Raw genomic sequence first — 279,389 nt, forward strand, 5'->3', positions numbered from 1 at the left:
GGGTTCCTGCTCCAGATCACCGTCCAGTGACTCATGCTGGAAAGTGCGTGGATGTAGAGCAACGACAGGATCAGGCTTGGCTTCCAACCACGCTGTCACTCACCACCTGTGAACAATTGCCATTTGGGGGCCAAGGTACCGCAGGGGCTGCTGGTGCTTTGCGGAACCCCAGGGGATCATTTTAACCTAACCCGCCTGGCGGGGAAGCCGACAGGATCGGATCGGCCGCCCGTTTTACACCTCTCCTGTTGAAGTCAACGGAGAATGAAAATGGGCGGCTGATCCCATCCAGTCGCTTCCCTGCTGGGCTAGTTAGGTTAAAATCACCTCCCATGTCTCAGCACAAGCCACGGCTTCCAGGTGAGAAAAAAAAATTGGAAGAAAAGAAAATGAAGGTATGGATTCAAGCTTTGATTTTTTTGGTGGCAATGCACTGACTTTTGCATAGAAGGGTACAATTCTAAAGTGATCTACTAGTATTCGCTGTGGAGAATATCTGATGGGAAACATGGCCGGGGCTATTAAGGATATTTAGTTGCTAGAGTGTTAAATATCCGAACACTTAGACGATTCCTTCCCGCATCAATCATTTAAACAACTTTGAATTAGTCATGAAATTAATCCACACTAATTAAAAACCTACACAGAGGAGGTGAAGGTCACAGCAGTAAGGAGTGCTGAATTAGCTCAGGAATGTGCATCCAATTTCATCCGCAGTCTGTGCTAGTGGCACTGAGTGATGCCTTTTCTACAGTAAAACTGTGATATGCATCTCCCATGGAGACTACCCTCAAAGGCATCTTACACTGGCAGCCTCTACGCTTTACTTAAAAATACTCACAAAATAATTTCTAATCCACATAAGTATGGTGTTAAACCTCCTGCTAGGAGGGTTATTGTGAATGTCAGATTGCAGAGATTGTTGATCTCTGTATTTTAAAACGTCCTCCCTTCTGGGCGACCATATGGAGCTGAGAAACAAACTTACCAGAAGGCCAAGGGTGAGCCAATTAGATTTCGAGCCGGAAACATTACATTTTCAAGAAAATAAGTTTCTGAACTTTCAAGAGCGTGTTGACTGTGCAAACTCGCCCTGAGGACTCCAAGTGCACAAACGTTCACTGGGAGTAATTGTGATATCTCATTGTAACTGTGTCAGCTGCAAAGTTAAGTCGATAGTGTGTGTTGGCAAGCATTTTATTTCACTGAGAAACCCAGGTGAAGGGCAAGGCCCATAGCCCAGAACACCAGTGAGGCTGGGAACAAGAGGAGAGGGCAGGATAAATCAGGAAGGTGAGAGTAGATGACTCTAAGCTTTGGTTTTAAAAGCCTATAAATAGGAGAAAGGACTGAAGGAGGGTCTTAGAGAGAGGGAGCTGGAGAGGTGGAAGGGTTTAGGGAGGGAATTCCAGAGCATGGGGCTTAAATAGCTGAAGGCGCAGCGTCAATGGTGGAGCAAAGGGAGAGGGATGCACAAGAAGCCACTGTCAGAGGAATGTAGAGTTCTGTGGGGGTTGTATTGGTCTGGCACTGATGCTATTAACAGAAGCAATTTGAGGTGGCAAATTAAGAGCATCACACAAGAAGTGCACTGGTTTAAGTGCAATTTATCTCATAGCAAATTGGCACTATACAAGAAATAAACCTGGTGACAACACTCACTGTCCTTTAGGCTCAATCGAATGGTTAGTAAAGTTGACAGACACAATACAAATGTGTCTCTTGACTTTACTAAGTAGACAGACCAGCCGTTTTCATCATTCCCTCTTCATTAACCTGATGATGTGCGTCAGCTTCAGATGAGCGTCTCCTTAGTCAGACGTTTTTACTCACCATGTCATGGTCCCTTTATGGGAGGTTAATGCAGTTCATTGACCTGGATTCAGCTTACAATTTCAGACCCTTAAGACCTGCAAGGTACATAGTGTAAAAGCTGAGCCTAGTTGCCACATCAAGCACAAATCACTTACATCTCACACCAAAATGAAAAAATAATTTGCATTTATATAATGCCTTATTATGGCCTCAGGATTTCCCAAAGTGCTTCGCAACCATTGAGTTAATTTTGAAGTGTCGTCATTGTTATGTAGGTATATGCAGCAGCCAATTTGCGCACAGCAAGATCTCACAAACAGCAAATGGGATAAATTAACCTTTTTGGTGTTAGTTGAGGAAGAAATATTGGCCAAGGCACTGGGATAACCTTCTGCCCTTCTTCTAATTAAGCCATGGGATCTTTTACATCCACCAGACAAGGCCCCAGTTTAAAGTCTCATCCAAGAGATGGCACCTTCCAAACAATGCGGCCCTCAGTATTGCGCTGGGTCATGTGCAGCTTACGTGTTTAAGTCCCGAAGTGAGGTCTGAACTAACCACCTTCTAATTTAAAGGAAAGAAGGCTACCAACTGAGCCTAGTGAGAAAAATAAAAACTGTAATGCTGGAAATCTAAAACAAAAACAGAAAGTGCTCGGGAAACGTAGCAGGTTAGTCAGCATCTGAAAAGGAAAGACGGGTCAACATTTCACGTGTATTTCCAGCATTTTCATTTCATAATGGTCACTGTACTCACCCAGGATACTAGACGAACACCAGCTCCCCTGTCACCATTGTAGCTTTGTCCTGTTCGCAGATATCAAACCCAATGCTATGGTGAGCACGCAACTTATCCAGTTTATAGCATTCATATGGCAGCTTGCATTATATACCAGCCATACAGGACCAGATTGGAGCAAGATTTTATTTTATATAGGCGTGTACCGTAGGAGAACAGAAACTCACATGCTTGGATGTTTATAGACGCTCAATCTCAGACGAACCAGCGGATGCCTTCTCCCCACACCCCACCCCCCGACCAGCTTTTACAGGAACAGCTGTAACCCACAAACACAGTCACTAATAAACCAGCCATTCATTACTAGTAAAGTCACCATCTCCATAGCAGTGATGCTGGACCTAATGCACAGGGATTTCTGTACCTAACCTTCCCCCATTACCACCCTTTATAACAGAACTGCTTTAAGGAAAAACGATTCAGGAATGCACTGGAGCTTGTGGTGCTGCAAGATAATCCATCCCCATTACATTGCAGGGCAGGTTCCACGGCACTGACAGCCGCACATGTACAGTAGTTAGGAAGCTGCGAATCGTGACTTCCATTTTTGGCCACGAACCTTCCGCAGTACAGGTCAGGGGTCGGGAAACCCACCACAAGGTAAAGGGTCCATCACACACTCAGTGACCAGTTATGGGACAGAGATATTTTATCTATAGCTGCTACTAAGGGCATCATATACAGTATTAAGACCCAAATATGTGTCAGCCATGGCTCAGTGGTAGAACTCCCGCCTCGGAGTCAGAAGATTGTGGGTTCCAGTTCCACTCGAGACTTGAGCACATAATCTAGGCTGACATTCCAGTGCAGTACTGGGGGAGTGCTGCACTATTGGAGGTGCCGTCTTTCAGATGAGACGTTAAACCGAGGCTCCGTCTGCCCTCTCAGGTGGACGTAAAAGATCCCACGACACTACTCGAAGAAAAAAGGGTTCTCTCCAGGGTCCCGGCCAATATTTATCCCTAAACCAACATAACTAAAACAGATTATCTAGTCATTATCTCATTGCTGTTTGTGGGACCTTGCTGTGCGCAAATTGACTGCCATGTTTACTACATTACAACAGTGACTACATTTCAAAAAGTATTTAATTGGCTGTAAAGTGCTCTGGGACGTCCTGAGGTCGTGAAAGGTGCTGTATAAATGCAAGTTCTTTCTTTCTAACCCCCTCCTGCTCCCAGTGTTGTTGGAAATCAGTAAAGTTATCCAACAATTCCACCACTAGCCATGTCCAATGGCCAGTTCCACCAACGCAGAAGTTAGGTAACTCAGCTCTGGGCTCTCTGCAGCAGTCACTAGCCAGTCTGCGTATCTCTGGGTCATCCTGAGGCAGTTTGACCCATCTTTTCTTCAGGCTATAGCCCTACATACTGGCTGAAAAACAGCAGTTTAGGTGGACAGCTTTCAAACCACATGCTGCCCCCCAAACCCCTTAACTGCCCCACAGGACATGCAGGTCTATACGCTCTGTCTCACTATCTCCCTGATAGAGCATATCTAAATATAGGAAGCCTTCTGCTGAAACTTGAGGATCGGTGAGGGGCAGGGATCAGAGATTACGTAATGGGTTACTATTAGAAAACTTCAGTTAATGATGTTACAGCAAATTTCAGTGCAAATATAGAACTGAAGATAATTTCAGATATGTGCAGAATGCACTGAAGGCTCAAAATAATTCCAGCCTTAAGGCCAAAGGGTTACATTACATCCAATAACCCAGACAACCTGCTAAATCAAGTCTCTCTGCACCTAGTTGTTAAATACCACAAACTACTTTGCACTTTATCAGCCTGCAGCCACTTAAATATAAGGCTAACAGTTTTTAGTTTGATACAATGCTATTAACCCTCCCAAACACCAAGTGAGCATCTTTCCAGCCTATAAATTAAAACAGAACAGAACTGCTAGCTTCTCCCAATGGCGGAGCCACACACATACTAAAAACCAGGTTAGACTCCTGGTCTGCATGAACTTAGCTCATCTTGGCTGGCATGGCAGAAGGGGCGCTTTCAATAGGCCTCAGGCTAGGTTTCCAGCTCCTGATCATTAAGCAGCAGCCCTGCTGGAAAGTGCGAGGATATCGGGCGAGGACAGGATTGACCTTCTCCAAGCACTTCCCTTCCCCTCCCCCCCCCACCCCCACCCCACCAACCCCACCCAAGGCGCACAGAGGGAAAAGTCAACTCTGGCTTGGGGAGCGTGGGGGGGCACAAAACAACAATAATTTGTATTTATATGGCGCCTTTAATGTACTAAAACGTCCCAAGGCGCTTCACAGGAACGTAATCAAACAAAATTTGACACCGAGCCACATAAGGAGCTGGTACGACAGGTGATCAAAAGCTTGGTCAAAGAGGTAGGTTTTAAGAAGTGTCTTAAAGCTGGAGAGAGAAGCAGAGAGGTTTAGGGAGGAAATTCCAGAGCTTAGGGCCTAGGCACCTGAAGGCACGACTGCCAATGGTGGAGCGATGAAAATCAGGGATGCGCAAGAGGCCAGACTTGGAGGAGCGCAGAGATCGGATGATGTTTTCGGATGAGGTCCACAACGGAAAGGAAAATCAGACGGGGTGTATAGAGGGCGGCCCATCAGTTTGGCGCCCCCCCTCCCCCTGTTAAAGTAGAATTTTACCTCCGCTGCCTTGGGCTCCTGCGTGAAGAACGCCCACTTGCATGAGTTTGAGGAACCGTAGCCCGAACATAAATCAACACCTTCGGGGGGACAAGCAGGGAGGGAAAAAATTTGACAAAGGAGCTTTAAAAAAAAAATGAACCGTCTGCTGTCAAGTCTTAAAGGGCACGAGATCTGGAGTCTGAAATCGCAGCACAAAGTGATCACGAAGATGGCTTGAAAAACAGGGGGAAAAGAAAAAGTGCTGGCTACGGATTGAGGCACTTATTGCCACAAAGAGGAAATTTTGTGCTGCAGCTAACCCATGGTATAATCTGACCTCCGATGACACCTGGTTTATAAAAGCAGAAGGAAGTATTCTCTACTCCGGGTGTCTTTCCCTTCATGAACACACACAACAGTGCACTCAGTAAATCGACCAGTCCATTCATCACGGAGATAATCCTTGTCAAGGAACACCTTACCTATTGTAGCAGAAAATAATGAACAGTTAATAATAGAGTTACTGCACCTTTACGGCCAATTCTTCCTTTTAAGACAATGAACATGCCTGCCGTGTTTTATAAGTATTGAACTTATGGTTTTGAATTATAGGGAAAGTGATGGCGAACTCAAATTTGCATGTATAGGCAAATTATATGATTAGCATAATATACTTAAGGTTATCTATTAGCATAACAAAGATGCCTTCTAAGTTCTGGGAAGATAGGAATCTTCGATATAATAGGTGAAATATGAACGCATTTAGTCTGCCTTCACCATCTCTTCTACTACGCCCTTCTTGCAGATAAAGCAAAAAAAGGAAATCGAGATGCTGGAAACTGAGCTCAAATCAACAAAGGAAATCACTAATCGCATGAGTTTGGGGAGAAAGCACGACACTTCTCTGCATTTGTTTTTTTTTTAATTAATTAAACTGAAACAGTGAATTGTCCAGGCGCATCCCACAAGCTATCATCTGGGATAAGGGATTATCAGTCTCCATATTATGTCGCTCATTTTGACAAAATATTCTCAGCTAACCAAGAAGGAAAGCAAAGCCCACAAGGGAATTCTCGCTCAGAGTAACAGTGCAGATGTACAGTTTAATTGCCAGAGATGTCATTCAATAGAGGGGTGACCCAAAAGGCACTCATTTGTTTGCACCTTTTCACCCCCACCAACCCAGTCAGAGTGCCTTTCTTCCCTAAAGTGCTTAGTGGGTGTGGATTAGGGAGGAAGAGAAAAAAAAAAGCTGAATATAGAAAGAATTTGCATTTATATAGAGACTTTCACGAGCTCAGGGCATCCCAAAGCACTTTACAGCCAATGAAATACTTTTTTTTTTGAAGTGTAGTCACTTGTAATGTAGGAAATGCGGCAGCCAATTTGCACACAGCAAGGGCACACATAATGTGTCTTAGTGATGTTGGTTGAGGGATAAGTATTGGCCAGGTCACTGGGAAGATTTCCCCTGCTCTTCTTCGAATAGTGCGATGGGATCTTTTATGTCCACCTGAGAGGGCAGACAGGGCCTCGGTTTAACATCTCATGCAAAAGACAGCACCTCCGACAGTGCAGCACTCCCTCAGTACTGCACTGAGATGTCAGCCTTAGTTTTGTGCTCAAGTCTCTGGAGTGGAACTTGAACCCACGACCTTCTGACTCAGAGGAATGTTACCAACCACAGCTGGCACTTTTTTTGGGTGCAGCGGGGGTGGGGGGAGTTACAAAACCATCCAAAAAACTAGTTTGAATGTCTACTGGCCGCAGGATTTTTGTTTGGAGGAAATTCAACCACCCTGAGGTCACTGTAGCGCTTTCTTCCCACCCCCACCAAGATGCTGCTAGAGTACAATTCCATATGCACCAACTGCCTCCCAGTATCCTGCTCACGTGGCCATTCTCCATGTAACCTTAGACACTGAATGTCAGAAGGCTATGCACAAAGGGCTTCAGAGTTGATCCCAATCCCCTTCTCAGCTAATTTCCACCTGCACACTTTTTAGCAGGGATGACTGGACAGCAAGAGGGATCACCGCACGATGCTACAACTGTAGGGCAGTGCAAATCAACTTTGCTTCACACCAATGCCACATTTGGCTTAGCACCAGCTCTATGATGTTGTAGTGTAAACCCAACATCAAGGTGGGCTGCAACTCCAGACTTTATAGAATCAAACAGCATAGAAGGTGGCTATTTGGCCCATTGTAACTGTGCCGGCACTTTGAAAGAGCTATCGAATTAGACAAACACCCCTGCTCTTTCCCCATAGCCCTGCAATTTTTTCCCCTTCATGTATTTATCCAATTCCCTTTTGAAATTTACTACTGAATCTGCTTCCACCACCCTTTCAGGCAGTGCATTACAGATCATAACAATTTGCTGTTTAAAAATATTTCTCCCCATCTCCACTCTGGTACTTGTGCCAATTACCTTAAATCTGTGTCCTCTGATTACCGACCCTCCTACCAGTTTCTCCCCATTTACTCTATCAAAACCCTTCATGATTTTCAACACCTCTATCAAATCTCAAAACCCCATGAAATTTTGAACACCTCAAATACCTTTGGAATAACTTTGCACCAATGCTACAGTTATAGTGTAAGTGTGAACCAAGAATGGGAAGCCTGATCAATTTTTGCTTACATTGGTCCAGAATTGCGAAGGTCAATTACAGTGCCCCTGATGCCCCTGGCTGAGTTTGACTAATTCAGTTTGGTTGCGGGGGGGAAAAAAAAAAGAGAACAAAAAAAAAAAATCGAACCTGGGAGCTTCCTGGTCTTTACGGCTCAGTTCAACTAACCAAAGGGATTTTCAACTTTTAAGTAGCCTCAAACTAGAGCAATTCAAGGGTTAAAAATTACACCAATCTAAAACACAATGTCACTGAGTCTAAATGAACAGCAAAAGATTTTACAAAAGGCACAAAACATTGAAAAAACAAACTAAATGGAAATTTGCAGAATGTTGCTTCAACAGAGTATTATTCTCATTCTTTCAAGTTTGAAGGGCCTGCATCTCATGTGAGTTAGATTATAAGGTGATTTATCATAAGAGTGAATAATTACCATCACAACTTGATGAGAATGTGGCTTCTCTGAGGGCGTTATTACTGAATCTAATTATTGAATGCATTAAGAGATCTACACCACAAATCTCTATTCCATTGCATCAGGTGGTCTTTCCATTTCATTTGAATTCACTGCTGAAAAAAAGTCAATGGTGCATCTGCACATTTATTGGGAGACGGTTAAGCAAGGCATGGTCACACCACTTCCAGAGCTCCCCCATCAGTTTACTCAGCGGGTGGCTGAGCCACACAGATTTGGAAGGTCTCTGGTATGACCTCCTGTCTGTGCTGAGTCACCTGGTCTCAGCAGGGATGGCAATAGAGGTGCTGCTATTGGCCACAGTACCTCAGGGTTAGGTAATGGGGGTGGGGAAAATCAGCTGAGGTTCCCACTACACCACTGACTCCTGATGGAAGCGAGCGTGTGTAGATATCAGATGTGGCCAGGCTCGGCTGTGATGCAATTTGACGCCATGTCAACACTCACTGTCTGGGCTCCCTCATGAGTAACAACTGCTTATGTATAATAGTGGAGGTTGCCAGTTGCTGTGGAACCATATCCCCAACACTTAAGTTGGGCAGAAAAAGACTTCCAGCCTTACCAGACCAGCACAGAACATTAACACGGCAACTAGTAGCTGAAATAGGGTTCTGCAACAACGCAATTCACTTCATTTTTAAAAAATCAACAGTGTTTATCTTACCTGTCCAAACCGTACTTGGTTCACTTGTGTTTTGGAGACTATTCGTTTTGAATTCTCTCAGGTCTTGAACAATGTTTAATTCCATTCCACTCTCTTTGGTCAGGGTGACAGGTAAAACAGGCTGAGTAACCGTAGCACATTTTGGAGTTTGAAAGGAGGGGCAAATCAGATCAGCCATGATCTCATTGAATGGCGGAGCAGGCTTGAGGGGCCGAATGGCCTACTCCTGCTCCTATCTCTTATGGCACAGAATCTTCTCTGGTAATTATCAAACAGTAGGGGCCAATAGAGGGAACATTAGCTAATCTCACCCCACCCCCCCAAAACTACCTAACCCCAGGGTGTTGAGGCCAACTGTAGCACCCCTATTGCCATCCCAGCTGGGATCAGTTAACATACACTTCTCACACGAGCAACTGCAACCTCTACTTCCAAATCCAAAGTACTCTGGAAACAAAAACAGTGGCTTGAAACAATAAGTTTGAGCTGCAAAATATTTATTGCTAAAAAAGAAAATTGCAGTTTCAAAAATGCATTCATGGCTTGGTACCAGAACTATATTAAGGAGAATTTTAATGGCACACAGGAGAGTTTGGATGATAACCAGCTTGTTAATTTAAGACTCCGTGGTACTTGAGTTTATTGTATTTCCAGTCAACCCTAGACAGTTGCCATAAAGCTGGGGTGAGGAATATTTTGATCTTGACCGATATGAAGAAGACCACTGAATAATTTGTTGGAGAGAGTGGGTAGAACAAATTTACACTCGTCACAGCCTGTCAACATTTTCCATTTATTATCTCAATAGAGACTCAATGCTCCAAAATGAAAACCAGTGACTTCTGAGTTTACTTTATACAAATGCACTGAGGACCACATGCCCGTTGCTACTGGTGAAGCTTTAACATTTCTGACACTTTGGATTTTTCTCCCTATATCCGACAATCTACACAAGTGACTGCACGGCTTCAACTTGAACCTGTCTTTTACTGACCTTTTTTAAACTGTAGTGCACTGGTGGCAACTAGTGGCTGGAATGGGATACTGCAACAAGGCATGGAAAAACACATAGCAACTCAGTTCAATTTTTAGAAATCAACAGTGTTTATCTCAACTATTCATACTGCACTTTGGAGAATATTAGTTTTGAATACTCCCAGGTCCTGGGAATGTTAATTCCACTATCTATGTCCAGCAAATATGACAAATATTACTTGTATTTACAACATAGGGCACTTTTCCTTTTCCCATCAATAGGAAATGTTGATGTCGGGATGATTTTTCTTGGCTGCACACATCACCTTCCGCCTCCACCTGAACCACCTCCGCTGCCCCCTCCTTGCCCGTTAGGATCCTGTGCGCCCGACATCATCAGAAAAATCACAATGGGAACGATATACATCCACTGAGAAAGAAAAGACAGAAAGAGCAGGTTAACTCTGCACTCTCCAATTGTGCAAAAACACCACATCCCTTTAGTGAGTGTGAGACCGATTGCTCGACAGTAAAAAGTGAGCACAAGTTCTGTTTGTAGATTGTTCCTGTAATCAGTGGGAAATTCTGTTCATTTTATAAACCTTAGGGATTTGGTTCAAAAACATGGCAGGAGGGACAGCCCTGAGGGTGAGGCAGCATCTGTGTCCCTGCCACAGGTTAAGTGAGCTGCATTTCAAGTTACCGCTATAGAAAAACCAATGAACTTAAATCTCTACTACCCAATGAATGATCAATGCTGCACACATTGTGTTCTTCAGTCACCAATGAGAAAGCTGCTGTAGTTCCCACTCATGAAAGATTTTAAAAACGCCCCCCCCCCCCCCACCCCTCTCCCGAATGTGCCAATTCTCGCTGGGCTCTAGTTCCACAGCAGAGAGCCTCGGCCATTCTGCATGTATGAGCCTAGACATTAAAGGGCAGGTTTTCCTGTTCCTGGGCGTTTTCGATCACCTGAACACAACGTGAAAAGGAAGAATCGGGTGGAAGGATCGCACACCAGAAAGAAGCCTGCATGACTTTCCATCTATTTAAACTAAATTATTAATTGACCGAAATTCAGACAGGCTCTCGCCCAGTTTTCCTCTGAGCACCGCACCAGGCTATGCAACATGGCCAGGCACAGGAACAGGTAAATCTGCCCTCAAGTACCGGCAGCCTATTTGACCATGGAGATCACAGCCAAGCCTAATCTGACCCCCATCCAACATCCAAAATCCAAACATGCACTTGATGGCAGGAGTTACCAGATAGCGATTTGGAGCAGAAAGCCTGGGTCATTTTTTCCCCCTTCACCATTGGCCCAGGAACACTGAGACTGCTGTGCCAGCACAGACCAGAGACCAAACCTGGGACCTCCTGGTCTGAACAGCTCAGGACCACACTGGATGGTATGATTACCCTCCATTCGGGCAGCTTTCATGTTAAATTGTAAAAGAAGTCTCACTATCGGAGCCCCATATTGTTTTGTTCATTTCTTGAATCCTTCTATTTGAAGCATGAGTAATGGCAACGTCATCAAGGCTACCAACTTGAACAAGTTACTGAGGTTGACAACATTAATCAGCCGTTACACATCAGTAACGACATAGTTATTAACCTAAGGATGCTTCAGCATCAGTTGGACATATAATTCAGCTCAACATCACTGTCAGGCTCATTAGCCCTTCCAAGCCAGTGCTACTCCTCCCAGAGAAACAGCACTGGCCATTCAAGAGTGAGCACATCATAATTCCTTGCAACAGTTTGATTTTTTTTTATAACTTAAGTCCTGATGACAAGTGGCTTTTTAAAAATACAAATTCAATATCACATGGAGCCATTTAATTTTCTCAGGCTGTGTGGTTTTACTGTTGAACTGTCAGACGATCATTTTAACCCACAGCAGTGACACCCAATCCCCGGCTGTTAGCAGGAATAAAGATCGAGCTGTTAAACACGTTAAGAGAAAAAGAAAGACAAGATTTAAAATGAATGCATGCAACAATTTAAACTTCTTAGAAACAAAAGTAGTACAGAGTAATAAACTACAAAATCTGCAGAGCTAACCATCATTCTGTTACCACAAACACAACATAAATCAGTCTCCCAATTCAAGTTACACCACCAACCGTGACTCTCGTGGCTTTCACTCAACATGCTGTATTTCAGAGGTTACTTCAAATTGCATTTACACATAATCCCCAAGATAAATGGCTAACAGCAGATTTATGACAGTGCTGACAAGTAACAGGGTCCGTCCTGAATCCTTTGAGGACTGAAAGATCTTTCTTGGCTTTCAAATCCCATCGATCGTTTTTCTATCAGATAATTTTCAAAAGCATTCAGGATTTTCTTTTGTGATCTTCCACGCCATTCCCAGGTCAAGGTGACCTGCTCGCCCTCGTTTTTTCTCCCCCTTCCCAAAAATCGCCAGTCCCAAGTAAAAGACGGTGACCAGGTAAGCTGCTGTCCCCACCCTCGCCACTCCAAGGATTAGTAGGCAGGCAAACACCCCATAACCAGTCTGCCAGTGACTGTGCGAGATCAATCCTGAAGTGCTCCTTGTTCCCACTGACAAGGCAACCCATCTATACGTAACCCCCAATGCTCCATAACTCATTAGAAGACTTTGAAGGGGTAGTAAAGGAACACAAAGAGACTGTTAATGTTTCTTAATTGGTTGTATTCTCAAGAATAAGTTTTTTAAAATGTAACAAAATTCTATGTTTTGTTTTTCCTTCCAATTTTCAACCCATCTCTCCTGAAAGCACCAACTTTTCCTGGAGTACTTGGTTCTTGAATACCTGCAGCCCTCCAGCAAGCATCCTAGTGGCCATTCTTAACATGTGAACCCAGACAATGTTGGCAGCCTATTTGAACGTAGGGGGTATTGAAGCCAAGCTCCACCCTGTCCTCACCCAACATCCACACAAATAATTTCCAGCAGGAGTCTCTGGTGAGCAAAGAGGAGCACAAATCACGGCTAATTTGTTTTTTTTTCGTTCATGGGATGTGGGCATCATTGGCAAGGTCGGCATTTATTGCCCATCCCTAATTGCCCTTGAGAAGGTGGAGGTGAGCCGCCTTCTTGAACCGCTGCAGTCCGTGTGGTGAAGGCTCTCCCACAGCGCTGTTAGGGAGTTCCAGGATTTTGAGCCAGCAACGATGAAGGAACGGCGATATATTTCCAAGTCGGGATGGTGTGTGACTTGGAGGGGAACGTGCAGGTGGTGTTGTTCCCATGTGCCTGCTGCCCTTGTCCTTCTAGGTGGTAGAGGTCGTGGGTTTGGGAAGGTCATTGATGAAGCAGCTGAAGATGGTTGGGCCTAGGACACTGCCCTGAGGAACTCCTGCAGCAATGTCCTGGGGCCGAGATGATTACCTCCAACAACCACTACCATCTTCCTTTGTGCTAGGTATGACTCCAGCCACTGGAGAGTTTTCCCCCTGATTCCCATTGACTTCAATTTTACTAGGGCTCCTTGGTGCCACACTCGGTCAAATGCTGCCTTGATGTCAAGGGCATTCACTCCTAGTCCAGAGGCACAGAGGTTAATTGATGCACCCTAATTGCTGCTCTAGCTGACTGAGCACAGACCAGAAACCTTACCTAGGACCTTCTAGCCTATATAACTTAGCAATACGCCCGACACTGCCAGTGGGAAATAATTTCTAGGTTTTGAATTGAAATGCTGCTGTAGTCAAAGGGTTCAAACTCGACTTGACTGAAATCCAGTACGTACAGAAACCTCATGTGTTATTGGATTTTGCTTCTCCCACCCCCAACTGTGCAATGGAGTCAAATCTGAACACCACTCTGTGAAGCCACACTGACAATAAAGTCCCAGGTGTTCAATCATAGCATTTTAAAAGTAAGAGACTCTTTGTCAGGATTTTAAAAGAACTCTGTTGAACACAGTTTGAGATGGAATTCTACAAGGTTAAACATCAGAAATGTTTTATATCTAAAAGTATACTGTACTGTATTGAAATCGCTTTCAGGAAGATTTATTTTCAAAATTATCTTCCTGCTTTAAACGCTTGATTCTCACAGCTCCCGAAATGGCTTAGGTGGTAAATGTACTGCCAGTTATGGAATTGAGCCGTACAAACCAGGAAGATGGCAATTCAATTCCTGGTCTATGCTGAGTTTGCTGATCTCAGACAGGGTGGCAGCAGGGCCACTGTTACTAGCCTCAACTCCTGTTGACTTGATAAGGGCAAAACACACATCCAAGGTACGGCAAGGTGGCTGTCAGATGAGAACAGGAGAAGATTGGGCTCATGCTATTTTGCCGCCCCCACCCACCACAGCTGGGTAGACAGACACATTCACTGTTCAGGTACAAAACTGTGGTACCCAATATACGACCATTTGTACTTCAGCTGCCGTCCTGCACATCTGTGGGCTTAAGTTCAGTCAGAAAATTATAAAAGAAAATAAATGCAAAAAGTTGAAAAAAAAAATGTACACACCATTGTAATAGACGAGTGAGAGCAGTGCTCAAGCCAATCATGGCTCAGGACTGTGAAAAAGTTATGAACATGTCAGTCTCTAAGGTGTCAGCCGTGACTCAGAGGTAGCGTTCTTGCCTCCTGTGTCAGATGTCGTGGGTTCAAGCCCCACTCCAGAGATTTGAGCACATAATTTAGCCTGACACCTCAGTGCAGCACTAAGTGAGTGCTGAACTATCAGAGGTGCCATCTTTCAGATGAGACATTAGCCAAGGCCCTTGAGGTGAATGTAAATGGTCCCATGGCACTATTGGAAGGAGAGCAGGGAGTTCGACTGGTCAACATTTATCTCTCAACCAAAACCACCGAAAACAGATTATCTGGTCATTTATCTCATTACTATGTGTGACCTTTCTGTGCACACATTGGCTGCTGTGTTTCCTTGCATTACAACAGTGACTACACTTCAAAAAAATAATTTCATTTGACAGTAAAGCGCTTTAGGATGTCCTGAGGTCGTGAAAGGTGCTATATAAATTCAAGTCCTTTCTTTCTAAACAAATATAACATACTTTACACCCCTTCTCTGTAACGAAAGGTGGTACTAGTGTTAGGAATATTATGATTGTAATGTGATTACCCGGACATATTCATTCTTTTTTCTAAATAGTACATTGCAAAATGATTGAATTCTAAAGGCTCCTGAATCAAGTTCTCTCAGTCCACTTCAGCAGAAGAATAGTGAAGCAGATATACTTCTGGCAATGTCAGCCAAGATCATCCTTTATCGTACCATTGCTGCATGTAATTAGTTTTCAGACAGACCACTTATTTTTGATTGCTGATTTTCTTCCTTTCTCCTTTCCTGAAGGTATCAACTGCTTGCTGGAGGTACATGCTTCCACAGGGGCCAGTTGCCCTCTACCAGCTTTGCCAGGTGACTGTTTGTCACATTGAAGCCTAGATATTGAGTGCTGAAAGGCTGTTCCACCCGGGAAGGCATGATAGCTATGCACGATCCTATTCTTATCTGAGGTTCACAAACACACATTTGGATAGCAGTGGGAACCCCAGTCATTTCCCCTACCCTAACCCAAGGGCACTGAAGCCAGTTGTAGCATTCCCAAATGCTGTCTCAGTTGAAATCAGCTAACTCAGCATAGAGTACGAATCCAACCAGGGACTTTCCACTCTGCTTGGCTTAGTGCTACACTAGGCAATCAAGCCGTTTTGCTTTCATTCAGTTTCCATGGGGGTTTTTTTTTTGGTGCTTACATTCCTGCACCTCAGTACCTAAACAGAGCAGGAGACCAATGTTCTAACTTAACAGATATTTAACAAAGTACTTCACCAACTAAGTAAAGGAAAAATCATAGATTTGTGCACTCTCTGTGTATGTCTTCAGACTGTGCTGTCAAAATCTCCCTGGGTAAGGGTTCTTAATTTTCTCAAGCACCAGCAGGGTGAGCAAAGCCACGAGTTGTACACGATGCTGCGTGAATTAAACACAAACACAACACAACCCCCCAACCTTCTGAAAAACAGCCAGCAGGTAGACAATACTACACCAGTGATAACCTTCACCTTGTGAGAAAGAGATACTCACCATTGACCAACAGACAAATGACTTCATGCTCTTACGAGCAGTGAAATCATAAATGACCACTCAAGAAGAGCTCAGTTTAAAAAAAATATGGAAATAAAAAGGCTGGTACCAATAAAAGTGACCATGAAGCTGTCAGATTGTTGTAAAAGTCCAACTGGTTCACTAATATCCTTTACGGAAGGAAACCTGCCGTCCTTACTAGGTCTGGGCCTATAGGGGACTCCAGTCCCATACCAACGTAGATAACTCTCAACTGCCCTCTGAAGTGGCTTAGCTAGCCACTCAGTTGTATCAAACCGCTAAATGCAGTGGTTCAAGGCGACAACCAGGGCAACTGGGGATGGACAATAAATGTCAGCCGTGCCAGTGATGCCCACATCCAGAGAATGAATTAAAAACATTTCTAAAATAAATTACATCCAATTCCAATTTAAAGCCTAACTGTATGAAGGTGACCAGCTAAAGTGAATCCCGACAATAAAATGCTCCTCCATTATCTATAACTGAGCTCTAGCCAGAACCTGTGGAGAGGGGATAGGTGGAACCCATTTTTGGGGCATGTAATGAATTTTCATATGAAGAAGCTCCACTGTATACCTCTAAACTCAATTCATTAGATGGGGAGGAAAGTCAATGGAGGGGCCAGCAGGGAGTTAGCACCGACCGGACGTCCCACTATGGAGATCAAAAAATTGACATGCTTGAACTAATGAACATGATTTTTTTCATAAACATTTTTTTTCTCAATATAAAATGGGGCAACAAAAAATACCCCCTTCATCTTTAACTGAGAGTTAAAGTTTGTCTTCCCAGATTTCCCTTTATTAAGTACACAAAAGACCTTGTCTCCCAGAGTTAAACACCAACTACCCATGATATTTTGATGCTCACTCTATGTCATGATTTGTGCTGACTTCTCTATTCTTCAACCCAATTCCACAACTCAGCACAAAGTAAATATGAAAAAATTAGCAGCTCCAGGAATTTTATTTACCCCTCCATTTAAAATTATTATTGCCCTCTTCTCCTGACACCACCACCTCTCGTGATCTCCACAAACGCTGCTCTGCAGTAGACACTAAGTGATGTGTGGGAGCATCCTCCTGGACAGATTCTCATTCTGTGGAAGCACATTATCTGAACTGTGACCACCCAACCCAAAACTTAGACGTATCATAATTGTTACCTAATGGAAATCACCCACAGTGATTCATGCTGAAATATGTTCCCATAAAGCCTCAACTGTATCTCACTCAAGTGGCCATTCTTCACGTATAACCACAGAACACATCCCAACTGAGCCTGATCCTATCCTCACACAATTCTCCCCCTTAACACACATTTTCTAGTAGCAGTCACTGAATAGCCAGCAGAAGCAGGAACCATGACCGATTTGTTCCCACCATAACCCAGGGGAACTGGGGAACCCAACTGCTGCTCTGGCTGAGACCAACTAACGAAGCACGGTCCAAGAATTGAACCTGCGATTTTCTGGTCCATTGGCTTAGTTCATTTACCCAATGTGCCATTAGGAGAGCTCTTCAGACTGTTTATTTTTTAAACACAAGTTGGTAATGGCGATGGGAACCAGAAGCACGTCCATCCTGTAGTGTTTGATAGAGAGACAGCCGGAAGAAAAATAAACTCAAAGTGCATTAATGCTGTTCACAATGGCTGCTTGAAACTGCAGACACCAGTGTCTCAGGTGATGGAACTTTTCCAATCCTCATCTGGTCACAACTTTACCAAAAATTCCAGTGTCAGTGGAATTTCAATATTTTAACATCAACAAAACTTTGTGATCTGGATCCTTTTCCAGAACAACCTTACAGTAAACAAATCAGTGTCTTATGGTTATTTTTTCTATAATCCAATTTTTGTGAAGCCAAGATTTGTAGCCACCTGCAGTGCCCATCAGTCCTGCACTGGCAGCCACCTGCAGTGCCCATCAGTCCTGCACTGGCAGCCACCTGCAGTGCCCATCAGTCCTGCACTGGCAGCCACCTGCAGTGCCCATCAGTCCTGCACTGGCAGCCACCTGCAGTGCCCATCAGTCCTGCACTGGCAGCCACCTGCAGTGCCCATCAGTCCTGCACTGGCAGCCACCTGCAGTGCCCATCAGTCCTGCACTGGCAGCCACCTGCAGTGCCCATCAGTCCTGCACTGGCAGCCACCTGCAGTGCCCATCAGTCCTGCACTGGCAGCCACCTGCAGTGCCCATCAGTCCTGCACTGGCAGCCACCTGCAGTGCCCATCAGTCCTGCACTGGCAGCCACCTGCAGTGCCCATCAGCCCTGCACTGGCAGCCACCTGCAGTGCCCATCAGCCCTGCACTGGCAGTGCCCAACAGTTCTCTCTACTGACAGATTGAAATACATAGGTTATCTCTGGGGGTTGCTGCATATTGCCACAGCTCCGTTGTATAACGGTCAATGGAATGATGCAGCCAAGAGCTGATGAACGAGGGCATACCAATTTAACACCGTTGGGCTGGTTTTGGTTCGCTGGAAGCAGTATTTTCAAAACAAACAGCAAGAAAAAAAAAGGACAAAAAGTAGAAGTATGCAAGTGGCAACCAAAAGATTATTAAAGGTCAAAATGATATTTGGGATTTTAGAAGTTCAATATACGTGAAGCAGAGCAAATAACAATAGAGAAACAAAATCAAAGCAAATGCGTACTGAGCACTCAGCTAAGCCAAGTGATTCAGGTCCAAGAGCTAGTGGGCCTTGATTTTTGGAGAGAGGGAGCTACATGTTTCTTAGACTGGGCTACTTTATTGAAAGTCATGTGGAAGAGATCATTTGGCTTGCCTCACTCCAGCAGCTTTATATCAACAAGATCTTGAATAGATAGAAACTTTTAAGAAATGGACTTAGTTAATTTAGATGTACAATCTCTTGGGTCCGTAGTTACACAGTGCAAAGAAACCCTGGAGACAGGAGCTTCTCAGATGCACTGAATGGTTTCATATCTCCAAGAAGTAAAGGGTCCCTTGGTGGCAGGATCGCATCTGATCCGCTGGCAACAATCATTGGCTACAGGCTGCAATGGGTGCCTAGAGTCAGAAGCCTCTTGGTCACTGGACGCTTAGGCTCACTGAAAATAAAAAATTTGCTGTTCGGCTGCTAAGAGCTGTTGAGAATCTAAAGACAGGGCCCGGGCTTCAGGAGTAAGGAGAAACATAATCATTTGACCTTTGTGAAAATAAATAGCGCCTTGCTTGTCACTGCACGTAATCTCCTGAAAACACTTGGGAACCACCATTACTTTGCAGACGTCAGGCTTGTGTTCCTAGTTCCCGAGGCGCTTTGATGGTATTTGTAACCATGAGAAAGATGGCCCCGCCTAGAATTAAATGCCACTGCATAAAAAAAAGAGAAAGACCAGCTCATCAAATTCACAGGAACAACAGTACAAAAGGTTAAGCAATAATGAAGCAGCATTTCTGAAGATCACCATGTAGCACTAGATTTATAGTATTCAGTTTTTGACCGAATCTCTTCCTCTCTCTCCCCCCATGGTGTGCACAAACTCAAGAACATCTCAGCCCATTCCCTTGCACATTTTACAGATTGCAGTACTGCTACAAATACACCTGGTGGGTGCAAAAATCATGACCTCACAAATGTTCTCCACATCACTGCACAAAGCACAGTCCTTTCATCCCCCTTCCAAATTTCTCTCTTGAAGGTGCTAAATTGGACTGGGGTATGGATGGGTCCATGGTCACCATCAGCCATCAGATACCTCGCCCAAGCGCGTGAACCTAGGCAATGAATGTTGGCAGGCTGTCCAACCGTGAAGGTATGTCACAGCCAAACCCGATCATATGCTCACCAGAGATTGTTACATGCGCATTTTTCAGCTGGAGTCACCAGTGATCTCGTGGATTTTTAAATTCATTATTACAGGGCCACTGAAACGAACTGAACATAGTTACTGACTTTTATTCTTAGCTGCTGTTTGGAGAAAACTTCTCTATGTTGTCGTACCTTTGTAAAACAGTGTATTATACAATATGCACAAACTACAATAGTCCTCCTGAACAGGTAGTGAAATAAGTCCCATTATCACATTTCAAATCATGTGATTCAATCACAGGTGGTGGCCAACCATTGCTGTCAGCTATGACACCACCAAAAACAAGAAGGCAGATGGGTAAGGTTAAGTGTAACATATGCAGGGATACTATACCCCTGTAACGTACAGGATATCTACAGCAATTTTGTACCCAGTAATGTGCAAGGATGGAAATTACAGTCGGCGCTGTTACCAGATGAATGCCAAAAGTGCCTATATTAAATTCTCCCCTCTGCAAGTTTAACAGAGGCATTAACCCATTTAACATTATTTTAAACAGGTTAACAGTCTTGCTAAAATAGCAGAGACAGAAATTCAGTACGAGCATGTTAAATATTCACACAGTAACAACAGTGATGGCAATTTTTGCTGTTCAGCGGTATTATCATATAGTACTAACTGATCATCTGTGATCTTTATTGAACAATTTAAAAATATGAAACTGAATTATTAAAGATTAATCTCTGAAGTTATCCCATAGCAATTTGTATTGTTTGCTTTCCGTTATCTTTAATTTATTTCTTCTGTAATATTTGGCTTGCAATCAGTTTATTTTTATACTCATTGAATTATTCTCCTTTTCTGATTCATTGTGTTGCTTCAAAATACATTTACCTGTGTAAAATTCCATTTATCTTTGTATCTGAGACAAATTCCATGGTACTGTTACTACATGTGATAGACGGAACCAAGAAGAAACTGAATCAACAATGCGGGGACACCAAGGTAAACAGAACTGAAAGGAAGTGCTGGAGCGTGTTACAGACTGTTGGTAAAAAGACTCACTTCAGTCACTGCTGCCAGGAGCAGAGCGTAGTTTCAAAATATCAGGCTTTTTGCATCTGCAGAAGCTTGTGATATTTTGTATGTGTCTTGCTTGCGTGATTTTCTGTGGTTAATTCGGAACCCATGTGCTGATAACCCTGCCTTCTGGAGTGACTTGGAGAGAAACAAAGTAGAGCAGGCACTAACGATCTAGGATTCTGTGAGCTCTGAAGGAAGTGGAGGTCTCTGCAGGGGTAGAAAAACACAGGGCTGCAGCTTCCAGCTCGGGAGAAGGGCTCATTAAAGTATTCTAAAATGACATCACACTGATGGCAACGTGTTGTGAAAGATACTTGTCTCATCACACTATCTAGCAACTGGTTCATAAGTTTGTTAATTAAGTACTTACGCTGTAACAGCATAAATTGTGATTAAGTGTGTTTTTGTTTATTAAAGCAAACAATATTTGTTAATTTTTTAAAATAAAAAGTGGGGAAAGGGAGCAAGTCAAAGTCCAGCACTGGAGCAGGGGCCAAGGCTGAGGGAGGGTTAGCAGGAGACCTGATGTTGAGGGCAACAATGGCCAGAAAAGGGCTCATGTCGGGAAGGAGTAATTTCACAAGTTTTGATGAAATATATACAAGAGGTTTATATTCCAACAGCACACAATATGGTATATAATACTCATGAATCTCCTGTGAGTTTTTTCACGGTGAACAGAAACTCACCTTTTAATCTTTTTCCCCTGCAGTGGGATTGGGGGAGGGCAGGAAAGGGTTCCAGATATGAAATAAAAAAAATATTAATTTTTTGGTAAATAAAAACAGGATCCTCGGATTAACACATTCCTTCTGGGCCAACAATTTTCAGCTTTTTCAATGTTTATGCCCATGAGCAGTTATTGTACAGCACAAAAAAAACACTACTCCCTTCAACTGCCTCCTTTAAACTTTTGTCAAAGCATAATAAAAACTTTCATTCGGGGGGCTCCCTCAATGGCTCAGCTTGTCAAGGCAGTACTCAGTGTAGTACTGAACCAAACAGACGAAGACGACCCAGGGTCTTAATCCCCAGACTTAGCTGGTCTCTCAGTTGGGGTATTGGGAGAAGTGTGCCAAAAAAGCCTCAACATCCTTGGGTTAAGGGCAGGGGGCAGGAGAAATCAGCCAGGGTTCCCATTCCTCAATACTTTCCAGTGGCCATTAGTGCAGACCATGAATATGTGAAAAAAAGTCATGATTGGATCCCGATCCAAAGCTCCCTCGATCAAATACCCTAATAGGAACATAGGAACAGGAGCAGGCCATTCAGCCCTCGAGCCTGTTCCGCCATTCAATGAGATCACGAATGAAATTCACATTCTAGGTTCACACACGGAATGGGCTGCCAGCAATAGTACAACTGTATCCAGGCAGGAATTAAGACCTTTAGGAGAAGGGAACGGAGGAGAAACATGGAAGTAAAAAAATTCTCCCACTATGTAACACTTTGACTGCACTTGACTCGGGAGATTGAGGCCCTAGTCAAAAAGAAGAAGGAGGCATATGACATGCATAGACAGCTGGGATCAAGTGGATCCCTTGAAGAGTATAGAGATTGCCGGAGTAGAGTTAAGAGAGAAATCAGGAGGGCAAAAAGGGGACATGAGATTGCTTTGGCAGATAAGGCAAAGGAGAATCCAAAGAGCTTCTACAAATACGTAAAGGGCAAAAGAGTAACTAGGGAGAGAGTAGGGCCTCTTAAGGATCAACAAGGTCATCTATGTGCGGAACCACAAGAGATGGGTGAGATCCTAAATGAATATTTCACATCGGTATTTACGGTTGAGAAAGGCATGGATGTTAGGGAACTTGGGGAAATAAATAGTGATGTCTTGAGGAGTGTACATATTACAGAGAGGGAGGTGCTGGAAGTCTTAACGCGCATCAAGGTAGATAAATCTCCGGGACCTGATGAAATGTATCCCAGGACGTTATGGGAGGTTAGGGAGGAAATTGCGGGTCCCCTAGCAGAGATATTTGAATCATCGACAGCTACAGGTGAGGTGCCTGAAGATTGGAGGGTAGCAAATGTTGTGCCTTTGTTTAAGAAGGGAGGCAGGGAAAAGCCTGGGAACTGCAGACCGGTGAGCCGGACATCTGTAGTGGGTAAGTTGTTAGAGGGTATTCTGAGAGACAGGATCTACAGGCATTTGGAGAGGCAGGGACTGATAAGGAACAGTCAGCATGGTTTTGTGAGAGGAAAATCATGTCTCGCGAATTTGATTGAGTTTTTTGAAGGGGTAACCAAGAAGATAGATGAGGGCTGTGCAGTAGACGTGGTCTACATGGACTTTAGCAAAGCCTTTGACAAGGTACCGCATGGTAGGTTGTTACATAAGGTTAAATCTCACGGGATCCAAGGTGAGGTAGCCAATTGGATACAAAATTGGATTGACGACAGAAGACAGAGGATGGTTGTAGAGGGTTGTTTTTCAAACTGGAGGCCTGTGACCAGCGGTGTGCCTCAGGGATCGGTGCTGGGTCCGCTGTTATTTGTTATTTATATTAATGATTTGGATGAGAATTTAGGAGGCATGGTTAGTAAGTTTGCAGATGACACCAAGATTGGTGGCATTGTGGACAGTGAAGAAGGTTATCTAGGATTGCAACGGGATCTTGATAAATTGGGCCAGTGGGCCGATGAATGGCAGATGGAGTTTAATTTAGATAAATGTGAGGTGATGCATTTTGGTAGATCGAATCGGGCCAGGGCCTACTCCGTTAATGGTAGGGCGTTGGGGAGAGTTATAGAACAAAGAGATCTAGGAGTACAGGTTCATAGTGGAGTCCTTGAAAGTGGAGTCACAGGTGGATAGGGTGGTGAAGAAGGCATTCAGCATGCTTGGTTTCATTGGTCAGAACATTGAATACAGGAGTTGGGATGTCTTGTTGAAGTTGTACAAGACATTAGTAAGGCCACACTTGGAATACTGTGTACAGTTCTGGTCACCCTATTATAGAAAGGATATTATTAAACTAGAAAGAGTGCAGAAAAGATTTACTAGGATGCTACCGGGACTTGATGGTTCGACTTATAGGGAGAGGTTGGATAGACTGAAACTTTTTTCCCTGGAGAGTAGGAGGTTTAAGGGTGATCTTATAGAAGTCTATAAAATAATGAGGGGCATAGATAAGGTAGATAGTCAAAATCTTTTCCCAAAGGTAGGGGGGTCTATAACGAGGGGGCATAGATTTAAGGTGAGAGGGGAGAGATACAAAAGGGTCCAGAGGGGCAATTTTTTCACTCAAAGGGTGGTGAGTGTCTGGAACGAGCTGCCAGAGGCAGTAGTAGAGGCGGGTACAATTTTGTCTTTTAAAAAGTATTTGGACAGTTACATGGGTAAGATGGGTATAGAGGGATATGGGCCAAGTGCAGGCAATTGGGACTAGCTTAGTGGTATAAACTGGGCGACATGGACATGTTGGGCTGAAGGGCCTGTTTCCATGTTGTATGATTCCATCATTGAAGATAAGAAATCAAAGTGAGAAACTCACAGGAAATCTCCAAAAGGATAAAAAAAAAACTGTACACATTATAAAAATAAATGATGTATGACAATGTGATTAGAGCTGCAATAGTCTCAGGAGAATAGGATGCCTAAAACTTAATGAGTTTCACTCTTGTGGTTTAACGCATTATCCGTACTCCTCAAGTGTACTATAGCTTGGAACATACTCTCAGCCACTGTTTGTGCTCCATTTAATCCTGCCACCCAATGAATGCATTAGTTTCTGGTGAGCAGGTCAGGTCACTTTCACTGCAGTAGTCAGCAGTTTGAAACTCAGAACTCTGAGTAGGATGAAATCACAGAATCCAGTCATTCTCACTCCCCACCCTATCCCCGTGGCCCTGCAAATGTTTTCTCTTTAAGTACCTTATAGGAGTCTTCCCTGCTGACAGCTCTTGCAAGGACATTTCTGCAGTGAATTTGTTTAGTGCTGTATCAAAGGATTTCATTCTGAGGGCCTCCTTGAAACTCCACATTAAGACTTCAAGAGTCTGCTTCTCCCATTGCTCAATGAGTTTATCCAGTGAGTAGCTGAGGATTACAAACCAGGAAGGACCAGGTTTGATCCCCAAGCTGCACTGTTAGTTGCTCAGGGCTGCAATTGGGGCACTATAATTGATCAGAGTTCCTGGTCCTGACTGCTATCTGGTAACCCCTGTGGGTAAATGTGTGCACACGTATATCCAGTGAGGACAGTATTGGAAATAAAAACAGAAAATGCTGGAAACACTCAGATCAGGCAGCACCTGTGGAGAGAGGAACAGAGTTAACCTTTCAGGTTGATGACCTTTCACCAATTCTAATGAACGGTCATTGACCTGAAATGTTAACTCTGTTTCTCTCTCCTCAGAGGCTGCTTGATCTAAGTGTTTACAGCATTTTCTGTTTTTATTTCAGATTTCCAGCATCCGCAGCATTTTGCTTGAGGACAGTATTGGGTCCGGCTGTAGAGCTATTTGTGATCGAAGAGCCTGCTGACACTCATAGTCTGAGCTCGCACCTAAAAAATGGCCACTTGGGTACGGGACTGGAAAGCTGCTGGTACCCATGGAACCATATCTGAACAGCTGGAGCGAATCATCAAGACCTACCGGCATAGCCTTTGCTCCAAGTCAACAAGTTTGACTATTTTTAACCCCGCAATGCCTGAGCAGGTAGGCAAACACCCGGCTCCTACGAGCCATCAGAAGCCATGCAACAGTAGCGCAGGGCAATTTAGCCTCAGATTCTCCCCCTTATTCCCTCACCACTCGGCAGGGAAGAACTTTGCCTTTGCTCAGAATTCTCCCAATGAACAAGCTGAGATCAGTGACTCCCCAATTGAAGAAGTGCTGCCTCACTGGGTCATGTGTTTTTTTTTGAAGTAAATTTCCACACTTTGGCTTTCTAATGTATGTTACATGTGCTAGTGTCATTTTTTTTTTAAGTGAACGGTATGCTACTTATTTTGGTAGGCCACAAGAATTAAACCTACTGAGTCACACGGATCAGAAGATCCCAAGTTTGATTCTTGGTCTGTGCTGAGTTAGTTGATGTCACTCAAAGCAGCAGTCGGAATGCTATAATTGGCCTTAGCAACCCCCTGGGTTAAAGAACAAGAAAGGAAATCAGCCAGAGTTCCCAGTGTTTATGGCTATCCAGTGACACCTGCCGAAATGTGCAGCTGGTTGGAGCTCACACTCAAGTCGGGGTTTTCCATTTGTGTGCTCACCAGCCGCAATTCCCACCCCTCCCCAATCCCGTTTGACTGCCTAAGCATACATTTAAAGAATGGTTACTTGGGCAACACATCTGAGGATTGCTGGCACGTGCAGAACTGTACTCCAGCAAGAATCAGTGCCAAAGGAGAGGAACAAAAAGGGCAGAAAATCAGAGGCGAGGAATGTACAATTACAAGAAGAATTCAAACCTAGTACTTGTGAATTTTAGCACTGCCGCAGATTCCTTCAGTAACCTCCGACTGTAATGCCCATATGTGGAGGTGGTTCACATCAACTTCAAGAGCTCAGATTCAGGAATAGGACCAACTGGTAAAAGCAGCCAAGAAAAGGACTCCAGATGGAGACAGACTTCCATAAGGCTCTCAGCATCAACTTCCTGGACAACTGCCAATTTCCAGAAAGTCAGAACAGATTTCCAGCAGTAATGATAAAAGATGGGGGCTACTGCATCTGACCACATCAACGTTGAACTAGCTCACAGTGCTTTTCACTGCAATCAACATTAAATATTGAAAAGGGAAATTAGTAAGAACTGGCACTTAAATATTCCAAAAAAAAAATCACCTCTCTCCCACTCACGTTGACTGCATTTGAAATTCTTGGGACTGAAGTTCCCTCAGTCACTCATAGCTTACTTGCATGGTCAACATGATCTCAGTCCCCCTTTTTCAATTATGTCTGATCTTATATATCCCTCATCTGCCTACAGGACTCAAATTGAAGTGTTAAATTTTATTTCACTGATTAATATCAGGAAATACACTTCGATATATTATACACAAGTGACAGTAACACATTAAAGGATGTATCAGTGTCATCAGATACGTCGCTGTAACCGGCTCTATTTATAATATATGCGGATGCAGCTTGTTTGGGGGTGGGAGGAAGAAGATTTTTCTTTACTTTTACTTATGTTTCTTCCCCGTTCTCTCCTCCGTTTCTGATTCATAGGCGCCAGTGGCCCTCGGGCACCTCGCCCAAGTGCCCAATCTTGCACAGTGATCGTCTGCAGTCATTTGACAATGGGAGGAATCACAGCCAAGCCCAACTGTGTCATAATTAACATCCATGCAAGTGTAACTACATGGCAATCAGGAGCAGGAACCCTGGTTCATTTCTTTATTCCTTCCTAGTACAAGGGTCTCTGAGGCCAGTCATAATACCCACCTGCTCCCCGGCTGAGATAAGCTAACTCAGCACCGAGCAGGGATTGAACCAGAAACCTTTGTGGTACATATAGCTCAGAACCATGTCAGGCAATGCATTTATTCACTAAGCCATCAGGGAACCGACAAAACTTTAGCCTCTTTATTTTTAAAAATTCGTGATTGTGGTGTGTATTGCAGCAGGACTAATGGACCGCCGGCTACGATTTGAAATAAACTGATACTGGTTTTTATTTCACTGCCAGTTACAGAGCAATTGGATGCTCCTGCATATATACATAATATCACACTCTAAACCCATTAAATACCACAATATCAAGCAGCGAGTACTTGGCTCCTGTAAAGTGCAATACTTGCTTTTTTTTGCAAATACCTTCTTGGAATTTTCTTATATATGAGTAGTGCTGCAATCTTGCACAATTATTACGGCAATTTATTTCATCACTAACATGTATCCCAACGAAGCTTTTTTTTCCCTAAAGGGCCAACTTACATATTTTGCGATAAATGACTTCTGCTCCTGCGGGTTTTTCGCTTTCTGGGCTTGTTCGTGCTCCAGCCGCTCAATAAATGCCGCGGTCTCCGGCCTGCAACAGAATATTTACCACGTTAAGAGCAGTGCCAATAAGGCAGGCTGATCCAATGTTATAAATTATGGGCTATGAGAGATGATCAATTAGAAGTGAAGCTAACACATAAAAGGGAACATTGCTATGCTCCTCCACCATTATTATTTCACAAAACAACTCTTTGAACCTTAACCTTGCCTTCCAAATAGCTCAGCTGGTCCAGTGCACAATTGAGTGGGACAGACTAGGAGGGTCCAAGATTAGAGACTGAGCCATGCTGAGTTGGCCAATCTCAGTTGGGAGATTGGTAAGTGGCATTCCAATTGGTCTCAGCAATGGTCCCTGGGCTATAGCAAAGATTTTTTAAAAATCAGCCACACTGCCTGCTCCTAATCACATTCAATGACTTCTGCTGGAAAGTATACTTGTGAACACCAAGCTCATTTTCATGTCCTCCACAGTCAAAGTCAACCTCACTTACCTACCTCCTCTCTATTTCCCTCAATTCATTTTCTCTCAACACATCCAGTTATCTCCAATACCAACTTATATTGTCTGTTTCAATTGCTTTCTCTGACTTTTACCCTTTGGATGAAAAAGTTCCACCAAACTACCCTTCTTACTCATTTTTAACTTGTATTGCCTGACATTTGAACCATTCACCATAGTGAACGATTTATTTGAATTAGATCACCACAAGGAAAATAAACATAATCATACCAGAGTTACAAAATACACACAAACAAAAAATACTCACGCAGATGCCAGGACTGGTTGCATGAGATGCACAGTTGTGTTATATACTTCCAAATCCACATCTTCTACCTCTGCTCCATTGCAGGACCCAGGGACAGTTACTATGGAAACACCGATTATATTTCCAGACACATCTGTGTTAACAGTGATCACATCAGAGAGGTGAGACTCAACCAGAGAGCACTAAAGAAAGAAAATTAAAATAAAGACACAGCATCAGCAACTGAGCAGTGGAATAGTAAAAACATCAGGTTAGGTTTGGATAGAGTAGAAAGTGTGTGTGAAAGCGTGTGTGAAAGCAGCATTACCCTCATAGCTTTGACGTTCTGTACTTTACTTAAGATGCTCCATGACAGCCTTGGTCTTTTCAATATAATTTTTTTTCTTATTATTTATTTGTTCCCACCTCCCAATACGTTTCGCCTCCACTCTTGAAGACGCTGACTCTTGCAGTTCCACAGGTGCTGCCAGCCCTCTAGCACCTCTATCAAGTGACGGTTCTTCATACAAATCTAGACAGATATCTTCCTTTCACCGGGCGTCCACACAATTGCACGCAGGAACCACGGAACAGTAATCAGGAGTGGGAACATTGGCTTATTTTGTTTCCTTTCCCTAGCCCAGGGATCCAAAGATCAATTGTAGTGCTCCAAATGCTGCACCAGCTGACATTAACTATCACAGCAGAGACCAGGCATTAAAACCTGGGACCTAGAGGTGTGTATGGCTTAGTGCTACACCTAGTAGTACCTTTATCCATTAGGCCATTTGAAGAGCTCAACCTTACTCTCTAATCTGGACAATCTGCTTTTGCAGACTTCTCCACAGCTAACATATAATCAGATATACCAGATGGGACAATCCAGTTCTATGCTCCATGTAGTGGCCCAGTAAAGAAAATCTTTAGCACTAAGCAATTAGAGGCTGAATCTGACTTGTACACCTTTTGGCCATAGTTACTGGGTAGGCCTGTCACACATGGACACTCAGCAGTTTTTAAACAAAATAGATTTTATAATATCTTAAAAACATTAATATCTGCCCATCTCAGCGGTCACACTGAGGTGTGTATTACTCATGCAATCATAAAGTAGAAGAGTTTGCAGATCTCCTGTGACATTGCTCGAGGATATGTTTCATCCCAGAGAATATGAGGGCCACTGATTTACAGTGATTGAATAAGTTACATTTTATTATGTATTGTGGGAATATTAACGGTATTTTCAAGTTCACATTTACTTATGATTGCGAGCATATTTGTACATTATGAAAAGCAAAAATCTGCAGAATACTGGAACTCTGAAATCAAAACTGAAAATGATGGTAACACTCAACAGCTTAGGCAGCATCTGTGGAGAGAGCAGATGAGTTAATGATTCACGTGTGGACCTTTTATCAGAATGCACAAGTTCTGATGAAGGGTTCACACCTGAAACACTAACTGATTGGTTCGCTCCACAGATGATATCTGACCTGCTCAGTGTTTCCAGCATTTTCTGTTTTTGTACATGAGTCAGTTGATAAAACGAGAAAGATTATGTAGTGTAATGAGAATGGATTATTGTGCTGGTATATTTTAGATGGTGTTGGGAATAGAAGGAATATTGGTTAAAAATAAATGTAAATAAGTATAAATGAAGAGAAAATACTTAAAAATTCAAATGAAATGAATTTAATTGATTGAAATATGAGATGAAATCATACTAGAAACTTTTTAATATAACTGTAAAGGCTTTAAATGAAGGGAATGCGAATAATATCAGTAAAATAAACTGATATGAATATGAAATTCTATATTAAAGTTTGTGTGCATATATACAAACACGGAAATGATCAACTAGCAGATCTACAGTCTCATTACTCATGGAACACAGAGGCTAACAATAGGAGTGTTATCAACAAAACATAACTGGGAAAGTGCTACAAAAAAGTAGGGCCTATACGCAAGAAAGTTGCTTAATTCAAATTGAAATGCGGCAAAAAAATGCTGCTTGCCCCATGTTGTTTTATTAAAATTGCTTAATTCCGACCACTGGATACTTCAAATTTTTTCAACTACAAAATATCTTTGAATTAACAGTAGTAGAACCTAGCGTGAATATATTGTGTACACACATATTATATATTTGCATACAGTAAGTACCTTATGATGAGTGTCTTCAATATAATTTGTATGGAGCATTTTGTATATAGACAAAATAGTTACAGAATTTTATATTTGTTACTTGGTGTGCTTGGGGTGGGGGGCTCGTGTTTATGTTTGTGAGTGTCTAACAGGGCAAGTCAGGAAATTTGGATGCAAGGGCAGATTTTACCATTTAGCACTTCCCAGTAACAGCATCAGTGGACAGCGCAAACGGGGAGAGGGAGGCATGGAACGAGAAATAATGATGAAGAGCCTGATGGAGTTGGGAGTTGTGACAGGGTCCTCCCAGCCACATGATGCCCTCCAGCCAATGACAGGTAAGTATTAACAGAGATTACACAGTGCCAGCTGGCTTGGAGGACTGAATCAGCATCATTAAAGCACATAGGAAAACTGAAGCGCAACATGACAAAAAATCATTACACAATGATGCATTACAGGAAGTAAGCATCAGGCGGACAGGAAGTGCATGCATATGCAAGACTTTAATACTCCAGTCACTGTGCATCAGAGTTTAAAGCACACTGCTGGGACAGAGTAGAGGGAACTTTATCCTGCATCTAACACATATTGAATCTGACCTAACATTAGTGTAAAAAAAATAAAGCTGTTGCACTTCCCAGCATCATTATCCCCTGACTTTGAAGAGCAGAATAAACGGTGTGCACATGGGTTCACTGAACTGTGTGATATCTGAGTTAACGAGAACATCCCATCATGGCTTGTCAAGCTTTTCCCCTTCCTCCAATTTACTCCCCATCTCTTCTAAAGGCACCCACGCACACTAGGGTGCAGTTGATTAGATGCCGGTTACCCTCTAGTATTTCGGCCAAATGGCTATTCCTCATGTGTGAGCCCAAAGAATGTTGTCAGCTTATTCAACCATCAAGGGCATCACATCTGAGCCCATTCCTGACCTTATCCCAGTCACCACACACAAGTACTTTCCAACAGGGTAACTCTATCGCGACCAGGAGCAGGGACTCTGGCTGATTTTTCCCCTCCTTAGCCCTGGGGCGTTGACATTAATTGTAGTGCCCCAAATGCTGCACCGGCTGAGAACAGTTAAATGGCAGAGATTGTCAATTGAACTTCTGGCTCAATTAGACTCTAGCATTACACACTGATCCCTACGATGAGCTGTCCAAGCATATCTAATACACCATCTCTGAACCTTTCAGCAGTGTACAAAAGGAACAATGGGCAGGGGCCAAATACGCAGCCGATTCCAATAAGCGGGTCATGCAGGGAACACATTTTATGTGCAAATGAAAAGACCAGCAACCTGATCTCTAACAGAGAAGATGACCGTATCCAGAAAGAGATGATGGTATCCAGAAAAGATTGCAAAGGAGCTCCAGTATCTGGTTTTAATTTAGCGTGCAGCTTCTTCACTACTAATATGGTAGCGTGGAAATGATACATAGTAAGAAAATACAGGATAGATCCTGTTAAACATGTGGTCAGCTAAATATATCTGGCTGGTAAACAGAAATATAATGACATCACCCTACTGGGGGAGGGGAAGTGCACTGATCTAGTCAATTAACACCTTTGGATACATTGCATTTCACACACAATTCATCTCTCACACTGCACGTGACACTACAGCTCACGTACACTCTAAGTAAGACAGTTCTTTTGGCCATTTCTGCACCCTCCCAACTCTTACTGGGATACAGTGTCACAGGCACAAACAACTCTCCACTCTCCCAAATGGCCATTCCTCACACAAGCCTAGAAAGTGCACGTCAGCAGGCTATTCAATCACAGATGGTGTCCCTAGCAGAGCTTCATCCGATCATCTGACATCCACAAGCATGCACTTTCCAGTAGGAGCCATTAGGTAGCGATCAGGATTGGCACTGTGGCCAACTCTTGCATTCCAACTGCTTCCCTAGCCAGGATCAGCCAACTCAGCACAAATTGAGCTCAAACCTGGGATCTTTGCTTGATGGGATAAAGGAGCAAGTTTTTAGAATAATAGATTTTCATCTGCCCCTGCTCTGCTGGCCTGTACTGGGGGATGGGAAGGAATGCTACAGTTACTTGTGCTATGTGCACCACCCTATCAAACAGGATTAAGAGCAAAAACATACAAAGCTCTGACAAACAGCAGGAACACTAGTGAAAAATGCTGACAGCGATGTTTTGAAGAAGCAGAGTACATGATTATAAGTTATAAAAAAAAAAGCACAAGCTAACTTTGAAGGAGAAGTAAAATCTACTGCATTGCATCCTAATTTCAGTCAACAGACTTTTACTTTTGCCAATTTTCTCCCCTTTTCTCCTGAACGCACTCTAGTGCTGGTGTACAGTTCAACAGGCACCACTGTTGTTACCTTGTCCAAATGGCCATTCTTAACGAGAGTCCAGACAGCAAGTGTTGGCAGGCTATTTGACCATGCATGTCACAGCTTAGTCAGATCCTGTTCTCACCTGACATGCACACACAGAGTTTCCAACAGGGGGCACTGGATAGTGATCAGAAGCAGGAACCCTGACTGATCTTTTTTGCCTCCCTAGCTCAAGGACACTGACGCCAATTGCAGTGCTCAGACATAAGCTCAGCAACACAGAGGTGGTGCCTTTATCCACTAAGTCATCAGGGGAGCTCAATATACAGGTTTTAAAACCCAACTTCAGTGTCTCGGTTTGTCTCATTTTCTCTCTTTTTACAATAGCTGTTGACTCTTCACCTAAGTTTCTCAATAAGAAATTAGAACGGTTGATATGGGTACACTCACTGATGGGTGTGACCACTTGTTTTATTTTTTTAGAACTCATTTATCTCATTAGCTGCAGAGCTGATTCTCCTCCTCAGGCACCAATGAATAGCCATTCTTCATGTGTGAGCTTAGGCAGCAGGTTTCGACAGGCGATTCAATCGTTGAAGGCTTCGTAGGTGAGCCCAGTTCCGATTTCACCCGATATCCACACCTGGGCATTCTTTCAGCAGGGGTTGCTAAAATCAGTCAAAAATAGCTGTTTTTTCTCTTCTGTAACCTACGAGTGCTGATACCATAGCAGCTGAACTGGTGCCCCAGTTGAGATCAGCTAACTTGGCAAAGAAAAGAAATTGAACCCAAGATTTTCGATTTGTGTGGCTTAGTACTGCACTTGGCCTTTACCTACAAGGACATTAGGGAGGTCGAACCAGTAATTCCAAAAGGAACGTGGCAAAAGATGGCTGATTAAGTGTCCCAGTGTGTCTCTTTATTTTTGCAGCAGTTTAGTAGAACAAACCTTCCCTTTAAGAAATAAACTCTAAATTTATAATTGCCAATTTATACAACAGGCTGCCATTTGGTGCAGCAGATAATGATTCAAAAGCATTTTTGTGAAAACCCTGGATTAATTTGTGATTCAGTAGGGAGAAGTGAAATATGAGCATAGAGTAGGAAAAATATAAAAATAGTCAAATCAGGTTCTGGAATAGGTCCTGATTTGGCTGAATGGCCTTTTCTCTTTCTTGCTTATTTGTGTGTTTAGTAATGGGGTACACAGAGGTGTAATAATAGAATCTAGTCACTAAACTGTAAATGTTGACCTTGCGGCATTTAGTGAGTGGGAGCAGACACGATTATTTTAAGACACAGATCAATAGTTGAGACAAGTGCATGAACTTTGACCTAATAAAAGCCTCACATAAGTCTTTTAAATAGAGGCATGTGGGAGACAGGGATCACAGCAAGTAAATCAAGAACTTGCACTCTCAAGATCATCACCAGGGAGTGCTCTAAGCTGAAGGTAAAGTTCAAGTTAAATGACTTCTTTAAACAACCTATGCTTGGCATAATCACTACTTTATATTTTGAGCAACCATGTTTTTTTATATAAAAATAGAAAATGGCCAGGACAAAGCTGGTTTAATTTGTTACAAATACCACCCCTTCATGAGCTGTAGTACTTTTTTGCTGATTTGGATTACTTCATGCTGTGTTATCCTGGGTCTCACTTGCAGCTTCTCATTAAACTGCAATGGAAAGTGCAGACCCTGCTCCCCTGCTTTGAGCAGTGAGCCACACAGACCAGCCAACTCCCGGGTTAAATCCCTAGTCTGTGCTGATCTAAGTTGGGACAACTGCAAAGAGGTTAAACTTGGTCTCAGTGCCCCTGGGCAAGTGAAAGGGCAGGGGGAGAAAATCGGCCAGGGTGGCCACTCACGATCAATATCCAGCGACGCTAGCACAGGGGCAGGGTGGGGCTTAGATGTGATTTTCCCATCCTACTGACAAATAGCCTGCCAATACTCACCACCAATGACCAGTTGGGCATGGAACGGAGTGACTGTCACCTGTGGAACAATATTCAACCAAGGAAAAATGGATTGGGGGAGGGGGGGGGAGGGGGGGGGAAGAAAAGAGAAGAGAAGAGAAAAGAGAATGGGTGGAAAAAGGAGAAAAAGCCTTCACCCCAAATAAACCAAAAAAGTAAAAATTGAAGTATTAATCGTCTATCTGCATAACTAAACACCTTACGTTTAGCTGCAACGGAGGACAAAGCAGTCCGCTTTATCAACAGTCCATCCACCATCTTAAACATTCACTCCCTCCACCACCGGCGCACCACGGCTACAGTGTGTACTATTTACAGGATGCACTGCAGCAACTCGCCAAGGCTTCTACGATAGAACCTCCCAAACCCACGACCTCTACCACTTAGAAGGACAAGGACAGCAGATGCATGGGAATACCACCACCTCCAAGTTCCCCTCCAAGTCATACACCATCCTGACTTGGACATATATCGGCCGTTCCTTCGGTGGGTCAAAATCCTAGAACTTCCTACCTAACAACACTGTGGGAGCACCTTCACCACAAGGACTGCAACGGTTCAAGGGCAACTGGGGATGGGCAATAAATGCTGGCCTTGCTATCAACGCCCATATCCCAGAATGAATAAAAATTGTTTTAGAAACCTCAGACTACTTTAAGCATGTCTATAACACAAGAAAGCCATGCTTTTCCATTTGACTCAAATAATCATGTGATTTATTTAAAAGCAGAAAGACTCCCAATGAGCACATTGCTTCATCACCTACCCTTATACCCCTACAATTATGATTCTGAAAAACAAATATAAAACTTACCAATACAGTTACACATTGCGTCTTACTTCATTCACCAACTTCGTCTCCTTTTGTAGCAGCCCAGCCTTGCCTTTGTTCCATTCTTAGAACTCTTAATCTTCTCCTCACCTTTCACGTTTGTTAATTCTGGGCCCTTTAATGTTCCTCAATGATTTTCCTACATGATTTTTGTCCCTTGGTGTCTTTTAGGCTTGTCCGCCCATGTGATCTTGGACCACTTATTGCATGTGCCTCCACTGGCAGCAACTCATGCCATCAGTGATGCGGGAGTCCCCACTCATCGTCAGCAGTGCACAGGAGATAAGCTTTTTTTAAAAAAACCATTTCAGTTGTATAAACAAAACAAGCAGTGGGTACACCTGCAGTTTACAGAATAAACTATTCATGTCACTACAACTCTCAGTGCCACTTGATTTCTTTCTATGCATCTGTGTGTCTGATATTTCCTGATACATTTTTTACATTGATACGAATGAGATATCTCTTGCCACGACTGCAAAATGAAACGTTCAGTGAAACAGGAGCATATCACATTGCCTCGACAGGAAATAACTAAACTGAAAGCAACCTCTAAGCTCAATGTAACTGTTTTGTACCCAGTTTGCTGTGTGAAGCACCTTTCTCCAAAACACACACACTTCTAATAAGGCTCCGTGCCAGCAGTGAATCTTTGCAATTTCTAACCTATACTGGCACTGTTCAAATTTGTTTTACCCACTGGAATCAATACTCTAAAGAAGTTGACGTAAGTGATAACACTTGTGCTAATGCTACACTGAAATACCTTACTGTAATTGTCTCTTCAACAGAAATATTGATGTCCAATAATAAAAGGACAGCATGGAGAAGCTTAACCGAAAATTGCATTTTTATATATTTTTCAAAAACAGGAAACAAGGGGGCAAAAAACATTTTAGGAATAATATACCAAAGAGACATTTTATAAATGTCTCACTTTCCAACTGCTGAGTCTTGTCATTTCAAAAGCATATCAAGTGGCTGGTCACAACTGGAGAGTGGAGGGAGGAGAGAGAGCAGCAAATAGTGAGCAGGTCCGAATAGACCAATAAAGGGAAAAAACGTTCTAAGTAATTGTGTTCAACTGTATGCGTAGCCCTTAGATACCCTGTCCAGCAACTGGAAAATCAGTTACACAGTAAACAAGAGTGGATAGATTTACCAACATGCAGATGCCAATTCATTACCATCTATTAGAAGGTGTATTCTCATTCTGTCTTTATGTGCTGCAAATTGCAAGGGGACCCATTTTGTGGACAAGAGTAAACAATTTTACAACACCAAGTTATAGTCCAGCAATTTTATTTTAAATTCACAAGCTTTCGGAGGCTTCCTCCTTCCTCAGGTGAACGTTGTTTTCCAACAACGTTCACCTGAGGAAGGAGGAAGCCTCCGAAAGCTTGTGAATTTAAAATAACATTGCTGGACTATAACTTGGTGTTGTAAAATTGTTTACAATTGTCAACCCCAGTCCATCACCGGCATCTCCACATCGTGGACAAGAGTGTTAAGTTAACACAAGTGTAACAGCCTTGGTCTGTGATCTGCTACCTTTGAAAAGGTGACAAGAATGCCAGGAATGTCATAAGCAAGATCAGATTACCAGCAGACAAACACAAACCAGCAATGAAATCTATCATTGAACAACCTTCCACTCAGCAACCCTAGATCAAACACATTGGGTTCAAAATGAAAACTTGAAAAATACAGAAATGATCCTTTTTTTGCCGTCTCCAATCAACATTTTGCCATCCATTATATTGGTATTTAGGAGCTAAAAACACATTGAGCCTGTTGGAATTTTTAATAATAAATTTAATTTTATATAACTGTGACAAGATTTTCATATGGAAATACTTTGAGAGTCAATTTTTGCCCTGCCTAAGGTATTGATTCTTGCTGGGATAAAGTTCCACAGATGCCACTCTCTCGTACTTGGTCAAGTGACCATTCTTCAATGACCGCGTCTAGACACTATGCACCAGCAGGCTATTTAACAGTGGAGGGCATCACAAGCAAGTCTGACCTCACCTACCCAACATCCACACATGTGCCCTTTTCAGGAGCAGCACAGGATAGCAGTCAGAAGTGGGAACCCTCTTACTGAGGGATTCCCACTGCTGCCCCAGCTGAGACCAGCTAACTCAGCAGAGGCCAGGAACAGAACCTTCTGCTCTATATGGCTTAGAGCTACACTAAACAGTACCTTTATACACTAGTCCATAGCAAACAGATCCAAAAATGTTGCTTTTAATAAGATACTGCCGTAGTAGCTGCCCAGAAAAAAAAAACATTATTACACTCATTCTGCTCCTGACGCACAATTCACTGTGTTTGAAAAAGTGACCACAAAATTATTGTATTATTTTCTCCCTTCTGATGTTTCCACCCCCATGTGCCTTATATCATTGACCAGCCTTCCCCAATTTCATGTATCTCTAGGAGATTGACTTCACTCTTTGATTTTCCCACTGTTGGTAAAGGGCTAGCCTCCACTGAACACCTCCCAACACACAATAACCTAGAGCAGAAACTCATTTTGTGGGAATCATAGATGCAAGCACGTGTCTAATCACTCTGCACTTGTGTCTTGTCATTGTCAGTCCCAACTTGTTGCTTTATAAGCAGTCCCCAAGGTTTCCCACCACTTTCTTTTTTGCATCACAGCAGATGAGTTAAAATAAACTCTTTCTGGACTGCCACAAAGTACGTTCAACGTAATAACCATTATTTTATATCTTCTTTATATTTAAAAAAAATGTTTCAATTAAGGCACTGGACAGCACACTAGCCTTTTAGCTCTGGGACTAGAGTTGAAATTCAGTCCACAATGATCAGATAAAAGACTCTTTTGTCTGCTGGCTGTAAGGTGCAATGTTAAATTCAGTTGGGGAGTCTCAGTTCATTTCCTAGTGGGTTGCCACAGCTACCCGAATTTAACACCAAAGTATCAACCTCCCTCAAGAAAAGCAATACAATGTCACACGATTGAAATAGGAGATGTTCTTCTGAAGTTAGGGCTGAGGCAAATTGTTGTAACAGAGGAGAGGGAACTTTACTCTGCATATTATTATTCCTGGCCTGGGAACACCCAATGATGACACTCAGCAAGCCATTTTCTATGTGCTACTGATGGGGAGCCTCACTGAAATGAAGTCCATATTTAAACATTTTCCATTATTTTTAAAAGGTCGTGAGTGAAATGAGCTAACAACAAACAGCCCCTATGATATGACTTCTATATATTAAAATGAAATAAATCATGCAACCACATTCTTCTCACTCATTGGTCAATTTGCAGTGCGTCTTGAATCCCTTTACTTTTTATTGGTACTTACTACTCGAACAAAAGATGACACGTAATCCATAGCAGAGCTCTCACTGCCCAGTTTTCTTGGGATCCTGATACGGTACAGCCCATCCGTACCAGCCATATCCTGTCAGGAATGGAAAAGAGACACAGATCATGAATAACTAAATAAAATCTTGATTCTTGACAAGTGTATATAAAACATTCAAGATAAAATCAGATTTCTGGATTCTACCGGCCACATGTGTCTTATTTGATGAAATGTAAATAAAAAATATCTAATCAATACTCTATGTGAATAAAGAAAGAAAGAACTACATAAATAGCACCTTTCAAGTTTCCAGGACATCCCAAATCACTCTACAGCCAATGAATTACTTTTGAAATATAGTCATTGTTGCTATGTAGGCAATGTGGAAGCTAATTTGCACACAGCAAGTGCCACAAACAGCGATGAGATAACTGACCAGTTAATTTGTTTTTGGTGGTGGCAGCTGAGGAATAAAAACTGGCCAGGACACCCTTACTCTTCTTATAGTGCCAAGAGATATTTTACATCTATTGGAACACATTTGGGTTTACCCTCACATTTGAAAAGAGCTACTTCCAACTTCCTCAGTCCTACACTAAAAAGTCAGCCTAGATTATGTATTCAAGTGGAATGGGGCTTGAACCCTTGACCTTCTGACTCAGAGGCAATTTGCAACACTAAGTCAAGCTGACATTGTAATCTATGGAGTTTGTGTGAAAAAGTATTTTATTTTCCTCCTTTTTCTCCTGAAGGTGCCAATTCTTGCTAGGGTGTGATTCCATTATCCTTCACTAACTTGCCCAAATGGTCATTCTTCATTTTTGAGTTGAAACAATGAGCACCAAAAGGCTATTTGGCCATCAAAGCCTGCCTGATCTTGTCTTCATCTAAAAATGCATTCTTTCCAACTGGGGGTCAGAGGACAGCAATCAGAATCTAGAACCAACTGTAGCTGCCCCTCTCCCTCATAACTGTCAGATAGGATCGGCAAACTGTAAGGCTGAATGACAAGCTTGCAAGTAACATGAGATTTTTTTTTAATCCTTCAATTTTTTCTCAGCTTTTGTGGTACATCAATTCCTCTATAAATTACTTCAGCTTTTTATTGCCCGATTGGCCAGTTCCTTGTTTGCGCAGTGTTGCCGTTAGAAGTATTTAGTATAATATTATCATGGGGAAAATTGCACTTATACCAACGTGCTTTAATGCTGTGCTAATATGCTTCTTATAAACATAAGAACATAAGAAATAAGAATAGGTGTAAGTCATACGACCCAGCTCCGCCTTTCGATAAGATCATGGCTGATCTTCTACCTCAACTCCACTTCCCCGCTCTATCCCCGTATCCCTTGATTCCCTTGTTGTCCAAAAGTACCCTTACCACTACCAAAGACAGATCCGTAACCACCAGTACTTCATCCTAGTGTTACATAACTTAAAGTGTTCTCTGCAGACACAATCTAAGTTTGGAAGGACAAAATTGATAATTGCACAAATGGGTGTTTTTCACAGTTCAAGCAGACAAATCTTTCATTCACATCAATAAGCTTCACTGAAATCCTAGTGACAGCACTGATATACCAAATGTATTTAGCTTTGTTTATCTATTTACTTGTATAACAGTTTTGAAAGCATCCATCACCCTCCAGACATCAGATTCTGTATAAAACACCAACAAATCACAACTGAACATTTGGGGGGGGGGGGGGGGGGAGGGCAGAATGTGAAAAAGAGACCCAGTATTTGCTGCTGTTTTTTAAAAAACTGATCTTGAGAATAATTTGGAGAGTTTATTAAAGTAACAAAAAGAGAAGCAAACAATTATCAATCCAGAGAAACTTCCAATAATAATTAGCCTCTAAATGACCAGAGGGCCGACTTAAACTACTTCCCTATAGGAAGTACCTGAACAGTGACCTTAGGGCAACAGGCTAGGTTAGCAGCTAAACATCACAACCACGTTCCACACCACAGACTTCCCATTGTAACATGCCATGGACGATCACCTAGCCTTTTTAAAGGCTAACCTTCTCTTGGTTAAAGGCCAACTACCCATTTTTAGTGAGTAAAGAAAACAAAAATCTTGTTTGTCAACTTTGAAGCTATTTCTCTAGCATAAGGTTCAGACTGTTGCCTGTGATCCAGGAACATGAAGGAAAGTGCTACTTACCCGGAGTTTATTCCTTTCGTCCTCTGTCAGCTGAGTCTGAGATAACGTGAGTGTGTTTTCTCGGCCTGGTCTCCATAGCAACGAACCTCTCTTTTTGTACTGAACGCTGTCATCTACAATGATAAAACAATTCTTTATTGCTCTAATTGGCTGTAATGCATGGGTATCTTAATTTCATGAAGCAAAAGTTCATGATACTGTTCTTGACCAACATGGACAATTTCCAGCAGGAGCCACTGAATAACAATGAGCAGGAATCCTGGCTAAATTTTTCCCTCTCTAATCCAGGAGCACTGAAACAAATTATAGCAACCCAACTGCTCTCACAAAGGATCAGATCAAGCCATGAATAAAATGTAGGATTTCCTGGTGCATGTCTCAGTTGCACCAATGAAGCCACCAGGGGAGATTAGGATTTCTATTTGGTAAACCACTGTGACAATCCTAATCCTATTTGAAGATTAATTCTCATTAACTCTTTGGACTTACCAAATTCAAATGAGTGCTCAAGGGACACAGACACTCCAGTAATTTCAGAGTCTAGAACATCTCCTGGCTGAAAGAGAAGGAAAAAAAATTAGTGGGCATGCGCCACTGCAGTATTGGAGAATAGACCATTTTCCCACTCGTGCTCAGCATCAAGCACTACCAGATCAGCCACGAGGAGGCCACGCAGCTCTAGCTGCAGAGCTTCTAAATAGAAGGGCGCACAATAAATTTGCACAAATTTAATTTAGATATTTTAGAAATTTAGATGATGGACAATAGCCTGTAGTGCAAGGCAGCATTAAAGATTTAAGAAGAGGAGAGAAGATTAACTAAGTCAGTAAGTACTGACTGGGTGACATCGAACCTGGATTTTAACAGCCTGAACATTATGGGTGGAAGCGATGATAAGAAATTCCAAAGTTTTGAGCTTTTGGGAAAAATAAGCCAAAATAGAAGATCCCATGAGTCTTAATTTCAAGCAGTGAAGATTCAAGGAAAACGATGCGTATGTAGGACAGATCTATATCAAAGAATAAATAAAATACTGAAAGGAGGGACTACTCTATAGGGAAGTACATTCAATGCAAAGTGCTTTCCTTTTCATGCTTTAATAATTTAATTATGTAAAAACATTCTTAATCGAGGAAAAATTACACTTTGAAACCTGAAGTTTCAGTTCAGATGGAGGTCGCTCAAGGGTTCTGTTGAAATGAGAACCCCCTGTGACACTTTTACACAGTTATAATAGATTTCCTCTTTTTCCTTCATTATGTATTACACATGGACTAAGAAATTAGGAAAAGCGACCTAATGCAAAAGCTCTAATTCCTGTGTGTAATTGGCTGTAGATGTGCACTGAGCCAGAGACATTCTTACTCTGATTATATATATGCTCCTATTTCCCTATGTGCCTGCAACAATACAGGCTGGCTTCAGTCAAACCACCTCCCCGACAGCAAAATAGAAATGCACCAAGTGATCCATAGGGTAAACGGGTCAAATCCATTTCAAACCACTATGACATAGCATGCTTGAAGAAAGACTTGCATTTATATAGCACCTTTCACAACCTCAGGCATCTGAAAGTGCTTCACAGCCAATGAAGTACTTTTGAAATGTAGTCACTGTTGTAATGTAGGAAACGTGGCAGCCAATTTGTACACAGCAAGATCCCATAAACAGTAATGAGATAATGACCAGGTAATCTGTTTTTTTAGTGATATTGGTTGAAGGACAAATATTAGCTAGAACGCCCTTGCTCTTCTACAAAATAGTGCCATGGGATCTTTTACATCCACCTGAGAGGTAGACAGGACCTCGGTTTAACGTCTCATCCAAAAGACAGCACCTCCAACAGTGCAGCACTGGAGTGTCAGCCTAGATTTTGTGTTCAAGTCTCTGAAGTGGGACTTGAACTCACAACCTCTGAGGCGAGAGTGCTACATCTGAGCCATAGCTGACACCTTAAGCCCCTATGCACTCCACTAATGCTTTGCCAAATTAAGGGATTTTAAAGATGGCATCCCAAAATATCTGCTAAAAGTTGAGATGCAATTATTGACATTACTGTTAGTGATGTAGTGTTGTTAGCAGGATTCCAGTGAATGGTGGGCAGGTGAAATTTTTGCAATAGATACATTTGAACGATGCTAATCACTCAGCAGTGCAATTACAGATTTTGTATTTCCAAACTTAAGTTATGTTTGGAGGGAGTACCATGAGCTGTATAATGCTATACAGGTGGTTACGTGTATCATGGTATGGTACAGTACAGGAGGCAGCCATTCAGCCCATCATGTCTTGCCCTGGTGGTAGTAATGGGAGTAACTGATGTGATAAATTTAAACTATCATACAAGAAGTGTATTGGCACCAACATTAAAAAGCATTGCCCGAGAGAAATTTTGCCTATAGCATTTTAGTACCAACATGCTAAATATGCCTCATGACAGCACTGTGATACCTCATTGTAAGCAATTATATTTCAAATGAAAAGTCAGTTTCCAGCAACTATTCACATTTACAAAATGTATCGAGGGGTATGCACTTTACATTCAAAGCTACCTTTACTTTGCATCAAATATTTTTGGAAAAATTCAAAGTTGGAAGATTTCTGCCTGTTTCCAGGCACACCCAAATCTCGACAGTACCGAACAGTATTCACTGCAAGAGATTAAATCTGTCAGTAATACAGATTTATTGGACAATAGTATGCAGTAAATCACAGGGTGACTGCACATAGTGTACATCATACTATAGCCAAGACAGAAACCTGCAGCTTTTCTGGAAGCAAATGTAACACTTAATTTTATTTATATCTTATTTTAAGCACCGTTCATAATCTGTGACAAAATCATTTCGGATAGCTTCAATTATGTATTCTGCCTCAGAGATCACCGTGCCTAGGTAAGCGCAATGAGGAGTAAAAAAACAAAACTGACATTCTCAAGGGCTTGTGTAGTACAGGAGAGTTTCACACTGTTGCTTCACCTCTAGAACCTGGGCTTGAATCCAACCCAATAAGGTTCGTACAACAATTGGGGCAGCCTCAACTCAGTACAATTGCACAAACTGCTCACAATTTGCCATAAATTGCAATCTCACTCAAGAGAGCCCATTAGAGCAATTAGAAGGGGAAATAAAAATGTCACACTAGTGCAATAGGCAGTATTCTTGAGGTTGAAGTGCACTGTTGGAACAGAGTAGGAAGAGTTGTACTCTAAACCTGACTGTTCTATACCTGACCTGGGAATATTCCATGCTAACGCTGATGCAAGAATGTGTTCCATTCCATTCCCATACTTTTCAGCCGGGTTCACTGGATAGCAGTGAAGAGCAGGAACCCGGGTTGATTTTGCTGTTCTTTAGTTTATTGTGACATGGGATGAACCAACTGTAGTGTCTCTACTGCCGTTCTAACGGTGATTTAACTCAGTAGAGACCAGGATTGGACCTGGGACATTTTGGATGTGGGTCAGTCACTCAATAGACAGTGAATGTAATAACTGAGGAATTGGAAAGGCTTTTTCCTTATAAAAAAAATGTTAACAGTTTTTATTTAAAATGTCTAAGTTTTATCAAACATTAGGTCTCAGAATACAGGCATAATTCACAGCCATCATTTTGAAAATTCCTTGTCCGCCCGTGCCCGTCGCCGGGCACTGTCCGCCCGTGCCCGTCGCCGGGCACTGTCCGCCTGTGCCAGTCACCGGGCATTGTGTGCCCATCGCCAGGTAGTGTCTGCCCGTGCCCGTCACCGGGTATTGTCTGCCCGTGCCCGTCACCGGGTATTGTCTGCCCGTGCCCGTCACCGGGTATTGTCTGCCTGTGCCTGTGCCCGTCGCCGGGTATTGTCCGCCGTGCCCGTCGCCGGGTATTGTCTGCCCGTGCCCGTCGCCGGGTATTGTCTGCCCGTGCCCGTCGCCGGGTATTGTCTGCCCGTGCCCATCGCCGGGTATTGTCTGTCCGTGCCCGTCGCTGGGTATTGTCAGTCCGTGCCCGTCGCTGGGTATTGTCTGCCTGTGCCCGTCGCTGGGTATTGTCTGCCTGTGCCCGTCGCTGGGTATTGTCTGCCTGTGCCCGTCGCTGGGTATTGTCTGCCTGTGCCTGTCGCTCGGTAGTGTCTGCCTGTGCCTGTCGCTGGGTAGTGTCTGCCTGTGCCTGTCGCTGGGTATTGTCTGCCTGTGCCTGTCGCTGGGTATTGTCTGCCTGTGCCTGTGCCTGTCGCTGGGTAGTGTCTGTCTGTGCCTGTCGCTGGGTATTGTCTGCCTGTGCCTGTCGCTGGGTATTGTCTGCCTGTGCCTGTCGCTGGGTATTGTCTGCCTGTGCCTGTCGCTGGGTATTGTCTGCCTGTGCCTGTCGCTGGGTATTGTCTGCCTGTGCCTGTCGCTGGGTATTGTCTGCCTGTGCCTGTGCCTGTCGCTGGGTATTGTCTGCCTGTGCCTGTCGCTGGGTAGTGTCTGCCTGTGCCTGTCGCTGGGTAGTGTCTGCCTGTGCCTGTCGCTGGGTATTGTCTGCCTGTGCCTCTGCCTGTCGCTGGGTAGTGTCTGCCTGTGCCTGTCGCTGGGTAGTGTCTGCCTGTGCCTCTGCCTGTCGCTGGGTAGTGTCTGCCTGTGCCTGTGGCTGGGTAGTGTCTGCCTGTGCCTGTCGCTGGGTAGTGTCTGCCTGTGCCTCTGCCTGTCGCTGGGCATTGATTGACGCCCGTGACCGTCTCGCGCTCTGCACAGCCACAGTTTAAACAGCGGCTCACGTTCCATCCTTAACGGCCGCAACCACGGCCTCTCTTCCTCTTTGCCCGGCCCTGCGCATAGCTCTCACCGCCACCACTACCCGCGCCCGCCTCGCTCGACGGCTATAATCTCTCTCTCGCTCACTCACCCTCCTGGAGTTGCCGAGACCGGCACCGAAGAGGCAAAGGAGCAGAAAGCGCCTCAGGAAAACACCGCTACGCGACTCCATCACCACACAGGGAACTGCGGCGATGCAGAACTACAAGTGCAATGCAATATGGGATCGCGGAGGACCGTGTGCCTCCCAGCGCAGTGCAGCATGATGGGATCGTGGAGGATTACCTCTGAGGTAGTTGGGGGGTACAAAAGGTTAATGGAAGATAATGTTTACTCATCCTATTCCTGTACAACACACTGAGCAAAAGTATTCAACCTCCCTTGCTTAGAAAATAAGCAACCCACCCCCTTAGAACCATAGAGAAGATACAGCACAGAAGGGGGACATTCGGCCCATCGTGTCCTCGCCGGCTCAAAGAACAACCAGGTGCCCATTCTAATCCCACCTTCCAGCGCCCGGTCTGTAGCCCTGCAGCTTACAGCACTTTAGGTGCAGGTCCAGGTGCTTTTTAGAAGAGTTGCGCGTCCTTGCATCTGCCACCAATTCGGGCAGCAAATTCCATACACCCACCACCCTCTGGGTAAAAAAAGTTTTTCCTCATGTCCCCTCTAATCCTTCTGCCAATCAGCTTAAATCTAAAACTCTCTGCTAGGGGAAACAGGCACTTCCCGTCTACTCTATCTAGGCCCCTCATAATTTTGTATACGAACCCTTCTTAAGCATTCCACTACAACAACAACTTGCATTTATATAGCGCCTTTAATGTAGTAAAACGTCCCAAGGCGCTTCACAGGAGCGTAATCAGACAAAACTTGACACCGAGCCACATAAAGAAATATGAGGATAGGTGACCAAATGCTCGGTCAAAGAGGTAGGTTTTAAGGAGCGTCTTAAAGGAGGAGAGAGAGGCGGATTGGTTTAGGGAGGGAATTCCAGAGCTTAGGGCCTAGGCAGCTGAAGGCACAGCCGCCAATGGTGGAGCGATTAAAATATACCGACCTCCTATTGCGCCCACATCTGTAATTTTAAAGTCAGAGAACTGCTATTTGCTCTCAAATCTTTCATCACAATAGTTGTGGCCTAATCAGAAATAACAGCACAGATGGAGGCCACGAGGCACATTGTGCAGGTTCTTCAACTGGAGTTATCTATCATCATGATTTATGTTTTTAGCATTGCCCTTCCACTGGTGAACCTCCATGTTAAAATCATAGAATCTTACAGCAGAGAAGGAGGCCGTTCGGCCCGTCGTCCCTGTGCCGGCTCCTTAAAAGAGCTGTCCAATTTAGTCCCACTCCCCAGCTTTTTCCCCATAACCCTGCAAATTAGACCACTTCAAATACATGTATCTCCTTATGTTATGCAACTCTGGAATTCTGTTCTCGAATACTTCAGTGAATCATCAGCCATTGCCTTGAACATTCCTGGAGCTGTTAATGATGCCTGACACCATGAATGTCTGATCAACTTACTATTAAATTGCACCACATGTTCAAGAGTATCCAGCTTCCTCTCAAATGATGCTGTAGTTCACAGCTAGCCTGCCTTACAAACAGGCCTTCATTATCAGAACCAATAGGGGAGGAGAAAGGGAATAAGGACGGGATCTTGATTTAAATGTGCTACCCGACCAATGTGATATTTTAAGTAGTCTTCTATTGATACTCTTGCACAGAATCATAGAAAGGTTACAGCACAGAAGGAGGCCGTTCAGCCCATCGAGTCCACGCCGCCTGTATGCAAGAGCAATCCAGCTAATCCCACTGCCCTGCCCTTTCGCCGTAGCCCTGCAAATTTTTTCCTTTCAAGTACTTATCCAGTTCCCTTTTGAAGGCCATGATTGGATCTGCCTCCACCACCCCCTCGGACAGTGCATTCCAGATCCTAACCACTCGCTGTGTAAAAAGGTTTTTCCTCATGTCCCCTTTGGTTCTTTTGCCAGTCACCTTAAATCTATGTCCTCTGGTTCTTGACCCTTCCACCAATGGGAACATCTCAGGCAGTGAATTAATTATGGATTTCTGCTGTAGTTGACAGCAAATAAATACATCAACCAGTATAATTCTCATCCAATTGTAGAATGATGATGGCCCCTTGCACACATTTTGTACAGGATTCTTCTGCCAAATGTATGACTTGAATACAAAATACAGTTTCAAGAGTAAGAAGTAATTCCCTGTTAATGGCACAATATATCCTTACACTAATTAACGTGATTCCTCAGTGCTCTCTTCAATTCTATACCTTCTCCATATCACTGACCTTCCCCACTCACTGTTCAACCCCTCCATTTCTTTTGCTGATGAGCCTCCCTACATTCCTCAACTACCTTCAGATTGCACACAACGTCCAGTGATCTTACAGTGCAACAGTTGAATCATTGCATCTTCATCTTCTCCATGCCCTTCGATGGGGCATTGGAACCCTTGTTTTTTTTAATTCTTTGAAGTTTCCTCATGTCTCAAATCTAAAATAAACCACCTTTGTTGGCTCTTTTTTTTTATTCGTCAATGGGATGTGGGCGTCGCTGGCGAGGCTGGCATTTATTGCCCATCCCTAATTGCCCTTGAGAAGGTGGTGGTGAGCCGCCTTGTTGAACCGCTGCAGTCCGTGTGGTGACGGTTCTCCCACAGTGCTGTTAGGAAGGGTGTTCCAGGCTTTTGAGCCAGCGACGATGAAGGAACGGCGATATATTTCCAAGTCGGGATGGTGTGTGACTTGGAGGGGAACGTGCAGGTGGTGTTGTTCCCATGTGTCTGCTGCCCTTGTCCTTCTAGGTGGTAGAGGTCGCGGGTTTGGGAGGTGCTGTCGAAGAAGCCTTGGCGAGTTGCTGCAGTGCATCCTGTGGATGGAACACACTGCAGCCACTGTGCGCCGGTGGTGAAGGGAGTGAATGTTTAGGGTGGTGGATGGGGTGCCAATCAAGCGGGCTGCTTTGTCCTGGATGGTGTCGAGCTTCTCGAGTGTTGTTGGAGCTGCACTCATCCAGGCAAGTGGAGAGTATTCCATCACACTCCTGACTTGTGCCTTGTAGATGGTGGAATACCTTGATCAACAACAACAACTTGCATTTATATAGCGCCTTTAACATAGTAAAATGCCCCAAGGCGCTTCACAGGAGCGATTATCAAACAAAATTTGACACTGAGGCACTTAAGGAGGTATTAGGACAGGTGACCAAAAGTTTGCTCAAAGAGGTAGGTTTTAAAGAGCTTCTTAAAGGAGGACCACTTGCAATGGTCTCAGCACACTTCCCATAAAGTGGACCTTGTGGACACTATGAACTGGTGTTCCATGGTGTTCTGCCCCTGCACGGAGCCTTCAGGATTCACACATTCCTGGATCACTAGTGCCTGCTGCAAGCTGCTCTGGAAGACAGTATTATCAATACACCACACTCAAGCTGGGCTCAGATTCCATATTAGGCGACCCCATTTATTTGCAGATATTAAGTATGCAAGACACATACTTATGTACAATGATGGTAGAAAACTACCAGGTCTTTTAAATCTACAATTTACTCTATTACCCATCAATGTAAAGATTCTTTACCAACAACAACAACAACTTGCATTTATATAGCGCCTTTAACATAGTAAAACGTCCCAAGGTACTTCACAAGAGCGATTTTCAAACAAAATTTGACACCGAGCCACAGAAGGAGATATTAGGACAGGTGACCAAAAGCTTGGTTAAAGAGGTAGGTTTTAAGGAGCGTCTTAAAGGAGGAGAGAGAGGTAGAGAGGCAGAGGGGTTTAGGGAGAGAATTCCAGAGCTTAGGCCCTAGACAGCTGGAGGCACGGCCACCAATGGTAGAGCGATTAAGATTGGGGATGCGCAAGATGCCAGAATTGGAGGAACGGAGAGGTCTCAGAGGGTTTTAGGGCTGGAGGAGATTACAGAGAAAGGGAGGGGCGAGGCCATGGAGGGATTTGAAAACAAGGTTGAGAATTTTAAAATCAAGGTGTTCCCGACAAGTTTGTAACACGCTTTTGGTTCCACCAACTAGATCACCAAAAAATGGGTAAGCTTTTAAAGTTAAAACAAACTCTGGTAGTTTGTGGCACCTTTTATTCATGTTTTAATGATGATAAAGAACTGAATATCTTGATAGCTATTTTCAGTCACTAAAAGTCACACTGAATACATGAGTCAAGAGGCCAGAGACCAGTGCATTTGAGTATTTGAAATTCCCTCTCAAACTCCTCTATGTCTCCATCCCACTCTCCTTTAAAACCCTCCTTTAAATCCATCTCTTTGACCAACATTTTGGTCACCCCTTCTAATCTCTCATGTTTTGGCTCAGCATCCATTTTCTTTTTTGATTACACCTCTGTGAAACACTTTGGGATATTTTCCTATGTGAAAAGCAAGTTCTCGAGCACCTCACATTGAGCCCTGCCTTCCCCAACATCATAATGAACCAAGCAGGCATGAAAACATAGTTTCCTCTGCATTGTTAATACAACATATAAATAGTATAAAAGTGGCTTTAATATATTCTCCCTTCGACTCTCGTCCTCTTTTCTCTCCCCTTTTTCAATCTCATCCTTATTTTTTTTTCTGTCTCAATCCCTTTTTCTCTTCTCTATTTGCAGCCAACCTGGATTGAGATCCGCTACTGTCTGTCTATTGAGAACACAGTGGCGGAAAAGATGTCCCAGCATTTACAGCGTAAGTCAAAGCTCTCTTACAGCTACACAACCAAGGCTTGTGAGCAACTGAGCCATACAGACTAGGTTCAATCCCCAACCTGTGCTGAATTTGCTAATCTCATCTAGAGTGCAGGAAGGGAGTTAAAACTGGCCTCATTGCACTCCTGAGTTAAGGAGGGAAAATTTCAGACAGCGTTCCCGCTCCTGATACTATCCAATGTCTCCCGCTGCAAATATGGCTATGTGGATGATGTGTGAGGGCAGGATCGGGCTTGGCCTGATGCCCCTACAGTCGAATAGCCTGCTGGCACTGTCAAACCTCACGCATGGGGATCGGCCACTTGGGCGACGTAATGAAGAACAACCTGGCACCTGTGAATCCATATTCCAGTGAGGAATCACCTTCAGGAGAGGAGAGGAAAAATTGGTGCTATGAATATTTTACAAAAAGTGTAAATTCTTCTTTTAAAGAAAAATTATGCCCCCCCCCCATAACCCCCTGGCCCTGCAGTTATAAAGGCCTTGTTTATGGGCCTCAGCTCCGCTAATCATTTGAAAAGGCTCATTATTATTAAAAAATAAACCAACGGTTCGAGCTCCCGATTGCCAGTGGCCTCTGCTGGATCAGGCTTAGCTGTGATGGCAACACAGTCCAATAGCTTACTGACGCTCACTCTATAATCTAACACATGAAAAATGGCCAAATGCTATCGGAGGATATCCAGCACCTACGGAAAAGTACACCAACATGAAAATAAGGGGAGAAGGGGGAAACCTTCACACAATAGCTACAGTTCATGGGTTCGAGCCCCATTCCAGAGTCTTGAGCACAAAATCTAGGCTGACACTCCAGTACTGAGGGGAGTGCTGCATTGTCAAAGGTGCCATCTTTCGGAGGAGAGGTTAAACTGAGGCCCCGTCTGCCCTCTTAGGTGGACATAAAAGATCCCACGGCACAATTTGAAGAAGAGCAGGAGTTCTCCCTGTGTCCTGGCCAACATTTATCCCTCAACCAACATCAGTAAAAATAGATTATCTGGTCATTTATCTCATTGCTGTTGGTGGGACCTTGCTGTGCATAAATTGGCTGCCTCATTTCCCTACATTACAGCCATGACTACACTTCAAAGAGTAATTCATTGACTGTAAAACGCTTAGGGATGTTCTGAATTCATGAAAGGCGCTTTATAGATGCAACTTCTTTCATTTCATTGATTGCAATGCAAGAAAGACATGGAACACAAGCCAATGTGAAACGCTTAATCCATTTAAATTCTTTTATATCAAACCCTTTTAATATTCAAGTACAGTACAATCAGCAGCTGACAGGAATAGCAACACAGACCAAATCTAAGCTTCAGACTCATTTCATGATCTTTGAGGAACAACCCATTGCTACACCCTCCTCCCACACACTATTAAATACATTTTACCGATTACTGACAGATTGCCATTAACCCTTTAAGTACAAAAGGAGCAGTTCTGCACCCAGTCACTAAATTCTGAATGTGTTTAAATGTGTGTGGTTTCTTTTTGGCAATTTTCTTCCTTTAATCTTAAAGGTGTTGATTCATGCTGCATTGTGGTTCTGGATTTCCACAGCCACTGATGAGCCAGTGGTAGATCACCCAAGTGTCCATTCATTGTATAGACATGAGTGGTGGCAGGCAGTTTGAAAGTGGGGGAAAACATATCCAAACCCAATGTTGCTCTCGCCCAGCATCCACACTGAGAATATATTACACACTAACTCTATTGTTACTTTATTAGCTTTATAACCAAATTACAAATAAACAAGTTTCAACTATTCCTTAAAATTCCTATGTTCCTTAACACACATCCATGTTTCAGTACTTCCCTACTTTACAATAGAGCAGTACTGTCTCTTTGTATCTAAACAGGGACAAATTTGCACAGGTTATTTACTCAGCTTAATAATTTATAGAATCAATGAATGATACAGCACTGAAGAAAGCCATTCGGCCCATCATGCATGTGCCAGCTCTTTGAAAGAGCTATCCAATTAGTCCCACTGCCCTGGTCTTTCCCCATAGCCCTGGAAATTTTTGCCCACCAAGTATTTTTCCAATTCCCTTTCAAAAATTATTATTGAATCTGCTTCCTTTCTGCCTCCTAGTGAACTCCAGAAACAGTAATCAATTCCACTGTCCCCAGCACCCAAAAACAGCTCTCTGTTTAAAAGGAAGTTTCCCATAATTTTTCCCTGATGTACAGGTAGGAAATAAGGACCCCTGCCCATTGAAAAAAAAATTCAAGTGCCATCTGATACCCAGTGATTCTCGAGTTTGAATCTGTGTGTTCATCCCACTGACTTCAGCCTTTTCTACCCTAGGATTTTGCTTTTTGTGAATGGCAGGAAACTTGGGGAAAATATCAGAGACCAACAGGACTAAAACCCACCCACTCAAAAAAACCTATAGACCTTCGCAACAAATGGTGCTAGAAAGACACATTTTGTGAACATTTCAGTTCCCTGAGTTCCAACCTAACCACTTAGCAGCAAGTCCGGGGCACTGTGCGGGGCTCACACAGTGATCTCCTGCTCCTATTTCTTATGTTCTTAATATATTCAAGGCTGAGATCAATAGACTTTTGGACTCTAGGGGAATCAAGGGATATAAGGATCGGGCAGGAAAGTGGAGTTGAGATCGCAGATCAGCCATGGTCTGATAGAATGGGGGGGCAGGCTCGAGGGGCCATGTGGCCTACTCCTGCTCCGATTTCTTACTGTGCTCACAAACCTACTGACGCATAACTCAGCATCCTGTGCGTGGCGGGAACGTGACATCATTAATGCCTTCGCAACCGTGTCACCTGGTTTGCTTCTCACCTTCCTAACCCACCAACTCTCCTGCACGCAATGAAATGAACTGAAACGTAAAATCAAATGTTTTGTTCGTTTATCATTTCCCGCTTACTTCCACTTCATACAAAATAAGCGGAATTGCTGCATTCCATTTAGCAATTTACCACTTTTCTTCTCAATTCGTGATGAAGACCTGTTGAGCTCACTGAAGAAAACAATCAATGTGTCTCTGTGTGGCTTGCATTATTCTTTTTAATTAAAAAGAATCCTTCCAATTTTCTCTCGTCGCTGAAGATGCCACTCTCACTGGGGTATGGCTGCACGGTCACTTGGCACCTTGCCTAAGTAACAGTGATTGTGGGCAAGCTATTCCACTAAGGAGAGCATCACAGCTGAGCCCAATCCAGTTATCGCTCAGCGTCCACACACGTGCTTTCCAACAGGGGACACTAGAAACCATCATCAGAAGAAGACGATTTTTCCTTCTCCAGTGCAATGGTATGGATGCCAATTATAGCCCCACAATTGAAACCAGCTAATTCAGCACAGTTTTAATTCCTGATTCTCTGGTCTGAATGGTGTCATTGTGCTGTCTAAAATGCAGTGCTTCTTGACATGGATGATGCCATACCATGGAGCGAGTGACCCACTGTATTCCAGATTTCAAACTCACAGATATCTTCAAAGTAAACCTCTTAAAATCCATTTTCTCCCTTTCGGGGGTTGATGGGATTAGGATCTGAACAAGAAATTCTTGTCCACATATCATTGGGTTCAAAAAAGAACCTGATGATTAAAAAGCATCAGCCGTTTATTCCACCATTAGAAAATAATCATGAGACCACTGTGTACACAAGAATGAGTTATGTCACTGGGGGAGGGGCTTTGTGTGAAGAAGTTGCTCAGTAAAGGCATCATTTTGTAGCATTGATCACAGACCACAATCAATAAAATAGTTTCTGATTTAGCAGAACGTTTGTAAGATTTGATGGAAGGTATTCTCTAAGCTTCCCTCCCCACCCAGACACTCTCACAGTTATGGCTCGGGAGAGAGCCTTGAGAATGTGCTCTCGGAAACAGACGGGAAAATCTTCCAGCAAATTCCTACAACACCAGTTACCAAATGGCACTGATCTGCCATAGTCCAGAGCTGCCTCATTACCAGACGGGGGCGAAACCTGCTCAAATATTTTCTAGCACAAAGAAATATCCAACAAAGAAATTGTCTAACCTTTTTATTTTCGCTAAAAATATATACGGGTGACATAAAACAGCATAACAGAGTAATGCTTTCATTATTAATACAGTTAAAAGTTGCTGTATCCATCTTGGGGAGAAGTTTGCCATCACTCCCACCATCCTTTGCTGCCAGAAGAAAACGGATGCCATGCATTCTGGGAAACTGAACAGAAGCTGTCTGAAAGTCATAGGGTGAAAGGTCAGATCCAGAAGCATCATCACTTCAAAAAAATATATATTCTATAATTGAAGTTAGAAAACTTACTGTTACCAGGGACACATCTAATCTTGTTGCAATGAATGTGTTAGGATAGATAAAAGTGATGCTTATTATCAAACTTGTATAAAATGCAACCAACCATCCCAGTCAGGAACATGTGTGTATCAGGACTTGCTATCCCAGTACTGGCCCAGTCAGGAACATGTGTGTATCAGGACTTGCTATCCCAGTACTGGCCCAGTCAGGAACATGTGTGTATCAGGACTTGCTATCTCAGTACTGGCCCAGTCAGGAACATGTGTGTATCAGGACTTGCTATCTCAGTACTGGCCCAGTCAGGAACATGTGTGTATCAGGACTTGCTATCTCAGTACTGGCCCAGTCAGGAACATACGTGTAACAGCACTCATTATCTCAGTACCGGCCCAGTCAGTAACGTGTGTGTATCAGGACTTGCTATCTCAGTACTGCCAGGGGGCAGGAATCAGTCCGATCCAGGCATGGAGGGTTTACATTGTTAAGTAAACTGACTCTAACGTTGTGGTACAAGGGAGGCCGTGTTTATACTACTGCAGCTCTGAAATCAGATCATGCAGATCCATGGCGAGCTCTCCAAGGGAGTGACATGAAAGAGACACAAATGGGACACGAGAGTTTTTATAATAACTGTTGTACGTGAACAGGGTCGATCAACTCAAACTGAACGACCTCAGCTTCCTGAAAGACCATGTGTGACAGGCCTGCTAGTGGCAACTGATCAATTTTTTAATATTACAGTGTTGGCTTGAAGTCTCTCTTATTTTTAGTCAGTCTAAACATAAATTCATGTAAAGATGGGTAAGGGAAGGTCATTGAAACTCCTCTTACCGTGCTGCTGCATTACACAGGGAGCGCTTTACTGAGGAACTGTAACAGAAAGAGAAAATAGGTTTGTTTTTGGTCACTGTAATTTTCTTCCCTCCTGTCCTGAGGGTGCTGACTCATGTTGAGTTACTGGGCCCTCCTCTATTACCTTGCCCGAATGGTCGTTCTTCATTATCGCGCGCCCAGCCAGTGTGTTTTAGCAGGTTATCCCATCATGCGACTCCCTTGCCCTATTTACATGGTATACTCGAACGGTTCCTGATTTACGTTTTCTCCCCTCAAGAGTGACTCAATAATTACAGATGTACTAATCGAAGTTGCTCATTGCACTGTGAACCTGCGTCCAATGGATTTGAGCCCAGGTCCCAGACATGAAAAGATGGTTGAATTTTATCGTCATCTGTAAAGTTTACACTACTGGATAAGTCGCAGTATATATAAAGTTACACACTACCAACATTTACATGTGTGATCCATCAGCTGATCTCATCCCAGGTTAGGGTTGCCAACACTCCAGGATTGTCCTGGAGTCTCCAGGAAATGAAGATTAATCTCCAGGACACTGCTGGGAGCAACCCGGTGGGAGCCATCACAGGGGCATTAAAAGAAAAAGTCTTTAAATTATTAGTTATAGAAACGTTGGAGTTCAGAAAGAAAAGGCTGTCTGACTGACAAGTCGAGAATCATCCGATTGGGTAATGAAGAGTCTGTTCGTTTTCCAATTGGCCGTGGGAAAGCGTTGCGCCATGGGAATGGACATGTTGGGCGGCCAATGGTGGGGAATGTGGGGGCGGGGTAGTTGGAGGGAGGAGGTCATGTGATGAAACCAATTACTACCCTGCCTGAGATCAGCCAACTCAGCACAGACCAGGAACTGAACCTGGAACTTTCTGGCCTGTTTGACTTCACGCTACACATAGAAATACATGGAAGTTACAACACGGAAACAGGACATTTGGCCCAACCAGTCCATGTTTACCCTCCACATGAGCAACTAGTTCTAATCACATTTATCCATCCTGTTCCCATATCCCTTCGACCCCTTTTCCTTCATCCAATCTAATCTTGAATGTTGACAAAGTTTCTGCCTCAACTATTAACCTGGAAGTGAATTCCACATCCTCACAACACTCTGTGCAAATAAGTTTCTCCTGCCCTCTGATCTAAATCTCTTACGTTTAATCTTATATCTATGGCCCCTCGTTCCAGATGCCTCTACTACTGGAAGCAGTCTGCTTCTATCTACCCTGTCCCATCCTTTCATAATTTTACACACTTCTATTATATCGCTCTGTACTCTGCATTGTTCTAATGAAAAAAGACCCAATTTTTCAAATCTTCCTTTGTATTTTTATATTCTCGTATCAGGCAGCATCCTGGTGAATCTGCGTTGTACCCCCTCGAATACCTCAATACCCTTCTGATAATGTGAAACTCAATACTACACACAGTACTCTAAGGTCTTATATCAGCTCACCATTACCTCTTGGCTTTTATATTTTAAAGCTCTTGTGATAAAACCTAGAATTCCATTAGCTTTACTTTACAGCCTTATCAACCCGAGGTGCTGCCTTTAATGTCCTGTGAACCTGTACCCTCAAGTCCCTCTGCTCCTCCACAGCACCCAGCCTTCTTCCATTCGGAGTATATATACACTGGGCATTGGATTCACCTACTGAGCTATCAGCAGAGCTAACACAGAACGTAAACACACATGAAGCAAAAAAAAAAATCTGCTCGTACCTCTCACTTCCAGTTTACATTCCACCTCATCTTCACCCAGGTCGTTTATGGCCAAGCAAGTGTAATTTCCGCCATCAAAGGTGCTTGGCTTGCGGATCTGCAGAGTCAGGACCCCTTGGTTGTGATACATCAGGAATTTAGGATTATCTATGATCGCCACTTTGTTCTTCATCCAGACAATCCTTGGCTGCGTTTAGAAAAATTAATTGGGTTTATTTTCATCGTACATGAAGACTGAGAAGCTAACAATAGGGTTGAGTTGCAACACAGCCTTGTGGTTATGGATCCCTGGACTCAGAGGTCGTGAGTTCAAATACCACCATGGCAAACTGGGGAGGGGAGGGGAATTTTCAACTTTTGTCGCTTGGGCACTAAGCTGCTGGCAGAGTAGATCACCCACCTGCTGTAGAACCTTGCCTGGTTTTTCCTTCCATTGATGGCAGGTGATCGCTTCCAAGAGGCTACCTCCCAGGTGGCGGAGTTGAAAATTATCTCAATAAATGTGGGAACTTGCAGAATAGCACCAGAAAATGACCATGAAAGCTGCCGGATTTTTGTTACTGGTTCATTAATGTACTTCAGGGAAGAGAAGCTGCCTGGTCTAGCCTACATTACACGGTTGACTTTTAATGGCCTCTAAAGTGGCCTGACAAGCTACTCAGATTGCAACGCACTGCGTCAAGAAGGCAGCCCCACTACCTTCTCGAAGCAACAAATGTGGCTGTGCCGATATTGCCTACATCCCAAGCACAGATAAAAATTGACCCTTCACCTGTAGCATTTTGGTTGGAATGCAGCAGAGTGCCAGAATGAAAGTCTCTTAGCTCTGCTTCAACCTTCAAGGCACGAGTGCATGTCCCATTGCCAGTGTGACTCAGAGGAGTCAGGAAAAAAGAGTGGCGTGGTTAATGAAATCAGCACAGAGGGCTGCACCTCGCATCTAACTAATGTTTTACCTGGCCTGGGAGCACTTGATGCTAATGCTTCCAAAAAATGGAAAAATTGCCCCATTCCCTGACAATGTCAACCCATTCAGTGATGAACACAAATATCCTATGACATTTCTCACCTTTCACACACACATATTAAGGCTCAAAGACTACTTGCAGCAGCCTCTTCACACCATTCTCAGTGGCAGGGCATCGACCAACCTAGAATTTAGTGCTGTTCCCTCTAACGTTCTTTGGCAAAACAATGCAACGGGGATGCTATTAGGAGCAGGGTTATCCCAGATTCCATTGAGCAAGTGAAAGGATCCTACTTTTAAAAAAAAATTCTCGGTATGTGGACAACGCTGGCAATGCCACATTTATTGCCCATTTCTAGTTGCCCTGAGAATGTTCTAGTGGGCTTTCTTCTTCCTTCATAGCAATTGTGTTTTTTTTTCACAAGAGGCTTGCTAGCTCACTTCAGAAGGCATTAAGGGTCAAACATATAGTGTGAGACTAGAGTTACCTGTAGGCCAGATAGGTTGTGGTGGCAGTTTCCCCTCCCTGAAGGACATTTGTGAACCAGTTGGGTTTTTATGACAATCTGACAGCCTTGGAGTGCTGTGACTATTGTTATGTGGGTTAATGTTAAGACTTTCAGGATACAACCAGAGAGGAAATGATTTGGTCCTTTGGAATTCTATACAATGGAAATGAATGGGCAGGAGTTCCCTCCATTGGAACTCTATATATTAGGAGTGAATGGGAAGGGGTTTGCTCCATTACAACTTCATGGACTAGGAATCAATGAGAAGGGGTTTGGTCCATTAGACTCTGAACAATGAAAGTGAATAGGAAAGAGTTTGCTCCTTTGGAATATTATGGCCGAACCAGTAATATAATTAGAATTGAATGTCTTAAATATGATACTTACTTTAGGACAGCCTCGTACAGAACAACTCAGCTTTGTTGTGTAACCTGCTATAACAGAACGATCCAACAGAGGCTGCGTGAATTTCGGTGCGAGGCTAAAATCGTGCTCCTTGTACCCCGGTGGCACATAAGATTTGCCTGTGTAGGGAGATAGGGAAGAATTAAGACTCAACTCAGACTCATTATTTTTCAATGCTGTTTAGTATTTTTCTCCACTGGTCATGTTTCACCTCACACCATCTCAGGCAAAGGAGATGGAGGAGGAGGAGAGGGGAGAGGAGAGGGGAGTCAGGAACAAGTGACATTGCTGGGTACTTGCCATGTGTCTGGAACCATGGATGCAAACCCACATCCCACTGCTTCACGGTTTAGCATGCTGGTACATCAATGTATGGCAGAATTTGTACACAATCACATGGTATAACCACGCAGCTGAAATCTTTGTTGCACTGTTTTAGCGGGCAAGAATCTTGATTTAATTGAAACCAAATATCGAATCCCACCTAAACCTGAATTTTTTTCTGTATAAAACACTAAAAGGTGAAAGGGGAAGGGGCTTTTGAGACAAATTCAGTTCCCGAAACTGATTGCTCATGGATCACTTTGATTTCAGGAAGCCTGTTGGCCAACTGAGAGCTGAAGCTAAGACAGACAGAGCACAGGGAGTTTAACTTTGCATCTAACCTGTGCTGCACTTGATCTGGGAATGCTTTACAGGAAATGTGTAAAGGGAGGAAGGAAGGTAACTTGCATTATCACAACCGTAGGACTTCACAGCTAATACATGCAGTCACTGTTGTCATGTCAGCAAGTGCGGCAGCCAGTTTGCAGGCAGTAAGGTCCTAGGAACAGTAATGAGACCGGTTCATCTATTTTGGTGGTGTCGGTTGAGTGATAAATGAGGGCCAGGACACCAGGAGAATTTCCTGCTCCTCTTCGAAAAAGTGTCATGGGATCTTCTATAGGGGCAGATAGGGCCTTGGTTTAATGCCTCACCTGACAGTGAAGCACCCCTTCAGTACTGCACCGAAGTATCCACCTAGATTACTTGCTCAAGTCCTAGTCTGGGGCTTGAACCTACACCACTGAGCCAAACTGACATATTAGTCTACAATGGATTGTATGGGGTTAGTCAATGCCAACAATGGGTGGCAAAAAGTGTTGAGGCAAATTTCAGACGCAGGGTTATCCCACACCAGACAGTGCATTCAACTGCTGAGATATTTGGGTGCTCCTATAACAACCTGATGAGATAGAAGTTAATCCTGTCACTTACTGTCTTTCTGGATATAGGCTGTATCCTTTGATTTTCTTGAGTTGTCGCTCAGGCCACAGATATTCTCACTGAAGACACGGAAGTAGTACTCGTTGCCCATGATGAGATCAGAGATGGTGCAGTGGGGTTTACGGTTATGCTCGTACACAGTGAACCATTCCTGAAAACAAAGGGTGAAAGTTTTTCACTATTTTGTCAGTAGGAGCCAAACCACAGGACAAACCTGTCTGAGAGGGAGAAGCAGGGAATCTGCTCGCAGATCTCAGCTCGTAACTTAGTTGTATTTCTTTTTTTGCTAGTTTTTTCCCCTTTGTAATGTGCAAAGTTCATGCTGGACAATGGATCCACAAACACCATGCCCAAGTGCCAATCCTTTGTGTATGAGCCTTGACAGTATCTGCAGACTATCACTGTTGAGACCATTCCTACCCTCATCCAAAGTCCATACATGTGGACTTTCCAGCCTTGGAGGAGGAACTCTGCCCAATCTTCCTCTCCCTGGTCTTGGACATTGCAGAGGAAAAAAATTAATGCTCCAACTGCTGCTCCAGTTGAGATCGGGCAACTCAGTACAAACTGGGGCATCAGACCTGGGCCTAATATCAGTCATTTCCACTTGAGAGGGGAGCGTGTGGTGTTACCTTCAATGACTCAGCTGAGATTGCCCATGTGTGGGGATTCACTGCTCCACAGCAGTGTGTCAATGTGTTGTGACACCCACCAAGCCATCTTACACGCTCACCATGGTTTTCTTATCGGCTTTCTGAATGGTGTAGCCAATGATTTCGGAGTTCCCATTATCCTTCGGTGGTACCCACTCTAAGCCAGCGTTGAATCCCCAGACGTCTGTGATCTTTAGGGTCTCTGGGGGTCCTGGCTTATCTGAAATTGATTCAGAAAAAAGAAAATTCAAGGAAAAACTGCAGATAACAGTCAAGAGAATAAAATGAAAGAAGTATTTTTCAGCAGCAGGCAGCCCAAACCAAAGGCCAGAAAATTCCAGTGGCAGCACTCTCTCCTCTGAAGTCAGAAGCCCCACTCATGGACTTGAGCATATAACCTAGATTGATAGTTCAGTGCGGTACTAAGGGAGTTCTGAACTGTCAGAGGTGATATCTTGTAGATATCACCTCTGACCTCTCAGGTGGACGGTAAAGATCCCATGGCACTATACGAAGAGGAGCAGGGGAGTTCTCCCAGTGTCCAGGCCAACAATCATCCCAGAACCAACATCACCAAGAACAGATTATCTGGTTATTTATTTCACTGCGGTTTGTGGGATCTTGCTGTACTCAAATTGTCTGCCTAACCCTAACTCTAACTCTACATTACAACAGTGACTACACTTCAAAAGTATTTTATTGGCTGTGAAGTGCCTCAGGTCATGAAGGAACTATAAATGCAAGTTCTTCCTTTCTTTCTATAACAAGACTATAACCAAACAATTTGGCATCTGCATTTATTCCCCCTTCCCCACCCCTTTCAAACTCCAGTCTCTTAGTATTTCTCTGCTCTCTTGTATCCAATCCTTTGTTTCCTTTCAAGTTTCTCCCTTACTGAGCAGCTTCTCACCTGAACCAAATTGGGTGAATGTATTATGTCTCCTTACATCTGAGGCATGTACATGCTAACTAATGAAGCAATTTCCATTTCTGACACTCAAGTACAATTATGTATAGCAGATCTAGGTGTAGCATGGTTTGATGCAACAAAGAAAGACTTGCATTTACATAGCACCTCATCACGTCTCTCAGAAAAATACCAAAGTGCTTCACATACTTTTTAAGAGTGCAGTGACCGTTATTATGTCGGCAAATTTGGCAGCCATTCTGCACAACGCAAGATGCCAGAAACAGCTGTGAGATGACTGGTCAGTTAATCTGTTTTTGGTGGTTGATGTTTTTGGTGCATCCCCCGTTTCCTACGTCCCACCACTGGCGGCCGTGCCTTCAGCTGTCTAGGCCCTAAGCTCTGGAATCCCCTCCCCGAACCTTTCCGCCTCCCTACCTCTCTCTCCTCCTTTAAGACGCTCCTTAAAACCTACCTCTTTGACCAAACGTTTGGTCACCTGTCCTAATGTCTCCTTCTTTGGCTCAGAGTAAATTTTTGTCTGGTTACGCTACTGTAAAGCGCCTTGGGGACGTTTTACTACGTCAAAGGCGCTATATAAATTAAAGTTGTTGTTGTTGAGGGAGGAATGTTGGCCCGGTCCTGAAAGAACTTGCAGCTCTTCTTTGAATAGTGTCATGGTGTTCTTGACAGACTACATGAACCACAGAATAGGCAGGCAAGACCTCAGCTTCAAAGAGCAGCACCTCTGACAGTGCAGCATTCCTTCTGTACTGAACTGGAGTGTTCAGCCCAGATTGCTTAGTGTAGAGCTTTCTCCAGTGGTCTACGTGAGATCGCCAATGCCCTCGGAGGTCAAATAGATTCAAATGTCTGGCCTCAAACATGGAACAATGACCAGTGGGGGCAAGGTACGACATTGGTGGGAATGCACGGCATGCAAGATTCAGCACCTTTAGGATAGATGGGGAGAAAGTCTCAAGAAAAAGACTGAAAAGTCAAGATGTAGAGAAGAGGGCCTGTTGCCAGCAAGGAAAGTTTGACTGCCCGCCTCTAATGTCTGGCAGTCACTGCCACTACAGGATAAGCCTTTTACCAAGGACACTAGACATGATTTGTGGACAGAGTAGAAATCAAATCCCTTTCACAACGTGAGCTGCTACGCTAATAAATCACCCACTGGCTTTTTTAAGCACGACCATTGGGGGTTAGATGTCCTATAGGTCACAGATCATGGGGACAGTTAGAGGCTGGGACAAGTCTAATGTGAGACCTTATAAGCTTTCGAATTGCTCCGAAATTTCCATCTGGGGAAAGAGGATATTTCGTTATTAGTGGTAGTCTTTGAATTCCACAGGTTGGGGGTAGCATACACAGAGAGTGGAATTACTGACAAGACTTGTCTTGTAATGTGACCTTGATGGAAAGAATATCACAAACCTGGCATCGACTGCACTCTATCAGGGCAAAAGCACTTTATAGAGACTGGCAATGCTACAGAGACGGGTGTGTTGAGGAGATGGGTGGGTCAAACTGTTTCTGTTCCATAAAAGGGAATCTTAACTAAACGGTTTTAAACAAGCAATCATTTAAATCAGAGAAATATTCTGATATTATGACCTTGTGCAACCCTGACTTCCTTCGCCCCACCGCTGGCGGCCGTACCTTCAGTTGTCCAGGCCCCAAGTTCTGGAATTCCGTCCACTAACCTCTCCACCTCTCTCTCCTCCTTTAAGACCCTCCTTAAAACCTACCTCTTTGACCCAAGCATTTGGTCACCTGTCCTAATGTCTCCTTCTTTGGCTTGGTGTCAATTTTTGTCTGATTATACACCAGTGAAGCGCCTTGGGTCGTTTTACTACATTAAAGGCGCTATATAAATGCACCTTTTTGTTGTTAATCAGAGAGGTGTATGAATGTGACATTGAGGGATGTGAGTAAATCAGAAAGTGCTACATTGAGAGGTGTGGGGTATAGAGTGTGTTAATAAGAGGTATATCAGAGAGTGGGGTATATCAGAAAGTGGGGTATATCAGAGAGTGGGGTATATCAGAGAGTGGGGTATATCAGAGAGTGGGGTATATCAGAGAGTGGGGTATATCAGAGAGTGGGGTATATCAGAGAGTGGGGTATATCAGAGAGTGGGGTATATCAGAAAGTGGGGTATATCAGAGAGTGGGGTATATCAGAGAGTGGGGTATATCAGAGAGTGGGGTATATCAGAGAGTGGGGTATATCAGAGAGTGGGGTATATCAGAGAGTGGGGTATATCAGAGAGTGGGGTATATCAGAGAGTGGGGTATATCAGAGAGTGGGGTATATCAGAGAGTGGGGTATATCAGAGAGTGGGGTATATCAGAGAGTGGGGTATATCAGAGAGTGGGGTATATCAGAGAGTGGGGTATATCAGAGAGTGGGGTATATCAGAGAGTGGGGTATATCAGAGAGTGGGGTATATCAGAGAGTGGGGTATATCAGAGAGTGGGGTATATCAGAGAGTGGGGTATATCAGAAAGTGGGGTATATCAGAGAGTGGGGTATATCAGAGAGTGGGGTATATCAGAGAGTGGGGTATATCAGAGAGTGTTATGTGAGGGGCGGGTTATATGGTCATAAGCAGTGAGTGTGATATCAGAAAGAGTTCCAATTCGATTTGATCAGAACTCCCCACATCCGATCCCTCAAATTGGGCCTGGTTGTTGCTGCTCATCCTTTAGACTGGAGCTCAATTAATTCTGTATCAGGCATGTAAACCAATCCCTTCTGGCACCGAGTCCCTGGCTTCACCCTTTCAGCTTATTTGTGTCCTTTACAACAGGGCCAACCCTCCTCATGTATCAGGCCTTCTCCTTGTGACCATGTTTACAGCTGCAACAGGTTTTATTCATTACAGAAAGTTCCAGAATATTGCACTTCTGCTGGGGCAGTTCTGAACGTTCGGAGTGGAGTGGGACAGTAATGGTGATTGTTTAAGCCTTCCCGAGTTCACTGAATTACAGTTGTTTGAAGTTAGTTGCTGTAATGAAAGGCGGCATAAAGGCACAATCATGGTTTGCGCCCGTGGTTCCTCCACGCACCACATTCCCAGCCTCGACCATAATGCGGTGGGAAGGTTAGCGGGTGGAGAACAACTGCAACCCCTCAGGGATGGGGGGAGAGTTACACCGGATCACCCTTACAGGTTTTTGGCATCCAGTCTCACAGCCATCTCCCCTCTGTCTCAACCAGTCTCCTCACACATCTCTCTCTCCGACCCCATCTTGCTACATTGCTCGCTGACCTACATTGGCTCCCGGTCCAGCAACAGCTCAATTTTTAAATTCTCATCCTTGTTTTCAAATCCCTCCATGGCCTCGCCCCCTCCCTATCTCTGTAACCTCCTCCAGCCCTGAGATCTCTGCGCTCCTCCAATTCTGGACTCGCGCGCATCCCCGATTTTCATTGCTCCGCCATTGGTGGCCATGCCTCCAGCTCTCTAGGCCCTAAGCTCTGGAATTCCCTCCCTAAACCTCTCCGCCTCTCTCTCCTCCTTTAAGACGCTCCTTAAAACCTGCCACTTCCTGTCCTAATATCTCCTTACGTGGCTCGGTGTCAAATTTTGTATGATAATGCTCCTGTGAAGCGCCTTGGGATGTTCTACTACCTTAAGGGCACTATATAAATGCAAACTGTTGTTATTGTTGTACATATCCCAAATTAACTCATTTTGTGGAACACAAGTGAAGCCTCCGTGGGATCGAGCCCATCCCCCACCTGTAGTGACACTTGATATGAGGGCAGACCCAAGAACTCAAATCACAACCGATGGAAGATTAGCATTTCATCAAGTAGTCTACAGCCGTCCGCATCTCCCGATCTATTGGCGAAGTTCTTGGATTGTTCATACCAACTCCCAACTCCCAGATATTGTAGGCAAATCTCTGATTGCCCCGTCAACATCAGTATAATTGGGCAGTTTGCATGGAGTTAAAAGCTGCAATGGTGATCTGGGACCATCCTGGATAATTAGTAAGGAACATAGGAACAGGTGTAGGCCATTCAGCCCCTCAAGCCGGTTCCATTGTAGAGTGAGACCATGGCGGATCTGTATCCTAACTCCATCCACCTGCCTTGGGCATATCCCTTAATACCCTTGGCGAGCAAAAATCTATCGATCTCAGATTTAAAATTATGAATTGAGCTAGCATCTACTGCTTTTTGTGGAGGAGAATTCCACGCTTCTACCACCCTTTGCGTGAAGAAGTGTTTCCAAACTTCTCTCCTCAATGGGCTGGCTCTGATTTTAAGGTTATGTCCCCTTGTCCTAGACTCACCCAGCGGAAAAATGTTCTCTATCCTATAAAACCTCAATCAAATCACCCCTTAACCTTCTAGATTCCATGGAATACAAGCCTAGTTTATGTAATCTCACCTCACAATCTAACCCTTGGAGCCCTGATAACAGTCTGTTATTCTCCAGGTGAACCTGCCAATTGAATCGGTTGCTGCCTAGCATGGCGCAGCGAGATACGTTTTAGCGGACAACAAAAGTGCCAGGTCACTGCAGCCCTTCATGGAGGGCGGGGGAGGCACTGGACAAGTTCCTAAGAGCGGAAAACACATCACTGTACAGATGGTAGGTGAAGGGGTACCTGAGATTATTGCTATTGGTTACTGCCGTCTCCTGGAGCTTGGCTTGATTGCTTTCAAAGGTTGGATAGAAATTTCCCAGACTTTAGGCTTTTATTTCCTCTGGGTTTTTTTTGTCTTTCCCAGGAGTTTGCATTACTGGGGATGGGTGGGGCAGGGAGCCTGGCCTGACGCTGGAACAGATGGTCTTTTCCGATCCTTTTTGAAGTGTTCACATGTAGCAGATGTTAATTAAATGCATGCAACGGACATTTGCATTTCACCACTTCCCAGTGTCTTTCATGGAACATTTAAAAGTACTATCAACTTTAAAGCTAGGGGATTTCTTTTGGCTTTCCACTTTGAAAGACCCTGTCCCAGATGGTGCTGCTTACCAACGACCTGAATGTTGATTGTCGCCTTGTCGACCAGGTTCTCAATCTGAACACTGAGCTCGTATTTCCCAGAGTGAGCGCGCTCTGCACTTCGGATGAAGAGAATGGTGTCCACCTCACTGTTACGGGTACTGACTTGCTTGGCATCCAGTGGCTGGCCATCTTTCAACCATGTGACCACAGGTCGTGGCTTCCCCTGAGGAGGGTCAAAGTTCAAACAGTCAAAGTTTAACTCAAGCGGGTTGAGAAAATGAGTGTGATTGTGAGTCAACTCAAGGTTATTCTTTATTTCTGAAATAGTTTTCTTCCTCCCCTCACCCACTCAATTTTCTCCCCTCCACTCCTGAAGGTGCGGTCTTATGATGGGATGCATTTCCATGGATGCTAGCAGCTTCCAGCATCTGACCCAAATAACCATTGTTCCAGTGAGCCCGGATAATGAATCTGAGCAGACACTTGACTAGAGGGCAGTTATAGCTGAACCCTTTCCTGCTCTTGGTTGATATGTTGGCTGCATACAGTGACACCACTATTCCCGGCCAGAATGGAGATGATTGGGTAATTCCCCTGTCAATCACATCTGGAGACCGCACTGCTCTAAGTGACCGCCAATGATTTTGCGCACATAAATTGTATTAAGTGACTACCCTCCACTCGCTGCAATTTGCTGGAAAAATAATCAATTTGCATTATGTAACTATCCTCCACTCACTGCGTTTTGCTGGAGAAATCACCCTGCTTTTATCGGGAGAAGTTGCTGTAGTTTCGGTCATGATTTCTGTTTGCTATAGTTGGTAGAGCCTCTTTTTAAATAGACTCTGTAGACTGTTTTCTGTAGTGGGCTGTTTAAATAGACTCTTGTTTGCCGAATAAATAGACTTTGTTTGCTTTCCAGTTTGCTGAGTAAATAGATTTTGTTTGTTGTAAAATACACTGTTTGCTGTGACTTGTCCTAAGTCCCACCCCGCCTCCACTCATTGGCTGACACAGTGGTGTCAGTATAACACTCTGGATGTATATACGCACACACACACACACACTATCACACTCCAGCAGATCAGGAGCACGCTGATTTTCCCCTCCCTAATCCAGGGAATCTGAGGCCAACTGTAACAAACCAATTATTTCCTTGCATTTGCGTACTGCGTTGGTAAGGATAAAAACAGTTCCTTCCCACAGAGTCCCCTTAAAGTTTTCCCTCATCCATGTACAGATTTGATAGAGGTATTCAAAATCATGAACGGTTTTGACAGAGTAAATAAGGAGAAACTGTTTCCAGTGGCAGATGGGCCGGTAACCAGAGGACTCAGATTTAAGGTGATCGACAAAAGAGCCAGAGGCGACATGAGGAAACATTTTTTTACGCAGCGAGTTATAATGATCTGGAACGCACGGCCTGAAATGGCGGTGGAAGCAGATTCAATAGTAACTTTCAAAAGGGAATTGGATAAATACATGAAGGTGACAAATTTACAGGGCTATGGGGAAAGCGCAGGGGAATGGGACTAAATGGATAACTCTTTCAAAGAGCTGGCACAGGCATGATGGGTCGAATGGCCTACTGTGCTGTACCTACTATGATATTAAGATTTGCTTCCCCCGCCGCCCCCCGGTGATTTAATACCTCATCAGATTTCAGCCACTTTAGTGCAAGATCATAGCTGTTCACCGTCTCAGTTACAGACGTGCAGGCCTACACCAGATCATGTTGAGACACTGTCCTTTCACCTCTAGATTCAAATCCAGCTCAGGCAGAGGGTGTGAAAATCTCCACTTCTGATAAACGACCCCCACAATACACTGACATTTCAACTCTAGGACCAAGTGATGGAACAAATGAAGGGAGAGACAGTATGAATGTCCCTCTTCAAGCCTCCTACTGGAAAATAATTTGAGGGTACACATGGCAGGACATCTACACAGAAGTTGCTTACCAGGAATAATTTATCTATAGCTATTCAAAATGCATGAAAAGTTCCTGTATTAGATTTTCTCTATGGGAAAATCCATGGGATAAGTGCCCACAGTAGCTACAGTATCAGCTAAACTTGGAAATTATCCCCACCCTCCCCCAGGAGAGTTTGGCGAGGCCAACCTAAACCCCTGCCAAGCTTGTCGAGAGAGTGTAGCCAGGCCACCCACACCCCTGCTGTGTAAGTAACTGTCGCCCCACCTCCACTGTGGTAGTTGGCCTGCCTTTGTACCCTCTCCTTCAACTCCTCTCCCCAATCTCTATTCTGCCACCCCTTTGCTACACCCCTCATCACCCTCTTTCTCTCCCTTTCCCATCCCCCGCACTCATCTCCCAACCCTATTCTCCCACACCCATTTCCACCACCCCCTACTCTTCCCCCTCCCCACGCCCTCCCGCTTCTATCCCTCTCCCCCATCCCCTCATCACCCCCCTTTCTCGTTCTCCCTCGCATCCCGATTTTGCTCCTCTCTCTTCCTCTCCCTACCCCACCTTTCTCCAATCATGCCCCTGCTCTCTAACCTTAATAACCTGAATACTTGGTCCTGACTCCCGGTGTGCAATACTACGGGAAGCAACTAGTAGTATATTAAAAATCTTACATCTGCACAAATTTTCTGTCAACATTTCCCATTTTAAATTCCTACATCCACATTTATAATGGAAACTATGTAAACTTGTCACACTGTAATTACACCTTTAACCAACTGGAGTGCTGCAGCACCACCACTGGAGGGAGGGTGTAATTAAAATGTTATACAAAGGCAGTTTTTATTATAAAGGTGGACATAGGAATTTATAATGGAAATATAAAAATAAGGATAGAACTGATGACTTTAAAATGGGAACAGATTTACTTCTCTGCACCCTGGACCAGTTATCCACCATCCTCTAAACTCAGTTCATCTGAAGACTACACTTGTTGACTCTCCATGGCAATGCCACAGTAGATCAGCAAGTACATATGGTCCTTGGTCTCTCTCAGATTACAGACAGTGTATTGGGTCAAACACAGACCATACTGGGTCAAATACATTCCTTGCCTCTTTGTGCTCTGATGATGGTTCCCAAGTCCTAAGATCATAGAAAGCTGAATGAAGGAAAGCAGCCAGGGAGAAACATTCTTTGGGAGACTAATCAGGTTGGGTAGAGTTCATAATTGGGTGTGGTAAGGTTCAGGATGGGACTCATTCTACATGTTCTATAAGTAGCAATTGGCTTGATTGGCCTTTTCTTGTTCTGTGCTTTCTTATGAACAATGATATTTCATCTCTAGGTCCTAGGTGTGTAACTGGCCAAGGGAAAGATGATATGAATGTCCCTCTCCAAGGGTCCTATCAAAGAAGGGTTTGCAGATACGTACCCCAGGATAAACACACAGAAGTTCCTCACCTGGAATGGGATCATAATGTTTACTTGCTGGCCAACTTTCTTAACGTACGTATGTCTGAGTTGACGTGGCAGCCAGATTTTCGGGTGTTCTATATATGAAAGAAAGGAATAAGAAAGATTACAGAGTACACTGGCAAGTCTGCAGGACCTCAACCTTGTCGACTATACTGTAAATTCAAAGAGCTGATTGTGACGGAGCACTCAGGAACCAAACATGACCAAGATTTAGAGACTCCCTACTGTCCAACCAAGGCTTCTCCGAAGTACAGTATTCTTTTGAATACTTTCTCTTTTTTTGTCTCCTGTGGCTCAAGCAGTCAACTTGCTTCACTGTTTCTATTCACTTTATAATACATAGAAATTAGAGCACAGAAACAGGCCGTTCGGCCCAACGGATCTAAGTTGGTGTTTATGCTCCACACGAGCCTCGTCCCACCTACTGCATCTAAGCCTATCAACATAACCTTCAATTCCTTTCTCCCTCATCTTTTTTCCGCTTGAATGCATCTATGTTATTTGCCTCAACTACTCCATGTGGTAGCAAGTGATTGGCATGTGATTGGCACCCCATCCACCACCCTAAACATTCACTCCCTTCACCACCGGTGTACCATGGCTGCAGTGTGTACCATCCACAGGATGCACTGCAGCAACTCGCCAAGGCTTCTTCGACAGCACCTCCCAAACCCGCGACCTCGACCACTTAGAAGGACAAGGGCAGCAGGCACATGGGAACAACACCACCAAGTCACACATCATCCACACTTGGAAATATATCGCCGTTCCTTCATCGTCGCTGGGTCAAAATCCTGGAACTCCCTTCCTAACAGCACCGTGGGAGAACCTTCACCACACGGACTGCAGCGGTTCAAGAAGGCGGCTCACCACCACCTTCTCAAGGGCAATTAGGGATGGGCAATAAATGCTGGCCTTGCCAGTGACGCCCACATCCCATGAACGAATAAAAAAGTTGCACATTCTAACCACCCTCTGGGTAAAGAAGTTTCTCCTGAATTCCTTATTGGGTTTATTAATGACTATCTTATATTTAATGACCCCTAGTTTTGGTTCCCTCACAAGGGGAAACATTTTTTCTATGTCTACCCTGTCAAATCCCTTCTTAATTTTAAAGACCTCTATTTTTGTCCAATTATCTATATTGCTTCTATAGTTAATAAAGGGTACATGGAATACTTCTGTTTAAAAAGGCTCAGATATAATGGACACGCTATTGATTGCACCATCTCCCTCAGGTAGGTACACCTAATTCACATCCTTTAAACACAAAGTAATGAGTCGGTCAAACGGTCTGAAGGTGGACAGGTGAGCTACCACTGAAGCCTGTGCCCAGGCTACAACTCTAACGAGACACCAGGAATGTGTTGAAGGAGGGAAAGTTATGGACCATTTGATTATCCACCTCTTGGAAACAGCAATACACATTCCAAGCGATACAAAGAATAAAACATTGTGGCTGTTCTCAAATCAGGGCTTGGTTGGGAGGGGGAGGAACAGGCTAAATCAATCTTTGAGAACTTCAGTCCTCATTCAACTGTTAACCTTTTGCCTCAATGTATAAATAGTAGGTCACTTTAATCTCCCCAATGCTCAGTTGGTAAACACACTACCCAGAACTAAGTCATACAGACAAGATCCCAAGTTCAATCCCTCGTCTCAATTAGCTCATCTCAGGCTGTGAATCAGTAGTGTGCTACAATAGGTCTCTCTCGGCCAGGGAGGGGGAAATCGGTCAGGTTCCATACTCCCGATAGCTATCCTGTGACCCCCTGCTGGAAAGTGCACATGTGGATGCTGAGTGGAGTAGGGTTTGCGTTTCTGAGGTTGGGGATGAAGTACATTGTTGGAACAGAGTAGAGAGAGCTTTACACTGCATTAAACTGTGCTATACCTGACCCGAGAGTACTTAATGCGGACACTGAATGCCCAGAATGGGAAAAGTGTTCCACTCATCAGCACTGATATCCCGCAACGTAAAAATATTTATGCAAAAATGTCATAAAAAGTGATCAACTGTCACCACCAGTCAGCATGTTGAGGAAGCTCTGTGTTCTCAACCTGTTCATCTCATACTAGCACATCGCATCACGACAGCTGCACTCATTCAGGTGATGGTTCTTCACAATGAGTCCAAAAGGCTGTGGATGCTGGGGGACAATTGGAGCCTTCAAGACTGAGATCGATAGATTTTTGTTAAATAAGGGTATCAAGGAATATGGAGCTAAGGCTGAGAGTTGAGATACAGATCAGCCAAGATCTAATTAAATGGCGGGGCAGGCATGAGGGGCTGAATGGCCTCCTCCTGTTCCTATGAGTAGCCCTCCTGCATAAGCAGATGTCGATGTTTAACGCCAACTGTTGCTAAAACTGTCGGAGCCTCGTTGGGACTACCCAGATTTCACCAGAAGGTGACGTCTCATGCCTATAGGTTGGATTTGGTTGCTCAGCTCCCAGGTCGTTCAAACCTGAAACCTCTGTCATTGGCTATGTATTCTTTTTTGCGCAGGTTATTTTGTTGTGGCCCCGCAAGTTCTACTTACGGACAATCTCGCGGATAGTGACTGGCTTGCCGAGCAGGGCAGGCGGACTCTTTCCAGCTATATTCACAGCCCGCACGCGGAAGTTAATCTTCTCTCCGGTGGGAAGGCCTTTGACTGTGAATCCATGACGCTCCACCAATTCAGTGTTGGCTGCGATCCATTCACTGGCTGCAAAGAGAGAGGAAGAGGTTTTGTGTTAAAAGAAAATAGAGAGCAGGCACATTCAAATCTGAGACTGATCCATTTTTGTTAGGCGTGGGTATTCAGGGTTACGGAACCAAGGCGGGTAAGATGGAGTTAAAATGCAGATCAGCCATGATCTAATTGAATGGCGGAACAGGCTCGAGGGGCTGAATGGCCTACTCCTGTTCCTACGTGCCACTCCCACTCAATTCCCCAATCTTAGCTGGATTGCCAAGGGGATAAGGCAGCGGAAAGGGAAAGTGCTCCCCTACACAGAGGGAAGAGGGACTGAAAAGGCTTTTGGGAACTGGATAGCGCAGTGAGTTTCAGGAATGTTGGTCTTTCACCTTGAGTTCAAGTCCAGCCCAGATTGATGGAGGATGGTCCCCTCTAGCTCTGTTGCTTGCATGGGTAATATATATCAGGAGAATAAGGTCATAACACAAATGCTGCCTCTAATTTGGTACTAAACATGACAGTCTCGTTCAAAGAGGCCACTGGATGGAAAAATGACATGCCACTGCAGTATTCTTCTGAACTTTGGGCTAAGGCACATCATCAGGGCAGAACGGTGGTGGGGGGGAGCTTAACAAAAATGGATCGTCTATCTCAGCTGGTTGCAGACTGGCACTGGTGTAAAGCTGGTAAGAGTTTTCCCTCTTGCTTTATCAGCCATGTTGGTGGTGCTCTGGGAGATTTTGCAGAAAAGCAGTGGAAACATAATAGCTTACCTAAAAAAAAAATTCATATCATTTAATTTTAAAACAATTTAGGGCTCTCTTCTGTCTGACCCCATCTTCTGCTCTTGTGATTTAGAAGCTTTGTACCCAAAGCAAACCCTGTCTCATTGAACCATAAAAGTTTACAGTACAGAAAAAGACCATTTGGCCCATCATGTCGCTGTCAGCTCTTCGCTAGCGCAATCCGAGTGCCCTGCTTTCTCCCCATGGCCTCAATCTTCCTCTGCTTCAAATGTTTATCCATTTTCCCTTAAAAGATGCAATGATCGCCACTCAACTGTCCCTGTGGCAAAGCCTTCAACGCTCCAACAACCCTCCGTGTAAAGACCATCACTGGGCTACATCACCAAGCAGCAAAAGGTATTGTCAGGTGGAGGAGGCTTAGAGTCAGTATATTCGACTGCAAGTAGCTGCCAGTCTGGACATTAGATCCAGTCAAATAGCAAGGGATAGGATTAAGAGACAGTGCAAATGGCTGCCAGACTTAGACCAAGTTAAATAGTCAACGACTACCACCCTGAGATATGGAATAAATTAACTGTCTGATACTTACAGCCTTCCTTTGAATATTCAATCAGGTATCCATCCAATCCACCTGCACCAATCCGCTCGGGAATTCTCCATTTCAGGGTGGTGGTTGTGTCAGTAACATCTTCAACAACTAAGTGCGTTGGCTCGCTGGTAGGGGCTAGAGGCACAAAACAAAAGTTTAATGGCACATTTACTTTGGCAATTTGCCATCGGTATGACGACCACGGCACTCCTGCGCCAACGGTGCTCCTCAGCATAAATGCACGAGCTCCTGGCCTCTGACAGCTCCGTAAGCCTGAGCCCCGAGAACTGTTGGGAGGGGAAAGCTTCCTAAAAATCTCGATCAAATGACACATCCCACTTTATAGTTAAAATGAATCTTCCTTTCTGTCGCTGACGGAGTGCCATCCAAATGCTCTTTCATAGTGATACACTCCAATGCTGCCCTTTACTCACCAATTGGCATGAATGGCTTTGAAGAGATGCTAGGCTGGGACATGCCAATCCCGTTCACAGCGTACACACGCATCTCATAAAAACAACCCTCAATCATCCGGCTGGCAGTAAAGGTTGTTTCTGCAATAGGCTCAAAGTTCAACTTCATCCATCTCATGCTGGTCTTCTTCTTTCTTTCCATTAAGTAACCTGCAGGAGGAGGAGGCAACAATAAACGTTCCTTCGAGACTGAAGCAAACAGCACATCACTGAAGCACTGTCATGGAGCCCCCCCACCACCCCCACAATACAGATCAGAGAGGCTCCTCCCTATAAAACAGACCAGAGAAACTCCTCGCTATAATATGCACCACATCCTCTCTGTACCTATAATCCAGACCAGAGGAATCCTTCTCTGTAATATGGAACAGAGGGACCCCCTCCCACTAATATGGAGAAGAGAGATCCCTCCTGATAATGTAGACTAGAGCCTCCCCTATAATTAAGACCAGAATCTCTATGTCCCTATAACACAGTCCAGAGCAATCCCTCCCTATAACATGGGCCCGCTTTGTCCGAATTGTAACAGACTGGGGGCTCCATGTCTCTAGATACTCTATATGTCTCTATAAGTATTAAAAACAAAAGGAAGAAACAAGTCATTTCATGCTGGTTTCTTCTGACTTGGAGCCAGTAATTTGCAAACACCTACCAGCCTGCAAAGTTGCCTCACCAACAGGAATTACCCTTTAATTGACTTCACAATATCCCTATTGACATCAGTTAGATTTTGTGGCCTTAGAAGGGGCAAGCTAGGTTAAACATATCTGAAGCTATGCACAGCCACCCTCCCTTGAGCAATGCCACAGGAGATCTGTAAATGCTATAAACATATACTATGCTCTCAGTAGCTTATAATGTTATCCCCGTGATGCCATTCCCTACTATATGCCGCTGAGTCAGTTAACAATATTCGACAGTGTTGACCTCACAATAGTCTTGTGTTGCCTTTGATCAGCCATCTTGGCTACTACTGACTGTCACTGGGACAAGTACTACCAAAACTGTAGTGAATAATAAGATATATTTTTTCTAATCTTGAGATCAAAGACCGGACCAGTTGACAACAGCTGACTCTCCTTTCCCTCCGCCCCTCTGTGTGACCTGCTTTGCTAGTTTCATTTGCCCCATATTTATCAGCTTGTCTCCAATTTAATTGAAGAATAAGGAACGCATAGGAAGTCTACCAGCATTGAAAAAAAAAGTTACAGTTAACTTTCACTGGCTGCTGGCTGCCCCAGCCAGTATTGCTGTACCACCAGGTCAGATCAACTCTCAGATCAGTCCGAAGTCAAGGACTCGTTTTGGTCAATGGAGCCATTCTCTTGACACTTCTAGTTGGTAACGTCACCGAGGAGGCCAAGACCTGACTTGATGGGGCCTCACAGGTTAGAAAATTGAAGATCGAAAGAAAGAAGTTTTTTATTAAACTGTAACTTTTTTTTTTCAATGCTGGTAGACTTCCTACGGCATTGCGCTGCACAAGTCAGCTGATACACTACCTTTATTACCAACAATTATTCTCTCTCATTTTTTCTTCTCCTCTTTAAATGGCAAGAATTTTTAACTCGGGTCGACCGCCACCCAGCAAAAGCAGTCAGCGGACCTCAGCTGGAACATGTCCTACCTGTAACGGGTTGGCCACCATCATACTTAGGATGCTCCCACACCACTGTGCACCAGTCCTCTCCAATGCCAGTGACCTTGACGTTCTCAGGAGGATCAGGGACATCTGCAACACAAAGGCTGAGTGGCTAAGATTGTGCCCTTGCCAACATAACAACAGTTGCTACGTGTCAAAAGTGGGCAGAAGCTATATAGATCCAAGGATTACCGTATTATTAAGAGTGGACAAAGCATTCAAATTTCTGGCCATATGAAAGCCTGGGATTCAAACAGGTTTTCTCAGATACAGAGCGGAAAGTTACATAATTACATCGAGTCTACAGCACAGAAACAGGCCATTCGGCCCAACTGGTCTGTGCCGGCGTTTATGCGCCACACAAGCCTCCTCCCCACCCCTCTTCATCTAACTCTATAAGCATACTCTTCTATTCCTCTCTCCCTCTTGTGGTTATCTAGCTTCCCCTTAAATGCATCTATGCTATTCGTCTCAGCCACTCCTTGTGGTAGCGGCGTTCCACATTCTAACTAATCTTTGGGTAAAGAAGTTTCTCCTGAACTCACTATTGGATTTATTAGTGACTATCTTATATTTATGACCTCTAGTTCTGGTCTCCCCCACAAGTGGAAACATTTTCTCTACGTCTACCCTACCAAACCCTTTCATAATCTTAAAGACTTCTATCAGGTCACCCCTCAGCCTTCTCTTTTCTGAAGAAAAGAGCCCCAGCCTGTTCAGCCTTTCCTGATAAATATGTCCTTTCAGTTCTGTTATCATCCTTGTGAATCTTTTTTTGCACCTTCTCCAGTGCATCTATATCCTTTTTATAATATGGAGACCAGAACTGTGCACAGTAGTGTTCCTGATGGTTGATTAAGCAACGTATGGCATGACAGCATGGAGAGAGATGTTGCTATTAACTCGGCTAGCAATCATTTTAAGAGCTGGGCTCGACGAGCCAAATGGCCTCCTTCTGTGCTGTAGCCATTCTATGATTCTATGTCTGTAGGCTGGCTCGTTTGTTTTTCCCTCAATACTGGCCTTGACTTCAGAGCCCTTTAATAGTCAACTGAGCGTAGAGGGCGACTCTTAAAATGATTGCTAGCCTAGGTAATAGAGATGATTACAAACACACTACTTTATCCTGAAGATAATTACAGGTCTCCTTTCAGTTATCCATAGGGCTGCCTTCTTTTCCTCCAAGTCCAAACCAGACGGGAGACGAGATGGGGGGAGGTGGAGGGATCATAATTTAAATTCAGAGATTTACTTTTCTGATGATACAAATTCACCGAGTACCTCAATAATTAATACCTCCATATGAGACACAAGTGGTAAATGGGGGAAAATATTTTTAGTGTCCAGTTTTCCTTTGTAAAAATTTCCAAGACAGCTTCCTCAAAAATCAGATAGTGGATGGTGAACTGCCCGTTTCACCTCTCTTTTATGATCAGGATTTCTTTCTTTTTTACCCCTGCACTTGTTCCCGCCACAGTTCCCATCATGCATTTCCACCAAAACCTACCAACAACCTTGATGAAGAGGAGCGCTTTATCTTCACCAGCTGGGTTCTGGACCACGATGCTGTATTTTCCTTCATCCTCTCTCAGCGCTCCTTCCAACAGCAAACTGCTGATATTGGCCTTCGTCTCGATGCGCAGCCGTCCCTCTGTATTCTTAATTTCCTGGGCAAGAAAATCATTAATAAAGTTAAGAGATAATCTTTATATTTTTGATTCTGTCATTTTGTCAGTTAAGTACTACTTCTCTTGCCTCAGCTAGTCCTGAACTCACTCCTAAACCAAAATGGGTTCATTCAATCCTAAAATGGCGTCAGCTGCGGCTCAGTGGATAGCACTCTCGCCTCTGGGTCAGAAGGTCGTGGATTCAAATCCTCACTCCAGAGATTTCAGCACAAAATCTAGGCTGACCCTCCCATTGCAGTACTGAGGGAGTGCTGCACTGTCGGAGGTGCCGTCTTTTGGAGATGTTAAACCAAGGTTAGCTCTCTCAGGTAAAAGATACCACAGCACTATTTGAAAGAAGAGCAGGAGAGTTCTCCCCGGTGTCCTGACCAATATTTATGCCTCAACCAACATCATTAAAAACAGATTATCTGGTCATTATCACACTGATGTTTGTGGGACCTTGCTGTGCACATATTGGCTGCTGCATTTCCTACATTACAACAGTGACTACACTTCAAAAAGTACTTCACTGGCTGTAAAGCACTTTGGGACATCCTGAGGTGGTGAAAGACGCTAGATAAATGCAAGTTTTGTCCTTCTTTGTTTGTCTGTCAGAGAGATGGCCTCCAAAAAACACTGTCCTTCCTATGAGATACTACGGACTTCACTGGGTAGATAAGACAACAATCTTCCACCCCAGGACCTGTTTTTGAAGCCAGGCAGGACTCAAGAGATCAAAGTCTCTTCTCACAACTGGCTGCAAGGGCTCTATGCAATCTCAGTATAGTTCCAATAGAGATGGGCCCAAAACTCACATCTGCTCTCTAAATTAGCAAGCATAACACGGGCCTGTTTTCCACTCCAAGCTGAGGTTAGGTTTACCTGCCTAAAAGTAGTCAAAAATACTTCAAAAAAGTATTTAATTGGCCGTAGAGTGCTTTGCGGCATCCTGAGGTCGGGAAAGGCGCTGTATAAATTCAGGTTCTTAATGTTTTTTTTTAAATCTGAAGGGCTATAAATAGTCATCAGTGGGGCAACCTTGTTGTGGAATGTGTAAATTTAGGCACTCAGGGAGGGGAGCAAGATAAGGCCCTACACATCTTTGAGGCCGACAGAAGAGTACAGAGGAACAGCCTCACCAGGTTGGACAGAGGCCCTACCACGAAACAGAAGGTCCAGCAGGCAGAGGAAGTATCTCAACCAGCTCGACTTTGAAGAACGTGTCCAGTTTGAAGAAAAGTGCCAAGGTAAGAAAAAGGATCACTGCCAATTATCTCCCACTGCACTGTATGGGGATGACTGTGAGCTATTTGGTACAAATGTGCAGCTAATCAGATTCATTTGTGCCAATTTCCTTCAGCGAGCCCCTCTCCTGCTCAACCCTCAAACTGACAGCCCCCTCTGGAGCTTTGCTGCCAGTTTCGCTGCTGTGAAATTAATGAAATTTGCGAATCAGGTAAATCCTAAGTAAATTTGCATGTTTTCCCGTTAATTACTGCTTAACAGGTAAGAAAAAAAATGAGTGTGGGTCAATGTGTTAATGAGCGTCAGACCCATTTACTCCCAGGAGCAATGTTCGGAGTGTAGGCGAAAGTTAGCACCCTCTCTCACAAAATTACTTCCTAATTACTTCTTAGAAAATCGCCTAATCATACATAAATTAAATTGAAGAGAATAGTGGGTGAAAGAAGGAAAGAAAGAATTGCATTTATATAGCGGCCTTTCACGTCTTCAGGGCGTCCCGAAGCACTTTGCCAGAGGGCGGCCGTCTGGAGTGCCGGAGGGCGGCCGTCTGGAGTGCCGGAGGGCGGCCGTCTGGAGTGCCGGAGGGCGGCCGTCTGGAGTGCCAGAGGGCGGCCGTCTGGAATGTAAAATAACACTTATCACAAGAACAACCTGGGGGAAGATGGGAGTGACTGGAGGTGCCTACCTGGTCCGCCTTGAGCCAGGTAATAGTTGGAGGAGGTTCACCGCTGGCGTCAACATCCAACCGAAGCTTGTTACCAGCAACGACAACAATAGTATTATGAGAAACCACACTGCCTGTGCAGTCGAGGTGGATCTTGGGAGGCTCTGTGGAAGAAACAAAAATGAAGTTTAGAAGTGGACAGAGAGAGAGAGACTGGTAGACAGACGAGAGTGACAGAAAAAGAGAGTGAGAGGGAAAGAGGGAGAAAGAAAGAAGTAAGCAGACAAGAGAGTGAGACAGAAACAGAGAGACGGGCAATGAGACAGCAAGACTTACACTTTCAGGAGGGGAAACATACACTACAAAAATTATATAATCACCTTGATCTCTCAGTTTAAATTTAAAATGCAAACACTACATTTAAAATGAATGGTTTCATTCAATACCAATGTCCAAATACCTTGTCGGGGAACGTAGTCAATTTTAATCTCTGAAAAACACAAGAGAAAGAGAGTAAAAATAAAATGAGCAACTGAAGGAAACAATAAACTTTGTTACCATTTATTGATTGTCAACAACCTAGGACGCTTGATAAACTTCATCAAAATAAGCTGCAGGACTAGAATGGAATATTGTACTGGTCACTGATTCAAAGCCTTTACCTGGTAGGCCGAAAAATCTAGCTAGCTCGAACTCGCTAGCTTGTGACTAATATCACTGTGCTTATGATCTCTGGGCCTTCAATAGCATCTTGACTGCTCCAATCCCCACTCTTTTGGTTTGTTCACAGTCCTGTATACATTGTGCATACCCAATGACAGTCCTATATATATTGTTTATACCAATTACAATCGTGTATTTATTGTGTATACCCAATTACAGTCCTGTATATATTGTGATTTCCCAATTACAGTCCTGCATATATTGTGATTTCCCAATTACAGTCCTGCATATATTGTGATTTCCCAATTACAGTCCTGCATATATTGTGATTTCCCAATTACAGTCCTGCATATATTGTGATTTCCCAATTACGGTCCTGCATATATTGTGATTTCCCAATTACGGTCCTGCATATATTGTGATTTCCCAATTACAGTCCTACATATATTGTGATTTCCCAATTACAGTCCTGCATATATTGTGATTTCCCAATTACAGTCCTGCATATATTGTGATTTCCCAATTACAGTCCTGCATATATTGTGATTTCCCAATTACAGTCCTGCATATATTGTGATTTCCCAATTACAGTCCTGCATATATTGTGATTTCCCAATTACAGTCCTGCATATATTGTGATTTCCCAATTACAGTCCTGCATATATTGTGATTTCCCAATTATAGTCTTGTATATACTGATAGCAATTTCCTCTTTGCGCTCTTGCCAGGACCATATATCAGAATACTGGGGGCTGGCGATAGCTTGCCTATTACGTATCCCACCTAATTATCTGTCCATTTAAATGGGCTGTGTAATCGGCATGTAATCCTCCTGCCCAATATTCCAGCAATAGGAGCATAAAAGCAGAAAGTGACTCCCAATATATACACCTGATCACAGTCCTGCATATCTTGTGTATACCCAATCACAATCCAGTGTATATTGTGTTAACTCAATTACAGACCTGTGTTTCTTGTATGTGCCCATTTACAGTCCTGGGTATATTGTGTATATCCAATTACAGTCCTAATGAAGGGCAACACCATGTCCTATACAGTCCTGTATATATTGTTTATGCCCATTAACAGTCTTGGATATATTACATATACTAAATTGCAGTCCTGTGTATTTGTACAAAATAGCCAATTACATCCCTCTGTATTATGCATACACTGTTACAGTCTTGCATATATTGTGTAAGCCCAATTACAGTCCTGTATGTATTACATATATCTAATTACAGTCCTGCATATATGATGTACCCAGTTACAGTCCTGTATATATTACACATACCCAATTACAGTCCTGTATGTATTACATATACCCAATTACTGTCCTGTATATATTACATATACCCAATCACAGTCTTGTATATATTACATATACCCAATCACAGTCCTATATATATTACACATACCCAATTACAGTCTTGTATGTACGACAAATACCCAATTGCAGTCTTGTATGTATGACATATATCCAATTATAGTCCTGTATAAATGATATATACTCAATTACAGTCCTGTATATATGACATCTACTCAATTACAGTCCTGTATATATGACATATGCCCAATTACAATCCTATACATTACATACACCCAATTACAGTCCTATATATATATGACATATATCCATTTACAGTCCTATATATGACATATACCCAATTACAGTCCTGTATATATGACATATACCCAATTACAGTCTTGTATGTATGACAAGTACCCAATTACAGTCTGGTATGTATGACATATACACAATTATAGTCCAGTATAAATGATATATACTCAATTACAGTCCTGTATATATGACATATACCCAATTACAGTACAGTATATATTACATATACCCAATTACAGTCCTATATATTACATATACCCAATTACAGTTCTGTATATATTACATATACCCAATTACAGTCCTATATATTACATATACCTAATTATGGTCCTATATATGACATATGCCCAATTACAGTGCTGTATAAATGACATGTACCCAATTACAGTCCTGTATATATTACATATCTAATTACAGTCCTGTGTAGACTATGTGCATTAACTCAGACAATAGAAGCTCTTCAAGTGACCTATGCTTCGTACCCAAGAAGTTGAGCTTGGCAGAGAGGGAGAGGGCGTAGCCGTTTGGAATAAATGTGTAATCAGCTTCATCGTCAGGGGTGATATTGTCAATCACAAGTTTGTGAAACCTGTGGAAAGGAAAAGAGATGCTCAATGTCCAAGTCACAGTGGGGCTTCAAGTCAACAAACTCGATGGCAGCAGAGCCACATAAACCAATTATATCATACAGGTCTAAAGAATGCCATACAACAGTCATCGACAATCCCACGGTGTTTATTACTACTATTTTCTACTACTCCATTCCTGATCTTCAGAGCCATCTTTCACTTTGGGCGTGAACATCATTCAGAGCTCGGATCAGCATGTCTGGCAGGAGTCTCTGAAGACCAGAGGTTGCATCGTGCGTGACAGCAGATCCAATCTTGCTCTGCGGATTCCAGCGGTCTGACTGCCTGGAAGGGGGAGTGGCAGGAAAGGTTCTCACAATAGAAATCCAGTGCAGGAAGAGGGCAAAACTTACCTGCCATTGTGGGTGATGTGGACCCGCTTACTGGGAATCACCTCCAATCCATTCTTCAACCACTTGCCAGTGACCTTTTCATCGGACACCTCACACTTGAAGATAGCCTGTTCCTGGGCCTTCAGAGTCAGATCAGCGAAACTCTGCAATACCGACAGGACCTTGTCTGAAACACAGACGCAAACACAGAGGCCGATAACTGCAGTTCGCACCAACTGCATCAGTTTATTTATCTATTCCAGCTCTGTGCTGCTAAATGTGAAGTGAGGCACCATCAGGTCACATAGGCCTCTGCTCCCACTGCACTTCTGTGACCCAGTGACAGGGAGGATACCTGGGAGTGAGTTACAGGCTGAAATCTAATCGAGGGATTCAGGTGGTTTATATATAGAATAATGGATACCCAGGAATGAGGTACAGACCAGAATTTAATCGAGAAGTATGGGTGGTTTATATGCAGAATAATGGATACCAGGGAGTGAGTTACAGGCTGGAATCTAATTGAGGGGATCGGGTGGTTTATACGTAGAATAACGGATACCAGGGAGTGAGTTACAGGCTGGAATCAAATTGAAGGGTTCAGATGGTCTACACATTTTGTTTTTGTTCTTGGGAGGTGGGCGACACTGGTAAATCTTATTGCCCTTTCCTAGTTGCTCTGAGGGCAGTAACAGTGAACTACAGTGTGGGGATTGGAGACCTGTGTAGGCCCTTCCCTGAAGGACACTAGTGAAATTGTCGGGGTTTTTATGACAATGGTCATATTTCTTCTGGTGCCCGCCCGCAAATGACCAGATTTATTGAATTCGATTGCACGACTTGCCATGGTAAGGTTTGAATTCCTGACCCTCTGAGTTGCTAGTCCAGTACCACAACGATTATGCTTCTACATTTAGAAGAATGGATACCTGGGAGTGGAATCAGATCAGATGGTCACTTTAACCATCTCTGGATGGGTCCTGCCATTCAAAATTTAGTCTGCTGACGGGCTTTGTGGTAGCTAAGGAAATACTTGTGTTATTTCAACACCTTGCATATCTTATCATGGGTAAGGTAGCATAGTGGTTATGTTACTGGACTAGTAATACAGAGACATAAGTTCAAATCCCACCACAGCAGCTGGGGAATTTAAATTCAGTTAATTAAATAAAATCTGGAATAAAAAAACCACAATCAGTAATAGCAACCATAAAACATATAAATTGTCATAAAAATCCATCTGGTCTTTTAGGGAAGGAAACCTGCCGTCCTTACCCGGTCTGGCCTATGTGACTCCAGACCCACAGCAATGTGGTTGATTCTTAACTGCCCTCTGAAATGGCCTAGTAAACCATTCAGTTATCAAGAAGGCAGCTCACCACCACCTTCTCAAGGGCAATTAGGGATGGACAACAAATGCTGACCTTGCCAGTGATGCCCACATCCCAAGAATGAATTAAAAAAAACTTGAGGGATTTTTCTTTTCTTAATTTATCATTTTTTCTTTCCTGTTGATGGGATGTTGTTGCCATAATGAATTACGTCGTATTCAAAGTGCTTTGTTGGAGCCCACGGATCCACTATTGGGCTGGAACCACCCATTCCAAGGCTCCGGTGCTGATGCATTGGACAGCCAGGGTCAAGCACAATGCAGCCAACACCAAAACCCCATACCACAGAATCGTACAGCACAGAAGGAGGCCATTCAGCCCATCGTGTCTGTGCCAGCTCTTTGAAAAAGCCATCCAATTAGTCCCACTCCCTCCGCTCTTTCCCCATAGCCCTGCAAATTTTCTCCTTTTCAAATATACGTCCAATTCCCTTTTTGAAAGTTACTATTGAATCTGCTTCCACCCCCTTTTCAGGCATTGCATTCCAGATCATCATAACTCGCTGCGTAAAAAAGAAGTCGGCTCCTCATCTCCCCCCACTGGCTTCGTATGCCAATTATCTTAATCTGTGTCATCTGGTCACCGACCCTCCCGCCAATGGAAACAGTTTCTCCCTATTTACCCTGCCAAAACCCCTCAGAACTTTGAACACCTCTGTTAAATCTCCCCTTAACCAGGAGGAAAACTGTACTGCTTTTTAAAAACAAAATTTGTACTGCTAGATACATTCAACAAATCAAATACCAAGAGCCAATTACATGGCTGCGCGATTCTCTGGCTGCGAACGTTCGAGGCCCGTCTCCGCGGTTCGGCACGCCCCCCTCCCCCCCCCCATTTAATTTTCCACGGCTTGCTGGTGAAGTACCTTCCACAATCAGATCGGCCTCCGACTCGCCTCCGTTAGTCATGATCTTGTAGCGTCCCCCGTCATTCTTGGTGGCGTCATTAAGGATCAAGTGATGCTTCTTTCCGCTCTTTTTGAAGCGATATTTCAGGGTCTCCTCTCGGATCAGCTCCACCCCGTCCTTTTGCCTAAAAACCCAACCAGAAAAAATGGAGGGAGGGAAGTTTGAGAGCTTTAGTTTTCTTAGGAAAGACTTTTTTGTAACCCCATCCCCAGCGCACCATGGATGAGGGCACTGCCCCAAGCTCTGGAATTCCCTCCCTAAACCTCTCCGCCTCTCTCTCCTCCTTTAAGGCACTCCTTAAAACCTACCTCTTTGACCAAGCTTTGACCTGTCCTAATATCTCCTTATGTGGCTTGGTGTCAAATTTTGTCTGATTAACGCTCCTTGGGACGTTTTACTACATTAAAGGCGCTATATAAATGCAAGTTGTGGTTGCACATATCCCAAATTAGCTCATTTTGCAGAACACAAGTGAAGCCTCCATGGGATTGAGCCCATTCCCTACCAGTGGGCAGACCCTAGTCCCATAGTGACACTTGATATGGGAGGGAAGACCCAAGAAAGCAAATCACAACCATTGGAAGGATTTTGTCGATTCGATGTAATCCTAATGTAACTGGACACCAGATCAGGACTGGAGTCTGAAGTGAATTAGTTTTGAATTTTCTCTCCTCTCCTGAAAACAGGGTCTCGTGTTCAGGTCCAGTTCATAAGAACATAAGAAATAGGAGCAGGAGTAGGCCATCCGGCCCCTCGAGCCTGCTCCGCCATTCATTAAGATCATGGCTGATCTTTGATCTCAACTCCACTTTCCCGCCGGATTCCCCTAGGATCCAAAAATCTACCTATCTCAGCCTTGAACGTATTCAACAGACCCCCATCATTCTATGAAATACCGCCAATGCTGGGAATCTAAGATGAAGACTGAAAATACACAGTCACACCACCTGAGAGGATAGGTTAATGTTTCGGGTCAAGCCCTGATGAAAAGTTAATCCAGGCTTTACTCATTTTAGATGCTAATATGTAAGCCTTGAGAGCAAGCATCAGCTGGCTACTAAACCACCAGGCCCCATCCTGTCCTAACACACTTCCAGCAGGAGTCACTGGATAGCAATCTGGACTGGGGAACTGGGACTGGCTTTTTCCTTCTCTATCCCAGCAGGGACCGAGGACAATTGTCAACCCCCAAACAGTCACCAACCGAGCAGAGCCTTTGAATCGAACTTCACCTTCAAATCCCTCTAGGGACTCCTCCACCCGACCTCTGCCACCTCCTCCTGCTTTACATCCCCTCCTGCAGGCTCCAATCCTCCAACTTGTGCCCCACCATTGGTGGCACTGCCTCAGCCCAGCTCTTCGACACTCTCTCCTTAAACCCTTCTGCCGGTCCGCCTCTCTCTTCCCCCTTTAGAAACCATCTTTAGGGCTAACTTTTCTTAAAACCCTTAAGGAGACACTGGATAATAGACAGAGAGATAAATAAGTGAAACATTTAGCTCAGGAACACTAGAATTGGCCTGAGCACCTCCGAGGAGAGAGCTGGGGGATAAACACCCAGAATCCCTGCTCACAGTGATAGCTGTAGGTTTGTACGTCTAACTATAGTTGAGTCATAGAAACTTACAGCACAGAAGGGAGTCATTCGGCCCATCGTGCTTGTGCCGGCCCTTTGAAAATGCTGTCCAATTAGTCCCACTCCCCCAAGCCATTTCCCCATAGTCCTGCAAATTTTTCCTTTTCAAGTATTTATCCAATTCCCTTTTGAAAGTTACTATTGAATCTGCTTCCACCGCCCTTTCAGGCAGCGCGTTCCAGATCATAACAACTCGCTGAGTAAAAAAATGTTCTCATCTCACCTCTGGTTCTTTTGCCAATTATCTTAAATCTGGTTGCCAACCTTCCCGCCAGTGGAAAGTTTCTCCCTATCCGTTCTATCAAAACCCCTTGTAATTCACAGATGAAGAATGAAGACAGTACAGGGGTTGAGCGGTGTACTGCAGCATAAGTTAACCTCTCCAAGAGGGGCAGGGGAGAGGGAAAGGTTCTTACCAGACAACGACTGCTCCTTCCTCCGAGACCTCACAATCGAACTCAACTCGGTCTTCCACGTATACATGCTGGTCATCCAGAGGCACAACGATGGTAACAGGGGGCTCTGAGAAAGAAAAGGGGCATATTAACATTTACAATGGGGGCCGAGATATCAGGATCCCCTGAACACTGGGAGGGATTTGTGACTTTCCCCTATTTTAAACTATTTTATTACTCTTTCAAATTACTTATTTAAAATACTCTTTTTTTCAAAAAGAGCTGGTCAATGACCTTTTCGAATGGCTCGCGGATCCGCTGACGTGGACATAACCCGCGTGTGGGGTGAAATAGAGCAGGGCGGAATTTCAAATTAGAGTTGCAGTGGGTAGCACCCTCGCCTCCGAGTCAGAAAGTCATGGGCTCACAGCCCCACTCCTGGAGGCTCGAGCACAAAATCCAGGCTGACACGCCCAGTGTAGTACTGAGGGAGTGCTGCACTGTCATGGGTGCCGTCTATCGGATGAGATATTAAACCGAGGTCCTGTCTGCCCTCTCAGGTGGACATAAAAGATCCCATGGCCGTTATTTTGAAGAAGAGTTCTCCTGGGTGTCCTGGTCAATATTTATCCCTCAACCAACATCACTAAAAAACTGATAATCTGGTCATTATCACATTTGCTGTTTGTGGGATCTTGCTGTGCACAAATTGGCTGCCGGGTTTCCTACGTTACAACAGTGACTACACTTCAAAAATACTTCAATGGCTGTAAAGTGCTTTGGGGCTTCCTGTGGTTGTGAAAAGTGCAGTATAAATGCAAGCTTTGCCTTTCTTCTTTCTTGTATCACTCCTTTCCCATCGTTGCAAAGCAGTTTCAGCCGCAACTCAACGCAAGACCAGTTGCGTGGCTCAGAGACACATTGGCCATCTGACTCCACGGCACTTTTAGATCAAGGGACTTGTGGAACTTTAACCCAACATGAGTCCTGCCCCTTTAGGAGTGGAGGGGGAAAGTGGGGCAAAGAAAGGAAGGACAGACTAGTAATTCTTGAGAAGTCTGCTTCTCAGACTTTCTTGTTATAATTGTTCTGGAACAGTCCCGATTGCCAAACACTGTCCCAATTTTGGGAGCATTGGGTAGAATTTTTTGCCTCTTCCTTTCTGGGACCCATTTGCCTGCCTTGCTGTCCAATGCGGAATTATTCCAATTAGCACCAAGCACTCTTACCTCAGCTATATTCCTTGCTTAAACACAATACAGAACTCCCATTACAATAACAACTGCAACCTGCATTTATATAGCGCCTTTCACGTAGTAGAACGTCCCAAGGAACGTTATGAAACAAAATTTGACATCAAGCCACATAAGGAGATCATAGGACAGGTGACGTAGGTTTTAAGGATCGTCTTAAAGGAGGAGAGAGAGGAGAAGAGGCAGAGAGGTTTAACGGAGGCAATTCCAGGGCTTAGAGCCTAGGCATATGAAGGCACGGCCGCCAATGGTGGAGCGAAGAAAATCAGGGATGTGCAAGAGGCAAGAATTGGAGGAGCGCAGAGATCTTGGAAACCCGGCTGTCGTACAGTAAAGGGGGGGGGGGGAGCACAAGTGTAGCATTCCCACCTCCCCTGCTCACTGCCCCCCTCTGCTAGAAATAAGAGTGAAGCTGCACTAACCCTTTACGAAGAGGTCAGCGTTACATCTGTCTTCGCCGATAACACACTCATACTCAGCGTCGTCTGCCAGCATACAGTTCTTAATGGTCAGAACCCGCTTCAGCCCGATAATCTCAAAGATGTACCTGAGGATGGACGGAAAGTGCGAGAGTGAGTCATTGAGAAAATTGTACAAAGCAAAGGGAGGCGGAGAGAAAAAAAAAAGAGGAACATTTCAAAACAGGGGAGGAAAATCTAATTAAACAACTGACGGAGGAGGACTGTTTTAAGACGATGACGGCATCGCTGCAACAGCCTCAATACTCAACACCAACAACAGCCAATCTCCAGACGCCATCCTACAACTCATCCGCTTCATCCTGGATCACAACGTCTTCACCTTCGATAACCAGTTCTTTACCCAAACACATGGAACAGCCAAGGGGACCAAATTCGCTCCCCAATACGCCAACATTTTCATGCACAAGTTCGAGCACAACTTCTTCACTGCACAGGACCTCCAACCAACGCTATACACCAGGTACATCGACGACATTTTCTTCCTATGGACCCACGGCGAAGAATCACTGAAGAGACTACACGATAACATCAACAAGTTCCATCCCACCATCAAGCTCACCATGGACTACTCCTCAGAATCGGTTTCTTTCTTGGACACACGAATCTCCATCAAAGACGGGCACCTCAGCACCTCACTCTACCGCATGCCCACGGACAACCTCACGATGCTCCACTTTTCCAGCTTCCACCCCAACCACGTCAAAGAGGCCATCCCCTATGGACAGGCCCTACGAATACACAGGATTTGCTCAGACAAGGAGGAACGCGATGGACACCTACAGACGCTGAAAGACGCCCTCGTAAGAACGGGATATGACGCTCGACTTGTCGATCGACAGTTCCGACGGGCCACAGCGAAGAAACGCATAGACCTCCTCAGAAGACAAACACGGGACGCAACCAACAGAGTACCCTTCGTCGTCCAGTACTTCCCCGGAGCGGAGAAACTACATGTTCTCCGCAGCCTTCAACATGTCATCGATGACGACGAACACCTCACTAAGGCCATCCCCATGCCTCCACTACTCGCCTTTAAACAGCCACCCAACCTCAAACAGACCATCGTTCGCAGCAAGTTACCCAGTTTTCAGGAGAACAGCGTCCACGACACCACACAACCCTGCCACGGTAACCTCTGCAAGACATGCCAGATCATCGACACAGATACCACCATCACACAAGAGGACACCACCCACCAGGTGCATGGTTCATACTCCTGTGACTCGGCCAACGTTGTCTACCTCATACGTTGCAGGAAAGGATGCCCCGGAGCATGGTACATTGGTGAGATCATGCAGACACTGCGACAATGGATGAACGGACACCGCGCAACAATCGCCAGACAGGAGGGTTCCCTCCCAGTCGGGGAACACTTTAGCAGTCAAGAACATTCAGCCACCGATCTTCGGGTAAGCGTTCTCCAAGGCGGCCTTCGAGACACACGACAACGCAAAATCGTCGAGCAGAAGTTGATAGCCAAGTTCCGCACCCATGAGGACGGCCTCAACCGGGATCTTGGGTTCATGTCACGCTACACGTAACCCCACCAGCAAAAAGGGAAAAAAAAGTTATGTTTTTAATATTCTCTCTCTCTCTCTCTCTCTCTGCCATTTGGGTTTCTTTCTGTCTGTCTGTGTAATTGACACAATGTATATCCAGTGTACTGGGACGTGCTGTTCTCCGTGACTGGCCTGTTTGAACAACAACGACACCTTTTGATTGGTGTGATGCTGTCCCAGCCTAGTATAAGATATGCGATTTGAGAACCTTTTCACTCATTCACCTGACGAAGGGGATAATCTCCGAAAGCTTGTGATTTTAAAATAAATTTGTTGGACTATAACCTGGTGTTGTAAGATTCCTTACATTTGTCCACCCCAGTCCATCACCGGCATCTCCACATCATGTTTTAAGACCGGAAGATTATATTAAACCACCAGATGCCTGGGGTCATGATGTGGGCCGGGTGGACAAGACCTGAGGTGGAAGGTTTGAGGCCCAGCCACTACTAACTGGATATTAAACTGGGATATGGAGGCCCAGTACTTGCAACAAAAGCAAACAGGACACATGGGGGAGTGGTTAGGTCACTGCCCTAGGCCTGAAATTGGAATCAGATGGCTGCACACAGGTTGAAGGAAGGAGTAAGGGATTTCTGGTGCCTCGAAAATCAGGTAGAAAACACCAAAATTTGGTTTAAAATGCCCAAAAGTCAGCTTTGGTGGAACAAAATGGCTGGTGGACCTAGTGAATCGCGCTACATCGACACCTAGTGGTGGGAGGCCTGCAATTACAGTGACAGGTAAATGTTGACATAGTCTTTTCCCCATTATAAAATCAAGGAGCGGGACCAGCGGCCAAGAGTAGAGCTGGGATAAAAGCAGTGGGAGCAGAGGCCCGAAAGCACAAGGAGCAGGACCAGTGACCGAGAGCACAAGGAGTGGGACCAGTGACCGAGAGCAGAGTGGGGATAAAAGCAGTGGGACCAGTGACCGAGAGCACAAGGAGCAGGACCAGTGACCGACAGCACAAGGAGTGGGACCAGTGACCGAGAGCAGAGCACGTGAAGCTGAGACCAACTCAAACACAGGCAGAAATTTGAAAGAATGATATCACAGGACAGTAAGTTGGTAACTGATTGGTGAGTAATACATTTTTTGCTCTCTAAGCTAAGGGAGTGCTAATACTTTATTAAATTAATAACTTAAACTAGATAAATTAATTAGTTTAAAAAAAATAAATAAAAATAAACCAAGTGAATTCATTACATAAAAACTTTAATTAAGTAAATAAATAAAACAAGGTTGGATCGAGATGGCAGTGCAGGTGGTGTGCCGTACCTGCAGCATGTGGGAGTTTGTGGAGAGCAGCGAGATCCCGAGCAACCAGATCTGCAGGAAGTGTCTGCAGCTCGAGGAACTTCGGCTCAGAGTTGTTGAGCGGGAGTCTGAGGTGCAGATATTACAATGCATCAGGGAGGGGGAGAGTTACCTGGACACTTTGACCCAGGAGGCAGTCACACCCCTTAGGTTAGGTAGTGGTTTAGATTTGGTTAGTGGTCAGGGACAGGGGGATGTGACTGTGAGTCAGGCAGTTAAGGGAATTCCAGATGCAGTGGTGGAGGAGCCTCAGCCTTTGTCCTTGTCCAACAGGTATGAGGTACTTGCTACCTGTGTGGATGAGAACAAAGGCTGCAGGGAGAATGGGCAAACTGACCACCGTGGCACAAGAAGCCATTCAAGTGGGGGGAGCAAAAAGGAATGTGGTAGTGTTAGGGGATAGTATAGTCAGGGGGTAGATGCTGTTCTCTGCAGCCACGACCGGGAGTCCCGAAGGCTGTGTTGCCTGCCCCAGTGCCAGGGTTAAGGATATCTCTTCATGGCTGGAGAAGAACTTGGAGGAGGTGGGGAGGATCCAACGTAGGAACCAACGGCATGGGTAGAACTAGGAATGAGGTTCTGCTGAGTGAGTTTGAGGAGGGGGTGTCCAAATTAAAAAGCAGAACCTCAAAGGTAATAATCTCTAGATTACTGCCTGAGCTGAACACAAATTGGCAAAGGGACAAACAGATCAGATGGTTAAATGTGTGGCTGAAAGAGTGGTGAGGGAAGCAGGGGTTTCAATTCACGGGGCACTGGCATGTCGGGAAAGAGGGAGCTGTTGCGTTGGGACTGGTGCCACTTAAACCGGGCTGGGACTAGTGTCCTGGCGAATCAGATAATAAGGGTGGTAGATAGGGCTTTAAACTAATAAAAGCGGGGCAGGGTTCAAGTCAGGGTAAATTTCTAAGTCTAAAGAGAAAAGTCAAGGCTGTAGAGCAGAGTAGCGATTTAGGTAAAAACAAGCAGAGTGTGTCAGGAAGGGACATTGAGTTTATCAAAGGTAATAGGGCATTAGTGACTCAGGTCACATCAGGGAAAATAAGTAAAAAGTTAAAATTAAAGGCGATGTATCTGAATGCACGGAGCATTCGTAACAAGATAGATGAATTAATGGCACAAATAGAGATAAATGGGTTTGATCCAGTAGCCATCACTGAGACGTGGTTGCAGGGTGACCAAGGGTGGGAACTAAATATTCCAGGGTATTTGACTTTTAGAAAAGATAGGCAAAATGGAAAAAGAGGGGAGGGTAGCCCTGATAATAAAGGATGAGATAAAGACAGTTGTGAGAAAGGATCTTAGTTCAGAAAATCAGGATGTAGAATCAGTATGGGCGGCACTAAAGAAATCAAGGGGCAGAAAGCACTGGTGGGAGTAGTTTACAGGCCCCCTAACAGTAGTGATAGTGTTGGACAGAGTATATATCAGGAAATAAGAGGAGCGTGTAACAAGGGTATTGCAATAGTCATGGGGGACTTTAATCTTCATCTAGACTGGGCAAACCAAATTGGCAAAAGTAGTTTGGAGGAGAAGTTCATGGAATTGTGATGGAATACTCTCCACTTGCTTGGATGAGTGCAGCTCCAACAACACTCAAGAAGCTCGACACCATCCAAGATAAAGCAGCCCGCTTGATTGGCACCCCATCCACCACACTAAACATTCACTCCCTTCACCACCGGCGCACTGTGGCTGCAGTGTGTACCATCCACAGGATGCACTGCAGCAACTCGCCAAGGCTTCTTCGACAGCACCTCCCAAACCCGCGACCTCTACCACCTAGAAGGACAAGGGCAGCAGGCACATGGGAACAACATCACCTGCACGTTCCCCTCCAAGTCACACACCATCCCGACTTGGAAATATATCGCCGTTCCTTCATTGTCGCTGGGTCAAAATCCTGGAACTCCCTTCCTAACAGCACTGTGGGAGAACCGTCACCACACGGACTGCAGCGGTTCAAGAAGGCGGCTCACCACCACCTTCTCGAGGGTAATTAGGGATGGGTAATAAATGCCGGCCTCGCCAGCGACGCCCACATCCCGTGAACGAATAAAAAAAAAAAATTCATCCGAGACAATTTTCTAGAACAATATGTCGAGGAACCAACTAGGGAACAGGTTATTTTAGATTTAGTATTGTGTAATGAGACAGGCTTAATTAGTAATCTTATAATAAAGGATTCTCTGGGGAAGAGTGATCATAATATGATAGAATTTCATATTGATTTTGAGAGTGATGTAGTTAAGTCCGAAACTAGGGTCTTAAATTTAAACAAGGCCAATTATGTAGACATGATGGGCGAGTTGGTGAAGGTAGATTGGGAAATTAGATTAAAAGATATGACGGTTGATAAGCAATCGTGAACATTTAAAGAAATAATTCATAATTCTCAACAAATATACATTCCCTTGAGGAATAAAAGCTCCATGGGAAAAGTGATCCAACCGTGGCTAGCTAGAGAAGTAACAGATTAAAAGAAGAAGCTTACAATGTTGCCAAAAAGAGTAGTAAGCCTGAGAATTGGGAGGGTTTTAGAAATCAGCAAAGGATGACCAAGAAATCGATAAAGAGGGAGAAAATTGAATATGAGAGTAAACTAGTAAAGTAGCCGTATGGCCTACTCCTGCTCCTGCTTCTTATGTTCTTAATGTGGACAGGAAGTCCAGGCCTTATACAAGGCTATTAATGGAGAATGGCATCGCGTCTACAGCACAGAAACAGGCCATGCCAGTGATTATGCTCCACACAAGCCTCCTCCCGCCCCTCTTCATCCAAACCTATCAATGTGATAGATATCCCAAAGAAACTGACCATTCCAACGCACCTGCCACTGGGTCGGATTTCCTTCCCATTCTTATACCATTTCACATCCATGTTGTGTCCTGCAAGTTCCACGGACATTTTAACCTTGCCTCCTTTATCCACCTGATACGCGGACTCCAGCCTTTTAGCAAACGCTGATCAATGCCGATTAAAAGGAAAGAAAAGAAAAAATTCCAAATTAACAAGTGAGGTAGCAAACGCCATTTTTTTTTATTAGCCGCGTACAGTGAACCACAAATACAGGAACGTCCGGGTTTAAGAGAGGACAATTTCACGTTCGCCTGGCACTGTACAGCTACTGCGTGTCTCCGTGTCGATTCCTCAACTGTTCAGACTGGATAAAAGGCAGCAATTGACTTTCACTTGAAGTAAAGTTCTGTGGGGGTTTATTTTGACTTTTGGCTGATCGACCGGTAGAGTTGGGGGGGGGGGTCGCTCAGTTTGGCTGCCCATTCCAGCAGCAAAGAGGCCCTCTCCCACCTCACCCCGCCCACCATTTTGAGGCCCCGACCTCATTTAAATCTTTCAGGCGAGCTGCGGGGAGCCAAACAAGTGGATCGAGGTGGGGCGGGGGTGGCCGCTGGCAAAGTGGGGGCGAGGGGGTGTGCGATGGCGGAGGTTCCCTGGACGACAACCGGCCAGATTAGTTTTGTGGGCCCTGGACGTGCACGCCTGCTCCTCCGGGGCCCAAAAAAATAAGTCCACACGTATCTTTTGGCCGGGGCCTCTTCAGTTCTGTCGTCCTTGGAACTGCTTGGAGTGAGCACGCGCAGACTCCAAGCAAAAACGGCAATCCAGGGTCCTATTTATGTCATTTGACCCCCCCCCCCGATTTCCCTATTAAAAGAGGCTCATTGCCTGAATCAGGCTGGTGCTTTGAACACCCAGAGGTAGGCCCCTTTTAAAATGGTGCCGGCCACACTGCCAGCGTTAAAGGGGCTGTGAAGCCTACGACCCCCATTTTGAGGACATTACTACCCCCGCCCCCCACCTGCTAACACCAGGCGAGGGCAGTGAAAATCGACCACTGCATGTCCAACTAATATCTGTAGGCAAGTTGTTTTTCAAGAGTGTGACAAGCAGATATATGCGAGAGCAAAGACCAGTTGCATCAGTAATGGAATAGCTGGTGTTTCTTTAAATGGCACCTCAGAAGAGTTTAGCAGTTTTGTGTATGTGTGTACGTGCACGCACGTGTGCATGCATGCGTCTGTATCCCAGGTGTGCACAAGTCTGTTTATATCTGTGTGGGGGTGTCCAGGGGTGCTCATCAGAGGGCTTGTGCACACAAGTGTGCATTTTGCATCTAAGGGTGTGAGTATCTTTGTGTGTATGGATGAGTATGTGTGTGTGTGTTTTTATAGATGAGTGTGTGTGTGCGTTTGTGCATGAGTGTGCGTGTGCGTGCATGGTTTGTGTGTGGATGAGTATATGTGGTGCTTTGTATTAGAGTGTGTACGTGTGCTGCTTTGTATGTGAGCGTGTGTATGTATATGTGTGTGGTGCTTTGTATGTGAGTGCGTGCAGCTTTGTATGTGAGCGCGTGTATGTGTGTGCAGTTTGTATGTGAGCGCGTGCATGAGTGTACAGCTTTGTATGTGAGCATATGTATTTGTTTGTGTGTGGTGCTTTGTATGTGAGTGTGTGCAGCTTTGTATGTGAGTGCGTGCATGTGTGTGTGTGTGGTTTGTATGTGAGTGTGTGTATGTGTATGTGTGTATGTGCTTTGTATGTGAGCGAGAGTGTATGTGTGCATGTGCGTGTGTGCACGTATGTGTGCTGCTTTGTATGAGTGTGGGAGTGTGCCTGCCTCTCAGACGGCCCACCCTCCCCTCAGGTTATTGTCTAAGATTCACTCACAGTCAGTCTTCTTCTCCACCCTCTTTTTCTTCTTCAGTCTTTTCAGCATCCCGCGGAGATCAGTGATGCCGTACTCAAACGCAATTTTCTCATAGTCGCAGGGCTTGGCACTTTTCAGGATCTCCCAGACATCAACCTCTTCCTTTACCTCTTCCTTGACCTTGACCTCCCTGTTTTAAAAATAATAAAAGCCAGTGAAGTAAAGCAGCCTCAGATACACGGGGAGAAAGAAGAAATCACGGACAAAACAGAAACGGCTGGAAACACACAGCAGGTCAATCAGAGAAAAGACAGGATAACATTCAGTATTGTCCACTTGTGATGAAAGATCAGACCTGAAATACTGACCTACTTTTCCCTTTCAGATACTGGTCGACCTGCTGCTCCTCTCCAACTTTTTCTATTTTTATTTCAATCAATAAGCAATGTATACGTTACACACAAAGCACTCACAGAAAGAACAAACTTACATTCATATATCACCTTGGGACGTCCCCAAAGGTGCTCGACAGCGAATGAACTACTTTTTGTTTTAAGTGCAGTCATTGATGTTATGTAGGCAAACACAGCAGCCAATTTGTGCACAGCAAGGTCCCAGGCAAATAACCAGTTTAATTGTCTTTGGTGGGGTTGGTTGAGAGATCAGTCCCGGCCAGGACACAAAGTGAACCCATCAAACGGTGCCCTGGGATATTTTACATCCACTTGAACGGACAGACAGTGTCTTGGTTTAACATTATATCCAAATGACAGCGCCTCTGACAATCCAGCACTGAAGTGTCAGCCGAGACGTGTGTTCAACTCCTTGAGTAAAGCTTGGACTCGCAACCTTCAAACTTAAAGGTGAGAGTGCTACCAACTGAGCCAAGCTGACACTTATAATACAGGTATGTATGTGTTAACTGGAATACAGACTTACAAAATATAATGCACTCCTCCCCTACCTTTTCTTCAGCAGTCCACTGAAATCAAGTTCCCCAGCGTCCTCTCCAGCTTCACCACTGCAAGTAAAAATAGCACATCTTTAATTTAACGATCAATATTTCTTCCGCTACGCTCAGAGCTCCAAAAGATTTTCCTCTCTTTACAAAGTTCTGCTCTTAGAATCATAGAATGATCCAACACCGAAGGAGGCTATTCGGCCCATCGTGCCTGTGTTGGCTCTTTGAAAGAGCTATCCAATTCGTCCCACTCCCCCTGCTCTTTCCCCTTAGCCCTACAAATTTTCTCCCTTTTAAGTATTTATCCAATTCCCTTTTGAAAGTTACTATTGAATCTGCTTCCACCGCCCTTTCAGGCAGTGTATTCCAGATCATAACAACTCGCTGAGTAAAAAAGGTTTTCCTCAAGTCGCCTCTGGTCCTTTTGCCAATTATCTTAAATTTGTGTTCTCTGGTTACCGACCCTTCTCCTTATTCACTCTATCGAAACCTTTCATGATTTTGAACAGCTTTATCAAATCTCCCCTTAACCTTCTCTGCTCTAAGGAGAACAACCCCAGCTTCTCCAGTTTCTCCACGTAACTGAAATCTTTCATACCATTCTAGTAAATCTCTTCTGCACCCTCTCTAAAGCCTTGACATCTTTCCTAAAGTATGGTGCCCAGAATTGGCCACAATACTCCAGCTGGAGCCTAAGCTGTGTTTTATAAAGGTTTAGCATAACTGCCTTGCTTTTGTACTCTATGCCTCTATTTATAAAGCCAAGGTTCCCAAAGGTGTGGACTCTAGCCGAGGTACGGTTCCATTGGCTTGGGCAGCCCAGCACTATCTCACCCACGGGGCCATCCCTCACTTGTGAGCCTGGACAGTCCTAGATCAGGTTCAGTCACGATGCCCTCCATGGTTGAATGACTGGCTGACACGCACCATCTAGACTCACACAGGAAGAGTGACCACTTGGACAAGATATCAAAGAGTGAGCGGTGCTCATGGCATTGTAAACAGGTACGGTGGTGTCATGGTTATGCTACTGGACTAATAATCCAGAGGAACGAGAGTTCAAATTCGACCATGGCAGTTTGAGAATTTGAATTCAGTTTTAAAAAACCTGGAAATGGAAAAACTGGTATCAGTAAAAGTGACCATAAAGTTGACGGATTGTCGTTAAAAACCAACTGGCAAAAGAACCAGGGGGGAGATGAGGAGGCATTTTTTTACGCAGTGAGTTGTTAGGATCTGGAATGCGCTGCCTGAAAGGGCGGTGGAAGCAGATTCAATAGAAACTTTCAAAAGGGAATTGGATAAATACTTGAAAAGGAAAAATTTGCAGGGCAATGGGGAAAGAGCAGGGGAATGGAACTAATTGGATAGTTCTTTCAAAGAGCCGGCACAGATACAGTGGGCTGAATGGCCTCCTTCTGTGCTGTATTATTCTATGGTTCTATAATGTCCTTTAAGGAAGGAAACCTGCCGTCCTTACCCGGTCTGGGCCTATATGTGACTCCAGTCCCACACCAACATGATTGGTTCTTAACTGCCCTCTGAAGCCACTAAGTTATATCAACAGTATTCTCATTGGCTCAGAGTAAGCAACGCTGATTGGCTGGAGACTTCCCCATCCCCACATATATAGCCCAGTTGGTGCTCATTCACACAGAGCAGAAAAAGACTTACAGAACGTCCCAAAGCATTTTACAGCCAATGAAGTACTTTTGAAGTGTAGTCACTGTTGTAATGTAGGAAACGTGGCAGCCGATTTGTGCACAGCAAGATCCCACAAACAGCAATGAAATAAATGACCAGATCATCTGTTTGAGATGTTGGTTGAAGGATAAATATTGGCCAGGACACCTGGAGAACTCCCCTGCTCTTCTTCCAATAGTGCCGTGGGACTTTTTTTTTTACATGAGAAGGCAGACGGGGCCTCGGTTTAACATCTCATCCAAAAGACAGCTCCTCCGGCAGTGCAGCACTCCCTCAGTACTGCACTGGGAGTGTCAGCCTAGATTTTAAGCTCAAGTCCCTGGAGTGACTTTCAAAGATAAATATTAACTGTGGAGAACCAGGATCTGCTGGGTGTAAGGCAAGATGATGCTCCAAGTCAGCAGTGAATGAAACGGGTTAGCTCATGCGACACTCGGCACAGGGGAATCTAACAAGTAACGTTAGATGCACATAATACAGGCTGACATTAAAGTGCAGTACTGAGGGAGTGCTGCACTGTCAGAAGTGCCATCTTTCAGATGAGACATTAAACCGAGGCCCTGTCTGCCTTCTCAGGTGGACGTAAAGGATCCCACAGCACAATTCAGAGAAGAGCAGGGGAGTTTCCCCGGTGTCCTGGCCAAAGTTTATCCCTCAACTAACACTTAAAAACTGATTATCTGCTCGTTATCTCATCGCTGTTTGTGGGATCTTGCTGTGCACAAATTGGCTGCCACGTTCCCTACATTACAACAGTGACTACACTTCAAAACTACTTCACTGGCTGTAATGCGCTTTGGGACGTCCTGAGGACGTGAAAGGCCCTGTAGAAATACAAGTCCTTCCTTTCTTTTTTTCTTGATGAGCCCATGAGCTCAAAGCAGCATGTGGTTGATGGAGTCCCAACGTTACAGGGTCTCTCTGTACAGCAGACAATAATGAAATCCAGCCTGGTGACACTTCTAACCAGTTTGACAGGAGCAGGTGTTATCACAGAAATCCCTTCCAGGTATCAGTAATTTACTGTCAGTAATTCAATGCTTTGAATAAAGTGAGTGAGGTTCAAAAAGGAGGCCAACCACCACCTTCTCGGGGCAACTCGGGACAGGCAATAAACAACAAAAAGAATGGACTGATTAGGGGTGAAAAAAAATGAAGAAAAGAAGGATTACTCACGTCCGCTTGAAAGCCGCCAGAGCGTGACTGCTCTCCCCTTCTGCAGCTGCAGCTGTAGAGAAATTAGTGAAGACTTAGAAAGGCTGAGACAGGCAGCGCGGGGTAGCCCAGGGCGGGCGGCGCGGGGTAGCCCGGAGCGGGCGGCGCGGGGTAGCCCGGGGCGGGCGGGGTAGCCCAGGGCGAGCGGCGCAGGGTAGCCCCTGTTGTATCTACAGAAGTTAACAAAGGGAATTGAACAGGTTAATCCAGATATTGCTTTAAATTAAATTGCAAGAGTAGGGCAAGTTGTACAAGACATTAGTAAGGCCACACTTGGAATTCTGTGTACAGTTCTGGTCACCCTATTATAGAAAGGATATTATTAAACTAGAAAGAGTGCAGAAAAGATTTACTAGGATGCTACCGGGACTTGATGGTTTGACTTATAGGGAGAGGTTGGATAGACTGGGACTTTTTTCCCTGGAGAGTAAGAGGTTTAGGGGTGATCTTATAGAAGTCTATAAAATAATGAGGGGCATAGATAAGGTAGATAGTCAAAAGGTAGGGGAGTCTATAACGAGGGGGCATAGATTTAAGGTGAGAGGGGAGAGATACAAAAGGGTCCAGAGGGGCAATTTTTTCACTCAAAGGGTGGTGAGTGTCTGGAACGAGCTGCCAGAGGCAGTAGTAGAGGCGGGTACAATTTTGTCTTTTAAAAAGCATTTGGACAGTTACATGGGTAAGATGGGTATAGAGGGATATGGGCCAAGTGCAGGCAATTGGGACTAGCTTAGTGGTATAAACTGGGCGACATGGACATGTTGGGCCGAAGGGCCTGTTTCCATGTTGTAAACTTCTACGATTCTAAAGGAACACTGGTTCAAACATTTGCCTGAGGAAGGAGAAAATCTCCGAAAGCTTGTGAATTTAAAATAAAATTGCTGGACTATAACTTGGTGTTGTAAAATTGTTTACAATGGTTCAAACTAGTAAAAGGTTATCAGCGAGTTCTTCTTCACAGACAGACTGATCAACACGTGAAATGGACTCTCGGAGAGAGGAACGGAGGAGAGAATTTAACAGTTGGATCCTGCAGAGTTGTGTGGGGAGAGGGGGGGGGAATGATGAATGAGGTCTCGCAGAATGGATGAATTAAGACGTGCAAAATGGCCTTTCCGATCTGCAATTATCTTATGAGATAGTGCCCTGAAGTCTTTAACATCTACCTGAACCACTGGGACAGGTAGTCGGGGCCTCATTTTAACAACTCATCAGAGGGACAGCACCTCCAGCTATGCAACACAGCCTCAGTACTGCATTGGGGTGTTATCATAGTTTAGAGACTCAAGTCTCTGGAGGGGGATTCTAATCCAGACGCAAGAGTGCTACCAACTGAGCCAAGCTGACACACTTAAAGCAGGTTGGCTCTGGTGCGTGACAACTTTGAGTGTTCTTACTTACCATAAAATCAGGCAGGATTATCTCTGACAATAAATTACTTACCTTCAACGGTCAAGTCAAAGGCCACACTGTCGAACTGATCTTTCGAGGTCACCTCACACCTGTAAGCACCTGCCGCAGTTTTATCGATTTTAACTATCTTCATCTCATAGGTGTAAATCTGTGGAGAGACAGTTTATTATCCATCGGATTAACTGATTTCTTCCCGTGACCTTCCCATCCTCTCTCTGCTAAGCCTCTTGCATCTCTGCAACAGCTGGCCTCACCTGTCTGCCCTTGTTTAGCAATCCCAGGGCTAGTGTTTTTGCACTCCTGTACCAGTGAGTATATCAGTTGCTGCCAGCCCTAGTCTTGTGAGAGTTGGAAACTGCGCCCATATTCTTTAAAGGCACGTACATTCGCTTAAGTCAGCCACGACTCAGTGGGTAGCACTCTCACCTCAGAGTCTGAAGGTTGTGAGTTCAAAGTCCCAATCCAGAGACTTGAGCACAAGATCTAGGCTGACGCGCTTTGTCCAGTACTGAGGGAGTGCTGCACTGTCGGAGGTGCCATCTTTCGGATCAGACAATAAACTGGGGCCCAGTATGCCCTCTCAGTGGCGGAGCAGGCTTGAGGGGCCCAGTGGCCTACTCCTGCTCCTATTTCTCATGTTCCCTCAGGTGTACGTAAAAGATCCCACAGCACTTTTCGAAAAGGAGCAGGGGAGTTCTCCCCGGTCTCCTGGCCAATATTTATCCCCCAACCAACATCACTAAAAAAAAAATGATCTGGTCATTATCACATTGCTGTTTGCGGGATCTTGCTGTGCGCAAACTGGCCTTTCCTACATTACAACAGTGACTACACTTCAAAAAGTACTTTATTTGCCTGTGAAGTGCTTTGGGACATCCTGAGGACGTGAAAGGCACCATATAAATGTAAGTCTTTTTTTATGTGTCATTCATAAGATGCTGATACACAGCAGAGTATGAGGTGAGCAATACAACTGGGTGAAATTTTCACCGGAGGGTCTCACTGAGGCAACCATCTCGATTGCCCCAATGGGCAACTGTAAATCTAGAAAGAGCTGGCACAGATACAATGGGCCAATTGGCCTCTTTCTGCGCTGGAAACTTCATGAACCGACGGGCTACATGGAGCAGCCTCACCCTGTTCAAACACCCTGTCTCACCTTTGTTTGCTTATCGTACTCCTCCTTGAACTGGTACTGCTTTCCAGCTTTGCTCCCCAGGTCCAACCACTTTCCCTTAAACCACTTGATGGCTGGCTTCTTGATGAGGTTGGTGGAATCAACCTTGGCATTCAATGTGACAGTGTCACCTGTTGATCGAAGACAAGGAAACATCAGTCACCACCCCCCATCTTGCTCTCCCTTCCCTCCGGGGACTCAGTAACATCTCGATAAATCGCAAGTGGAGTGGGGCGTGAGGACCTTGCAAAGATTCAGAGCTTGCCTCTGAATTTCTGTTGGCAACCTCGGTGTGCTCTTTGACCCAGAGCTGAACTTCCGACCCCATAACCCGCCTACTTCCACCTCCGTAATATTGCCCGTCTCCGCCCCTGCCTCAGCCCATATCCGTGCCTTTGTTACCTCCAGACTCGACCAATCCAATACCCTCCTGGCCGGCCTCCCATCTTCCACCCTCCATAAAGTTGAGTTCATCCAAAACTTTGCTGCCCGTATCCTAACTCGCACCAAGCCCTGTTCAGCCATCACCCCTGTGCTCTCCACACCAGCACTGGTCAGTAAGGTTACCTGTGAACTATCACGGGAGCTATAGAGATTTTATAACAGAGGAAGGGGAATGCCACTGTGCTTCCTGGGCGATGAAATCGTAAACCCATTCTTTATAAACAGGTTTCCAATTTTCCTAAACATACACAAAATGCCTCCCGCTCAGAGTTTCTTCCTTCTACACCAAGAAAGCTAATCTCCCCAAGACTAACTGTTCTGATTAGGAACCGGAGTAGGCCATCCAGCCCCTCGAGCCTGATTAGGTCATGGCTGATCTGTACCTCAATTCCATTTACCCATCTTTGCTCAATATCCCTTGATACCCTTACTTAACAAAAATCTCTCGATCTCAGTCTGGAAAGCTCCAATTATCCCCCAGCATTTCCAGATTTCTACTCCCCTTTGTGGGAGAAAGTGCTTCCTGATTTCACTCCTCAATGGCCTGGCTCGAATTTGAAGATATTGTCTCCCTCGTCCTGGATTCCTCAACCAGAACAACAACCAACTTGCATTTATATAGCACCTTTAACGTAATAAAACGTCCCCAAGGCGCTTCACAGGGGCGTAATCAAACAAAATTTGACACCGAGCCACATAAGGAGATATTAGGGCAGATGGCCAAAAACGTGGTCAAAGAGGTAGGTTTTAAGGAGCATCTTAAAAGGAGGAAGGAAAGGTAGAGAGAGAATTCCAGAGCTTAGGGCCTAGGCAGCTGAAGGCACGGCCGCCAATAGTGGAGTGATTAAAATCAGGGATGCGCAAGAGGCAAGAATTGGAGGAGTGCAGAGATCTCTGAGGATTGTAGGGCTGGAGGAGGTTACAGAGATAGGGAGGGATGAGGCCATGGAGGGATTTGAAAACAAGGATGAGAATTTTAAAATTGAGACGTTGCTGGACCGGGAGCCAATGTTGGTCAGCGAGAACAGGGGTGATGGGCGAACGGGACTTGGTGCGAATTAGGATACGGGCAGCAGAATTTTGGATGAACTCAACTTTATGGAGGGTGGAAGATGGGAGGCCGGCCAGGAGGGCATTGGAATAGTCAAGTCTGGAGGTAACAAAGGCATATTGTCGGAGGTGCCGACTTTCGGATGAGACATTAAACCGAGGCCCAATCTGCCCTCTCAGATGGACGTAAAAGATCCAATGGCACTATTTCAAAGAAGAGCAGGGGAGTTCTCCCCAGTGTCCTGGGCCAATATTTATCCCTCAACAAAACATCACTAAAACAGATTATCTGGTCATTATCACCTTGCTGTTTGTGGGAGCTTTCTGTGTGCAAATTGGCTGCTGTGTTTCTTACATTGCAAGAGTGACTACACTTCAAAAAGTACTTAATTGGCTGTAAAGTGCTTTGGGACATCCTAAGGACATGAAAGGCGCTATATAAATGCAAGACTTTCTTTTACGGAGCAGATATGCGATCGGAAGCTCATCTCAGGGGAAATAGTTTCTCTGTATCAACCCTATCGAATCATTTTGACGTTTGAAACATCTCAATCAGATCACCCCTCAGCCTCCTGTACTCACTGTGACCGCAATTATCGTTCTCCACAACTGCAGAGCAATCGTCGGCCTTTCCGCATAGACTTACCGATGCAAGCTACCGTCGTTTCAGGTTTCTCAATGAAGAGGCCAGTAAGTTGTTGGTGAGAGTCATCAGGGGCCGTGTCTGCGAGGAACAAAAGGTTGGAGCACTTCAAAATCCTACATCACGGACAGCTTGCTGGTCGTGAGCTGCACCAGTGCACCAGTCTCTGGGTGACGCAGTGCTACTCAAGGACATTCTGCCAAGGGCCACTCCCAGGGAAGCTACAACTCACCACGCAAGAACGTAGATACGTTTTTACAATGCTTTCTTTTATAATATGGAACGGAGACGGAACAATGTAGGCAGAATTGGTTTAAACTGTATGCTTGCTGATAATCTGTGTTCTTATAAAGGGAGCTCGACACTTAAATTTAAAACAGAAATAGACAGTTTCCTAGAAGTAAAGGGAATTAGGGGTTACAGGGAGCGGGCAGGAAATTGGACATGAATTTAGATTTGAGGTTAGGATCAGATCAGCCATGATCTTATTGAATGGCGGAGCAGGCTCGAGGGGCCGATTGGCCCACTCCTGCTCCTATTTCTTATGTTCTTATGACACCGTATTCTAGACATTTGACGTACTGCTTTAACAATTTATTTTTATTTTATTTTTACTAACACTCGTTCTTTCGAGTGGGAAAAAGAACATATTTTATTCTCCCCAATCTCTCTTTACTGTTACTAGGGCGGCCATTTTTGAAATCGGGCCTTCACACAGTTCAGCTTTTCCGAGAGGCGTTTAGTGTAGCTCCTATATTTGTAACCACAACATTTGAAACAAAACGTTTTTTTGGTTGTGAGACTGGATCCCATTCAAGGCAAATGAGAAGAGTATTTCAGCGGTGATCATCATTTAGAGGATTCTTTATTAACAAAAAATGTACGGAAATCTAGAATGCGCTTAATTTGTTTGTTATTCGGTTGGATAGTGTAAAAGATGGGGTCCAATCCAAACTGGCAACATATGCAGGATCGAAAGTTAGCCATTTGCATCTTAACAGGAGCATTATGGAAATATTTGCAGGGCTACAGGGAAAGGCCAGGGAAGTGGGAATAATTGAATAGCTCTTTCAAAGCGCGATGGGCCGAATGGCTTCATCCTGTGCTGTATAATTCTATGGGTCTATATTTTATAGGAAATCATCATATCCAGGATCAGGAGTATCCAAGCTTTTGGGTTTGATGGCCCAGTTAGGTGTGCATCATAGAACTTCAAGTGTTGCATAGAAAGTTTAATTTTATGTTCCCATTAGGATCCTGTCGTTCTGATTTAGGATTGATCCACCAATCGGGCAATAATGCCAAGAATAGCCCTTTGTGGACCTCCAGGCCCACGAAATTCAAACAGGACAAGCCAGCCAGTAAGAAATACCAGCACAAATAGGGCTGAATTGCCGAGGTTTTGTGGCCTGGATCGTCCAGCTTGACGGGCTGCAGTTTGGAGAACTCCCTCGAATAGGTCAACTCCAGGGCAGCCTGCGCAGTGCGTTCAGTCTACTAGGGTAACGGCGAGAGCTGAGTCTGAGGTCACTGGGGTAGATCACCCGCCCGTTACAGAACTCGCCCGATTTTCATTCCATTGATTTCACCCGAGCGTTGACATTGAGAGAATGAAATTCGGGCGAGATCTACGAAGGGCAGGCAGCCCCCTCCGCCAGACAACCTTCTCCCTCTTGAAGACGGAGATCTACTCCACTGTGTCTCAAGCCTTAAGGTACCTGCCTAGATTCTACATTGGAGGCCCTCTTGGATCAAGCCTGCAGTAACTCAATATACACCAACCCGCATGATATGTGTACAGCTGGAATGCTCAACTCTGTTCTAGTGGTCACGTAACCAACGGAAGTCGATTTAAATGTAAATAAAAAGGATTATGCAAATAGTTCCTCTCCGCCATGAGCCTAGAATGAGCAGTGAATAACCCTGTCACTGCACTGATATATTGAGTTACTGCAGGCTTGATCCGAGAGGGCCTCCAATGTAGAATCTAGGCAGGTACCTTCAGGTCTGAGACACAGTGGAGTAGATCTCCGTCTTCAAGAGGGAGAAGGTTGTCTGGCGGAGAGGGCTGCCTGCCCTTCGTAGATCTCGCCCAAATTTCATTCCCTCAATGTCAACGTTCGGGTGAATTCAATGGAACGAACGTCCGCTATTTCATGTTTGGAATGAGGTGTTGATAGCACAGTGACTGTAATTGTACAAGAGGCCTGAACTGTAGTTTACACTCGGGTCTCACTTTAAACACCTCTCTCTGTATCCTAATTCATGGCAAAATCTATTCACCAGACCTCTAATATATTGCAATGACACGCTAACGTGGTGTTTCGAAGCTAAATCTTTTCTGGTGTGATGCAGTTGCTATAGATTGTAGAGTAAAATGAAATGGGACAACTTCAGAATCAGATCCATCAACTTTCACCCATTTCAGATGAAAAATGCCACCTTATTTTGATGACTCTCACTTTTAGAGAAGTTCCAGATCCCATGCCAGGTCACCAGATCTCACCCAGCCAGTGGCAACCCCAAAGTAACTGTGCCAGATTTGCCAAGGGAGGAGCAGGTCCCATGGGGGTGATTTTGACTTTGGTCGATATACACCTCTCCCGATTGGCTTCAGTTGAAATAAAAATGGAGAGAGATGTGTAACAGTCACCAAAAGTCAAAATCCCACCCCCCCACCATGTACCTGGAACCGTTTGCACCCACACAGCTGCGTAGAAACAGCTGTAAATCCACAGCTCCAGGTGTTTAAAAGGGTTTCCAGTCAGCCTCATTCTATGTAACAAGAGTCACCAATGGAAACTTGGCGAGGTAGTTCTGTCACCAGCTCCATGTCTCTTCCCACTCAGCTCCAAAAAGCCCTCTGGGTTAGTGCTGTAATCATAGAATCTCACAGCACAGAAGGAGGACATTCGGCCCATCCTGCCTGTGCAGGCTCTTTGAAAGATCTATCCAATTAGTCCCATTCAATAGTAACTTTCAATGGCGAAATGGGTATATACCTGGAAAGGAAAAATTTGCAGGGGCTCTGGGGAAAGAGCAGGGTGGGGTGTGGGACTTCTCGGACAGCTCTTTCAAAGAGCCGGCACAGGCACGATGGGCCGAATGGCCTCCCTCTGCGCTGTAAGATTCTCTGGCCTCGATATTAACCCCTCCACGATGAACGGGAGAGGGTTAAAAAATTTAAAACGGGGAGCGCGTCCCCAACCCGTAGCGAGCGCGTCCGTTACGGTTTTCATGACGACGGGTTTTGTGTCGTGCGAGCGTCCCGCCGTGGAGAGTCAGACACTTCATTAACAAATCACGGTGCAATTGGGAGCCTGATCTGTATTTAACAGTTGCCGCACGGGTTTCCCAGGGCTTGGGAAGCCCGGGAGTAAAAGGGAGGTGGGAGCCTGCCAGGTCAAGAAGCTAAGTGCTTTTTACGGCACTCCTTGTGGGCCAGGAGGAGCAGCAATGCCCTCCGTCCCCCAAGACCCCTCAAGGAAGCCTTCGGCCTCCCCTCTGCTGATCGCGGCCTCTCTCGCGTCCCCCACCAACCACCACCGCCCACCACCCCCCCCAAGCCCACGGTCTCTCACTCCCTCCCCCCTCCCGATTGCCGGGGACCGTCCCCTGGCCCGTCAAACTGGCCGGCTGCCGGGCGGGAAACAGAGGAAAACAATTATAGAGGTTCAGCCTTTAAATTCGGCCGGGACTCCACGTTCCCAGCCTTGCCGGCTTTCCCCCAAATTACCGCTCTCCCTCCCCGCCTCCCCGTAAACATCGGCCTCTATGTTCCCCAGCAAGGCCAAATTAATTCAAATTCTTACCATCTTCAGGAAGTTCAGGCCGACTCTGTGCTACAGGACAAAATAAAACACACAGAAGCCATTAATAGCGATCCAAAAAATACTAATGCAGACATTCTATACACACAGAAACAAGAAAGAAATAATTTCTTCGACTACCTTCAGCAGGGGCTTCGGGTGCGGGTGCAGCTGCAGGAAGGAGAAGAGAATTAATTAGTATGGTTACTTTCAAGTGTCTTTTCACTAATAATTTTACCAATTTTCTCCCCTCCCCAATGTGTTGTTCCCTCCCCAGCTCTACAGTCACCAATCAGTACTTTGCCCAAGTGGTCATTATCCGTCAGCCCGACATTCGACTTTGGAAGGCAGCACAGTCGCGTCTATTGCTGTCCTCACTCAATGCACCCCCGCCCTCTCTGGAGGGGTGGGTTTGTTGGGGAGGGGTGGGGGGTGTTGGTGACCAGCAGAGGGAACCTTGATCAAGTTCCTGCTTCCTTGTGTGTAACCCTACCAAATGCCTTCTGGAACTCCATAGAGGCAACATCCATAGACACTCCCCTATCCACCATGTTAGTGACCTCTTCAAGAAATTCAACTAGATTAGTCCATGCTGACTCTCTTTGTTCAGCTCATATCTGTCCAAGTGCTCAGTCATTCTCTCTCTGATGGTAGATTCCAGTAACTTCCCCACAGCTTATATTTAACTGGCGGGTTTGTAGTTACCTGGTTTCCCCCTCCCTCCCTTCTTAAGTAATGAAGTGACAATTATAATTTTCCAATCCAAAGGTGCAGTTCCTCAATTTAGAGAGCTTTGGAAAATTAAGACTAAAGCAGCTGCAATTCCCTTACCTGTTTCTTTTAATACTTTGGGTGGAAACCATCAAGTCCCGGAGATTTGTTTTTCTTAAGTCCCATTATTTTCTCCATTATCATTTTTTTTTTTAGCTTGTATTAAATTACCAGATCTAGGGGATCTCAGTGAGGGCTCTCTAAGCTCATCATATTTCTGCCCATCACTCATTTTTCTATATTATTTTGTATTTGTTGGTCTACTAGCATGTTACTCCCCTTGCTGTATACTAAGTAAAAACATTTTCTGCAATATTAGACCTATTTTCCTGTCTCTCTTTGAAAGTTAAGACAGGGGGTCCCTGGGAGGATGCAAGAGATCGCTGGGAACCTGTTAATATTTCTAGGGGGTTCCTGAGAGTATGTCAGTGTTGGCAAGGGAGTATGTTAATATTTGTATGGCACCCTGGGAGTGTGTCAGTACTTATTAGGGGTCATTGGGAGGATGTCAATAGTTACAGAGGGTCCACAGGGGTGTGTCAGTATTTGCAAAGGTTCTTGGGAATGCGTCAATATTGGCAGGAAGTCCCCTCACATAGAAAAAACAACAACTTGCATTTATATAGCGCCTTTAATATAGTAAAACATCCCAAGGAGCTTCACAGGAGTGATTATCAAACAAAATTTGACACCGAGCCACATAAGGAGACATTAGGACAGGTGACCAAAAGCTTGGTCATAGAGGTAGGTTTTAAGGAGCGTCTTAAAGAAGGAGAGAGAGGCGGAGAGGTTTAGGGAGGGAATTCCAGAGCTCAGGGCCTAGGCAGCTGAAGGCACAGCCACTGCTCTAAGCTCACGTATAATGAATGCCCACTTTGGTGAGAACGGCCAGTATACATGGATGAAGGGAGAAACTGAGAGTGGAGAGTCCATCATTTTACGTAGGGAATATAGGAACAGGAGAAGGCCGTTCGGCCCCCCCGAGCCTGCTCCGCCGTATAATTAGATCATGGCTGATCCGTACCTCAACTCCATTTACCCGCCTTTGCTCCATATCCCTCGGTACCCTCGCCCAACAAAAATCTATCAATCTCAGTCTTGAAAGCTCCAATTGTCCCCCAGCATCCACAGCCTTTTTGTTGGGGTGGGGTTAGGGGGGAGAGAATTGCAGGTGTCTACTACCATTTGGTAGCGAGCACTCTGTGATAAAAGTAGATATTTTTTTACCATTGAAACCACAGAGAGAAACATCAAAGTACTCACCAGGGGCTTCCGCAGGCTCGGTCTTTTCTGTAATGTAATAAAATTCAATTGATTAATTAATGGAAAATCTCGGCCAAATGCCCAGCCCGTCCGGTTGTGGTGAACGTGTTAGCCGAAGCTCGCGGCCAGAACAATACGCACCGACTTCCTTCACTTGGAGCTCAAACTTCTCCTTGGTCGTGCCCAACACCGCCATGTAAACCGAGTCATCCTGTTTGGCCAGGTCGTTGATGACCAGCGTGTGCTTCTTGCCCTCCGCCTTGATGATGTACTTGGGGCCAGAGACGAGGTCCTTCCCGCCTTTCTGCCACTTCACCTTCACGTTCGGCTTGTCCACCTCCGCCACAAACTCCGCCTTCCCGCCCAGCGTGCCTGACTGGCTCTGCGGCTTCTGCGTGAAGCCGGCTGCTTCGGAGAGGAGAAGAAGAAATTACACAAAAAAAAAAAAAATACGCACCGCAAGAGCAGAGGCGAAGAAGAGGGGGAGCAAGAAAAAGGAAGAGTAGAGAAGCACAAAAAATATATAGTTTTCTTTACTGGAATTGCACAGTTAAAATGATACGTGACATTTGTCATTATCACCTACCCAGTGACTTCCCAACATTTCCATCTTGGTTCCCATATTATAAAAAAGACGTAGAGGCACTGGAGAAGGTGCAAAAAAGATTTACAACAATGATACCAGAACTGAGAGGTTAGAACTAGCAGGAAAGATTGAACAGGCTGGGGGTCGTTTCTCCAGAAAAGAGAAGGCTAAGAGGTGAACTGATAGAGGTCTTTAAGATTATGGAAGGGTTTGACAAGGTAGACGCAAAGAAGATGTTTCCACTTGCGGAGGAGACCAAAACTAAGGTCTATAAATATAAGATAGTCACTAATAAATCCAATAGGGAATTCAGGAGAAACTTCTTTACCCAGAGAGTGGAACTTGCTACCACATGGAGTAGTTGAGACAAACAGCTTAGATGGTTTTAAGGGGAAGCTAGATAAACACATGAGGGAGAAAGGAATAGAAGGATATGCTGATAGGGTTAGATGAAGAGGGGTGGGAGGAGGCTCGTGTGGAGCATAAACACCGGCATAGACCAGTTGGGCCGAATGGCCTGTTTCTGTGCTGCACATTCTATGTAATTCTATATAACCCACCTGTGGTGAGTACCCCCAACATGTAACTGAACCGAACACATGAACAGAAGCTGGATCCCATCGTCCCCTCGACCAGTCACGGTGATAGTGTGGTCACCTCAACAACTGGCATTTCCGTAGTGCCTTTAACGCAGAAAGATGTCCCAAAGAGCTTCACTGAGGCGCCATCAAATAAATAAAACACCTCAGGGTTATTATGACGCCCGACTGCCCTCTCCAACTCTCTGTTTGGAAGTCAAGCTGACCATGAGCATCGGGACTTTCCTCGCGGCTGCTCCAGCTCCTCTAACGCAACTTAGGCAGGAGTTTGGCAGAAACCCCATTCCACGGAGGAGTGGGAGAGGTCCCAAGGAAATTCCCAACGAAGGGGTATTTCCCACTGCCCGGGTAATTTGGAAACTCGTGTTTATTATCATTCGAGAGGGAGGAGATGTAGCCATTGGTTGCTGGGGCAACGGGTAGATGCACTCAATCGCAGAATAGATGGATAATTGAGAGAAAGGATATATAGATTCTTCCTGACTTTATTCTTCCCTTTCTTTCTGCCCTGTTTAATTATATCTTCAGTTTTGGTTTTCCAGTGTTCCTGCCCTTTTCTCCCTTCCTATTTCTCCCCATTCCCTGTTTTTCTTGCAGTTCTATATCTGCACTGCCTTTTCCTCCTATTCCCCCATAACTCTTCCCGATATCTCTCCTTCCCTCACCTTCCTCGATCCCCTTGTCTTCTTCTGCGCTTTCTTCATGACTATTTCTCCCTCCTCTCCCAAAGGACCTCACTCCGCGCTGAGTTCTGGTGCCACAGGCACGGGCCAGTGGCCATTCTTCCTGGGTGAGGTCAGACGGGCTGTTTGACCGTGGACAACATCGCAGGTGAAGCCGATCCTGTCCTCACCCTACGCCCACAGAGTGGTTCGTGATCAGGTCCGGAACCTCTGGCTGATTTTCCTCCTCCATAGCCCAGGGCACCGAGGTCCTGTCTGTCCTCTCAGGTGGATGTAAAAGATCCCATGACACTATTTTGAAGAAGAGCAGGGGAGTTCTCCCCGGTGTCCTGGCCAATATTTGCCCCTCAACCAACATCACTAACAAAGATTATCTCATTGTTTGTGGGATCTTGCTGTATACAAATTGGCTGCCTGTTTTCCTACATTACAACAGTGAAAACACTTCAAAAGTATTTAATTGGCTGTAAAGCACTTTGGGACATCCTGAGGTCATGAAAGGCGCTATATAAATGCAAATCTTTCTTCTTATCAACTAACTTAGCTCAGACTGGGAATCAAACCTGGGACATTATAATTCACATAAAGTGGTGTTTTTACCCACCGAGCCACAGGGGTCATTTGTCAGAAGGTCATGAGTTCAGTGCAGTACCAAGGGAGTGCTGCATTGTCAGAGGTGCCAGCTTTTGGTTTCAACTGAGGTCCCAACTGCCTGCTTGGGCGGACATAAAAGATCCTACGGATCTATTTTGAAGAAGAGTAAGAAGCTGCTTTGGTGTTCTGGCCAATATTCAACCGAAAACAGATTAACTGGTCATTCATGTCATTGCTGCTTGTGGGATCTTGCTGTGCACAAATTGTGCTGGCGAGTTTGCCTACATTACAACAGTGGCCACACTTCAAAAGTAATTCATTGGCTGTTTAGCACTTTGGGACATGAAAGGCACCCTATAAAAGTCAAGTTGCGTCTTTCCTGCCCTTTAGTCCTGCAGACCTCCCTCAAGCCTCTGATCCACTGACATTCTCTCTCTCTCGCTCTCTCCTCGTCTCCACGTGCCTTCTCCTTCTTTCTGCCAGTAACTGTGAGGATTTATAGCTCTGGCCTGGACATGGAGCTGACTCAGGAGCTGAAGGAGAACTTGGCTGCTGACTGTGAACTGTCGAGGAGCACAACTCCCGTGATTAATGCCCCACTTTAAACTCTATCTGCAAAGTGTATCCTTATTTAAGTCACTGACCCCTACAAATCAAAACCCAAACCAAAGAAGGAACAGATGGCAGCTTCTTTGGGAACGTGATCCCTTTACACAGTCATAACTCAGGAGCACGGGTCAGCGTTAAGGAAAATCATTATAGATTCTGGAGTGCAGCCATTGCTTTCTATCCTCTGAATCGCTGGTGAATCCAGCTCTCCCCACATCGTTTATAAACAACACAAGATTTGTGAAACATCACTGAAAGCGCTTTCCACAAATATTATAGTCGATAATGGACCTGGTGGTCGGTCTAAAACTGGGCCAGTCACTGAAAACCCTCGACAACTGACTGTTGTCTCCACATCGTGTGAGGCAGAAAGAAAGTCGGGAGGCAAATCTGGAACAAGCAGTCTCTTGGTGTCCGGTTAACATTCTGGAAACTTCTGGATAGCCCCAAACAGGCAGCAATGCTGCCCATTGGGCATTAATTATCCAATAGGAAAACTTACTTGTGGTGGTGAACTCCATCACATATACTGTATATATATACTGTACATATCCTATACTGTACATATCTTATACTGTATATATCCTATATTGTATATATCCTATATTGTATATATCATATGCTGTATATATCCTTTATTGTATATATCCTATATTGTATATATCATATGCTGTATATATCATATATTGTATATATCCTATACTGTACATATCCTATACTGTACACATCCTATACTGTATACATCATATACTGTATACATCATATACTGTACATATCCTATATTGTATATATCCTATATTGTATATATTATATGCTGTACATATCTTATACTGTATATATCCTATGCTGTATATATCCTATACTGTATACATCATATAATGTATACATCATACACTGTATATATCTTATACTGTATTTAACTTATACTGTATATATCATATGACCATCGTTATATAATATATACAAAATATCTAAAGGATAATTGATGCCCAGGGTGAGTTACAATCTAACTGACCGGTTCAACTGAGTTGAGATGTCAAAGCTCCCTTGCTTTAGAATTGTCATCTGAACTCCTTGATTAGATTGCTGGCCTGCACTTGATTCCTAACATTCACTTGAAGAGCGGGAGGAGGAGGGGCTGCTAATGACATTTGTCGGTGGGACTCGGGCGCTGTGCGCGGTGATAGGGTAAACGCGCCTCGGAGGATTTCCCCTCTTCGGTATTTTGCCCTCAATTTTAAAATTCGCATCCTTGTTTTCAAATCCCTCCATGGCTTCACCTCTTCCCTATCTCTGTAACCTCCTCCAGCCCCACAACCCTCCGAGATCTCTGCGCTCCTCCAATTCTGGCCTCTTGAGCATCCCCAATTTTAATCGCTCCACCATTGGCGGCCGTGCCTTCAGCTGCCTCAGCCCTAAGCTCTGGAATTCCCTTCCTGAACCTCTCCGCCTCTCTGTCCACCTTTAAGTCACTCCTTAAAACCTACCTCTTTGACCAAGCTTTTGTTCACCTGTCCTAATATCTCCTTATGTGGCTCAGTGCCAAATTTTGTCTGATGACGCTCCTGTGAAACACCTTGGGATGTTTTACTATTTTAAAGGCGCTATATAAATGCAAGTTGTTGTTGTTGAAATCATACACACATCCTGAAAGGATTTAGCTACAGAACACGCGGCAGAGGCCGACAATGACTTGCATTTATATAGAACCTTGAACTTAGTAAAACGTCCCAAGGCGTGTGAGTTCAGAAAAGGGGCCGAGATTCTTCAGAAATCTGTCCGGTGTCTAAACTGTTTGATAGCGTTAAACTTTCAAACTACACACCAGTGTCAGTTCTATTGATTTGGCTCTCGCTGATGATTTGATCTGGAATATTCTAAGTCATTCGTTGAGAGACGGAGGAAATCGGGGGCTTTGTTAGCAGAAAGACACGAATGTCCTCGCTGGCACCCAGGTGTCAGTCTTGGCCCAACAGAGAGCACCCCTGCCTCTGACTGAGGCAGAAGGTTGTGGGTTCAATCCCCATTCCCGAGACTTGAGCCTGTAAACTAGGCCGACTTCAGCCTGTAATCTAGGCCGACTTCAGTGCAGTACTGAGGGGGTGCTGGACTGTTGGATGTGATGTTTAACATTTGCCCCCTCAGGTGGATGTAAAAGATCCCATGGCACTATTTGAAGACCTGGTCAATATTTATCCCTCAACCAACATCAGTGAAACAGATTATCTGGTCATTATCACATTGCTGTTGGTGGGACCTCGCTGTACATGTTTCCCACATCCCAACACTTCACTGGCCGTAAAGCACTTTGGGACATCCTGAGGTGCTACATAAATGCAAGTTTTTTTTTGACTCGAGGCGATGACGGAGGCAGACATAGAGGGAGAGATATAGACAGAGGCACAGCAAGAGTGGTGGAGAGAGAGAGAACTGTGTGTTAAAACTATTAAGAAAAAGAAAGTTTGTCTGGAAGGGAGAAAGAAAAGGGAAGAAAGATAAATATTAAAATGAGCCTTAAGTGTTGGTCGATGGGATTTAACTTAAATGCTTCTTTAAATTTTACAACCTCATTTTTCGAAATTCCTTTCCAGTGACTGGATGGTTAATTCTCAGGATTAGTAAACTGCTGGGTTAAAGTCGTGCAGCCAGGCTGAGAGAAATGGCAGTGGCAGTCGGCCCTCTCAGGGGCAAAGAAAGTTGCTCATCCTTCCCTTCCGCTCCCCCTCCGCCTCCCTCACCAGGGCTCAGGGGCACAAGATAAAATGAAATGATACGCCCTCCCGCAGATCGCCAAAGTCTGCAATCCCCCTCAGTATGGAAACCCAACACTCTGGGGGACAGGTTTCAAATGAGTGTGCCAGCAGTTTTAAGGCTACTTAACATGTCAGGGCAGTATTTTTAGCACGTTCACCTTTGTCTCGCTGTTGCAGGATATTCCGATAATGATATCGTCGCTTTAACCCCTCGAGGGGCCGCTGGGATCGCCTAATCTAAAAGCAGGAAATGTTCCTTCAGGAGAGGAGGCCGCAGTTAATGCCGTGCCCATTAACACCGTTTTTTATAAAAAGGAATTGGATAAACATTTGGTTATGGATAGGAGTGAATGTTAAGTTATATAACGGGCATGCATGGCGAGAGATAAAAGAACTTGCATTTATATAGCCCCTTTAATGACCTCAGGACATCCCAAAGCGCTTTACAGCCAATGAAGTGTTTCTGAAGTGCAGTCACTGTTGTAATGTGGGAAACGCAGCAGCCAAAATTGTGCACAGCAAGATCCCACAAACAGCAAAGTGATAATGACCAGATAATCTGGTTTTTTTTAGGTGTTGGTTGAGGGATAAATATTGGCCAGGACACCGGGGAGAACTCCCCTGCTCTTCCTCGAAATAGTGCAATGGGATCTTTTACATCCACCTGAGAGGGCAGACGGGGTTTAACGTCTCAGCTTTACACATGGATATCCTGGGGTGCTGGGATCATGGAAATATCACAGCGTAAAATGCAAGGGGACAACGGCAGACATAACAAAAAAAAAGTGAAGGGGTGAATTCCCTTTTATAAACTCCTGGAGTTTAACATTTGCTGTTCGACAGGGAAAGGCAACGTAAAGGTTCGAGGGGGCAGGGGCTACAGGTTGAGTTTGGCACTGATGGAGTTAACTGAATATTAAAGGCAAGTTCCATTTTCATGTTTACGAATTTACACCTGTCCCAATCTGCCCTGGTCTTAACACTCGCCGAAACACTGACTCTCCAGGTTGATGCACGGTGTTCGACACGAGTTTCCTGACAAACCTGCAAAATTATTTCTGCTGGCTGCATTCATTTATTATTGCTGCTCATTTTTAAAAATTAAGAAACGATTTGGAATTGGATGATTTTTTCTTGAGCGTTCTGCCAAGGGGGGGGAGGGGCAGAATATAGGAAATGTCTGAATTCGGCTGGTAGCAGGGTTCTGTGAGTTAAAAAGGGGGAGTGTTTAGAGGGGAAAGTTTTGCTCGGGGAGATTAAGCAAAATCGGGTGGTCTCCAGGTCAGGGTAAACTGTACCCAGCCTGCAGTGGGGAGGGGCAATAAATGCCAACCTTGCCCGTGACGCCCACATCCCGAGAATGAATATTTTAAAAAAAGAAAGGTTATGACTCCAACAATCAACTTCACCTTCTAGCAAACATCTCAAACTCTCAGACCCCCGCCACATCCTGAATTCGGACGGTCCCTAAATTCTGCCCTCCCCGCCTTGGGAGAACACTCAAATACTCCAATTCTAAATCGTTCTTTTAAATTTTTAAAATGAGTAGCAATAATAAATAATGCAACAACAGAAATAAGTTTGTCAGGAAACTTCATAGAATCAGATAATCACAGCATGAGGCCATTCGGCCCATCGTGCCAGTGCTGGCTCTTTGAGAGAGCTATCCAATTAGTCCCACTCCCCTGCTCTTTCCCCACAGCCCTGCAAATTTTTATCCCCTTCAAGCATTAATCCAATTCCCTTTTGAAAGTTACTATTTAATCTGCCACCACTGTCCTTTCAGACAGTGCGTTCCAGATCATAACAAAAGCTTGTGTCACTGAGCGTTGCTGTTTTGAGAATATTAAGATTCTGGCCTGCATCAACTCGCAAATATGAAGCTGCAATTTGTGTTTAATATTCACTTAATCCCATTGGCGCCAGGCTCATCCTGTAGCCTCGCCTCCTCGTCCCTTTAAATTGCCTTTCCCAGTGGAACAGCAGATATAAACGCCAGGATTTTACATAAAGAGACTTATCTGCTAATTTGACTCAATGCGAGATGCAGAATCGCTTAAAAAAGTGCATTTTTTTTCATTGTAACCAAAAAATCTAAGTTGCATTTTCCCCCTAATTTTAATTTACAATTTGCGCTATCTCCAATATAAATTAGAATTGATAAAATGGAATATAAAGTTTATTGTCTCAACTGTTCAAAAGTGGAGTTCAGATTTAAAATAAATTAAGTTGCATTATTAATAACTATTCCCAGTGGACAAATAAATAAGCTCAGATTTCACAAAGAGTTTAAAGATTGTTATTTTAAAGTTTGCAACCTGCTTTTTGCAATGGTTACTAAGCGGGGAGTTGCTCTGCGGGAGATTCCCCTGGGACCCAGGGGGTCACTGACCTGGTTTCTTGGGCTCCGGCATGTTTGGATCTCGGGTGTTGCTCCCGCTCCCACTCCCGCTGCTGCGATCGGCTCCGAGCGACGCGCCGGGAGATAAGAGACCTGCAGATCAGAGAGAGGCTTCGGGCCACCTGATCCCCCCCCCCCCACTACTCTGGATCCTGCCAGGCAGCAGTGTCAGCCCCCGGGGAGGGGCCGAGACACAAGAGGGACAAGTGGCAGAGAGACCGAGAGCTGAGGACAGACAGAGACAGAGGGAGAGAGTGGTAGACACAGGCAGAGAGATGGAGAGATAGAGATAGTCAGGTAAAGTGATAGTGATGGACAAAGAGAATGATAAAGACACAGATAGAGATGAAGATGGATGGATAGAGATAGATGGTCAAAGAGCACCTCCCAGCCTCACAACTTCCACCACCGAGAAGGACAAGAGCAGAAAAGCCATGAGAAAACCCTTGTCGCCTTTGGGTCGGGCACCACCCTGACTTGGCCACACATCACCATTTGTTCATCGACACTGGGTCAGCATCCTGGAACTCCCTAACACCTTCACCACGAGGACTGCAGCGGTTCAGGAAGGCCCAAAACCAGCCTCCCTGGGCATCTAGGGATGGGCAATAAATGCAGCCTTGCCAGTGACGCCCACCTCCCTCTGCGCCCTCAATCCCAGAACGGCACCCCATATACTGCACTACTTTCCTCTCCCACCCCTGTAATTTCTCCGCGTGAGATTGCCAAATTAGGGTCGTAGCCTGACTAGTTGTGTGCTGCGGACCCTTGTCCACGAGGAATTCAACGGGGAGGGTCTAAACTCATTTTAGGTTGGTCCCTTCCAGACGGCAGTCAGTGGGGCCTGTCATCCCGTTAGCCTGAGACTGTATTTGAAGCCAAGTCCCAAACAGAAAGGCCAATCTCTAACCCACTGGACTATCCAAGCCCCGATCACACCCATATGTTTTTAACCATTTACCCAGAATATTGGTGCAGGTTTTACTCTGGGCATTGGCTTCCTGCTACATTGCGAAGGGGGTGAGAAGGACACAAAATTACCACAGCAACAAAATATATTGTTGCACCATTGCACAGCCCTATCACCTCTCTGCCTCTCTCTCCTCCTAGACACTGCTTAAATCCTACCTCTTTGACCAAGCTTTTAGTCACCTGTCCTAATATCTCCTTATGTGGTTCGGTGTCAAACTTTGTTTGATAATTGCTCCTGTGAAGCGCCTTGGGACGTTTTACTACATTAAAGGCACTTTATAAATGCAAGTTGCTGTTGTTGTGACTGACAGACTGATAGGAAGAACATAGGAACAGCAGGAGGCCATTCAGCCCCTCGAGCCTGCTCCGGCTTTCAATTAGATCACGGCTGATCTGTATCTGAGCTCCATTCACCTGCCTTGGTTCCGAGACCCTTAATAGCCTTGCACAAAAATCTATCAATCCCAATTTTGAAATTTTCAATTGACCCCCAGCCTCAACAGCTTTTTGGGGGAGAGAGTTCCAGATTTCCACTCCCCTTTGTGTGATGAAGTGCTTCCTGACATCACCCCTGAACGGCCTCGCTCTAATTTTAAGGTTATGCCCCCTTGTTCTGGACTCCCCCCACCAGAGGAAATATTTTCTCTCTATCTACCCTATCAAATCCTTTAATCATCTTAAACACCTCAATTATATCATAGAATCATAGAAAGGTTACAGCACGGAAGGAGGCCATTCATCCCATCGAGTCTGTGCCGGCTCTGCAAGAGCAATCCAGCTAGTCCCACTCCCCTGCCCTTTTCCCATAGCCCCGCAAATCTTTTCCTTTCAAGTACCTATCCAGTTCCCTTTTGAAGGCCATGATTGAATCTGCCTCCACCACCCTCTCAGGCAGTGAATTCCAGATCCTAACCACTCGCTGTGTAAAAACGTTTTTCCTCATGTCACCTTTGGTTCTTTTGCCAATCACCTTAAATCTATGCCCTCTGGTTCTTGACCCTTCCGCCAATGGGAACAGTTTCTCTCTACCTACTCTGTCGATTTTGAATACCTTTATCAAATCTCCTCACAACCGTGTCTGTTCCAAGGAGAACAGCCCCAGCTTCTCCAGTCTATCCACGTAACAAAAGTCCCTCATCCCTGGAATCATTCTAGTAAATCTCTTCTACACCCTTTCTAAGGCCTTCACATCTTTCCCGAAGTGCGATGCCCAGAACTGGACACAATACTCCAGTTGTGTCCGCACCAGTGTTTTATAAAGGTTCATCATGACTTCCATACTTTTGTACTCTATGCCTCTATTTATAAAGTCCAGGATCCCGTATGCTTTTTTAACCACTTTCTCAACCTGCCCTGCCACCGTCAATGATTTGTGTACATATACCCCCAGATCTCTCTGATCCTGCACCTCTTTTAGAATTGTGCCCTCTACTTTATATTGTCTCTCCTTGTTCTTCCTACCAAAATGTATCACTTTGCATTTTTCAGCGTTAAATTTCATCTGCCATGTACCCACCCATGCCACCAGCCTGTCTATATCCTCTTGAAGTCTATCATTATCCTCCTCACTGTTTACAACCCTTCCAAGTTATGTGTCATCTGCAAATTCTGAAATTGTGCCCTGTACACCCAAATCCAAGTCATTACTATATACCAAGAAAAGCAGTGGTCCCAGCACTGACCCCTGGGGAACACCACTGTACACCTCCCTCCAGTCTGAAAAACAATCGTTCACCACTACTCTCTGTTTCCTGTCCCTTAGATCACCCCTTGTTCTTCTATACTCAAAGGAATACAAGCCTACTCTATACAACCTGTCCTCATAATTTAACCCTTTTAGCAGAAGGTATCATTCTGGTGAATCTGCACTGCACCCCCTCCAAGGCCAATATATCCTTCCTAAGGTGCAGTGCCCAGAACTGAACACGTGTGATATTGAATCTTAGTCGCTGTGTGAACGCACACCAGTGTGATTCCGTTACATTGTGATTGACAGCTCATAAACCCCAGACCTGAACGCAGCCATTACAGGCGGGGCCTCCCACGCAGCCTCTGTAAAAGCAATGCTGCTGTCTTAACCTTGCTCTGCAGAGGCATTTGTTTAACTTGTCTCCGACAGTGAAGCACGCTCAGTAATACAAACGCCCACTGGGAACAAGTATTGGGAATTCAGGCATGCAGTTCAGTCTGTGTTGAGGGAATGTGCGTCAAGTCTCGACAGCTGGCAACGCCCATGATCTGGGGGCACAATTTCATAATTGCCCCCATATGAAAAAAAGAGAGGAACAGTGCCACCCAATGGCCTAGCAGGTAAAGGCACTGCCCACTCTAGGACTAAGCTTTCATTCCCAATCTGTGCTGCCATTGGCAGATCACAGGCAGTTGGGGTGCTACAATTAGTTTTAGCGCTCAGGGTTAGAGGAGAGGAAAGAAAAAATAGTCAGAGTCCAGCTCCCGATGACTCCAGCTGCAAAGTGTGTGTGTGTGTGTGTGTGTCAGGTAGGGCCAGGATTGGCCGTGATGCTCCCCACAGTTGAATAGCCTGCAAATACTCCCAAATCCCGAAGGGTGGCCACTCGGGTCGGGTGCCAAGCAGCTTGGGGACCCCCAATGAGAGAGGTGCAGAGAAAATTGGAAAAAGGATTTTCTTGTTAAATCATTCTGTTTTAACTTGCCTCAGTCGGGCGACACTCCAGCCCTTCTGGGGAAGAGGGTTTGAACCCCACAACAGGACTTGAGCACACAATCTAGACTGACAGTATTGAGGGGTGCTGCATTGTCAGAGGCATTATCCTTTGGATTAGACGTTAAACCAAGGCCCTGTTTGTCTGCTCTGTTGGTTCATGTGGCTGTCAAAGCTCAAAGGATGTCCAGGCCAACATTCCTCCCTCAACGAACACCATCAAAGACAGATTAACTGGACATTCGCCTCACTAGTGGGCTCTTGCTGTGCACAACATGGCTGCCTACATAACGCACTGCACTTCACAGTAATTCACGTCTGCGAAAGGCTTTCAGATGTTTCTGTGAGAGGTGAGAAGGCGCTTTCTAAACTCACTACAGGTGTAAACGCAGTAACATGAATTGTATTTAAATAGAGACGTTCAAAAGACTCAATAACCTCACATAACAACCCTAACACTAACTACATCCCTGTGCTGGATGTAACGAGTGTCGTCCCACTGACACTCTGTCCCTCAGCAGATACTCAATACTTCCCCACTCCGAGCCCTGTGCAATGTTGCCCCCTGCTGGAAAGCAACTGAATTGAAACCAGCACAGACCCTCGACTTCAATGAAGGTAAAAGAGGCAAAATATAAATTTTTCAAAACCACTTTTAAAAACGTTTCTCAGAAGCAAAGATTTTGTTTCAGTAAAATCTGCATTTTTGTGGAGTCACTTGACCAGGGCGTTTGAACAGAATCTCCAGGCCCTGGGATGAGCTGCGTCCAGAATATAATTTTTTTTTTAGGAAAAGGAGGTCATTCTGTGCTCCATCCCTTGGATCGAGCTCCTCAATCCCACCATAATCCTCAGTCTCTCCGACCCACCATACCCCTCAATCCCACCGACCCCCAATACCCATCAATCTCTCCACACTCAAGAAACCATCCTAATGTCTTGACCCCATTTATCCTGTCCATTCCAATACCCACCTTGACCTATGCCACAAATCTATTTCCCTTTGAGTGCAAAATTCCCCGATGACTGCCCTTCTTACTCCCAACCTCCTCATATTTAAACGCGTGTCTCTTCGTTTTTGAGTGCTTCACCATAATAAGCAATTTGCTGGATCGATCCCCTTCGTAATCTTGCACATCTGATCTCTACAGTTTACAGCATTCAGACGACAGGATCCCTGGGGGAAGGGGGAACAGGGAGTGGGAGGATTCAGCCACAGCTTCAACTGTAGGTTGTAGATTTGTGGAATTTATTTTGGTCAAGTCCCAGGACAACACAGGATCTAACCTGGACCTCTGCGATATAGGATCATAGAATCTTACAGCACAGATGGAGGCCATTCGGCCCATCGTGCCTGTGCTGGCTCTATGAAAGATCTATCCAATTAATCCCACTCCCCCTGCTCTTTCTCCACAGCCCTGCAATTTTTTCCTTTTCAAGTATTTATCCAATACCCCTTTGAAAGTTACTTTTGAATCTGCTTCCACCGCCCTTTCAGATCATTACAACTCGCTGAATAAAAATATTACTCTTCGCACCTTTTGCCAATTATCTTAAATCTGTGTCCTTTGGTTAACGATCCTCCTGCCAGTAGAAACAGTTTCTCCTTATTTATTCTATCAAAACCCTTCATGATTTTAAACGCCTCTATTAAATCCCCTCTTAACCTTCTCTGCTCTAAGGAGAACCACCCCAGATTCTCCAGTCTCTCCACGTAACTGAAGTCTCTCATCCCTAGCACCATTCTAGTGAATCTCCTCTGCACCCTCTCTAAGGCCTTGACATCTTTCCTAAAGTGTGGTGCCCGGAATTGGCCGCAATACTGAGGCCTAACCAGTGATTTATAGAGGTTTAGCATAACTTCCTTGCTTTTGTACTCTATGCCTCCATTTATTAAGCCAAGGATCTTGTAATGCTTTTACATTACAAATAGAGTGTCCAGAGACCAGAAGGCATTGGCAGCAACGGTGGAGCTGGGACTGGTCAGGAGTCATAAAGGGGAACGCTGGGCCCAAATGGGGTTAAAGGGTTAATGTGCGAGTTTAGATAACCACCCCCACACAGCACTGAATACTCCAATATGGCAAAGCAACGGGGGGTCCTTCACTCCTGTAGAAATATGTTGTATAAAACGATCATTAACGCTCAATCCAATATGGTCAAACCATGGGGGGGTGGGGTGGGTGGGTTCCTTGGCTCCTTTCGTACATTTTGCTACTTTGTGTGAGGGCGAAATATTTATCAAATTACGAGAGCTTTCTGATGTTTTTTTAAAATACTAAGTTAGTGCGACCGGGTCGAGGGAGGTGGATTTCAGCAACAGGTTCCCGATTCTGACTGGGATGCAGTGATTTCTGCTGGAAAGTGTGCAATGTGGAAGGTTAGGGTCAGGGTCAGGGTCAGGGTCAGGGTCAGGTCGGATACCCTGTGCCCTCCCCCCCCCACCGCGGTCAAATGATCCACCGACGAGGCTCCACTTGGGAGAGGTGTTAGAACCCAGCACTGGGGAGGGGTGTTGGGGAGGGAAAGTAGTGGGGGAAGGAGTTCAAGTAACATTAAAGATCAGAAGGAACTCCTCCTTCCCCCTCCCCCCCCAGGAGTGTACCAATATTTTCAGAGGGTCCCTAGGGGCGAACCAATATTTTCAGAGGGTCCCTAGGGGCGTACCAATATTTTCAGGGGGTATCTAGTGGCGTACCAATATTTTCAGGGGGTACTTAGGGGCGTACCAATATTTCCAGAGGGTCCCTAGGGGCGTACCAATATTTTCAGGGGGTATCTAGTGGCGTACCAATATTTTCAGAGGGTCCCTAGGGGCGTACCAATATTTTCAGGGGGTACCTAGGGGCATACCAATATTTTCAGGGGGTACCTAGGGGCGTACCAATATTTTCAGGGGATCCCTGGGAGCGTACCAATAATTGCAGGGGGTCCTGCACTCAATAAAGTTTGAAAATCACTGCCCTAACTCTCTCCACCAAGCAGCCGCCTGCCTTTCAAATTCCAGTGCCTCGCCTGGTAAATTATTCTGAGCAGCTTTCACCCTTTCAGCACATTTTTTTCTCTCTCTCAAACATGCTTTTCATTATCCCGGAGTTTTTGCTCAACGACTTTCCAGAATCAAAGTGTCCTTCATTAATCTGCCACTATCATTTCCTTCAGAGGAAGGTGCAGATAACCTCGGACAGGAGAAATTGCACAGGGACTATTGGAATCGATAGTTTGATCAATCCTCTTCACGCTCCACACTCTCTCATTATTACAAATAAGTAAAGCTCCTGTCAGCTTTAGCGGGCAAGTGCACGTCCCAATCTGAACAGGAGCTGTGCAGGCAAGGAATGCGCCCACTTCAATTTGGGCTGAATCAGCTGATCTCACCTGGGGTAGTAGCCGCCCTGCTACAATTGGTCTCAGTACCCATGGGCTAGGTAGGGCGGAGAGCAATCTAGGCATGGGCCTTGCTCTTGATCGCTATCCAGTGACACCTAAGGCTTTGCGCCGGGATGAGCTCTCCTGTGATGCCCTTCACAGTTGAATTGCCTGCCGACACTCCGTGCCTACGCTGTACACATGAAGAACCATCTTGGGCGAGGTAATGGTGGGCACCTGCGGACTTCCAGCCCAGCGAGAGTCAGGCCTTTGAGAGAGGAGCGGGGAGGGAAGAAATCAGTCAAATCTTGTGATGCCTAAACCACTCACAGGCTGAATAAGTCCTCCTTTCAAGAGCAGCTCCCTCCGAGCCCAGTGTAAAAGCTGAGGAAGGGGGTTCACCCCACCTGATGAGGTCACCATTGGGGCAGACGCTGTCTCCTCACTGAGGGGGAATAGGAGCGCAGGTCAACCAGCGATGCTACCATGTATCCTAGTAGGTACAGCACAGGAGGAGGCCATTCAGCCCAGTACCTCCAAACAAGTCACTCCAAACAAGACGGCCTCAACCGGGATCTTGGGTTCATGTCACACTACATGTAACCCCACCAGCGAAAAAAAAAGTTATCTGTTTTTAATACAACTGGTCATTCTCTCTCTCTCTCTGCCTTTCAGGTGTCTCTCCCTCTCTCTCTGTCTTTGTAATCTGACTGCTTGTGTATTCAGTAGTCTTGGATATAATGTTTCTCTGTCTGAACACCATCCATTCCTTTGATTGCTGTGACTATCTCTCTGCCGAGGTATGATAACGGGCAGTTGGAAAGATTATCTGTAATCACCAGGCATTGTTCTCTGACTATATGTGCTGTGCCTTTATGGAACCCTTCACTCACCTGACGAAGGAGGAAAGCTCCGAAAGCTTGTGATTTCAAATAAAGCTGTTGGACTATAACCTGGTGTTGTAAGACTCCTTACATTTGTCCACCGCAGTCCATCACCGGCATCTCCACACCTCAACCACAGAAGTGTGCCAACCTTGTCCTGACCAATATTTATCCCTCCACCAACATCACTAAAACAGATCATTATCTCATTGCTGTTTGTGGGATCTTGCTGTGTGCAAATTGGCTGCCACGTTTCCTACATTACAACAGTGACTACACTTCAAAAAAAAAGTACGTCATTGGCTGTAAAGCATTTTGGGACGTCGGTGGTGGTGAAAGACGCTATATAAATGCAAGTTCTTTCTTTCATTCTTTTACCCGACCGTTGCCAGCCCTAAATCCCTCACCATGCCTGATTTTGTGAGGATAATATATAGATTGTACATAATCTACTGGGATAAAAGAGAGACTGAAGGAGGGGGAGCAAACACTCTCTTGCTCTCTCTCTCTCTCTCACACTACTATCCCCCTGTGAATCATGTGCATTAAAACAATGGTGAAAAATCAATAAAATAATCGTGCGTTTAACCTACCGAGCGGGAACAATGAAAAGAAATGAAAGAACGGACAAAGAGCAGCTCCCGCTACGAAAATTAGAGGGATTTTTTAATCTTTTTTTAAAATTTCGTTAAAGACAAATGCCCCGACTCAGTTAGTAACGTTATATTTACATTTATTTACATTTGGGGCTGCGCGCGAAGGAAAGGACATCCGCGGGACGGGATCCCGCCCGCGGACTGGGGCCGCTGGCAGCACCGGAAGGTGTCAAGCCGCCGTCTCAAGCCGGATTATACTCCGGCATTGGCCTGTTGCCGAGGACGTCAGCCGGCTTTGACAGAATGAGCTGTGGCCACCTGGATCGGAAAGGGTGGGGAGGGCACACCCAGCACCAGGCGGTGCCCGCCTCAGCAGTCCCAAGCGGCATATCAAGGCTGGCGTTTGTGGCCGGAGTTTTAAAATTCTATTCTTGATTAAAGGAAATAGTCACGCTTTAAGACAGCTGGGTGCAGCGTGCATTATGTACAATACACAAAAGACAGACTCCAGGCCCGAAACCCTGCAGATACCAGCTGAGAGTCTTCACAGCAAGGTCTCTGCATCTTGTCTCATGACCCCAGTCTCATTTCCGTTCCCACCCCACCACCCCCCAGCCCAACCCCCCAGCCCACCCCATCCCCTCTTTTCAGCTTTCAAAATATATACAGATTCATCTCAAACTTTCTCAAAAACATTTAAAGAGAATTTTCTCTGTCACTTCCCCCCCCCCCCCCCCCATTCCCTTCCCACCTCCCCCATGTGCCCCTTCGCACGATGCCACCTGGAATTAATGCTTTCTGTGGGGTGCAGCCTCTGATTTTGCCCGTCGGAAGGAGAAATTCAGGCAGTTTACTCGCTGGAGCAGGGGGGGGGTACCAGGTTGTGTACCTGCCTTATAAAGATTAACGCTCTCTTTAACTATCAGTTCACAACAAAAGCTTGTTTTACAAAAAAAAACAGAATACTGAACAGAAAAAGGGGAGCACAGGAGAGCCCCAATTGGATCTTGTCTGAAAAGGGCCAAGAGTTTGTGCCTCAGACATTGACTCTCATGCACCATTTACCAGTCAGATCCACCTTCCTCCCTGCGATCGACTGTGCTGCCATGGGTTGGCATTTAGATTTGCCCCTTGTGCGCAGCCAGCCCCTTCTGCCATGGGGATGGTGAAAGCTCATGTCTCCAGGTCCCCTCTGCTTGCAGCGAGAGGTCTCCAATCATTACAACTGGCTGACAACCGACCTCCAGCCTGAAAGCGACTCAGTTGTAGGGCCAGTGAGGAGCGAGGAGAAGTGACTGGTAGAGGTAGCACAGAGGTTATAATAATCTCCGCCATAACTTACTCCCTTTAGCAGAATCCCCTCCAATATCGAGGTCCTAGCCCCCCCTCCTCCTCCCTCCCCTCCCCCCTAGCCCTAGCCCACCGGGGAGAGGGGCATCTCCTTCTGATTAATCAACTGTCTTTAACCTTTGAGCTTTCTGAATGACCATAAATCACTGCACGGCTCTACTTGAAAAGCAGGATAGCGTCAACCATGAAACTGGCAAGCGGCAGCACCAGCGATTTCAACAACACGCTCGAAAAAGATTAATAAACACAACACGATAAAACAAGGCAATAAGTACATCATTAAAACCGGGTCTCCCGTCTAAAACAAAAGAACGTCGGTCCAAGATAGAAGAATCCAGAAAGGCCCCGCCTGTGCTTTACGGCATGTAGTTGGTTTTACATTCCGACTTTTTCTGGCCCAAGAGCGTGCCGTCAAACTGGTAGGTCAGTTTCTTCTTGATCTTGCGGATCTCGCCCGTCTTCCCGTAGTTGCGCAGCGCCCGCGCCATCTTCTGGTAGGTCATTTTCTTGCGGTTCCCCTTCTGCATGCCCCAGCGGTGGGCCAGCAGCTCTTTGTGCTTGGAGGAGAACTGGAAGGTGCCCTTCTCCCGGTCCACCCACCAGACGCAGTCCCTCATGTCCCCGCCCTTCAGCAGCTCCAGCAGGAACTGGTAGAGACGCACCTTCTTCCGCACAGCTGGAACAAGTCGGATGTACATTATTAATATAAACGGTAAAATAATGAGGTGACTTTGCAATTACAGTCAGGACGGTCAGTGAGACGGGAATTGTTCCAGTGAGGAAGAGCAGGGGTGGGGGGCAACGTCACAGTAAAAATGGAGCAGCGTATGTGTGCATGAACATCAGGTGAGGACAGGATCAGGATCAGCTGTGAGGTCCTCCACAGTCAAATAGCCCGACCATCTCACAGAACATAGGAACAGGAGTAGGCCATTCAGCCCCTCGTGCCTGCTCCGCCATTTGATAAGATCATGGCTGATCTGTGATCTAACTCCATATCCCTGCCTTTGGCCCATATCCCTTTAGGTTGCCAAAAAGCTATCTATCTCAGATTTAAATTTAGCAATTGAGCTAGTATCAATTGCCGTTTGTGGAAGAGAGTTCCAAACTTCTACCACCCTTTATGTGTAGAAATGTTTTCTAATCTCGCTCCTGAAAGGTCTGGCTCTAATTTTTAGACTGTGCCCCCTACTCCTAGAATCCCCAACCAGCAGAAATAGTTTCTCTCTCTCCACCCTATCTGTTCCCCTTAAGAAGAATGGGCAAGTTAACGGGTGGGGGAGAGCCAGGTAACTTGAGGCGGGCAGAGTGAGCACAATAAGCGAGACCACTAATGCATAGTTCTCTTGCAATAAAAAAGGGGCTGAATAGCATAATTCAGTCCTCAAACATCGACAATAACTGTAATCCCATTTATATATAAATAGATTTCAGTCCGTCACACTTCAAAGTGTCAAAAATTTCATGCTGTTCCTTCTGACCTACAGCCAGGAATTTACAAGCATCCGCCAACCTATAAACTTTCCTTGCGTATAGCAATTCATCTCTAATTGACCAGAGCGTCACCTATTTGCAGCAATTAGCCTTTGTGGCCTTCACAGCATGCTTATCAGCAGAATAATACATTGTACGTCACATGGTATAGCATTTGGCCAAATCGTGTAACTTCCCAACTTACTGCGAGCAACAGTAAGGGAGATCTGCTCGCATAATAAAAATGTGTTATTCAAATCGGCAGCAAGCAGCGACTCTGAGAATTTGAGTGAGTGGATGAAAAGGGATCAGTAGCCCAGTCACAAAGAGAGCACGCGATTAGGAGCAGCCAACACAGTCACTGTAAACAGAATGGGCAGGAAGGCGGGGTACACTGTACTAACGCACAGTGGCAGAGCCGGTGGGGAGTGTGGGGTCATGACCTCCCCCTCCACCCCTCCCACTCCCCCATTTTGAGCTCAGCCAAAGCGACTTTGGGGGAACTGCCTCCACTTCGCTCCTAGGAACCTCCGTCACCTGCCATCGGGGCTCCAGGTTCGGCCCGCGATTCCCGAGTATTTTCCCGGCTCGTCCTTTGGACCGGGTTAAGTCGCCATCCCAGCTCGGCCCCCTTCCTGACAAATCTCAAGTTTGACCCCCACCCCCCCTTAAGTTGGCCGAACCTAGCTCCGTCACTGCTGACGCACAGGGTGGGGGGTTGTATCAGCGCCGATCGATTGACAATGTTGATTTCCTTTCCCCCACTCTGTTGCAGGTCGTGACTCACTCAGGAAATTGGCAGCAGCTGCATTCAGAGCAATGGTGACACATCTTACATCGAGTCTACAGCACAGGAACAGGCCATTTGGCCCAACTTGTCCATGCTGGTGTTTATGCTCCACACGAGCCTCCTCCCACCCTTCTTCATCTAACCCTATCAGCATATCCTTCTATTTCTCCTGCACTTGCTTATCTAGCTTCGGCTAAAGGACTGGTGCCCAAGGCTTGTGGTATTAACTTATAGATCTATTTTTTAGCATCTGACCTCTCTGCAGAGCAGCAACGTACTTTACGTGCACTGTCTCTGGGGTGCATCTCCACAGGGCATCAAGTGCCCATCGATACCTCTCTCAAGTGGCCCATTCTATATCCGTGAGTGTTGGCAGGCCAACCCACCATGGAGAGGGGTGGGGCATGATCCCGTCCTCATCCAAACCCTCATGCATGGCATTCTCCAGCAGGGGTCACTGGACCAGCCACCAAGAGAGCTGTGTCTTCTCCTCTCCCCGGGCCACCAAAGCCAGTTTGCAGCACTCCACTCAGCTGAGATCTGCTAAGTTCATACAAGGATCTCAGATTTTTCTGGTACCACCCCAGGCATTGCATCGACCAACTGATGCGCCAAGGAGGGGGGTGGGGGAGGGCGGAGGCAGTCTGCGACCGACACACTTTTAGCCAAAGTTTCACTTCAACATGTCATCAGGGTCCCACTGACCTCCTTCGTGTGTCGAGGATTCTCTGGGAGGGATGTTCTCGTCAAATTCACTGTCGGAAACCTCCAGCACAGGACTGCCGAGGTTGTAGTCATCGTCCTCAGACACAGACGGGCTCGATAAGTCATTGGACGCCTGGTACGAGGGGTACAACATCGGGAAAACCTGGCAGGGAGGGAAAGGGGGAACAAAACCATACATATAAAATCCCGGCAGCAAGGCACAAATAATCCCAGCGGCTGTAATCCACGTATGTTAAAAATGATTTTTTTTAATATATTAATGTGGTAAAGAGAGAGAGGAGAGAGAAAGAAAAAGCGAAAGAGAAAGTGACAGAGAAAGAAAGAAAAAGAAAGAGACAGAAAGAGAGAGAAAAAGAAAGGGCAGATTTGTTTTTATTACCTACAGCGTTAAGAGGATCCCATATCACCTGTGCTGTCCGTTGACTCCCGACATTGCAGGGCTAATCTCCCGACTGCACTGCTCCATTGTCCTGTCTGCAGTGGGAGGTTTGCCTTCAGCATCGGCAGCCAGGAACTTCCGGAGAGACTTGTACAGTTTAAGCTTATACAAGAATGCTACAGACTAAGGAAAGGCCATAGATTAACACCTGCCCTGCCCATCCCTCGCCATATCCCTCAATCCTTTCTGTCTCTTTAGCAACACATCCTGCTGCCTCTTGATTCCTGTTATACTGTCGCACCAAGTCCTGTTCACCCATCACTCCTGTGCTCGCTGACCTACATTGGCTCCTGGTCCGGCAACTCCTTGAGTTTCAAATTCTCATCCTTGTTTTCAAATCCCTCCATGGCCTCGCCCCTCCCTATCTCTGTAACCTCCTCCAGCCCTACAACCCTCTGAGATCTCTGCGCTCCTCCAATTCTGGCCTCTTGAGCATCCCCGATTTTAATCGCTTCACCATTGGTGGCCGTGCCTTCAGCTGCCTGGGCCCTAAGCTCTGGAATTCCCTCTGACTCTCTCTCTCCTCCTTAAAACCTACCTCTTTGATCAAGCTTTTGGTCACCTGTCCTAATATCTCCTTATGTGGCTCGGTGTCAAATTTTGTTTGATAATCGCTCCTGTGAAGCGCCTTGGGACGTTTTACTACGTTAAAGTCGCTATATAATTACAAGTTGCTGTTGCTTCAATTTACTTTCTCTGGCAGCTTATTCCACAATCCGATCACTCTTTAGGCAAAATAGTTTTCCTCAACTTCCCTTCTAACTTCCTCCTGTCTAACTTCAACCCTTCACCAAATTGGTTCTTGCAAGTTTGAAACTTAGGTTATCTTGCGGAAAAACTTCGGTTATAACGCAGAAAAATGCGAGGTGATGCATTTTGGTAGGAAAAATGAGGAGAGGCAATATAAACTAGAGGGCACAATTCTAAAAGGGGTAGAGGAACAGAGAGATCTGGGGGGTATATGTGCACAAATCGCTGAAGGTGGCAAGGCAGGTTGAGAAAGCGGTTAAAAAAGCATACGGGATCCAGGGCTTTATAAATAGAGGCATAGAATACAAAAGCAAGGAAGTCATGATGAACCTTTATAAAACACTGGTTCGGCCACAGCTGGAGTATTGTGTCCAGTTTTGGGCACCGCACTTTAGGAAAGAAGTGAAGGCCTTAGAGAGGGTGCAGAGGAGATTTACTAGAATGATACTGATATGAGGGACTTAAATTACATGGAGAGACTGGAGAAGCTGGGGTTGTTCTCCTTGGAGCAGAGAAGGTTGAGAGGAGATTTGATAACGGTGTTCAAAATCATGAAGGGTCTAGACAGAATAGATAAAGAGAAACTGTTCCCATTGGCAGAAGGGTCAAGAGCCAGAGGACATAGATTTAAGATGATTGGCAAAAGAACCAAAGGTGACATGAGGAAAAACATTTTTACACAGCGAGTGGTTAGGATCTGGAATGCACTGCCTGAGGGGGTGGCGGAGGCAGATTCAATCATGGCCTTCAAAAGGGAACTGGATAAGTACTTGAAACGAAAAAATGTGCAGGGCTACCGGGATAGGACTGGGGAGTGGGACTAACTGGATTGCTCGTGAATAGAGCCGGCGCGGACTCGATGGGCCGAATAGCCTCCTTCCATGCTGTAACCTTTCTATGATCTCACAATCTGCCCTTTTCCAAAGAGAGCAAACCCAACTTCCTAAACCTTTCCTCATACCTTAGATTCCTGGAATCTTCTTGAGGTCCTCTCAAGGGCAGCAAGATTATATTTGATAGGATTGTGAATATCTCATTGCTGTTTGTGGGATCTTGCTGTGCGCAAATTGGCTGCCGCATTTCCTACATTACAACAGAGACTACACTCCAAGAAGTACTTCATTGGCTGTAAAGCACTTTGGGACATCCTGAGGTTGTGAAAGGCGCTATATAAATGCAAGTCGTTCCTTCTTTATAGGACGTTATGTGTAATGCCCTAAGCTTGCACTTCCCTCTTTACCCACTAGGTGTTGCTGTATCCTTCCCACACGAAGCTCTTGGCAGGTCTGCAGGGAACAGATTGCGATTTTCCACAGGGTGCCCCAGGAACCTTTGCGCACAATGCAAAAAGCAGCTCAGAGACAGAGAGTGGGGGGGGGGGAAGAGGGGAAAAAACGCCCCCCACTAACACAGGCCATCCTGTTAAACCTACAACAGACCAGCTGATTGCTCTTTCCGTGCAATCTGCGCAGTGCGGGCCCTTGCTGACCCCAACATACCTGATTGTAGTCCTCCTCCAGTGGGCAGGTGGTGTGAGTCGGCACAGAGAGATCGGGGTTGCTGACGACTTCCAGTGGAAACTGTGGGTACAGACTCTGCAAGTGGGAGACTGGCACATTCTGAAGCTGCGTGAACTGCCCGCCGTCAAAATGATCGTAGCTCAGGCTGTGCTGTTCAGAGCCAGGCCAGTAATGGTCTAAACGCAGAGATGTAGAGAGTTAGGCGGTGTGATTCATACTTTCTGGAACCATACTGTACTTTCACTTTGCTCCCACTTCCTTCCCTGGCTCTGAAATGTCTGGCTGAGAGGGAAAGCAGATGATTGTAAACATCTGGGTGCCAGTGGGGGAGGGGCCTGAAATGTGGCCCAAGCTCAACCCTGCCATCCACCTATCAGCAAGGCGTCTGACAGCGGTCGGTAACTAAGCATCCAGGTTACAATATGAGCACAATTAGCCCAGGTCCCTGGGACGATGCAGTGAAACACTCCCGCAGTTTGAAACGCAGCACCAAGTATTTATCAACACAGGGATACTGCACTGTGTGTATATTATAAATACAGGGATACAGAACTCTGTGTATATTATAAATACAGGGATACTGCACGGTGTGTATATTATAAATACAGGGATACTGCACTGTGTGTATATTATAAATACAGGTATACAGAACTCTGTGTATATTATAAATACAGGGATACCGCACTGTGTGTATATTATAAATACAGGGATACTGCACTCTGTGTATATTATAAATACAGGGATACAGAACTCTATGTATATTATAAATACAGGGATACAGAACTCTGTGTATATTATAAATACAGGGATACAGCACACTGTGTATATTATAAATACAGGGATACAGAACTCTGTGTATATTATAAATACAGGGATACAGCACTCTGTGTATATTATAAATACAGAACCGTGTGTATATTATAAATACAGAACCGTGTGTATATTATAAATACAGGGATACAGCACTCTGTGTATATTATAAATACAGAACCGTGTGTATATTATAAATACAGAACCGTGTGTATATTATAAATATAGGGATACAGCACTGGATGTATATATTGTAGATACAGAGATACAGCACTGTGTGTATATTTTAAGCAGAAGGTTACAACATATCTATATTGAAGAACATTGATATTCAATGGCATTACCATCACCGAATTCCCCACCATCAACATCCTAGGGGTCACCGTTGACCAAAAACTCAAATGAAACAGCACATAAATGTCGTGGCTACTACAGCAGGTCAGAGGCTGGGTATTATGTAACGAGTGGCTCATCTCCCGACTCCCTACCATCTACAAGGCACAAGTCAGTTCTGTGATGAAATACCCTATGCTTGCCTGGATGAGCGCAGCTGTAACAACACTCAGGAAGCTCGACACCTTCCAGGACAAAGCAGTCTCTGCTTGATCAGAATCTCATCCACCAGCTTAAAACACCCACTCCCTCCACCACCGGTGCACAGTGGCTGCAGTGTGTGCAATCCACAGGACGCACTGCAGCAACTCGCCAAGGCTCCTTCGACAGCACCTCCCAAACCCGCGACCTCCACCACCTAAAAGGACAAGGGCAGCAGGTGCATGGGAACAACACCACCTCCAAGTTCCCCTCCAAGTCACTCACCATTCAGACTTGGACATATATCGGCCGTTCCTTCATCGTCACTGGGTCAAAATCCTGGAACTCCCTTCCTAATTGTGGGAGCACCTTCACCACATGGACTGCAGCGGTTCAAGATGGCGGCTCACCACCACCTTCTCAAGGGCAAGATGGGCAATAAATGCCGGCCTCGCCAGCGACGCCCACATTCTGAAGATTGATTAAAAACAACTAAAATTCAAGAGGTCCTTGTGTTGTCTGAGTACAGCACTGGAGTCTAGCATTCCAAAACGGCAGAGCCCACATTAGCGTCTCCTTAGTTCTGGGATGACCTCTCAGTGGGGAAGGGGTTGGTGGCTAAACACTCGACAGCGCAGAGAGAGATGATACACAGGGTCCAGTAGCCGGTAGTGAGAGAAAATACGGCCACATTCAACCTCCATCCAACACCCAAGTAGCCGTGACACTCACCTGCAGGCTGTTCTGGCTCGGTGACATAGTATGAACAGAAAGCTGCCGTGTGTTTGCTGTACGTGTCTGTTTCGTATGTCACTGTGTCAGGATACTGCAGAGAAGAAACAGAACAGGTCAAAGAGTCATTTAACACACACTCCATTTTCACACGGTCCTCCTCAACTTTTAGACTTCCCGTGACATGCAGTAGGAGAGAGAATGCTCCTTTCTCCCCTTCCCAGCCCAGAAACATAGAAAGAAACAACAAACTTGCATTTATAAAGCTCCTTTCATATCTTGAGGATGCTCCAAAGCACTTCACAGTCAATGAATTACTTTTAGAAGTTGTAATGTAGGAAACGGGGCAGCCAATTTGTGCACAGCAAGGTCCCACAAACAGCAATGAAATAAATGACAGGAGAATCTTTTTTTTTAGTGATGTTGGTTGAGGGACAAATATTGGCCAGGACACCGGGGTGAACTTCACTGCTCTTCTTCGAAATAGTGGACGTGGGATCTTTTACATCCACCTGAGAGGGCATGGGGGCCTCGATTTGACGTCTCATCGAAAGACGGCACCTCTGACAGTGCAGCACTCCTTCAGTACTGCACTGGGAGTGTCGGCCTAGAGGTAAGGCAAGAACACTAACAAAAAAAACAAAAGACAAATGAAACATTTTGCAAAACCACAGCTCAGGCAATGCTCACATTGACAGTCTGGCGTGAAGCCAACTTATTTGAATTTTTCCACAGAAGGCATCGGTGTAATGTTTCATTCTAAATACAAGTGAGCAAGCATCTTGGTTATTTCGTTATTTTGGAGGCCTGCTCTGACAAGCAACTGCTTGTGGCAACTCAGGTGGACGGTGGCTGAGAGGGTTAACTCGAGCTCACATCTGTTTCCTCTTTGTGTTTTGCATGAGACACTTCACACACTTTATCTGCCACTCCAGGGCCCACAGTGCGGACGCACGTGGGGAGATTACCAAGTGGAGTGTGCAAATAATTTGAATACAGAGTCTCCCCTGGCCTCCCTTCCCAGGCCGGTGCCTCAGTCCCTCTGCAGTATTGAGTGTCAGCTCACAGCGAGTTGCAGCCTGTTCAATCATGCATGGCACCTGCTTCAGCCATGGCCCTATGCCTTACAGTGTTTAGCCTGGGCCCACCCGTGTTTAGGTGGGGCCAAGAGGGAATTTTTGCACTCAGGTTTGCCTAGGAAGCAAGGGGTCATCGTCCTGCCAGTCAGACGTTTGAAAGAGTTATCCAATTAGTCCCACTCCCCCTGCTCTTGCCCCATAACCCTGCAAATTTGTCCCCTTCAAGTATTTATCCAATTCCCTTTTGAAAGTTACTATTGCTCCACCACCCTTTCAGGCAGTGAATTCCAGATCATAACAACTCGCTGCGAAAAAAAATGTCTCCTCATCTCCCCTCTCTGGTTCTTTTGCCAATTACCTTAAAACTGCCAGCCGAAACAGTTTCTCCTTATTTACTCTATCAAAACCCTTCATGATTCTGAGCACCTCTATTAAATCTCCCCTTAACCTTCTCTGCTCTAAGGAGAACAATCCCAGCTTCTCCAGTCTCTCCATGTAACCTCAGGAACGATATATTGGCTTTGGAGGGAGTACAGCGCAGATTCACCAGAATGATAACGGGACCTAGAGGGTTAAATTATGAGGACAGGTGGCATAAACCTGGCTTGTATTCTCTTTTGCATATAGAAGATTGAGGGGTGATCTGATCAAGGCATTTAAAATGTTAAAAGGATTCGATAGCCAGCAGAGGAGACTTTCGTCCCATCAGTTGGACCTCAATTGAATCCCAGGTGCTAGAGGAGAAAGGCCAGTGTCTAGCCCATCAATTTATAATGTTGTAAATCCAGATGTTGTCTGGAAGGCACCAAAGAGCAGCTGTGACGAATTGAGAGATTGATTGTGTAGGGGACATTGCAAATCATTCCGATCGACACCGCTGACGGCTTGGGTAGAGGAAAAGCTTCCCCTCCACCTGGATCTCAGTTTGACAGTCTCGCTGCCCACACGCACCCAAGGACCACAGTACACTGTACTCAGAGACCTGGGTGAAGGGCCAAGGTCCACAGATGTAGAACCAAAGGTGAAAAAGAATAGATGAGGTAACCTGCAAGTTGTTTTCAGGCACTGCCAAGAGTGGGTTTGAAAAGGCTGAAGATTGTAGGGTGAAGGAAGGAATTGAGGGAGGGAAGGAGTTCCATAGTTTTGAGATCCTGGGTCGGAATGATTTAAAGGAGTCGTTGGTGACGAGTCTTAATTCCAATATCATGGGAGTTTTTTTTTAATATATAGGATCATAGGAACAGGACAGGCCATTCAGCCCCTTGAGCCTGTTCCACCAATCAATTAGATCACGGCTGATCTGTATCTTAACTCCATCTACCTGCCTTGGTTCTGTAACCCTTAATACCCTTACATAACAAAAATCTATCAACCTGTAAACTGGCTGGTGTCTCTCAATCCCTTAGTCAGGGTGATATCTGTACACTGACTGGAACCCCTCAGTGATATGTGTACAATGACTGTGGTCTCTCAGTCTCTCTCTCAGGAAGTACATTTATAGAGTCTCTCAGAAAGCTAACTGTACATTAACTGGGCATTAACTACATCTGTGCAAAGTCAGGCTGTGGAGGAGGTGGGGCACGCAGGGAAACATTCTGTACAAAATATCCCCTTGCCAGGCTGTTTTTTACTCAGCAGTTTTAAAGAAGAAAAATAGGAACCAGTGTGAGAGACACCAGTCAGTGTAGAGTTACCATCCTGAGGGAAATGTGAGATACACCAGTCAGTGTAGAGATACCTCTCTGAGGGAGATGTGAGATACACCAGTCAGTGTAGAGTTACCATCCTGAGGGAGATGTGAGATACACCAGTCGGTGTAGAGTTACCATCCTGAGGGAGATGTGAGATACACCAGTCAGTGTAGAGTTACCATCCTGAGGGAGATGTGAGATACACCAGTCGGTGTAGCGATACCTCTCTGAGGGAGATGTGAGATACACCAGTCGGTGTAGAGTTACCATCCTGAGGGAGATGTGAGATACACCAGTCGGTGTAGAGTTACCATCCTGAGGGAAATGTGAGATACACCAGTCAGTGTAGAGATACCTCTCTGAGGGAGATGTGAGATACACCAGTCAGTGTAGAGTTACCATCCTGAGGGAGATGTGAGATACACCAGTCAGTGTAGAGTTACCATCCTGAGGGAGATGTGAGATACACCAGTCGGTGTAGAGTTACCATCCTGAGGGAGATGTGAGATACACCAGTCAGTGTAGAGTTACCATCCTGAGGGAGATGTGAGATACACCAGTCAGTGTAGAGTTACCATCCTGAGGGAGATGTGAGATACACCAGTCGGTGTAGAGTTACCATCCTGAGGGAGATGTGAGATACACCAGTCAGTGTAGAGTTACCATCCTGAGGGAGATGTGAGATACACCAGTCGGTGTAGCGATACCTCTCTGAGGGAGATGTGAGATACACCAGTCGGTGTACAGGTACCTCTCTGAGGGAGATGTGAGATACACCAGTCGGTGTACAGGTACCTCTCTGAGGGAGATGTGAGATACACCAGTCGGTGTAGAGTTACCATCCTGAGGGAGATGTGAGATACACCAGTCAGTGTAGAGTTACCATCCTGAGGGAGATGTGAGATACACCAGTCGGTGTAGAGTTACCATCCTGAGGGAGATGTGAGATACACCAGTCAGTGTAGAGTTACCATCCTGAGGGAGATGTGAGATACACCAGTCGGTGTAGCGATACCTCTCTGAGGGAGATGTGAGATACACCAGTCGGTGTACAGGTACCTCTCTGAGGGAGATGTGAGATACACCAGTAAGTGTAGAGTTACCATCCTCAGGGAGATGTGAGATATACCGGTCAGTGTACAGGTACCTTCCTGAGGGTGATGTGGGATATACCAGTCATGAGGGACATGAGAGACACCAGCTAATGTATCGATATCTTCCTGGAGGATATGCAAGAGACACCAGTCAGTGTACAGATATTTCCCAGTAGAACTTATGAAATTCAGATTTATTTCTGTTTTAATACAGTAAAGTTAGCAAGTCTGAACAAACCATTTCAGGATAAAAATCTGTAAACAATTCAGTGAAAAGAGGTTCTTAAAATGATTCATACTTACTAGAGAAATCTGTGGCGTTTCAATCCTAGAGAGAAGGAAAAAATAAAAGAATATTAGAAAGTCAGCAACAGCAAGAAATTATGGGGTCCACCTCAGACCCACTCCAAAGTAGAGCGATCTTCCGGAGAGGCTGATGTCAGTGCTCTGGGATGTTTCAATTCCTGAAATAGCCTGTTCCAAAAGCTGTGTTCAACATCCAGCCCTATTAGGCACTGGGGGTGGAGGTGGGGGAGCTTTGGCTCCATAGTGGGTGATGCATTTTCCCATTGCCTGGGCACCTGCAGCATTCCACAAATTGATCATTTAATTTTTACGACAAGAGGGTTGGAAAAACAAAGCCATCAGTCTGTTGTCATCAAACGAGACACTTTGGACCCAAAGAAAGAACTTGCATTTATATAGCGCCTTTCACGACCTCAGTACGTCCCAAAGCGCTTTACAGCCAATCAAGTACTTCTTCGAAGTGTAGTCATTGTTGTAACATAGGCAGCCAATTTGCGTACAGCAAGATCCCACAAACAGCAATGTGATAAATGACCAGATAATCTGATTTTTTAGTCACGTTGGTTGAGGGGGTAAATATTGGCCAGGACACCGGAGAACTCCCTTGCTCTTTTTTTGAAATAGTGCCGTGTGAACTTTGACGTCCACCTGAGAGGGGCAGATGGGGCCTCGGTTTAATGTCTCATCCGACAATGCTTCGCCACAAGTGGCTTTCGATGCTGAGCCCATCGCGACACTCATGGAGGAAATAAGACTGAAGAAGATTATTACTGTACTGGGGGAATGGGTATCGCAGGAGATGGTCCCAGTGGGGGAGCCAACATGTACGGTGACCTCCTCCATGCCCATGATTTATTCGTCAGCAACCCTTTAAAATCAAAACAATTCCAACTGCTGCCCCCATTTGGTGTGGCCTAGCGTGTGGTTCTGATTTGTTCAATACAGGCCAATCCCATTCAGGATTAGTTTCAGGTCTCCCACAACGGCCTTGAGCGAATACAGTTCCCAACGTGATACCGAGCCTCCCAGACTAGGAAAGTTCCCCGATTCAACGCCCAGTCGGTGCTGATCCGAGCCGGGAGGATGGTATGGGGTACAGTTGGCCCTGTGGTGGGCACAGGTGACAAGTGCGATGCCCTCAAGGGTCAAATGCTGTCAACACTCGCTGTCCAGATTCACAACTGCCAGGTGAGTGAGGATTGCCAATACCTTCAGCAGAAGAAGTGAGAAAACAAGAGAAGGGATGGGGGGCAGGAAGAGTTACTAGACAATTATCCAGAGTCATAGAATAGAATCATATAGCACAGAAGGAGGCCATTTGGCCCATTGTGCCTGTGCCAGCTCTTTGAAAGAGCTACCCAATTAGCCTCACACTCCCCTGTTTTTCCCCAAAGACTTGCAAATGTTTCCTTTTCAAGTATTTATCCAATTCCCTTTTGAAAGTTACTACTGAATCTGCGTCCATCACCCTTTCAGGCAGTACATTCCAGGTCATAACAAAAACTTGTGGCAAACACTGTGCATCAAGGTGGAGAGTTGCTGCTTTGAGAATATTAAGATTCTGACCTGCATCAATTCGCAAACATGAAAATGCAACTTGCATTTAATATTCACTTAACCCCATCAGCACCAGACCCAACCTGCAGCTCTGCCCCCTCGTCCATTTAAATTGCCTTTCCCAGTGGAACATCAGATGTAAACGCCATGACTTTACATAAAGAGACTTCTCTGCGATTTTGACTCATTGTGAGATGCAGAATCGCATTTCAGGCAGTGCATTGCAGATTGTAACAACTCTGCTTTAAAAAATTCTCCTCATCTCCACTCTGGTTCTTTTGCCAATTACCTTAAATCTGAGTCCTCTGGTTACCTTCTACCACTGGAAACAGTTTCTCCTTATTTACTCTATCAAAACCCCTCATCATTTTGAACACCTCTATCAAATCTCCCCTTAACCTTCTCTGCTCTAAGGAGAACAATCCCGGCTTCTCTAGTCTCTCCGCACCAAGTAAGATCCAATTTCCTGCCCTCCTATCTGAACAACGCAAACCCAATGACGTTGCAAGTTAGGGCTTCAGTTTAAAGCTTTAGCACAAGAGATTTTATGAATAGGCCAATGCTGCTTCCATTACCGCACACATGCCACCTCATTCCCAGATTAAGGAAAGAAGGGTGGAGTGGGGAGAGGGAAATATCTGAGAGAGCACGTTAGCATGTTGTGGACTTTCCAACGTTTCACCAATCCCTTACCAAGCAAAGACTGTTGGGATTAGAGTCTTCCCTCCGTCTGCTGGCTGTAAGGGTCAGACATGAAATGAGTTTGGCCAGCCCCGAAAACCCGTGGCCAGTGGGCGTGAGCATCTGCCAATTCAGCACTGATCGGTACCAAATTGCCCATCTCACTCAGAGGGGCCGCAGGAAGGCTGGTGTGGGAAATAGATAACTATCACACTGGTGCAGTAGGGAGCGCACTTGTAAGGTTGCAGCCGAGATGCATTCACACTGAAATTCCAGTCGTCACCAATCTTACTGAAAAAGTAGACGTCCATGAAAAGGGAAACACCGCTTAATAGCCATTAAATTTAGCAACAACGGGAATTTCAACACAACGGTTGGGGCAGAGTAGAGGGAGTTTAACTCTGCTTCAAACTGCACAATGCCAGACCTGGGCGTGCTCCCAGCTGACACTGGGTGTCTGCAGCAGAAACTGCCCCATTTCCCGTCCCTCACCTCGATGGGCACAAAAGAAATTAATGAAAGTAGAAAATGTGACTTTTTTTTTAAGGTGATTGAACCCAATACAATTAGTTTTACTTCATTACAATTCTGGATTTGTTTTTAATATTCTGGAAATGAAAAACAACTGAAACAAGCCTCAAGTCTCCAACACACATCGCCTGCAATGCTTAATTCTATTATACATGCATCTGATTCACCTCATGATTTTTCTTGGCCCACACAGACTTGGAACGCCACATGGGTTGCACTTTGCCCTCCACCATCCAAGTTAGAAGGTTAAACTGAGCCATTCAACGTTCCCTAGTTTCAGAGAGATGGGCATCCGGTGGAATAGAAAGAAAGAACTTGCATTTATATAGCCCCTTTCACCACCTCAGGATGTCCCAAAGTGCTTTACAGTACTTTTGAAGTGTAGTGACTGTTGTAGGAAACGCAGCAGCCAATTTGCGCACAGCAAGGTCCCACAAACAGCAGTGAGATAAATGACCAGATAATCTATTTTTAATTGCGTTGGTTGATGGATAAATATTGGCCAGGACACCGGGGAGAACTCTTCTTCGAATAGCGCCATGGGATCTTTTAGGTCCACCTGAGAGGGCAGAAGGGACCTCGGTTTAACATCTCAACCAAAAGACGGCACTTCCAACAGTGTAGCACTCCCTCAGTGCTGCACTGGGAGTGTCAGCCTGGATTAAGTGCTCGAGTCTCTGGAGTGGGGCTTAGAACCCACGACCTTCTGACTCAGAGGCGAGAGTGTTACCGACTGAGCCACGGCCAGCATCTAGCATGGTCTCGTGATGGAAAAGGGCCATGGACTACACTGGATAGCCTAGCCTACCCCCCCCCCCCCCAACCACAAATGCAACAGCGCAGGACCAGAGAATTTAAGGTTTGAATTCAGCAGAACATGGGACGTTGACGCACCACGTGTCCATGGAAATGGATGCCAGCACCGAGTTTGTGCCTTCGGGAGAAAATCAGAAAAAACAAAAATGTAATAAATAAATTATACTTGAATTCTGTACAAAAAAGCCATACTTCTCACAGAGGGCTCCTCTGTTGTGGCACCGCAGACTCCTCTGTGAGGTATCCGTGGCCCAATATGGAAACAATCTTTCTTTTCCTCTTCCGCTGAAGACATTGCTAGTTATGGTCCTATGGGCACATGGTCACCCTGCTATACTGCACTCGAGTGGTCAGTCTTTGTATGTGAGCACAGGGTGTACCAGCTGGTCATTCATGGGGGGCAATGTAGCTGACGCTGATGCCCTCACTCTTGTCCACATGTATTCCAGTAGTCACCAGTTTAGCACATCAGGAGCAGGAACCCAGGCTGATTTATTTTTTCCCTTCCCTGCTCATGGGGCACCAACGCCAATTGTAGCACCCTTACCATCCCACCACGCGAGATCCGATAACTCCGACCTGCCATCGAGCCTGGCGCCTGTCTGGTCTGTATCAGATAGGTAGCGCATTCTGCCACTGAGCCACCAAGGGTGCCATATATTATTGCCTCAGCTGGCTGCACTCTTGGAGGTCAGAAAGCTGTGGGTTCAAGCCTCGCCCCAAGATTTGAGCACATAACCTAGGCTGACAATCCAGGGCAACGTTGAAGGTGCCATCCTCCAACTGAGACCTTCACCCTGTCTGCTTGTGCTGGAGATTCAGGTGGACCTATTAATAGATCCCATGACAGTATTTAAAGAAGAGCAGGGAGTCCTCCCAGTGTTTTGGCCAACATTCCTCCTTCAAACATCACCCCAGGCATTCATTTCATTTCCATTTGTGGGATCTTATTGCAGCATTTGCCTACACAACAATTCCTGTAGCTTGGCCATGCTACATTTAGGTATCAGAGTGACCGCCCTGAAAACCAGGTCAAGTAAGAAAAGCACCAACCATTTCTATGTCTCCCTCTTCACTCCGTTAACTCAATTGTTCAGTGGGTAGTTTGGTTTTGTCTCTCTCCCTCCCCCAGTGCCCTTCACTCTAAACTGCATCTGTCAAACGACAGGAAATTAAAAAACGTGGAATAATTTGTCATTTAGAACAATACAATCCAACCTGTCCCACTGACACCCACAGGACTGGGCCCAGTTTTCTTTCTTCTTAAATTATTTTTCTTCAGGATGTGGGCGTTGTTGGCAAGGTCACATTTATTGTCCACCTTACTTGCCCTGAGAAGGCAGTAATGGATCTTCTCCTTGAAACACTACAGGCCACGGACTGATGGTGCTCCCACAATATCATTTGGTGGGAAATTCCAGGATTATAACCCAGACAATTGGCTGAAGAAGCCCTTCATGCAGGTGCCTGTAACTGTACACTGCGTTACATTGTACAGTACCATGGGAAACAGCTGCAGGAGGAGGCCGTAATATAGAATATGCAAGTAACTGTTTTGTGGAGGCAATTTTAGATTGCCTTCAATGTGAGTAATTTGGGGTAGCCAAAAAGTGGTTGCATTAGAGAAGTGGCATTCTGTTCAGGTGACCAGAAGTACAGGGTACATTGTGTCATAATACAATTCGAACGCATTAGAAACTACAATAGGAGAAGTTTCACCAATTGTTTATTCATACTTTTCAATTGGTGAATATCCTGCATGTTCAATCTTCCTGGATATGGGATGAGACCCCCTCTGTGGCAAACACTGAGCAGGAACAGGCTCTATCAATCGAAAGACAAAGCGCCAGGCAAGGCCAATTTCATCAATTCCTTTGAGGCAGCCCATTGCAGCACCAGCGTGCAGTAACATGGAGCTGTGGGATGGGGGGACAATTTCCCCAACTTCATTTGAGTTTCTGAACTCAGCTGCAATGAGCATGGCCAAGAGCCTCTCTGAAATTGGAGTCACCCCTGGATTGCTCGTGGGTGCCTCCCAGTGGCCAGTTTGGAGTTGTGTTGTTGGAGGTGTGGGAGGAGGTTGCCTGCCATTTTGGTTGGAGACAGTGCAAAGCCCAGGAACACCTTGAGGTTGGTGGTGGTGGTGGGGGATGGGTACGGAGAGGATTGAGGAATAAATTAAGAGGGTTTTCATATACATCAATTAAGAAAGGCTTTGTGCATTTCGCAAATGCTCCATCATAGCATTCATCGCTAGAAATTTCTGGAATAAAGTTGGTTCAATTGCGCTATCAACCCTTTTGTTGTAGCTGGATCAAGGACCGAGTTGAGATGTTTGGGTGCTTGGTAACCTGTCTCTTTAACCTCCTCCGGCCCTACAACCCTCCGAAATCTCTGCACACCTCCAATTCTTGCCTCTTGCGCATCCCCGATTTTAATCGCTCCACCATTGGCGGCCGTGCCTTCAGCTGCTTAAGCCCTAAGCTCTGGAATTCCCTCCCTAAGCCTCTCCGCCTCTCTCTCCTCCTTTAAGACGCTCCTTAAAATCTACCTCTTTAACCAAGCTTTTGTTCACCTGCCCTAATATCTCCTTACTTGGCTCAGTGTCAAATTATGTTTGATAATCGCTCCTGTGAAGGGCCTTGGGATGTTTTACTACGTTAAAGGCGCTATATAAATGCAAGTTGTTGTTGTTACACACCTTCCCTCTCATCCAGGGACTGAAGACTGATGCATTGCAAGTGGTGGTGGGGCCAAAGGGACATAAAACAACAATATATGAATGCAAGTCGTTGTTTTATGTGAAAGGCGCTGTACAATTACAAATTCTTTCTTTATAAACATCCCTCATTTTTGTGACGATATTTTTGGCAACTTATTTTCGAGTCCTAACTCAGGACTGGCAACAGATTGCCCAAAATCAAAGCTCGGTCATTTTAAGAAACGGTCCCCCTCCACCCTTTCTACCCCCAAGATCTTCCCCCGCCCTCCCCACCCCTCCTCGCCTGAAGGCACCGACTCTTGCTACAGGTTATCAGCACCTCATCCGAGTGGCCATGCTTCATGAGTGAGCCTCGATGGAGCATGGCCCCACTTGCCCTCCTCACCCGACATCCGCTTTCCGTCAGGAGTCGCTGGATGGCGATTGATGGCAGGCATGCTGCCTGATTTTTTTTTCTCCCGAGAGGCACTAAGGCCACTAACCCCTATAACTGCCTGGCTGAGGTCGGGCACTGAACCCGAGACGACAGGTCTGTCAGGTTCAGTACAATGCAGTCCACAACTTAACCATGAGGGGGAGCTACAACACCCCCCCACTCCACCTCCATCTCTCCCCTCTTCTTCAGTGTGAATTTTGCACTTAACATTTTTTACATTACAAAGCGCAGCAGGGACAGAAACAGAAATAATCAAACTGCCTTCTGTCTAGTTAGAAGGAAAAGCAATGCAACTTATTCATGACTGCGCAGCAAGTTATAAACAGCAATCGCCACAAAAAAATAAAAACATATGCAAATAGGTGTCTATTTATATTAGCAAGCATTAATAATAAGCAACAAAACATTTATAGAGCAGAGAGTTCTCCCAGTGCCCCGGCCTGCATTTCTCCCTCGGCAAACGTCGTCAAAAAGCAGAATAACTGGTCATTCAGCTCGTTGCTGTTTGTGGGACGTTGCCGGCATAGAATGGCTGTTGCATTCGCCTACATAACAAGATAACAAGTCTCTCCAGACCAAAGCAGTAATTAATTATCGTGAAGCATTATCGTTTTGATGTAGCTTATTAATGGATGTTATATTATATATATATAGACACAAATATAGTGTGTCTGTGTGTGACAGAAAGCATTGTTTTCTTATCTCACAGCCGTCAGCCAATACTTGGCATGACCTCAAGTTTGACAGTGTTAGGAGTGTGGTTGCTAATCACATTTGTCTCTCTCTCCCTTCAGCTGAGTGTTAGTGTAAAATAAGAAATACTTCAGTAAGATTGCATAGAAGGATGCTTAAAATGAGAATTGTTTAACGATTAAACACAATTTTGTGACCCTGCTTCTGTTCGTGATGTGCACCCTCGAACAAAGCTTCACAAAACTGTGGAATGGGGGGGGGGGGGAGGGGGGAACCACTTGTGACATTGATACATTTTACACATCATGCCCCCGATTTGGGTTGACTTATTTACTTAAAACTGTCACAGCTAAGAAACCAACTTCCCACATACATTTATAGGAAGACATATCTGTACTATACATATATGCAGTGCCTGTCATGCTACAGCAATCTGTCAAAGGGTTAAAAATCAACATTTTTTCTGGCCTCCTAATACTTTAAATCGTTCCAGGTTTTTTTTAAAGCTTGAATGTACTGGATCCATTTTCTTTACATCCCACGCAATAAAACGGCTAATTCACTTTTTTTTAAAAACACTATAAATTTATCGGTAAAATCGTATTCTATTCCTAAAGCACAAACACCACCACAAACCCAGATTCCTCAACTCCATTTGCCATTTAAGAAATCGTTTGCAGCTACTTATCCACACCGAAATAAAAAGTTTACAACTCCAGAGAAGGTTGATATCAAGTTAAGTAGCTTGGGTGGAGGGGGGCACTTGTACTGACTCAAAGTCGCCTTGATTCTAACGTGAGAGAACTAGATGAGTATTAAAAAAGTTTCAAACTTAAAAAAAAAAGTTTCAAACTTTTTTTAAAAAGTTTTATTTTGGTTAAACATTTTCATGTTTGTTTAATCTCAGTAGAAGCAGTGAGTTTAGCAGGCTGGGGATGGGGATGGGTTTGGTGTAGACAGTACTTACTGCGGTGCTTCCAGTGTGTGCATGGTGAACTGAGCAGAGGTGTGAGGCCGATCTCCAGTTCTGCTTTCTCTCTGAGCCCAGGCTCGTGTCGCTACAAGCTTTTTAAAGATCCTGACTGCTTTGGTTAACTGGGTGGAGTCTAGTGATTTCATTGCAAAAATCCCCTTGCAATTGCACAATCGCTGAATATATTTCTGGGAGCCGTGTGTGTGCGTGTGTGTGGAGAGAGAGGGAGAGAAAAAAAGTCTTATAACGCGTGAAAGTAACGCTCCCTTTGCATAATAATTAAAGAGCAACGCAACCTTTTAAAGAAAGATTTAAAGTAACGCAGATTTTTCAGGAGGCATAATTGTAATCTAATCTGAACTTCCAAAAATAAAAGAAACTATATTAAAATTGGCGGAGAAATTTTATCTCTGATCCCAAACAGATTGACAACTTTTTTTTTTGGGGGGGGGGATGATTCTCTCTCAATGCCTTTAATGTAGTAAAACATTCCAAGGAGCTTTATCAAGCAAAATTTGACACCCAGCCACATAAGGAGATATTAGGACAGATAAGCCTGGTCAATGAGATAGGTTTTAAGGAGCGTCTTAAAGGAGGCGAGAAAGGTGGTGAGGTTTAGGGAGGGAATTCCACAGCTTAGAGCCTAGGCAGCTGAAGGCACGGCCGCCAATGGTGGAGATTGCACGAGACCAGAATTGGAGGAATGCAGAGATCTCCCCTTTTGCCACCTCTTAGTTATACACAGACTGATTAAGCCCAGTGTTATACCAAACTTTACTGTATGGGGGGACTCCCTGCAAGTACTGACACACTGCTGGGAACACCTGAACCTATTGATAGATCCCACACCAATCCACTGCAAAAGCCCTTTGTAAATATTGACATACTTCTGGCCCCACCCCCCTGCAAACACAAACATGCTACCAGAGACCCCCCCACCCCCGCATATCGCACAACCCCTGCAAACACTGACACACTCAGAGGGACCCCCTCCATCCTAACTTCCAAAAGACAATGGCAGCTACGCAGCTGTTATTGCAGAAAAGTTTTTTTTTATTATACTCATGACAGAAATAACATACCAGCGAGTCAACAAATACAGAATTCCCATTGCGTACGGTACTAGGCCTTACCGAAAGGAAGGCCCCTAGTCTCACCTTACCATCTGGAGCAGCAGTTGTTGAGTTGTTGTAATTGGTCTTAGCGCCTCTAGGCTTGGGAGTGGATAAAACGACATCGGCCGAAGCTCCCGTTCCTGACCCCCTATCCAACAACCCCCATCCAATGACCCTCTATCCAATGACCCCTTATCCAATGACTCTCTATCCAACGACCCCCATCTAAAGACCCCCTATCGAACGACCCCCTTATCCAAAGACCCCCCATCCAATGACCCCCTTATTCAATGACCCCCTATCCAACGACCCCCATCCAAGCACCCCCTATCGAACGACCCCCTTCTCCAATGACCCCCTATCCATAGACCCCCTATCCAATGACCCCATCCAATGACCCCCCATCCAATGACCCCCTTATCCAATGACCCCATCCAACGACCCCCCATCCAACGACCCCCTTATTCAATGACCCCTTATCGAACAACCCCCATCCAATGACCCCCTTATTCAATGACCCCCTATCCAACGACCCCCATCCAAGCACCCCCTATCGAACGACCCCCTTCTCCAATGACCCCCTATCCATAGACCCCCATCCAATGACCCCATCCAACGACCCCCCATCCAATGACCCCCTTATCCAATGACCCCATCCAATGACCCCCCATCCAACGACCCCCTTATTCAATAACCCCTTATCGAACAACCCCCATCCAATGACCCCCTTATTCAACAACCCCCTATCCAACAACCCCCTATCCAACGACGCCCTTATCCAACGGCCCCCATCCAATGACCCCCCATCCAACGACCCCCTTATCCAATGACCCCCATCCAACGACCCACTTATCTAACGACCCCCTATCCAACGACCCCCTTATCCAACGACCCCCTGCTAGCAAGTGGGCATCGGACAAGTAATGGATCAGATTTGGCTGTGATGGGCAACCCTCATAGTTGAATACCTTGCTAACACTCACTGGTTAGGCTCACAAGCGAAGAATGGCCACTTGGGGCAGTGTACTGGATTTCTGGGGACATCTGTGGAATCATCCCCCACCCCCCCCTCCCACCAACCCCCCACCCACCACCAAAAGGGTCAACGCCTTCAGAAGAAGAAAAAACTGGAAAGTCTTTTTTAAAAAAGTAACAAGTCTTAAACCTCACTCAATAGCTATAAACAAAACTGAATACAGGCATGGTGTAATGATACCAGAACATCAGTGTCTAAGCTTTTTGTCAATTTACATAATTGGACAAGGCATGTGAGAATTCTACAGTAGGGTCTTTTAAAGGGTTAATCTAAAAATGACCATATCCATACAAGCTCTTAGGAACATAGGAACAGGAGTAAGCCATTCAGCCCCTCGAGCCTAACTTTGGTTAGTTTGTTCCACAAATCAATTACCCTTTTGTTGAAAATGTTCCACTTTCTTACTTCTAGCTTTCTAATTCATATCTTGTCTTTTTAATACTTCTGCATCGTGAATTTTCCTGGACTGATCTTTGTCAGTTCCCTTGTCCTCACAATTAAGGTTACAGGGACTGGGTTTTACAGGTTAGTTCAATTCCTGGACCCTGAAGTTAGGCTTGGGGTTACTGGCATAGAAACTTTTAATGCATTTGGCCAAACCTGTGTTAAGATAGCAGAGAGAGGAATTTCAGACGAACATGTTGAGCACTGGTGTCCCACAATGTAATTTCAAGGCCCCAATCGATTGGTAGCAGCGTGGTTGCCAAGGAACAAGCTGCTGAAACTCTCATCCATGCCTTCGTTTCCTCCAGACTCAACTATTCCAATGCTATCCTGGCCGGCCTCCCACCTTCCACCCTCCGTAAACTTGAGCTCATCCAAAACTCTGCGGCCCATACCTTAACTCGAAACAAGTCCCGTTCACCCATCACCCACTTCCGGTCTGGGAAAGCCTCGCTTTTAAAATTCTCATCCTTGTTTTCAAATCCCTCCATTGCCTCGCTTCTCCCTATCTCTGTAACCTCTTCCAGCCCTACAGCCCTCTGAGATCTCTGCGCTCCTCCAATTCTGGCCTCGTGCGCATCCCCGATTTTCATTGCTCCACCGAAGGCGACCGTGCCTCCAGCTGCCTAGGCCCTAAGCTCTGGAATTCCCTCCCTAAACCTCTTCACCTCTCTCTCCTCCTTCAAGACGCTTCTTAAAACCTACCCCTTAACCAAAATCCTGTCCTAATATCTCCTTATGTGGTTCAGTGTCAATTTTTGTCTGATTACGCTCCTGTGAAGCACCTTGGAATGTTGTACTACATTAAAGGCGCTATATAAATGCAAGTTGTTGTTGTTTAATATACGCAAACTCAACAGAGAAATGACTGCTCTTTGGTTTTAACGTATAATGAGCTCTTCCATGGTCCAGTGGATAAATGGCCACTGCCGTAACGAGACCTACAGACCAAAAAGCGTGTTCCTTGGTTTAATCTCTGCTCTGTGCTGAGTTAACTAATCTCAGATGAGCAGCCGTTGGGGCACTACAATTAGACTCAGTTCCCCTGACATATCAAGACTGAGATCGATAGATGTTTGTTGGGTAAAGTTATCAACAACAACTTGCCTTTAATGTAGTAAAACACCCCAAGGCGCTATGGAGCAAAGGCGGGTAAATGGAGTTGAGATGCAGGTCAGCCATGATCTAACTGAATGGCGAAACAGGCCCGAGGGGCTGAACGGCCTGCACCTGTTGTTATGTTCCTATGTTCCCTGGGCTCGGGGGGAAGAGCGAAGGGGGGGGGGGGCGGTCACTGATCACTATCCAGACGAATCTTTTGCTGGAAAGTGCCTGTATGGATAGCGGGTGAGGATCAGGTTTGGGCTCCTATTGCTATGCCCTTCATGGTCAGATAGCTTGGGAACACTCACTTGCGCTCACACACCAAAAATGGCCACTTGCACGAGGCACCAGCGGGCTGTCGGTGCCCGTGGAACCGTAAACCAGGATGAGTCACTGTGGAGGGGAGTACGGGAAAGAAAAAACACTTAGAACATTTAGCAACTTCAATGATGCTCGAATAAGGAACTAAAGAATTTGTCACTGATGCTGTGCATGATTGGAGGCCTGACTCACACCGAATAACACGGTCTGTGATGAAGTTACTTACATTTGGCTTCACCCCACATCCTGTGACTAAAGGTGGAATTCTGTCCAATTCCTCTTTTCTACCTGTGCTCACTGTGAAGTGACATCTTGGGAAACTGGTAAAAACTGAGATGCGTGGACAATCCCCACTGCTAGCGGGAATGCCAGCGTTTAACCTTGGGTAACACTTTCTCCGACTTTTGTCATATTGTGCGTCGATGGGGGGGGCCTCTCCTCCCACACGTGCTTTCCCTCAAGATAGCGCTAAAAGTATCTCATCAGTTGGGGGAATGATCTGACTGTTCCTTAATGAATACAAAACACTACTAGTGTCAATCATCATTTTAACGGAAACCCCAATTGCCACATATTATCTTTCCCCATCTAACAAAAATCCACCATCTACAGCTCTTTATTTGTTCTAAATTAAGCAACCCAGGTGAATGGTCAAGGCCCATACTGCAGGACATCGTGAAGCCAGAAAAGAGTAGAAAGAAACAGTAAGTGGTGGGTCGTTGATGCTTGGATTTTTAAAAGCTTGAAGATTATAGAAGGATTGACAGTGCGGTAAGGAAGTAAGAAAGAAAAGAAAGAACTTGTATTTATATATCACCTTTCACGACCTCAGGACGTCCCAAAATGCTTTATAGCCAATGAAGTACTTTTTGAAGTGTAGTCACTGTTGTAATGTACGAAACGCGGCAGCCAATTTGCGCACAGCAAGATCCCACAAACAGCAATGAGATAATAAGCAGACAATCTGGGTTTTTTTGGGGGTTTGTTGGTTGAGGATAAATATGGGCCAGGACACCAGGGAGAACTCCCCTGCTCTTCTTCAAAAGAGTGCCGTGGGATCTTTTACGTCCAGCTGAGAGGACAGACGGGGCATCGGCTTAACGTCTCATCCAAAAAACAGCACCTCCCACAGTGCAGCACTCCCTCTGTACTGCACTGGACTGTCAGCCTAGATTTTGTGCTCGAGTCTCTGGAGTGGGGCTTGAATCCGCGACCTTCTGACCCAGAGGCGAGAGTGCTACCCACTGAGCCACCGCTGATGCATACAGTGGCAGGGAGTCACTGTAAACATCAGAGACAAACGCAAATTCAACACACTACAGACTAAAACTTCAGATAAGGTCTCAGGTCTGCTCTGTCCAAGCGTCAAAAGATAGGCATCAAAGTGAAGAACTGAAGATGGCAGAAAATCACGGGTTTAAAAGATTCTGTCATGAGCTTAGAAAGAACGGGATTTAGACTATGGAAGGCATTAGTTTCAAATTGGACAGGGCTGCATATTCTTCCGCTAAATTTACTACCAACAAAATCGACACTTAACCAAAGTGAGAGACCTTGTGTGAAAAAGAGATGAAAACAGTCAGGATATCATACACCAAAAGGGTTGAAGGAGTTATTCTGGCATCACAGGAAGAACCGTATTCAGTTAGCAGTGTAGGCTTTCAATTAAGTGGCTTTTCTGAATGCAAACAGATTATCCACGTCAGAGGAAACCTTCCATAACTCAACTCTCTACCTGACCTGAGCCTCTTGGCAAGGTCTCACTTGCACTGTCAAGAACTGAGCAAAACAATCCTTTCCTTAAAGGCCCTGTACTGCAAGTAGTTGCAACATTCGAAGGACATCTCAAGCACCATTGATGGGTGTCCATTAATGGAAAAGCTGCAGTGAAGGATGTACATTTAGGAACATAGGAATAGGCTATTTAGCCCCTCAAACCTGCGCCCCCATCCAATTAGATCAGGGCTCATCTCCACCTCAACTCCATTTTCCTGCTTTTGCTCCGTATCCTTCGATACCCTAACCGAACAAAAATCTATCACTCTCAGTCCTGAAAGTTCCAATTGTCCCCCAACATCCACAGCCTTTTGTGGTGAGTTCGAAAATTCTACCAACCTTTGCATGAAAAAGTGCTTCCTCATTGTGCTCCTGAATAGCCTAGTTCTAATTTTAAGATTATGTCATCTTGTTCTTGATTCCCCCACCAGAGGAAATAGTTTCTCCACATCTATCCTATCAAATACTTTTAACATTTTAAACACCTCGATCAGATCACCCCTCAATCTCCTATACTCAAGGGAATACAAGTGCACTCTAAGCCTGGTGTCATTCTGGTAAATCTGTGCTGCACCCTCTCCAAGGCCAATATGTCCTTCCTGAGTTGCGGTGCCCAGAACTGAATGCAGTCCTTAAGATGGGGTCTGTCAAGTGGAGCCACTGGTACGAACTGACATTGAGGAATCCAGAGCAAAACTTTGATCACAGCACTACAACAACAACTTGCATTTATATAGCGCCTTTAACGTAGTAAAACGTCCCAAGGCGCTTCACAGGATACGTTATCATACAAAATTTGACACCGAACCACATAAGGAGATATTAGGACAGGTGACCAAAAGCTTGGTCAAAGAGGTAGGTTTTAAAGAGCATCTTAAAGGAGGAGAGAGAGAGGTGGAGAGGTTTAGGGAGGGAATTCCAGAGCTTAGGGCCTAGGCAGCTGGAGGCATGACTGCCATTGGTGGATTGAAGGAAATTGGGGATGCGCCAGAATTGGAGGAGTGCAGAGATCTCAGAGGGTTGTAGGGCTGGGGGAGGTTACAGAGATAGGGAGGGGTGAGGCCATGGAGAGATTTGAAAACAAGGATGAGAATTTTAAAATCGAGGCGTTGCTGGACCAGGAGCCAATGTAGGTCAGCGAGCACAAGGGTGATGGGTGAACTGGACCATCGCATCAACATTGCTCAACGAAAGAACATAGTGTGCTAAAAAAAACAAATCACTGTGATAAAGGAGTAGAGAAACCGGAGCTGTAACCCACGGCAGCACCGAAAACCTACAGGAAATTGAAAGACCTTGCATAAGACTACCAAACTACTACATAACAATTAGCAGGAAGATTCATGAAGAAATGTAACCGATAAACAGCAATTTGAGGAACTTTTACCTGCTGGGAAATAGAACTGCTGACAATGATGGCAGAAAAAGCAGCTAAGTGCAACTCGAGACCTTGGCTTTATGTGTAGTATGGACACTGGGGGAAAAGATCACATGCTTCTGATGGTTACTGCAAGAATAAAGCACATTACAGGTTATTCAATTGTACACATAAGACGAACAAATGAAGATGAGGATTGCTTAAATTGTTTGGGGAACTGAGTGCGACATTTTTTTTATTCGTTCATGGGATGTGGGCGTCGCTGGCGAGGCCGGCATTTATTGCCCATCCCTAATTGCCCTTGAGAAGGTGGTGGGGAGCCGCCCTCTTGAACCGCTGCAGTCCGTGTGGTGAAGGTTCTCCCACAGTGCTGTTAGGAAGGGAGTTCCAGGATTTTGACCCAGCGACGATGAACGGCGATATACTTCCAAGTCAGGATGGTGTGTGACTTGGAGGGGAACGTGCAGGTGGTGTTGTTCCCATGTACCCGCTGCTCGTCCTTCTAGGTGGTAGAGGTCGCGGGTTTGGGAGGTCCTGTCGAAGAAGCCTTGGCGAGTTGCTACAGTGCATCCTGTAGATGGTACACACTGCAGCCACGGTGCGCTGATGGTGAAGGGAGTGAATGTTTAGGGTGGTGGATGGGGTGCCAATCAAGCGGGCTGCTTTGTCCAGGATGGTGTTGAGCTTCTTGAGTGTTGTTGGAGCTGCACTCATCCAGGCAAGTGGGGAGTATTCCATCACACTCCTGACTTGTACCTTGTTGATGGTGGAAAGGCTTTGGGGAGTCAGGAGGTGAGTCACTCGCTGCAGAATACCCAGCCTCTGACCTTCTCTTGTAGCCACAGTATTTATATGGCTGGTCCAGTTAAGTTTCTGGTCAATGGTGACCCTCAAGATGTTGATGGTGGTGGATTCGGCAATGGTAATGCCGTTGAATGTCAAGGGGAGGTGGTTAGACTCTCTCTTGTTGGAGATGGTCATTGCCTGGCACTTGTCTGGCACGAATGTTACTTGCCACTTATCAGCCCAAGCCTGGATGTTGTCCAGGTCTTGCTGCTTGCGGGCTCGGACTGCTTCATTATTTGAGGGGTTGTGAATGGAACTGAACACTGTGCAATCATCAGCGAACATCCCCATTTCTGACCTTATGATGGTGGGAAGGTCATTGATGAAGCAGCTGAAGATGGTTGGGCCTAGGACACTGCCCTCAGGAACTCCTGTAGCAATGCCCTGGGGCTGAGATGACTGGCCTCCAACAACCACTAACATCTTCCTTTGTGCTAGGTATGACTCCAGCCATTGGAGAGTTTTCCCCCTGAATACCATTGACTTCAATTTTACTAGGGCTCCTTGGTGCCACACTCGGTCAAATGCTGCCTTGATGTCAAGGGCAGTCACTCTCACCTCACCTCTGGAATTTAGCTCTTTTGTCCATGTTTGGACCAAGGCTGTAATGAGGTCTGGAGCTGAGTGGTCCTGGCGGAACCCAAACTGAGCATTGGTGAGCAGGTTATTGGTGAGTAAGTGCCGCTTGAAAGCACTGTCGACGACACCTTCCATCACTTTGCTGATGATTGAGAGTAGACTGAGGATGCAGTAATTGGCCGGATTGGATTTGTCCTGCTTTTTGTGAACAGGACATACCTGGGCAATTTTCCACATTGTCGGGTAGATACCAGTGTTGTAGCTGTACTGGAACAACTTGACTAGAGGCGCAGCTAGTTCTGGAGCACAAGTCTTCAGCACTACAGCTGGGATGTTGTCGGGGCCCATAGCCTTTGCTGTATCCAGTACACTCAGCCGTTTCTTGATATCACGTGGAGTGAATCGAATTGGCTGAAGACTGGCTTCTGTGACGGTGGGATATCGGGAGGAGGCCGAGATGGATCATCCGCTCGGCACTTCTAGCTGAAGATGGTTGCAAACGCTTCAGCCTTGTCTTTTACACTCACGTGCTGGACTCCGCCATCATTGAGGATGGGGATGTTTGCAGAGCCTCCTCCTCCCATTAGTTGTTTAATTGTCCACCACAATTCACGGCTGGATGTGGCAGGACTGCAGAGCTTTGATCTGATCCGTTGGTTGTGGAATCGCTTAGCTCTGTCTATAGCATGTTGCTTCCGCTGTTTAGCATGCATGTAGTCCGGCGTTGTAGCTTCACCAGGTTGGCACCTCATTTTTCGGTACGCCTGGTGCTGCTCCTGGCATGCTCTTCTACACTCCTCATTGAACCAGGGTTGATCCCCTGGCTTGTTGGTAATGGTAGAGTGAGGAATATGCCAAGCCATGAGGTTACAGATTGTGCTGGTTGCAACTGTAACTTTTCACCTCTGCAACCTGTGGTCAAATCCACCAGGCCAGAAAGTTTGTTTTCTCTACTAACTGTCAATCACCGACATAAAATGAGCTGCACATAGACTGAAAATAGTTCCTTGAGTTCTATAACACAAAACTGCCCACAGCTCGTCTCAAAGACTCCAGAGGGAGTGGTGTGATGGCGAATAGATAAATTCAAACTGGTGAATCATTGGGTGCCCTCCTGAGGTTGAAGTTATCACACATCATTGCAGCATTGTACTTCAGAGGGAGTTTTACTGTGAATCTGTCACATGAAATGGATCTGATACGATAGTGTTTGAGCTAACGTTTCTTACAATTTTCTCAGGATGTGGGCAATGCTGGCAAGGCCACATTTATCGTCCATCCCTAGTCATCTTGCACATCCTTGGTTTTAATCGCTCCACCATTGGTAGCCATGCCTTCAGCTGCCTGGGCCCTAAGCTCTGGAATTCCCTCCCTATATCTCACCGCCTCTCTACCTCTCTCTCCTCCTTTAAGACGCTCCTTACAACCTACCTCTTTAACCAAGCTTTTGATCACCTGTCCTACGATCTCCTGCTGTGGCTCGATGTCGAATTTTGTTTGATAATCGCTCCTGTGAAGCGCCTTGGGGACGTTTTACTACATTAAAGGCTCTATATAAATGCAAGTTGTTGTGGTCCTGAGAAGGTGCTGGTGGGGCCTTCTCCTCCAACCACTGCAATCTTTGTGATGATGATGTTAGGTGGGGAATTCCAGGATATTGACCCAGCAACGATGAAGAAACGGCCGATATGCGACCAAGCGAGGATAGTGTGCAACTCGGAGGGGAATGGGACAGCATTCCAGGGACATTTCTGCTTGTCCTGCTCGATGGTAGAGATCGTGGGGCTGTGAAGGGCTGTCGAAGTAAGCTGGCTGAATTCCTGCAGTGTATCCTGTAAATAATACATACTGCAGCCAGTAGTGGAGAGGGTGGATATAGAATTCAGTGGCAGGGATGCCGATCAATGGAACTGCTTTGTTCTGGATAGTGTCAAGCTTCTTGACACGTTGTGACTACACCCTTCCAGGCATGTGGTGAGCATCCCATCATACACCTGACTTGAGCCTTGAAGAGGCTTTCAGGGATCAGCAAGTGAGCCACTTATCACACAGAACCCAACTTCTGCCCTCTCCAGTAGTCAGTTTTCATATAGCTGGCCCAGTTAAAGGTCTGATCAATGCGGACACCCCAGGACCCCAAGATGCTAATGCTGGGGGCCATGGCTTTGGTGGTGCCATTAAAGGTTAGCGGGAGGTGGTTGGCCTTTTTCTTCTTGGAGGTGGTCATTGCCTGACACTATGTGTCACGAATCTTACCTTCCACTTGTCAGCCCAAGCCTGGATGTTGTCAGAATCTGCTGTAGGCTGGCATGGGCTGCTTCATTGTTGGAGGACTTGTGAATGGAGCCCAACATTGTAGAATCATAAGCAAACAGCCCCATTCCAGTGCTTATGACAAAAGGTCATTGATGAAGTAGTTGAAGATATTTGGGCTGAGGAAGCCAACGTGAGGAATTGCGGCAGCAACGTCCAGGCCTACGATGACTAGCCTCCAACAAACACGACCATCTTTCTGTGTGTCACATACGATTCCAGCCATGGGAGAATGTTCCGATTGACCTCAGTTTTGCTAAGGCTCCTTGATGTCATCCTCTGCTGCCTTGATCTCAAGGGCAATTACTCACCTCTCCTCTTGCATTTAACTTGGGTCCATTGTCTGGATCATGGTTGCAATGTGGTTTGGAGTCAAGTGATTCTGGTGGAACTCAAACTCAGGATCAGCAAGCAGAATTTTGGTGAGTAGGTGTCACATGATGGCACTATTGATGACTTCTTCTGTAATTTTGCTGGTGATTGGGAGGAGACTAATAGGGTGAGAATAGGCTAAGTTGAATTAATCTTGCTTTTTGTCAATAGAACATACCTGGGTAATTTTCCACATTGTTGGGTAGATGTCAAAGTGTCATAGCTTCTTCGACAGCACCTCCCAAGCCCGCGACCTCTACCACCTAGAAGGACAAGAGCAGCAGGTACATGGGAACAACACCACCTGCACGTTCCCCTCCAAGTCGCACACCATCCCGACTTGGAAATATATCGCTGTTCCTTCATCGTCGCTGGGTCAAAATCCTGGAACTCCCTTCCTAACAGCACTGTGGGAGAACCTTCACCACACGGACTGTAGCGGTTCGACAAGGCGGCTCACCACCACCTTCTCAAGGGCAATTAGGGATGGGCAATAAATGCCGGCCTCGCCAGCGACGCCCACATCCCATGAACGAATTTTTAAAAAGTTGCATTGGAATAACTTGATGGGGGGGGGGGGGGGGTCTAGCTCTGGTGCATAAGTCTTCAGCACTACAGCCAGTATGTTATCAGGGCCCATAGTCTTTGTTCTGTGCAGTGTACACAGCCCCTTTTTAATGTCACATAGATTGAACCAAATTGGCTAGCCATTGCTGTCTGTGATGGTGGGGACCTTGGGAGGAGGCCATCTACTTGGCTGAAGACACTTGCAAACACTTTCGTCTTATCCCTTACACACACATGCTGGGCTCACCATAGTTGAGTAGTGGGTTGTTCATAGAGCCTCTTCCTCCTGTTAGTTGCCTGATTGTCCATCATTATGCTCGACTGGATGCGGTAGGACTAGAGCTTTTCTCTGATCCATTGGTGAGGGACTGCTTAGCTCTGTCTAGCCAGCTGCTTTTGGTGTTTAGCATGCAGTCCTGTGTTGTAGTCTCATTCTAAGGTGCTGGTCCTGGCATATCCTTTTACAGTCCCTATTGAACCATGATTGATCTCCCAGCTTAGTGGTGATGGATCAGGGAGGGATATGCTGCGCCATGAGGTTATGAAGTGTGGTAGTATACAGTTCTGCTTCTGATGGCCCATTGTCCCTCATTGGATGGCGGGCTTTGGGATGCTACATCTATTCTCAGTCTGTCACATTTAGTACAATGGTAGTGCCACATTGCACAATGTAAAGTGTCCTCACTGTGAAGACTAGACTTTGTCTTCACAAGGACTGTGCAACTATATTCCTACCGCTACTATCATAGACAGACACGTCTGCAACAGGTAAGTTAGTTGAACACATTTAAGTAGGTTACTTCCTCATGTTGGATCCCTCACCACCTGACACAGGCTCAGTCTAGGGAGCAATGTCCTTCAGGGCTCAGCCAGTGGTGGTACTACTGAGCTACTCTTGATGATGGTCATTGAAGTCCCCCACCAAGTGTATTTTCTGTGCCCGTACATCCCTCACCGCTTCCTCCAGTGTTCAAAATGGAGTTCTGATTCGTCAATTGTGGGGGTGCAGAAGTAACTATTCCCCCACATGGAAATTTCCTTGGCCTCGTTAGGCCGGAAGCCACAAGACATCATCGGGGGTGTGAAATCTATATTGAAGACTCCCAGGGCTATTCCCCCCTGACTATATATCATTGTATCCACACTTCTAGTGGGACAGGATATACCCAGAGATGTTGGCTGATAGATACGATTCTGTGAGCATGACTATGTAAGGTTGTTGCTCGACAAGTCTATGGGACATCTCTCCCAACTTGGTCACCAGTTCCCAGATAGTGAGGGAGACTTTGCAGGGTCGACTGGGTTAGGACTGCCTGAATCTTGACCTGATCCAGTGCCTGGGCCTTGCCAATATGTTTATCTAATATTTCTCTTAGCGTTTTGTTCTGCAGTAGCTATTTTACAACTGAGCGGCTTGCTAGGGGATTAAGAATCAACCATATATTGTAGGGGTGGCAGACTCTCTTCCTTGTAGGGGATCAGTTAATTGGCTTTTAAGACAATCCAGCATGATTTCATGATCAATAAAACTGGTAATCTCTGGAGTAGCATCAGAAGAATCAATTCAATTTCACAACTTGCCCTTATAGGATTTAGACTCATGACCTCTGGGTTGCTCGTCCAGGACCATAACCAGTAGACTCCTCACGTAGCTAGAGATACAGAGTGTGTTTTATTGCTCACCCAGGCATCCCTCACCTAGATGAGCAGTCACTAAGCAACCTTAATTTTTATTCCTTCCTCCAAGTCCTGTCTACTTCAGCCAACAGGCCAGGTTAGTCCTTGCATGAATTGCTCCGAAGTGGCATTAAAGATCGATAACTGGGAGGAGTCACTAACAAAATAGTCACTGTAAAGAAAACTTAACTACAAAAAAGAAAAATTCTAATAAATTATTCAAAGTAAAACACCAAACTGTTTGAAAAAAAGAACACAAACATTTCAATGGGCAGCTCAGGACCAAAATAGTCCGCCTAGCATTCGGAGCCACATTGCACATCCAGTAGAGGAGGTCTCTGGTTCAATCCTCAGTCTGTGTTGAGTTTGCTGATCTTAGTCAGGATATCAATTGGGCCACAGCACCCCAGAGTGGGAAAAACCAGCTGGGGCACTTGCTTTCGACTGCTACCCAGTGCCCCTGAAGAGTGTACGTGCTGTCACAAAACAGGCTGGGGTCCAATTGTGATGTTTCCCGTCCGCCCATGGTCAAACATCACCAGCTAGGCTCACATATGAAGAAAGGCGATTTGGACAAGGTACCAGAAGGCTGCTACCACCTGAGTAACCATCTCCCAGCAAGAGTCAGGAAAAGAGAGGCAAAAATAGAAGGATAAAAACTATAAGTCTTCTCCACATGAGCAGGGCCATTTTGCTTTCTTCCTGCTGGCTTAACTGTGGCTGGGATTCTCTGTATTGCATCAGAGTCCTACCGTAACCTGGTAAATTGATTATTAGACCGCACTTTTGGCATCAAGCACAGAACTAGGAAGGAGAAAAAAAAAATTGGTGCTGCTCGTTGAGGCTCGATTGATGCAGTTAGTTACATTCATCAAATGTGGGGGCAGGGAGGCAGGAGGAATTCTGCAGAGAGGAGACGCGTCTAACCAGAAAGACAGTTGGACGCTTACCAGAATAACCTTGTTATCAAACAGTCATGTTGGTTTAACACTTTTATTTTTCAAGATACAAAAGTCATTGTTCAAAAAACACATGCTTATATAAAAAAAATTGTACAAAGTCATTCTTCTGTGAAATAGTAAAGAAATTCCACACAGACCTACTTCGCGTAAGTGAATAAAAATACGACCAACCATGCGACTCAGCCTACCGCCGCTATATAGAACCCTGCAATTGCAAACTTGGTGTAAGAATATTGCGTGAATGGTGGAACTTCAAATACTCCCCAGATAGCTCAGTACGTAAATGCACCAGCTGATGTAGCAACAAACCATACAGACCTGAGAGGTGTGAGGTTTGATCCCCGGCTTATGTTGAGTTAGCCAGACTGGAAATGGGAGTATTGAGACTTAGGTGTGGGAGGAGGGGAATCTGCTGAGATTTCTTTTGCTGATCGCTATCTGTTGATCAACCACTGTTGGAATTCTGCACATGGATGCCAGGCAACAAAGGGTTAAGTTTAACTGGGACGGGGGTCATGATTGAGTAGTCCAACGTGAATCATTGTCCAGGCAACACACACGAAGAACCGTTATTTGGGTGAGGTACCAGAATGATGCTGACGACTGGAACTGTTCCTCAAATCATTGGCTACAGAAAAGGCAGGGTCAGGAAAGGAATAAATTTGATACCCCCCTGCCCCAATCCAATAAGTGATCCATTCCCAACCCTCCTTCTAAAGCCCGCACGACACAAACTGAATGGAGCTTCAGTACCTTCCCACCAGTGGAAAACGCAGCAGAGAGGATCCCAAAGATGGTTGACCAAAATTTCCAACCATTAAAATTTAATAAGCCAAGTCAGGGCTGAAAAAAATTCCATTTGCCTACTAGTCCGGGGAAAATTATGTTGCAGCTGTGCTTGCCCCTAACTTCAAAAGCTTTTTTAGAGTCAGATGGGACATCAGAGCTTAAAAGATATAACCATGAGCAAAAGCAAGCTATCTGGGAAATATTTAAAATTTAATTTCTAATGATATTATCCTCCTCATCTAATACCCATAGTAACAGGCAGTTCTCGGACATACCCAGGTGGGATGGGCGTGGGTTACTTTTCATTGATCAGAGAGCATAATATGATGACAGTGCCCGAATTCGTTTCCCAATTGCATATGCAAGACTTTCACATTTTTCAGCCCACTGCTTCCCTCCTTCTCTGCAAGCCAATCGCGCGCACACATCCTGCACCAGTCGGTTCTTCCTCCCCTCAAAGTCTATAAGCTGCCTCCAACCCCAACCCACTCCACTCCACTCCACTCCACTCCACTCCACTCCACTCCACTCCACTCCCCCCAACAAACACAAAGGAGGTGGTCAGCAGAAGGCAGCAATGCATTCAATGGTTGGGAATGGGAGAAGCTTGGGGAATCCTCCAGTTTAACAAAATGAACACAGTAGTGATCCAGTGGACAATTTCAGATCGAAGAAAGATTTCTAAGAATAGCACAAAATCCATCACCTTTGTTAACACCTTCATTTCATTTACTCAATCAGGTCACGTGCATCTCAAGCAGTCCATTGGTCAAATAGTTCAGCTAATAAAGTAGATATCAAAAATATACCTCAGCTTTTCATAACAGCACCCCAGTACGGTGCTTTTACTACCCATGGAAAACCAACGGAGGTCATCCCGTTGAGTACAAAACAGTGTCTCATCCGCAAAGTCCGATTTTGTAAAGCAGTCAATGAATTATTCCCAATTTGTGATCCATTATAATACTTCTGAAAAATCAGCACTCTTTATTGAAACACTTTCTTCCTTTGCTCCTCCCTCCCTCCCCTCCCAAAGACTGGGCAAACAGGATTATGTGAAATAAATTCACAACTTGCTTTTGATAAGACAGGCTCCTGAGCAACTTCAGATGCTGAAAGTTAAAAAGTCAGGACACGATCGGATACCCCCCGCTCACAATCAGGAGGTAAAAGAAAAACCTGCAGCTTAGAATTTCTCAGCATCTGATAGCTTCTCCCGAAGTAGCAGTAACAGCGGTCAGTTGGCAGACACAAATGGTCTCAGAATCTTCCAAACAAACCTCTCCACCCATTCCATTTAAAAGATCCTCTCCCCTCTCCCCACATCCCCCCAACGCATTAGTGGTTTCCTGCTCCCCTCTTCACCAGGTCGGGGGTCCGAATCGCGCCATCACCTTCTCCTGGTCATCGAGATCCTTCTGCACTTTTTTTCGCATGTAGAATATGGGGCAATCCCGACTGATGAGAAAAGGAGGGAGAAAAAGACAAAAAGATGTTACACAGAATTTACAGCACAGAAATAGGCCATTCGGCCCAACTGGTCTGTGCCGGTGTTTATGCTCCACACGAGCCTCCTCCCTCCCTACTTCATCTAACCCTATCAGCATATCCTTCTATTTCTTTCTCCATCATGTATTTATCTAGCTTCCCCTTAAATGCATCTATACGATTCACCTCAGCCACTCCATATGGTAGCAAGTTCCACATTCTTACCACTCTCTGGGTAAGAAGTTTCTCCACAATTCATTATTGGATTTATTAGTGACTATCTTATATTTTTGATCCCCAGTTATGGACTTCCCCCACAAATGGGAATATCAAGTCTTTTGTTTGGGAAAGACTCAGCAAACGTGCTTGGATGACAAATACGGTGAGATCCCTTAGCACTAAAGGAACGACTAGCAGCATGTTACTAAAAGCCTTGCGATGCTTCCTCTCTTCTCACCCAGGATGGACCGCAACAGGTTCCAAGCAAGTTTCACAAATTACTCCCCGCTCAGCACCACGGCATTTTTAAACTTATCCGAATGAACTCTTCGCCCGAAAGAAATACTTGCTACAGAGGAAATAAAAACATCGTTCTTCCAATTCTCATCGCTCCTTTTTGAAAGGCAAATATTCTCGGCCACGTCAATGGTTCTGTGGGCACTAGCAGCCCCCGGTACCTCACTAACATGGCAACTGCTCCAACAGCAAGTGTCTCCAGGCTACTCGATCAGCTATGATGCGTTCCGTGGTTGAGTAGTGCACCAACATCCACTGTAGTCGTCGCCAGAAAATCTCCTGCAATGGCTTCTCTCCCTGAACTCTCACTGTTACCTCTGGAGTCCCCCCCGGAACATCAATCCTCGGCCCCCTCCTTTTCTCACCTACATGCTGATTTTCATCACTCCACCATTGGCAGCCGTGCCTTCTGCTGCCTGGGCCTTAAGCTCTGGAATTTCCATCCATAAGCCTCTCCCCCTCCTTTAAGACACTCCTTAAAACCTACCTCTTTGACCAAGCTTTAGGTCACCTGTCCTAATACCTCATGTGGCTTGGTATCAAATTTTGTTGGATAATCACTCCTGTGAAGCTCCTTGGGACGCTTTACTATGTTAAAGGTGCTATATAAATGCAATTTGTTGTTGTTGTAGTACATGAATAACTGGGCACGATACCATAGTGCCCGTGGAACCATGTCCCAGTGTAAATTACTGCTTTAGGAGAGGAGGAAGTAAATGTAAAAAAAAAATGTTTTTCCAGGAGGCTAGTATCCTTTGCTCAGAGCTGCAAAATAAGCCTTGGATTTTGGGTGGTGAAAGCGGTGAAAGAAGAGTATAATGGCATAATGCACTGTAACTCAAACATACAGTGCCAAAGAGTTGAGAAGTCCCTTATTTCTTGAGGTGCCGATCTCAGTCGCATCATAAGGGAGTCATCAAACCGCCATTCATCAACTCCACGACTGGGTAAAAAACAGATGAACAGCCAACACCAGGCTGTTGGCAGCTAAACTAGAACAAGCCGGGAGCAGGTCAGCCTTCTTGGCCTGAGGAAGTGCATGAGCCAGCCAGACCTGCACAAGGAGAAGAAAAAGTGGGAGGGGGAAGGGAAGAGAGAGATTTCATACTCTTAAAGAGAGCAAAACAAAACAAATCTGCATTAAAAAGTGCTGGGGGGAAGCAAAGTGTAAATAAAGCCTGAATCGGAACTGATGGAAGGTCAAAGACCGAGTCCTTTCACTTCCTCCTTCACTGCTGAAAGTTTCAGTAATGGAAGAGGATGGTGTACCAGACTGTACAGCACTGTGGTGAATGACGCCTGACTCCAATACGTCTACAGGTCAATTTCCCGGCCCAATAACTTGCGGAAGAGTGCCGCTCATTACTATTTACCTATAATACTGAACTTTGCACCTCTATATTGGAAATCATTTTTCACAACTAACTGTGATATTGTTTTTAGAGCTCCCCTACCAATGAGTAAATGCATTTTCCAAACTGCCCTTAAAAATCATCACTTCAGCATGTCTTTAGCTAATCAAAGCACAGTGTTCATGCCCCAAAACCACACTCGACAGAGTGCCAGGCCAGTAATATTCCATACTCTTGAATTTAGGTGTCAGTTTTGGAGCAGTGGTAACACTTTCACCTCTGAGTCAGAAGATTGTGTTCAAGCCCCACTCCAGAGACTTGAACACATAATCTAGGCTGACACTCCAGTGCAGTACTGCACTGTTGGAGGTGCCGTCTTTCGGATGAGACGGTAGACCGAGGTTGTGTCTGCCCTCTCAGGCGGAGCTAAATGATCCCACTGAACTATTCGAAGAACAGGCGAGTTCTCTCCGGTGTCCTGGCCAACATTTGTCCTGCAGCCAACACCACTAAAATAGATTATATGGTCATGTCTCTCATTGCTGTTTGTGGGACCTTGCTGTGCACAAATTGGCTGCTGCATTTCCTACATTACAACAGTGACTACACTTCAAAAGTACTTCATTGGCTGTAAAGCACTTTGGGGCATCCTGAGGTTGTGAAAGGTGCTATATAAATTGCAAGTAATTTCCTTTAGTGAACCCTGATAGACTCCGACCCCCCCACCCCACTCCCTAGCTTAAGCAAGTTGTAGCACCCTACTCACGTCAGCCAGCTCAGCGCAGACCAGAGATCAAACATGAGACCTTCCTGCCTTACCTGACTCAGTACCGCCCCAGAGGATCCCCAATCATTATTGCACTGTTAGGATTCATGTTTTACATCCCTCCACAGTGAGCACAAAATTGATTCAAGGTACCCATTAGTCATTGTCTTCACCAAGCACTGTGCACTAGGCCTCGTTCTTCATCTGATATAGTGTTTTTTAATACAGTCCACAAATCTCACCCTTCCACTGGATATTACATGATTACAGGACACTGAACAGCACTCTGATTTACAAGCATCACAGCAACTAGTCTGAATTCGTAAATCAAGCTCAATAGCGATGAAGGAGTCATAAATGCCAAGAGCAAGCCTGAGCTTCTGACTCTCATGAATCCGTTCACACGCACCCAACTGCCCACAGATCTGAGAGAGCCAGTACCAGTTATGCTAACTCATCTTCGTGAGAGCCTGTAGAGAACAGGCAAGCTTGGAAGTTGGGGGAGGGGAGGAAAGCAAGAGTCATGTGTCAGGGTGAGTAATGGATATGCGAGAACACAGGAAATTTGTAGGCAAAAAGACCATTTGGCCTAACCCTGTCACTTTCAGGTTGATAGCAATGCTGGTTTTTCGCTTACTTGTCATACCCTTAAGGCACATTAAAGTTGGTTTTTATTTGATTAAAAAAAAAACATTTTTTCCTAGGTTCTATTTTTAGCATCAAGAACCAGGAGGGAAAAAAATGGAAATTCGGAGAAAATCAAGAAAATTAGTTTCTATTTCAAACATCACTATAACACCCCCCCCCGATACCCCAAAACACTCAACCCCCCGATACCCCAAAACACTCACCCCCCCCCGATACCCCAAAACACTCACCCCCCCGATACCCCAAAACACACACTCCCCCATACCCCAAAACACCCGCCCCGATCCCCCACCGCACACACCCTGATCCCCCACCGCACATCCATACCCCATAAAGCAACACAAATGGCTAACTCAAATAACCTCAAAACATTTCTCCACTGAATTTGAAGTTGAAAATCGGGCCCCAAGATGTGAGTGCATCGTATTCATGGTACGTACAGCACACAATGTGTGCAATTACACCACTCGTGTGATAGTTAAACGTCTTCAGACCAGATTTTCAGCACGAAGAACAGTGGGAATTCAGGTTCCTTAATTCTAAAACTGGGGGAGAAAATCAGTATTTAACCTATCCACCAACCCAAAATCAAGATCAGAGAATGTATGATGGAAATCATAAAGACATGATTTTAATAAATCCGTACATATTCCTCAATCTACTTTCTTTACAATTATCTAGTTGTCCCTTGAAGCCATTTTTACTATGTGCTTCAATAGCTTTCCCTCATAACTTGCCTGATAAATCCAGCACATTATCCACTGTATGAAATAGTTCTTCATGAATTTCCAGTTTACTTCAATATAAAAAGAAATTATGCTCCCAAGTCAGTGTAAACAATTTGTCTGGATCACCCTGATTAATTCCCTTCATAATTTTGAACATTTCGATCAGGTCACTTCGAATTAGGTTCTTTACATCAAAACAAGCCTGAATTCCTTAACTCTTCCTCGTAACTTAGATGTCTGAAGTCTGATATCATCTTACCTGTCGTACACTACACCCTCTCAAAGGCAAAGTTCTTCCTATGGTATGGTGTTCAGTGCCGCACACAGTGCCCCAGCTGAAGTCTAACCACTACCTTACACAGTAACGTTAACACCTTTTGTGATTTGTAATGGTCAGATGTTAGGGTTAAGGCATCTTGCCAGAGTAATGTAGCAGACAAGCTTGTGATCTAGTTGGACCAGCACAACAGGAAACAGTCGAATCAGAATACATTCCGCTCTGTTGATGAGCTACTGAGTAAAGGCAACACCATATGGACTTGAGAGTCCCGTGGTTCAAACCTTGGTCTGTGATGAATTAACAGATATCAGTTGGGGTGTTACAATTTGCCTCAGTATCCTGACTTAACAAGGGGGAGAAAAGGAAAAAATAAAATCAGTAAAATTCATCCTCACTACTCTTGCTGGAAAGTGCAAAAGCATGGGTATCTGGTGAAGATAGGATCAGGCTGACCTGTCATGTCCTGCAAAATCAAACACCCTGCCAACACTCAATGCTTGCCTCATGCGTGGAGTGGACCGCTGTCACCCTTGGACTCATTTCCGCAGTAAGAGTCAGCCTTTGGGAGAGAAGGGGAAAAAATTGGGGGGAAAAGGGCAAGTGCTTAAAAAAAAATTCATTCGTTCAGCAATGTCACTCGTTAAATCATGTAATACAAACACAAAAAAAGTGCTTTCTACTCATTGGCCAAGGAGCAGTGTGGACATCAGGGATGAGAATTAAAAAGGCACAGGAAACCACCACAGGCGAAAAGATCAGGAGGTAAGACACGGCTAATCAAAACGTACCGATGAGGTGAAGCCAAGCTCGGGTTTTGAAAGCCTTCAATTGTTGGAGGAACAGAAGGCCGAGGAAAGCTAAGGGGTTCTACAGTTCTGAGCTCCCAGTAAGGATAAACTAGGGTCTGAGCTGGGCTCAACTAAACAGTACTTTGATAACGAGGAACGCTGTCGGTGGGAGTGGAAAGGCCATCTCCTACCTGGTGCAAAGCACGTCCTCGTGCAGACTGCCCTGACATCGCTGGCACTGTGTCCACAAGCGGGAAAACTTCTCCTCTAACAGCTTCAACTGAGATATCTGAAAGTGAGAGAAAAGCAGATATGGGTTTATAAGGAAAAGTACAGATATCAGCAATAAGATATTGAAGACATGCAACTGCGAAAGTATGCTAGTGACAATATAAATCCCCAGCTTTACTGTTAAATAGATTTACGTAGCTTGCTTTTCAATGTTACAAAAGTCAAATCTTATAAAAAGTAACAAGAGAAAATCACAAATGTTGGCTGTCCATATATATTAAAAATCTCCTGTGTGCACTTCATGTCACCTTTGTAATTGTCGTGCCGCTGCTGATGGGAGACTGTAGTTACAGCACAAACAGTTTCCATTATAAAAATGTGGACATAGGAACTTATCATGGAAATATGAAAAGGAGGACACAACGTATGACTTTAAAATGGGAACTGAATTACATCTGTGCACCCTGGTCCAATTATCCTCTGCCTTCTAATCCCACTTCACTTGTAGACTACACTTGGTCTTGAATCCCCATGTGCTTTGCCCGGAGATCAACTAGTATGTTATTAAAAATTCTGTGTAGGGCACACACTTTCTGTCAACAATCTTACATCCTGTTGTCATGGTTTCATCACACTTTTCAGTCAACCATTGAAAATTGCTATGTCAATATTTCCAATTCAATGTAATTCTGTTAACTGTCACGATGTAATTGTAGGCTCTGGCCACTAGGTGGCTCTATGTTGAGTTTCTGAAGTCTCTCTCAACTCAATAGCCATCTTGTAAATAAAATAGTTCTGACGAAAGGTCATCGAAACGTCAACTCTGTTTCTTTCTCCACAGATGCTGCCTGACTTGCTGAGTATTTCCAGCATTTTCTGTTTTTATATTGTATATAAAATACATCCACTGACTGCAGGCAATGCCACAGGCAATTTACTAGTCAAATAAAACAATATGCTGGAAACATAAAAAAAGAAACATTGATTAACGTTGCAGGTAAGACGCTTTTATTAGTCTTATCTTCCAAATGCTGACTGCCTACCACTCACTTCACCCACCACACTAGTCTCCCACAGCGAGACCTCTCTCAGCCCACTATCTAAGCTCCCATATGCAAAATGGTCACTTATGGCAAAATGGCCGTCAACCTCCCCCCCACCCCATCGTAGAACTATGTCCAGCAAGAGTTAGTGCCTCGGGAGAGGAGAGTGTTTTTAACCCTGCAACTTTATTTAAAAAGGTACTGACTGTTAGAAGGTTGGTGGCAAATTCCAGGCAGGAATCAATCGAGGGGTTCAGGTGATAAATAACTTACTCAAGCTTTACTCAACCAGTTTACAATATCATTTGTACCTCTCAAATGGATCGCAGTATTGTGAACACTCCTTGTTACCTATGTGTCCGTGTTCTATATCACTAACTCCACCACTAGCCCTGCTGCTTTCGATACAGTAGCGGTGGAGAACTATTAATGCAAGTGGGACTGGGTGGTTGTTCTCAAAGGCAGGCTTGAAATTGGATTATTTTGATTTTTCTAGGCATTATCTGATATTACTGATGAATGACCTCATCATTACCAGAGAATCTCCAGAACTTATACTTTTTGACCTGAAAACAAACCATATAAAAGGAATTGAACAGTAAAGCTGAGGATTCATATAGTCAGGATTTTAAAACCATTGAACATGACAATTATTTTCACCTCTACTGAGGTGCTATCTCTTGCTGGGCATGGTTCCATTGGGGCTGGCAGCCATCTAGTACCTCATATATTTGAACATTTTGCTCGTGAACTTAAAGAGTGAGTGTTGGAAGAAGTCATGGCCAAGCCCAAACCTGCCCTAGCCTGATATCCACACACACGCGCACTTTCCCAGCAATGATCACCCAATAATGGCCAGCAGCCGGCCCCCTGACTGGTTCCTCCCCCCAAATCTTTAGCCTAAGGGTACGGAGGTCAATTACAGTTCTCCAATTGTTTTTCATTTAGTTCAGCTAAAGGAATAAATCTGGGATCAAAGTAAGCACCTTCCAGTCTGTGCAGCTCAAGAGAAAGACTTGCAGATTATATAACTCCTTATCATGTCTCATAAAAACATCTTGGCCCTTCTCATAAATTAACTTTTGAAGAGCAACGACTGTTGTATGTAGGCAAAGGCAGCAGCCAATTTGACACAGCAAGATCCCACAAATGGCAACTAAAGATGTCACAGGACCTTTAACGTCCACTTGGATAGGTAAACAGGGTACATCTCATCCGAAGGACAGTACCTCGGTACTGCATAGGAGAATCAGCCTAGATTATGAGCTCAAGTCCTGGAGTGGGGCTTGAATCCATAACCTTCGAGACGAGAGTGCTACCAACTGAGCTAAGCAATACACAGGCTTAATACTACACCGCAATGCTGCTTTTACTCACTGTGCTACTGAAGCTGAACTTATGGATTTTTAAGTAACGACTCCTTTTTTGCATATTGTGCACCTAAAGAAGCTCTGCTATCAGGGTCGATTTCAACTGGGAGTTTACCACCTGAAGCCCTTCTTCCCAATCCTAGAGCAGTGTTTATAGTGCTTTCATCAACATACCTCCTTCTGGTATAGCTCTGACTGCCGAGTTTTACAGTAACTGCAAACAGCACCTGCGGGGAAAGCAGAGGTTTGAAGAAAAATTAGATGAAGTTTGAAATCTCTTTCCAGGTAAACAGTGTAGATTTATAAAAAGGGAAGCTACATAGGCTTTCATACTAAGGGTGATCACAAACGGCGATTGAACATAGGAAAAGCAGTAGGCCATTCAGCCCCTTGAGCCTGTTCCACCATTGAATTAGATCATGGCTGAGCTGTACCTCAACTCCATCTACCCGCCTTGATTCCATAACCTTTAATACCCTTGCCTAACAAAAATCTATCAATCTCAGTTTTGAAATTTTCAATTGACCCCCAGCCTCAACAGCTTTTTGGGGGAAGAGAGTTCCAGATTTCAACAACCCTTTGTGTGAAGTGGAGGGTTAAACATCATTTACAAATCTGATGAAAGGTCATCGACCTGAAACATTAACTCAGTTTCTCTCTCCACAGATGGTGCTGCCTGACCCGCTGAGTGTTTTCCAGCATTTTCAGTCCTTATTTCAGATTTCCAACATCCGCAATATTTTGCTTTTGTTATCATTTAAAAAGGAATTGGATAAGTATTGGAAAAAGCAAAAGATGTACAGGGAAAGGAACGTAGATACCTCCAGCACAGCACAGGCGATACAGATTGAATGGCCTCCTTCTGAGGTGTAATTTCTATGATTCTTTAAAATCTTAAAAAGCAAAATTCTAAAATATACAACAGGCCATCCAGCATCAAAACAAGAAAAACTAGGTTAACTAGAGAAAGGTCTTCACCCAAAATATTAAACTATTTTTGTCTCTTTCGGGTACTGACTGAACTGCTCCTTTTTTACCCTTCTGGTGATACTGGTTTCTTGCTTGGGTACAGCACCATGGGTGCCCTCTGGTACCTCACTCAAGTAACACAGTAAGTGGCTATTTAGCTGCAGTGGGCATCACAGCTAAGCCCAACCTTGCCCTCGCCCAAAACCCACAGATGTGCACTTACTTCCACTAGTGAGCACACAGAAATCCTGGCTGATTTGTCCCTCCCTAACCCATGATGCTAGTAAGCACTCTAGTGAGACGAGGCCAACTTTAAACCAACAAGCTGGTTTATTTTAGGTGTAATATATGAACAAACAGAATACAGGTTTCAATTAAATTCAACTTATTTAATAACGCGCCTCGTAAAACAAGGCATTCCACTCTACCCGTTAGCGAGTGTCATGTTTTGATGATTTTGAAATTTTTCACAAAAAAATTTTGTGGGATTGAGTTGAGCTTAAGGGATATGTTTTAAAACAAAATGAATTCACACAGATTTAAAAAGGCCACAGGCTAACGGCATTGAATATGTGTACTAAAGCCAGATGGGCCAGTTTGTGGTCTTCGCAACAGATACAATGAAGGTAAATTATCCAATCTCAGGCCCATTAGCCAGGATGCCCCCCATTCATCTTAAGAGTAGGAGATATTCTCTTTAAACTCATACCCCAAGGAGGAGGACAGGTAGTCCGTGATAATGGCACTGCTGAATCATTACAGGGAGGAAGCTGGCTTCTCAGCCCACTCCCTGGCTAGGAAAATACAAAGGGAGAAATGGACCAGTCAGGTTTTGAACAGAGGACTAGTCATGAGATACAACCCTTGGCTAAAAATGCAGGTGGTCAGTTTTTTTTAAAAGTTGGAAATAGTCGGAAGGGAAGGTAATGCTGAAAATGGTTATAAATAATGTTATCCCATGAAAGGTTTCTTATTTTTCCCCATGTTTTTAGAAGAGAGGAGAGATTGAGTTAAGTAAGTGGAATTTGCTTTGATTGTTACTCTGTACGTTCACTTGCTGCCTGCAAAATAAAGACACTTTCTAATTCGTATCTGGCCTCGTCTTAACAAGTATTTCTCAATCCACCTTCAAAAAGATTGAAAAAGTGCATGTGAGCTCACCTGCAAAAGACACGATATCTAGCTCAGATCACAAGGGTATTCTAGTGATATACTTTCAGGTTACGCTATCGTATAGTTGGACATTGGGCAGCACAGGCACACCCCTAAACGCAAGATGCTCACATCACTTGCAGGAGTGACCAACTCTGTTGCACCCAAGAGAATATCTAAGGCAGATCCTAAACTTGCAACAGCAAGCTAAATTCATTTTACAGACGAGAAAGTCTCTAAAACTAGTTGGCTCTAACCTCGTCCTGTGAGGCTTTCCACTCCAAATTTCTGTAGACTGTGTTTAACTTCAGCTCAACAGGAAACCAAAGGCTTGATCCTCCTCTAGGTCTCCATGTAAGCGAATGGCCAGTTGAGCTGCCAATCAAACCTGCAGCTGTCCTCCTAGACGTGGGCCATCCTGGCAGCTACCCCATAGCTGAAACACTAAGCTCCCTTATTTAATAAGGCCAGATCTATTATAAAATAGATACAGGACTGGCTTCCTGTTGATTTGGGTATGGATAATACCTTCACAACTGAGGCTAGTGGATCATTTGGTCCAATTTCACCGCTGTGAATATGTGACAATGAACCAAGTTCAGTGCTGCATTATCCAATTTTAAGAGTTGTTCTTAACCAGCTAGGGTTTCCAATCTTAATCACTATCCAGGGCACAAGCATTGACATCAGATGAAGAAAAGCTTAGTCTCGGCTGTCATCCCCACCATGGTTGGATAGACTGAAAGGGGCTACTGCGGCAAGGTGCCAGAATCAATGGGACTAACCCCTTGCAAGAGTCAGCAGCCCCAGAAGGGGAGAAGATGGAATTGGAAAAAAAACAAGTTGCTGAGAGAAAGAGATTCATGGCTCTGCAGCACATTCCAAGGGGTGGCAGAACTGGGGTATAAAAACCCCATGGCGAAATGGGAAAGTACCTTGGACCACGAGAGAGAGAGAAAGAGACAGAGGAGAGAGAGAGAAAGAGACAGAGAAGAGAGAGAGAATGAAAATGAAAGGAGAATGAGAAGAGATAGTGGAAAAGGGTAATAAAAAAAGAAAGGAAAAGGAGAGAAGAGAAAGCAAGCAAGTGAGGAAAAAAAAGACCGGGTACAAGTTCCTGATGCCGTGCAGCCTGGGCAACGACAGGCCATAACAAATATAGTAAAATGCCAACAATCACAGCACAGTCTGCAGCATCCCAGACAGCTCTAAATGCATTTCTAAATGTTTTTAAAAAGAAAGCCCACTCTGCACACACCACCCCACACCCCCACTTGTAATCCCATGATGTGGCATCAGGAAGAGGCTGAGTGATTTTGGAAAAATAGCTCAAGAATGAGGAACTGGTTCGGCCTCTGCTCTGACCACGGGAAATGAGAGAGACCGAAGGCGGCTTTGGGCTGTGAGCCTTCTATTCTCGAATAAGGGAAACTCCAGATTAACTGCTCGGGAGGCTGGAAGGCTATAGCAGGCCGGTGGTGGTGGGGGGGGGGGGGGGGGCGGGTGGCGGGGAGAAGGGGGCAGAGAGAGAGAGAAGTTGTTGCAAGTGTATGCCTTTGTAAATTTTACTCAAAACTTTAATCATTTATCCCCCTTCCTTTCTGAAGGCACCAACTCTTGCCAGGGTTCAGTTCAACCAACTTCTGGTACCTCACGTAAGTGGCCATTCTTCATGTGTGAGCTTCGACAGAGAGCACTGGCTCCGCAGGCTGTGTGACCATTTGAGGGCAGGGGGCAGGTGAATTTCACATCCAAGCTCAATCATGCCCTCACCTATCACTCACACACAGGCACATTTTGCAATTAGAAGTACTCCATCTGAGTAATTGAAGAGAGGCCAATACCACCCTCGCCTTGAAATGCCTGAAGGTTTCTCCAACATTATTACAAAGTGCTTTGCAGGGGCAGCTGACTGCACCTTCTGGAATTATCCTACTGTTTTCATATTGCGAAAAGAGCAACGTTCAAGCAGAAAACTGTACCTTATGAGGAGCACTCATTTTTGCTCTGCCGATATGAATGGACACCGATTGGCCAATGTGGACGGGCGCCGATCGGCCAATGTGGACGGGAGCCAACGGGCCACCATGGATGGACCCTTTGATCAGCAGGCCTTCAGAACATAAAAATTCAGAACCAGGGAACCGGAAGCATGGAATGCATATCCTTTATGGTGTACTATGACAGTAGGATGTAAATAGGACATCTTGTGTAAATGAGATGACTTTTATTTAGGTAAATAAATGGGTAATGGCAATATTTTAATGTATTTCACTTTGAACTTTTTTTTGATATGACCCTTTTACATAAAAAGGAATGAAAAAATGGCAAGAACAGACCAGCAGGCCCTTCTCAATGATTACACTATCCATTAAAAGGTACAATCTCATGCATACCTCCCCAGTTGTTAGTAATGTTAAATCCTGGTTGGGAGGGGGGCGTTGGAGGGAGGAGAAGGGAGGCAAAAAAACACCTATTACTAACTTCAGGAAAAACTCTGAGAAATTCCTTAAGGCAATCAAGCGAGCTCCAGGATACCATATATACCCTGAAATATCACTAAAAAAAAGTAACTAACCAAATATGTCCTGACTTTAGGAACATGGGCCTGTACAGTACCAGAGAGACCCTTTCTTTCTATGAAACCAACACCAAAAAGATCACAGATTTCATACCCACTTTAATCCTCATACTCTTCAGTGCCAAAAACACATCCATCAGGCTCTTGACATTTTTTCAATCTACGTTTCATTGCTGCCACGAGTCAACCAATCCACATATTCATCCCACCCCTCTGCTGAAATTATATCTTCACCGAGTATTTTCTTTTCCTCATTTAAGCATGAATCCATGTCTTCTTATCCTACAGCTTGTGCTATCAGTTCAAGGGCATTTGACAGTAAAGCCCAAGATGCCCCTCTCACGTCGTTTGCCTTTATTTTGTACTCCCACTGCTTCCCCAATTTCACGACTGTGCATTTCTCCACATGAAACGGTATTGCACACTTTTTGAACCAAGCCAGAAACTTGACCAGGTTCCTCCGCAATCGGTCCACTTATTTCCTACTATTTACGATCGCTCCTGTTGCAAACTTCATGGGTTTTCACTAGATATTCCCTCTGGTTCATCATCATCAATCACAAGGGGACCTTACTTATGCTCCCTATGATCCGGAGTGCACAGTTACTGTCCAATATCTAGTTCAATGACAGCATGACCCAGGGGTCGTAACATAGAACCATTGATGCATATATCAGCTCCTATAATCTTGCATGTGCTACCATGTGTTTTCCTGTCTTCACAGAGGGTAGACAGGACAGCATCCCAGTAAGATGAGGCACAACTGTAAACTAACAAACTGATTTATTTTACATAAAATACATGAATGAACAAAATACAGTTTTCACAATGAGATTCATATGTTTCCTACTGTGTTAGTTACTTAGAAATGTAGTAAACAGTGAGGAGGATAGTAGCAGACTTCAGGAGGACAGACAGACTGGTGAAATGGCAGAGAAGTGTGAAGTGATGCATTTTGATAGGAAAAATGTGGAGAGGCAATAGAAACTAAATAGTACAATTTTAAAGGGGGGTTCAGAACAGAGACACCTGGAGGTTCACATGCACAATTCTATGAAGGTGGCAGGATAAGCTGATAAAGCTGTTAAAAAAGCATATCCTTGGCTTTATAAATAGAGGCATAGAGTACAAAAGCAAGGAAGTTATGCTAAACTATTATAAATTGCTAGTTAGGTCCAGCTGGAGTATTGTGTCCAATTATGGGCACTACGCTTTAGGAAGGATGGCAAGGCCTTAGAGAGGGTGCGGGGGAGATTTGCTAGAATGAAACCAGGGACTTCAGCTATGTTTTTTTAAAAATTCGTTCATGGGATGTGGGCGTCGCTGGCAAAGCCAGCATTTATTGCCTATCCCTAATTGTTCGAGAAGGTGGTGAGCCGCCTTCTTGAACCGCTGCAGTCCGTGTGGTGAAGGTTCTCCCACAGTGCTGTTAGGAAGGGAGTTCCAGGATTTTAACCCAGCGACGATGAAGGAACTGCGATATGTTTCCAAGTCGGGATGGTGTGTGACTTGGAGGGGAACGTGCAGGTGATGTTGTTCCCATGTGCCTGCTGCCCTTGTCCTTCTAGGCGGTAGAGGTCACGGGTTTGGGAGGTGCTGTCAAAGAAGCCTTGGCGAGTTGCTGCAGTGCATCCTGTGGATGGTACACACTGCAGCCACTGTGCGCTGGTGGTGAAGGGAGTGAATGTTTAGGGTGGTGGATGGGGTGCCAATCAAGCGGGCTGCTTTGTCCAGGATGGTGTCGAGCTTCTTGAGTGTTGTTGGAGCTGCACTCATCCAGGCAAGTGGAGAGTATTCCATCACGCTCCTGACTTGTGCCTTGTAGATGGTGGAAAGGCTTTGGGGAGTCAGGAGGTGAGTCACTCGCCGCAGAATACCCAGCCTCTGACCTGCTCTTGTAGCCACAGTGTTTATATGGCTGGTCCAGTTAAGTTTCTGGTCAATGATGACCCCCAGGACGTTGATAGTGGGGGATTCGGCAATGGTAATGCCGTTGAATGTCAAGGGGAGGTGGTTAGACTCTCTCTTGTTGGAGACGATCATTGCCTGGCACTTGTCTGGCGCGAATGTTACTTGCCACTTATCAGCCCAAGCTTGGACGTTGTCCAGGTCTTGCTGCATGCAGGCATGGACTGCTTCATTATTTGAGGGGTTGCGAATGGAACTGAACACTGTGCAATCATCAGCGAATATCCCCATTTCTGACCTTATGATGGTGGGAAGGTCATCGATGAAGCAGCTGAAGATGGTTGGGCCTAGGACACTGCCCTCAGGAACTCCTGCAGCAATATCCTGGGGCTGAGATGATTGGCCTCCAACAACCACTAACATCTTCCTTTGTGCTAGGTATGACTCCAGCCATTGGAGAGTTTTCTCCCTGATTCCCATTTACTTCAATTTTACTAGGGCTTCTTGGTGCTACACTCGGTCAAATGCTGCCTTGATGTCAAGGGCAGTCACTCTCACCTCACCTCCGGAATTCAGCTCTTTTGTCCATGTTTAGGCCAAGGCTGTAATGAGGTCTGGAGCCAAGTGGTCCTGGCGGAACCCAAATTGAGCTTCGGTGAGCAGGTTATTGGTGAGTAAGTGCCGCTTGATAGCACTGTCGACGACACCTTCCATCACTTTGCTGATGATTGAGAGTAGACTGATGGGGCGGTAATTGGCCGGATTGGATTTGTCCTGCTTTTTGTGGACAGGACATACCTGGGCAATTTTCCACATTGTCGAGTAGATGCCAGTGTTGTAGCTGTACTGGAACAGTTTGGCTGGAGGCGCAGCTCGTTCTGGAGCACAAGTCTTCAGCACTATAGCCGGGATGTTGTCGGGGCCAATAGCCTTTGCTGTATCCAGTGTGCTCAGCTGTTTCTTGATGTCACGTGGAATGAATCGAATTGGCTGAAGACTGGCTTCTGTGATGGTGGGGATATCGGGAGGAGGCTGAGATGGATCATCCACTCGGCACTTCTGGCTGAAGATGGTTGCAAACACTTCAGCCTCGTCTTTTGCACTCACGTGCTGGACTCCGCCATCATTGAGGATGGGGATGTTTAGAGAGCCTCCTCCTCCTGTTAGTTGTTTAAATGTCCACCACCATTCACGACTGGATATGGAGAGACTAGAGAAATTGGGATTGTTCTCTTTAGAGCAGAGAAGGTTAAGGAGAGATTTAATACAAGTGTTCAAAATTATGACGGATTTTGATATAGTAAATAAGGAGAAACTGTTTTCACTGGTGGGTGGGTCGGTAATCAGAGGACACAGATTTAAGATAATTGGCAAAAGAACCAGAGGGGAGATGAGGAGAATTTTTTTTTAAACGCAGCGAGTTATTATGATCTGGAATACACTGCCTGAAAGGGCAGTGGATTAATACTTGAAGCGGAAAAAATTGCAGGGCTATGGGGTAAAGAGCAGGGGTGTGGGACTAATTCGATAGCTCTTTCAAAGAGCCGGTGCAGGCACAATGGCCTCCCTTCTGTGCTGTATGATTCGATGAATTTGGTATCAATGGCAAACATGGAAAATTTTGCTATTGTCCCTTCCTCCAAATCATTAATATAAATTGAAAACAACAATGGTCCAAAACCGATCCCTGCAGTACCCTGCTAGTCACCTTGCTGCCTTAACAACAACCATTTGCAACCTCCAACACAACCGGTTATCCACTTCAAAATCTTCCCTCTTATTCAATGCCTTCCTGCTCTGTAATCTCCTATGTGGTACTATGTTAAAGGCTTTGCTAATGCTTAAGTATATCAAATCTACTGAGTTCCCCTCGCCTACTAACTCAGTTATATCCTCAAAGAATTCCTGGTCTTTCCTCATAGCAAGAATACCCAATCAACATAGTGCGCCTTCTCAAGGAAGATCCCCAATGACTACATCAGTCAATCTAGCACCCACTCCATGAGGCAGTGGTCAGGCAATGTATTTCCACGTCTCCATCTGGCAGCTGATCCATAACCAGCTGCTAGGACGAGGCAGAGCCAGATGACTCACTGACCTATTTTTGCTTCCCTCTCTGTAGTCTGTGTACTCCATCTCTCCCCTGACACAGATCATTCACTACACTCACCATTAATTTCAACAATCCCCATAGCAATCACATCTGGTAGGGGTCTCTGATTTCTCAAAGTGAAAAGAAAATTGCTTCAATTCTCAAATATATTAATTTCACCCTATGACAGCATACTAACTTGACATCCATCCAAATTTCAATCCACCTACTGGGTGACGATCTTTCTAGAGAGTTATTATTTTGGCCCAGAGGGAATTAGAAGCAGGGGAAGATAACAGTTCACCATTAAGTTATGCCAAACTAGGTAAGGAAGACACTGAAGAGAGATCTGGAAGACTCAACATTGGCCACAAAAGAGCAGCAGTCAGCAATGAAGTCATCATGCTGAAGCAGTATAGTGTTCTGGTCAGGCTCGAACTTGAACACTGTGTTGAGTTCTAGTCACCTAGGCACAAGGAGATATCAATGTCCTGGAAGCCGTGCAGAAAGAGGCCACTAGGCTGATACTTCACGTCAAAGGACTAAATTACGAGAAAAAGTTACAAAAACTCAAACCTTTAAAGAAGATAAATGAGGCAATCATACAGAGATAGATTTAGATACTACCTGGAATAGGAAAAGTTAATCAAAAGCAGCAATTTAAGTTAAATCACAGCTGCAGAAGAAAGAGACAGAGGTAAAACGAGAAAAGACAAGTTCAGGACTGACGTCAGGAAGCACGTCTTCGCACAAAGAGTAATCAGTAACTGGAATAGTCTTTTGGGTTGAGGGCTCAGACTTTGGATTCATTCAAAAGGCAGTTAGCTATTGTGATGGGGATGGAGGAGAAAGAGAGATCTTTCAGATTTCTATGGAAGAATGAGCTAAATGGGCCAAATGCCTGCCATCATCTCTATTTATCTTTGTGATCTTTATTTAGTAAGCCAAATAAAGATGAGGTGATGTTTTTATGTGGAGATTGCAGCGCCACTCAGCAAATTCTGGAGTTGAATGTAACAGAAGGCACTCATTATAATGCCTCTTTCAAATGACAAGACAGTTTTCAGGAAAAACATTCATAAATTAGGATTTCACTTGGAAGATCATAAAATGCAACTCAACTGAAACCCTGTGGAAGTCTGACTGATGACATCTCTCACTTCCACTCCAAAACTTCTCATTTTAACACTGTCCAACTAGATGTCTACCCCAATAGAAAGAAAAGTTGAATATCTCCACCCTCCTATAATTCTGCTATACTGTATAGCACCTGCAAGTCTCTAAAGATGGAATCTGAAAGTTGATCATTTTTATTCCAAACCAAGTTCACCGAAATCCAACCAAGTGACAAGACAGCTGGGTTAATCTTCCTTCGATGGACGCTGAAACACAGAAGCATTTGGTCCCTCTCTCCACACTGTATCACCCAGTCCCACCCTTGCTCAGAAAGAAGGTCTCCTAAAAGACAGGGACCTTCATATTATACCAACACCTTCCAAAAAGGTGGCTATTCACACTGCACCTTCCAATTCCTCAGAGAGAAAGAGAGAGGGCAACCTTCACATTATGCCATCCAATATTCTCCAAGAGCAAAGTGACACTAATGCCCACCATCTAGGCTGGATTTAACTCGGGTCTCAGAGACAAAAGGATACGCAACCCATTAAGAATAAATTCTTATTTATAAAACAGTAGTCAACAATCATCCATGCTCCCTTACCATCATCATTCAGCACGGCTTTGCACCCTATGCATGTGCTTCTTTTCTTTGCGAAGGCCATAAGCCCACCCACCTTTGACGTCAGCACAGTCTTGCATCTTGTGTGCTCTCCCTCTACAACAAATAAGAAATAATTACGGGTGAAATCAATGAATACAAAAATTAAGCAAGCAGGAACCACAATTAGTTTCTTCCGAGTGAAATCCTAATTTATGAATGTTTTTCCTGAAAACTGTCTTGTCATTTACTGTCCCCTTTAAATCTATTCCTGGCTCTACCACTCTCAATCATATCGCATCTTTCCAACCTCCTCCAGTGGTTTGGTGACTAAATGCACAACTTGGTGTGTGCTGAGTTATCTGGGTTAGCAGGGTGTGCTAGTATTCATCCAAGTGCTCTGACAAAAAAAAAATCAGCCAGGGTTCATTATCCATAATCTCAGATGGAAGTGACCATGTGTGGATGTCAGGTGAGGACAGGATCAAGCTAGACTCTGATACCCCCAATCTAACAGCCTAATACTCAAGTGTCTTGGCTCACACAATGAAGGAGGGTCACTAGGGTCAGGTACCATATGTACCATGAACCACATACAGCATCATTCAGAGCCTTCAGAAACTGAGGGGAGAAAACTGGAAGAAAAAAAAGTGTTTCCTCCTTTCAGGTGGGAAGGGGTTGAGGGTGGGAACAGTCCCACCAGTTATTTATCGAATGACCCAGTGAAGTATGAGAGAAACTCTCAGACGGGGAGAGGGGAGAAGACAACGGACAGAAATTGTTAATCAAAATCAAGATGTATATTCCAGATTTACTACTATACTGCTAAAGCAAGCTTGTGTTTCATTTCCAACAACTAATGGAACACGCGTCACTGAACTCTGAATAATTCTGTACCAGAAACGTATTGTCAATAGCACCAATAATGCCAAGGTTAAAGTTCACTCACTCAGGAGCACAGCCTCTGCCTTGGCCTCTCCTAAGATGGGCTCGAAGATTCTCATAAGTGGTTTTGCAAGTTGCTGTTCTAGGTAATACTGTGTATCAATTGGAATGTTGTTCTCCAGGACATAGATCGGATCCTTGAGAGAGAGGAGGAGGAGGAAAAAAGGACCGTCATAAATTGGAAAGAAATGTTTACAGTAGAAAGCTTCAAATAAAAAAAAATCATACGGCCTGACCCAACAGCTCAACTGATAAGCATGCAGCAAATTATCATCTGGAATGTATTACCTGAAAGGGTGGTGGAAGCAGATTCAATAGTAACTTTCAAAAGAGAATTGGATAAATACTTGGAAGGGGAAAAATTTGCAGGGCTACAGGGAAAGAGCAGGGGAGTGGGACTAATTGGATAGCTCTTTCAAAGAGCCGACACAGGCAAGATGTGCTGAATGGCCTCCTTCTGTGCTGAATCATTCTATGATAAGAGTGGAACTAAGTAACCAGGAAAGGTTTACTCACTGGTCTATGTTATAGACAGTCCAATTGACTCAAGGAGACAGTGGGGGCAGTGTAATCTGTGTCCCAGGATAGGGAGGACGTTAAAAAAAACCAAAATAGGTACGGTACATTGAGGATGCTTGCTGAAAGTGTATCTGGTGAAGGTATGTTGCTTCTCAACATTGAAATAACCTGCTGCCACTGTCCAGGCTCGTGAATGAAGAATGGCCTGTTGGGCAGCAAACTGCAGGGCCGTCACCACCTGTGAAACCATACCTCAGTACAAGTTGCCACGTTCAGAACAAAAAGGATAAGTGCAGAATTGGAAAACGAAACACAGCTGGTTTGGCTCTTGGTGAGTCAGAAGGAAATGCTTCACTTGAGCTGTCTGCTATTATGACAATGTCACAAAACCATATGAACCTTCTTGGGTGATTCATTTTTCATTATTCAGGGGAGCTCCTTGGGCTTGAATGCTATGTACACTAACAGCGCTACCACCACCACTCTCCATACAATCACAGAACACCCTGGGCATTCACAATGGCACTCAGCCAATAAAAAGCTAGGCTCCAGAACAGATTCGAAGTGTGTGCCCCATTGAAATGAATGAACCCACTTGAGGATACACACCACCCCTGCCACTAACTGACCTCAAACAAACAGACTTTGCAGGGAAGGAGATCCACAATGGCAGTAAATGTGAAGATTTTTTTGAAAGGAATGCTGTGGGCAGTGGTTGAGTACTTTGTGATGAGTAGCTCAATTCCTGACCCCCTCCCCACCACCACCTATGAGGCTCAAGTCAGGAATGTGATGGAATATTCACCAATCCCCTGGATGGGTGCAGCCACAACAACACTCAAGAAGTTTGACACCATCCAGAACAGAGCTTGATAGGTGCGCCGTCACTCAACCCAGTATCCATCCCGTTCACAAAGAGCGGGCTGTGGCTGCAGCAACTCATTGATGTTACTTCAAAAGCACCACCCTCCCCTGCAACTTCTATCACCGAGGACAAGGACAGCAACATCATGGGAACACCATCACCTCTAAGTTCCCCTCCAAGTCACAAACCATCCTGACTTGGACATACATTGTCGTTCTTTCATCGTCGCTGGGTCAATATCCTGGAATTCCCTACCCAACACCATTGTGCGAGCACCATCACCACAAGGGCTGCAGCGACTCAAGGAGAAGGCCCATCACCACCACCTTTTCAGGGCAACCAGGAATGGGCAATAAATGCGGCCTTGCCAGTGTCACACACATCTCGAGAACAAAAAAAACGTATTCATTCAGACAGACAATGAGGAAATTACTTTGAACAGAACTGCTTTTGGGATGGGCACATGAAATGCATTCTTACTCATGGTTGGTATTATTTGATAGCACTCTTCCTTAACCACACTCCATGACCCCTCCGTTTTTCTCCACTGACTTTCTCCTCTCCTGAAGGTGCCAACTCTTGCTGGGGTACAAGTCCACATGAACCACAGCCCTCTGTTACCTCACCCAAGGAGCCATACTTCACAGGCGACCCTGTACAGGGAATGTCAGTAGGTTATTCAATGGCAAGGAGCCTGATCCGTTCCTAATCTAAAGTGCACACAAATTGCCAGATAGCAATTGGTAAGGGGAACCTTGGATAATTTCCCCCCACCAGCCTAACGGCACTTGGGCTAACTGCTGCCCCAGATGAGATCAGCTAACTCCGCACAGACCTGGGATCAAACCCGGAGCCTTACATACTAGGCCTACAGAGGAGCTATTTATTCTATTTTTAATCAATTGCATTTATATTAGCCACCTTTGTCACAATAATATTAAGAGTACTCTTTTTGCTTGATCCTCCTCCCCAACACTACTGTAAAAAGAAATGTTCAGTTGAATATTAAAAGTGTGCAATTCACATAATTATATTGCAACAATATGACACAGCACTCTTCTACGATTCTCCCGCATGAACTCTTAATAAACAGCTGTTAAAGGCATTTCTGTCTGCTGGCTGTAAAGTTTCTATGTGGAAGGAATTAAGGAGTTTGGGTATTCTCCATCCAGCTACCAGTAGACACGGACTCTCAAAATAACATTTTTAATTGGCAAGCTCACAGAGGGGCAACAGGATGGCACATTTGGGAAGTGGAAAATCTCAGGCACTCTTCTGAGGTTGGGGCAGGGGGAATGTGATTGGGGCAGAGTAGAGGGAGCTTTACTCTGCATTAACCTGTGCTATACCTGACCTGGGAGCAGTCGGAAAGGAAAACGTCACAGAATCCTATAGCACAGAAGGAAGTCATTCAGCCTATCTTGCCTGTACCATCTCTTTGAAAGAGCTATCCAATTAGTCCTACTCCCCCGGTCTTTATATATAGCATAACAACTTGCTGCGTAAAAAATGTCTCATCTCCTCACTGGATCTTTTGCCAATTATCTTAAATCCGTGTCCTCTGTTTACTGACCCTCCTGTCAGTGGAAAGAGTTTCTCTTTATTTATTCCACCAAAACACTTTATTAAAAAAAGTGAGAGAATTGATTCAAAAAGGGGATTTTTATAGGTACTCGAGTCGACAAAAGCTTGCTGCAGTGGACAACAAAGAACAACTCCTTTGTGGTTTGCTCACTGGCTGCAGATTCTTTGCCTTATTAGGTTCCACACTGTGGGTATCCCCCAACCCCACACTAGTGTAGGATGGGAAACACAACACCTGATACAACACAAACACCAAAACCACTGAACTTTCTCTTTCTGAGCTGAGGAAGTTAAGAGATCAATTAAACATGTCCAGAAAATAAGGAAATACTTTCACAAAACTGAAAAAAGAGAACAAGTGCTCAAAGACTCACTTCCCCAAGCACTGCATGGCTGGTACCACAATGGGGAGGGTTCCCAAAAACACTCTCAGAAGGGGCCGTCATTAACCTCAACCTCTTCAACTTTCAACCTAAATGCTATCACACTTCATTTGGAGAGGGGTAAGTAGGAAGGGGAGGGGATACATGAAAACAAGAAAACAAAATCTCAGACTGTTTTGAGTGGTCGACTCCCCATCTTTCTGCACTCCTGCCTTCATAAGCAGTGCAAAAATCTGCAGGTAGCAGTACTAGAGGATATGCCAGTGAAGGAATTTCACCTGGCTTCTCTATTACAGAGGGAGCTGCTGTTGGCCAAATTCAGCATCCACAAGCTAAGGAAGTGGAAAACGAGCCAGGATTCCAGCTCGCCATCCATCAACTTCTGCGGAAAAGTGCGTGTATGACGACACAGGTAAGAACAGGTTCAGGCACAATTCTGATGCCCTCTGCAGTTGAATAGCCTGCCAACGCTCGCTGTTCAGTTTCACACTTCAAGAAGCCACTTGAATTAGATACTGGATGGCAACTGGTACCTCTGGAGCCCCAGCATAACTTAGCAACTTCAGGAGAGGGGAGAAAATTGGAAAGGAAAATAAAACTAGAGGATGTATCGTTAAAACAAAGAAGCCCATTTCTGTTGGTGTGTATTTTATATGGTTTCTCCAATTGACTGCTTTGTTTACAACTCCCTTGCATTTCCACAAGTAATAATGAGAAGTGTTTTTACTGGATCTCACCAAAGATTTTCCAAACATCTAAAGCTGCAGAATCATTAAAATCTGAAATATGGAAAAATGGCAACTGGGCAACATACAGAAAAAAAATAACCAATACACGTTAAGGATACAAGAACAGGGCAGAGGCTGGGTATTCTGTGACAAGCACCTCATCTCCTGACCTCGTGAAGCCTCTCCATCTTCTGCAATGCCCAAGTTAGGAGTGTGATGGAACGCTCTTAAAAAGTATAACAGCATCCAGGATACAGGAGTTCTGTTGACTGGCACAAATGCCACGAGGCTCTATATCCATAACCTCCACCACTGGTGCACTGTGGTTGCAGTGTGCACCATCTACAGTATGCACAGCAGTAACCCGCCATGGTTACTTTGCCAGCACCTCCCAGCCCCGCAACTTCTAACACCAAGGAAGAGTAGCAGGATTGTGCGAACACGATCACCTCAGAGCTCCCTCCAAGTCACACATCATCCTGACTATGGACATATATCGCGGTTCCTTCATCATCAACATCAGTGAAACAGATGATCTGGTCATTTATCTCATTGCTGTTTGCGGAATCACGCTGTGTGAAAATTGGCTGCCGCATTTCCTACATTACAACAGTGACTACACTTCAAAAGTACTTCATTGGCTGTAAAGCGCTTTGGGACGTCCTGAGGTCGTGAAAGGCACGATATAAATGCACGTTCTTTCTTTCTGTCGCTGGGTCAAACTCCTGGAATTCTCTACCCAACACCATTGTGGGAGTACCTTCACCACACGGACTGCAGCGGTGCAAGGAGAAGGCCCAACACCTCGACAGGGCAACTAGGGAAGGGTAATAACTGCAGCACTGCCAGCGACACCCACACCCCCCGAGAACGAATTAAAAAAACAAATGGCATACGCCCGTACCTCGGACTTCATGTAGGCCGCCACACCCTTTGCGGCACAGATGATGACGTAGGGCACCCGGTCTCCGAGGTTGGGTGCACTGCCTGCATCTCGCTTTCGCATCCTGTACGGCAAAGACAAGAAGAAGGAATCACAACACTCACTGCCACAAACTTCCACTGCTCAGTTGATTTTATATTTTGAAAATTCCAGCAAAATTATTCAAGTATCTTAATTAATTGCTACTCTAACCAACTCTGGTGGCTTTGCTACTTACTGGCCCACACACACCCCTTCATTATGGTGGGACTGACATTGAGACTGAGATGATGTCTCATTCTACGGTGGTGTTGGAAACGAAAACTTAATTCTTTTAAAATTACAAATAGTGCTGAACACACAGGGTGTCTTTATAAAGCATGCTTACCAAATTGACGAAAATTAGGTTGTGTTTGTGTGCGCGAGTATGCCTGTGTGTGAGACACCAGTTTGACATAGCTCGCAAAGTCATTACAGGCTAATTACTTGAAAAGGACTGCCCCCCAGCACAGAGTGTGGCATTGCAGAGCAGGGTGAAAAAAGATTAATTCTGTATTTAATGACTGCCCTCTATTTTAACAATCAGGATAATGAGGGCTTCAGTATTATGTTATTTGAGTAGTTTAAAATGGAAACTAAAGATATTTTCTTTCACTACTAAAATAGCACTCCACCCAAATCGATTTAAACCTGGAGGGCCCACAAGCAAGTCAAGGTCAGCTTGTATCTTTTTTTTATTTGTTCATGGGATGTGGGCGTCGCTGGCGACGCCGGCATTTATTGCCCATCCCTAACTGCCCTTGAGAAGGTGGTGGTGAGCCACCTTCTTGAACCGCTGCAGTCCGTGTGGTAACGGTTCTCCCACAGTGCTGTTAGGAAGGGAGTTCCAGGATTTTGACCCAGCGACGATGAAGGAATGGCGATATATTTCCAAGTCGGGATGGTGTGTGACTTGGAGGGGAACGTGCAGGTGGTGTTGTTCCCATGTGCCTGCTGCTCTTGTCCTTCTAGGTGGTAGAGGTCGCGGGTTTGGGAGGTGCTGTCGAAGAAGCCTTGGCGAGTTGCTGCAGTGCATCTTGTGGATGGTACACACTGCAGCCACAGTGCGCCGGTGGTGAAGGGAGTGAATGTTTAGGGTGGTGGATGGGGTGCCAATCAAGCGGGCTGCTTTATCTTGGATGGTATCGAGCTTCTTGAGTGTTGTTGGAGCTGCACGCATCCAAGCAAGTGGACAGTATCCCTGAAGGAGGCACTGTATTTTATACACTGAACAGCAACTGGTTCCTTGATGCAGGGAAACAGGACTCTCGCACCAGGTACAATTATTCGCAATGAAATCCCTGACGATGCTTATACCCAGGAGTTAGAGATGCAATGAAAGGTTGAAATTCCCTGGATTACAGATTTCAAGGCAAATCGGTAGAAGTAACTGCCTCTTTCCCCCTCATGCTTTTTAAAAATGAAATATTTGCATTCATATTGCACCTTGTCCCAGTGGCGAAAAATTTGAAAATATCTCTAAGAATTACTTTATTTCTTATTATGTCACCAAGCACAGCAGCCATTAAGAGTCAGCATCATCCCACAAACAGCAACGAGATGAATGACCAGACCTATGTTTTTGGTGATACTGGTCGAGCATGGAATATTGGGCAGAACATCAGAACTCCTGCAGTGCTATAGAGGGATCTTTAAAGCTCACATGAATAGCTAGATTGGACTTCCGCTTAATGTCCCTTCCGAAGGAAAGCATCTCCCTCAATGCAACACTTGTTCAGTATTGATTCCGAGTTTAACTTCTGGTGTGACTGCTACCAAAAGAGCCAAGCTGACAGACTGAACTCTGGCAGCTAATTTCTTTTTCTTTGGTTAAGTTTTTCTCCCTTTGTCATCTGAAAGCATGGACTACTTGCTGCGATACTTTTCCACAGGAAACAAACCCGAGACCTACTAGTCTGTATGACTGCTACAAGCCAACATATCAAGCAAGTCACTAATTCGGTTTAACATTTCAAAAAGTGTGTATTAAAAAGAAAAATCAGGTATTTCTCCTCCTCCCCAAAACTTACTCTTTCCCTCTTGATGGGGTTAACTCTACAGGGGTACAGGTCCAAGGGCTACGCCCTAGAACCACACGGGTGGCCATCCTTCATGTGTGAGCTAAGACAGTAGGGGTCGACAAGCTATTCAACTCGGGGAGGCATCATGGATTAGCCCGACAACAGTCTTTCCAACAGGGATCACTAGATCATGATCAGGAGTGGGAACTTTGGCTCATTTTTCACCTCCCTAACTTGGAACACTAAGACGAGTTGTGGCATCAATACAGTCTTCCCCATCTGAGATCTATTAACTCAGCACAGACAAGGGGTTGAAACTCAAAAGCAGCCTGGTCCATATGGTTCAGTTTCATGTTGGGAAGTACGTCCATAACCTGAGTGACTGGAGAGCTCCTTAACCAAGACTATCTGTAGTTAAACATTATTGGTTAGTGCTCGAGGGGGCTACATATAGGAGAACTGCATGACCCGAATCTTCACAGACCTGCACAGTCCTCGCTGGCATCAAAAAATTAAACTTAAAGACCAGAAGGTGCCAAATTGCCTGTGTCCCTAAGCTATGTTGGGGGGTGGGGTTGAAACAAAAATGATTCAGTCCAATTGTTAACTATGGGCTTGCTGGAAAATGCATGTGGAGCAGTGAACGAGAAGAGGATAGGATTCAGCTAAGATGTTCATCACAGTTGAATAGCCCCCAGTACACACAGGTGAGGCCCACAGGTGAAGCGTAGTCACCCGAGCGATGTGCTACAAGGCTGCCCGTAGAAGCACCTCCTAGCAAGAGTCAGCATCTTCAGGATTGGTGGTGGGATACTGGAAAAAACATAAAATGAAACACTCTAAAGCAGCAATGTTTTAAAGTTTTATAAAGGCCTTACTGGGTTGGTGCATGATTCCAAATACAAGGGGTCACGCAAGCCGTCACACTGAAAGGGATCTTATTCAGGGTGAGTCTGAAAACTCGTGATTATGAACGAGCGATGAAAGAGAAAATAATTTGAACCCCACCAAAGACATTAAAAATAGGCAAGTCTTGATTACAGCGATCACCCACAAAGAAGCCACAACCGTATGAAGGAAAGCCCCACAATCCTTTGCGTGGGTCTGATTAATTCTAAAATAAGATACCAATGCCCGAACACCTGCATCGTATGCGAGCTCTACAGTGAGGGTGGTGAGAACGAGCCAGGCTGTTAATGATGCATGACCTCTGCGCCTTTTTTTTTTGTTTTACACTAATGTGCTCAGTGAACCCCATCCAAGAGCCCCCTCTGTCCTTGGGAGCGGTGGGGTTTGTGCACATCTCCAACCAAATGTAACCATGCAACATACAAGTTTTAACTCTTATTCCTTTTGAACATTTGATTGTTGCAGCCTTTTCTATTGGTACCAAATCCTTTTTTTTTTAGAAAAAAAAATGAAGGGAACCCGGAGAACAAAGTAGAACATTTGGCCCATTGAGCCCGCTCTGCCACCCTGTTAATCCCAATTCCCTGCTCTGCCACTCTGTTAATCCCAATCCCCCGCTCTTTCTCCATATTCCTTATTTCCCAAGTAACACCTGCATTTACTTCTCTCTTCAGTTGCCCAAGCAAATCACCCCTTGCGGCCAACCTGTCTCGAGGGATTCACCAACACTGATGCAAGCCAGCTACTGGGGGGTTTGGAACAACAGCCTCGGAGTGATCCACCACCCTCCAAAATCTCTTTCCAAGGAAGCGTAATTGACTTTAGGGCTTTGTTTCTCCAACTGCCTTTGAACCCAGGATTTTAATCATAAAACATGAATACATGATAGAATTCATGAATGAAGGGGGAAAAGGAAAGAATTCTCATTTCATTTCAGGGCTTCCTTTAGCTTCCATTTTGGTTCACTGGCAAAAATTTATTTTCTGTTTGAAATGGGGGATTATTTTCTCCTCCCTACACTTTGCGCAGCCAGTAAGGCTGTAGGCAACGTGTTGTCCGATCCCTGCCACTTCTGCTTCCATCGGTATCTGGAAGAGAGGCAAATGATGATAACTAGGTCTATCCATCAAGCAGAATCTCCTGGCATTTCCCCAGTCTTACCATCAGCACATTCACGCACCTCCTAGCTGCTGGCTTGAGAGTTTATACTCTTACCCACTCCTCACTCCAGATCAGAGTAATGTGCTGTGTGATGGGGTGAATGGAGGGCCCAAAAGGGAGCCAGAAAAAACAAAATAAATTCATGCACTGGCCACCCAAAGCACAGCACAGTTCTCATCCTGATTGTTCAATATTCAACAGTGAAGCAATCAGTAGGAACTCCAGCCTATTTTATTCCTTGCAATATGCATTGCTAGAATCCTTGGCTTTACTCTATTTTTAGATTTAGGTGGGTCTGGGGAAGTGTGGTGGGGGCGGTGGTGGAGGTGGGAGGGAAAGAGGGGGAATCACGGCATAGATCCCAAGCTGATTCACTTGATTTGGTCTGAAGCACTGTTATACTACGTGATTCCAACTGCAGTATTAGTTCGGTTTTAGATTTTATATTTCACTGCTCTTTGCAGGGAAATAGCAAAACTGTTTGATCGGTTTTCTCATTAGGTTTATGTAGCATATAAGTATCAATGGGCTATGGAGAGGGGGGCAAAAAAAATGAAGAAAAACTTATGCCAATACACTTTAAATAGTGTGAATGTATCCCCTTGGCTAAACTGTTGTATGTAGTTCCCTCACTTCCAAACCCAAATTATTGGTTGACAAAATCCGACTCTACTTCACACTATTTGAGCCCCGATACAGCACGTAATCTGGACTGACACTCCAGTGCAGAGAGTACTGTGTGATTGGAGGAGACTTCCTTCAGATGAGACGTCTGCCCGTTGCAGCAGCTCAGGGAGTGTTGAAGATCCCATGCCACAATTCAATGATAAGCAGGGAGTTCTCCAGTTGTCCTGGTCCATATTCCTCCCTCAAGCAATGGCACCAAGAACAGATCAACTGGTTATGTTTTTATTCATTCATTCATTCTCAAGACGTGGGCAGCGCTAGCAAGGCCAGCATTTATTGGCCATCCTTAGTTGCCCCTTGAGAAGGCGGTGGTGGGCCGCCTTCTTGAACCGCTGCAGTCCTTGTGGTGAAGGTGCTCCCACGGTGCTGTTAGGTAGGGAGTTCCAAGATTTTGACCCAGCGATGATGAAGGAACAGCGATATATTTCCAAGTCTGGATGGTGTGTGACTTGGAGATGATGGCGTTCCCATGCACCTGTTGCCCTTCTCCTTCTAGGTGGTGGAAGATGCGGGTTTGGGAAGTGCTGTCGAAGAAGCCTTGGCGAGTTGCTGCAGTGCATCCTTATAGGTAGTACACACTGCAGCCATGGTGCGCCAATGGTGGAGAGAGTGGATGTTTTAAGGTGGTGGATGGGCTGCCATCACTCTGTGTAGAGCCTTACTGTACACAAAATGGCTGTCACGTTTTGCCTATATATCAACAGTCACTGCATTTCAAAGTAACACATTGTGTGTGATGCGTTTTGAGATGGATTTGCGAGATGCAATAAGGTGCTATACAAACGAAAGTCTTTCTTGTTGAAATCTATTTTCTATTACAAACATTAGAGAAGGCGGTTCATTTTTTCCCCTTTCTACTGTCAATCGTGTTTTAATATTAAAAAAAAATCAATAAAGGTCGCCTCGGTCACAGGAAATCTGAGCAATTTTATCTCAAAGCAACTTTTTTATTTTTGCGCAACGGCTTCTGGTCTTGCAGCTGCTCTGTGACCCAGCCTCAAGTTGCTATTTCTGCATTTCCTGCAAGACACAGGTCAACGATTCTGGCACCTCGTTGGAAACAAAACAAAACGTGTTTCCAAATGCAGTATTCCCGCTCTGTATTGCGGCACTGACAAAATCTGCTTGCATCGGTTAAGATATATATAATTTCAATAATCTGGCATGAGATCCAAAGCCTGAAAGGGCCTCACTGCGCAGCTCTCTCGTTCTCTACCCACTCATTTCATCACATAGTTACTCTAAATGGACTCTTCTTTATACAACATAACTAGATTTCAGCAACTCACAGAAATTTCCATTATCTCAGCCACTTGAGGAGTTTTCAAATCACCTTCTTTACGTGTACAGGTAAGACTTTCCAGTCAGGAATGGCAACACCCTTTTTTTGCCTGGGGTTTTGTAAGTCACCTGTGTTCTCTTTCCGAAGTTTTTTTGGGATCATTGTGAACTCTTAGAGTGCTTCGAAAGCTATGAAGAAAGAACTTTCAGGACGTCCCAAAGCGCTTTACAGCCAATGAAGCACTTTTTGAAGTGTAGTCACTGTTGTAATGTAGGAAACGTGACAGCCAATTTGCTCACAGCAAGCTCCCACAAACAGCGATGTGATGATGACCAGATGATATGTGATTTCAGGTGTTGGTTATGGGATAAATATTGGCTAGGACACCAGGGAGAACTCCCCTGGTCTTCTTCCAAATGGTACCATGGGATCTTTTATGTCCATCTGAGAGGGCATTCGGATCCTCGGTTTAATGTCTCATCTGAAAGACAACACCTCCAACACTGCAGCATTCCCTCAGCACTGCACTGGGAGTATCAGCCTAGATTATGTACTGGAGTAGGATTTGAACCCACAACCTTCCGACTCAGAGGCGAGAGTGCTACCAACTGAGCCACAGCTGACACACAAACTGCACACCAAGAAGGTCTCGGGTTCAATCAGACAAGTCAATGCCAAATTAGCTGATCTCAGCCAGGGCAGCAATTGCAGGCATCACCAAAAGGCCTCAGCACCCCTGGCTAGGGAGAAGAGGAGAGGCAAAAAAAAAAACAGATTCCTACTCCTGATCGTTATTCAGTGATCCTTGCTGGAAAAGTGTGCTGATAGATTTCAGGACAGAACAGAACTGGACTTGGCTGTAATGCCAATAGCGTGCTGGCATTCACCAGCTAGGCTTAAGCATGAATAATGGCTACTTGAGTGAGATGCTGGAGTGTTGCCAGTGCCTGTGAAACCAGATGCCAGCAAGACTGAACACCTGCAGGAAAACTGGAGGGTGGGAAAAAAAATTGAAACGAAACATACACAAAGCTACCTTTCTGCTAGCTCCACGTGGGCCTGCTTCCCTGCATACTCCTCTGCCGTCCTCGTGAGCTCCTTTGTAATCACAAGCTGCGAGGTGTCGATCCGATTACACAGCAAATCAGAGATAACGTCCTTTGCATGCTCCACTGCTCCTGTTGGATCCCTGTTAAAGAATAGAGGTGTAGCTCATAAGACCTTGGCAAAAGTGTGTGTTTTTTGCGCTCTTTTATAAACTGATTCATTTCCGCCTGTATGCCCCTTTTCAGGTGTCTCAGGCTATCACTCCTTCAACCAGTAGGGTGGCACTCTGCGAGCCATAAACATCGCTGGCTGCTGGCAACACCATTCTTACAACTATCGATCGGTTCTTCAGAGAGTTGGGGGGGTGGGAGAAAGTAACAGCACCCCCTTCTGCAGACAGGGAGCTTCCCCTCAAGCAGTGCATGAACAACCAAAACTCCTCAAGCAGCAAGTCTTTTCAAAGCTTTGGAACTGCAAGTGCAGAGTCTGATGCCACTTAACACTCAAAATATCGATCAGACAACTGGATTTATGGTTCAGACTAATTGGGTGGTTTAGATTTGCATGTCTAATCAGATTTTTCACACCCTAATTGCCAGGATATCTTACAAGGCACAGGAGGGTCGACACACCCCAAGCTTGGAAAAGCAGCTTTTGTCTGAGCCCATTGCAACCATGCACCAACTTCAAAATCAGAATCAGACTGACACAGTAGTGTCAGCATCTGTCTGAATCATACACAGGTTTGAGCACTGGGCCAACTAGATCAGGATCAGTTCCAATTACTTAGGTACCGAACTGTGCAACAAAAAAGAACTGCCTGGGTTGGTTATGAACCCAAGGTCTTAAAGTAAAAGATCAGTATCTAGCACATAGAGGCAGGAGATTTTCATCCTCTCTTTCTGCCCTGGATTCAATCGCCAGGCTTCGAGATGAAGGGAGAGTGTATGGAGAGACCGTCTTGCCTAGTCAATCGCCTAAGTTGCCCTTTCTTCAGACCACAGTCTCGCATCCCATTGGTTTTGTACACCCTGCATAACCACATTCCAAAGTGAGATATATTAAAGCAGAATATAACGCATATTAATATCTACCTGTCAATTAAAATCTTCTGAAGACAGGTGTTGATCAGGTTGGCTACCAGTGGGCAATTGTCCCTTCTCACCGTCTCTATGCCCTTGCAATCCATCTTGTCATGTGTGTTTGGGCTGGAGGAAAAGTATAAACCAGCGTAACGTTTCTTGTTGATCAGCAGATATGGGAAATATACCTAAAATAAAGATTTCATAAGTGTTAGCTGTTACCATCTGTTAAAGGGGAAGGTAACCCTTCAAAACTTCCTCCAATGGGAAGATCAAACTCATTGTCCTTGGGCTCCACCCACCACAAAATTCGTTCCTTGTCACTAATTCCATTCCCCTTCCCCGATCACTGCCTCAGGCTGAACCAGGTCATTTGGACCTGGGGTCTTGTGCCTTGAGCAGAGTTTCAGATCGCATATCCTCACCACAAAGACTGCTCAAATCAACCTCTGCCTCTGCACCTGCTTCTTCACGACTGAAACCCTTATCCACGCCTTCGTCACCACCAGATTTGACTACTCCAATACTCTCCTTGCTGGCCTCCCATATTCCACCCTCCATAAAATCTGCGGCACGTATCTTGTTCCACACTATGTCCCGTTTGCGCATCACCCGTCCTTGCTAACCAGCATTGGCTCCCACCCCCAACTCATCAAATTGAAAATCCTCATCCTTGTCTTTAAATCCCTCCATGGCCTCACCCCACCCTATCTCTGCAATCCCCTTCAACCTTATGCTCTTCTCTTCAAACACACTGTTCCTTTGACTCTGACCATTTGTGCATCTACCTCCCATCACCTCACCATTTGTGGCAGAGCCTTCAGTTGCCTGGGCACTGCTCTTTGGCATTTCCTCCCTAAACCTCTCTGCTTCTTCACCTCTCTTCAGTTTCTCAAAACGCATCCCTTCGATCAAGCCTTCAGTCACTCCTCCTAGTCTCTTCCTTCCTGAAGTGCCGTGGAACATTTTTTTTAATGTTAAAGGCACTATATAAATGTAAGTTGTTGTTACAACATCATAGATGTCCAAACTGTGGCACTCAAGGCATAGCATTTCAGCCTTCGAAGACCGAGGCAACTGGATCCTATTTGCACTTGTATTTCTTATTCACTCATCTGTCCTGTTTGATCTTTTAGGCCTTTAGTTTTGGAATGGACTGTCCTTAGCACTCAGTGATGGGCATCAGCAAATTGAGATATATGCAAATTAAATGGAAATTTGGATTTAAGCTTTGAATCTGGCCCTTAACGTGTTAAGATCGGGGAGAACTCCCCTGCTCTTCTTGTATATATTGAATAGTGCCAAGGAATCTTTTACGTCCACCTGTGAAGGCAGCTCAGGCCTTTAAGCGGTTAATGTCTCAACTAAAAGATGGCACCTCCGACATTGCAGCATTCCCTCTGTACTGCACCAGTGTCAGTAATTAATGTACCTATGTGACCAACAAAGACAAAAAAAAGAAAAAGACTTGCATTTATATAGCTGCTTTCATGACCTTTGGCACGTCCCAAAGCGCTTCACAGCCAATGAAGTACTTTTGAAGTGTAGAAAACACGGCAGCCAATTTGCACACAGCAAGGTCCCACAAACGGCAATGAAATTTTTTTTTTATATAGTGATGTTGGCTAAGGGCTAAATATTGGCCAGGACATCGGGGAGAACTCCCCTGCTCTTCTTGTATATATTGAATAGTGCCATGGAATCTTTTACGCCCACCTGCGAGGGCAGCCGGGGCCTTTAACCGGTTTAACGTCTCAACTGAAGGATGGCACCTCCGACACTGCAGCACTCCCTCTGTACTGCAGTAGTGTCAGCCTAGGTTTTGAGCTCAAGTCTCTGGAGCCACGACCATCTGACTCAGAGACAAGAGTGCTACTGACTGAGCCACAGCTGACACATCCCTGCTCTATAGCATGCCTGAGAGGTACTTAACCCACAAAGGTTTCTCCCTGTATCATTACCAACGAAACATGAGTTGAGATTCAGGTTTAAACTAAAACTCAAAGGAACAAAAATTAACAAGCTGTTTGTTACAAAATAAACCAGCAAGAAAAAAAAAACTACTTCAGCTGTCCATAAAAATTAGCTTTTTGAAATAAATTTCGATTCTGCTTTGACAGATTTTCAGCTTCCTTCTTACTTGAATTTTTTTTTAAATGAATTTATAAGTGAAATGACTTAAAATGTAAAAGAATCTCCACAGTTTTATAAAACAACCTTATGGTTGCAAAAGCAAGCATGAATGTCAGCACTATTTTAAGCTATTTGAACAAAATAGCTCCAAGGACAGCAACTCTAATTTTGAACTACATTATATTTGATTCGGTGTTGAGCACAAAAATTTTTTAACCGCTAAAGAAAATAATTTTGCTTAGAGAAAGGAAAAGGGCCCAAATTTGGGTAGAGAGAGAGAGGGGAAATATAGACTGAAGACCCAAAGCACAAGCCTGCTCTTGAACTGTTCCCATTATGATGGCGCCCAAAAACTGGGAAGGACCCAATGCTGTGAAACTATTGGGCCCCCCAGTCCCATTTTAACCAAATCACGCTCAGTTAAAATTCGTATTGGCTTTTTTCACCCACCTTTTCAAACTCCAGTTTAATGGGAGGAACAAAGTGGCTGGAAACCCACTCGGCTGCCTCACGACCCAACACCATGGTTTCCTCCACTGTCCTCGTTCCCAGTTTACACATCACAGAATCCGTGTCACCGTAAATCACCTATAAAAAACAATAGGAACTAGGATAAAACATTGCCATACCCCTTTGATGGTATAGCGAGTAAATGCATCATGTGGTGCAGTACCAAGCCATAACGACCAGAATGTCCCTTTGTAAACTCTGTTCTGTGCTGATTTAGTTGATCTCTTTTCACCGCTTTCTCACTCACCCTGCTCCTTTACTTCTGTTTTTCTCCTGCTCTTTTTTCACTTTCCCTTTCTCTCCTCTCCTTTCTCGCTCTTGTACTTGTCACTTTAATACTTCTTGCTCCTTTTCCTGCAATGCTCACGCTGCCATGTGAGGTGGCAATGGACCAGTGACCTGAACGAGCGGAACTGATGCAGACTGCAGTGCCAACATCATTCAGGCACGTTAAAAACAATAGAATCAACTGTGTCTTCTCGTCGCCCCTCTCCGCGCCCACCTGGATGGGCCTTGAGCTCCAGTCTGAGAACCACTGAGTTAGAAGCGACCTGTTAGAGGCATATAAAATAATGAAAGGACTGGACTAGTGTGCCTATTGATAAGATTATTCCAGTTTGACAGATTGGGGAGGACCAGGGTACATGCACTTAAACTACCCAAAAGTAGGAATAAACTACATGTTAGGTGGTGGTTCTTTTCCCAGCGAGTAGTGAGACCCTGGAACGCGTTTCTGGCTCGTACGGTGCGTGCTGACTCTCTGCAGGCCTTCAAGAGGGAGTTGGACCGGTTCCTACCTTAGCATCGGCTTTGTAGCCATTTGCGATGGTGTATTTAGATTCGACCAGCTGTTTCGTTTTTTCGATCATTTGTCGGCCAAATCCGGTAACGCTCTAGAAAAGATGTTAGCATGCAACTTAAATTTCATTCACGTGATAACAGCACAAGCTGCCAAAAGATAAACAGATAAAAAATGTGTGAATTTTTTGATCAAGGTGTAGGATGTGCTGGAGAATGGAACAATCTCCATTTCAGACACCGAGTGTCAACAGCAAGCACTCCCAGGTCAGATGTAACATGGTCAGATATAGAGAAAAGCTCCCTCTACTCTGCCCCATCAATACACCTCGGCCCTAATCTCAGATGAATGACACCTACTGCATTTGTGTGATATTCTTATTTCCACATCTTTAACGAAGTAACAGGAAGAGGAGAGAAGGGCAATGCAGTGGGTGTTGTAGACTTTCAGAAGGCTTTTGATTAGGTGCCTCATAAGATGCACACGATAAAGGTCAGGACGTATGGAGTCAGGAGCCAGGTCGCACCATGGATTGAAAAATGGCTACAAAACAGAAAACAGAGAGTTCGAGTTAAGGGAAGCTTCTCAGACTGACAGAAAATGGGAAGTGGTGTCCCGCAGGGATCCGTGCTGGAACAATTGTTGTTCACCATTTACATAAATGATTTGGACTCAGGAATTGGAGGTATGGTTTCCAAATTTGCAAATACCAAAGTGGAGGTTGGAGCTAATAATATGGGAAGATATAAAAAGGCTTGCAGAGTGGGCGAATAAATGGCAAGTTAAATTCAATATAGTGAAGTGTGAGCAGTTCATTTTGGCAGGAGGAATAAGGAGGTCACTTATTCCTTGGAAGGCAAGAATCTAAATGTGGTGCAAGCAGCAAAGACATCTGGGAATACAGATACATAAATCGCTAAAAGTAACAACGCAGGTTGATAAGGTCATAAAGAGCGCAAACAAAAAGTACCGTGGTTCATTTCTAGAGGTATAGAATACGAAAGCAGGAAGGTAACATTTAATTTATACAGAACCTTGGTAAGACCACACAACAGTACTGTGCACAGTTCTGGTCTCCATACTACAAAAAGGTCATTGAAGCACTGTTGTAAGTGCGGAAAAGATTACTAGGATGTTACCAGAATTGAGAGGACGCAACTTTCGAGAAATATTGAGCAGGCTGGGGCTCTTTTCTCCCGAAGAGAGAAGATTACGAGGAGACCTGATAGAGATCTTTAAAATTATGAAGGGATTCGATTGGGCGGACGAGGAGAAACTATTTCCACTTGTGGGAGAGTCCAGGACACGAGGGCATAAATGTAAGATAACCACTAACAGACTAAATAAAGAATTTAGGAGGAATTTCTTTACACAGAATGGTGAGAATGTGGAACTTAGTGCCACGAGGTGCGGATGAAACATAGCAATGACACATTTAAGGAGAGACTTGATGCATACATGAGAGAGAATAGAGGGTTATGAGGGCAGGGGTGGGAAGAGATAACTAGAGTGGGAGGAGGCTTGTGTGGAATATAAACATCAGCATAGACCAGTTGGACCGAATGGTCTGTTTGTGTGCTGCAGCTTCTATGTAATTCTATATAAGCAATCCCGTGACCCAAGTGAGATTATCAATTTAGTGCCGAATTAGGGGCACTTTTCTGCAACGTCTGTAAACTCCTTACAAATGGCTTGAGACTTCCAAACTCATTTACTTTGAAGCCTTCAAGTCAACAGATAAAGGAGACTTTGATCCCATCAGTCTGGGCTAGAATTAGACTGTATTGAAAAAAGTATCCTTTTTATTTTATTTTCCTAATCATTTCTCTTTGTCGCACAAAATTCCAGGGTGAAAAGACTGAGTGAGCAACCAAAGCCTCCACCTCCACTGTTCTGAAACCAGCCACTAAGAAGCACGCAACTGTGATTACCCCTCTCCCTCTGGCCTCCAGCCTGCACCTCCGCAACAGTGTGATCAAGAAGGGGAAGTCAGCAGCTGTGAGCAGATACCCACATCCCACAGTACAGCAGAAAATGCTGTGACATTGTGCTATCCTCCTCAAAATTCACCCGGCAAACACGGTCTCTTTTTTTTTTCTTTTTGGCAAAAACAGAATAATTTGCATTTTCCGCTGCCCAAATACTCAACAGCTGGTTGCAGAGTGGTACAGACAAGAGGGCTGGGACCACATATCTGGATTGTCTCAGCTACTTCCAGCCAGCTTTCAGAACAGTCTAGTCCCTTCATTTCACAATCAGTCTGTGAGGGGCATGACTGAATCAGAATAAGTCAACAGGCAGGACTCACACTGTCCTCACCATTACCAAACAACTATCTTTGCATTAAAGGTCATATGCCTTTGCAACAAGTGTTTCTGCACTGCACTGCTTTGTGCCTGAAATTCACTTTTGTAATTAACAACATGATACTTGCGTACCTCTTTGCCAAGCTTTTGGTCACCTAACCTAATAAGTGGCCTGGTGTCAGATAATGCTTCTGTGAAACGCCTCGGGACATTTTACTATGTTAAAAGCTCTATACAAATGCAAGTTGTTGATCATGTTTTTGCCTTTCTTCATTCCTATCCCCTATATCCACTTCACTTTATACATAAAGCAAATTTTTTCACGCTGTGGATGCAGGACATTCACAAGTTGCATGTTCCTCTGTGCGCCCTCTCAGTCACCCACTCACGCAAGGGGGGGAACGCATCCAATTCCTCCCCCCAAAACACACAGCACAGAGCTCGGCTTCCATGTGGTGCTCCACTCCATGGCCAGCTCAGAACCAAAAAAGAAAAATCACGATCTTTTGCGACGGGTCAATGTGCTCCAGAAGTCTGGTAGGAGAGCGCAGACTGGGTTAAATCAGATCCGTTTATTTCTCTTTGGGTTTTATAGTTTTGATTTTACACAATCTCCCCTTTTCTTTGAACATGACTCAATTTGAACTTCTTCAAATGCCAGACACGTGATGTGTTTGATCAAATTTGGCAAAATGGAAAGGGATAAGGAGAACTCGCTTTCCTGAGATCCTATCACTCAACAGTAACTTGAATTAACGGATGGCACATACTTGAGCCACAAACAGGCAAAGTCTTACAAATTTCACTTAATTAGAAAACTGTATTTGCCAGGTTCTGTCCCCAAAGCTGTCTCATGTAGCTTTACTGTGGTGAATGTAGAAACTTGCACTTATGTAGCATCTTCATCCCAAAGACACTTTACAAAGATGAAACTGAGCAATAACATGGGATTTACGGTGATTTTTTTTTTGTCCTCAGGATGTGGGCGATGCTGGCAAGGGCACATTGATTGCCCATCCCTGGTGAAGGTTGTGGGCCTTCACCTTGAACTGCTGCAGCCTGCTGATGGTGCTTCTACAATAGTGTTAGGTAGGGAATTCCAGGATATTGACCCAGCAACGAGAAGGAACAGCGAACTATGCCTAAGTCAGGGTGGTGTGTGACTTGGGAGGGGAACCTGTTGCTTGAGTCCTTCTCAGTGGTAGAGGTCAATAGGGAGGGAGTTACCGTTGCAATAGCCTTAGTGAATCGATGCAGTGCATCCTGTAGCTAGCACTTGCTGCAGTCAAAGCATGTTGGTACTGAATATTGAGTCCAGTAGCAGTATTAAGCAGACTGCTTTGTCGTGGACAGTGTTGAACTTGAGTATTGTTACGTCTGCAAGTGGCAAGTATGCAGTCACACTCCTAACCTGAGCCTTGTAGATGGTGGAGAGGCTTTGAGGGGTGAGCCACTTGTTGCTTAGTGCTCAGTCTCTGACCTGCTCTTGTAGTCACTTTGTTGATATGGCCGGTTCAGTTCAGCTTCTGGTCAATGATGATTCCAAGATGTTGATGCAGGGGGACTCGGCAATGGTCATTGAAGGTCATGGGGAAATGGTCATTATCTGGAACTTATATGACACATATGTTACCTGCCATTTGTTAGCTCAAGCCTGGATGTTATCCAGGCCCTGCTGTAGGCTGGCATAGACTGCTTCATTATTGAAGGGTTGTGAATGGAACTGAATACTGTGGAATTGCCAGCGATGAGCTCCACTTCTGACCTAATGGCGGAATGATGGACATTGATGAAGCAGCTGAAGATGGTTCGGCCAAGGATACTTCCTTGAGGAATTCCTGCAGTGATGTTCTGGGGCTGCGATGACCGACTTTCCGATAACCACAACCATCTCTCTTTGCAGCAGATATGACTCCAGTCACCATGGGTTTTCCCTTTGACCGCCCCCCCCCCCCACCCCCGCCCCCGCCCCCCCCCATTGACTTCAGTTTTGCAGCCTTAATGTCATCTCTCCTCCAGCATTCGGCTCTTGCACCTATGTCCAGATCAAGGCTGTGATGAGGCTGAAGGTTCTGGCGGAATCAGAACCGCGCGCCAGTGAGTAGATGTTGCCTAATGGCACTACTGAAGACTCCTTCCATGACGTTACTGATGATTGGAAGGAGGCTGATAGGACAATATTTGGTTCTTTGCAAGTGATTCAACCCATTAATTCTCTCACTGTGTGTGAAGTATCTGTCTTTTCTCTCTATTTTTCCCCAACCTTACTAAAATACTTTCTTATCTATTAATTTTCCGTTCTAATGAAGCACATACATCCGAAATCTTACTGTCCTTTCTCTTTTGCTATGCATCGTCAGCATTCCTTGTTTTTACTCCCAGTATAGATGAAGACAAAATATTTCATGAAACACAATGGCACCAGACTTACTGGGACAACGGAAGAAGCAAATGGGCAAAGCTAAGTAAAATAGATTGTAAAGTTAGATGGTTATCATGGAGTTTTCACTCAATTACCTTTCAGAGTCGGGGAGAAATTATAGAGTTTTATTTTGTTAGTAATTTCACCTGTGGCAATTCAGCTCCCACAAAAAGACTAAGTTGGGGAAAGTCTGCAACAGTACAAATTGGACATTGTTTTGTTGGAAGGATCAAGCTCAATTGATCAAATGACCTTTCATTTCCCATTTTTTCCTCACAGAACCAGGAATGATGCAAGGGGAAAGACACTCCTATCCCTCTTGAACAAGCAGGAAGAAACTCATTAAAAAAAAAACAGGGACAGGGCCCTGGACTAAGGAGGGAAAAGTCAGCCTTGTTTCCGACTCATTGCTACCCAGTGACCCTTGCTGAAGGTGGCACAGATGAGGACAGTGGGCTCACACTTGAAAAATAGCTACTTGGGTTAGGTACTGGAGAGATGCTGGCACCTATGGAACTGAACCTCGGCTTCAGTTGCTGCATTCAGAAGAGGAAGGAAGGAAGGACAGAAAACAGGGACTAAGTGCCATAATCAGAACTATGAATCCAATCCACACTGACAATGCCTACTGGGTAAAAGGGGTGTGCGATACACTCTACCGATTTCCCTGTACTATGGGTGTACAACTCAACACTACCCATAACTTGATATGAGCTGGCTCTAAATTAACAATCTCTTTCACAAAGGCAATAAGGTTAACTGACGTAAGAAGACAATAATTTCATGCGGAGGCAGTAGTTCAATTCGATTTTCAGGCTGTTCATCGCTGTCCAGTCAACTCTTCTGATAGGGAGCGTGCAGGGTACCAGATGATCACAAGTATAGGCTTGGCTGCAATGGAACCCATGATTGACACTCATTGGTTAACGCTCACAAACGACCATCTCTTATGATGCCCTCTAATACATCAGATAGGACAAGTGACACTGAGCAACCTTGCTTCACTGCTTTTTTTTTTGACAGAAATAGGTTCAGTTAGTCTCTCATCTAGCCATAGAACTATTGGAAGATGGAATGCATATTCCAGGCAAGATCCAATATTTGACCATGTACATCCACAGTTTTCAGCTTTTTCACGAACGCTGCACGAGGCACTAGGTTGAAATCCTTTCTAAAATAGATGAAAGCAAGGTAAATGTGTTTCCCGAGTCTTATGACACTGCAGTCTTGATTGGGGAGTATGGGCACGAGAAGCCAATAGGAGAGTGGGATTAGACTAGGTAGCTCACGTGGAAAATGAATACTGGCAAAGACTGGATGGACCAAGTGGCCTGTGTTTGTGCTGGAAGATTCTATGATTCTAAGAAGAAAATGATTCACTAAGATTAAGTATGTGAGGGCTGCTATTGCTATGGAACCATATTCTAGTTTTAGGCCCGACCTACAGCGGGGGGAGAAAGCTGTGAAGAGCAGCAAATGTTACGTGGTGCGGTTCAGTTTGTCTTTCTAAGATTAAGAGTTGAGACAAAGGGCCGACGAAGCCTCACTCTGCATTTGATCTGTGCCACATCAGACCTAGGAGTGTTTAATGTGCTCACGGGCTTCAAAAGTGTTTCCTTCCTCGACATGCCTTGAACTGAGTACAACCTTAAGATATAAAATACAAATACAATTAGGAGCAAGAACTGAACCACAAGTACAAGATGCAAGGCTCAGGCTAGAAGAACCTTTTGTAGGCAACCCGGCATCTCATGCACTCAGCCTCCATTGGGGAGGTACGTGCATCACATATTATACTAGTGAGCGGAAGATAAATTTACCAAACTCATCGGCAATGGCCTGGAGTAAAGGTGTAATACCAAGCTATAGAGGACACAGGTGCTGATCTCAGCAGGGGCAGTACTGGGGGCCATTTTCTGAGTTTGTACTACCAGCAGTGCATCCACAATTTCCCCAATATGTGCTGCCAACATGTGAGGCTCGTGACCCCATCCCATCCCCCCACCATGTGCTCAGTGCCCTGGCTCACACACCGGGCTCAAACTTGAAGTGTTGCAACATGAGTTAGGTACTGGCACCCATGGAATGAAACCTTGGCTTCAGTTATTGCCTTTAGAACAGAGAAAATGGGGAAACCATACAACTGGCATTAAGAGTCATAATCGGAATGATGAATCCAATCCATGCTGATAGAATGCCTACTGGCTAAAAGGAATGTGAGACACTCTCTACTGAGTTCCCAGTACTATGGGTGTACACCTCACACTACCCATAATTTGATATGAGCTGGCTCTAAATTAACAATCTCTTTCATAAAGGGAACAAGGTTTACTGATGTAAGAAAACAATAAATTCATACGGAGGCTCCCCAGTCGTTCAGTGATCCGGTACTGAGTTGTACATCACCTGCTTTGATCCCAAGGCTGAGTTAGTTTACTGATCTCATCCAGGATGACGGTACTAAAATTGGCCTCAGAATTTTTGCACTAGGGAGTGAAAAATCTGTTCAATTTTCGAGCTCTTCATCGCTATCCAGTCAGCTCTGCTGAAAGGGAGAATTCAGGGTGCCAGGTGATTGCAGGTGCAAGCTAGGCTGCAATGACACACACGATTGACACATTGTTTAAAGCTTGCTGGTGTGTGTGGAAACATACGCAGCAAGGAGTCAGGTCGGAACGCAGAGGGGAGAACACTGGAAGGAAAAATGGCTCCAACTGACATTCAAACCAATTTTGCAATCCATTTTGCAACGAAGCAACAGAACTTTTAAGTCCAACTGTGCAGTACAAATACCAGCAGACTTGTATCAGGCAGGAAGCAAGGCTTTACCACAGGAAAGCTGGAAACTGTCCATTTCCTGGGGCCTGTTTGCATTAAAACAAAATAACGCACACACACCGGCCACAATCCCTGCAGCACCCCTACCACAGCGGAGCCCACCCCCATACCCATGTACAACAAGGGGCTTACAACACAGCCTCATTAATCCGCGATCAAAATTGCATAATTTTCATTTTTGTAACTTGGCTTACGTCAGCCATTTCTTTCCCAACGATCAAGCTGCAAGATTGTGGTTACAGAGTTTGTTAAACCACTGCCGATCGGTGTACCAAGCAACCTGTTCAACAGCAGGGCAGCCTCCATCGGCTGTAATGTCGCAGTAAGGAGTGGCTCTTAGGGACACGCAAGGAAAGAGCAAAATAACAACAATTCGTATTTATATAGTGCCTGTAATGTAAAAAAGAAATCCCACGGCACTTCACAGAGGCCTAGACAGACAAAAGAAAAAAATGGGAGAAACAGAAGATTGAGTATGGCACTTGGAGTACTGTGTGCAATTCTAGCTACAATGGCCCAAAAACACAAGCATCTAAGAGGGTGCAGACAAGAGTTATAAGACTCATGCCAAGTGCAATGGAGATAAAGAATAAGGAAAGACAACGCTCTAGTTTAGAAAGAAGTCATTTGCAGGGGGGGGGGGAAAGAGAAAAGAGAACCTCAGTGAGGCATAGTAGCACTCTCACCTCAGAGCCAGAAGGTTGTAGGTTCAAGCCCCACTCCAGGACTTCAACACATAATATAGGCTGACACTTCAGTACAGTACTGAGGGGAAAGAATCAGTGCAGTCTTTTGGATTGTTCGTGGGACCTTTCTGTGCACAAATTGGTGCTGTGTTTGCCAACATAACAGTGACAGCACTTCAGTGATAATTCATTGGCTGTAAAGTGCTTCGGTATGTCCTAAAGATATAAAAGGCGCATATTCACAATCACTCCCAGTGGCTTTACAGCACCTCGGTCTGTGCCATTATTTTCTGTCCTTCAACCAACTTGCTATCCGTGCTGCCACACTTCCTTTAATACAGGTACGTTAATTTTAACAAGCTTCCTATGTGGTACTTTATCAAACACCTTTTGAAAATCCATGCTCACAACTTCCACTTCAGGGAGCCGCTGATCTTCTTTAATAACAGTCACTACATGGTGAGTATTACACACTGCAAAAATTAGTTCTATCTTGGTAGTGTCGATTTTGTATTGCTGGCAGCAGCTATGTATTTAAAGAGAATTAAAAAAGCAATGGTGGAGTAAACGCAAAGAGATAGTTCTAAAACTAATCATTGGCTAGCCAACAGTTAAAATGTTGCGTCCAGTTCTGGGTGCCTTATTTTAGGAAAGATGTCAAGACCATAGAGAGATTTCACTAAAATGATACCAGAGATGAGAGGCTTTAGCTACAAAGAGAGGCTTTAGTTATGGAGAGAGAAGAGAAACAGGGACTCTTTTCACTAGGTTATGAGGTGATCTGTCAATGGTGTTCAAAATCCACAGAGGTTTGGATAAGGTAAACCGGAAAAAAACATTTCCACTGGTCAGCGAATTGGTATCAATAGGGCATGAATTTATCACTAAACGAATGGTTACAAGGTTTTTTTTATACAAAGGGCTTTTAGAACACCCTACCAGAAAAAGTGGTGGAAACAAAATCCAGAGCAACATTTGAAAGTCAAGTGGATAAATATTTGAAAAAGAAAAATAATTTTAAAAGGTGTGGGAAATGGGACTAAGTGGACAGCTCTTTCAGAGAGTAGTACAGGCTAAATTACCTCCTTCAGTGTAGTAGAATTTTATGATTCTAACTGGTGTGTTGATCATACTCAGACTGTGCTGGGAGAGGGGGGGGTGGAGTGGTACAGCTACTGAGTTGTCTGTCAGTGTTGTGAGGTGGCACCAACTGATGGCGACCACCCTCCCTCACTGCTGCGGTAGGGTGGGAGGAAGGGAAGGAAGAGGGGCGAGAAATCAGAGAGGGTAATCTCTGGGCGGGTGTCATACTCTTCCTAGTGGCCAGCATGAAGAGAGACTGGCAGACGCCAAGATACAAGTAGCCTGCCCGCTTCCGAGAGGAGTCGGGGGAATGGGACTAAGTGGACAGCTCTTTCAGAGAGTGGCACAGGCTCAATGATCTCCTCAGTGCAGTAAAATTCTATGATTCTAACTGGTGTCATGAAGCAACAAAAATAAAAGTTCTGAAACCTACAGCAGCGATGATCAAGAATAAGAACAGCAAAAGGCTTTTTACAAAAGGATTTTGTATCCATTTGTTGGAACAACCTGTTGTGATTTTCCACTCTCCGCATTTAGGAACAAAAAAAAATATTTTTAAATTGCTTCCTCCTTACAACAGGAAGGTTTCTTTTCCGCAAACCGTCTTTTTAGTTCTGCTCGATGTCATGAAAGGCTAAGCTACCCCAATAGGGATTGCATCGTGCAATCCGCAATGAGAAAAGAATTACAGCATTCACTTAATAATAAATCCAGTTCGCTGACAGCTCAGCTGATTAAGACAGTGAGCAGCTGAGCCGTAAAGAGCAGGAAAGTCCCAGGTTCAATCCTCAGTCTGTGCTACGTTAGCTGATCTGAGCCCGGATGGCAAATAGGAAACTGTAACTGCACCAGTGCCCATGAGTTAGGGAAAGGGATGGGTAAGGCCAAGGTTCAGATTCCTGATAGCCATCATGACCCCTACCAGAAGGGTTTGTGTGGATGTTGAGGACAGAACAGAATCAGGCTCAGCCGTGATCATCTCAAACAGACAAATAGCCTGTGATACTCACCATCTAAACTCCAACATAAAAAATGGCTACTTTAGCAAGGAATCAGAGGGTAACTGGAGTCTGTGGAACTGACCCAGCGAGCGTCAGCAGCTTTAAAAGGGGGAAAGGCTCACCAGGAAAAAAAAAATTCTGCCTACAACAAAAAAAGGATGCAGTGAAGCAGTTAAACTCTAATAAATTTTAAAATCTTTCTAGAAAACAAAAAGTCAAAAATGAGAAATGAAAATGTTTTGTGCAAGCATGAAAGATTGCGAAAGAAGTTTTGTAAAGCAGCCTGACTGTGCAGAAAGGAGTCTGAAAAGAGTTACTGAGCCACAACGGCCTCTGGCAATACATTAAAGAATCATAGGTTTAAAATTAGCAAGCCTCAATTGGGAAGAAACATTCCCCTCTCCCTCCAGAGTAGTGAAAATGTAAAACTGACCCTTAATGAAAGCAGCTGAGCTTATGTCACTCAACGTCTTCAAAAAGGAGCTGGATAAATATCTGACTGGGAATAGGAGTAGAGGTTATAGCGACAGGTATAGCCTGAGATGATCAAGTGCTCCACAGGACACCCTGGGTCCTGCAAAGGACAAGGGAAGGATGTTGTCCGTGGAAGGTCAGAGGCCAGGGTGGAAAAGTGGAGGCAAAAGTGATGTCTTTTGGGTTCAGGGTGCACTTATGCAAAACATTCCCTTTGGAGACTAAATGGTTTGGGAAAAGTCCATAACAGGGCAGATTATATACGGTCGATGGAAAGTGTCGTATTGATGAGCTGAATGGATTTAGCTCGTTCAATTTTTTACATTATAATCACTACACTGCTGCCCGCACGTTAAGCAAATCATGCGGGAAAGCAAAGAAGGTTCTCCAAAATACTCACACAACTGCCCCATTTTTGAGCTGCCTGCATAGTTCAGCAAATAAAATACGCCAGAAGTTACTTGTACTTATGTGGCACTCTTAATGTTATAAAACGTCCCAAAACATTTCACAGAGGCGAAACCGGACACTGAGCTGTGGTGGGTGAAGAGTTAGGTGAGGAATCCCCATTCTCTCCAAGACTAAAAGAAAAATAGCACAAATATTATAAACATACACACATAGATGATGGACAGGGAAAGACTAGATGGTCCGTTGAGCTGGCCCATACAGCCATGATGTCCTGAGCATCATGATTTACAACACCCACCAGCAGCCGCGTGATCTCCTGGGAGAGGCAAAGAAAGATTTTAATGAAAAACCTCACTGCCAACTTAGGGAGAATTTTTGGGGAGGAAATTCCTCCTCAACCTCCTTAGATGATCAAAACTAGTCCAGAAGACCATACCGACTACGATTTATACTACTTATTATTCTGCCTATCCTTTGTGTGTTGTGATCTCCGCCCCAGCAAGGAACTGGTCCAGCTCTCTTTTGAGGCATGCAATGAATTCACACTCACTACATGAGCCAACAGCTTGTTCCATAGGTCTAATATCCTCTTGATACCTAACCTAGTTCTACCCTGACGCAACTTAAACACATGACCCTTGGTCCTTCCTAACCTATTTAAATAAAATTATCTATATGAACACTGTCTAGTCCCTTCATTATTTTAAACACCTCTATCAGATCCCCTGGAGTCAACATTTCTTCAAGGTAAATAGACCCAGCTTTTTATGCCTATCTGGGCATCTAAGGTGTTTTAAGCTGGCATCTGGATTATTAAAAGTAAATAATTAATGGGGAAGCATTGCTGGGGAGACTGATTTTAAAATAAACTGTCCTTCTCCACCCCAAGGCACAAAGTATTAAAAGTTTACATTAGGAGTAATGTAACATTTGACCTCCTGCCTGCAGTCCACTGGGACCTAGCTCAGCTGGTGCAAGTGGCAGGTCTATTGGCAAAAGATTCTAAAACGATCCCATCCTTTCTAGCCCTGAATCCTGATCTGGGAAGACAAGCACTTGAAAATCTAAAAATGGGCCACTCACCCAAAGCAGGATTTTGCTTTTGAGACAGAGAAAAAATAATTTCAAGGATTAGCTACTAAAAAAAACATCTGCCCAATTCCTTTTAATAAACTTTTTCAATGTCCTGTAGATAAAACCCTGGTCTTTCTTCACTGGCTAAAGTTCCAGCCATTAGTCTGGTTAAAATGCCCACCATTCAACCAAGTGCTCTACCAATCAGACTGCAAAGTTAGGTTCAGTACTTAACTAAAAGAAAGCTATCAAACTGCTGCACTTAATCCAACACGGCCAATCAATAATCACGAGTTAAATTCTAATTAATTGTGTCATTTAAGTGTTGTAATGTTATTTCGACAGTCCTCAGTCCACACATCTATTATTACAAGAATTTCATATCGCATGACTGGGTTTATTTCGCCCGGTTTCACTAACCTAATGTGGAAGGGCAAAACACTGGCCCCGTAAATGTGCCAGCATTCCATTCACACCTTTTATTGGTCGGTTTAATTGTATCGCATGGAGTGTTTCAAGCCTTCATTTTTCTATATATATATATATAAAAAAAAACTGTACTGGATTTCTTGATCTTATTTCAAACCATGACACAAGGGAAAGAGAAGCATCTGTGCTTAAGTCATGGTTATCTTGTCTACAGATCAAGATCAATTCTTTTTCAGCGAAAAGCCAGCTCGTCGCAAGGCTACACTCACTTATCAGAATATCACAGTGAGATGTTTAAACAATAATCTCTTGCACAATTCCTTACACACTTTACAATGTTCCGATGACAATGAGTCAGTTTCCTTTCCCCCTTTGGCTTTCTTCCCTTCTTTTTAGGACCCTGCACAATGCAACATTCTCCAGCTGGGCAAATACCTGGACCCATTGCTCTGCTACTGCTGCCATGTAACTAGGCACCAGATGGTCCAGGATGACAAAACCCAACCTACAGAGAGCAACAGCAATGGAAAGCTAAAATGAGAAGGGGAGAAATTCACAATATTTTTTATAAATATAAAATATAGAGCGCCCCTCTTTCTCCACCCACCCACCCCAAATGGCTCAGTGGTAAAACACTGCCCACTTCAGCACTGAGCTATTTCTAAAATGATACTGCACAGAAGGAGGCCATTCCGCCCATCATGCCTTTACCGGCTCTTTAAAAGAGCTATCCAATTAGTCCCACTCCCCTGCTCTTTCCCCATAGCCCTTCAATTTTTTCCCCTTCAAGTATATATCCAATTCCCTTTTGAAAGTTACTATTGAATCTGCTCTTTTCAGGCAGTGCATTCCAGATCATAACAACTCGCTGCATTAAAAAAATTCTCCCCATCTCCCCTCTGGTTCTTTTGCCAATTACCTTAAATCTGTGTCCTCTGATTACCGACCCTCCTGCCACTGGAAACTGATTCTCCCGAGTTACTCTATCAAAACGCCTCATAATTATGAGCACCTCTTAAATCTCCCCTTAACCTTCTCTGCTCTAACAAGAACATGATGTGGAGATGCCGGTGATGGACTGGGGTTGACAATTGTAAACAATTTTACAACACCAAGTTATAGTCCAGCAATTTTATTTTAAATTCACAAGCTTTCGGAGATTTTCTCCTTCCTCAGGCAAATGTTTCAAGATCTCCTTGAAGCCTACGCATTTATACATATTGAACAATAATACATGGTGTTTACAGACTGCCCCTGCAACTGCCCGTTGCCAAGGCAATCACCGTGTTCAGACAGAGAGGTGTTACCTGCAGAACCTCCGAATACACATTCTACAAAGAAACAAACAGGGAAAAAAAACAGAGAAAAAAAAACACAGAGAGAGGCAGAAACATCCGGAAGGCAGAGAGAGCCAGCAAATGACCCATTATATTAAAAACAGATAACATTTGTTCGCTGGTGGGGTAACGTGTAGCGTGACATGAACCCAAGATCCCGGTTGAGGCCGTCCTCATGGGTGCGGAACTTGGCTATCAATTTCTGCTCGACGATTTTGCGTTGTCGTGTGTCTCGAAGGCCGCCTTGGAGTACGCTTACCCGAAGGTCGGTGGATGAATGTCCATGACTGCTGAAGTGTTCCCCGACTGGGAGGGAACCCTCCTGTTTGGCGATTGTTGCGCGGTGTCCGTTCATCCGTTGTCGCAGCGTCTGCATGGTCTCGCCAATGTACCATGCTCTGGGGCATCCTTTCCTGCAACGTATGAGGTAGACAACGTTGGCTGAGTCACAGGAGTATGAACCATGCACCTGGTGGGTGGTGTCATCTCGTGTGATGGTGGTATCTGTGTCGATGATCTGGCATGTCTTGCAGAGGTTACCGTGGCAGGGTTGTGTGGCGTCGTGGACGCTGTTCTCTTGAAAGCTAGGTAGTTTGCTGCGAACGATGGTCTGTTTGAGGTTGGGTGGCTGTTTAAAGGCGAGTAGTGGAGGTGTGGGGATGGCCATAGCGAGGTGTTTGTCCTCATTGATGACATGTTGAAGGCTGCGGAGAACATGGCGTAGTTTCTCCGCTCCGGGGAAGTACTGGACGACAAAGGGTACTCTGTTGGTTGCGTCCCGTGTTAGTCTCCTGAGGAGGTCTATGCGATTTTTTGCTGTGGCCCGTCGGAACTGTCGATCGATGAGTCGAGCGTCATATCCCGTTCTTACTAGGGCGTCTTTCAGCGTCTGTAGGTGTCCATCGCGTTCCTCCTCGTCTGAGCAGACCCTGTGTATTCGCAGGGCCTGTCCATAGGGGATGGCCTCTTTGACGTGGTTAGGGTGGAAGCTGGAAAAGTGGAGCATCGTGAGGTTGTCCGTGGGCTTGCGGTAGAGTGAGGTGCTGAGGTGCCCGTCTTTGATGGAGATTCGTGTGTCCAAGAAAGAAACTGATTCTGAGGAGTAGTCCATGGTGAGCTTGATGGTGGGATGGAACTTGTTGATGTTATCGTGTAGTCTCTTTAGTGATTCCTTGCCGTGGGTCCATAGAAAGAAAATGTCGTCGATGTATCTGGTGTATAGTGTTGGTTGGAGGTCTTGTGCAGTGAAGAAGTCCTGCTCGAACTTGTGCATGAAAATGTTGGCGTATTGGGGTGCGAATTTGGTCCCCATGGCTGTTCCGTGTGTTTGGGTAAAGAACTGGTTATCGAAGGTGAAGACATTGTGATCCAGGATGAAGCGGATGAGTTGTAGGATGGCTTCCGGAGATTGGCTGTTGTTGGTGTTGAGTATTGATGCTGTCGCAGCGATGCCGTCATCGTGGGGGATACTGGTGTATAGTGCCGAGACGTCCATCGTGGTGAGAAGTGTTCCTGGTTCAACTGGTCCGTGGGTACTGAGTTTTTGTAGGAAGTCTGTAGTGTCACGACAGAAGCTGGGGGTTCCCTGTACGATGGGTTTCAGGATGCCCTCGATGTATCCAGAGAGGTTCTCACACAGGGTTCCGTTGCCTGATACGATGGGACGTCCGGGTGTGTTGGCTTTGTGTATCTTTGGGAGGCAGTAGAAGTCTCCCACGCGGGGATTACGTGGGATGAGAATGCGTAGGATGCTTTGAAGGTCTGGATCGAAGGTCTTGATCAGTTTGTTGAGCTGGTGGGTGTGTTCTTTGGTCGGATCTGCGGGTAACCGTCTGTAGTGTTCCTGGTTGTCCAGTTGTCGGTATGCTTCTTTGCAATAGTCTGTTCTGTTCTGTATGACTATGGCTCCTCCTTTGTCCGCTGGTTTGATGACGATGTTGCGGTTGGTCTTGAGAGCGTTGATGGCGTTGCGTTGTGCTCGGGTGACATTCTGGACTGTCTTCTGAGTGCGGCTGATGAATCTGGCATTGACGCATTTCCTGACAGCTTGAGCATACATGTCCAGCTGAGGGCAGCGACCCTCCGGAGGAGTCCAGTTTGACTCTTTCCTCTTCGGTTGCTGTACCGCGGATCCCTCTGTCTGCTGTTCCGGATCGTCGATTGTCTCATTGGGTTCGCTGCTGAAATCTTGGGGTTTGTGGTAGAATTCCCGGAGCCTCATTCTCCTGATGAATTCCTCTGTGTCCGCCGCGAGACTAGTGGGGTCCATTTTGGTAGTGGGGCAGAAATTGAGCCCTCGGCTGAGAACTTCGATTTCGTCTGGTTGAAGGGTGTGGTCGGATAAATTGACAATAGACTTCCCTGTGGTTGCAACCGTGGTACCAGGGGAAGCTTGGTCGTTGCTGGTGGTGATGCCGAGTTTCTCAAGCTTCCTGCTCTTGGTTTTCATGTAGGCAGCGTAGTTCCGTTGCCTCGTCTGTTTGGCGGTATAACGTAGCTGGTCTGCTGTGTCCTGAGTACAGGTCTCCGCAGCCTTCAACATGTCATCAATGAGGACAAACACCTCGCTATGGCCATCCCCACACCTCCACTACTCGCCTTTAAACAGCCACCCAACCTCAAACAGACCATCGTTCGCAGCAAACTACCTAGCTTTCAAGAGAACAGCGTCCACGACGCCACACAACCCTGCCACGGTAACCTCTGCAAGACATGCCAGATCATCGACACAGATACCACCATCACACGAGATGACACCACCCACCAGGTGCATGGTTCATACTCCTGTGACTCAGCCAACGTTGTCTACCTCATACGTTGCAGGAAAGGATGCCCCAGAGCATGGTACATTGGCGAGACCATGCAGACGCTGCGACAACGGATGAACGGACACCGCGCAACAATCGCCAAACAGGAGGGTTCCCTCCCAGTCGGGGAACACTTCAGCAGTCATGGACATTCATCCACCGACCTTCGGGTAAGCGTACTCCAAGGCGGCCTTCGAGACACACGACAACGCAAAATCGTCGAGCAGAAATTGATAGCCAAGTTCCGCACCCATGAGGACGGCCTCAACCGGGATCTTGGGTTCATGTCACGCTACACGTTACCCCACCAGCGAACAAATGTTATCTGTTTTTAATATAATGGGTCATTTGCTGGCTCTCTCTGCCTTCCGGATGTTTCTGCCTCTCTCTGTGTTTTTTTTTCTCTGTTTTTTTTCCCTGTTTGTTTCTTTGTAGAATGTGTATTCGGAGGTTCTGCAGGTAACACCTCTCTGTCTGAACACGGTGATTGCCTTGGCAACGGGCAGTTGCAGGGGCAGTCTGTAAACACCATGTATTATTGTTCAATATGTATAAATGCGTAGGCTTCAAGGAGATCTTGAAACATTTGCCTGAGGAAGGAGAAAATCTCCGAAAGCTTGTGAATTTAAAATAAAATTGCTGGACTATAACTTGGTGTTGTAAAATTGTTTACAATTGTCAACCCCAGTCCATCACCGGCATCTCCACATCATGACTACCATCGACACCACAAACTGCCGGCTCACAGTGGAAAGGATATCCAAGAAGATCGCGCATTTAGACACAGACATCAAGTTTTTACAGAGCTGCAAGAAAGCAGACAAGATCCCGAAAGGACTCCAGATCACGAACCCACTCAAGTCCACATACAACTCGGATTACGCTGAGAGACTCTGCCGCCGTACCTCTCGCACACTCCGCAACCATCTCATACACCAACTCTACAGCAGACGCCATAACCTCGAAACCAAGATAGAGTCCATACTCTCAACCTGTACTCAGGACACAGCAGACCAGCTACGTTATACCGCCAAACAGACGAGGCAACGGAACTACGCTGCCTACATGAAAACCAAGAGCAGGAAGCTTGAGAAACTCGGCATCACCACCAGCAACGACCAAGCTTCCCCTGGTACCACGGTTGCAACCACAGGGAAGTCTATTGTCAATTTATCCGACCACACCCTTCAACCAGACGAAATCGAAGTTCTCAGCCGAGGGCTCAATTTCTGCCCCACTACCAAAATGGACCCCACTAGTCTCGCGGCGGACACAGAGGAATTCATCAGGAGAATGAGGCTCCGGGAATTCTACCACAAACCCCAAGATTTCAGCAGCGAACCCAATGAGACAATCGACGATCCGGAACAGCAGACAGAGGGATCCGCGGTACAGCAACCGAAGAGGAAAGAGTCAAACTGGACTCCTCCGGAGGGTCGCTGCCCTCAGCTGGACATGTATGCTCAAGCTGTCAGGAAATGCGTCAATGCCAGATTCATCAGCCGCACTCAGAAGACAGTCCAGAATGTCACCCGAGCACAACGCAACGCCATCAACGCTCTCAAGACCAACCGCAACATCGTCATCAAACCAGCGGACAAAGGAGGAGCCATAGTCATACAGAACAGAACAGACTATTGCAAAGAAGCATACCGACAACTGGACAACCAGGAACACTACAGACGGTTACCCGCAGATCCGACCAAAGAACACACCCACCAGCTCAACAAACTGATCAAGACCTTCGATCCAGACCTTCAAAGCATCCTACGCATTCTCATCCCACGTAATCCCCGCGTGGGAGACTTCTACTGCCTCCCAAAGATACACAAAGCCAACACACCCGGACGTCCCATCGTATCAGGCAACGGAACCCTGTGTGAGAACCTCTCTGGATACATCGAGGGCATCCTGAAACCCATCGTACAGGGAACCCCCAGCTTCTGTCGTGACACTACAGACTTCCTACAAAAACTCAGTACCCACGGACCAGTTGAACCAGGAACACTTCTCACCACGATGGACGTCTCGGCACTATACACCAGTATCCCCCACGATGACGGCATCGCTGCGACAGCATCAATACTCAACACCAACAACAGCCAATCTCCGGAAGCCATCCTACAACTCATCCGCTTCATCCTGGATCACAATGTCTTCACCTTCGATAACCAGTTCTTTACCCAAACACACGGAACAGCCATGGGGACCAAATTCGCACCCCAATACGCCAACATTTTCATGCACAAGTTCGAGCAGGACTTCTTCACTGCACAAGACCTCCAACCAACACTATACACCAGATACATCGACGACATTTTCTTTCTATGGACCCACGGCAAGGAATCACTAAAGAGACTACACGATAACATCAACAAGTTCCATCCCACCATCAAGCTCACCATGGACTACTCCTCAGAATCAGTTTCTTTCTTGGACACACGAATCTCCATCAAAGACGGGCACCTCAGCACCTCACTCTACCGCAAGCCCACGGACAACCTCACGATGCTCCACTTTTCCAGCTTCCACCCTAACCACGTCAAAGAGGCCATCCCCTATGGACAGGCCCTGCGAATACACAGGGTCTGCTCAGACGAGGAGGAACGCGATGGACACCTACAGACGCTGAAAGACGCCCTAGTAAGAACGGGATATGACGCTCGACTCATCGATCGACAGTTCCGACGGGCCACAGCAAAAAATCGCATAGACCTCCTCAGGAGACTAACACGGGACGCAACCAACAGAGTACCCTTTGTCGTCCAGTACTTCCCCGGAGCGGAGAAACTACGCCATGTTCTCCGCAGCCTTCAACATGTCATCAATGAGGACAAACACCTCGCTATGGCCATCCCCACACCTCCACTACTCGCCTTTAAACAGCCACCCAACCTCAAACAGACCATCGTTCGCAGCAAACTACCTAGCTTTCAAGAGAACAGCGTCCACGACGCCACACAACCCTGCCACGGTAACCTCTGCAAGACATGCCAGATCATCGACACAGATACCACCATCACACGAGATGACACCACCCACCAGGTGCATGGTTCATACTCCTGTGACTCAGCCAACGTTGTCTACCTCATACGTTGCAGGAAAGGATGCCCCAGAGCATGGTACATTGGCGAGACCATGCAGACGCTGCGACAACGGATGAACGGACACCGCGCAACAATCGCCAAACAGGAGGGTTCCCTCCCAGTCGGGGAACACTTCAGCAGTCATGGACATTCATCCACCGACCTTCGGGTAAGCGTACTCCAAGGCGGCCTTCGAGACACACGACAACGCAAAATCGTCGAGCAGAAATTGATAGCCAAGTTCCGCACCCATGAGGACGGCCTCAACCGGGATCTTGGGTTCATGTCACGCTACACGTTACCCCACCAGCGAACAAATGTTATCTGTTTTTAATATAATGGGTCATTTGCTGGCTCTCTCTGCCTTCCGGATGTTTCTGCCTCTCTCTGTGTTTTTTTTTCTCTGTTTTTTTTCCCTGTTTGTTTCTTTGTAGAATGTGTATTCGGAGGTTCTGCAGGTAACACCTCTCTGTCTGAACACGGTGATTGCCTTGGCAACGGGCAGTTGCAGGGGCAGTCTGTAAACACCATGTATTATTGTTCAATATGTATAAATGCGTAGGCTTCAAGGAGATCTTGAAACATTTGCCTGAGGAAGGAGAAAATCTCCGAAAGCTTGTGAATTTAAAATAAAATTGCTGGACTATAACTTGGTGTTGTAAAATTGTTTACAACTAACAAGAACAGAGAAGGTTAAGGGGAGATTTTTTTTTTTTTTTCACATCGTTCACCTGACGAAGGAGGTAGCCTCCGAAAGCTTGTGAATTTAAAATAAAATTGCTGGACTATAACTTGGTGTTGTAAAATTGTTTACAAAGAACAATCCCAGCTTCTCTAGTGTCTCTATATAACTGAAGTCCATCATCCCTGGTATCAGGCTTTACCGATCTCAGCCAGAGCAGCTGCTGGAGCACTAAAACTGGCCTCAGTGCCCAGGGTTAAGGAAGGGAACAAATCAGCTGGACTTCCCGCTCCTGATCACAATCCTGTGACTTCTATCAGAAAGCGCGCACGTTACTCAAAGGCAGGATTGGTGCTCAGCTGTGATGCACTCCGTCAACACTGACTATCTTGGTGCGTGTGGAACCGTCCCCCAGCAAAAGTCAACGCTTTGATTTTTAAAAATTCTTATCCTTCTTTTCAATTCCATAGCCTCGCCCCTCCCTATCTCTGTAACCTCCTCCAGCCCTCTGAGATCTCTGCACTCCTCCAATTCTGGCCTCTTGGCATCCCCAATTTTCATTGCTCCATCATTGGCGGCCTTGCTTTCAGCTGCCTAGGCCCTAAGCTCTGGAATTCCCTCCCTAAATCTCTCCACCTCCTCCTTTATGTAGCTCCTTAAAACCTGCCTCTTTGGCCAAGCTTTTGGTCACCTGTCCTAATATCTCCTTATGTGGCTCAAGTGTCAAATTTTGTTTGATAATGCTCCTGTGAAGTGCCTTGGGACGTTTTACTACATCAAGGTGCCGGCATGGGTTCAACAGGCCAAATGGCCTCCTCCTGTTCTGTAACCATTCTATGAGTCTATATGTAAATGCAAGTTGTTGTTGTCGTTGTCTTCAGGTTAGGGACAGGAAAAAGATATGAAATAACATTAGCACATCCTATACTTCTGGGGCAGGAAGAAGAATCCCAGAGACACTCCTTGAACAAAGCAGAGGAGGGTGAGCAAAGATGCTACTGACAAGCTGATTTGCAACATCTTATCCTGTTCAACACAACTTCCTGCACAGCTTAACCACAGCCTCCCCTCCGAGAATATAGCGACAAGAGTCATCACAAAACGGCAGTCTTCTGACAACCCACATCTTGGGTGGGTGCGTGTATAATATATACATACCTACATTCACGTAATATACATTCACATATATATATGTATCGTAGCCATTTAAAAATCTCAGTGCTGTACAATCTGTTTTTGGTGGGAAGCTGTTTCTTAAGACATTTCATCACTTTTATATGGTTCTCACTGTTGCTATTGTATCAATAAAGCAGACATTTCCCTTTTTGGGCTTTTAGTTTTTACTCATCTGTAATGAAGAAAAATTCCTGGAAGAAAAGTCCTCGGGTGTTATTTTGGTTCTCTTTCACAATTATGTAGAATACCGAAGTATTGTATTCTCACGCCTCCTGCTCTTCTCCTCCTCCACAATGTCACACATCTTTCAAGTCAAGAGAAACAGACTGGAAACCGGTTGTCGATGTTGCCCTATAGCTGACTGACGCGAGGTTTGGGAGACCGTCCCTTTGATTTTTCCCTTCCCACCAGGTCAGTACCTTTCCAACACCTCAACATGACTGAGATTAAGAACAAATTGCATATGGGGATCCTGGTTCAAATGCATGCTACTCCACAGCCCAGATATAAGAGACATTGTGCTATCTATTAAACTCAATGGGTGTAGTGATGAAGCATTACCACCACTTCATTCTTTCCTTTTATTTGTTCTTGGGTTGGCAGCGATGCTAGCAAGGCAACAACTTTGCCCATCCCTAGTTGCCATGAGGCGGAGGTGGGCCTTCGTGGAGCAATTGTGTTACAACTGAGTGGCATTAAGAGTCAACCACATTCAGGACTGGCATCATGTTCCGGCAAGTCCCTTCCCCATAGGGCATTTGGCCACCACTTGGGTTTTAATACCAATCCAGCAGTTTTTCTGGTCGGTTTTCTGGCGCTCACCCACAAATTACAGGTTTAACTAATTCAATTTCACAACTTGCCAGGCAGAATTTGAACTGGCTTGCTGGTCCAGGACAATAACCATGCTAGTCCACTTACGAGATTTTGAACTGACTACAAGGATCTGTGCTTATGTAACCTGAATTAACTTGCGACTGTTGAAATCATGAAAACTCTTCCCTCCAAAAAATAAATAAAAGTCACTTCTGGATCAAACAGTTTGGTAGAAATACGATCTCACCTGCCTTGCTTTATGTTGGGACAGCAAGGGAAACTTGAAACTATCCACCCTGTAGGTATTTTGGAAGTTGTGAAGGAAGGAAGGAGCAGTGGCCAGGGGGGGGGGGGGAGGGAGAACAAGACATCAGAATGCCAAAACTCACCTGTGATATTTCCAGGCAAGGCAGCTTGCCGACCTGTGCTCCGGTGAATCCATACACCGAATTTGCACTCATTTTCAGGGCGAGTTGACGACCATCGAGAACCTTTTGTTTGAATGGGTCTGTCTCTTTCTTCAGTTCCGCCTTTGCCCTTGGGAATTGGGAGGAAAAAAGGACAATTAGAAGCACATAACTTTATTTTCCAGGGATTGTCTGCTGCAGTGGCCCTTTCAACTCCGGTCCCAGGTTTGAATCCAGCCCAGATTAGCAAACTAAAAATGACACCCATTGAGAGTCCTATGTGAAGTGAACCCACCGTAATTCTCCAACTTACACTATCCATAATTTAGCAGAAATTGGCAAGCTCATCCAAAGAGCCAACAAAATTGAAATGCCAAACCTAGTGCAACTGGGCAATTCTCCTGAGAATATAGTTACAGCACATTACAGAGGAATAAGTGGTGATTTACTCCACGCGTTGACACGTGTGTGTGTGTGTGTGTGTGTGTGTGTGTGTGTGTACGCGCGCGCGCGCACACACACACACACACACACACACACACACATTCTGTTGGCCAGGGGCTGCAAAAACTACTGAGTTTATTCCAAATTGCTAACACTCAGGCAAAAGTAACTTTTGAACTGAAGCAACTTGAAGTTCAGTCACTGGTCTGGGCTGGCTGGAACTGGTTTGAATTAGCTACGTTTTTAAGAGACAAAGGGGATGTGATGAGGCAAAGAGTAATGAGGTAATGCTACCTAACCCCTTGGGACAGAGCCAATCAGGGGATGACAACGACCACTCAAGCAAACCTAAACCAACAGGAGAAAGACAACACAGCTCGAAGAGATAAGACTTGGAATAAGAATGAAGAATTGCAGGCTTGGTGCCAGTGCGAGACTCCGGAGACCAACCATCGCGGAAGTGGAAGACCCTACGTCAGGGACGTGGAGACGACGTCAAGAGAGAGAGAACGGAACGCCTGGCCAGCGTCAGCTCTCCTTTCCGGGTAATATAATATCTTTTCCATTGTGACCACTCAGGGAGTGTCAGAGAAACCTAGTGGGTGTGCGTTTAAATCCTAGTTTGGGTATAAAACTGTATAACCTGCTGTAAACTGCATGCCTATATCTAACCAGACATATAAGCTATATGTACATGATCTAACAATGTTAATAAAGCGAATTGAGAATTAAGGGAGAATTGACTCTTCTCCTCTTTGTACTAAGCCAATAACCGTAACCGGTGACCTCCGGTCAACAATTCACATATTGTAGCCATTTAAAAATCTCGATGCCGTATAATCTGTTTTTGGTGAGAAGCTGTTTCTTAAGACATTTCATCACTTTTATATGGTTCTCATCGTTGCTACTGTATCAATAAAGCAGACATTTCTCTTTTTAGGCTTTTAGTTTTTACTTATCTGTAATGAAGAAACTCAGGAGCAAGTTTCCAGCCTGTACCATCCGCATGGATAGCTGTGTGGTATATGGAGACTTTCAACAGAATAAGATAAAACAGCATTTAAAATGAAACCTGGTGCATCACATCTAACAGCCTAGTGGGTAGAGACACCCATCACTCAATGCAGCACCAGAAGGTCACAGGATTTATATCCAGTCCATACCGAGTTAGTTGATTTCACTCGTGCACAACCCAACCTGCTTACACCAAGTCATGGCTCACACATGAAGAATGGCCACTTGAACAAGCTTGGTGGTGCCCATACAACTGCGGCACGACCAGCCTCTGTGCCTTCGGGACAGGAAGGGGGAAAAATGGCGAAGTGGTCGTAAAAAGGGTTGAAATAAACTCACTCCACTACTCGATATCAGAATTTGCTTAGTATATACTGTATAATATCTATTGAACTGTGCTAAATGCAACTAGTGGCAATAAAAGGGCATTGCATCAAATCCTAATCAGCACTGCAAAAATTAGTGAACAGACCATTGGCACAATAGGCAGAATTTTCCTTTCAATCATAATATATTAAGGGGGAGGAACAGAATCCGAGCAAAAATATTTAACAACTATTAAATATTTTACCTGTGCTTTAGATAAGCAACAACCAACTAAATGCATTTATATAAATAAAACTTTGACTGAATTGTCCACAGGTTGACTCTGAGTTGAATAAAAGACCTTAACTAATAATAAACTTATCACATTAGAAACAAGTGCAGAGGGAGTAACAGATCTGACAACCAAAATCATCTATTCTAAGCCTTAAATCTTTGATCATATCACTGAATAAGGAATCAGTTACTTAACAGGACTGTCCCAAATACTTTGACTGGGGAACTACAGAATAAAAAACAGGACAACATAAATTAAAGCCCAAGGCAATTCAAGTTAGTCAGTGATTTATTGTCCACACAGACTCAAGAGTTTGGGATTTTTCTGAACTAGGTGGCAGGGGAGACAAGGTTAGAAGAGGCTATTAAATTCAAACATGGCCTGTGATTTTTATTTGGGCATGATTGCACTTCCCCATTTCCTCCAGTCCAGGCTTATCTTGTTAGAGAGCTAAATTAATCTTGGGAATGAGTTTAACAGCATGATAAATGCTGAAATCAAAGAATCTTACAGCGCAGAAGGAGGCCATTCGTCCCATTGTGTCTATATTCTCTGGAGTTTAGAAGAACGAGAGGTGATCTCATTGAAACATATAAGATTCTGAGAGGGCTTAACAGGGTGGATGCTGAGAGGTTGTTTCCCCTGGCTGGAGAGTTTAGAACTAGGGGGCATAATCTCAGGATAAGGGGTCGGCCATTTAAGACTGAGATGAGGAGGAATTTTTTCACTCAGAGGGTTGTGAATCTTTGGAATTCTCTACCCCAAAAGGTACATTCAAGGCTGAAATAGATAGATTTTTGGACTCTAGGGGAATCAAGGGATATGGGGATTGGGCAGGAAAGTGGAGTTGAGATCGAAGATCAGCCAAAATGTAATTGAATGGCGGAACAGGCTTGGGGAGCCAAATGGCCTACTCCTGCTCCTATTTCTTATGCCTGTGACTGCTCTTTGAAAGAGCTAACCAATTAGTCCCACTCTTTCCCCATAGCTCTGCAATTTTCTCCATTTCAATTATTTATCCAATTCCCTTTTGAAAGTTACTATTGAATCTGCTTCCACCACCCTTTCAGGCAGTGCATTCCAAATCATAACTCGCTGCATAAAAAAAATTCTCCTCATCTCACCTCTGGCTCTTTTGCCAATTACCTTAAATTACCTTACTCGATAAAGCTAAGATTTGAGGAAGCTCATTGGCAGAGTGATTTGACTGGATTCTCACCCCTGCCACCCCTCCCCCCACCGGTTCCGACACAAGTCTGATGATTACTGCTGCACGCTTAAATATTTTTTCACAAATCTAGCCCCGCTGTACTCACTTTTTCCTTGCAGCTAGAAGGTTTTCCAGGATTTCTGGAAGGAGCCCCTTTCTCACTGATGCCTTGACAAACTGGTCGCCTGTTGGACTCTTGATGAACTGGTCTGAAGATAAACTTGAAGGGGGAGGAATGAATGAGGAGGTGAAGAGACAGAACCAAAAACAATAAATAGAAGTCTTTCATTAAAGAAAAGTGAATCTCAGCTTTATCACTGTTATTACTCCAGTTGTGTTTGATATCACCAGATGAGATTCCATAGCCTCTGAGTGCGTATGTCTTCGAGAATGGGAGGCTTAGTAAGGAGAATTCACTGTGTAGCTCCTCAATGACTCAGTGGAAAAAATACACTGCTTGCTGTGCTACTGAAACATACAGACCAGCTTTGATCTCATCTTTGCCAAGTTAGCCATTTTCAGCTGGGACAGCATAAAGGGCACTACAAACGGCTACAGCAATTCTGGACTAAGGAACAGTAAAAAAAAAACAGGATTCTCACGCCAATGATCGGTGCTGGAATTTGTGCGTGCATGGACATCAGACAGAGCCAGAATCAGTCTTGTCTGTGATGCCCCTTGTAGCCAAATAGTCACTCACTGACAAGGATTATGTATGAAGAATGGCTGCTCGAGTGAGGTTCCAGAATCAACGCCTTCAGAAGTGAAGGGTAAAAAACAGCAAAAGCCACATAATTCAAAACAAGTTAGCAGACCAGACAGTTCAGCAACAGTGAGATGTGCTTAGACCAGCCAAGGTTGCAAAACAGCCACCTGAACAATCAACATATAACGTACTATCCTTGAAACAGCTACACAACTCACTTGTATTTCTCCTGAGCACCTGGCTTCAGCAGACTGGTGTAACAGAGGTTATGTGCCATCATTATGGACGGATACAGGGAGGAAAAATCCAGAGTCGCAATGGGAACATCGTAATACCTGTAGGAGTAGAAAGGCGAAAAGGCGAAATTACTCTTTATGAGGATATAGTGGAGCCATTAAAAACAAACTTGGATAAGATTGAAGGGGAATAAGTGAGAGAAGTCCTGTTCAATGTTATCTCCATAGAGCACAAGACATAGAAAGAAAAAGAGAAAAATACATGAATGATTGTTTTCTAAAAAAACGCTTGCATTAGATAGGAGAAATGTTGCTCTGACCTTATGAAGGCCAGACACCTGAAGCATGAATGTGGACAACAACTCACTTGAAATCTCCTGTGGAATGTGGTACTGACTCAACAGGGTTCCCTCAATGATTCAGCTGATTAAGGCAAAGAGTAGCTCAGCCATACAGTCCATAAGAACTGTTTAGTTCCTCAAGCCTGTTCCGCCATTCAATTAGATCATAGCTGATCTGTATCTTAACTCCATCTACCCACCTTAGTTCCATAACCCTTAATACCCTTGCCTAACAAAAATCTATCAATCTCAGTTTTGAAATTTTCAACTGAACCCCAGCCTCAACAGCTTTTTAGGGAGAGTTCCAGATTGCCACTAAGCTTTGCGTGAAGAAGTTCTTCCTGACATCACCCCTGAACACCTAGCACTAATTTTAAGGTTATGCCCCCTTGTTCCAGGTTCGATCTTGGCCTGACCACAGTTGGAGTGAAGGTAGGGTGATACAACTAGCCTCAATATCCCTGTGTTAGGGAGGGGGGGGGAAAAAAAAATCAGGCAGGATCCCAGCTCCTGATTGCTTTCCAGAGATCCTTGCTTGTGCATGAGTTTCGAGAGAGGACACGATCGGGCTCAGGTTGCAACGTGGTCGAATAACGTGACAATGGTCAATGTTCAGGCTCACACATAAAGTTCGACCATTCGGGTGAAGTACTGAGATGGGAAATAAAAGCTTGTGAGCCGTTTGTCCCCTGCATGGAGTCAACACCTTGAGAAAAGGTGGAGAACAAATTGGCGGAAAACAAAGAGGGGAAAGAAAGATTCAGCAGGAATTGAATTACTTTACAGTCATGCATGCCAAGCAAGAAACATAAGTGGCTTTAAAATTCAGTACCAAGACGACAGGAGTTGGGGAATGGTACAGGAGGGTGCAAGGGAAAGTGAAAAAAAATCACTGTGTGACTATCATTTGACACATCTAAGGTGCAGAGGTATTTAGATCCGCCCTCTAATAAAATGAGCACCCACAACAAATTTGTAACATTAATGCAGTAATGGAGGAAGGGATGCAGTGGTGTTCCTGAGGGGTCGGTACTGGAACTACTGCTTTTCTTGATATATATTAATGACTTGGACTTGAGTGTACAGGGCACAATTTCAAAATTTGCAGATGACACAAAACTTGGAAGAGTAGTAAACAGTGAGGAGGATAGTGATAGACTTCAAAAGGACATAGGCAGGCTGGTGGAACGGGCAGACACATGGCAGATGAAATTTAACGCTGAGAAGTGTGAGGTGATACATTTTGGTAGGAAGAATGAGGAGAGGCAATATAAACTAAAGCGTACAACTCTAAAGGAGGTGCAGGAACAGAGAGACCTGGAGGTATATGTAGACAGGTCGTTGAAGGTGGCAGAACAGGGATCCTGGGCTTTATAAATAGAGGCATAAAGTACAAAAGTGTTATAAAACACTGGTTCGGCCACAATTGGAATATTGTGTCCAATTCTAGGCACCGCGCTTTAGGAAGAATGTGAAGGCCTTAGAGAGGGTGCAGAAAAGATTTACTAGAATGGTTCCAGGGATGAGGGACCTGAGTTACGTGGAGAGACTGAAAAAGCTGTGATTGTTTTCCTTAGAGCAGAGAAGGTTGAGAAGAGATTTCATAGAGGTGTTCAAAATCATGAAGGGTCTAGACAAATTAAATAAAGAGAAACTGTTCCCACTGGCGGAAGGGTCACGAACCAGACGACATCGGTTTAAAGTGACTGGCAAAAAAACCAAAGGCAACATGAGGCAAAACTTTTTTATGCAGCGAGTGGTTAGGACCTGGATTGCACTGCCTGAAAGGGTGGTGGGAAGCAGGGTCAATTGTGGCATTAGATAGGTACCTGAAGGAGAAAAATTTGCAGGGCTACGGTGAAAGTGCAGGGGAGTGGGACTAGCTGGATTGCTCTTGCAGAGAGCCGGCGCAGGCTCGATGGGCCGAGTGGCCTCCTTCTGTGCCATATCCATTCTATGATTCTACTTTTTACCAATAGAGGCAAAGAACATCCATCACCCTAGAGTTCAATATTAATTGTCAACTGGCAAGTTCATGATCTTTGTGCCTATTCCCCATAACAATGTTCTCTTCTGAGTAATAAAAAGATATAGGATGGCAATTACACAGGAAATGTATTTGTCTAGTCACATCATTTACTCAGAATGCTTAGCCTGAGGAGAAAAACATTCTATCGGTACAGATGAACAATTAAAGAGGACTGAGTGCTCTGTGCTGATAAATAATAGTCATAAAAAAATTTGTAGGAATTAAATGGAGAGAGCAGTAATGTAATCAAAAGGAATTTTCCACTTGGATTTTACTTGCCCCTTTGAAGGCATTTCCTAACTCAACCCAAGATTATACATATCTAGACACCAAAGTGGAAAAGAAAAAGAATTGAGGTAATCAGAGAGTAGTGATGAGGTGACACAAAGCATAGGTTTTAAAAGGCTGAAGATTGCAAGAGGAAGGGACGACTAAAGGAAGAACAGTGTTGATGTCCTAGGAAGAATGAGAGTAGGAAGCTGCATAATGGGCCTTAATTTCAACATCAAATCATCCCATGTTCAGCTCAGTGACAGAGTGCACCTATTGTTGAGTAGCCCAGGCCGTACCCTTTAACTGGCTCGATGACAGTGGCACCAGTGTAGTCCTCTCCACCTTCTGTTTTCACCACAGGCATCACCAGGTCTTGCTTCATTGCCTAGCAACACAAAGAGGATTAATGCAGCATCTCATTCTGCTACATCAACAACTCAGGAGATGCTTTGCAATTTTTTTTTATTTCCAAATAATAATTACTGTATTTTTTGGCATGTAACAAAAATCATGGTGACCTGACTCCTTTATCCAGGAACTTGCATTATTTATGCATCTACACAAGCCTGCACAAACAGCCTTACATTTGTAATCATTTCTTATAACGCTATTTGCAACCTAGTCATCTTAGCATTGGTGAATTTGTTCAAGTCAAGGTCGCTAGTGCCAGGCCATAGAACAGTTTCCACACTTGGCTCTTAGGTTCAGCAACAAGTATAGCCTCCCAACAGCATACCGTAATCATCAACTTCAGAATATCACACCCTACTGCACCACATCCATTCCAGAGGACACTTACAGTCAAAAGGCAGATGGGACTTTCACATCATCAGTCTGGGCTGGATTTAAACCCAGATCCCAAAGATGAAAGGACTATCTCCAATCCACTGCGCCAGCCAGTCCCTTGCGCAGATCAGATTTTTTTTTAATTACACCTACAATTAGAACACTCGGCCAGTTTTACCTAGTGCCAAAATAATTGTTCCCAAGGTTAAACAATATACAAATACATCATTCACTATTGTCCACTTCGTGCTGGGAACTAGATAATTAGAGAAGTTCTCTGTGCAATGTGGAAGTTATGTGGCGCTTTTCCTGAACAAGTCACAGCTAACTAATGACTTAATTAAAAAGCGTCACTCTGATTCTTACCTGTCGGAGCAACTGAGAGACCACTTTGATCTGCTGTCCTCGTGAGAGGAGGTAGGGGAGAGGGACCCCTGTCACTCTCGCCATTTCCATGTAGTTAATGACGCACATCAACTTCTCCAAAAGCCGCAAGGGTAGGTAGGCATCCTTCAAGCAGTAGACGGCCAATCGCCTTCGTGTTTGTTCATTACCATTCTAAAATTAACAGAACGATGGTGAAGAGAAGGGTAAGGAGTATATAGGTAGAGAACAAAAGATGTAGAGAACAGGAGAGGTGACAAAGGAAAAACACAGCTGATGCCTGCAGTAACACGAGCGCACAGATCAGAAAACCACACGTATTTGCAAAAATTCACATTTTAAATGTTTAAAGTTAGACAGAGAAACATCAAATACTAAAGGTTAAACTACAATTAAAATTAAAACCTACCAATTTTGACATCTAGCTCAATTTAAATCAAGCTGACCGCCCCACCGTGAGAAACCTATTTCCCTTAGCAAAGGGGTCAGTGACCAGGGGGCATAGATTTAAAGTAATTGGTAGAAGGATTCGAAGGGAACTGAGGAGAAATTTTTTCACCCATAGGGTGGTGGGGGTCTGGAACTCACTGCCTGAAAGGGTGGTAGAGGCAGAAACCCTCAATTCATTTAAAAAGCACTTGGATGTGCACTTGAAGTGCTGTAGCCTACAGGGCTACGGACTAAGTGCTGGAAAGTGGATTAAGCTGGTTAGCTCTTTTTCAGCCGGCACGGACACGATGGGCCAAATGGCCTCCTTCTGTGCCGTAACTTTCTATGAAATCAGCTTTTAATCAATAAACTGGATAAAAAATATTTTAAGAGAGGTGCACTATACATGTACACGTTATGCAGAACTCAGTTGCTTCTCACTTACTGCAACGGCTTCTCTCCAGTTCAGCTGTGATAGCAATATAAAGCAAGATGGTCAGTCACACGCGGTTTGGACGCAAGTAATTGTGACTGGGAGTAGGGTGCCATGAAAGTTTCTCTTCATGTGAAATATTGATGGGTCAGAATACAGGAACCCTCAGGGATGTGTATTCAAATCCAGCTCACAAAAAAGCTTATGAAGTCTCTTACCTTTTAATAGTTCTTCCGTCATCATTCTAATTCCTAGCAGGCTGGAATTTGCTCTCAATAGTAATAAACCTATTGGGACTATTGCTGGAATCTTGTTCAGAGAGTTACTTGAATTGAAATCTAACACTGGTCCGTTCTGAGTTAGAGGAACTACTTAGGGAATTTTTTAAATTATAAAACTCAATCCAAGGAACTATAAGTAATTCTTTGAATTGGAGTTAACGTACAAAGGGAGATGGCACATCCTCTTTCCCTCCACATCCCGCTACTGGGTACCTGCAGATCCGTGATGATTGAGTGTTGAACGTCTTCCTTCTGCTCCTGTAGGAAGTGGAAACTCACTGCGTTCAGTGTGTACGATCGCAGTTTGTAGTCTCGCAGCAACACCTGCCCAAAACAACAGCTACACATATTACTTCGAAGAGGTAAAGTCGATCAATGATTCCCAATTAGGAAACAGCTTACTTATATATTGCTCCTCTCATGTACTCAGGACATCCCAAAGAAGCTTCACAGCCAATTCATTGCTTCTGAAGTACAGGCACTGTTGTTTTGTAGGCACAAACAGCAATGAGATGAATGACAAGTTACTTAATTTATTTTTCGGCGGTGCTCATCGAGGGATAAATGTCAGCTATAATACTCTCCCCGTTCTTCTTTAAATAGTGCCATAGGATCTTTTGAAGGGGCAGACAGGACCTCAGTTTAACATCTCACCTGAAAGGTGGCACCTCCAACAATGAAGTACTGCACTGAAGTGTCAGTCTAGATTATGTGCTCAAGTCCTGGACTGGGCTTGAACATGGGAAACATCGGAATCATGACTCATGAGTAGACCATTCAGCCCCTCAAGCCTGTTCTGCCATTCAATTTGTGTAAAAAAGTGCTTCCTGATTTCACTGTTAAATGGCCTTACTCTAACTTTAAGATTATGTCCACTTGTTCTGGATTCCCCCAACAGAGGAAATGGTTTCTCAGTATCTACCCCGTCAAATCTCTATCATTTTAAACACCTCGATCAGATCACCCCATAACCGTCGAAATTCAAGGGGACACAAGCCAAGTTTATGCAACTTGTCCTCATAATTTAACCTTTTAAGCTCTGGTATCATTCTGGTGAATCTGCGTTGTACCCCTTCCAAGGCCAGTATATCTTTCCTGAGGTTCGGTGCCCAAAACTGAATGCAATACTCCAGATGGGGTCTGACCAAAGTTCTGTACAACTGAAGTATCACTTCCTCACTTTTGAATTCCAATCCCCTTGAGACAAAGGCCCACATTCCATTAGCCTTTTTGATTACTTTTTGTACCTGTGCAATAGCTTTTTGTGATTTGTGTACATGGATTCCAAATCCCTTTGCTCCTCCACAGCTCCTAGTCTCTCACCATTAAGGAAATATTCCGATTTGTCTTTCTTGGATCCAAAGTGGATGACCTCACACTTCCCCACATTGAACTCCATCTGCCATAGTTAGACAGACTAAGTGAGTGGGTCAATGTCCCTTTGTAACTTTCTCCTTTAATCCACAGAATTTATTGTTCCTCCTAACTTAGTGTCATCTACAAACTTAGATAGAGGACTCTCTATTCCTTAGAAACATAGAAAATAGGAGCAGGAATATGCCATTCAGCCCTTCGAGCCTGCTCCGCCATTCAATATGATCATGGCTGATCCTCTATCTCAATACCATATTCCTGCTCTCTCCCCATACCCCTTGATGCCTTTTGTGTCAAGAAATCTATCTAGCTCCTTCTTAAATATATTCAGTGACTTGGCCTCCACAGCCTTCTGTGGTAGAGAATTCCACAGGTTCACCACCCTCTGAGTGAAGAAATTTCTCCTCATCTCAGTCCTAAATGTCCTACCCCGTATCCTGAGGCTGTGATCCCTCGTTCTGGAGCCCCCAGCCAGGGGAAACATCCTCCCTGCATCCAGTCTGTCTATTCCTGACAGAATTTGATGTGTTTCAATGAGATCCCCTCTCATTCTTCTAAACTCGAGTGAATACAGGCCGAGTCGACCCAATCTCTCCTCATACGACAGTCCTACCATCCCAGGAATCAGTCTGATGAACCTTCGCTGCACTCCCTCAAAGGGAAGTATATCCTTTCTTAGGTAAGGAGACCAAAACTGCACACAATACTCCAGGTGTGGTCTCACCAAAGCCCTGTATAACTGCAGTAAAGGCATCCTTGCTCCTGTACTCAAATCCTCTTGCAATGAAGGCCAACATACCATTTGCCTTCCTAACTGCTTGCTGCACCTGCATGTTTGCTTTCAGTGACTGGTGTACAAGGACACCCAGGTCCCTTTGTACATCAACATTCCCCAATCTATCACCATTTAAATAATACTCTGCCTTTCTGTTTTTCCTTCCGAAGTGGATAACTTCACATTTATCCACATTATACTGCATCTGCCATGTATTTGCCCACTCACTCAACTTGTCTAAATCGCCTTAAAGCCTCTTTGCATCCTCCTCACAACTCACGATCCCACCTAGTTTTGTGTTGTCAGCAAACTTGGAAATATTACATTTGGTTCCCTCATCCAAATCATTGATATATATTGTGAATAGCTGCAGCCCAAGCACTGATCCCTGCGGTACCCCACTAGTCACTGCCTGCCACCCCAAAAAAGACCCATTTATTCCTACTGTTTCCTGTCTGTTAACCAATTTTGATTCCATGCCAGTATATTACCCCCAATCCCATGTGCTTTAATTTTGCACACTAACCTCTTATGTGGGGCTTTATCAAAGGCCTTCTGAAAATCCAAATAAACCACATTCACTGGTTCATCCTCAAAAAACTCCAGTAGGTTTGTCAAACATGATTTCCCTTTCATAAATCCATGTTGACTTTGTCTAATCCTGTTGATATTTTCTAAATGTCCTGTTATCACATCCTTTATAATAGACTCAAGCATTTTCTCTACTACTGATGTTAGGCTAACCAGTCTGTAGTTCCCTGTTTTCTCTCACCCTCCTTTTTTAAATAGTGGGGTTACATTTGCCACTCTCCAATCTGCAGGAACTGTTCCATAATCTATAGAATTTTGGAAGATGATAACTAATGCATCCACTATTTCCATGGCTACCTCTTTTAGTACTCTGGGATGCAGATTATCAGGTCCTGGGGATTTATCGGCTTTCAGTTCCATTAATTTCTCCAGCACTATTTTTTTACTAATACTAATTTCCTTTAATTCCTCCTTCTCACTAGTCCCTTGGTTCCCTAGCATTTCTGGGAAGTTATTTGTGTCCTCTTCCGTGAAGACAGAACAAAGTATTTGTTTAATTGCTCTGCCATTTCCCTGTTCCCCATTATAAATTCTCCCGTTTCTGACTGTAAGGGACCTACATTTGCCTTCACTAATCTTTTTCTTTTTACATACTTGTAGAAGCTTTTACAGTCCACTTTTATGTTCCTTGCAAGTTTACTCTCATATTCTATTTTTCCCCTCTTAGTCAATCTCTTGGTCTTTTTTTGCTGAATTCTAAACTGCTCCCAATCCTCAGGCTTGCTACTTTTTCTGGCAACTTTATATGACTCCTCTTTGGATCTAATATTATCCTTAATTTCTTTTGTTAGCCATGGTTGGACCGCTTTTCCTTTTGTGTTTTTGCGCCAGAAAGGAATGTATAATTGTTGCAATTCATGCATTAATTCCTTAAATGTTAGCCATTGCCTATCCACCGTCATGCCTTTTAATGAAGCTTCCCAATCTATCAGAGCCAAATCACTCCACATACCATCGTAGTTTCCTTTGTTTAGATTTAGGACACTAGTTTCGGATTGGACTACTTCACTTTCCATCTTAATGAAGAAATCTATCATGTTATGGTCACTCTTCTCTAAAGGACCCCGCACAAAAAGATTATTAATTAACCCCTTCTCATTGCACAATACCCAATCTAGGATAGCCTGTTCCCTGGTTGGCTCCTCAATGCACTGGTCTAAAAAACCATCTCATACACACTCCAGGAATTCATCCTCCACAGCATTATTGCTAATTTGGTTTGGCCAGTCTATATGCAGATTAAAGTCACCCATGGTTACTGTAGTATCCTTGTTACATGCAACTCTAATTTCCTGTTTGATCCCATCCCCTACATTACCACTACTCTTTGGAGGCCTATGGACAACTCCCACCAGTGTTTTCTGCCCCTTGGTAGTTCTTAACTCCACCCAGACTGATTCTACATCTTGATTTTCTGAGCCAATATCCTTTCTCACCATTGCTCGGATTTCATTCTTTACTAATAACGCCACCCCACCTCCTTTTCCTTTTTGCCTGTCCTTCCTAAATATCAGATACCCTTGGATATTCAACTCCCAGCCTTGGTCATCCTGCAGCCTTGTCTCTGTAATTCCTATTATATCATATCTGTTTACATCTACTTGTGCTGTTAATTTGTCTACCTTATTACGAATGCTTCGTGCATTCAGATACAGTGCCTTTAGGTTTATCTTTTTAACATTTTTAGACATCTTAACATTTTTTTGCACTATGGCCCTATTTGTCTTATATATGGTGAAAAACTGAAATCCCAGTACAGATCCCTGGGGAACATCACTTGTTACATCCTGCCGATCAGAAAACAAACATTTTATCCCTACTCTCTGTCTCCTACCTCCCAACCATATACCAACCCATATCACAAGGTTACCTCCAATTCTATGTTCTCTCCTTGCTGTTAATAACCTCTTGTGCAGAACTTTATCAAATGCCTCCTGGAAGTCCATACTAGACAACACTCTCCCATCCACCATGCTAGTGACCTCAAAAAATTCAACTACATTAGTCAGACGCAACCTACCCTTCATGAACCCACAACCTTCTATCTCAGAGGCAAGAATGCTACTTCTGATTCAAAGCTGACGCAATGTATTCACAAGTGTCGGCATTTCTGGAAATACCAGCACGTCTACGGAGGTAATTATACAGCACTTTTCACCTTCCTAGAAACACTTCAAAGTGCTTCACATAATGAACTGCTTTTGAAGTGCAGTGACGGTCATATAGGTATTCACCCTGGTCTTTGTAACATTCAGGATTGTGTAATGATTCATCGGATGTAACTCAGCTTTTATTATCACACATCTTCTTAACATAAAAATAATAAACAAAAGGAGATACAAATCACAATCAAAACCAATAAAACTTTAGAACTCGAACATTCAGATCCAGCTGCAACAACCTATGGACTCAGCTGCGATGCTTTAAGTAATCAAATCGCCAACTGACAATCCCTTTAGATTCACGTGCTGCCAGTATCCCCACAACTATACACCCAAGCAAGAAACAGTGCCTTTAGGATTGGAGAAGAAAACTGAAGGAATTTTTTTTAAAAACTGAAATCCCCCCCTTTTCTGCCAGTTTTCTCTAATCCCCTTCCTTCAACCTCATGGTATATGGTTGGAAAGGTGCTGGGCACCCCAAGGTAACTCACACAAGAGGCAATATGTGCCTAGATATGGAGTGTAACAGGCTATTCCAAAATGGGGTGCATCACATGGGGAAACATTTGCAGGGCTATGGGGAAAGAGCAAGGGAGTGGGACTAATTGGATAGCTCTTTCAAAGAGCCAGCACAGGCATCGTGGGCCAAATAGCCTCCTTCTGTGCTGTATAATTCTATGATCACAGCCAAGCCTGATTCCATCTTGACTCAACACCCACATACGTGTGCTTTCCAATACGGAGGGGTTGCTGGATAGCAAAGAAGTGAGGCAATCTTAGCTGACTTTCCTCTTCTTAACCGAGACTCACAAAGGCCAAATCAAGTACCCCAAACACAGGAGAATAAACAAATGATGAAAAATCCACTTTACAACAGAAGCAGGCTACCATGACCACTAATACAGGGTAATATACTCACTTAATAGTTTTACACACCTGAAAGAGATCAAACTGCACTCTTCCTTCTATGTTGATCACTTTGTTCTCTCTGCGGCCCATCTGCCGAGACTGAAACGATGAATCTCGGATTACAGATTTAATGCTGGGAATACGGCCCAGGAGTGGGAATGTCGTCACCTGAAAAAGAATATATGTTACTCTGACAAAATTATTACATGATGATGGCTCTAAATCTCAATTTGACCCTCAAAGGATAGCCAATAGAGCTACGTTGGTGCACGTGTGTTCCATACCATGCGGCCATCAGTCAGATCTTCATCAACTGACTAAATCCTGCTTGGGTATTAGTCATGTTTCCCAATCTCAGCCTGGCTCCTTGGAGAGACAGTAAGAGGAATGTAAAAAAGGATGAGAGTAAAATGGTTGGATGGAGCTTTGACCGCACCCCCCATCCACTAAATTTCTAATGTCAGCCACATCGCCACGAAGAGACATCAATCAAAATCCAGCCATCTCCCCACAAGGGGTGACTGAAAATTGGCTGGACAGTCATCGCTGGGCCTATATCTCCCAGTCAAAAGCAAAATACAGCGATGCTGGAAATCTGTAATAAAAACAGAAAATGCTGGAGAAGCTCAGCAAATGAGGCAGCATCTGTGGAGAAAGAAACAGAGTTAACGTTTCAGGTCGAAGACCTTTCGTCAGAACTGGAAAATGTTAAAGAGTTAAAGTTTTTAAGCAAGTACAGAGCCAGGGAAAGGTGGGGGGGGGGGGAGGAGGGGAGGAAAGAACAAAAGGGAAGGTCTATGATAGGGTAGAGGGCACGAGTGATTAAATGACAAAAGGATGCAAGGCAAGGAGAGTGGTAATGGGACAGGTTAAGAAACAAAAGATTGGTCAGGAATAGCTGTGAATAGCAACAGCAGAACCATTATCAGCACCTGCTGTCCGAAAAAATGGGAGCAGTGATTATGATCTGAAGTTATTGAAATCAATTTGAGTCCGGAAGGTTGCGATGACAGAGGCTCAGGTGGCTGCCCTCACTCGCAACCACAGGCAGTGTGTGGTATGAGGAAAACTGAAGGTGTTTCTCCTTCATATCTATATTTTAAAAAATAAGTGCCTTGAGCAAATAACGGACCAACCCATAAGTCAGAAGGATTTCAACTCACTTCCCAACTGAGATTTTCAAAGTATTAGAATTGGAGACAGTCACGGAAAGAGATTTTTGTTTTGCTTTTATCCATGTGCAATGTCACGAGTTCAGTTAGTAATTTAAGAATAAAAGAGCAAACCATGTTACGGTCACTCACCTCTTATTGGTTAGCTCACAAAGATCTTCAGCGAAGGCCTGCCTCTCCTCTTTCAGTTGGGTAAGAGAGAAGGAATTGCAGAGTGAGGAGACATAGAATTAAGTTTCAAAATAGATACTCGGTTCCCCTGTAAACGGCAATGATCGGGCTCGATCCCAACTTTTGATAAGTTGAAGATGAATTAAAAAAACACGAGTTTGTTTAGGTCTGACTGTGGGAAGCCAGAGTCAACACAGCTAAATCCAGCTCCCTTAACCTGGTGGCAGCATTGTAGAAACACTGGATGTGCAAAATCTGTTGCCAAGGCAAGGGAGCCGGATTTAGTGACATAAAATCAGGACCAGCTTATGGACAGCGTTCTCTCGGAATCCAAACTAAACAAGCTGGAGTAGAAAAGTAGCCGAAAATGGGCTGCCATATTTACCTTGAGCGTTTGTGCCCGGTTGATCAGGTATGGTAAGTCAAAGTTCTGAATGTTGTATCCAGTGATTATGTCGGGATCGGTTACTCGGATAAATTCGGCCCAAGCCTAGGGAAAAGGAAAGAAAAATATTAATCTTAACAAGCCTTAAAGATATCTATATCTATCTATATATATATATATATGTACATATATATATATATATATATATATGTACATATCTCAATATATCATAGTCCAAACTATACATAAACACAAAAGACAAAATACTGCCGATGTTGAAAATCTGAAACAAGAACAGAAAATGCTGGAACTGAGGAAGTCAGGCAAAGCACCTGTGGAGAGAAGTGGCAAGTTAACATTTCAGGCATAGCTCAGGATGTTCTGACTCTTCTCCAAAAAGCTGTTGAGGCTGGGGTTCAATTGAAAATTGAAAAGCTGAGATTGATAGATTTTTGTTAGGCAAGTATATTAAGGGTTAGGAATCAAGGAGGGTAGATGGAGTTAAGATACAGATCAGCCATGATCTAACTGAATGGCGGAACAGGCTCGAGGGGCCTACTCCTGTTCCTATGTTCCTATCACTTCTCTCCACAGATGCTGTGCCTGACTTGCTGAGTGTGTCCAGCATTTTCTGGCTTTGTTGTACATAAACACAATTCACTGAAGCCTCTGTATAGCAGCCCCCCGCTGACAGTAAGGCTGAGAGCAGGAACTAGCCGAGTGTCTTATCGTGCACGTCAACCTTTCCATGGCAGAACGTATTAAGAGCATCAGTTCACTGCTCTACTCTTGGCAGGGGGAGGGGGGGGGGGAATGTTACAATTATTCCCAAAATACTCAATACTTTTAGTCATTTGTGTTCCTTTAAGAACACAGTACGCCCACTGTTTAAAATAGTTGTATTTCAAATAACGAAAGGCACCAGATATACAGCTGGACGTATCACTGAGGAGGCTAGTGATACTGAAGAGTCATTTTAAGAGTACAGAGCTATTTTTGCGTTCGCATGTGGGTTTAGGGGTACAATTTTAGCAGGAGATTCCAATCTTAACTGGACCATCAGGGAGGGATGGTCAGCCTGGCCCGCTACCATGCATCACCTAACAATCTGGCTTACAAGCTGCAGGTCATCTGCCTGCACCATCACTCAGCTGAGGAATGGGGCGTGGTCCCACAGGAGCCTAACAGAGGGGAGAAAATAACTCAAAACCGCTTAAGCATGGTTCAGTAACGCTAGAGCGACTTCACAGAAAGACTAACCCATCCGGTCAATGAATGATAGAACCTGAAGCTGGGCAGTAATTGCAACCTTTTTATACCTCAATAAAGTACTTTTTTTTTTATTCCAGTATTCCAGTTTTCCTCTTTTTCAATGACTCCTGCTGGGACCTGGTTTGGCAGGGACCAACAACACTCTGGTAGCCCACCCAAGCGGCCAATCTTTAGGTGCAAGTCTGAACAGAGAACGGTAGCGAGCATCTGACCTTGAAGGAAATCACAGCCAAGCCCAAAAGTGACCCCTGCCGCAACCCAGCATCCACATATGGCAACTTCCAATAGGGATAGTTGTCAGAGTAGGAAACCTGCTCAATCCTCCCCCTCTCTAGATTGAAGACATTGAGGCTGATTGTAGCATTTCCATTACCTCCCCAGTTGCGATCAGCTAACTCAGGACAGACCAGGGTCCTGTGTAGTGCTGCACTACACCACATGGTGTTTAGCTACAAAGCCATTCAAGCAGTCCTTTATCAAGATTTATTTTCGAAGAAAAAAAAGTGAGGGTAACATTTCTATTGCAAACTAAATTTATTCTCAATAAGACCTCAAAGTCAGTTCTCACTTCCACTGAAAATCCAATGAGTGCATTAACTTGCTCTCATCTGTTGAATAAATGTGAATTTTCTGTGCAGATACAAGCACAAAACGGTGTAGATTACTCCTGGAAACAGTCAGGAACCAGGTTGCTGGAAGGGAGCCTTGGTCAATAGAAAGTATTACTCTATGTTTTTAAAAATATTTGTTCATAGGACGTGGACAACACTAGCAAGGTCACACTGCATTGCTAGGCCAGTTAAGGAAGAAGACATGCATTTATAGCGCTCCTTTCACAACCTCAGGACATCGGAAAGCGCCTAATCAATCAATGAAGTACTTCTGAAATGTAGTCACTGTTGTAATGTAGGAAACGCGCGGCAGCCAATTCACGCACAGCAAGGTCCAACAAACAGCAATGTGATAATGGTCAGATAATCTGTTTTTTAGTGATATTGGTTGAGGGCTAAATATTGGCCAGGACACCTGGGAGAACTCCCCTGCTCTTCTTCGAAATAGTGCCAGGGGATCTTTTACATCCACCTGAGAGGGCAGAGGGGGCCTCGGTTTAACGTCTTATCTGAAAGGCGGCATCTCAGTACCGCACCGGGAATGCCAGCCTAGATTTTGTGCTCAAGTCTCTGGAGTGGGACTTGAACCTACAACCTTCTGACTTAGAGCTGAGAGCGTTACCCACTGAGCCACGGCTGACACCACATGGTGAAGGCATTAAGAGTCAATCATGTAGTATGGGCGAGAGTCACTTATAGGCCAGACAGGACAAGACAGGAATAGTGGGTTCCCTTCCTCGTAGGACGTGAGTGAACCAGTTAGCTTGTTATGACAATCTGGCATCTCTCACGGTCATTACCAGATTTATTGAATTAAATTTCGCAGCTTGCCATGGTGTGATTTGAACTTGCAATCTCTGGGTCGCTGGTCCAGTACTATTAACTACTATCCAACCATACATTTTGAAAGGAAAAGAAAAATCACAAAAACAATAAAAATATCGATTACCCAGAAACAGGCTCATTTCACCCACCCCCGAATGGAACAAAAGAACCAAGCGTGAAGTTGTGTGCATTCAGTGAGCCGTGGAGCAACTCCCCATCGTGTAATTATGACTGGTTATCACATTGGCTGGTTAGATCTAAAAGTGACACAAAACCGCAAAAAATTGTTTTTGTATAAATTTACCTCTTCGTTCAAAAAACGCAGGCCATTAAAACCTGCCTCGTGGGGAAACTAATCAGTTCTCCATGAGAACTTTTTTTAAAAATACATCATTGAGAAAACGAAGAAACAAAGCCCATTCTGTAGAACACCACAAAGGCTTGAAAGAGGAAAACATGAGCTCCCCCAAAGCTTAGGGTAAAGGCATCACCAGGTGCAGTACTAGCCTATAAATACCAGGTTCGACGCACAGTACTGAGTTAGCTACAATTGGCTTCTGCACCCCAGAATGTCAGTCGTGGCTTAGTTGGTAGCGCTCTCGCCTCTGGGTCAGAAAGTTGTGGGTTCAAGCCCCAGTCCAGAGAATTGAGCACATAACCCACGCTGACACTCTCAGGGAGTACTGAGGGAGTCGGAGGTGCCATCTTTCAGCTGAGACCTTAAACCGAGACCCCGTCTCTCCTCTCATGGCATTATTTGTACCCGTGCAAAATCAGGCACTAAGATCCCGCGGCACTATTCAAAGAAGAGCAGGGGAAATCTCCTCGGTGTCCAGGCCAAGATTTATACATCAACCAACATCACAAACAGATTGTCTGGTCGTTTATCTCATTACTGTTTGTGGGACCTTGCTGTGCGCATTTCCTACATTACAACAGTGACTACACTTCAAAAGTACTTCAACGGCTGTGAGTGCTTTGGGACCTCCGGAGGTCGTGAAAGGCGTTCTATAAATTCAAGTCTTTCTTTTCTTTCTTTCAGAGAAAATGTGGCATGGGATTCTCAAAGCTATCCAGTGACACCTGCTGGAAAATACACATGTGGACATCAGATATGCACAGGACTAATGCGCCTTCGTGGTCACATGGCTTGCCAATAACTCATGCACAACCACCAATGAACGTCAAGTACCCATGGGGGAAGAAGTGGAAAAAATTTTTAAAACAATATTGTACGTAAAAAAAAATGATTAAATCTCAGGGGAATTGGTACGTGCAGCGATGGGGAGTAATTTACGTTTTCAGCAATGGCTGTCTCTGTGCGAAGCAGCAGCGCCATCCTCAGGGAGGGAAACAGCTTCTTGGGGAGGGGCAGGGCTCAACAGAATAAAACTTATCAGAGGCCTGTACAATGTGACCCTATTAGATCCAATGATTGATGGCATCCCAATCCTGATTTTGCACGGGAACAAAGCCCCCACATCACCATCATCTTCCATCCCAGTTCTCGTACCTTCAGCAGCTCACTCTCCTTCTCAAAGCACAGGACCTGTGACCCTACAATGCTGGCGCAAGACCTCAGGGTGAAGACGTTCCGGATGAAGGGGTCCTTCTCGCCCTGCCGCAGCACCATGTTAGCAATCTGTATCACGGGGTCCTTGTCAGCCTCTGGAAAAATACCTAAAAAAGGAAAACAAAAATTCAAATAGAGAAAATTGGAGCCAAAAGTAATTGAATCAATTGTTGCTTTTATATTACATCCAGAAGGAGGGGCAAGAGCAAGCAATTTATATTCACAAAGCAAATATTCTCTTAAGAGATCAGTGAAACTATTTAGGACCATCCAAATCACCTGACTATGCGGATCAGGAGATGGAACACCGTGCAGCGGTATAACAATCCACAGTGACAGAGAATGGTATGATGCAGATGTGCACCTGCATTATCTTACAGTCAACAGGAGGTGTTGGGTGACGGATCAGGGATTGACGCCCGCACACGGCAGACTGACAAAAAAACAATGGCAGAATTACCCAGCCCGTTAAGCGGCCATTAAATAGAAGTATCAGCAGATGCTCAGGAGCAAACCAACTGCTTTCCCTATTGCCCCAAATATGGCCTATGTCGCAAGTGAACCATAGAAAACTGGAAAGGGGTGTATTGGGGGGGGGGGGGGGGGGGGAGAGGAGGAGGAGACAGAAATTTTCTCCAGATCCCCACCTCTTTCATCTTAATTTTGTCACGCTCTTATACATTAACCATTTTACACATTCTTTTATCGGCGAAAAGAGCACATAAGAGGTAGCTCGTACAACATTCAAGAAGCTCGACACCTTCCAGGACAAAGCAGCCCGCTTGATTGGCACCCCATCCACCACCCTGAACATTCACTCCCTTCACCACCGGCGTACCATGGCTGCAGTGTGTACCATCTACAGGATGCAGCAACTCACCAAGGCTTCTTCGACAGCACCTCCCAAACCCGCGACCTCTACCCCCCAGAAGGACAAGGGCAGCAGGCACATGGGAACACCACAACCTGCATGTTCCCCTCCAAGTCACACATCATCCCGACTTGGAAATATATCGGCCGTTCCTTCATCGTCGCTGGGTCAAAGTCCTGGAACTCCCTTCCTAACAGCATTGTGGGAGAACCTTCACCACACGGACTGCAGCGTTTCAAGAAGGCGGCTCACCACCACCTTCTCAAGGGCAATTAGGGATGGGCAATAAACGCTGGCCTTGCCAGCAACGTCCACATCCCATGAACGAATAAAAAAAAAATCTATATGCTCTCAAAAAACAACAAACCGGCCCTTTAGTGAAAGACTATCTTATGCAAATCTTTTTTTCTTCATGTTGCAACACATCAATTCATAACAAAAGGCTGTCTCTTTCACTTCAGTGAATATTTCTTGGTAAAGGCATCAACCAAAATAGTACCATAGAAATATACATCACATTCAGCCTAGCTATAGAAATCCAAAATTACAGGGGCAGTGGGATTAATTCCCCACCCCACCAAAGCTCTGCATCTTTCTCTCATTCAAATATTGATTCAAAAGTACTGAGTCATACTGATCCGATTCTCTCAGGTTCAACCCAAGTCTGTGCTGAATGAGCTGAATTGTTTCAGGTTGGCAACAGTGGGCGGGGTGGGGTCTACAATTGGCGCGGATTTGGAAAGGGTGGAAACGGGAAATCAGCCACGGTTGCCGTTCCTGATCATTATCCAATGACCTCGGCTGCAAAGTGCATTTTAGTGAACGCCAGGTGACGACAAGATTAGGGATAGCTGTGATTCCCTTGCCAATACAGTAAGCCTGCCAGCATTCACCGCCTAGGTTCACACATGAAGAATGGTCACTTCAGCGAGTTATCTAAGGGCCACTGATGCCCATGGAACTGTAGTACAGTATTAGAGGAGGGGAGGAAATTGGAAACAACTTTTTTTTTAAAAAAAGAGAATATACATGTACGGGTATATTTTCCTCCACTAATATAAGCAAAGAAAAGTCAACGTGACTATGGAGTGAGCTTTGCCAACATTAGCACCTGGAGGAAAATACACCTGATGGTGTATCCCAATTATTCAAAACATTTGAAAAATAAACACATGGACATACCTTTCCTGCCAGCGCACTCTATGTCAAAGCTCAGCACTCGAAGCGGAGGGATTTTCTGCCACTCGCCTTCGGCAGGATGGCTGATGAAGTCCGTCCAAGCAATGTCCACCTCGATCTGCGCCAGCGTCACCTGTGACACGGCAAAAATAAAAATAAACTATCCATTCAGCAAATGTATTGTTCAGTGTGCAACTTTTTAAAAAAAATTCATTCTCTGGATGTGGGCGTCGGTGACAAGGCCGGTATTTATTGCCCTTCCCTTTTTGCCCCTTGAGAAGATGGTGGTGAGCCTTCTTCTTGAACCGCTACAGTCAGTGTGGTGAATGCTATTCGGAGTTCCAGGATTTTGACCAAACAACGACGAAGGAACGGACGATACACATCCAAGTCGGGACGATGTGTGACTTGGGGGGGGGAACTTGGAGGTGTTGGTGTTCCTATGCACCTGCTGCCCTTGTCCTTCTCAGTGGTGGAGATCAAGGGTTTGGGAGGTTCTGGCGAAGAAGCCTGGGCAAGTTACTACGGTGCATCCTGTAGCAAGGACTCACTGCAGCCACTACAGAACACAAAAGCTCCTGGATTCGATTTCCAGTTTGTGCTGAGAGAACTGATGGCACAGTTGGGTCCCCTGCCCCCTCCATCACCCCCAAGCTGCTGCTGATGCAGCTGCTGTTACTACAGTTAGCATTCATATAGCACCTTTAACATAGCAAAATGTCCCAAGGTGCTTCGCAGGAGCGTAACCAAACATTGTCACCAAGGAAAAAGGATAGGGATGGGGTTTGAAAGAATAAAATAGTCAGCCTGGGGTGCTATTCATCTGGGAAGTACTTGTGTAAGAGCGTTGGGCGAGAATAGAATGGGGACTCAGCTGTTATGCCCTACATAGTCAAATAGCCAGCCGCCAATCACTGTCTAGACTCATAGGTGAAGTTCCAAAAAGCTGCTGGCATCTGCAGACGAATGAACACCTGCAGGAGAGGAGAGGAGAAAAAAGGCAAACACTGCACACTTTTTGCCAGCTGTGGTCCGTATGCTCTTGATTTTAAAATAGGGGAGACTTAAAGGGTTTGAAAGTCATAAGAGATAATGAAACAAAAAGCAAAATACTGCGGATGCTGGAAATCTGAAATAAAAAATAAAAACAGAAAATGCTGGAAACATTCTGCAGGTCAGGCAGCATCTGTGGAGATAACGATATGGACAGCTGTCTCAACTACTTCAGGCACCAACGCATTTAGGGAATTAAAGTAGAAATACACCCCTCTCAACTAGCTGTTCAATCTCGAAAGACCAAAGTACTTCCTAAAATGAGTGGCCAGCATCACACAGGTTTAAAAACAAAGGTTTCTTTTTTGGTCAGGATCGCAGGCCTACAATTTCATTAGTATAAAAAAAATGTAGAAGAGCTTCTTTAAACCACTGTGGCTTTAACAACTGTCATAAACATGCAAAACGTTTTAGCAACCGCAACAGAACAAGCAAAACACAAAGAGAAGACCACAACAACAACAACTTGCATTTATATAGCATCTTTAACGTAGTAAAATATCCCAAGGCGCTTCACAGGAGCGACTTTCAAACGGAATTTGACCATGAACCACATAAGGAGACCAAAAGCTTGATCAAAGAGGTAGGTTTTAAGGAGCGTCTTAAAGGAGAAGAGGGAGGTAGAGAGGCGGAGAGGTTTAGGAAGGGAATTCCAGAGCTTAGGGCCTAGTCAGCTGAAGGCACGGCCGTCAATGGTGGAGGGACTAAAATCGGGTATCTGCAAGAGGCAAGAATTGGAGGAGTGCAGAGATCTCGGAGGGTTGTAGGAGATTACAGAGATAGGGAGGGGCGAGGCCATGGAGGGATTTGAAAACGAGGATGAGAATTTTAAAATCGAGGCGTTCCCGGACCAGGAGCTAACGTAGGTCAGTGAGCACGGGGTGATGGGTGAACGGGACTTGGTGCGAGTTTGGATAAGCTCAAGTTTATGAAGGGTCGGCAGAGTAACAGTAATGTTTCAGAAAGAGGGGAAGACCAACTACACTACCCTTCCTAGAATTATTGTTCCAGGACAGGATTACAGAAGTTTTTTAAAAATTTATTCCATTCCCCCCACCCCCTCCAAAAATTCAACACGACTAGCCTTTCGTCACACCTTTCTGGGGTTGTCCCTGGTTGCAGTGGAGTTTCCTGTTAGCCGCTCTTCTCTTATCCGGTACTTTCCAGCAGGTAATTCAATCCAGTTGCAGCCAACAACATCGCTGTCCACCATGAATCTACCAAAATATTGCAACAAAAAATAAAATGTAAGTTTAAAAAAAATTTAAGTTCAACTCCATTCTTTTTAACAGTGCCCTTCCACGCATCATCATGCATTGTGGGCTCAGATCATGCCCAACTCAACTAAGAACGCATTCACGCCCATGGAATACTAAGTACATTCCCCACCGCTCATAGCGGGCGTGTTGGTGTTAACACAATCGACCCACTATAGGTGGTACACGGTAAAACCAAAAATCAAACAGAACCAATGTATTTTTTTTTTAAATAGGCTTGATGCAGAACTCCACTTAGCAACTGCCTCTGTGCAATGCTGATAATTAGCCAATTTTAGGTTAGATAAGAGGGAGACAGCCCAACAGTTGATCATTTACATACAGACACTTCAAAGAGGAACGAACAGCTAATTGAAAATTGCTTGAAGAACTGACCTTGCCTGAAATCAGCAGAGCTTTTTAAATCAGTAAATACAAGGGATTGACAAGGTGCGAAGAACTTATTGAACTGCCTGAAATGGTCGGCATGCTTAATAAATTATAAGTGGTGCCTTTGAAATTGACTCCTATGGTAAATGGTTAGCACCGTTTGCCCAAGATAGGCAGCTGCCCGCGAGAAGCATGGGGACTGTACTCACTTTGTCATTGGTGAGACCTCCGCCGTTTCCATAGCTCACAGATGGCCCTTAATGGCAGAAACCCAACAATGCACATTTCGAACAGGTTTAGACTATTATGTTTCCTCCCCCGAAAAAAGAACATTTTACCAATAAAAACCCCTCATTATTTGTATAGTCGAGATGCAAGAATATGAACAGTCACTTTTTTTTAAACCTTCATACGAACATTAAAAAAACACTAGGAGCAAAAAAATGGTCTATTTGATCGATCAAGCCTGCTCCGTCCGAGATGCACCAAATGCCCATCGACATCAACAGCGACTGGTGTAATTGCCTTGTAATTTATGAGGGTGTCAATCAATCCAGTTTGAACATACAGTGTTCCAAATGACTCAACAGTGTACAGCATATTTCTTTTAAGATACGGCCAACTTACTCTCTGATCCATTGGCCGTGAGTTGGGGTTGAACCCTGTTTTTTTTTAAATTCCATCTAAGGGTTGTGGAAAAAAATTAAATTACACATGTTCAAGGCCAAAATTCTAACTACCTACCATCAAAATACAGTAAGTCTAAGAAACAAATTAAGCAGAGTCCAGATTTCCTTTTATCCCAAAACTCCCCCCAACTCAGTTTTAACGCAATCTTTTTAAAAAGTCTATTGTATTTTTCAAACTCTGCCTGAATATGTGCACTGATCTGCGTAATTATAAAATTGCTTTCATACACACATACAGCAATAGTAAATACCTGATTTCAAAGTCTATATTGGCTTCAAAAGACTGATAGTTGCACATTGGGATTGAACCAAAGCGGAAGCCTTGTTCTAGCAGGCGTTTAGCAGGGGCAATCAAACGAGGTAGCGCCATTGTAATCTTCAGAAATGGCATCTTCTTGTTCCCTCGATAGCCATACATATCTGTAATTATACATCATTCATCCCATAGAATCAATGCCTCGGTAATGTTGGAATATATAATGTTATCCCCCTCCTCTCCTGAACATAGTGAACCTTGCTCGGGACAGTTCCACTCTCTGGTGCCTTGTCAAAGTGGACTTTCCTCTGTGCAAGTCTAGACAGTTCTATATAAATGCAAGCTGTTGTAGAGAGCGAGTGGCAGCAGGCTATTCAACTGAAGGGGACATTACAGCAGAGCACAATCGTGCGCTCACTTGAGACCCACAAGCACACACTTTCTAGTAGGACTCAAGGACAGTGATCGGGAGTCGGAACCTTACCTGATTTTTCCTCGCCCTAGCCCAGGAATGCTCATGCCAATTGTGGCACCCTTATCGCAGCCCCGGTTCAAATCCTGCTAGAATTCCTTCTCTCCCAGGATCTCAAAACTGAAATGCCCTACCTCCCTTAGTCTTCCCTTCCTCCGACAATCTACAGGCTCTTACGAGTTCAGGAAGGCTTTCTGATTTACCTCAGCTTCCATCTACTATTTTCAACCTTCGTGGCGTTCTTCACTAGGCTATGATCCTTCTCCAAGGTTTCCCAGCTATTAAATGGGAGAGAGAACTGCAGGAGCCGCACAATTGAACTTTATACTTACTCTCCTTTAGACAGATATCGACTGCCAGTACCACTTGCGAGATGTTGTCCTTGTTCGATCTCATGTCCTTAATCACAATTGTATTCAGCTCTCGTTGAAAATCATGGAGATGTTCTGAACCGAAACCTGTTACAGGAATTTAGTTTTATGATTAATAAAACTGAGACCAGTCTGGAGTGGTTGAAAATGTGACTGCTCAGAGGGTCCAGAGCAGTGATGACCACAACAAACTTTTAACCCAACAAGCACTGTAAATATTTACTCACCCAAGCAGTGACAAGTAACAGGTGGGCAGCCTTTGTAGTTTTGACACTTAACGACACCGAAGAACAACAGAGGCTTATGTAGGACTCAAGCCTGTCAACTTTCATGTCTTTGCCATTTAATTGGCTCCAGCCTACCCAATGTGTCGCATTAGTCCAGACCAGGTGGTTGACTCTTAATGCCTTCTGAAATGGTCCAGCAAGCCACCACTTTCTCAGGGCAACTAGGGATGGCCAATAAATGTGGCCTTGCCAGCAGTGCCAGCATCATGACAACAAATACATATTAAAAAGTCTCTGGGCCAACCTCTCAGCCTGCATGCTATTGGGAAGGGGAGAGATCAGAACCCAAAGAGGAGAATGAAAGAAAACATGAACGTTCTAGCAAGGCACGGGAAGATCATCCAACTGGGAGATTCTAGGAGCAACGATGCAGCCAAAATGTCACATTTGCACCATCGCCCTGCATTAAAAAATGCCTATAATTTTGCACAAAATAGGCACTCTCACTCAGAGAGGCAAAAGGGATGGCTGATTTAGGAAATTCAATAAATTCACATGTACAGGTGGTACTATTTTGGGGTTGGGGTTCAAGGCACATTTTTTTTTATTTGTTAACATTGTTGATAAAACAGTGGGAACTTCCCTGTGTTCTATCTGACCTGGAAGTACATGATGCTGATACTTAGCAACAACAGTGGAGTGAGTGTTCCAGCACAGTATCAGCATCCCTCATCCTGATAAAAGACAAACTGACCCCAAAAGTATACGGGTTTACAAAATCTCACCAGGTGGTGCTTGAACATAGAAGTAGGGCATGAAACCATGCACATGGCAGCAGACACTGTTTCCTTCCATTGTAATTCCAAACATTCGGGTAACTGGAACTGGCCCCTGTTTATTCCCTGGCATTCCAGCAACATAGGACCCTTCGAGAGAAAGAAAACTGCAGCTATTAAAAATAACAGACATTCATCTCACTTGCTGTGCACACGCATTTGCCTACATAACAACAGTGACTGCACTTCAAAAAGAATTCATTGGCTGTGAAGCACTTCGGGACGTCCTGGGAATATGAAGGCGCTACATTAACGCAAGTTCATTAGTTCTTCCTATTGGCGTCAATTAGTTTATAAGAGGGAGAATGTCACACTTGAGTCAATACGCCCGAATGTTGTGCAATACATTTTTTGTATGACGCTCCATTTCATCACCTTAAATTGCTCCCTCCCACGTCAGACCTGTAGGCACCAGTCCTTCACCTGAATGTTATACAGTTCACAATGCTCTCTCACACATCCAACATTATCTTTCACTGAAATCCTATGCTTCCGGTGTCCTTATCTGAGTTTTACATGTCCACCATTAGCCTTTCCTGAAACACTGGTGATAATACTGTAACTAGTGGACATTATGGTCAACAGCAACAACTTTCAGCCTTCCTGTAAAGCACCAGATTTTAATTTTAATCCACTGAACTATTTCTGAAAAGGCCTGAAATAAGCAAATCTGAAGATCCACAGATAGTCAAATTCTACTCTCAGAGACATCGCCAGTACAACCACACCACAGCCTTTGTGACTCCGAGCGCTTTTTTAGTCAAATCAGCTAACGTAATTAAATTTGAGATCATATGGCAATCATTGCCAGCAAAGACCAGGATAGAAGTACACTCTACTTCAAGAAAGCAAACTTCAATGGAATGAGGGGCAGACTAACAGATTAAGTGGGAGGCATTGCTGAGAAGGCTCAGTTGAGGAAAATTAGAAAACTTTTAAAACTGTGTTACATCCTTGGCTTGCATTTTTAATAAGGAAAATTAAGTGTACAAAATAGATGAACTAAGAAATGAAAATGGAGTCAAGGAAGAAAAGCATACTGCACAAAGCCTACAAGGGGAGAAAAAAAGAATCAAAGTTTGAAAAGGAATAGATAAGAAAAGTTAACATAGGCTATAAAAAAAGGGAGTCGAGAGCAACCTGGCAAAGGACTTTAAGCACAGGAAATAAAACTTTTTCCAGTATTATAGTAAGAGTAGTTAGAGCGGAAGTTAGTTCTTAAAGAAAGATAATATTGGCGGCTTAATTGAAGCTTATGGGAAAATAGTTGAATTAATGTTCACCAGCAAGGAAAATACTGGTTCGTAATCTGATTATTGTGATACAAGAAGCATTATAGAATGTTTCGATGCCAGTCAGTAGGTAGTTGATAGGGTAAAAGGACTGAAGACTTACAAATCCCCAAGCCAGATGGCATATTTCGTAGGGTGCTGAAGGAGACAATGGAGGAAATTTGAAGGTCACTGGCTACAGTAATGATGCGGCAGGACTGGAAATAAGTAACAGCCAGCAAGGATTTAGGAGGTGGGGGGGCGACCTGCTCGACTTCTCTCACAATGCTACAAATGAAAAAGCCCCTATGATATAGTTTATCTGCACTGTTATAAGGCTTTTGATAATGTTCTACAGGGAAGAACAGCATACATTTATATCATGCCTTTCATGACCTAAGGACGTCCCAAAGTGCTTTACAGCCAATTAAATATTTTTGAAGTGTAGTCACTGTTGTAATGTAGGAAATGTGGCAGCCAACTGGTGCACAGCAAAGTCCCACAAACAGCAATGAGATAATAACCAGATAATCTGTTTTAGTGATGTTGATTGAGGGATAAATATTGGCCCAGGATACCGGGGAAAACACCCCTGCTCTTCTTCAAAATAGTGCTGTGGGATCTTTTACGACCTGGGAGGGCAGACAGAGTCTCGGTTTAAAGTCTCATCCGAAAGACTAATAAAACTAAAATTCATGGGAAATCTTTCACATTTGTGCTGTGTAACGGGGTACAACTCTTAGCTTTGAAAAAGGCACGGCTGGAATTTGAACACTGGGGGGGGGGTCCCATTTACAAGGCAAGTGTGGTAGTCTACTCTGCCACACTCTAAGCCTGTGAATGAAAAATAGGAAAGAGTCATCACTTCACCCAAAATATCACAACCTGTCTTTTCTCTTTACAGATGCAGAATGATCAGCTGTGTAATTCCTGAATTTTTTGTTTTTATTTCAGATTTGTAGATTCTCCTTTTTATTTTTACAGGAAGAGAGCACTTACAAAAGGCATGGTGTCAGACTAGGGAAGGGGGGAAGGAGCCGAGTGGAGTATTACAGGAGTCAGTAGTTGGACGCTTGCTGTTTTCAAATCTACATAAATGGCCTGAAACAAATTGTAAGCTCGTTAAATTTGCAGAGGACCCTAAAACAGGGGAGTGCAGCTCTTTTGACTGAGGATGCAGTGAAGGATTTGGAACCATTACAGAAAAGACCGGACAAATGGCAAATTTAATTTAGTACTGACAAGTGCAAAGTGTTACGTAATGGAAGAAAGAATGAGCAACATAGACATACAAAGAATTAGCACCAGAAGACTTTGAAAGGAACCTGGGAGTGACAGCAGACTTGTCACTTTCAATGTCAAGACAACGTGGAGAAGCAATTGATAAAGCAAATAAACTGTTGGAAACACAGCCAGCACGGTGGAGTACAAGTCCGCAAAGATTTATGCTGAGCCTTTATGATGTACTGCAAGAGCTCGTGTGGAAAACTGTGTTCAGTTCTGGTCGCCACACTTCAAAATAGATGTACAAGAATCGGAAAAGGTGCAGAGAAGAGCAGTAAGAATGATCCCAAGTGAAAGGGGAAAATGTGTGAGGCAGATTAAAAAGTTCTGAAGTCCGGGTAGAAGGGCATGGTAAGGTAAAGGCCATTAAAAGAAAGAACTTGCATTTATATAGCACCTTTCATGACCTCAGGACATCCCAAAGCACATTATAGCCAATTAAGTACTTTTTGAAATGTAGTCACTGTTATAATGTAGGAAACGCAGCAGCAATGTGTGCACAGCAAGATCCCACAAACAGCGATGTGATAATGACCAGATAATCTATTAAATTATTATGGTATTAAGGTATTAAATTGCACAGATAAGATGAATCCAGGATATAGGTCAGCCAAATCAACAGAAGAGGGATATCATTTTAAACAGATCTTAGAAAAACGTTCCTTATTCAAAAGATGACAACACTGGGATGATCCACTGGGTGAAGTGCCGGAATTAAAGTAGTTAGTGGAGTGCAAGATGCAGTTGAATGCAAGACTGGGTGAGTTGAAATACCACAGGGATCAGCCTGATAGACAGGATGGCCTTTTCTCCTCCCTGATGATCTCCAAAGTGCTATTTGCGATACTATGTCACAAAAGTCTTACAGGGAGGGGGGAGGGTTGAATTCAAACTCCTTCAAGCTTCCTCAGAGCTGGAAGCTTTCTATTCCCCACCAACCCATCATCCCATCACTTACCCACATAATACTCCAGCTCCACCTGCTGGAAGGTGATGGTATCCGCTTTCGGGTTGATCTTGGGTGCAGGCGGGCGCTGCCATTTAATGTTCATAACCTTGGAAGAAAACAGGTTCCCTGAAAGCAAGAAAAAAGAGAGAGCTTCGAGCATCATATGATCCACAAATCAAACAGTCTGCAATTAGCCATTAGACAGGCAAAAAGGTCCAGCTGAATGGAAGGGGGCAGGGTACATGGCAGAGTTTAACATATTATTCCTTTATTTTCGTATAATATCAAATCATCGGAAATCACTGGTTTACCTCGTACCGTGGCAATGATGGTACCCCACGTTCATGTGTCACAGATAGTGACTCGGAATGCTTCCTTCTTCCAATTTTCTCCCCTCCTCTTCTGAAGGTTCCAAGGGCATCAGCAGCTTTTGGCACCTCGTCCAAGTGGCCATTCCTCAGGTGTGAACCCTCGACAGTGAATGCCAAATTGGCTACTCAACCTCGGAGGCCAACACAACTAAACTTAATCCTGTCCTCACACAAGGTCACAGGGGAATGGGGAAGCCTGGCTGATTATTCTGCATCTCTCACCTAGAGTTGGCGAGCTCAACTATGCCCCAAAGGCTGCACCAGCTGAGACCTGCTAACTCAGACTAATGCTCCCCAGCCCTGTACCTGTATTCAAATATCAACCTTGGCAGATATTCACACTCTAACACTTCTCTCTCAAAGCACCAAGAGATGAATTGCATACCTGAGACAGCAAAGGTGCTTAATCTGCTAGATGCAGAATTATTTTAATTATGACTATTATATTATGATAATACCAACAGTGAAATCAGTCATTGAAAATACTGGAGTGAAAAGGCATTTGAATACCGTCACATTGAGATTATTTTGACCAATTTTCAAAAGATATAATTTGGAAAAGAACTACATTTAAATGTGGGTTTTTTAAAGCAAGGTGCAGTCACACAAGTGTAATAAAAAAGCACCAAGATGAAAGCCGATTAAAATGCTAATGAGCTAGGCAGTGAAGTTGTTTCCCCAAAGACCGAAAACTGATAAGCAATTCATTAGCCTGTCTTGGTAATCGATAAATCTCACACTCATTGTTTTGGGAAGTCTCTGGTCTCAGGTACTTGGCAGAAGTTGTCTGTCACAGACCCTCCTCTCTGGTTGCGAACACAGGATGATAAATTGGGGATGGAATCACACAAGGACAGTCAAGTTTTTAAACTGAAAGCTGCTAGATCCAGGCTTTTGCCCTGAACCAGAAGGTTAGGGTGCAGGAGGGTAGTTAGGAGTTATCTTGTTTAAGTCAAGCACAATGATCCACTGATCCAGGGAAGTGCAGCGTGTTCATTGATTTGTATTATTATGCAATGACGAGTTATACTGATTAAACTCAGTGAATCTGATCATAAGGTCAGGAGTGGGGCTATTTGCTGATGATTCCACAGTGTTCAACGCCATTCACAACTCCTCTGATAACGAAGCAGCCCATGCCAGCCTACAACAGGTCCTGGATAACACCAGACTTGGGCTGATAAGTAGCAGGTAACATTCATTCCGCATAAGTGGTGGGTAATGGCCATCTTGAACAAGAGAAAGCACAACTGCCTCCCCTTGACCTATATAATGGCACCACCATCATCGAGTCGCCCCCACCATCAATATTCTACAGGTCACCATCGATCAGAAACTTAACTGGACCAGTCATATCAACATCGTGGCTACAAGAGCAGGACAGGAGCTAACTACTCTGATGAGTGGCTCACCTCCTGACCCAAAGCCTCTCCCATCAACAAAGCTCAAGTCAGGAGCATGATGGAATATTCACCACTTGCCTGAATAGGTGCAGCTGCAACAACACTCAGCAAAGCTCAACACCACCCAGGACAGAGCAACTTTCTTGACTAGTGCCCCTGCTACTGGACTCAATATCCACCTCCTCCATCACTGGCGCACTGTAGCTGGCTGGGTTACACTGCCATATCAATAGATATTGGGCAGTGTGAATCGACTCATGAATACAAGGGACTTGGGATCTGCTTATGGGACCGAATGACACCACTCAACCAAGAGGGCATCTACAGCTGACCAGGAGTTTGTAACAGCAACCCTTCCAGTTGAAGGTCCCAGTTTCAACACCCATTCTGTGATGAGGTGCCTGATCTCAGCCAGGGTAGCAATAAAGGTGCTACAATTAGCTCCAGTGCCCATGGGCAGGGCCAGTGTTCCCACTGAGAATCACTACTCAGTACCAGTGTCGAAGAATACATGTGCTCAGATATCAGAGGACAACATCTGCTACGACCTCCATGATCAAACGGCCCACTAATGCTCACTTTCAAGGCTTATACATCAAGAATAGTCACTTGGGTGAGGTACTGAAAGTTGTTGCTGCTCAGGGAACTGTACCCAGCAAGGAGTCAGCGCCTTCAAGAAGGGGAGAAAATTAGAAGAGAAACGTTTAAAATAAATCAATATTGCCACCTTCATCGGAACAGCTAGACAAAAAAAGACCAAAGTCCATCTGGTTCACCGTCTAGTCGCACAATACAACAATATTGTTGGCTAATCATAGCAATCAATCTCTTATCAATTAGTCCAGCACAGACCCAGACATTCAGAGCACAAGAAAGCAATCCGCCATCTACCAATTGGAACCACATCGTGCGACGGCTGCACTTCCTTGGTATCCATCGCCATTTCTGCCTCCACTTCATCGAGGTACGCCAGCTCCTCTTCAAACTGCGACGGTCCCTCCTCGTCCCAGTCTCCGCGGGGGCGTTTTGTCTGCGACAGCGAAGGGTTGCCGTTGCCATTGCCATTGCCGCCAAGCGGCTTCTTTCTTGCAGCTTGCATATTTATCTATTTAAATAAAAAAGGACGTTTATTAGGAGCTCTGCAGTGGTTGGGTGCATTAAAAAGAAATTGCATTTATGTAGCGCCTTTCATGACGTCAGCTTGTCCCAAAGCACTTTACTACACTACACTTTTGAAGTGTAGTCACTGTCGTATTGTAGTATGCTTCACATCAATTAACCAATCCTTCAAAGCACAAAGGTCTACGGTAATAGTAATAGAGGCATTTTGTTTTCGGGTAAATTTTTACCTTATTCTGCCTGATTAATTGATATTTCTGACACACCCAGCAGAATGATCCATTCAAAAAGGAGAATTAAGTTGCTGGTACATGAAATGGCTTTTCCGCAGCTCATCTCACGGCTCAGTGAGTAAACATGGCGTGCTACTGGGCCGTACAGACAAGGGAAGTCCCAAATTCAATGCCTGGCCTCTGCTAAGTGATCTCAGCCAGGGCAGCAGTTGGATACTGCAGCAGGCTTCAACAAGCCTGAACTAGGGCACGGAAATCAGCCGGATTCCCATTCCTGATTGTTGTTCATTAACCCCAGATAGAAAGTTCTCGTGTGTGGATGTCAGGTCAGGACAGGACAGGATTGACTTCTGCTGCAATGCCCCTTCTCTTCCCTCTCCTCCAATGTCAAATAGCCAGGTAACATTCATTGCACAAGCTCAAACATAAAGTATGGGTGAAGCAAAGAGAAAATAACTGCATTTATATAGCGCCTTTCACGTCCCCAAAGTGATTCACCACCAATGAAGTACCAATGTAGTTACTTGTTATATAGGATGACATAGCAGCCAGAATGCGCAGATAATCCGTTTTTGTGGTGTTGGTTGTGGGACGAATGTTGGCCAGGGAAGCAGGAGAACTACCCTACTCTTCTTCGAATAGTGTCGGATTTTTTATGTCCACCTGGACAGACAGATGGGGCCTCGATTTAACATCTCATCCGAAAGATGGCACCTCCAACAATGCAGTACTCTCCCAGTGCTGCACCGAAGCATCAGCCTAAATTATGTGCTCAAGTCCTGGAGTGGGGCTTGAACCCACGACCTTCTGACTCTGAGGTGAGCCAAGGTACTGGACAGCTGCAAACGCCCATGGAACTTATCCCAGCAAGAGTTCAGTGCTTTCAGGACAGTCAGAGGAGAAAGCGGGAAAAAAAATTCATAGGAAATAAAGGCCCCTACTTTTCACATAGATTGCTGAGCAATGCAGTTTTTCTAAAAAAGTCAAAACTGGAAGGTTTTATAATCCAACAAAAAAATAATCACATCTGGTCTGCTGACTTTTTCCTTCTTTAAATGAGGAAGCACACCAAAGAGATTTTCCAATTTTGCAAATGTATTTTGTGTATTTGTAAACATTATGATAGAGATCTAGTTTATATGCTTTAGAAACATTACATTTCCCAACAAAGTTAATCTAGGTGTAATACATACAGCTTGGTTCAATAACTCCACTGTAGTATGCAGTGAGATGCGACTGACATTGGATGGCTAGGAATGGATGACTATCTAATAACCCAATTAAGGAGTTCAACTGACTTTAAACCACAAGAGGTGTCTGTATCCCATGACTGAATGACAGCTTGTAATCCTTTTCAAACCAGCCTCTACATATCAATTCTTAAAAGTTACACCAGTGCTTCACAAAATAGGGGCTAAAGCAACATAGACACTCCTGGATATTTTGGGGATGTAAACACCAGGCCTTGCAGAATGTCGGGCTCTTTGCGATGGTAAATTCCAAAGGGATTGATTGCAGGGGCCTGCGATCACCACCAATGATGACACCCACCACTGGCAAGAGGAAAAACATAACAAAAATACACCTTGCCAAACATGGAACTAAACTAACCTTCACCACACATATATTGTAAAAACACACACACTGGTGTATTTTTCAACAAGAGCACTAAGATGGCGTCACCAAATGACACAAGCTTTGCTTTCATGCTTCAAGTCATCTCAACTTCTTTGTTGCAATACTGTTGGATGTGTACTCTATGATAAGAGTATAATATATTATAAACACAATATGCTGCACACTAGTCAGTGATCATATTTATGTACAGTTCTCACTCGCTGTATCATTTTCTTGGAATCAACAATCACTCAGCACTCAGTATCAGGCTTGGCACAACTGGCAGGACTCTCGCCTGAGTCTGAAGGTTGTGGGTTCAAGCCCCACTCCAAGACTTGAACACATAATCGAGGCTGATACCGTGCAGTACTGTCGGAGGTGCCGTCTTTCAGATGAGGCGTTAAACAGAGGTCCCGACAGAGATTCGAAGAGCAGGAATTTTCTCCCAGTGTCCTGGCCAACATATATCCCTCAACCAACACCTAAAACAGATGATCTGGTCATTTATTTCATTGAATTGCCTACACTTCAAAGGTATTTCATTGGTCATGGAACCAACACCACCAGATTAACGGGTCATTCATCTCACTGCTGTTTGTGGGATCTTGCTGTGTGCAACATGGCTGCCTAATCTGCCTGCAGAATAACAATCACTGCACTTCAGAGCAATTCATTGTATGCAAGGCGCTGTTGGAAGTTTCTAAAATGTGACAAGCCACAAATCTTTTGTGTCATTCTTGGCGATTTAAACAGGAACAACTTGCATTTATATAGCACCTTTAATGTAGTAAAACGTCCCAAGGCTCTTCACAGGAGCGTAATCAGGCTAAAATTAACACTGAGACAAATAAGGAGACATTAGGACAGGTGACCAAATGCTTGGTTGAAGAGGTAGGTTTTAAGGAACATCTTAAAGGAGGCGAGGGGGAGGGAAGGGGGAATTCCAGAGCTTAGGGCCTAGACAGTTGAAAGCATGGCTGCCAATGTTGGAGCGAAGGAGGTGGGTGATGCACAAGAGGCCAGGGATGGAGGAGCGCAGAGATCTCGGAGGGTTGTAGAGCTGGAGGTTACAGAGACAGGGAGGGATTTGAACATGAGGAAACGAATTTTAAAACATCTGAGGAATGGGAGCCAACATAGGTCAGCGAGCAAAGGAGGATTGAAGGGTGTTCCTCCGGGATCAATCCCTTGCTGCTCACACCAGCAGGAATGAGGATGGCAGCGTTACCATGACAACTACCCCAATGGAGCAAGACCTGCTGCCTGATACCCACTGATTGCATAGCCCAGCCCCCCGGGGCCCCACAGTTTATGTAACTCTGACTGGGAGAAGGGGGAAGAGAGAGCTCCCCATCTACGGGCTGCCTCTGAATATTCAATTCGAGAGTCTCTCAGCCATTGCCCCTGCTAGGCCTAGTGACGCCGGGACCTCGATTTCAGTCACATCAGACTCCCCTCCCCGTACTGGCTTCAGGTGCTCGAGCTAAAGAAAGACCTCAATAAGCCTGAAGAGTTCAAGCGCCATGTGGCGCATCTCCTTTCCTCCCGCCCCGCCGTCCGAGGGCCCCGGTTCCGTTACCTCAGGCTCTCGCTCGCGCTCCTCTCCTCCTCAGCCCCAATCTCCCGCCAACGTGACGATCGCCCGCCCCGCTCGCCAACGTCACGATGCCCCGCCCCGCCCCCAATCTCCCGCCAACGTGACGATTCCTCCCCCCCCCCCGCCCCGCCAATCTCCCGCCAACGTGACGATTCCCCCCCGCGCCGCCAATCTCCCGCCAACGTGACGATTCTCTCCCTCCCGTTAACGGAGATACGGCAGTGTGGCTTACAGGATTGGCTGAGAGAAAATAACTGCGTTCATTGGTTGACACGAAAGCTTTGATTGGTTGAGAGGAAAACAGCGTTCTCATTGGCTGAGAGTAAGTAACGCTGATTGGCCGCAGATTTCCCTGTGCCCCAGTTGCTGCTCATTCACACAGAGCAGAACAAAGAACTTGCATTTATATAGCGCCTTTCACCACCTTCGGATGTCCCAAAGCGCTTTACAACCAATGAAATACTTTTGAAGTGTAGTCACTTTTGTAATGTCGGAAACGCGGTAGCCAATTTGCGCACAGCAAGATCCCAAAAAAAGCAATGAAATAAATGACCAGCTCATGTGTTTCAGCAAAGTTGGTTGAGGGATAAATATTGGCCAGGACACCACTGCTCTTCTTACAATAATGGCCGTGGGATTTTTTACATCCACCCGAGAGGTCAGACGGGGCCTCGATTTAACGTCTCAGCTAAAAGACGGCACCTCCGACAGTGCTGCATTGGAATAAGTCCCTGGAGTGGGTCTTGAATCCACAACCTTCTGACGCAGAGAGAGTGCTACTAACTGAGCCACGGCTGACACCTTACAGACAAGTCTGTTATTGACTATCAAATATAAATATTAACTGTGGAGAACCAGGATCTGCTGGGTGTAAGGCAAGATGATGCTCCAAGTCAGCAGTGAATGAAACGGGTTAGCTCACGCGACACTCGGCACAGGCGACTCTAACAAGTAACATAAGTTCCACATTACACAGGCTGACATTCCAGTGAAGTACTGAGGGAGTGCTGCTTTGTCGGAGGTGCCGTCTTTCGAATGAGGCATTAAACCGAGGCTCTGTCCGCCTCCTCAGGTGGATGTAAAAGATCTCATGGCACTATTTGGAGAAGAGGAGGGGAGTTCTCCACGGTGTCCTGGCCAATATTTATCCCTCAACCAACACCTAAAACAGGATACAAAAGCAAAAATACTGCAGATGCTGAAAGTCTGAAATAAAAACAGAAAATGCTCAGCAGGTCAGGCAGCATCTGTCGAGAGAGAAACAGAGTTAACGTTACAGGTCGATGACCTTTGATCAGAACATCAGAACCTAAAACCGATTATCTGCTCATCATCCCAATGCTGCTTGTGGAACTTTGCTGTGCACAAATTGGCTACCGCATTTCCTACATTAATACAGTGACTGCACTTCAAAAGTACTTCATTGGTTGTAAAGTGTTTTGGGACGTCCTGAGGGCGTGAAAGACGCTATATAAATGCAAGTTCTTTCTTTATAAGCCCATGAGCTCAAAGCAGCATGGTTGACAGAAACCCAATGTTACCTGTTTTTCTGTACAGCAGACAATAATGAAGTCCAACCTGATGACACTCCTAACCAGTTTGACAGGAGCAGGTGTTTTCACAGAAATCCCTTCCACGTATCAGTAATTTACCGTCAGTAATTCAATGCTTTGAATAAAGTGAGTGCGATTTATGCAGTTTCACCATCCTAATTTCTCCTGCTGTGTGAAACAGTGAATCGGACCAATTTATGTTTCTAATTGCTTTCCTTACTTTCGATTCATACATTCCCTATATCGTCAATGCTGACTTGTTGCTATTTACTTTCAGCGAATCAACAAAGTGTGACAGCTGAAATGTGGCGGGGGGGGGGGGGGCGGGAATGTGTGATGCTTACAAGAAGTGCACACTACAGTCAAAACTCCCATGGTATTGCACACAGTGAGTTGGAGGAGGACACACAATTTTATAAATAGGGCTGTTATCAGCAATGTGTGACAGGAAATCATTACAGGAAGTGTGACACTTGCAGGAAGTGGGGGAGAATTTGGCCGAGGTTCACCCGATCATCTGCCATTTCTTCGGCAGAAGGTCGGCAGAAACCCTGGAGAAAACGGTGTAAAGGGCCATTTTCAGCTGTTGACGTTGTTTTCCCAGGGCATTCCTGGCAGAAATTCCAGGTGAATGTGCCCCCTAAGCAAATCAAGAACAACTTGCATTTATATAGCGCCTTTAACGTAGTAAAATGTCCCAAGGCACTTGACAGGAGTGTAATCAGACAAAATTTGACACCGAGCCAGAAGAAGATATCAGGACAGGTGACCAAAAGCTTGGTCATAGAGGTAGGTTTTAAGGAGCGTCTTAAAGAAAGAGAGGTAGAGAGGTGGAGAGGTTTAGGGAGGGAATTCCAGAGCTTAGGGCCTAGACAGCTGAAGGCACGGCCAGCAATGGAGGGGCGATGAAAATCGGGAATGTGCAAGAGGCCAGAGTTGGAGGAGCGTAGAGATCTCGGAGGGTTGTGGGGCTGGAGGAGGTTACGGAGATAGGGAGGGGCGAGGCCATGAAGGGATTCGAACACGAGGATGAGAATTTTAAAATCGAGGCGTTGCCCAACTGGGTCCAATGTAGGTCAGCGAGCACAGGGGTGATGGGTGAACAGGGCTTGGTGCGAGTTAGGATACAGGCAGCAGCGTTTTGGATGAGTTTAAGTTTATGGAGGGTGAAAGGTCGGAGGTCGGCCAGGAGAACATTGGAATAGTTGAGTCTAGCGGTAACAAGGGCATAGATGAGGGTTTCAGCAGCAGATGAGCGGAGGCAGGGGCGGAGATGGGCGATGTTAAGGAAGTGTAAGTCTTGGCGATGGAGCGGATAGGGGGTCGAAAGTTCATCTCAGGGTCAAATAGGACGCCATGGTTGCCAACGGTTTGGTTCAGCCTCAGACAGTGGCCAGGGAGAGGGATGTAAGACATTCTATACAGGGGACCTGGGAGGGGGTGACAAGGGCAGATCTAGCCATTGAGAAGCTCGGACGTGGCTGAGCTGCTTACTGACTTTCAAGTCACCAGTTTCACAATTTTGATTGGAATCCTCCTACAATAAAAGTGGGATTGAAGCAAGTGACTCCAGTTTCTGGAAAGTCCCTGTCTCTCCCTGCCAACCGTCGGAAATTTCCGAGTCCTCATAAACAAACTTTCCCAGACGTTACAGTGAGGCTTGAGGCAACAACAAAAAAATAATCAACAGTCGGTCGTCTGGAAATGAAGATCAGGCTGCCTGCTGCAGGAAGTCTGGGTGTGCTGTTAGAAAGCACCACCTGCTGGGCAAATACAACCACTGAAATGGTGTCTGCTTTCATCACTTGACACAAGAGCCTTCAGGTCTGTTCAGGAGATATCCTGATGGCGTAGTGGGTAAAAGCATCTGCTGGTGAGCCAGACGAGAACAGCATTCATGTAGAGAAAGAACTTGTATTTATATAGCGCCTTTCACGACCTCAGGACATCTCAAAGCGCTTTACAGCCAATGAAGTACTTTTGAAGTGTAGTCACTGTTGTAATGTAGGAAATGCAGCAGCCAACTTGTGCACAGCAAGATCCCACAAGCAGCAATGAAAGAAATGACCAGATAATCTGTTTTTGGTGGTGTTGGTTGAGGGATACATATTGGCCAGGACACCAGGAGAACCCCCACCCCTGCTCTTCTTCAAAAATTGCCATGGGGTCTTTTACTCCCACCTGAGAGGGCAGACGGGGCCTCGGTTTAACGTCTCAACTGAAAGACAGTGCCTCCAAGAGTGCAGCACTCCCTCAGTACTTCACTACTACAATGAAGTGCCAGCCTAGATTATGTGCTCAAGTCTCTTATATCATGCAACTGCCAGGGTGATAGAAGACAAACTAGATGGATTTTGGTCTTTTTTCATCCAGCAATTCCTATGTTCCTATCTGCAAAGCCCTGTGCCAGGACATAAATTCATAAATTCCACCCTATAAAATTCATAAGACAGTTGCAAAGAAAATGAATAATCAAGGCAAGATCACGGAGAAACAATTCCAGAATTAAAATGACCCTGAGCCCTTTTCAAAAGGCTTGCACTTAAAGCAAGAACCAACCCAAACTAGAAACAAACACAGGGCCATTTTATAAAATGAGATACCGTTCAAAACAAATTAAGCACGTTCTCGATTTCCTTTCTTCTCCCAACTCCAGAAATAAGTCTAATGAGACCAATACAAAATATGAAAACTTGGAGTAAATAGAAGTGGCATTTTAAATGTTTTTAAAAACCTGCTCCAAATTTTTTTTTTTGGGAACATAAGGAACAGGAAGAGGCCATTCAGCCCCTCGAACCTCCTCCGCCAATCAATTAGATCATGGCTGATCTGCATCTCAAATCCATTTATCTGCTTTAACTCCATATCCCTCGATACCCTTACCTAACAAAAATCTATCGCTCTCAGTCTTGAAAGCTCCAGTTATCCCCCAGCTTCCACAGCTTCCAGACCTTCAAAGCATCCTAGGCTCTCTCATCCCACGTACTCCCCGCGTGGGAGACTTCTACTGCCTCCCAAAGATACACAAAGCCAACACACCCGGACGTCCTATCGTATCAGGCAACGGAACCCTGTGTGAGAACCTCTCTGGATACGTCGAGGGCATCCTGAAACCCATCGTACAGGGAACCCCCAGCTTCTGTCGCGACACTACAGACTTCCTACAAAAACTCAGCATCCACGGACCAGTTGAACCAGGAACACTTCTCACCACGATGGACGTCTCGGCACTCTACACCAGTATCCCCCACGATGACAGCATCGCTGCAACAGCCTCAGTACTCAACACCAACAACAGCCAATCTCCAGACGCCATCCTACAACTCATCCGCTTCATCCTGGATCACAATGTCTTCACCTTCGATAACCAGTTCTTTACCCAAACACACGGAACAGCCATGGGGACCAAATTCGCACCCCAATACGCCAACATTTTCATGCACAAGTTCAAGAACGACTTCAAGCATGACTTCTTCACTGCACAGGACCTCCAACCAACGCTATACACCAGGTACATCGACGACATTTTCTTCCTATGGACCCACGGCGAAGAATCACTGAAGAGACTACACGATAACATCAACAAGTTCCATCCCACCATCAAACTCACCATGGACTACTCCTCAGAATCGGTTTCTTTCTTGGACATACGAATCTCCATCAAAGACGGGCACCTCAGCACCTCACTCTACCGCAAGCCCACGGACAACCTCACGATGCTCCACTTTTCCAGCTTCTACCCTAACCACGTCAAAGAGGCCACCCCCTATGGACAGGCCCTGCGAATACATAGGATCTGCTCAGACGAGGAGGAACGCGATGGACACCTACAGACGCTGAAAGACGCCCTCGTAAGAACGGGATATGACGCTTGACTTGTCGATCGACAGTTCCGACGGGCCACAGCGAAAAATCGCATAGACCTCCTCAGAAGACAAACACGGGACGCAACCAACAGAGTACCCTTCGTCGTCCAGTACTTCCCCGGAGCGGAGAAACTACACCATGTTCTCCGCAGCCTTCAACATGTCATCGATGACAACGAACACCTCGCTGTGGCCTTCCCCACACCTCCACTACTCGCCTTTAAACAGCCACCCAACCTCAAACAGACCATCGTTCGCAGCAAATTACCCAGCTTTCAGGAGAACAGCGTCGACGACACCACACAACCCTGCCACGGCAACCTCTGCAAGACATGCCAGATCATCGACACAGATACCACCATCACACGAGAGGACACCACCCATCAGGTACATGGTTCATACTCCTGTGACTCGGCCAACGTTGTCTACCTCATACGTTGCAGGAAAGGATGCCCAGCATGGTACATTGGCGAGACCATGCAGACACTGCGACAATGGATGAACGGACACCGCGCAACAATCACCAGACAGGAGGGTTCCCTCCCAGTCGGGGAACACTGCAGCAGTCAAGGACATTCAGCCACCGATCTTCGGGTAAGCGTTCTCCAAGGCGGCCTTCAAGACACACGACAACGCAAAATCGTCGAGCAGAAATTGATAGCCAAGTCCCGCACCCAAGAGGACGGCCTCAACCGGGATCTTGGGTTCATGTCACGCTACACGTAACCCCACCAGCGGAAAAAAAGTTATCTGTTTTTAATACAACTGGTCATTCTCTCTCTTTTTCTTCCTTTCGGATGTTTCTCTCTCTCTCTCTCTCTCTGTCTGTCTGTCTTTGGTTCTGGCCGTTTGTATATTCAGTAGTCTTGTATCTAATGTCTCTCTGTCTGAACACTATTCAATTCCTTTGATTGCCTTGATAACGGGCAGTTGGAAAGATTATCTGTAATCACCAGGCATTGTTCTCTGACTATATATGCGGTAACTTTCAAGGAATCCCACACTCACCTGACGAAGGAGAAAGCCTCCGAAAGCTTGTGATTTTCAAATAAAACTGTTGGACTATAACCTGGTGTTGTAAGATTCCTTACATTTGTCCACCCCAGTCCATCACCGGCATCTCCACATCATAGCTTTTTGGGGGAAGAGAGTTCCAGATTTCCACTACCCTTTGCGTGAAAAAGTGCTTCCTGACTTCCCTCCTGAATGACCTCGCTCTAATTTTAAGACTGTGCCCCTGTTCTGAATTTCCTGACCAGAGGAAATAGTTTTTTTCTGTATCTACCCTGTCGAATCCTTTCATCATTTTAAAGACATCAATCAGATCAATCCTCAACCTTCTAAACTCAAGGAAATACGAGCTACTTTAATGCAACCTGTGCTCATAATTTAACCCTTTAAGCCCTTTTTTCTCCTTTCATTCCCAGTTTTTTTTCTTCACAGCCTTTCTGGCTCTGGGCTTCGAAAGTATTTTCCCTTGCTGGAGAGCACAAGATAGCTGTGGGAAACGGGGCTGTCCCTGCATTCATAACGCGAGTGAAAGCTCTCTTATCAAAACTAGAAGGTCTATAATTTTCTCTCCGCGAAAGAAAATGCTGGGAATTACGTTGTGCATGAGATCGAGATCCTGAGGTAAAGGAACTTGTGTTTATATAGCGCCTTTCACGACCTCAGGACGTCCCAAAGCGCTTTACAGCTAATTAAGTACATTTTGAAGTGTAGTCACTGTCGTAATGGAGAGAAACATGGCAGGCAATTTGCGCACAGTAAGGTCCCATAAACAGCAATGACGAGAAAACTTGTTTTAGTGATGTTGTTTGGGGGATAAATAACAGGACACCAGGGAGAACGCCCCTGCTCTTCTTCAAAATAGTGCCGTGGAGTCTTTTACGTCCACCCGAGACAGCAGACTCGGTTTAATATATAATCTGAAAGACGGCACCTCCGACAGTGCAGCACTCCCTTCTCAGACCTTTCTTACCCCTCCGAATTTCCTTCATTTTCTTGCTTTTTCTCCTCACATAGGGCCTTTCAATGTCTTATTGCAGAGCCTATCCTTATTTCCATAGTCTTACTGAGATTAACCCTTACATCATCCAACAGTTTCCTGCTTCTCTACGAAGCACTTTGCAGATCATTCTGCCCATTAACTTCCTTTCTGAGATTGGAATGTCTGTTGTTTCTGACCCCCCCCCCCGCCCTCCCCTTTCTTCCACCCAATTTAGGAGCTTGCTTATCAGTATATAATTTTCGATGCTGGTAAGAGGGTTATGCCCCAAAATGTTAGCATCTATGAAGAGAACAGACAGGTTTGGATGTTGCCAGCATTTTCTGTTTTTTGTTTCAAATTCTTTTTATTTGATTAATGAGCTGGTGACACCGAGTATTTTTGTGCAGCGCTGGCGACTTCTTAAGGTGACAAAAGATTATAGATCTTTACATCAAGATTTTTTTTGAAAAAAGTGTTTTCTATTAACGAACGTCCCTAGAAATCCGAGGGAAACATTTTTCACCACTTCCCTGTGGTTTCACCCACTCCAGGTTACTGACATTCTTTCTGTGGTTCTGGGATGCAGTTTTTAAACTTGGAGAAGCCCCCTGAGGCTCTAATTATACAGTGAGATCATGGCAGCAAGTTACAAGCAGCGGGACTTGCCCAGGTCCAACAAGGACTTTCCAACCGATTTCAAAGAACAAGTCAATTGGAAAAAAAAAATGTGCTTCTTGGATAGTTGTCAAATATACATAGCAAATTGAATGTTTAATCTGGACCAAATTACTTCCTAGAGAAAGGTTCAGATGCCTCAAAGCAATCTGGTCATTTCTGGGCCTGCATCAGAAAAAAATGACCATGAAAGCTGCTGGATTGTTGTAAAAACCCAAATGATTCACTGATGTCCTTTAGGAAAGGCAACCTGCCGCCCCCATACCTGGTCTGGTATGTGGCTCTAAACTGCACTATTTGGTTGACTTTTAATGCTCCCTGAAGTGCGTAGCACAAGCACCACTAGAGATAGGCAATCAATGCAGCCTTGCCAGCTTCGCCCACAAATACTGTTTCTGGTATCGCCCCGAGGCTCAGTGGGCAGCACTCTCACCTCTGAGTCAGAAGGTTGTGGATTCAAGTCCCACTCCAGGGACTTGAGCACATAATCTAGGCTGACACTTCCAGTGCAGTACTGAGGGAGTGCTGCACAGTCGGAAGTGCCGTCCGTCAGATGAGATGTTAAACCGAAGCCCCGTCTGCCCTCTCAGGTGGACGTAAAAGATCCCGAGGCACTATTTCGAAGAAGAGCAGTGGAGTTCTCCCCGGTGTCCTGGCCAATATTTATCCCTCAACCAACATCACTAAAAAAATAGATTATCTGGTTATCACATTGCTGTTTGTGGGACCTTGCTGTGCGTAAATTGGCTGCCGTGTTTCCTACATTACAACAGTGACTACACTTCAAAAGTACTTCATTGGCTGTAAAGCTATATAAATGCAAGTCTTTCTTTCTTACTTTCCCCACTTGCTTCTGTGTCTCATACATCTTATTAAAGGTTTTCAATGAACTGCAGAACAGTAAACGGTTGAACTGCCATGAACGTGCCAGCGTAGCGGGACACAAGTTCAGTTCTTTCCCTTACCCCAACCCCCGACACCGTTGAGTGGTTGATTTTAGCTCTGTGTGTGTGTGTGTGTGTGTGTCTGTGTGTGGGGGGGGGGGGAAGGGGAAGAGTGCACGGAGCTCGGGGAAATATCAGACGGAAGGTCATTCATCAGCTGCTCCCGCACTCCCCCCGAGAGGTGGCTCTCCCCCCGATCTTTACAATTTGGCTCCTCCTCAAACTGTGGGAGAAAGTTTACTAAAACTTGTCATCCAATGACTGGACTGAACAAGGCAGCTCAGCTATTATTGGGAGGGCTGTTCGGTACAAACCAAATGCTAGTAAGAAAAGGAAACCATCACAGGCAATGGTAGCCCCACCCCTCCCCACTCCCCCTAAAGATCTACACGCTGACTCATTCCCTCTACATTTCGGGATCTTTAAGAGTCATTCTCAACACACCTGGCCTGCATTCACATATGCTGGGGAAACTCCTCTGCTTTGCCAGTAAGTTCACGCCTTCTGCTTGGCATTCTGCCTAAGCCATGGGAGACAAGGCATTAACTCTTTGTCGACACCAGTCCACCTTCCTTCAGGGCGAGTGCAATTCTAGCAAGAACACTGGAGGTAGAAAGTCGTCTCGGGCTGTAGCACAATACCAGAGTTATCATAAGGGCTGCCTGTTATACCCCCGTCTGTCCGATATTCAGTTCCACTGAAGGCATGGTTGATTGAGGTTGACGGGATACTGTCCGTTTTGCATCTATCCCATAATTTCCCCCCTGGGAATCCTGCTGCTGGTTGCAGTGCAGGTGACCCCACCCCACCCTCCCCTGTCCTGGAAAAGGTGCATACATGGATGTTGGGTAAGGACAGGATTGAGCTCAGTTGTGATGCACTTCATGGTCCAATAGCCTGCTGACGTTCTTTGCCGCGTGAAGCATGGCCTCTTGGATAATATGACGGAGGGCAGCCCACAGAACCACATCCTACCATGAGCTAGCGCCCTGAGGAGAGAAGTGCAAAAACATTGTAATTCTGCAAATTATTTACAATTCACTTATACTGTTGCATGCCGTATTAATAATACAAAGAATGCCAAGGTACCAGCTGTGACTCATGGAGGAGCACCCTCGCCTCTTGACAGAAGGTTGTGGGTTCAAGTCCCACTCCAGGGACTTCAGCACATAGTTGAGGCTGAAACTCCCAGCGCAGTATTGAGGGAGTGCTGCACTGTCGGAGGTGCCGTCTTTCAGATGAGACATTATACCAAGGCCCGTAAAAGATCATGCGGCCACTATCCGAAAAAGAGCTGGGGACTTCTCCCCGGTGTCCTGGCCAACATTTATCCCTTGACCAACATCACTAAAAATACAGATTATCTGGTTAATATCACACTGCTGTTTATGGGACCTTACTGTGTGTGAATTGGCTGCTGCGTTTCCTACATTACAACAGTGACTACACTTCAAAAGTACTTAATTGGCTGTAAAGCGCTTTGGGACGTCCAGAGGTCGTGAAAGGCCCGCTACAGAAATCCAAGCCTTTCTCAAAGAATGTATTTTTTGTGGTGGGGGAACAAGAAGAAAGGAAATTAGATGCAGGGGAGTGGATGGCCTGTCCAGGCAAACAATTGTCTCCTAAACACATTGACAATTTCTGCTCTCAGCTAGCATGAGTACAACATCCCCTGCAAGTCTTGGCTGTGCCTTAAAGTGTAACTCTTATTACAAAAGCCTCTGGATCAGTTCCCAGAGGGAATTTCCCTGCTTCCAGTAATACTACCACGATTTTTCCATTTCACACACACACACACACACACACACACACAAAAAAAAAATTCTGAATGGAATAATTTATGACAAGCCCATTCTATTCCTCACTTCTGTGAACTCTTTCTAGAGAGATAATTATCAAGGGAGGAGAAGAAAGTGATTCCAACAGCGATCCACTTTGACAGTTTTACTGGTGGAGTACAGCTGCAAAGAGAGAAAGTGAATCAACAATTATATTACAGTAGTCTGAAACCTGGTGCATGGTTGTAATGATAGCTGCCAATCTTGCCTGTCCCTTTAAGTCCACTGCTCAGTTGCTCCCTGCGGGGAAGTGTCTAAATAGGTTCTGAGATCTATTGAAGTTATCAAATCCAGCCTGACCCTCCCAGTGCAGTACTGAGGGAGTGCTGCACTGTCGGAGGTGCCACCTTTCAGATGTGACATTAATCCGAGGCCCCGTCCGCCCTCTCAGGTGGACGTAAAAGTTCCCATGGCACTATTTCGAAGAAGTGCAGGAGAGTTTGCACCGGTGTCCTGGTCAATATTTATCCCTCAACCAACAGATTATCTGGTCATTATCACATTGCCGTTTGTGGGATCTTGCTGTGCACAAATTGGCTGCCGCGTTTCCTACATTACAACAGTGACTACGCTTCAAAAGTACTTCTTTGGCTGTAAAGGGCTCTGGGACGTCCTGAGGTCGTGAAAGGTACTATATAAGTGCAAGTTTTTCTTTCCTCCTAGGTTTTTGGACACTAGGGGAATCAAGGGATATGGGGATAGGGCGGAAAAGTGGAGCTGAAGTTGAAGGTCAGTCACGATCTTATTGAGTGGCGGAGCAGGCTCGAGGGGCTGGATGGTCTACTCCTGCTCCTATTTCTTATGTTCATATTCTTGGGGCCAACTGCTCTCATTGTTGTTTTGTCTCATCCAGAGGAAGGAGTGAATCCCAGAAGCTGTTGAGTTGGTTCATAGCCTTTCATCCACCTTCAGATTGGTCAGCTTCTCTTGTTAGCGTGCGATCGCTGAAAACGGCTTCACTCAGGAACCACTCGGTGGCATCTTTGCAAAAACCTGCACCACGAGCTCGGAAGCGAGACAGCATTTTTTTTTTCTGATTAACTTTTCCTTTGATTTACACAAAGAGCATCTTTAAAAAGCCAAGGAATTTTCATTTTAGCAGCACTAATCTCCTGTCATCCATTAAACTTGCTGCACAGAATTGAACATTTCCAAACACCACTGTAAGTGGATTGAAATTTCTAACTAATGATTCAATAAAACAAAACGTGCAAGACCAACATGGTTAACTGGTCAATAATTGTAGAGAGTAGAGAAGCTGGGATTGTTCTCCCTAAGGCAGAGAAGGTTAAGGGGAGATTTAATAGAGGTGTTCAAAATTATGAGGGGTTTTGATAGAGTAAATAAGGAGAAACTGTTTCCACTGGCAGGAGGGTCGGTAACCAGAGCGCACAGATTTAAGAAAATTGGCAAAAGAACCAGGGGGGTTTTGAGGAGAATTTTTTTTACGCAGCGAGTTGTTATGATCTGGAATGCGCTGCCTGAAAGGGCGGTGGAAGCAGATTCAATAGTAACTTTCAAAAAAGGGAATCGAATAGAAAAGGAGAAATTTGCAGGGCTTTGGGGAAAGAATAGGGGGAGTGGGACTAATTGGATAGCTCTTTCACAGAGCCAGCACAAGCAGAATGGGCCCGAATGGCCGCCTTCTGCGCAGTATCAGCCTATGATTTTGGAGGGAAACCTGGAAGTGCTTTTTCACACAAAGTGTGGTAGAAATCTGGAATTGTCTGCCCAAAAGGCTGTGGATGCTGGGACAGTCGGAGCTTTCAAGACTGAGATCGATAGATTTTTGTTGGGCAAGGGTATTGAGGGGTGTGGAGGTAAGGCGGGTAAATGGAGTTGAGGTACATATCAGTCATGATCTAATTGAATGGCGGAACTGGCTCAAGGGGCTGAATGGCCTCCTCCTGTTCCCATGTGCCTTTAGAACCACTGCCCTGGTAAGAGTCAGCGGCCGGAAATTTTCTTAGGACTCCTCCCGCACCGGGGGGGGGGGGAAATGGAGCGCGAAAGCCCCAAGGAAATTCCCGGCGAGCATCGACAGGAGAGGAAGGAGAGAAAACTGCAGAGAAGTTAGGTGAAGTCTGAAGGAAGCGACAGAACACGTACAATGCAATCCCAGCACCAATGGATTCACAATAATATTTTAATTTCCAGCAAACAATTACTAACTGAGAAATCCTTTTCAAACAGTTACTGATCTTGTTACGGAGCTCTTCAAAAAATAAAACCCTACTCCCCAAACACATCAGGCTAAATTTTATTAGCGTCACTGAACTGTGTTAGCACAACGCACTGTGGCACTGCTCAGCAATTAATTAGCAGTCTGGTACCAATACCCTACATGACACACATCACTCTTAAGCCAATAACTTTAGAATGTACTGATTTGCATTATGTGCAATACACAACTCAAACTGCCAACACTCATTGTCCAGGCTCACACATAAAGAGTGGCTACTTGGTTAAAGTACTGGAGGGCATCCAGCGTCCACGGAAACTGTACCCCAGCTTGAATTAGCTCCCATTACCACTATTTTACCCCTAGTGTTATACAATTCAAAGGATGCCATTTTAACTTGGGTGCAAAATTGGCGATATTGAATTTGCTGGGAAAAATCGGACGGGGCACATAACGGCCGGCCAATCCCATATCGCCCCATTTTACGCTCATTGCCCACGGTTAAAATGATCCCCAAAGTGTTCTCATAGGGACAAGGAAGGGAAACATATACATGAACCGTACTACAGGCCATTGGCTTTGGAGCAGCGTTGGCAGAGGCCCGTCAGCAGGATGCCCAGCCTGCCTACCGGGTAGGAGAATAACTGCTGACCTGGAAAGAGAAGCAAATCAAACTGGAGTCCAAAAAAAAAATGGTTCCCCTGAACTCAAGTGTGTAAAAGTGTTACTTGATGTGGTACTGAGCCATACAGACCGGCTGGGGTCACACAAAGGACGACCACTTGGGTCAGTTACCAGAAGGTGGCCAGCACCCACGATAACGCACCCTGCAAGACTCAGCGCCTTCAGGAGAGGAGGAGAGGGAAATGGAGAAACTTGAAGCAGATGCAGTCGTCCATGGTTAAAATACAATTTATTACCTCCCGGCACAGGCACGACGGGCCGAGTGGCCTCCTCTGTGCTGTATCATTCAATGATTTGGCTGATCATTCCTCCTCCTCCTCCCTTTCTTTTCCTCGTGGACAGGTTGGAAATGACCCTTTTAACCTTTCTGTGATGGGAACTGCATGGTACAGTGGGCTCAACATTGGCTTTTGACCTTGGGGTTCAAAGGTACCTGTGACGGATGGAACCCCCTCTCTTTGGATGTTGTAGGGCTCCTAAGGAAAATGAGTTTGGGCAGGCTCGATCCGTCACAGCATAAAACTTGCCCATTATTTGGGGGAGCCAGTGTGGAAAGGGACCCACTGGGTGTACTAGGGAGCACTCCATTGGAGTTGGGACTGAGGCACATTGTATGGAGCTTTATTCGGTGTACAATCTGCGATATGCGAACTAACCTGGGAGTGCCCAGCGCTGAGACTGAGTTTTTGTAATGGAAAGTGCTTCATTCCCCAGAGCCAACATCACTGAACTGAACGAATGCAAAGGTTCCCAGCCCCAAAATCTTTCCTGTGCCATATATGCCCATTTTCTGAATCATAATTCCGACCGGGCCAATGCACAAAGGCAGGGAAATATTTAATTTCCATCAATATTCACCCAGCACCCAACAAGGTGCTTATGGATAGTTCGTAAACAGTGCAACACAGATAACAAAAAACGTGCGCAAATAAAATTTAGCCCATAGTGTTTATCGGAGCTATTTAGGTTCCTCCCGCCCCCTCTCAAAATCCACATATAGGAAGGTCCATGGAGAAAGCTCAAAGATTTAGCAATGAGGAAACACAATTTCTGTCTGAAAGTCGTTTCAGTCTGTGCCTTGGAAAAAGTAAGTGGAGAAGAAATTAAGGGCCGGAGTTTTAAAGGAGAGCCCCCAAGTGCAATTGGTAAGACTGTGCAAATGAGAAACAAGCTTTTCAGTGGGTACGACATCAACAAGGCATGTTCCCGCTATTCACCTTATTACACAAAATTCCAAAAACAAAATGGGAGATCGGAAAACCTCCTGACAACAAAAAAAAAATTTTAAATAGTAATTTTGTACATTCGAGGTGAGGGGGATAAGGATTCCA

General features: G+C 44.9%; 4 protein-coding genes across 8 annotated transcripts; all 4 read right to left on the minus strand.

Annotated features, from left to right (window-relative positions):
* Positions 1 to 9,777: 9,777 nt before the first annotated feature.
* Positions 9,778 to 46,410, minus strand: emc10 (ER membrane protein complex subunit 10). Of its 2 annotated transcripts, XM_067974490.1 has the most exons (8): positions 46,277 to 46,410; positions 41,901 to 41,967; positions 41,412 to 41,524; positions 39,239 to 39,337; positions 28,646 to 28,827; positions 27,813 to 27,906; positions 19,305 to 19,398; positions 10,324 to 10,403 (listed from the first exon to the last, which is right to left on the minus strand). In XM_067974490.1, exons 1-7 carry the CDS (start codon positions 46,355 to 46,357, stop codon positions 19,315 to 19,317), a joined length of 720 nt encoding a protein of 239 aa, XP_067830591.1. In that variant the 5' UTR covers positions 46,358 to 46,410; the 3' UTR covers positions 10,324 to 10,403; positions 19,305 to 19,314. The 2 variants fall into 2 exon arrangements, with proteins under 2 accessions (XP_067830590.1, XP_067830591.1); XM_067974489.1 differs by lacking the exon at positions 19,305 to 19,398 and having other exon boundaries at positions 9,778 to 10,403; positions 46,277 to 46,409.
* Positions 46,411 to 54,948: 8,538 nt separating this feature from the next.
* On the minus strand, positions 54,949 to 120,231 carry mybpc2a (myosin binding protein Ca). Of its 2 annotated transcripts, none has more exons than XM_067974493.1 (32): positions 120,121 to 120,231; positions 112,046 to 112,309; positions 111,905 to 111,931; positions 110,012 to 110,041; positions 109,874 to 109,903; positions 106,065 to 106,142; positions 103,907 to 104,055; positions 102,778 to 102,895; positions 101,296 to 101,347; positions 98,419 to 98,475; positions 97,475 to 97,644; positions 95,616 to 95,748; positions 89,847 to 89,971; positions 88,193 to 88,298; positions 86,098 to 86,264; positions 83,863 to 84,028; positions 83,363 to 83,469; positions 81,057 to 81,086; positions 80,618 to 80,760; positions 78,525 to 78,684; positions 77,003 to 77,107; positions 75,337 to 75,525; positions 74,903 to 75,037; positions 73,427 to 73,594; positions 70,869 to 70,957; positions 67,505 to 67,700; positions 61,675 to 61,814; positions 60,933 to 61,092; positions 59,658 to 59,794; positions 57,795 to 57,981; positions 56,055 to 56,093; positions 54,949 to 55,145 (listed from the first exon to the last, which is right to left on the minus strand). In XM_067974493.1, the coding sequence occupies exons 1-31, from the start codon at positions 120,140 to 120,142 to the stop codon at positions 56,083 to 56,085; spliced, it is 3,651 nt and encodes a 1,216-aa protein (XP_067830594.1). In that variant the 5' UTR covers positions 120,143 to 120,231; the 3' UTR covers positions 54,949 to 55,145; positions 56,055 to 56,082. The 2 variants fall into 2 exon arrangements, with proteins under 2 accessions (XP_067830594.1, XP_067830593.1); XM_067974492.1 differs by having other exon boundaries at positions 112,046 to 112,312.
* An 8,455-nt stretch (positions 120,232 to 128,686) lies between these two features.
* Positions 128,687 to 150,431, minus strand: LOC137305622 (transcription factor PU.1-like). Its single transcript, XM_067974495.1, has 6 exons — positions 150,331 to 150,431; positions 141,925 to 141,949; positions 137,758 to 137,851; positions 135,661 to 135,857; positions 132,952 to 133,114; positions 128,687 to 130,659 (listed from the first exon to the last, which is right to left on the minus strand). Exons 1-6 carry the CDS (start codon positions 150,351 to 150,353, stop codon positions 130,340 to 130,342), a joined length of 822 nt encoding a protein of 273 aa, XP_067830596.1. The 5' UTR covers positions 150,354 to 150,431; the 3' UTR covers positions 128,687 to 130,339.
* Positions 150,432 to 164,769: 14,338 nt separating this feature from the next.
* pold1 (polymerase (DNA directed), delta 1, catalytic subunit) lies at positions 164,770 to 264,366 on the minus strand. Of its 3 annotated transcripts, XM_067974496.1 has the most exons (27): positions 264,309 to 264,366; positions 260,652 to 260,865; positions 257,996 to 258,112; positions 254,432 to 254,572; positions 253,381 to 253,506; positions 252,572 to 252,740; positions 251,082 to 251,202; positions 248,936 to 249,065; positions 246,823 to 246,989; positions 242,602 to 242,706; positions 240,901 to 241,041; positions 235,276 to 235,386; positions 233,902 to 234,093; positions 233,046 to 233,134; positions 230,089 to 230,205; positions 229,271 to 229,384; positions 225,878 to 226,025; positions 202,859 to 202,954; positions 202,002 to 202,139; positions 199,431 to 199,606; positions 198,326 to 198,478; positions 191,173 to 191,275; positions 186,194 to 186,326; positions 185,248 to 185,361; positions 175,000 to 175,052; positions 172,373 to 172,470; positions 164,770 to 167,073 (listed from the first exon to the last, which is right to left on the minus strand). In XM_067974496.1, the coding sequence occupies exons 2-27, from the start codon at positions 260,857 to 260,859 to the stop codon at positions 166,977 to 166,979; spliced, it is 3,357 nt and encodes a 1,118-aa protein (XP_067830597.1). In that variant the 5' UTR covers positions 260,860 to 260,865; positions 264,309 to 264,366; the 3' UTR covers positions 164,770 to 166,976. The 3 variants fall into 3 exon arrangements, with proteins under 3 accessions (XP_067830597.1, XP_067830598.1, XP_067830599.1); XM_067974497.1 differs by lacking the exons at positions 260,652 to 260,865; positions 264,309 to 264,366 and adding an exon at positions 258,298 to 258,650 and having other exon boundaries at positions 164,771 to 167,073; XM_067974498.1 differs by lacking the exons at positions 164,770 to 167,073; positions 172,373 to 172,470; positions 175,000 to 175,052; positions 185,248 to 185,361; positions 186,194 to 186,326 and having other exon boundaries at positions 191,186 to 191,275; positions 198,316 to 198,478.
* Positions 264,367 to 279,389: the final 15,023 nt, after the last annotated feature.

Source organism: Heptranchias perlo, chromosome 40, assembly GCF_035084215.1.
Source record: "Heptranchias perlo isolate sHepPer1 chromosome 40, sHepPer1.hap1, whole genome shotgun sequence".
NCBI lineage: Eukaryota > Metazoa > Chordata > Chondrichthyes > Hexanchiformes > Hexanchidae > Heptranchias > Heptranchias perlo.

Excerpts from the sequence above, each read along its gene's own strand:
- LOC137305622 (XM_067974495.1), bottom strand. The coding sequence starts at position 150,353 with ATGCACACACTGGAAGCACCGCA. Across the intron at positions 137,852-141,924 it reads AAACGCCACAGATTTCTCTA|TATCCTGACACAGTGACATA; the intron begins GTAAGTATGAAT and ends TCTTCTCTGCAG. Across the intron at positions 130,660-132,951 it reads ATCCTCGACACACGAAGGAG|CTGTGCGGAAGAAGGTGCGT; the intron begins GTCAGTGGGACC and ends GACTTGTTCCAG.
- emc10 (XM_067974489.1), bottom strand. The coding sequence starts at position 46,357 with ATGGAGTCGCGTAGCGGTGTTTTCCTGAGGCGCTTTCTGCTCCTTTGC. Across the intron at positions 27,907-28,645 it reads CAACCAGTCCTGGCATCTGC|GCCGGAGACCGCGGCATTTA; the intron begins GTGAGTATTTTT and ends ATTCTGTTGCAG. Across the intron at positions 10,404-27,812 it reads AGTCATTTATCGCAAAATAT|TGGATGTATATCGTTCCCAT; the intron begins GTAAGTTGGCCC and ends TTTCTTTCTCAG.
- pold1 (XM_067974496.1), bottom strand. The coding sequence starts at position 260,859 with ATGCAAGCTGCAAGAAAGAAGCCGCTTGGCGGCAATGGCAATGGCAAC. Across the intron at positions 202,955-225,877 it reads CTTGCCTGGAAATATCACAG|AGCGTTACCGGATTTGGCCG; the intron begins GTGAGTTTTGGC and ends CATCTTTTCTAG. Across the intron at positions 186,327-191,172 it reads CGGCCTACATGAAGTCCGAG|GATCCGATCTATGTCCTGGA; the intron begins GTACGGGCGTAT and ends CTCTCTCTCAAG.
- mybpc2a (XM_067974492.1), bottom strand. The coding sequence starts at position 120,142 with ATGCCGGAGCCCAAGAAACCAG. Across the intron at positions 88,299-89,846 it reads CGCTGACCTCTTCGTAAAGG|AGCCCCCTGTTACCATCGTT; the intron begins GTTAGTGCAGCT and ends TTTCTTTCTCAG. Across the intron at positions 83,470-83,862 it reads CACATCACCCACAATGGCAG|GTTTCACAAACTTGTGATTG; the intron begins GTAAGTTTTGCC and ends TCCTTTCCACAG.